Here is a 288,358-nt window from a genome sequence, read left to right as displayed (position 1 = left end):
TTTTTTAAAATCTGTAACCTTCAAGGAATCGAGGATATGATTAAAATTATTGAGAGTTTCAGTATGAAATATTTTGGGTAGTATTATTCTTTTAAATCTCAAGAAACCAGAGTGCCCAGCCTCCCCGGCCTGGCCAGATCAGAAGATGAATCAGCCGTTTGTCATGGTTTAAGCTGTGTGAGTGAGCCTGGTGCTCGTTTACAGATTTCAAGCAGGTAAATTACATCTAAAATACTTCCCATTGATTTTGTAAGGGTCTCAAAACTCCACACGAGCACAAACAATCCCTAGGATTTCTTGAGTGCTGGTTAAGGGTTGTTGGGGTGTTAATTAGGAATGTCACCGCTGGTGTAGAGATGACACAGAGGAGAAAAGAGCGAGGCTCTGACTATTTCAAGTACTGCCACCAGTGAAACTGTGAAGGAAACAGAGTTGCTTGCAGTTTGGAATTAAATGCTTTTTATCAGGGGGTCTGAAACATGTGGCATCTAAGTGTCACGGCTCCTAAGGCCAAAGGGCTGCTGCTAGATGGGAATTTCACCTACTTGAGTTGGAAAGGTGCCATTTAAATCCATGATCATTTTAAACATAAAGAAGAAGAACCTGCTGTCTGCAAGAGAATTCAAAGCAAGTTCTCTTTTTACCACATGCTAATTAAACAGTAAGAAATCATGCTGCCAGCAGAGTGGACTGTACAACACAAGCTGTATGCTGTGTTGTTGCATTCATTCCTAGGTGCTCTAATTCATTCCATCTACAAACTTGTGCAAAATTAGCTCCTGAAAACTCTGCCTTTGGCCCACAGCCAGTCCTGTTTTTTCCTAGTGGACCAATTAGAAAGGTGGATAAAACTGTAACCATTGCATCTGACGTTTGACACAGTTATATAGCTTATGGTAGATAAAGGGGAAGCTCATCAAAGAGACTGGGAGAGCTCATACAAGCGGAAGTAAATGTGATGATGTGGCATATCCCTTATCAATGTTTTCTGTGCTATACTGTATAAATCATAGTCATAAGGAGAGCATGGTAAGTCATACAGAAGTAAACAGCAGGGCCTAATGCACAGTGTTGAATGCCCTGACAAAGCAAAATAGATGAATGGAATGGGCTTGGAGTAACCTTTGGAACAATGTTCCATGCTCCCTTTTCCCTTAACGGTTATAGGAGTAAGGGACAAGCTACCCAGTCATGTGGTTGAAGCCAGTACCCAGTCTTGTTTCAGGAAACAGCTAGATGAGTTCCTTGGATAAATTAACTACTAACTCCCAGACGGTCTAAATGGGGCTGAATGGCCTCTTCTTGTTTGTTCCCCATTTATTCCTAAATCGAGAAACGCAAGGCAGGCTTGTCCGGCTGAAGATACGGACAGTGTGCTCTGATACGTTCTCGCCTGTCTCCGTGGGAGTTCTTTATTATGGAAAAACTGCCTCAATCCAGACGTGTTTGTAAACACTGGCTGGCATTTTGCAGGGCGGACTGGGAAAAACAAACAAATGACCTGTTTACGCGACGTAGGCAGGTCTAATTGAATCACAGCTGGGAACAATTGGTAGTTCTGCGCGTGCACACATGCTAACTTCCCATCTCTGCGGATTGAATTCGGAAAGTTTCTATAATCCAATTAATAGCTCAACAACTGAACATAAAGACTTAACTCCACCAAGGGCGTGTGGCACGATTACCCTGGTTGAACACGCAGTCCCTTGTTTTTCAAATTCACTTAGGCAGCAGATGATGCCGATGGCCTCTGACTTTGGCTGGTGGGTATTTCGGAACAGCCTGAATGCAGACACTCAACAAGCAGAAGCTCAGATTGGAGGCACCCTGTTATGGAATATCAATTGGTTTCATTCACTAATCAAGCAGCCCTGGGGCTGTGCTTAATTATATCCCCAAACCCCATCTGAAAGACTCTTTGCAACATCCTACATGAATCCTGTCAGCCTTCTGTCTGTTGTGTGTCCTATTTGTGAAAAAATACTGCATTTCATTCCTTCTAACCCTGGGGGGGGGGGGGGGGGCAATTTAGCACAACGTAACCTGAGAATAAGGTGGGGGCAAGCCAACACAGACATTAGGAAGAAATTTACTTTTGTTTATTTGTCTGATGCCTTGTTCCACCGTCACAGTCATTCCATTTATACAGCTGGAAATTTTACTGGCGCAGTTTTGGTTGAGAAACCTTGCTCATGGGTACAATGTCCCACCTGGGATGTAAGCCCCCACCCTCTCAGTCATGAGTCCAGAACCTTAACCTCTGTTCCACACTGGTACCTCCATGCAGGCAACTCTCAGCTTAGTGTTGGTGGGCAGTGGGCTTGCTTGCTTTCATTGTAGAAATTTTAAACTAATATTTGTTAGTTTTTTTCAGTCAAATCTTCCCCACTGTGAATGTAATGATTTGTTTTTCGCTAACCTAGCAACCCTCAGATGAAACAAAATCTTTCCTGGCATTAAAATCAAAATCACATATTATTCTGTTTTGAAAATGATTCTCATTTCACGGGAGCAGTTAATTCATGTTTTAACTACCTTATGAAAAATTAACCAATCCATGAGTGTTGGGAGCAGAAATCTAGTTTTTGGCTGATGACATGAGAACATTCTAAATTAAAAGGAGAAATAATGCCTCATTTTATTTTTTGTACACCAATTTCAGGGTGCTGTTTTTTCATCAAGGGAAACATATTCTCATTTTCAGATGAATCTTAAGTTTTGCCTTTCCCCATAGGATGAAACATTTTGCTTGAATTATAGTAAAAGAAATTTCTATTTTGTTTTGGACATGTTATATTTTTGTAAACGAGCAATAGGCAGAGATTTAAGCATCCAACTTCACCAGTTGGATTATGTTAGCAATTTAGTGACAGGGAATAAAAGAAGAGTTGAAATGAGAGGAGGACAACTGGACTGCTGGGTTTGTTCAGTTTGGGCTATTCAAAAGCTAATCAGTCCTAAATATCGCCATTATATATTGTTATATACCCACTAAGTTAGGTATCACCATTTGTTTCTGTTGTGACAACAGGAGACCGCAGAAAGAGATGAAGTACAGTAGACTTGCTTTTTACGCAAAATATTTTTACGCCAATCGGCCACGGGAAAAAAAAGAAAAATCGAATAAAGAGAGGAATTTCAAATCTGGCGCGGCAGTCACCTGTGCTACGCTTTGGGGACTGGTCACAGAGCCTGTAGCACGCCGGTGCTTTCTTTATCGTGCAATATCGGCCTCAATAAACCGAAAACAAGCACGAAGGGGAGAGGCAAGTCAAGAAAGGCTCGGACGGCGGCGACCAGTTTGGCGCATATGTATGGCAAGAGAGAGTCTTCGATTCCTACAATTGAAGACAGAGAAGGCTGTTCGTGGGATCTGTTCTCTACTGTATCTGCTGTATTACTGTTTTCATAATACTTTAAACTACATACTAATACACTTGTGATTGATGTTACTTGTAGGAGGGTCTAAGGGGGGTGTTTGGATTATATGCGATTTTAGGTTATACGCGCTATTTCAGGAACCTAACTACTGCGTAAAACGGGAATCTGCTGCACAGGAGTGCTTTCTGTTTTGCTCACACGGCATTCTCATTTTGTTTGGACATGATCCTTTGTGTTGAATTTAACCACCCCTTTGAAGATTCTGAATAGTTTAGATCCTCTTGCCCCGACCATCTTAGTATTAAATGCCTCTTGAAAACCCAAAAAACATCCAGGTCTCAGTTTTCTGTTTTACTACACGTCCATTCGACACCAGTCCTTTGCAGTTTGCAAACCGACTGAAGCCAGAAGGTGTCAGCTGAGCAAGTTGTGATGAGCAGTCAGTACTGGCCCCTTCCAGTTAAGAATGTAAGAACAGATACTAGCGAGTGGAGGCCTTTTAGTGCATCTAGCTGCTACAGTTCCTAGTAGCTGATTGATCTGAGTATCCATCTGCTTCTTGAAAGAAGCCAGGGTATCAGCTTTAACAATGTGGCTGGGTCGCTTATTAATATCAGTTCTCAGTATTTCTAACACTCTGCTGACAGGTCTTAAACTATCAATGACTTTGGTTCTAGTTTGCCTCTGCAATGTTGTGATACCCCTGACATCAGAACTACTCAGATTATCATTTTTTGGATGTAAACCATAGTTCCTGGCAGTTTTGAAATCTAGGTAGAATGGCACCATTCTGGGAGTCCTAATGACTTATTAAAGTGAGATTGAAGATTAACAAGCAAAGTGTTCCTTGCTTGGTCAGACTCAGACTCATGTAAAAGACTTTTTCTTGTTTTGATCTTTGTTCATTTCTTTGTTTTGAACAGTCTTTCATAATTGGATAGCTTGATTTGAAAAAAAAAAAGCTGGTCATGCGATATGCATGTAACCGTGAAGTTCAGCAGATTTCTCATACTGTACCACATGATCAGCATTCAGAGGTGTCTTTCATTGCTGTTGGTACCTCATTTGGGTTGTGGAATGCTTTGTGCTCTGTTAAAGCTCATAGTGCATAGCTTCAGTTTATAAGTCATCAACAAATCTTGACGTAGCCCTTGATTTTTAAAAGTTGTTAAAAGGTTTATTAATGGGTGAGTTAAGTTTTCTTCGGCATTACCTATTTCTTTAGATTTCCTAAGATAATTTGCTATTTATACGTTTAATTTAAGATAACCTACAATTGGGTAAATCTTTATTTTTATATCCCAAAGCCCTGATCGTTGGTGCAGATTTCATTTTAATTTCAGTTTCTAGTTTTGATTTCCTTCTTCATTAGTAAAGCTCTTGAGTCATGAGCGGACCAGGCTGCCCATTCTAGTGTTCTTATTGTTACTTGCTCATTCTTCCAAAAACCTGGCTGAGCTGTTCCTTTGAAGGCTCCTGGAAGAACCCTATCTGCAACATTCCTTGCATGTTTGTCCCATAAAACCACACCTCTTTGTTTCAGGAAGTGACTCCCACTCCTTGTTCCGAATCTGCTTGCGCTACATTTCAGTTTTCACCCTCTAGTTCTCATCTGGGACGCCAAGTGTGAAGAAGTGGTTTGGGGGTAATGTGCCAGCTCTCTGGGAGACTCTGGAACCAATAGTCCTGATTTCTTTTTTGGTACAAGACTAAAAGCGACTTATGTTATCTGAACATTTCCTTTCCTTCAGTTCTGGCGCTGTACTGGATGTATCAACTGGTTTACTTTAAGGTTTTGTTTAATGATTTTTAATAATAATAATAATAATAATAATAATAATAATAATAATTGCTTACACTTATATAGCGCTTTTCTGGACACTCCACTCAAAGCGCTTTACAAGTAATGGGGACTCCCCTCCACCACCACCAATGAGCAGCATCCACCTGGATGATTATTTTATTTATTTTGACCTTTATTTTAAATAGCACCTTTCATGATTAAAGTGTGACACTCAAAACTAGATTGTCTAGATTTTACATTAAACATTATAAAAATGCTCAATCCAGACACACTGTAGACCCTTTTAATTACTTTCTCACATTGTCTGCTTGCAGATGTGGATGATAACAGATACTGCTTTCTTTGAAAATGTGAGCCCCCTGGTTAATAAAAGAAAAAAGTCCCCTCTGGACACTTAGGAGACTGGCTGTGCTTGTGTTGTGTCGGGGGTGGGGTTACTGACCGGAGGAGCAGGGCTCAGCTCTTCAGTGGCAGCAGGGATTAGTAACCTGATGAACAAAGCATCAAAGGTGATCTGTGGAAGGAGGAATGAGAGAAAGATGCTTTCAAATGAGCAACTGAAGTAACAACAGCTGTTTTGAATGGAATCTGTGCAGAATTCCAAGCCGGAACTTGAACAGAAAACCTACACAAGCACGGAAAGGGAGCCTTTATATAATACGCTGCTTGTCTCCTGCCACATCTTGATACATCTTGATATGTGTTTCTGGGTCCAGTGTTCTAGATCAGAGTGTTTAGATAACCATTCCATTCGAAGAAGCCTCTCAAAGCTCTTTGTCAAAATGATGCCATGGTGATCCGTGGCCGTTACAAAGTGAGAACAATTTCAACAGTAACGCAGTGAGAAGATGTTGGTTTGGTACTTTGCTGTGCTGCCTCATCACAGAGGTCCTGGGTTTGATTCTCTTATGCTTTGCCTTCTGAGCGGAGCTTGCACGCTCTCACTGTGTTCAGCTTCTTCCTACCTCCCAAAAGCATTATAAACACGTTTAAATAATATGTCTAAATTGTCCCTGTGTGGAATGGTGTCCCATCCAGGGCATAGTGCATAGTACCTGGGCATCTTGTGCCCTGTGCTTCCAGAATAAGCCTTCCTGTGTTCCCATGAACCTCCTTCCAGTATTTCGTCTAAGAACTGATTATTCTTGTCTACTGTTAATTGCAGTAGTAACAGCCATGGACATGACGCACTGCATTTTATCACCTCCCCTTTCTTCTTAAACAATCCCCTTCCTGTCAGTGCTTAGGTGCTAGAGGGCCGTGGTCTAGCCTATTGTAGTATGTTTTTGAAACCTGACAATAGCTCACTTCACTGTCTTTTCAAAGCAGTTTTTTATTCGTGCAGAGTGACATCTTGTAAAGCTTTTTAAGATGGTCCTCATAGCTCTTTAAGATGTTAATGAATTAATCGATTGACAAAGTAACGTTTTATGGTCATAAAATAAAGCAACAGGCCACTATTTGGCGGGTAATATGAACTGTGCTTCTTTAATGTTCTATTGGTACAGCAGCCTAATTGATTGCTATAGCAGTGAGTGACAAGTCTTTGGCTGATGCAATCAAAATTAAAAATTGCCAGGAGCTTGTTTTTTTATAACACTAGAACACTTGTTGAAGAACATTGTGTCTTTGTCATGATAAAGCCTTGCAATTGTTATTTCCTCTTGCTGCAGATTTTGTTTTCTTTCACGCTGATTCAGTGTCATAACATTGAATGCTTTGGCCGTTTTTAAACCTTGTCTGTGCTTGGAATGAAGCCCAGATCCCGGTTCCAGAACACCTAAGAAAGAGACTAAAAAAGGGCCACTTTGTTCTTTAAATATTAACTCTTAAAAGGATGAAGGAGCCACTGTTTTGTTTTGTTATAGTTCAAGGAGGTAGCTGCATCAGCATGCGTAGGCTGCAAAGGAACATGTAAAGGTTTATTCCCTGCTGAAAAGAGAAGAAAAGAATCACAATGTTTCGGCTGTGGAGCCTTCTTCGGGTGTGTGTTGTTTTGCTGTCAGATTTGAAAGAAAATACTGTCGGTCTCAAAGTTACCTTTTATTCATTTTTCTCTGGAATAGTGTATGCATTGCAATGTGGTGCAGTGTAGACTATGCAATGATATCACACTCACTGTGTGTCTCCTACCTTGGATCTTGTTACTCCCATTTCCAGAATTACCTTGTTCCCTTAGTCTTAGTATAAACAATATTTTGCATTACTTATGGGAAACACTTGTAATTTGTTAATCAGTTAAAAAACATTAAATTATAGAATACTGGTCCTTGAGGACTGAAGGGTATTTAGATGTTGGTATTTGAATAATCTCTCCTCAGTTTAACAAATCACCGCTTAACTGAGGTCATTAAAGATTAATGATATAATGGAAGTCTATACAAGCTACTGGTCTGGGTTTTTTGTGGGATCAGGGCTGGAGACTGGCACTGTAATATCCCAGGGTGGCCTGAGAGGACTGGGGGGGCGCTGTCCTTCAGTTCTGGGCTGGTGAACTCCTGAAGTGACAATGGAGGTCATTCCTTCAATATTTTGTTGGCATCAGCAGCAGACCTGCCAGCGCCAGTGCTGCTCGCTTTAAGAGGGATGTGTGAAGTTCCCACATGAATAGAGGGGGAGATCTCGACGGAGGAAGGGGAGAAACGCACAGCGAAGGAGGGGGGCGCGAGGTGGGCTCCGCATGCTGGGACTGAGGAACTGGAAGGACAGAGAAAGCGGCGAGATAGGAAGGGAGGGGAAGATGGCTCGCGCAGGGGGGAGGGAGATAACAAAAGGGAGCGCGGGTGCAGACGGAGATACTGATAGCACCCTCTCTGTCTCTCCCCTCCCCCTCGCACCCAGCACAAACCAGCACTGCGGATACAGTATGTGGCAAAGCACAGGCAGCAGTGTAGCGTGCCCGCTGGGTGCTCACCGACTGGTGCACACACACACATGCACACACACACGGTCCCTGGCCAAGGGGAACACACTGTCGGCATGCCCTGCTAAGAAACACCGCACCCAGTCCAGACTCATGCACACAAATGCATGCGTGTGCACCATTCATGCACGTTCACAGTAACATTACCCTGGCACCCATGCAGATCCACTACCTGCTCTGTTCATCAAACATTAGCCATCTGCCAGGAAAAAGGAGGAGGAGGAGGAGGAGGAGGAGGGGTGGGGTGGTGAGGGGACGGACAAAGTCTGCCTTTTCATTGTATCTCTTTTTTTTCCAAAAACAAAGGATCTGTTTAGCTGACACAGGGCCTGGAGCAGCTGAGCGAGGCGAGGAGGAGTTCTTACAGATTCTGGTCACTGAAACACAGAGAGAAATGGAGAGAGAGGCAGCCTTCCTCCCTTTATCAGAAGGCACCCATTAAAAGACGCACTGTCTGGTAATTGGAGCAGCTGCCAGGCAGATTGTTAGGGCCTGAACAGGAAGCCAGACCCAGATGCTTAGCAACCACTGGGCTGGCATTGGCAACAGGCAGTTTGGTGGCGAGTAATTCGTCAGTGGTGCTGCCATTGTTGGTATAGCAAATGGCCAGGTCCCTTGTCTACATAACAAAGTGAGCATGCAGTTTTCTCTCATTCAGAAATACACGTGGACATATAGTACGTGTGATATTAAATATTACTGGTTTCGGGACATGGATACTAACAATGACAGAACCTCCCAATGAGAGCACTAAGTGATTACTGCTTGGCAAGGATGCGTGAATTCACTCCACTCTCCTCATTCCCATTATCTGTTTCAATAAGCCACTGTGGGGAAAAAAAAAGTAAATTTAAATGCAATACTGACTTGAGCTGACGTTAATGGTGAACAACAGGGTTCATTTGGAAAATTTTGGAAAGTTGGATGGTGTATTCAGGACAGAGAAGCACTACATCATATCTTGATTTTGACTTTAGGGAGTTAGTATTGATTGCAGCTAGTCTCTTGTACTTGCAACTGATTGTCATTGACAAACAAACATTCTCAAAATTAACAAACATTGACATTGCATATTTGCTCTCAGAGAGCCTTAACAAAAGAAATTTCTTTGATAAATGTTGATAAGAAAGTTTAAAGACAAAGAAAACTAATGCTGTTTCTGCACGCTATTCTACAATGATACCTAACTGCTAGAAACTGGAAATGTCTAACTTATACATTCCCTGTTTAACTGTATTTAATGAGTGGTGAGCAAGCAGAAATAAACAGCAAAACATTTTGCCAATAAGAGTTTTTGTGCAAAAGCAGATTTTAGTTGGGGACATTAATTTGCTTTTAATTAACTTTTTTCATTGCTTTACATATCTTCATTAATAAAGTGTGAACTAGGATATTCCCTGCAACTATAAATCATTGTTTTAATTATGCGCCAACACTTTATTGTGCTTCCCTGCAATTTATCTTACATAAACCTTTTTGTTGCTTTTCTGTTTATTTTAGCATTCACTACCTGAAATTGTGCACGCTTGCAGCACATTTGGCATTTTAGTTATGACATTTTCAATATCTTTTTTTAAAAAAAGCTTGCACCTGAAAATTGTCTGCAGTTGAATCTATACAGTATATCCGCTATGCTTGGTAGCAGTGCAATCTTGTCAGTAAACTGCCAGCTGTGATCTGGTTATTCTTCTCTTTGAGCACAAATTGCCCTCACTTTGTGTAGCAGCCTTGAAGAACCAGGTGGTTCATGTCAAAATCTTTACCGCAAAGATAAGAGAAGAGAGCCCTAAACAGGGCGCTGAGCGTGTTCACTGCTTCCTCGCAGGCTGGAAAAGAAAGACGAGAAGCAGGGAAAATGTTGTTCCTGTAAAGGAGGGACAGGAGTAATTGAGATATAAAGAGATGGGGATCTGTTGCGAGTCCTTGGTGAATGGAGAGGATGGCTTCATTGTGGCCAATGTGTGAGTCAGTGGGACACAGAAGGGCTGAGGGGAGTGCTGGGCACTTCTCTGGGTGTGACGCTCCCAGTGCTTTCTCACAGCTCTCCAGCCCCAGCCCCACTGCGAGCAGAGCACCCCGGTGAAGGGAACCCCAGATGGGCTCTCCGCACACAGGCAGGCACAGAGGGGAAATGTCCACTGATTTAAGAACACAAGAAAGGGAGGATAATGATAATGAATAAATCCTTACAATTATATAGTGCTTTTTTCTGGACACTCCACTCAAAGCGCTTTACAGGTAATGGGGACTCCCCTCCACCACCACCAGTGTGCAGCCCCACCTGGATGATGCACCAGTCCGCTCCCCACACACCAGCTCTCAGTGGGGAGGAGAGCAGAGCGATGAGGCCAGTTCAGAGATGGGGTTTATTAGGAGGCCATGAGTGGTAAAGGCCAGGGGGAAATTTGGCCAGGACTCTGGGGTCAGTGTAACATCCCTACTCTTTTCGAGAAACGCCCTGGTATTTTTAATGACCACAGAGAGTCAGGACCTCGGTTTTATGTCTCATCCAAAGGACGGCACCTTTTTACAGTACAGTGTCCCCGTCACTATACTGGGGCATTAGGACCCACACAGACCGCAGGGTGAGCGCCCCCTACTGACCCCACTAACACCTCTTCCAGCAGCAACCTTAGTTTTTCCCAGAAGAGCTCCCATCCAGGTACTGAACTCCAGTGGGCTGCCAGTAGTGAGCTGCAGGTTGCTAAAGCTGCTGGCTAACAGTGCGAGTCCTCGACGAGAGTGAACGAGAGTGAAAAGAGTTGCCAGGGAGGCAGGTTAGAGAAATAGCTCCCAGCGGAGGGGAGGTGACACTCTGGCAGTCGAGAAGGACAAGTGGACGTCAGTGTTATGGAAATGACGGTGGGAATGACTTCTGTTTTTTTGTTTTGCGCAAAACGCAATGTCGGTTCCAGTGAGTGAATCCCATCTTTTGAGCGCAGGATGAAAGTGTTGCCTGTTGCCCACTGCTGCCAGCCCAGTACTGTGCGGAGTCACCCTGAACTGTCAGAGACACGTCTCGATAAGGTCACTGGCCTCATTCCCATGGTGATTATTGTTTTTTTTTCTTTTGGTTGGGTTACAGTTGGCTTAGGGTTGGCTATACAGCAACAGCAGCGTCAAACGTTGAAACCAAAGCCAAAACAACAGCAGAGATATCTGATGACGGCATGACTCAAACAGGAACATCAGCTGATATGCGTTGAGAAAAACATCCCATTGTTACAGTGCAGAGAATCAGTGCCAGTTTACCATCACTAGACTTGCAGAAGTCCTTGTACAGCTGTTGTTTTATTTCTTTTCCCTTTTGTGCAACACTAATTTCTTTCCTCTGTGCGCTTCCCAGAAATCGAGTGTGAGAACTCCGAGGGCCTGTGCTTGCAGGAATTGTTTTCTACATTGGCAGGCACATAAATTGACTGATAGAAATGACAGAAATCAGACAGAGCACACAGGACATGAAACCATGAAGCACAGGACTCAGTCTGCGGCTGCTGACGCTCTGCTGTTTGTGTGAATGGCCGTTGGTGTCTGTTTAGGAGCAACTCATAATGACTGATTCTTTTGGAGTGGTACAGTAGTTTCTGGGCAGGGGTTACAGTGACGCGGACTGATGTGATTAACAATGAAAAACTGAAAGGCTTTGTTTTGAGTAATCAGAGCTCCAGGGGAGGAAGTGAAAGCAACTGCTTTCACCTTGTGAGAGAGGAAAGAAATGTTTCACACGCTGCCATTTGTTCAGATTTTTTGTTGTTTTCCCATTGACTCTAAATGGTCAATGGTCACTGGTTGTGTCATTGAAATAAACCTAACTCTTCAACACACAACCTCACACCAGCCAAGCTCAATCGTGTCCATCAATTCCTCGTTTCCTGACGTTCTACCTGTCTGGTATGACAGCAAGGACACACCGACAGCGGTTGACCTTCAGCTATGAAAATCCCTGATGGCATGAATAAACAAACAAGGCACTGAAGTGAGCATACCCACATGGTTTGCAGCACATAACAATGTCTGTTATTAGCTTAGAGAACTTTGTAACATGAGCTAACAGGCCTAGAAGCAGCTTCACTGTGTGAGCTATTTGAAGTTTATAACAAAAGTTCAAAAAAGCCCCAAATACCTACCAATCCCATGCTTTAGAGTCTGAACCACTGTTTCCTAGCACTTACATGCAAACGCCCCTCCACCATCCCCACCCCCCATCAGCAGTTTAAGAGGGGGGAGTTCAGCAAGTCAGGCAGCCATCCCCCAAAACATGGACATGAAAGGAAAAAATAATCAGAAGAGGCTTCTCTGCAAATCTGGATTTTCTGAAATGTTACTTAAGTCATACACTTTCCTTCACTCTTCATTCATTCTTGTTGGGTCCATAAAAATTAATTTATACATGGCTCCTAACTCCATCAGATGAATTTCTGGACAGCCCTTAAGGCACTACTAGTGGTAAACTGTTCTTACGTAACACTGTTCAGCAAGAGCTGACCTTGTGTCTGAAGGGCCATTCTGCTTGTTGGTCTGCTGCACAGCATCCCTGTGGGAGAGGGGACCACGAGCGGCATCGGGCTAGCTAAAGGAGCAGTCCCTCTGCCTGCCTGGTGTCCATTCACAAACCACACTGGATCGTCTGGAGAAGGGTTTGAATGGCCCATTGAGCTGCCCCCCGATCAGTTGCTGTGTATTGTGGAGGACAGCTGGGGCTCTTGTTTACTCCTCCACTTGGGACAAATGGCCCGGCTGCCTGCAGATAGGGTTTCCATGATCCCTGGAGAAGAGCTATTGACGGGAGACACAAAGAGGTCTAACTCGGGGAATTCCGTCTGTGTGGTCTGTTTCTCTCATGTTTTCTTCCGTCACTCCCGTTGTCCTCTTGCGATAATGTCTTGTAGTTTTTGGAAAGATGCTGGATCTGCTGTTTTGTGGTCTTGATTTATGTGAAAGACACATACTTTGACCTTTATTGCAATAGGTGGCTTTGGGACAAATTTAAGATAAAGGCAGTTGGAGCAGTGCTTTCACTGAGCAACTACTGCCAGTGTATAAGCACGTTGCTCAGATTGTAGAATCCTCCTCTCCAGCACTCAGATCTCTCCCCCACTCAAGTTAGGACCCTCCCAGTATAAGTACACACATTCACTATTTTAAGACTCTTAATGTGTAATTTGAAGTTGTATGCAGCAAAACGTATGGAGTACTTGTAATAAAATACTTGAATTTGTATAAACACCCCGTCTCTCCTCATCCTTAAAGGGGCTGGGCTTGTTTTCAGAAGCAGTGCTGGGTTTTTTTTCCTCGTAAGACCTGGCAGCTCTGGCCTCCACCCCATCCCCCTCTGCCCCCAGTGCAGACCATGATCCTCACAATAGGCCATCAGCTCCGGGCTGCAGTATCAGACGTCTGCAGCCTTCCTGCACGTGCTTTGAGAGAGGGAGAAAGAGAAATACATGCTTTTCTTTACAAAAACTGTTGCAAAAATGAATTTCAGTATGTGTGTGCACATTATGAGTGCAAGCATTTATAGAGCACAGTAAAAACCTAAAGAAAGGAATGGGCTGTAATATTACCCAGTATAGCGCCTCTATTTTGAATGTTTCATGAACGTGTACAATATTCATAACTATACATACACATCATGTTGAAGTACCTCCAGGAAGACCCTTACTTTTTATTAAATGTCAACATGTTCCATACTTGCTCCAAAGCTAACTCCTTTTTCCCCCTTCCCTTATTCTAATTCTTCCTTATTGCTCCAGTTCTTGGCATCTTTTCCCATACTCCCACCTCTTCCCAGCGTGCAGTGTGATTGGTGTGCTGTGGCTCTGGAGCGTGATGGGTTTGCACTCTGCAGCAGAAGGGGAGTGGATTGAAGTGGCCAAACAGGGGGGGATTAGAGCTATTTAAAGCGCTGTATGTCTTTCCCTTCAGGCTCCAGCTCCAAATATAACTCTCTGAGCGACTGACGCCCAGATAGTCCAGGCCTCTTGGCTCGATCCACTTATATAATCTTTAAAGGAGCAGCTTCCATCACCTGCCTTCGCCTCTCGCTGTGTTTCTGCTCATAGAAATTGTGACCCATTGCGGGGACGTCTCCATCGCCAAGTCTGCGTGAGAAAACCTCGTGTGTCTCTGGCACTCTCACCTCTTACAACAGCTTCACTCTGATCAACTTTCATTTAATACAAAAGCACATGAATCAAACGTCCTGATTCCCATAGAGCTAGGTGATCACAAGTATTTCAGTTCAATTGTTTAGGGGAAATAATAATAATAATAATAATAATAATAATAATAATAATTGCTTACACTTATATAGCGCTTTTCTGGACACTCCACTCAAAGCGCTTTACAGGTAATGGGAACTCCCCTCCACCAACACCAATGTGCAGCATTTACCTGGATGATAATAATAATATTCCCTTAATAATCCACCAGATATTAATTTATATTAATATTCAACATATCATATTAGAAATACAGCTTTGAATTAAATGCATGCATAACTCTATATACTGCAGGTATTCTGGCTAGTAATGGAACAGTAGCCTGTATGCAAACCTAGTGATTCAATGACCTTCTTCAGGAGGCCTTGTAACTGGAATAGTTTATCAACACAACAGATAACAACATGAAAAGGAGTGACAAAGGGTACTGTACATGCAGAAGGACATAGAGTTAAGTAAGAAGTAAACATTAGAAAAAAGATCATGATCTGTCTTTTCCTAGAGCAGGCAATTAAAGATCTATTTATATACTATATACTGCATGGATCTTACAAGGAACTCCTTTCAGGGCTATAGTGCCTTTGAACAGAAATAAATAGCTATGAATTGTGGGAATAATAATTAATCCATCCATTTTCAGAAACCACAGGGTTTAAAACAGAGGTGTTCTATAAAAGACACATATTTACTGTATGCTTCAATGGTCAAAGTTAGCTATGCCTTATTGATGAACCCAGATAAACTAAGCAGCTGCCCGTAGCTGATAACTTTGGCTTTACATACACAAAAGGAGAACGAGAAGTCTGTTTAAACAGTTCTGTTTCCTTGAGTGGTGAAACAACCGGAGCTTATTAATACTCATCCTTATTCTTCATAGAACCTATCTGTTTTTCTGTCAATCTATGAGTCTGTCCGTGAGTGGATACAGCACAAACAATGGGATAGCTTCATTATTTGGAGCATGTCAGATGGTTTCTTGGGACAAGGCATTGTTTCTCCTGCACAAAAATCGCATCGAGTTTTGGACTGTTCGCTTCCCCGCTTTGCATTGTGATGCATTGTCCCGGTACAGCTGTAGTGGAAGAAATAGTTAAACAAGGTCTTTTGTGAGTCAGCTGTCTGCCTGGCATTGTCATTCCAATGACTGTCAGGCCCTAGTGGAACAGGCTCCAGTCCTTTGGGATGCTAATGCTCTGCTGCTATCCCCAGGGTCCTGGATCCTGCATTCCAGCCCTGGGAAGGAGACTGATGGAAAGAAAGCTGGACTGGCTGAAGTGTGCCAGGCGGCAGTGGATTATGGTAATAGCCCACTGTGAAAGGGAACCCGGCAACCATTGTCTTCCCCATTCAGAAATCGAGCTCCAGCCCTTAAAATGGAATACTACGTGCTGGTGGAATGGTTCGAAATTGTCATGGGAGCTGAAACAAACACATCTATATTAGTGTTGTAAAAAAATTAGTGCCCTTTTAAAATGAAATCTAAGGACCCCCACCCCCCTTAAAAGCATCACAATATCCCATTTGAATCAAGCTCCTTCATGGATGCAGATCAGTGGGCAGAACACTGATGACACTCTGTGCCAGCCTATCAGGCCCCTAACTGCTGACTGGTCATGGGAAAGCCTCATGCGGCTCTCTGTAACAAGGCCCATGTGAACAAAGAGCACACCATATCACATCTGGACCATGTGAAAAGAAAACGCACCAGGGCCAAAAAGCGAGGGAAAGTTTGTAATTCTGATTTACTCAGGCTGGAGAGAGAATTTAATCAGGCTACATTTCATCAATCTGTATTGGGTTTGTTCGTGGCGCCGACTGTAACTTCCACTGTCCTTTCGACAAATTCAATCATTCTCTGTGCCAGTAGACAGAAGCACAGACCTTTGATGTAACATCTCCAATACAAACCAGCCCCTCCTACAGCACGCAACGGTGCTGGTTTGGAATTTTGTTTTCAGAGATGAGATACAGAATATCATCCACTGGTCTATCATCACTACTTCCTAACTTACTGCTTACTCTTTCCTCTACTTCCTGTATTTACTGCAAGACCCACCCAATGTCCCACAAATTCATTCCTGACTGGCCAGGACCAATCTGGATTAATCTCGTAAATTCTGAGCAACATATGTTGGTACCATATGTGAGAGAGGAAAACAGTAAAGGCTAGTGGATATAGCAGATCTAGCAGGGAGTCTTGGAGGATTGCACTGTGCAGCTGACAAGGCAGGTAGCAGTCAGCACTAATGTTTCAAATCTTGAAAACTGAGAAGGAGGGAATGTGATGTCATAGTGAGCTGTTGCCTTATTGTTTCTTCACCGGTTGATTGTTTTGCGCTTGACATGAACTGATAATGTCTTTTAAGGAGGCTTTAAATACCCTTCAGAAGCAGAAACTGCTTGTGCTTATGAAAGAGGAGATACTGTGGTGCAGCAGCAGCAGCACCATAAGCAGATGCTAATGGGGACAGAAAGAAACGGCTCATGTTCTTGCTGGGAGTATTGCACAGAGGTGAAACAGTTTGTTCTGAAGGCTGAAGGGAATGTCCTTGTGCTTCTTAGAACAACAGAAATGCGGCACGAAGCACAGCTCCCAGCCCCCTCCACTTGTGCTGAGACTGTCCTGCTGCGAGAGCACATTCTCCACATTCCATCTCCGGCGATTGAGCAACGAGCAGCCCAGGGCACGGAGACCGAAACAAAGGGCCTGGGAAACTGCTCTTCTCTGCAGATCGCTGCTGCAACCCTGGCCTGTCACAGCAGTTTGCCCTCTGTGCCCCCAACACTCTGTGACCCCCCATCTGATGAGAAATCCCAATTGAACTTGGCTGCCCACTAAAACAAGTAAGAGTCTCTCAGTGCCTGATGGGCAGCTGTGTGGAGCAGGGAATTGTAACCGGAGCGTTGTGGGTTCACATCCCATGTGTGACACTGCTGTGGTACCCTGCAGCAGATTGCTTCAGTAAAACACCCAGCTGCAGAAAGCTATCAAACACTACACTGGATTCAGCCAAATTAAATTAATGACGAATGTGATGGGAATCTCTGGGTGTGGCCTGAACTTTCAATACTGAGACTCAGATTGCCAGCCACTGTTGGACCAATAGTAAGGGTCAGTGGATCTGTTGTGGGGTACTTGGTCTGCTTGTAGTATGAATACCAGTATTAAGCAAAGGCTGGCACAGTGACTTTAACGGGTTTGAGGATTCGAATGGCATGCTTGCATTGTTGTCATTTGCATTTTCCACTTCAGAATTTATGGTAGCTGCATGCTGACTTTATGCCTTGCATACAGGGTGGAAAAAGTGTTTGCCTTGCAGTCAACAGAGTGAGGCTGAGGCAAGCAGAAAGGAAGAAAGTGTGCAAAAGACAAAACAGCCAGAGAGATTTCATCTCAGATTTAAAACTTTGTGTCAGCAGCACATACGAGATGTGCAATAACGAAAAAATGCAGATGCACTGCTCAAGCGTTTTACATGTTTCAAAATCTTTCCTTCAGAATGGAGGCTGGCCTGTTCCTCCCTGACCCCCCTGGTTCATGATTGACCCAGAGCCATGGAGAGGAGCACCAGCACAGCAGATTTCTGTTAAGAGGACATAAGGACATGAGGACAGCTCAGTGTTCTCACCTAGTTTCCCTTGTCTAACCCTGGAGAGGGTCGTCATCGCATTACCAGCTTGAATGGTGCCATCTATGAGCAATGTCCACTATGTGTCCAGGAACCAAAAGAGACTAGGGAGTTGTCCATGGCTCCAAGCCGGCTCTTACCCAACTGCTCCCACTATGAATTATTGATTCCTCAGACCTTTTTTAAAAACACTATTTAAATGACAGACTGCCCTGTCTTGACCACCTCTAGAAGACACAACTATTCTACTATTCTATACTATATACTGACTTTACTCTGCCTTTTTGTCCAGATTCCTCAGTAAAGTATTGGGATAATTTCCTGGATGGTATTTTAAAAACAACTAATAACAATCAGATGAGGATCTTAAGAGGTTAAGATCCTAGGCGCTGGTAAATGATTCAAGTGAGAAGTATAGAATCAGACCAAGGTTTCCCCAGACTGGAGAGATATGTGATTCTCGTTATCCTTCCTAGAAGTTCAGCCTTGCCTTCTGATTTCCTGGTAGCGGGACGCAGTCCAGTGTGGGTGTTGTGTTGTGTAAACAGTTTGTTACATCGTGTTCTGGGAGTCTCTCGTAGTGTACAGCCATCAATCCTGTCAAGTCAGAAATTCCCCTTTGCAAAATACCCCCCCCCCATGACTACCACCATTACAGAAAAGTAAAGTAGAACACTGTCATCTCAGCAAAGAGTGCCCGGCCTCAATTTTGCATTTCTTCTGCTTAATTCACAGCGTTACATAAAAGACAATTATACAACAGATTCACTGTGCTTCTCAATCAGAGAACTGTCACAAGGGCACTTCAAGTACAGGGGGGGGGGGTGGGGATATGGAGCACAGAGAGAAACAATAACGTCTCTTCTCCATACTGTGCCATCCTAATGGCTATTCCGAAATGCTGTGTAGCTATTTTCCATGTTTTTTTAAGTAAACTGATTTTTTTTAATTGTACACACAGAGAAATAATCATGGTTACTTTTTCCCCTTTTTAATGTGATGTGAACTCTGATTCACTAAGGATAAAGCTGTTACTGAAAATGGATTTTAGGTAAGACTGATGAAAGTCTTCTAGAAATCTCCTCACAAATGTTGTTTTTATAACCTAAACTTAATTTTAGTTGTTATGATTAATTTGTTTATTTTTTTACTTTTGCAAAATACTTCCTGCCATCCCATAGCTTTACAGATCTCACTGCATCTAAAATGCCTTCACTCCTGTCACATAGAGCGTTTATCAGTATGAACAATATGTAAAACAGAATGCCACAGCATGTTGATTATTCACTGAATATCTTCTTCAAAGCCAGGTCACATCTGTATCACAACTGTATCAACAAGATTAGGGAGTGCAAGTCAATCTGCCCTTTCTTGCTGCACTATTTGAAGAGACAAAGAAGAGATTCATTCCAGGATAATTTGTCTACCTTCTCATGAACTTTTATGATTTGGTGAGAGATCCACCAGCAATGCGTGGTTCAGAGCTCTAATCAGCAGAATGAGTTCAGACCCTATTTAGGCTCTTGCTTGTGAGCATCCTGGGATGCCTGAAGTTTCTTTCTTTCCAGAAGAAAATGTGTCCGATATTCATTTAGACAAACTGTTTCAGCCCGGCCAGAATCCAGCCTTCACATTTTGTGAGAACAGGCACCTCCATATTGGATGCAAACATGATGATGAGAGGATAAATTGTGGTTTGTGGAAAACCATGAAATGCTGGATGTTGCTTTTTGAAGGAGAAGCTGTTTCTAGCATTAGGGCCACACTTTCTACATATACATTTACACATAAAGTGAAAAAGTTAAGTCAGGTCAGTAGACCATCGATAATGTTAGTTGGAAATGTATGGGATGGGTGTGTATCACATTCTCGTTCAAATCCTTTGCAGTGATCTTCAAACTGGAATGATAACCACATTAGTCTGTGTCAATATCGTGTGAAAGCTTTACTGTACATCCAATAGGTGTTGTGAGTGTACTAAGCTATTTATGTATAAAACTGTCACCCCATCTTAATCTTCATACACACAACCCTTAAGAGACAGCATGAAAATCTTGCACATTTTATTAAAAAACGAGAATGCGGTCCTCACATCAGATGGTGTCAATAAACAGAGACATTCCTCACTCAGATTCGGTTGAACGCAATATTCCAAACGAGACCTTAGCATTGCATTATTAAACTTGACCATAACTTCCCTTGATTTAAATTTCCACACTTTTTGTTGTGTATCCAAGCATTCTGTTTGATCGTTTGTATCTTCCCCCGCATTGTCTTGAGCAGGACATAGAAGGGTCTATGGAAACCCCAAGAGACCTTTCATGCAAAGTTTCCCGCAGCTCAGATTCAGTCACATGATACTGTATGTACAGCCTGTGCTCACTGTGCACTCATCAATGTTAGATTTTGTCTGCCAGGTATCAATCATTTTGTTACTCCTTCACCACAATCTCTGTTTGTTACTCTGCCTATGTTTATATGATGTGTAAATGTAACTAGTTTGCAACTATCAAATGTATGTTAATTATCACACTATAGTGGTTGATATGGATCGAAGAAGAGAACAGAGCCTAGAATGGATCCCTGCAGTGCCAGATTGCTTGAATCAGACCATCATCCCTTAAGATGATGTGCTGGTTCTTGCTCATTAACCAGTTCTTGATGCATTTGCACTAATTACCTTGGATTCCAATGGCTTTTAATTTGAGAATCCACCGGGAATTCTAAATATATCAGAGACTGGTAATAATAAACAGTGCCGTTGAGGTTGTGAGTTAGCAAGTCAACAGGTCAAAGGAAAGGCAGAGTTAACTAGGCTGCCTTGAGTTCATGTTTGCTCAAGAGGAAAGGAAGGATGATTTCTAATAGCAACTACCCAGATAAGGAAGTTCAGGGTACTGAACTGCAGTAAGGACGTACCATAGACTCAGTCTGCAATCTCCAGGTCATAGAGCTCTCGCCTTGTGCTGGACACGCAGTTCTCTTTCAAAGGAATACACTGTAAGCAGCCAGCTACTGCCCGGGCAGGCCAGTCCCACATTCCAAGCAACATGTGATGAGGAATTGCGCCTCATTTAAGTCAATTACTCCTCTGTCTGTAGCCTGACAGCTCCAGTCACGTGCTGAGAGTCCCACTAGGGGGTGACTCAATTAATAGGGCACAACTGGCACGTTGATGGGGTCGTTACTGTTTTTTCTAATTATTAAAAATCCTTCTCTTGCCCCTTTATTTCAGTTGTGTTGTAACAGGAGGTAAAGTACTTTGAGGCGGAGTGGTTGAGAAATTGTTGAGAAAGATAATCATGGAAAAAATGGAAGGTTCTTTTGAGAAAAATGAATTTGTAACTTTATTCTGTTGGATATGTGGAGAATGTCTTCAGAGTCCCAATACTACAACAAGCCACCAGTAGAAAATGTATCTTGAGCTGGAATAACCCCAGAATAACTCCATGCATTCTGTCTTCATCTCAAGGATAGGGTGGAAATTCCCTGAACCTTATTTTGTAGCTTTAGAAAGTGAAAACAAAGAAAATTGCCTTTACATTAGGGCATACAAGGTAACTTTCTGAACAGTTAGCGTCAGTCTATGGACGGGCAGAAGAAAGCAAGTCAGTTCTATAAAATGTGTAAGGGCTGCAGAATCCTATTCCCCTCCCTCCTTGAGTCAGGTCTAGCTGGAAACAAAGTTTTTGACAAAACGTGTTTAAAGGTTTCGGTATCGATTTTTGCTGACTCAAAAACCAGACCATTATCTTAAAGACTCAGAGACGTTTGTAAGCAGCGTCGCGTGATCTGTATCAGTGTTTAACGGCTCAGACACTTCCTTCCTCTCCAGTAAAAACTTCATTTCCAAGGGGATGAATAAAGTATTTTGAATTGAACTGAACCGAACTGAACTGAATTGAAAGGTAGCGGTTCTGTTTTGCTCGTAGCTTGTTGTCACCTCTTTTCTCCTCCTGGGTGCCAGTTTTGGGTTCCCCTGAATGTATCACCTAAACAGCCAGTGAATGTGTCCCCTTTCCCCCCCACCTGTCCTTCCTGTGGGGCTGTTCCCCTGCAATGCTGGTTCAGACGTGTTTGTACCGTTTGAGTTGAGTTCGGTTCCCAGGGTTCTGAGCAGCCTTGGTGTCTTCTACCCATTATTCCAACTAAGCTGTTTAATGTTGCTCTTAACTGAACTAACTGTTCCTAAATGACCGGAATTTTGAAATGATATTATCAGTAGCTGGAAATCTACAACCTTTTTTGGAGCTGATATTAAGAAGAATAAGAAGAAAAAAATTGTATTAAGCAAGCTGGCACCTCAGTTAACAATTCCATTAAGTACAAATGTGCCCAGCTGGAATGAAAGGACACAAACATCAGGGTCAAGCATAACCCTTCTTGTATGGAGGATACCAAAATACACACAAGCCGCATCACATCAAACCTAAGCTAGAATTGCTTGATGTTCAGGGAAATTGCAAGCTCTGAAGGGTTGAATAATGCAATGCAATACACTCACACAGATATAGAAATGTTTATACAGGGCATCCCAGGGTACCTCAAAGAAAAATCTTCTGTGAAAGCATTAATTTGTCATTTTATCCAGGTCAAGCGTAAGCTGCAGAATACCTTTTGAAGATGTGGTTTAGAACAAACGCTCAGCAGTCCCAGACTGGGGATTGCACTCACAGTGCAATGGTCTGGACTTGGACCTCTTGCGCCAGATTCATAATCTCAAGGAATGGCTTGTCGTTGTTCCACTTGTTGTGTGTGCTGTTCCAGTGTTTGGTCTGCGTGTACAGTTCCCATGTTCTTCATGTTCCTTGTTCCTTAAAGCTTGCCCCTCCCAGGACTGACCCGGTAGCACCTCGATTAGCTCTGTCCTAACATCTTGACCAGCTCAGGCTCCAAGATGTTAATCCTGCTGATGTCAAGTGCAGCTCTCACTGAATCTATAGTACTGATTTTCTGGAAAAGGGAACCGGAAAAGTGAGGTGCATTTCTGTCATCGAGATGTGGTAACAGCTCATTGTCTCAGTTCCTGAGGTTTTCTTTTTTCAGCATGTGTGTGAACGTAATAGTTACTGAGAGACAGAGAGTTTAGAAGTTGTTTTTTCAGTGACCAGATAGGATGTGAGCTTAAAACGTAATCAGGACACATACTGTATTGTACATGGGAAAGATGCCTGTTCAATTGGAGGCTACATAAGGCTTTCTGGAAAGGGTCTGAATCCTGAGACCATTCTGCTTTAGGTGTGAAATAATGCGAAAGTGTTCTTACATGTCCCGTTTATGTTTCTAATGGGTTTAAGTGGGGGTAGGTATGCATAGATATCAATTTTGCATTAGTGATTTTCTATTTTGGACAATGATTTCACTGTACATGTACTAATTGCTGCTCATGTGTCTTATTTTCAAATAAAACAAAGACCAGGATATTTTTTCTTTCATCACTGCCAATTGTGTTCAATTTATTCTAGCTACACACTTCTGGTAATTTTTCCTATTTTTTAAATAGAAAAAAACATTGCTTTCTCATGCCTGTGTTTTTTTCTGGGATACATATCTTATTGTAGAGACTAAGTTAGCAGATCTTACGATCTTGTCAGTGACTTGGTTCAAACTGTCCAAGCGGTATGTGATTTTTAGGGGGCGTTAAGGAGAAGGTTAGAATGTTAACCCTGTTCACTCATTGCTGCATTAACTTGAGCTGCTGTTCAACTAATGTGCTCTGCTGGGCTGTGCCCAAGTCATATATTAACTGCAGCTGGTGTTCATAGGCACAGGAATGCAGGACAATTATAGTTTCAGAAGACAGATTGGATGCTTATGGTGGTGACAGTAGGCTTTATATACAATACAAATTCATATAGAGAGTTCTGCTAATGCACTGCCAGCAAATTGTACAAGAAACATAATTAATTTATTAACATCCCCATCAATTTATACTAGAGTCTACCTATTCTGGAACAGTTCATCCACTGTCTGCTCTGGCCAGATTTATTAAGACCTGCCTCACTGTACTGGATACACAGCTGCACAACTGAACACAGCTCACTGGCCTTCCCTGTACTGAACACAGCTCTGTGATCAGGTAGATGTCCTCAGTCACATCCTCTTTTCTTTTGCTCCCCTCATCAGCACAAGTATTCCTAGAGGACTAGTAGTGAATAGTGGTATTGGTAATGGTAAGCATGGTGGCATCGATCCATGCTTTTGTCATATGCCTTATCCCTCTCTCTCTGTGTCAGATCCAGGTTCTGTGCTCGCCCTCATGGTAAGAAAGGTGAATTTCTTTTAGCGGGGCTGCTGTCAGTCAGTCAGGGCAAGGTGTGGCTGCTCCACTACCTCGAGTGCTCACAGCCCCGGTTCCACCCTGCTGAAAACACAAACAGCAGACCGGGTCCTATAATTACTGCAGCGCAGCAGCATCGAGAGGAATAAACACAGAAATGGCTTTTTGACTTCAAACCAGGACTTGGACAGGGGGGGTGGGGGAGGGAGGTGGCTGTTGCTGTATGGGTGAAGTGGAGATCAGTGCCTGACCCTCTCAAACCCCCTCAGACAGGCCCAGCCATCTGCTTGGTGTGGCCCTTCTGACGGGCACTGATTCCTTCGCTGGTCGGGCTCCCTCACTGCCGCTCTGTTGAAGAGAGAGCTGCCTGTCTTTATTGGAAGATGCCCCCCATTATCAGATTAATAGGCTGGTCAGCAAGCAAACAAGCAAGATGAGCTAAACAGCCTTCCTTCATTATTCCTGCTGGATGAAGGCATGTGATCATTATTTTTCTTTTCTGTTTCCTGCTGCATTTATTCCAGCCGTGGCCTTTTCATTGCAGCCTGTCAGTTTAATTGGGTGTAATCGAATAGAGCCGAGCTGAGAGTATACTGCTGTAATTGGGAATAACATTGACATTGTTACAGAATTCTTTTTGCAGTGGAAGAGTGTAATGCGATTTTAATCACAGCTCTAATAATGATAACCCTTTTTTCAATCTAATTAAGGCTATAAACCTCTGAGTCTTGTCTGGTTCCTTCCTGGGATTTTGTTAGCCGGCTCTCTCATTATATGGTGATAGTTTTCCTTTTCTAATGTGAGCCTTGTTTTGTGTCGGTTTGTTTTCGAAACTATGAGATTTAGTACTTACAGTACGTGCCCAAGCAATGATAAACCACAAACTAGGGTTGGTTCCAAAAACTGAGCCACCTCCCTCTCTCTGTGTGTTTGTATTTGCGCACTGCCACACAAGGTTAAACCCCTGACATCCAAGGTAATGCGTTTTAGCTGAAGTCATGGTTGAATTAGTGATGGTATTAGCAATAATAGGGGTAGCAATAGTTGCTGTACCAGTAACAGAACTAGCAGCAGTAGTGGAACTGAAAATAGTGGCAGTGGTTGTCATTGCCCTTACAATACTGTTGGCTGTAAACGATCAATAGTAGTTGTTGCAGTACAGATAATGTTAATAGTATTTGCCCTTCTCTGTGAGGGAATACATGGTGTAATCAAAGTAGAGAGGATATTCCTATGCCACTGTGATGAAGAATTTTATGAAACAAAGAACACTGTTTTTTTTAGAAAACTGCATTGCACAAACTGATATCACACACTGACAGATGTTCATAAACAAGGTGGGATAGTCCACTCCTACTTAATGCTGGGGTTTCCCTCTTTGCCTCTGTGAAGGAGTTGTCAGTATCTGTCCAGTCATGTTCCTTTCCTCTCCTTCTCCTTCAGTTCGTAGAAAGCTGGGAATTCAGAGCACTCGCCCACTATCATCCTCCCCTGCCAGCGTCAGAGACTTGTAAATATAATTACGTCTAGAATCAAAACAGGAGATTAGCAGTTGTATGGAGGGTAACACACAGCCTCGCCTCCTGATGATACAGTGTGTAGTAATTGATATGACCCAGATCTCTTCCAGAGCGATCATGGTCTGGCTTTGGCTGATGACTTGTCTTGTTTGCTCTACCAAACTCAGAATCACATGGTTGTGTTTTGTAGTCTGACTATCCAATCCGTTCCAATTGCTCTAGGAGAGAAAGGTTAATAATGATTCAGTGGCAGACTGACTACTGCTGTACCTTAACATGAGGGCTGAGATATGATTATAGGTAAAATCAGTATACTATCCCATCTTTTCCAGCATCTCAGCAGTTTTATGTGGACGCTAATGAGCATGACTACATATCACAGGGATATACAGGGATTTCGTTCCTGTCTGATTAGTCAGTCAAACAATTAGTCTAATTATTTTCTAAATTAGACACATTTAGGATTTTTTCTTAAGGCCTTTTCCAGTAGATGACACAAGACATTCACTTCATTTCATTTCAGGTACAGTTACCAATAAGTCATCTCAGAGCCTGGATAGAAGTGTTACAATTATACAGAAACCAGCTATGTGACTGCAAATGTGGTTGCATCAAAAGCCAGGAGACACTTGGGCCTCCAGGAATTGGAGATTAAGATGCCAGACATGTTACATTAGCACACTGGTGAGACAGAGGTGTTGAAGACAATGAAGAGACATTCTTTAATGCCTGCTTGGACATAGAAGTAGAAGACCACTGTACTCAGCACTAGAAACTGAAAGTGACACTCTGATGCACTGGATAGTACAGTAGTGCACTGATGGGCTAATGTAAAACCCCTTCGGAGGATATTAATCTAGACTCAAACATGAAATTTGATATGGTGTCTAATAACCAGCCACTGTGGCATCACATTGGATAAGCAGAACCCACAACAACTGTGTGGGCACTGATACCCTGGCTACAGGTGAAGTTTCAGTTCTTATTTTTTAAAAGGGGGAAGGTGAGTAGGAGGGAGGGGGTTCCCTAAGCAGCCACAGCCTTTCCACCTCTCACTCAACCACCGGGACAGCCCCAGCACTGCTGAGCAGAAGGGTTTCCTTGTAAAAATACGTCGCAATGTATCTGCTGTTCAGACGTTTCCTGGGTCCGCAGTGGGAATTCTCTGTGACACAGAACATGAGAGTGGAGAGGGAGACTGGAGTTTTTTTTCATGGTGACTCTCAGAGTGTAGCTGTTCAGCAACAGTCTCTCCAAGTATTACTCATGTCCTGTGGGTATTTTTAGACTCGGTTCTGGATCCAGTCCTTGCGACATCTAGGCCATTCACAGGAGCAGTGAAAGAGCTACCATATACAGTATCATCCACGACTCGCCCCTCCACCCCAGTTAACATCTGACATTACGCTTGTTTTCAGTACAGACATGTTCCTGGAAGTGAGGCAATGTGTTCTTCTTGACACATGGAGAGGGAAGATTGGGATCTTACTGGTTTTTGGGGTTTTTTTTTCCTCAGACGTTCAAAATGAACATTGAAACAAATGGGGAGGGGGGAAAGTCCAGAATCTCCTCATCTGAGTTTTTATAAAATTAATGCCCAAAAATTTTTTTGCACTCCCTGGACTAATGCAGACCTAATGTTAGATGCCAAAATTCCCTGTGACACCAGCTCTTTCTTTTACATTCTTATGATTGCCCCTGTATTTGCACAATACCCACTTCACTCTTAACATGATCAAACAATCCCCTCAAAAACAACTAAACACCCCCAACTATTTGTATCCTACAATATCAGTTTTTAAAGCAGCCTTTTCTTAAAAATGTATTCTTAAAGATTTTATGAATAACACTGTTGAAACAGCAACAGAAAAACAAACAAATTGTGTGTAATGGAATTAGGGAGTGATCACAGCTGATGAAATTTATACTGTTTGATCAGATATCATAGCCAGTGATAATTCTTCATAGGACACTAAGGACCTTCTAGCCTAGGGTAGCAATTATTGGCTGGTTTTTGATATAATGAGATGGGATTTAATTAATATCTGCCCATGAGACCAATTTAATTAAACTCCTTCATTGAGGCCATCTTTTCCTTTTATAAGCCGGTTTTTCTAATTGCATACTTAGACAACGCAAATCAGAAGATCTGCAGAATTAGGTACATGTGTTTTCCCCTGTGCACTGTTGTGTGATGTATTCCTGTCACCTACATCTCAAGACACCCTGATAAGAGATAGCAGTGAGTTTAAACTTCTGAGCTCCTGGTTAAGAGAATGTAAAAGCCTTCTCTGCCAAGTTCCTATCGCCCCACTGCGAGGCCATTCTGCCTGATTAAAAGGAGCAGGGAAGATCATTGCTCTCTGACTGTTCTTTCATTTCTTACATGCTGTGCATCCCAGCAGATGTGTCCTACTTGATTTTCCATAACTTGCAACTCACCATGCCAACTAAGTATGTCAGCAAAAAAAATATGTAAAACCTTCCCTAATGGTGTCTTTGATTGGAAGTTGCCAGGAAGTACACAGGGGAAGCATTTCAGTGCTGCACACTAAATGCATTTTTGATGCATTAAGATTTTCATCTGGCGCAACACTAATATGAACAGAGACAACAGCAGAACAGTGATGAAGTATTTTCTTTACTAACAGGGGTACTGATTCTCATTGGAGCCTTTTCCAGTACATGAGCAGATATGTATGACGCAGAGGCTTTATTATAATGTTATATAACCAACAATTTTCTCCATGGTGTGATGTGCTAGCTAAATGTGAAAGCAATCAGGAAACAAATAACCCTTTAAATGCAGTCAGAATGTTTGATCCACTTGGTCAGCAGATGCTCTTCCTATTATGGATTAAATTGAAAAAGTTGAAAAAGTCTAGTAATGTTGCTTCACATTATATCTAGTAATCAGTGAGTTTTTAACACTGTTTTAATTGAGATCTGAAGTGTAATATGGTGCCTAAAGGGGATAAGAACTGGATGTCCCCTTATTTGTGCCTGTGCGTTTGCCTCTCCATTCACTGTTTCTGTTCTGTCCAGTGCCTGGGTTGTCACTATCGGTTTTGCTGGTCCCCTCTGTGGCTGCCAGTGCGTTTGTTCAGCTGTCAGAAAGAATGTCGTTTTGCGGCACCGATCTAAGCGATGGGATACTTGTGAATAGTCATGTGCCCTGACCTCATGTACCTGATGACAAAAAGGGACAGGAACGTCACAGAGGCAGGCAGGGCATCTAGGAAGAGTGGCAGACTGCACCAGCAAGACATGGCAAGGCTGTCCTTATCACCCCCACCTCCCACGGCACCCCAGGAACTCCTCCCGCAAACATTCTCTCATCCCACTAACTTACTTCCTGGCTGTCTGCCTTTATGACTCGCTCGTCAAGCCCACCCTTCCAAAAACCCCTGCTCCCCTAGTGTCGATTAGAACGTCAGTATTTCAGACATTTCCAAACCTAGACACTGCGAGAGACGAAGTAAGTACCAGCTCAGCGAGAAACCATGTATCAGGGAATACAGCTTATTTCCAATTGAGTTTGGCTAGAGATTCGGACCCTGGGTTACTCTTTTATAGAAGAAGAAACAGCACAGCTCATGATGGAGCCACAGCTTTAAATCCCCAAGCACAGGGCCGCAGGCACACGGTGTGATTCTGTGAGCCCAGGAGCGCTGACCCTACATTGCCCGACAAGCGCATCTGACTGGTGCCGCTTGAACTACGGACTGGGCACCTGTTCGTCTGTCCTAGCCTCTGAGAAGGGCAGCCGAGTTTCACTCTTGCAGACCCAAGCCTCAGCTTTGCCTCTGGCCTGACACGGACTGCGCTGCTCTTACCCAGCCTGAAACCCATCACTGGCTGAAAGGCACAGAAGCTCCTCACTGCCCTAGTTCACGGTTTGTGAGGTATTTTGTAAGTGTTGCAGCGCGCCGATTTCTTAGCGGCCTATTTCTGCTCTCCCCCCGGGGAAGCCGGAGCTTGGAGGAGAGATTTCCACACGCAGGTCGCTAGAGAGAGTACCAGATTAAGGTCAGTGCATGGCACATATTCATCATAATAGCATTACAATAATCAGCAGACCCTGTCCCAGGTTAAGAACCTCCGAAAAGGAGCTGACATTGTCTTTAAGAAAGGAGCTGCAAGAAGGTGGATGGTTTGAAAAGAGACCACTTGCTTTTTCCACAGTTCTAGAGGAAATGTATTATGGAGCTCTGGGGTGTTCCAGGTCTGGGTGACCTTGACGGTGGCCTCAAATACACTACTTGTCTTCTTCTGTCTTCTTAATTGTCAGCTCTCTGAATTAAGACAGGTTTGGGCTCATTTAATAGGGTCATCTATGCATTGTGCTCTCTCAACCTGCTCCAGTACTGCACCAACACTAATAGGGTATATAGGATGATCACTACTTCGAAATGAAGCCTAAGAGTGTTGAGAAGTAAAACAGAAATGTTCTGGTTTTCTTTTTTTCTGCGTTTGTGGTAGGTTTCCCATGTCCTTTCAATTAACAGCATGATTCTTCTTTATTGAAAAACATATGGTATATTGCTGCATTTTCAAATCAATTATTACAGTTTGACTGATACTTAATGGCTTTACTCACTATTGTCTTATTTCCTGAATAGGTTTTGTAGTTTAAACTGGTGGGTGAGTGTTTTTGCTTGTGACTGTCTGATGTAGGAGCTTCCTAATGGTCTTCAGTCCTCCAGTCTGCTCGGTGCTGGTCCAGAGTCCCTACAGCAGTGAACAGGCCAGGGTGCCCAGGGAGATGGACTCGTTTGGGATGGATCATCTCTGTTTCACTGCCAAACAGTGACCCCCAGTGGCTGGTCAAAGTATCTACATTACACACCATAGCGTGAATCTACTTAGTCAAACTTTAGTACTTTTGTGACAGCTACTGTCATATAAAACTATGTTCCGGTCTATGGGTCTGGAGTCAAAGACAGATTGTTTGAGGAAAGCACTGATACAAAGCGGATTCGTTCAAGTTAGGACAAAACCATGATTGTGTGAAGGAGCTCACACCCCTGGCTAAACAGGGATCATCAAAGGCAAGAGGTCCTGTCAAACGCATGAAAAAGGCCCTAATTGTGAGCAGAGCTGGGACTGGTCTGACTGTGTGCTTGAGTGGAACAGTGTGTATCAATGACAACAAAGAGCTGAGTCACACACAGACTCCCCCTGTATCAGAGACACATGACTAACTGGACTGTCCTCCCAGGGGAAAAAACAGTACACATCTGTTCCTCGCCTTCTCTGCAGTATCAACTGTTGGAACCGTACATAAAAATGTTATAAAATCTGCGACTTCAGCCATCAAATCTCCAGTATTGATTAAAGCTACTGAAGGCACGATGTTACAGTTTGCTGACGGCAGCCAGCTAGTTTCTGACCCACGGACACTGGTGAGAGGAGCAGTCTGGTGTGGAACTGGTCTCCAGGCTGGAGTGGGAAAGCCAGGCTGGACCTTGAATGATTGCACCTCATTTCTCCGTTAGGCACAGAAACAAAATGAAGAGCTCCATGGAAGGCCAGCGACGTGCAATATTCACACTCCACCCACTGAAACAAAATCACAAGTTCCTTATGAAAATGACCAAACAGTGACCTATGAGCTTCTGTAGCAATTTCCTGATTCCTAGTAGATGTCTACAGAGAACTGGAGAATTGTGACATTTCTGTAGAAAGCTTCTGGTAATGTTCCTTGAAGATTAAGAATGAGGTGGACATTTGTAGTTGTGGATCCTGGGTCATACCTTCAGACTGCGAGACATCATTGAGCAACAGCCACTCCGCTGCACTGACTCACAGCGGAGTTCTGTGGGAACGGGAGATGACAGCTGGGAGGTAATTATTGACGTTGTCTTCCGCAGGTCTGGAGTACTTGCTGTTTTTATTTTTTGTTACAAACCAAAGGGCCCAGCCTTAAACAACATATTTTTTTACACCCTCCTTTCTAACTCCCACAGTGGCATTTTCCTTAGCACTGCTTTCGGCTTCTGAACCCCAGCCAGGCCCTCACCGTGGTCAAAATAAACCCTTTCGACTGGGGTAACAGCTCAGCGTGAGTTCATGTGTGCTTCAGTGTGTTTGCAGATCTTTGATGTGATTTCACCCCACACAAACGAGAGCACGGCTCTTGAAAAAGGAAATCACTACAGTATGTATAACACCCTGAAAAGTGAAACCTGCTGAATACCAGATAAAAGTGCAAATGAGTCAAGATGTATTAAAAAGCATTCTAGTTATAAGCCATGTCTGAGCGTATTTACTGGATCTGGGTTTTTCTTGGTTTCTCCACAAGTAGCAGAAAATGTTTTTTATTTACGTTTTGATTGTCACATTTCTGTTATTAATTTGTGAACACAACCTGAGAGCATTCTCTATAGAAGTTAAAGTGCAAGCACAAAAAATCAGAACTGCGCAAATGAGTTCTTGTCACAACTTAAGCCTGATCTGTTCACACAAGTAATTTCCCCCAAAATAAAAAAAAAATGCTTGGAGGTTGGTACAATACGTTTCAATGTGTAAATAAAAGTAAAATAAATTCTGATATAATGTGTCTTGTTTCCACTCTGATAAACCACAAAATGTGTTACTTTGGAAAGGGTGTGTAGATGTTCTACATGCACAATGTTAAAAATACATGAAGACTGCTTGTGATGTTACCATTTCTTTCTAAGTCTGTTTTGTGAGGTGTTGCCTTTGAGGTTGTTTGGGGTCTACAACTGGAGCCCTTCACACATTTTAGGTGGCTCACAACTGCTATATTCTTTATTATATCAAAGAAAAGGGTGCAATCGTTAGGATTGCTGTCTGACTATGGTGGGGCCCTGGGTTCAATTCCTGAGGTGCTATCTGCATGTTTGCATGTTCTCCCTGGGTTTTTGTAGTTTTCCTCCCACTCTCCAGAGACATACTGGTGGGGTAAGTGGCTTCTGGGAAAATAGGCCCCTAGTGTGGGTGTGTGTCTGCCTATGTCTCTACCCTGCAATGGACTGGGGCCCAACCAAGCTGTATGCTGGGATCCTGCCCTGTGCCCGTTGCTTGCTGGGACAGACTCTGTCACTTCCTCAACCCTGTACTCGATAAAGTGGAAAACAGATGGATGGAAACTCTTTTTCAGATCTTAGAAAAACGATTTAAGAAAGATCTTCCACGACCTCTGGGACTAAACCACACAGACGTTTGTGTAAGTTTTGTGGTAGCAGTATGCTTTTCACTCTAATGCCAGATTACATTACAGTGATAATCACACTGACGAGGACATTGTGTATGCCACTGTTTTTGTGATGTCAAAAATCAGAAATGTGAATTTTGGTGAGGAGAAGGCTGCTTCCCTGTTGTCTAGTGGTGTAGCTCGAGCCCTAGAAACAGCAGATACACGTACTGTATTTGTGCTGTGGTTTCCAATAAGTGACATCCTTGTGCTTTAGAGTGGGGGTGTTGAGAAAAAAATGGGTTGGGTAATGTATTATTTTAAAAGTGATATTTGTTTTTGCTGACGTGGCCAGCAGGCACAAGGGATAGCATTACCACCTCACCCCACTGTAGCCCTGAATTGGAAGTGAGAAAGTTACAGCAGTTGGAAAAACAGACAAAGGAACCTCAAGAAAGAATGAGTACTTGTGGAACTGGTTGCATTGGGATGAGCTTTTGATCTATAGTTCTGTGAAGCATGCTGAGAGAACTTCGCTGTATAATAAAATTGTACTGATTTGTAACTATATAGCATTATAATGATATATAATAACATAAAACTATATATTATTTTAATCAAATATTATTATATAAATTTTTCACTAGTTTGTTTTACACTAAAGTAGAATTTTTGAAGTAATATTCCATTGTTTTTAAAAAACCGTCTACTGTAATTTAAACACAATCCAGTATTTCAAGAAATTAACAAAAAAGGGAGCTAGGGCGCCCTCTCGTGGACAAATGCACTATTGCAACACTGGGAAGATCTAAACTAAAACCGATAAATTATAGAATACCGATAGAGAATGAAAGTTATTTGAAAGGAATATTAACAGTTTTAAACCACACAACAGTGGTTTAAAACTATTAATTAACTAAAAATTAATAAGAATGTACTGAATTTCTGTACTGAATGTACTTGCCCAATAGCGGTTACGAGGAATAGACAAACTTTCTGGTAATACTCAACAGAATCAACCAGTCCCAAAAGGACTCAAAAGGAGTTTTCTGTCTTTTACAGCTCACAGGAACAGCAATAAGAGCCACTGTGAGCAGTTTGCCAAACCATTTTTTTTAAAACGGAGCAAGAAAAACCCCCCAGTACTTTTTCTTTTATATAATAGAGTATATGTTTATATTATATAACACAATATAACAGACATTTAAAAAATCATCACAATGTACCAAGTTCCAGAATCCCCTTGCTTTTAAAAGACAGCAGTTCTACCACTGTGTAGCACGTTTGAGCTAGTGCTGTGAAGAGAAGCTAAAAGTTAAAAAAATCTAAAAATGTAAAGTAAATGAAATTAAATCAAACCTAATGTGGGCCCGTGGCCATAAAGCATAGTTACAACCACATGTAGACTGCATTTTTGCAGATTTTTATATTTTCTGCTTTTTTCAAAAAATAATAAACGGAAAACTTAAGGAATAAAATAATTTACATTATATTTGTTGTAAGTATTTTTAATTTCACTAAAGACTATTCATTCATTCCTTTTATTAGTAAAAATAACTGTCTGTATCTGTCAATACAGGTAATTACAGTCTTATTACTTTGGATGAGGTATGGTTTTTGTGTACCTATATATACACACATGATTTATATATACATAAATATATGGAGATAACGATAAAATACAATACAAAATTGTACATCATACTGAGCCAAACAAATGAGAAAACTGTACTGTTTTATCAGCTCCCACCTCCACAGCAAAATGGCAATATGTTCATGTGCAGAGAGGTCTCACACCTCAGATGCATCTAAATTGTCAGGAAAAATCAGCTCATCTGTAAAGTTCTCAGGTGTGTAACACAGTAAAAAACAAAAAAACCAGGAAAGAATAAAGAGAGTTTTTTGGAATGCTAGTGGTTGTTGAAAGCTTTCTTAAGAAGCTGCACTTCGTCCTGTTAAAGAAGACACAAGCACATGTCAAACTTTGACTTTATCAAGCGGTACAGGTGTTAAACTTTGAAAAAATAAACAGACCAGGAAGCAATTTCAAACATTTGCTGCAAAACACAACACCCGCAGAAGTCAGATAAATTCACAGACTTGAAGGAATATCCTACAGGCTAGAACAGCTGAACTTTTACCCTCATTTGTGGGTATATGTAGGGTGGAATAATTAAGAATTTGGTATCGAAATCGGTCTTTTACCTAACAGATGCATTAACAGCAGTAAAAGATCTCGATTGATAAAGACAAAAAACACTTAGTGCTTACCTGCAGTGCAGTGCGTTTTGCTTTCTCATCTTTCAGCTCCTGCCTTAAGTCCTCTGTGTCTTTCCTATCACACAAGATATGAGAACCTAGTTAAAAAACAGACACCCTTGACAACTTCTATAAATGTAATCAGCTAGGTTGTTTCTTTTTAAAAAGCAGATGGATCATAAAAGTACAACTATGAAGGTCATCATTTCATATTTATAACATTTATAGTGAAGATTTGTAAAGATCCAAGGCAAAGTTAAAAGGAACATTTCAGGCAAAAGTAATTTCTCTATATCCATCTATAAAAAAACTATACTGATAAAAAGTGGTAATTTCACCTGCATAGTTAATGTTATGCAGCTTACACCTCCATAAAATGTGTACTAAATGCCTTTTGCTCTACTTTACTTTCTGCAATTGTTCCCTTTTTTAATGGCACTTTGCAGATCGCTGTGCTATAATCAGATTGGCACTCACAGGTGCAGAGCCTTCAGGATCTCCAGAGCCAAGCTCAGCTCCTTGACCTCTGCTCTCAGCTTCTCCACTGAGGCCTCAGGCTCCTCTTTGGGTTTGGATGTGATGGGCTTCTGTAGGGGAGAGATCTTGGCAAGTGGCTCAGGCTTTCCTGCTGTAGGATTTTCTATTACCTAGGAAGATATTTGAAGATGCAGTCATTAAAAATAAATCATCTTAAATATGACTTAGTATTGATACTAAGATTATCTCAGTTTCATGTGCTTATCAGCTCACGGAGTGCTTGGTTTTAAAAATCAGAAGGTCTCAATTTGTTTCTTTAAGTAAGTGTTTTGTAAAGAATATCAGAAGGAGCTTATAAGCTTGCTTTTAAAAGCTCCCCATTTAGAAATACATTCCTAGAATTTTTTTTTTTTAAATGTAGGAACAATCAATTTGGCTCTTTGTAAAAAAAAAACATACTGTGAAATTTAGGACAATCACTCAATTCAATCAACAGGAACAGTGAAAGGAAATACTTCACCTTGTGAACTCCTGGTAGCTTTGACTGAAGTTGACTAGCTTCGTCATTAGTTTCAGAGGTACTAGGAACCTACATTAGCAAAACAAAACAACACTTATTGCTCTGGTTAGCTCCGGTATAATGCAGTCTATTGTTTTCACCTGACTAATCCCATCGCCTATAAGTCATGCAGGTGTACTTTTTCAAGTTACACATCAATTAAGGTTGATGACCCATCAAGCATGCAACAAAGTCCCTGTTCTTTAGGGGAACTGCCTCTGTTGTACCATAATAGCCTTCAGTTGTGACGTAATGAACCACATCACACTAGCTGGCCTTCAGCAAGAAAAATCCCAAAATACATCACTGCCAATAAACTGATTTATTATTCACTTAATGTCAGCTGCTACAATGGACTGTTCAACAAGTAAATACCCTTGTGGCTGAAAAACAGTAGACGTTTTGTTGACATTATTACAGAAAATAGGATAAGGGTTATTGTAAATCAGGTGAGGTGTGTACACAACAGCACGGTCTCAGTACGAAAGGCCAAAAGCAGGAGTGAAATACAAATAGAATTGGCTTAAGACAAGATTTGCTAGTGAATACTTCTTTTCTTCTAACACTGACCATGACTTCCTTTTTTTTCTCTACAAGCATAAGCTAAAAAAAAAACGTACCAACCAAAGTAAAACATTTTGATCGAGTGACGAACGTAGCCTAAAACAAAACGCACGCAATCCTGTTTCTGACGATTTTCCCTTTGAGCATCAGCTGAACGAGGTCAACCTCCAGCGTAGAGCAATCACCTCCCAGAACAAACATCTCAGAGCACACACAGCGGTGACACGGCCACTGGCTTAGCAGCGCAGCGCAGACTGCTGGAAAGACAGGGTTGCCTCATACCGGTTTCTGAGCTGTGGCGCCCGAATGCAGGTTGGTGGGGGGTCTCCTCCCAGGAAGTTTAGCTCTGTTGGCGGTGGGGTGAGACAGTTTGTCTGTAGTCACGTCCACTCCATCAAACTGATCTGGCTCTGTTTGAAAACAAAGCATTCAGGGCGGCGCAGTGGTTAGTATCGCTGCCTCGCAGTGCTGGGGCCCTGGGCTCAGTCCAGACCAGGGCTGGAGTGTGTGTCTTCTCCCTGTGTTCACGTGGCTTTTCTCCGGGTGCTCCGGTTTCCTCCCACAATCCAAAGACACGCTGGTGGGTTAATCGGTTTCTGGGAAAACAGGACCTGGTGTCAATGTGCGCGTGTCTGTGTCTGTGTCTGTGTCTGTGTGTGCCCTGTGATGGACTGGCGTCCCGTCCAGGGTGTATCCTGCGTTGTGCCCTTTGCATGCAGGGATAGACTCCGGCTCCCCTGCAGCCCGGAATTGGAAGAAGCAGTTAGAAATTGGATGGATGGAGAAGAAGGAAGAAACCCTGTAATGCATAACAGATTAATCTAATTCATTCTGTGTAATAATGAAGTGGCAAAATATCGTCTACTGTTTCATGATGTATTAGATATTCCAGAACTTCGACACCATCCCGTACATTGTTTTTTTCCCCACATATATAAAAGTTAACTGTTACTCTGCAGGTGTACACAGGAAGCTGCCGCAGTGGTGTTGAGGTCGGACTCCAAGCACTAGGGTTTGGGACATTTTGGGAAGACACAAAACATCTGGACACATCTAAATGCGGATAGGTCCGAGCCCTCCGGAGCGGCCCGGAGTCTGCGGAGTCCAAGCTCTCTGGAGCGGCCCGGAGGCTGAGGGGTCCGAGCTGGTTATCTCAATGACAGAGCGCTGGTCCAGTGGCGTTTTGAGATGAAACAGAAGATGAATTAATTGAGTGATTGGGTGCCTGAAAGTTAGGGGAGGGGCAGACTGAAAGGTGACGTGACCCGACTGCATCCTTTGAGCCACAGGTCAACTGTGATTCCTCGTAGAGCCTCCACTGGCCAGGGGGTAACATTAACAACTTGGAATTATGTGTGGAAAATTGTAGCTTGCAGGTCAGTATATTAAAATATTCTACCAAGAGCCACCTGTCATATATAGTTTATGTGCGTGTGATTGCAATTGTAAGTATTTGTGCACAGATGCTCTTATCATCCTGGAAAAAGAGAAAATAGTTGCAGCTTAAGGTTCAGTCAGATCTCTACGTTTGAATGAGAGCACATGTGAAATGCTGTAATGGCTTCTCTCTTTCTCGCTTGGAGGCTGTTACAAGTTAAGGCGGTAAGTGCATTGAGTAGGATGACTGAAGAGATGAAGAATTAACCACAGTAAAAGCTCAATACTTTGCAAGTGTCAGACGTTTAGGGGTTTTGGGAAACTTCAGGTATTCAATGTTGTGAAGTAATGATAGCTTGGAAAAACATCTGTCTTAACATAACCATAACAGGCACCAACTACACAGCCTCTTCCAGGTCATCACTAAACCTTGGTCTGTGAATAAAAGACCCTCACCTTTTTCCTTTACTTTGTCAGTTGTGTCTTCTGCATGTTTGGGTGACAAGGGAGGCAGGTCTCCATTTTGCCTGAGATTTAATAACAATTAAAATTACTATGCTAATTATCAAAATAAGTAAGATTTGTAGCAGCAAAGGTTCCAGTTAGAACGAAGATGTCTTAACTGTGGAAAGAGGGCAAGAAGACTGAAAAAATTCAAGGGATAAGGCATGTTCAAATCCATTAAACAGATCTTTTTCTAAAAAAACAACAAAACTAACTGACTTCTCTTTCTTTATTTTACAATACAAAAGCACCGGGAGGTTTATTAGTTCAATTTATTGGACTAGCCCTACAAGGATTTGATGTTGCAGTCAATGCAATAAATGTAAGTTGACTGAAGAAAGAATGTTTAGTCCCTGCTGTCTTCCGTTTCTTAGATTTTTACACGTTGATGCATTTGATGTTGGTTTCCAAAGTTACATACTACCACAGCTGTCTCCCGTCTTCTCCTAATTACACTACAACCACTGGCTGCTTGTTCTTAATGGATCACTGCCAAGAGCTTTCCCATATGAAACAGTTCCTTGTCTCCTTTAATTACTTTAACATTGTATAAAAAGCCTTTGTAGTTCTCGGCTAAACTAGCTAAAACAAAAGTAAAATACAACCCTAAAATTCACACTAACCACAACGTACCGTTTGTGTGAACCCCTGAAACGACTGATCGGAAATTCACACTATTTGAAATACTGCAAATTTCAATTTGCATAGCAATGTCAATATCTCAAGTGGACTTCCTTTGATGGTGAAGCACAGAAAGTTTCTATGCTATGCAAATACCGTGGCACTGTAACTTGATGGTGGAAATTTAAAAAAATACACTTTACACATTACATCCTGTTTTTGCTGAGCTCACTGTCTGTTAGCCACCTGTGACTGTACGGTCTGCATTTTATGAAGCAGGTGCAAAAACAAAATGCCCTTGCGATGGTAAGAGTGACAGTCTTGTGTAGCTGCTGAGATCAAGCTATACAATGACCGCACTTCAGTAAAGTAAAAAGATGGTTCTGTAATATATTAAAATTCTGTAATATATTAAAAAAATGTCTGAAACAAATGTGCCTACTCAAGTATTACATGACCAAGTAATCCAAAATTAAAGATATAACATTTAAGGAACTGGTTTATGATACAAAATAATGGTTTAAATTGTTTGAATGTGATGTACAGTATAACAATTTCAACGGTTAACATTGCACAGAATGTGCCCTACAATTGAATCTCGGCATTTTCAACATGACAGGCCTTCAATCAAGTCCTGCTAGATTCTGGAGTTCCTGTGCTTGTGTGCACAGGTACAGCTTTTTCATTGCCAAGGCACCAGTGAAAATCAAGCAAAGGATGATAAGATGATCTTCTCTCCAATCCATCTGTCGTACTCCAGAAAGAGTCAGTTTACATTGTGCTGTTACAGTAACTCAATCTGAGGCTTACAGGTCAGACCTATTCACTCACCGTATGGGAAGGCTTTTGGGGGGTTTGGTTTTTATTGGGGGAGGAACTTTTTTGATGACTGGGAGCTGCACCTTGGAAGGCAGGTCACTTCTGAGGTCTTTTGTCTCACATTTCTCCTCTGCGGGGAAAGAGAGTGTTGCCACAGGCATTATTTAATACACACAATCACAACTTTCGGGACAGAAGAAGGTTTGCTGCTCTCAATTCTCATGCAGTATGTGCAGTCCCAGACTGAGCTGAAACCATCTGGGAATTCAAATGCAAGCTTTGTGAGAGCTGTGCTAAAAAACCCCAAATTACTGCTTCGTTCTCAAGGTCATACGTGACCTTCAGCATTGTCTGAACTGGCTTTCAACAGCTTCTGACAAAAAATAGACACGAAAGAATTATAGCCTAGCAGAAGTATGTTATAAGCTTTTCTTCCTTAAAAAAGACATACTCCAAATATTCTTCTACAGTTTTTACAAGACTCTGCCTTTGCCCCATGGCAGAGGTTTAGTCTGCGCAGAGCTATCGCTGATCTCGTGTCCACTGTTGGGTGTACATGTGCCATTTTGCCTTTGACTGCAAACAGCTCCTGTACCCATGTGACCTGAGGGACCCGTCTTGGTACTGCCTGCAGACTGCAGATACACTGTGCACTTCCACAGCCAAGCAACGTGAACTTCCCCAAGCCCCTTACAGCAACATAAGATTCAGCTCCTCTGTTGAATACTCTTAAATCATTCAATATGAGAATAGCTATTTTATTATACATTGAGTAGGTAAAAAAATCCTATGGTCTGCCTGTGTTAGCTCACCCAGTTTGGTTTCAAGGGCATTAGACCTATGTTTAAGATAAACACGTCTTCTGTAATTGGTCCCCTGATATGCTGCACTGTGCTTAAAGGTGACGTGAGTAGAGCAAAATGCAGTTTCTTGTGACATATTAAAGTAGGAATCAGGCATTTTCCTAAAAAAAATGCAAAGGCACTGTGAGCAATTAAACTAAAAATATTTTATAGATAACAAAACCGTCAAAATGGGTTTTTCTTACCATGTGCCTCTCCTTTTGCACAGGGGCTAGGATGGGCCTGTTCAAATATCTTTTTCTCCATGAGCAAAGCCTCTTGTTTCACTGTTACAAAAGGAATATGCAAAGCACTCACTTGAGTTTGAGTAATATCACGGTAATTATATCTTGAGCAGATGTTGGAAAGAGCCAGAAGAAAACTCAAAACAGACATTTTTTTTGCGGCATTGCCGAAAACACAGAAGAACAGAAACTAGAATCCGTTTGTGAAGTTTAGCATGAAGATAATTGTAGTGAAGGAAAAATAACATGGGAAGTTGTACAGTATTTGTTTATAGTACAGACAACAGCTGTGACACACTTTAATGCCCCGGAGAGCTATGATTCTGTTCTGTAACGATGTTACACACAAGTCTTAACTTGCAAAGAGGAATCTAGGACTATGTGTGCAAACACACATTCCTTGCCTTTCTGACTACACTTTTAAGCCTAACAGGGCAGATACATGGACACCTTTATTGTTGGTGTCCTCTGTTGTATTTGAGTAAAGGAATGCCCCTTGTGTATGTTTCATGTCGGCTGAAGCGGTGACAGAACTCACTGGGTTTTTAAGCTTTCATACTTTCCACCAACAGCTCCCTATACAGTAGAGAAGATGAGAAATTATTCATCGGTTTAAATCAAAGATGGAAGATGGCGTGTTCTTCCCTTGTCTGTGTGGGTGCACTCTAGGTGGTCAGGCTTCCTGTAGGCTGGGTGAATTGATGTCTGTGTGTGCATGTTCGCAAGCGTGTGTGTGTGAACTGTGCTTCCAGGATGAGCTCCAAGTTCCTGAGACTTTTATGAGTAACAAACGGCTTCTGATAACAGTAGAAATTTGCCTGAGCCTCTTCTTTGCTCTATAATTTAATTAATTGGTTATTGCAACATCGGGCAGCATAACCCCCATATCTGGGCAGCAGAATCCTTGTGCCTAATAGAATCAAGTATTGTGGGACAGTAAAGGTTCCAAAAACATAGATCAGCATGACAACATCCATATTTCCAAGTAAACAGCGCAATAGAATGAAATATATACCTATTCTGTATATTTCTCTGAAGTCTGATTTTCCAGTACAGTATTACATTATCTAGAATGTAGACACCATCACAAATTGGTGAAAAGGCACTCAGTGAGGCTTAAATGGGCCGTGGAGACGGGGCCTAAAAATCAGCTGACCAGTACAGAGTAAGTACAGTTTCTGCTGCGAAACCTCATGTTGTCTAATTAGAATTGTTACAGGGGACTTTCACACCTTGCAGGGACTAGTGACCCTCCCTCCCTCACAAAACACACGTTTCATCTGAATCTTTCATGAATCTCAACTGTGTAGAATATGGATGCCTGCCCTTTTTTAGGTTCAGTTAAAAATCTGCTTGAATTGAACCAGTTAAAGGTGATGCTGAGTTACGCAGGAGACAGCTTGGCACCTTATTTACTGCAGTATGTATTATTTGAAAAGGAATAAAATACAGTTCATATGGAAATATTGGAAATAGTGGACACAGATGGTTTCAGTTAAAACTCCCAAACTGAGATGCAAACCCTGTAAATACCAATGTCATTTTATCTTTATTAGTTTTTTTATGATTTGTGGTGATGGGATCGGTTTACTACACGACCTGAACTCCAAGTACAGAAAGTACAGTTTATTTTCTTCGACTCGTCCCCTTTGCATTGACAGTTACAGCTACAAGAAACTGTAACATGGTGAACTTGAATGGTAAAAGCAAGATTCTTTCTCGGAGAGCAAAATAGAAAAGGCTTCAGAAAAAAAGGATATCGAGGTCAAGACTAGCAATAACATCAGCAAATTGTGCCCCCTTTTTGTCAATACAGCAAGGAAAAGCTCATATTAAAACAAATGTGCCTCAACTGGAAAACACACCAAATATAGTTATCCTCTATTCTTGATTGGCTGAACTATAGCTCTTCAAAAATGCATCCGAAACTCTTGTGCGCTCCTCTCTTTGTGACATTTCCCTCCCTGTTACACTATTAACTCTCTTACAGAATAAAGAACTGTACAATTATTTAAAAAAAGAGGAAATCCTACCTTAAAAGCATTTAAGTGCTGCAGCAAAAATGTACGACGTACAATCCAGTAGCATCGGGAGTATAAATGGAAAGATTTGCTGTGTCTATCTGTCACAGAAAGAGGGTTGAACAACCCCCTATGTTGAAGTGATAGTGCTGAGGTGTCATTAATGGAGCCACAGAAGACGTACTGGTAAACTGTTTCCAAGGCTCAAGACTACCTATAACCGGAGTCACGTGCCCCAGTCTGTGGCTTGTGCTTCCTTCAGGCAGTTTAAAGTCGCACTCAGAGCTGTTGGACGGATCACAGGAAATCAAGACACTGTGTAAGAAACTGTGTAAGTATAAAAAATACTGAATAATGAAGAAGAGGGGTTAGGGCCTTTTGAGACCGCTTTAAAAGTGAATCCAAGCTGTAATGAATTAGCAGCACCATTCTCCTCCAGTTGGATAGTGGTGTTTTTTCTTGATGCCATTCTGCCACACAGGACATAGTTGTACAGAATGAACACTCAACCTGGGGAGGGGGAATTAAGAGCAGCCCTCATACGATAACCCAGGTGAATATTTAAGTGTGTGAAAGATATTCACTCGGCTCCTATCAGTGAACAGTGGGCCTACTCCATTTCCTGCCTTTCTGGACCCTGTTAATGTCATTCTGTGCCTTTTATTTCTTGGCCTTAGTTTCTCCAACATTGGAACTCTGTGTCAGAGCCTGACATTTTACTTTTTATACTTTGCTTTGGGTTTCCGTTATGCAATATGATGGGAGTGCTTTCCTTCCGTTTGTACCACTCTAGCTAACATGCTCTCCTCCCGACATACTTTAGAGCTTACCGATTGTGAGTCATCGAAAGTCAATGTGGAGCTGTCATATGAGCTTGTACTGTAATGGATGCTACAGAGCAGAGGAACTTACAAAAGCAGTCACAACAAATGTGTAAATCGGAAATAATCATTTTGGATGAAATTGCTTAGACAAATCTTGGTTTATATTTGTCCATAGAGTGGCAGGTTGCACATGATGGATTGATAGTCACTGAGTTGATCGCCCTGCTTTGACTTTGTATTCCTGTGTTTTGTTTTCAAGCACAACTCTTTTGGAAGCATCTGTTAAATATGTTTTTGCAAGCAGCAGTTTTGCTTTGGACATTTATCCTCAATATCCCTTTTGTGGCAAGTACATCTTCTCGACTTTTTTTGTTTCCTGTAAGCAGGAAACATAGTATAGCTCACAAATAAGACTTCTTGGACTTTGTCCAGGAGACTAATTCTGTTCTGTGTGATGTATTATTGCTGGTCTTTTTTAGGTAACCACACCACATTTAAAATGGGTCAAATTTTCTCCGTATACAACAGAGAAATTGCTGCTTAGGAAAAATTAAAAGCTAAGCATTTTTTAAATAATCCCATGATGATCAAAGAGATTAAGAAAAATACAGAAAACAAATATGTTTGGAAAACTGAATAATTATTAAACACTTCAATATAACTGAGCACATAACTACTCGGAAATTTTATGTTACAAGGAGATAAAAATGTTACAAAAATATCTATATAGCTACTTTATGGATTTTTTACTGATGATGTAATTTATTTTTGAAAGATGGCAAAAGGGATTTGTATGAAATGATGACTGGAGATGTTGGATTAGTTTGGCATCAAGTATCTGCTCTACACACCATAGTCTGAAATTTCACTACATTAGTTTCAAATTTACATTGCATTATAAAATACATCTTTAGTGTATGTTGCACGATGTCAGCAATGTTCTAACTTAGTTGGGCTGTTGTGCAAATGAAGCCAAACCCTATCGCCCAATCACATGGAGCACAAAAGCAACTTTCACAAGGTTCTTCCTCTCAGCAATAAACCATGCTAACGCAGCAAAGCCTCCTTGTTTCTACCCAGCTGAGAAAGTTTCAGTATGTTTAAGCAAAGGTTTCATACTACTGCTGTGCTTCAATCTGACCTCCCTGAAATCCCTTCAGAAAACACAGACAAAACCTTCGCACTTCTTTTTAAAGTTCTTATACATACTCTATGAATACTTCATACCCTGTATTTCCCAAACTGGAACAGAAATATTACTGCATTTTGTTTTTTTTATGTTCCATAGTATGTTGACTTTTATTACCACAAGCATCTCTATGAAAAAGTCTCAGGATTCCTTAGGGTATTTTAACTCATTTACTGTGTTTGTTTTAATTTAAAAAAAAGGTTTCTACATTAAACTCAATTATAAGGAAAAGACCCTTCTTTATCTTACCCATTGTCAATTATGTTTGCAAATTCATACACCTGTAAGACCACTCAGTCAGAGACGGTTAAAAAAATTCCAAAGGGCTGATTGTTTAAAACATTGACGAATTTCACCACAATGAATATGAGTAAACAGTTAATGATTACAGAAGCAGGCACGCCAAAACACAAAAACCTTTCCACAACAACAACAAAAAAAATCTCCTGGGGGCCCCACAAGCTTCCCTGTGAGTAATACAGCAGTTGTTTTTTTACCTTTTACTGGCCAGAACATAGCTCACACCAGAGATCAAAAAAGAGTGTTTCTAGCGTTCAGTCTGATGGACTCCCTTATCACTCAGATTAAGACAGCCCTCTGCTCTGGCTGTAGGGCCCGTTCTACCACTTTTCAAACTGAAACTTAAAGTGACACGTCCAGACAGTTCCACGCTCTCACAGACAAGACAAACTGTGATCACAGAAGGAAGGATCAATCACGCAAATTCAGAAAGTTGTTTTTCTTAATGAGGGAAATAACCATTAAAAAAACACAGCTCAGATGCTTCCGGAAAAGAGTAGGGATGTTACTGTGGTGTGCTGACCAAATTCCCCCCCGGCCTTTACCAGTCATAGCCCCTTCTATGAACTGGTGCCATTACTCTGTTCTCCTCCCCACTGATAGCTGATGTTAGCTGATGTGTGTTTAGCCATCGCATCATCCAGGTGGGGGCTACACATTGGTGGTGGTGGAGGGGAGTCCCCATTACCTGTAAAGCGCTTTGAGTGGAGTGTCCAGAAAAGTATTCTATAAGTGTAACGTATTAATTAAAGAAAAAATGTTTCTCTGATGATTATTGGCATTATGTATCTTTTGAAAGATTAGAATCTTATGTTTTAAATGCTGATAAAATTTCACTGGATAATAGATCCATTAAAGTCTTTGAAAATGGGCTAAAACCTTTTTAAAAGCATTTTGTTTGTTCTGCCTAGCAAGGGGGAAAACACAGGTTTGTTTACGAGGCTAGTAGACCCACGCTGCTCTTGAGCTGTGGAGCCTTGCTTACTCAATGAAGTTACTGTGCAAGAGTAAATATAAAGGTGAATTAGTAAAAGAAAATACTTTCTGGAGAGCTGTGGGATTTACAGTTCTTAATGGGCTGACATTAGAGACACATTATCTACAATAGTGGCTCCATAGGATTTGTAATTCATTTTAATGACATCCAAGAGGATTTTGCAAACAGAACCCAAATAAGTTTTGAACCCAGATTGCAAAAAGAAATTTCAGATCACAAGCATAAGAACGGAGAGGGACAGGCTGGTTAATCAGAGCACATTCTCACAGAACCACCACCCAGTGTAAGGAATGCAGAGAAAACACAAAACAGGAAAAAAAAAACACATCACGTGCACAAATACTGCTGACAGCACTTTAAGGTACTGCCCTGTCTACACTATGTCCTGTCTTGGCTGTATTATAATGTCTATTGTCTAAATTTATTGTCCATGTCTATTTGTCATCTGTGCCTTTTTTTCTCTGCTGTTACTGGGTACAGCTGAATGAGTAAGCATTCCAATAGACTTGTTGTATATGGCAAATAAAGAAATCCTGAATCCTGAAACGGCAGGACAAACGGTTTCACACTACTGGGCACATGTGAAAGGCTGTTTCCCTCTTGACGGGACCTAACGTCACAGTGCACCGCAGAAGCCCAATGACATCGACACGAACGTGCATGTCTGATCTGCACCAGCACCCAGACGAGCCCGGCTGGTTCCTTACCCGAAGCCTTCCTGCTGCCTTTGCGCACTGGAGGATGGTTTGCGTCCCCAGACTGCAAAAATGGAAGATGCAATAGATTGTCAGGGAAATCTATCGCACAGAAAATGAATCTCTGCACAATGAAAGAAGTAGTTTAACTATAATGCTGTTGTCCCCTTTTTGCTCTCTCGCCTTTCACACTGCCTGTTTATCCTCTAGAAGGACTGGGTTTACATGCCAGCTGGAAACCTGAAGAGGTTTATGGATTCCCTAAGAAGGGGATGTCTTGAGACCAGTGTTCTCATCTCCGATCATGAAGGACCCTGATGTTTTGTAGTTTTTGCTCTTTAATAATTTAGCATGAGTGATCCCTTTAATTCAACTAAGCATCATGTGGGAGTCCACAACCAGGTGACTGAAGTGTTATTTTTCCCAAAAATGTTGCTTTACCAGCAAAATTCCTGCTTCACAAATATCTTATTTTTATCATAAAAAAGAACTTATCATTTACTATACACAGAAGTATGCTATAGGAACCTTTCTCCTAATTTTCAGCGCTGGGTTTATGGCTCGTAATGAGTTATTACATGTCAGTCTTGTCAGTTGTGATACCTGGACTGCCTTGGTTAGGAAGGACTGGCCTTCTTTGCTTTGGGCTTTCTAAACTTTGGATAAAGCACAGGACTCTCCCGTGAGGAGCAGCAGGAGCAGGTTATCACCCTGAATTCCCACTCACCTCGAGAGGCTGTGTGGGAATGACCATCACAAAGTTGTCCGGAAAGAAGCCATGTTTGCCATTAATTTCACCCTCCCACCATCCTTCGTCCTCCGTCGTCTTCACACACACGGACACACAAACACACAAACACACACCGTAAAAACACACAATTCACTTGTGTCAGAGATACAACTTCCTGAAGCTGGAAAAACAGAGCTAAGTCTTTGTGCTCTTTAATCAACATCCAGCAAACTGGAAAAATGGTTCAAAGAACCTCTTGATTGTTACCCTCTTACATTCCCAAAATAGCAAGAAAAGCAGTGTGCATCATCAAATACAGAATCCCTTAATTGACCACAGAGTTAGCAGGCTGTTTCCTTATTATTCTAATTGTGCCACACTTAAATTGCTGGTGATGAGTCATTAATTGTTTTTGGCAGTGTATTATTCTTTAAAGTCATTCTTGATGTCCAAAGTAGCTAAACAGAAAAGACAGGGAAAAAAGCGTTTAAAATATATTCATTACCACCCAAGGGCAGAAGACAATGCTTGCATATGTCTTTCACTGAACAATTTTGTTTATTTTTTATCAATAAATAAAGCTTTACTTTAACCGCATCATCACTCCGTTCACATAATGTTATAAAATCATGATCTTACCTTACTGATAATTGTAACAATTTCCCCTTTCTTTAAGGTCAGCTCATCTTCAGCACTGGCAGTGTAATCAAACATCACTTGACAACATTCCTTGACTAAAAGACAAAATAAAAAGGAAACCAATTATAATTGCAAGTCTTGTCTGACAGCATTTTTCTAGCATTGTTGTCTTTTAATGCCTACACTTAGTGATTTACTCTTAAAGTATGTGCGTAATTGTTATTGGTCCTAATCTCTATATAATATAAATTTAGCACTTTTTTTGTTTTAGATGTTTCTGTATTATCTCATTATTTTTTGTGCTTTGGTAAAACCTCACTGATCAGGCTGATACGCAACAAAATATCCTGGTTTCTGGAGTACTGTGTTTAAGAACCATGCACTGCAACTTAACAACCGACTCCAACTCTGAATGCTTGGGAAGAGAAGTCTGTTAAAAGGGACAGACCATTAAATGGTCAAATATTACAAATCCAGCATTTATACTTACTTCTGGTTATAAAGTATGGATAGAAAAATACCTAGAGACCTATTTAAAAAGCCTGGATCAATCTGAGTGAAGTTTCTTTGGGTCAAGGGTATAAATGCAGTGTCTCAACCGGAAATTCGAACCTACAACCCAACCTGCCATACCCCAGAGCCCTAACCACACCTCCACACTGCTGCCTTGCAATAAACCAATGTCTCTACAAAAGCAACAAAATCAATCCAGATGTCTAAGAACTGGTGTAGCACTCTCTAGCTTGTGTGCTGTTTAATACACGTACTCCTCAGTGTTGAATCCACTGTGGTTGTAACTTTGTGGATCTCAGCAGGATAGTTAAAAACAGCAGCCAGTAAAAGAAACTAAAAGCATGACAGCCTATGGAAACTATTATAGTATCTGTACAAGGATGCAGTAAAAAATAATTTTCTTGCCAGAAACGTAAAAAAGCTTTGTTATTTCAAACCCCTAAACTGAATATTAAATTAGGTGGGTAGCTGCGTCAGCATGCGTAGGCTGCAAAGGAACAAGTAATAGGTTTATTCCATGCTGAAAAAAAGAAGAAAGAAAACACAACGTTTCAGCCGTGGAGCCTTCTTCAGGTGTGAGAAAGACAAGGCAGTAAGCAAAGGTAATGTAGCCGGAGAACAAAAGCTGGGAGAGAGAAGGAGCGAGGGGTGGGAGCAGGGGACAGAAAAAGAGGTCAATCAAGAGGTGTGAAGTCAGGATAGGTGTAGAGAGGTGTGAAATGAAACCTCCAATGACTGGAGAAAATTTAGAAGAAAAGTGGTCTGTCGTTAAGAGAAGGGGGAAGGTGTGATCCTAGCTGCAGGATAATTTTGGTTTCTGTAGTCTTTCTGATGTATGAGTTCTGAAAACTGTCTTTGAGAACACAGACGGAGAGATTAGAGTGGTCATGGCCGTCAGAGGTGAAATGAAAAACAATGGGCTTGGAGAGATCTTTAATCTTCACAGCCCTGACGTGTTCCCTGAAGCGGTCTCCGAGTCTCCTTCCTGTTTCTCCAATGTAGATGGCTGGGCATTTACTGCAAGAGATGCAGTAAATAAGGTTGCTGGAGGTACAAGATGCCATCTGGATGATCCGGAATTGTCCTGAGGGGCCTTGAATGAGTGTGGTGTTAGATGTGTACTTGCAGGTGATACAGCGAGCTCCAGCAACCTTCCAGAAAGATTACTTGTTCCTGAATATTAAATTGTCTTATATGTATTTAAAAGCTGTGATTTTATTAATAAACTGGTACACTTAAGTATTTAAGTCCAGGATGTGTATAGCAAAACAAATGTATGCTAACGTCTATGCCGGAGGAAGAACAGGAGTGAATCTCTATGTGGGTATTTCCGAGCAAAGAAACAAATTATTGTATTATCTAATTGAGTGTGGTCTTTAAATGTAAATGCTTCCAAACAGTCAAAACAAAACACATTTCAGATTTCAGATTTCATAATACAGACCTCAGTGCTCCAAACCTTGCAGTTTTAGAAAGTTTTTTTTACTCTTTACACCAATCTTTACACAAAACCTACTTTAATACTTATAGGCTGACATGCTTCCTTTGGAACTGTGATATGAATAGCAGCTTCTGAAACTTGAGCTAAAATCTTTATCTTTATTGCCACATCCGTAGTGGGAGAATCAGCTTGAGCTTTACAGGAAACAGCCAGAGGACAAATACTTACACTGAAGTAAATCTGAACAAAAACAGTGCACTTCCTCATGACTCAACTTAAACTTTACCAGCATCAGCTCATCATCAGCTGAGCCAACACACCCACACCCTTCATGACTCTGAGAGGAGGCATGACAAGGTCAGTCAATCAAACTGCTGCAAGAGGTGACCACTGTATTTACTCTGAATCTTTGTCTGAGTATGTCAGTCTTTCATCTTCTTCAGAAGGGTCACATGAGTTCTGTGGTGGCAATACAGAAGACAAAAAAACTTTCCTTCTTGTGCTAGACTGCACACTTATGTTCTTATCTTTGCACACTAACACTACAGATACTGAATAGGAGCAGTTTTCTTCACCAGGAAACTGATTTTGTTAGAAAGCTGATAGCCAATGATATAAAAAAACAATTCACATATGATATGATTCGTCACCAGCCCTTCCAATAATTTCTAGCCTCACTATTGTCAATTCTCATGAGCAGGGGAGTCTCCTTAAATGGTTCACAAGTTTATTAAAACTGCAGAAGCATTGTATAACTTTCAAATTATACCATAGTATCCAGATACTTATAACTCTACAACTCAACTCAAAGTACATTAAATTAGAATTACGGACTTTCCTTCAGAATGAACACTGAAACATGAATCAGAGGGTAAAAGTACAAGAAAACAAAGCAGAAGTGCATTTAAATCTTCGAACAAGAGGCTCTTATTTACCCAAAGGATATTACAATACAGAAAAAGCTAACAAGCCATGTTGTTTTAGCCGATATCCTGGGTTCTTTTAAGAAACATGTGGATGAGATCACTGCTAACTACTACATGGTTTACATGAGCTGAACGGCCTCCTCTCCTCTTTAACTGTTCTCATCTAAACAAGGCCTTCTCAGCCTGCGGCCCTTTTTTAATGAAGGGTTTTTCCAGTCAGTTCCATGTTTCTTTAGATGATGATTGTCAGGTTCAAGATAACAAAGCAGGTAGATCCAATCCTTGATTTGGATTGAGCCTGCCGGAGCAGACTTTAAATAGCCTGCTTCACCTGAGATGGGAGTGGTCATAAATTGCCTGCAGGTGAAACAGGCTTCCTATCAAATTGGGTTTCCATGGAAATAGCACTGACTGACAGGTGAGCAGAGGCGTGGCCAGTTGCCGCAGTAGCGCTAACCTACTCCTCAGCTCCTGCAAGGGCGAGCATGACAATTTATGTCTTAATTGGACTAATTTTCACAGCTTTAATGAGACATAGCAAACCTAATGATATACTATACAGGCCATTCAGGACCTGGACTGGAGACTCCTTCTCTAACATCCTGCAGTGAATAAACTGTGTGCTGCCTAACACTATTCAAAACCAAGTTGCTTGACTGGCATTTTGAGAACACAGTCCAGCAGGTTTAACGGGTGTTTCTGTGCTGAGAAGTATGAAAATGCCCTCAGGTTGTCCTCCTAAAGCAGGTTTTTGTGTCGTTTTCCTAGACTCATCCCAGTGTTCTGCATCTTCCAATGACAGAAACCTACCATTGTTGGTTTTGTGCTTCACTCTGAGACTTGACTGCTCCTGCTTTGGCTGAAATGTAATAGAAAATGTATGATAGTACTGTTGTTTATACAACCACAGATGTGCCATAAATGCTATTCTCATCAATAACATTGTGTGGGCTGTTTATTCTTAACCTTACATCAGTACAATAGTCACCCACTTTGTTACTAAAACTGGTAAAATACTAAATACTAAAACTAGTATTGAAATGTATGTTACATATTTAAACAGTGATAATAAACAAATACAATCGAATATATACACAGGAAGTATGAAAGTAAAATGTGTTAGTTTTTCACTGTTATATTTTTTTTATTAATTTGAATTTCTTGCAGACTTGCATTAATGTTAACAGAATTAAACAAGACTGCTGTATTTTACCGTTGACAATTCCAAAGCGATTGAAGTGTGAGAGGGGACCCAGGTCGACCATTTACCTGGCTGACACGTGGCAGCCAGCAGTTTCACTTCGCGGCAGGCAGATCGGGTGGAGGAAACAGAAACTGCTTCACCAGTTCAATTATGGGGAAAGTTTTGGTTGGCCCGATTAAACAAGACAGGATGCCCAGGTTAACACCATTACAAATAGCACCACAGCATCTCTAATGATTTAGTAGTTAGAATCTCGGTTTAATGTATTATCTAAATAATGGCACCTTCTAAAGTAGAGCGGCCCCTCTCACAATCCAGTTGATTTTTTAATTTCTGGTCCAGAAGGAAGAGTGCTTCCTATTGGTCTATAAACAGCACTTACAACGGCATACTGACCAGGCCCAGCCTTGCCTAGCTTCAGAGATCTGACAATATCAGTCTAGAAGGCAGCAATTCTGCTGTCAGCTCTTTAAACACTTCCAAACTGTTAGCTTTTGTATTGTGTTTTGATACTGACACCAGTCTGGGACAAGGAACTTGAGTACGATATTCTTACCTCTTTCTTGAAGGTACATTCTGATAGCTTGGGCCTTATTTTTGCACCACCGTTCGTTTCATTTAACTTGGCATCTAAACAGACCGCAAAGAAAAGAAGTCATTCAGTAACACTGGAGTAGCACCCACACAAATCTGATCTGAAATACACACAAAGTCATATGGATAACTCATTAAAAACATAAATCACGGCATGGGATTCAAGCCTTAGCTAGGTTATCGAAGTGCTGCTTCTTCGGCGAGGGCAATTATTCCACATTTTGATGCACTGTATTTCTTTTTATGCTCAATATAGCTTAGTTGCTGCAAAAATAATGATTTCTCTAGTACCAGGGGGTCAATACTGAAAGCGCACTCTGTGACCTGTCCTTCACCTCTGTTGATTTCAATTAGAAAGTGCGGTGATCAACGAACCCTAGGAGTCCTGTCAAGCCTGCGCCCTGCCTTACCTTTAGGAGAAACTTCCTTGACAAAGTTAGATGGGAAAGCCCCTGCTTTCCCATTTTTCGCTCCAAGCCACCATCCATCTTCTATCTGTGGTCAAGATGGAAAAAATAGCAGTTCACCTCAGTGGGCTCTCAGAGCCTGATTTCCCCACAGTATGGATGATAACGACACGATGAAGGAATTTCGTTTGAGATAAACCTTGTCACGCACAAACAGTTCTCAGATCTTTCCACGAAAGAACTACTTCTATAAAATGACACTTCCTTAAAATATTATGCCTATGTAAACTTTATGCAGAAGAGCACCTAGCCATGTCACTCAGAGTCAGACAGATGGATTCTTAAGCCTTTCTAGACTTTTAAAAGATACATTTGGAAATACCTCGGTAATACTGTACCTTTTGACAGACATGCCCTGCTTCCTCCCTAAATTTATTACTGTATGAACTAAAACACCCATTAATCCTTTGATTCCTCAAATGAGAATTTAATGGCTGAGCTGTAAAGTTTGTGATCAGCCTCATTTTAGAATGGGAAGGCTTTCTATGGGTTGCAATCTGAAAATCCCTCTAACAGCATTCTGAAAGAATAACTGCATATGTACAGTACACACAATGCCTCTACGTATCCCAGCAAAACAAGGTCAATGAAAACCACACTGCAGCTAGGGGAGGCACATACTGTAATATATTCTGTTGAATACCTGAAGGATTTCACAACCACATGAGCTGCTTTTGCCATCTAATGTGGTTTCAGCATGTTATCTCCGGTTCTCCATATAATAATATAATAAACTTTATTTTATATAGCGCCTTTAAAGGTGGCTTCTCAAAGTGCTTTACAGAATGACAACAACAATAAATAAAAAGAATACACAAGATAAAACACAATTACAATATACATTGGAGACCGTGGATGGTGGTACTAAGAAAAGTAGAAGCAGAGGGGTAAAGAATGGAACCAGTTAAATAAAGGCTCAAAATCACTGTGCTGGCTGTTTTCAGAAACTCCAGCACCAGCACGGTGATTTCAGTCCATAATCCTTGTTCCACTTGGTGGGAGAAGGAAGACTCATACCACCTTACCTCCTTAATGAAGTCAATCACATCGCCCACAGTCAACTCCAGCTCATCCAAATTCATGGGAGTGTACGCAAAGACTACTTCATACTTTCTGGGTTTCTTCTTTACTGTTTTTGCTGTAAAGATAACAATTCCCACAGTCACCTCCCAGACAGCCAATCTCCTAGAAGTTCTCAGTGAAAACCACTACATTTTATGTTGCTGTTTTAAATTTTATAGTACTGTGCAACTCTGCACTTACTCCTTTCTGCATTAGTCTTTTCAGCTTTGAATCGTGTTCTCGGCAGTTTGCCACAAGCCAGGAGGGCCATATGTTTTAAAACAGAGTTGTAAATGAAGATCAGTGCAACAATGCAACAGGACAGTGGCCACTCCAAATACACACTCCTGAACCGTACCAGTTCCATGAACAGTACAGGGAGAAACACAGCGATCTCAAAAGCATATCTGTCTGCCTCAGTCCCTAGGTCTTTCACCTATCTGACTCATGTGTGATGAAATCAATAGAGACATGAGGGAGACCACACCAAATTCAGAGTACTTTGGAAAACCTCCAACTAGAAAATGCCTCACATATGTTAAGAGATTATTAAAACAAGGTTTTAAACGTTAGTTTAGAATTGAAGCTGATTGAAATATATTCCCTGGAGGACACATGCTGAACAAATTAATTCCATGTTTTGGGAAATATCTAATTTTGTTTTACTTTGCTGATTTATGCCACCCAATCTTGTGGCCTCCACTGTACAGTATGTGCATGACATGTCACATTTCCAGATACCACAATCTTAAAATTGCTGAAACCTAAACAGTTAAGCACAAGGGATAGTCCCCATGGATGAATGTAGCAAGAGTTGTAAAGAAAACAGTAATATTGAAAAGGTTGTTCTATGGAAATATTTGCCTAGAGGCTTAGTTTATTCTGTTGTAGCTGAACCCTGTCCCATTGTCCCAATGCATCTGTGGCTAGGACACACAGGAACAGCCCCATAGCAACTCTGTTTGAGGTGTAATTTGCACAGACTATGCAGGATGATTGGCCATAAGAGTAGTAATAATAGCACTCTGTTCTAGCTCTGTTATTTGCGTTGTGCCTATTACCATAACAAAATTTGGAACAGGTAACACAATGAAGGATTCCTCTCCAATAAAAATAATGTCAGCTACTCCTAAAACCGATACCAAGCACTAGACTTGAAACCTAAACCACTTCCTCTGATGGCACACGACACAGAAAGCAAGCAGTGTAACGGCAATGCAAAGAAACAGTAGAACTTCACAGAAAAAAAAGCACTGAAATTTTGTGACAACATTTGATAAGATGTCCAGTTCCTCAATTCTACATGACTTATCACAGCGAGCATACTTTCTAACAATGTCATGGTACTGTGTTTTCATGGGGTTCCTCTTTCAACCATTTACGGATCCCATGCTAACTTTTAATATCATCCAGGTCAAGGCCGAATACATTACAATACATTACATACATTACAATACATTAAATAACATGCCGTACAATAAAAAGTCACCCTTTTGAATTTCATCCCAAGCCATTTCAATTCTAAAATATTTAACTTGCTTTGTGGCAAGGGCTTAAATATAAGATTCCCCAATAGCACTAAATGGCCTAAATAATAATAATTTGGTTAAGAACTGAATGGCCAATTCACAGTAATCCCTGTAATGAAAGGAGAAGAACAATACTTTTTTCTTTTTTCTGTCACTGTAATGTTAAGGAAATATTGTACATACTGTACTGTAAAGTAAAATGAAAAAGAAAGCCAATTTTACTCCAAAAGTGACAAAATAAACACAAAAGCAGTGTCGCATTTTACTCAGTGAGAAATTAGAGAAATATGTGACCAAAACACAAGAGTTCTTCAAATCAGTGCATGCTACATGATTACATAACAAATTATGTCACCCTAACCTGCCTTTACTTTAGGTGATATGTGTGGCTAATTGTTTCTGTGGTACGTGAAGCTTTTTTCAGTTTTGTTTTCTTCTGCTTCAATATTGAGATGGGAGGATTCCCATATACTTTACTAAATTTTATTAGAGGACTTTTCATGCACACTGGACTCAAAGCCACAGTGTGAATCCTTGTTCTTGACACACATTAGTGCCAAAACTGAAAGAGGTGTCTGATTGTTTTGAGGTTTTTCTGGCACAAGATAATCGATGGTTGCATGCTGAGGAATTTGTGCAAAGAAAAATGCATTCTTTAATGAAGATATTATCGCTTTTCCTTTGAATCGAGTAGTAACAGTTACTAACATCAACTTACATGTTCGAATGCTTCTTGGTATTCTTTGAGAATCCCCTGTTAAATACACGGGTATTTCCTGTGGGAAAACAAAAATGAGCAAGAAATAACATTTGTGTGGAAGCGACATTTTGGCCGGTGAGGTGGTCTGTAAGGTGTAAACAAGAAACCAAGACAAACATTGGAAACATTCATTTTTCACCGCAGTCGGGCCAAATCAAATACACCTCAGAAGCAGGCCCACTGCCAGTTCAGTGTCGAAGAAGACTAGCTGTACCTTCGCAAAATTTGCAGGAAAAATTCCCTGCTTCCCGTTCAGTTCTCCTTCTAGCCAGCCCTCTTCCGTCGTCTGCTTCACGTTCTTGATGATGTCTCCTGCCTTTATGACCAGCTCATCATCCAGATTACCCACAAAGTCCATCAGCACCAGGACCTCTGCAGACAAGCAGCACCAACATGAATACAAAATTGGTGGCCAGGAGACGGGGGGCTACTTTTAAAAAAGACCCTGAGTGTTCACGTCATCACTCGCCATTCAATGTGGGGAAGCAATTAAAAAGGCAAACATTGTGAGGATTTATAGTTAAAAGCATAAATCGCCTCATCACCAATCCCTTAGCTGGTTAGGTGAACAGAACAGTAAATCGTTACTTTCATTTGGCCTGATTTATAGCATAATGCACACCACTGTGAGGCAAAACATGTCTGAACTGGCTCTCCAGTTGGAACTTATCTGTGTTCAGACACAGAGGCTGCTTCTACACTGAGCTACAAGGCCCAGGAATCACATCCAGCTTCAGGCATCAGATTTTGTGTTGTGCTTTTACTCCGATTCCACTTCATCTGGTTCCTTTAAGAAAGCCGGTGTTAATAAACAAACTTGTGGTAGCACTGTTTTCCAGTTAACACACCCCGAAAATGGCCTTCAGATATGACAGATTAGAAATTCCTATTTTACAACATTGTGTCATCAGACCTGCAGAAACAGGCAGGGAAATTCTCATGTCCTGATGTGGGTTTGACAGTCTTTTTGTTCAGGTTTTCCTTAAAAAAGTATAGGAAAACAGAGCAAGTGGATGGAAAGGTATGAATGATAATATTTGCAAAAGCTCAGTTTAGGCGTGTTGTCTTGTATTTTTTTAACATCTGTTAACTGCAGCATCAGTCAGCTTTGGTGAACCTCGATTTAAATTAAAGCCATTAATGTCAAAACACATTTACAGTGGCAGTGGAAACCACCCTTCTCCCTTCTAAATCACTGTTTTGAAGGGCGCCTCAAACTGCAGTTTGGCTCTTAACCATAAACCCCCAAAAGAGCTTGCAAAAGCAAAAGAAACAGAATAATATTTTGTCAGCTGCTAGCCCCGCCTGTTCGTTGTCGCTCGATTTACGAGTTTTTATAAAGAAGGCAATTGCATTCCTTACTGTCTGCCTGGGGAAAGAAACATATTAATGAAGCTATTAGCAAGTATAATCTTTAGAAACTGAAAACTGCTTTGAGACACAATGGAACACTGTATCCTATATTGTGTATATGATATATATATATATTCATTTGGGTATAAAAACAGATTCAATCTCACAGCAAAACAAACCATTTAATCCGTTTAGGAGTATAAAAGGCAAATTTCCTGAATTCCTTGATAGTTTGTTTCAAACCCACAGCGATGCTTTTAATTTTTGCCATATAATACAATACAAATAACAGCTGCATTTTTTAATTAATATTTTTATGGCAAATTTTTAGCCAAGCTTTTGGACTACTCATTCGTGTCAACTAAAGCTACCTATACTTGGATTATTTCTTTCACTGGTCCTGTTATTTAATTGATGAAGTAATGGAACAACAGTACATTTGCCACTCTCTCCAGGACTAACCAAAACTTTCAATTTCAATATTAGCCATTTGACAAGCGAACCCATTAATATTTTGTATGAATTGGTTTTTAAGTTTTAAAAATGCTATGCAATCTCTTAGGACAATGAGTTTGAAAAGCAGCTGTTTTCAAAGCACTGAAGAATTTATACAGTAAAAAGACATTATTCACCAATGAGTCACTTTACCCAAACGCAACGCATTAGTGTGAATAAAACATTCATGTCATTATGTATTGTACAACTTGTTATGGCATTCTGCAAACTGGAATTATAACCTGTTTTGTTTGGTGCCTCTATAAAAATTCATAGCAGACTTATGATTTGAATCTTTATAATGTGGAGCATAGTACACTGCTTTTAATGTAAGAAATGCTGAGAAGTCTGGTTTAGAGATTGTTTGCTACACAAATCTTAAGTCAACTGAGTGTGTACATTTTTTGTCCGGCATAAATTTAAAAATATCCCACTGCCATTCAAGTGCTCTGCCAACCACAATTAACAACCACCCAGTCTCACTGACCATGTGTCGTAAAAAAACACCTTGTACAACTAAGTCTGTGATATGGAAGTTCAGCAGGAGCGCTTTAAAAGATCACCTCTCCCGTCAAGACTTTGCAAGCGCACAGCAAGCCTCACTTACCCATGGCTGCTGGAATGTTTTTCTTATTCCTTTCTCTATGCCAGACTCTCGAAGCCGATCTCTGTTAGGAAGTTGGCAGAAACTTCCTGCCAAATTAAAAACTAAAAATCTAGCTCCACTCTCAAAAAGCAAAGCAGCAGCAGCTCTTCCTGTTCATCAAACATTTAACACATCGAAGGTTCTCTAGCTAGTCACAGCAAGCCAGAAGGATGGGTTTACGAGAAAGAAAAACAGGTGGGACAGGTTTTTGTTGGAACAAGCAGGCAGATAAGGGAGAGACAGAAAAAAAAGACCCAGCTGACCGCAATATTCACTCTAAGTTTCCAGAAGCACTGTGATTGGACAAGAGACTCTTGCGGGTTTCTGTAATACCTTCACTTGAAAACAATGCAATTGCTTCTTTTTAATATGCTTTTTTGGGATAGAACGTAATGAACGAACTTAAGCAGACTACCATAGAGCATACAGAGAATGGAGAGCATTCTAATTTAGCTCAGAACAAAGATAGCCCTAAAAATATTAAATGCATTTATCCAGAAGCAGCAAGGGCCTTGTAAATATTCATTAGTTGTTAATAAATAGATGCCTTTGGAAGACTAAATATTCACGCTTATTGTAACTTTGTTGAACATTCACAATCTGTTTTCAATCAGGTGTGATGAAATAAGAAATCTGCATCGCTTGGACAGCAAGTAAGTTTGGTAGATGGAATGAACTTTATATTGTGTTTCATCAGCAAAAGGACCAAACCCAATTAAATAAGAATTACAGCCTTGTATGCATCTGTGAAGTGGTTAAACTTAAAATGTCAGATTTCAGCACGAGTCAGTGATAGCAGTTTATTTCCTGCTCAGAACCGCAAAGAAATGCTTGATCTTGCTTAGGCCGTTTGCTCATGTGTAAAAAATTACATAAATTTAAACACTCTTGGTTTTGAAAAAATGCCCCAGACAAATGTTATGCTGAAGGAAGTGCTTAATTTGATAGTCTGGAGAACATTAAGGATGGCAAAATGTTTTAAGAACCTTTGTATTGTAAAAAGGGATGCAATCAACATTATAAAGCTTTTGAGAAGCATTATCAGGAAATTCTGCTACAAGCTGAATGAGAAACAATAAATTACTTATTTCTAAACTTGAGAAAATTCACTTGAGAACTCATGGTCGATAACTGTACCCAATAAAAAGAACACCTGTATATACCATCACTGCTTGAAGGACTATTACTGTTGCCCATTTAATTCAGGTTATACAGCTCTCTTTGAAGAATTACTTTTTTTAAAGAAACATGCTTGCCTTTTGGCCATTATGAGATACAATCTGTAGTACAGGAATACATACAGTATATATTGTACAGTAAGAATAATTTCTAGTGGAATACAGATGTTATACAATTTAAGAACAAGTTATCACAAATCTAACACTTTTACAGATCACTAAAACAAACCCTTGATGTGAACACCCCATTTGTCCACAAAATGTTTCTTAAAATATACTGATGGAAAAAAGAAATGCAACATTTTCTGGAATGAGAATACTATAGTTTATGTACTTTCACAAAAAAGTTGTCAATTTGTTTTAAGCCCTCTGACCAGCAGTACAGCTTGTGCAGTGAGGCATTGGAACTTGCCAATCACATGAAAGTTAGTTAGGTGCACTTTTACGCAACGAGGTCCAGGTGGAACAATGCCTAATCAGGTCACTTTTAAAAAGGCCTTAATTAAAAGCTTAGGTCACTGAAAGAAAGGCCACACTTAGTCCATTTTCTATGCATCCCATAATGCCTCGAATGTCACCAGAAGCAAGGGAGAGGGCCATTGGCATGCTGTAGGCAGGCATGTCATTGCTAGACCCTATGGAGTAAGCTGGTCCACTGTGTCCTGAATTCAGAGGTCTCAGCAGACCGGCAGGACAGATGACCGTCCAAGGTCCGGTTGCCCTCGAGTGACCACACCAGAGCAGGAACAATAATAACAATAATAATAATAATAATAATAATAATAATAATTGCTTACACTTATAAAGCGCTTTTCTGGACACTCCACTCAAAGCGCTTAACAAGATATCAGATGATAAGAGATGGTTTCAGATCTGCCACCTTTACTGCTGCTGATCACAATGCCCGCATCAGTGACAGGACAGTGAGGCTCCATGCTGCTGGCCACAGAGCAAGGTGACCCGTCAGAGGCCCTCTGTTCACACCTCCTAGACATCACATCCGCCTGCCTTGGGCCAGACAGAGGCTGCGATGGACTCATCAGCAGTGCCATCAGGTCTTCTTCAAGGATGAATCACTCTTCAGCCTGTTCCACGCAGACAGGAGGGCCAGAGTGTGGAGGAAGAGGAGGTGTTGCATTTCTTTTTTCCCCCATGAATATTTAACATTCAATCCAGAAGTTATTTTGCTTACGTGAATTATACTTGCCTACATCTAATGGAAATCACTCAATTAAGCTCTGTCAAATTTCAAAGTTGGTCAAAGCTGAAGAGACAGTGCCAATATTCAAAATTTCCAGTGCAAATAGCGATTGTGACAGACTCAAAGAACAGTGCTATTATCATTTTGCTAAGGCACTCCATTGACTTCAGCATTTCTACAGGACAAAGCATATTTACTGAAGTGAGGATCAATACTGTTGCACTGTCTCCTTACCCTAAAGCACTTGCAACCAAAGACAGTAAAATCTTTTGAAAGTACTGTAAGGTTTGCAGTGATATATATTTGTTTTCTGTTGCAGAAATTGAACAATCCTTCTAATATTGCAGATTTTAAGCTTATATTCACATTGCTATTCTAAAAAAGTTTGCAATCTTATGCGAGACTGTTGGCACAGATAATAACCATGTTATATTTGGACATTTACAAGAAGCACCCAGTGTGAATTATTTTTGGGAGGCTAGTCCTCTTACCACATACATTAGTGAATAACTTATTCTAAATTGTTTACCATTACAATATAATGCTAGTGTTTATGACAAGAGACACTCAATATCGCACAACTTCCAGAAACTGCAGTATTTCTAGAATAAATGAAGACAGGACAAATCAAGTCAACCAGAAATTAAATTTAATTGACAATCTGGCAAAAACATTTACGCGCTACAGGTGCATTAAAAAAAATGAGTGTTTAAAAAAAATTACTAATGTTAATCATAGTCATACAGAATATCCTGTACATTAAAACACAGTGCAGTCCAGAACAAAACCTACAAAACTGGAATACAGTGCAACTGATAAAAGTCTGTTGACAAAAATGCAATTACATTTTTACACAACTGTATTTAAACTTACTGATTTCAATCACTACTGCCTTTTCAATGGGAAAAGGCCATTAACACGGCCTTTTTACATAGAATGTTCTCCTTTTGAATAGCAAAAAACAAATACATATTTGTAGGAAGACCGAGTTGCACTTTGCTGCAATACACACTGTTAATTAAAAAAAAATACAGAAGAAAGCAGAAGCACTATTGGTTCAATACATTGATAGAAAAATACCCACATAATACAATTACAAGAGCATCTAGATTTTCACGCAAAAAGCCGACATTTGTCTTATGAAAATTTTTATATTAACCCCCTTGCCAACATAAACGCTAAATGTGTAAAATTTTCTAAAAAAAAAAACTTCATCTGAGGCTCGAACTTCAAATATTTAATGGTGTCTAACCTGAAAAGCAATTCCGATTAATTGGATTACATTATATTTGCAGAATTTCTAAGAGGTCTTCACTTCCGATGGACAGCAAACACTTCACACAAAACAAGATTTAAAAGAAAACCTTGTTCGTCTTTCTGAAATGCACTTTAACCCACGACAGATTGGTCCCACGTCCAAGAAGGGTCTATACAGAGAATTTAATATCGGTCCTTAGATCTGCCCAAAGCCACCACAAGGAAGTAGTTTTGTTATCCTGCCAGCTGAGTACACCATAACAAATTCCGTAAAAGATTACTGCCATTTTTATATTTATGTAGATATGTACACATCTAAGGCACAAAAAACACTTCCCCCCCACCCCCAACCCCCGTCAAGCCATCAAAGAAAAATCAAGGAGGGGGAGGAATAATTTTTCCCAATTAATTTTTAATTAGTTTTTTGGAACTTCTGCACTGGTTTTAAGTAATTATTTTATGGGGAAATTATTAAACATTAAAAAAAGTCTTTAAACCCAAAAATCTATGTGATGTGTTGTTTGACTATATCAAACAGTCATCATATACTATATACAGCTTGTGTATATAGTAAATGTACAGTCTTTTTATGGTCTTCTGAATTTAAAAAAAAAAATCAATTTTATATTGCCCCAGTGCTACTGCATAAAGCAAAAAAAAATCAATTAAAATAATGTTGCATAAAAATTTTAAGAAACATTCCAAACAAGTGAAATCATGCACAACTGCTTAAACCTCTTGAATACCGAAACTGCTTTATTCTCAAAAAATGAATCATCTTTTTGTATTAATGAATTCCAATAGATTTCTTTTTACTTTTCTGAACCCATCCTATCAGTCTTTGAAAGCAATTTGAAGTCATTTTTTTTTTTTGCAATATACAAGATAGGCTTAATGGCTTCGTCTTGTCATTAATAACCTCTCTTCAGTAATTTGGTTCTCTGTGCAGAGGTCACATCATGTGATGGTACGTTATGCTGTTGTTAGGGTTGTGAGCCGGTATGGTACTTGGTACCTTCATGGCTCCAGTCAGCTGCTGACCTGAAACCTACTGCTCTGCAGCAGCTGTGCCTCCCGGTTTGTCTTCCTCCTTATTCTCCGCGTCGCTGTCATCGGGCAGCTCCCCTTCCTCGCCGCTGCCCTGGAACTTGTCGTGAGTCCACTTGGGACTGCTGCTGGTCTTCCTGAACATGAACCGGCCTCTGCCTCGCTGGAAGGTGCCGCGGCCTCTTCCGCGATTGTCCACCCACTTCTTCTCGCCCTCACCTTCTCTGTCGTCATGCTGCGGGGAGAGGAAAGACAAAAAAGAAAAAAAGAGTGCCTCTGTTCAGTTTCTTTCCGACTGATCCCGATAGGATGAAACCGATCCTATGCGGCAAATGACAATGGGATCTGAACTGGAACTGGTTGAGCACTTCAATATACAGGGTCGGTGATGATGCCGTTAAAAGGCTCGATGAGGTGGTGGAAACGAGACAAAATCCCAGCTTCCAAAGCTGCCAAGCCCCCCCCTCCCAAAACACAAAAATAAACACGAAAATCTCAGATTCTCAGTTGTGTCTTAGTTCAGATCCTCCCTTCTGGTTCTAGACTACCCTAGAAAACAGTCAGATGCCTTTCAAAACAAAAAATCAACAAACATACCAAGTAATATTTTTTGCTCTTGGGTGTGTACTCTGGATCCCATTCCTCTTCCTTGGAACGCACTGGATTGCCAGGGTTGGAGGGGTTACCATTGCTATTGTTTCCTGGATAATTACCCCTGTTCCACCCCCTGCCTCTTATTCTGAACTGCTGCAATAAGAAACCAGAATAATTACCCAAGTTGTGCTGCCAAGTCCTTTTTAGATCTCAGTTAATCAACACAAAAAGGTTTACAAGTCATTCTGGAGAGGGCCTGGCGGGAGTAACTAAACTAAACCTCTGAACTGAGAAACACTTAAGTGCTCGGTTAATTTAAGGGTTAAGAGGTAGTAAATGGAGTGAGGAAGGGGGTTAAATACATAAGAAATGGCTCCTAAGCGTTAGAGCAATTATTTTAAGGTTAATGTAGGATACAGAACTAGAGGACACAAATGGAAGCTGGAACCACCAGAAATAGCTGGAGGTGGATTTCCTCAGAGAGGAAGGGATGAATTATAATTGCATGCAATGGTTAATGGAGTTGCACGATCAAGAAAGAGACTGAAAGTGTGTGCTATTTTGATTAAAAGAGAACTCACACAATAGGGCCAAACAATTAAACAAAAATTAACTGCTTCATTACATTGGCAAGTTTCCCAGTTAAATAATAAAACAATAGAAATCCAACAGAATACATAATGGATTTTTTATGGAACTGTCATTTCTTCAATCTACTAAGTGTGCTAATCCAGACGGAGTTTGGGCACAGTGATATATTTTTAGGAAAGGCTCTCCATTTGTAATAAGTGAATTCTACAAAAATAATTTCCCGTTATTGTTTAAAGTCTAGGCTGAACAGTTAACCATGTTAAGCAAATTCCAACTGTTCTTAAACTCATCTCTGGATAAAAATTTATATTGAATGCATTTAGATCAACTGCATTTTAGGCCCTTTTGAAAGTCTTGTTCCCATGCCACCTGACGTTTGGAAGGCTCAGATAGAAAATATCGATAGGAGCTTGATTAGCACAAGTCAAAAGAGGCTTTGCGAAGAGGTAAGAGCAGGGGGCCGTGCCAGTGTGCAAGCTGCAAAGGAGCAAAGTAAACCAATGCTGAAAAGTGAAGTTTTTTTTCCACTCTTTACTTTTCAGCATGGAAGCTCTGTGATGGAGGCTTGCAGACCCCTTTGACAGATGGCTATTCTGATGGAATGAGCTCACTTACAAAGCCTCCTCTCCCTCTGCCTCGCTCCATGGGGCCGCTGTAATCGCGCACTCCCAAGCGAGCCTTGTTGAAACCCTCCTCTTTCTGCTCGGGGCCTTCAGGATAGTCTCCTCCTTTGAAGGAGTGGGAGGACGAGGAGGACTCCGAGGAGGACCTTGATCTCTCACGGGTCTTCTTGCGTTTCCTGCAAAGCAAAGGCAGAAAAACACAGATCTGTTCAAACCGCAATCAGCTGCGTTTTGCAATTTCTCTATGTGCTGGGATAGATGCTTTGCCTTGCCATGCTCACAGGTTGAACAGAGTGCTGATGCCAGGGTTCTCACTAAGATAAAACATCTGCGTTGGCATCACTGCACTGGCATCCAGTTCACTAAAGAATCAGTTTTAAAATTCTTACTAAGATTTAAAACACTAAAAGCAGTTTCGCCTAAATATCCGATTAATGTTATACAGATGTTTTATTACCTTATCTGAATGAACACTAAGGTCATATGATACTGTCTTTTCATGCTTTTTTTCATGCTCCCTTTTGTTATAATGCCCTAATACCATAGAAACCAGGTTTTATTAGAAATGCAGCTTCAGTTCTTTTTAAACGTAACCTGATTTTACATTTTTAGAATTTTTACTTTTTACTTTTACTTTTTAGAATTATTTCAAAGCATGTTTAATCTCTTGAATAGTTCTTTAGTTTTGTGATTTTTTATTCAAAATCTTATTATCTGCACTCTCTTAATGATTAATATTATTGAGAAAAGGATGCGGTCTTTTATTATTTTTTATTCTTGTTCTCTGTGCAACGTGTTTTACGTTGCTCTTATATATTTTCTGCTATGTAAACAGATATTAAGCTTCATCTAACTCCTCCCAGGAAACCCCAGACAGTAAATCTGCTTTAAAAGCTTAAGACTATTTCAATATTAATTTAATAAAGACATGTTCCTTTTTATTATTTTCTAAAGAAAATACTGAATTAAGACAATGCATCGTATACAGACAGCTCTTGTTAGTGAATATTTCAGAAAATACATCCACTTTGAGTCTACAAATAGTGTATTCTAAGGTCAGTCACAAGTAATGCCTAACCAAAACTAAACAGACAAAGTAAACAGAATTGTACTTACTTTGTCTTCTTATGATGCTTTGATGATTTTTCAGTGGATCTCTCCCTGCTTAAACTTGATCCCCTGGATTCTCCAGAATCTCTCATCCCATCCCGTTTGTGCTCTCGCTCCTTACTGGAGTATTTTTTGCGACGCTCAATATCAAGACGGAGATCCATTGAGTCAGTCTTCATTTTTTTACCTTCATCCTATAAAACAGTTGTTTTTATTTTCAATGATTATGGCGCCGAAAACACTTGCAATGATTATATAAATAACCTTTGGTTGCAACTTGTTCTGAAATGGAACAAATTAGACGAGCAGTGATCATAAATTCTGCTTTTGAAACTGAAGCGAAATCATCAACTGCCATTTTCCATTACAAATCACAACTGCTCATACACCAGCTTCACAGGGGAAAATAACTTTATGGAACATGATTAAACCAGTACTTTGCCATTTCTGTTTATTCACTCTAATGTAGAAAGACGTTCAAAGGCTTTTGAATACACAGAGGATGTATAAGATAAAGGAAATGAAGAACAAACAACAAGCCACTCAAAATGCCCGCACTGCACTTACTATTCATTTTATATCTCATTAAAAATACATGCTTTTATATCCTCTGGTCTATAGGTATCACCTTACATCCACTACAGCTGCTCATGATTTAAATTATGGGGTTGCAATCAAGATTTTATTCTAGTGCCAACTAGCATAAGTTTCCTTGAGATATTGCTTTTTTAATGTAAAGATAAATAAGGCCTTTTGACATTGGAGACATTAACATGTAGGGATTCAAAATTTCAAAAAGGTGTGTACAGCACCGGAGAATACAATATAGAAACATGCTCTGAATTCCTGATAAAGACAGCTGTCAGGTTATTTAAAATAAGATACGACAACTAACAGGTTATTACAAGTACTGACCAAGGAAACAAGTGACAGACTGTGAAGGAAGTAACGACTGCTTGTTTTTGGAACACCGCTGGATTACAGGGGAAACCTCAGTTTGGTTCAAAGGCATTACTTTTAAACAATGATGCATTTTCAACTTAAATTATAAAATTTACTGATAAAAAATACAACATGCCTCTGTATTCAGATGAAATGATTAGTAGGAGAGTGTTTTACATTCAGCTTGTTGAAGAAAAATACTTACAATTAAATTGATAAGAGTCCTTTGACAGCTTGGATACTTGGTTCAAAGTTCACTCCATTTTTCCCCCCTCAAGCTCACCTCAATTGCTTTGGTGGCCATGTACCACATTATAACCATATCACAAACGTTGAGGGTATATTTAAATAAAACAAACAGAATGTCGTTCATTTTTTTAGACTTATTCACCTCCTTTGAAAGAAAAACACAAACTTAAGATAGATGGCAGTCTAAGATGTGACCCATTGTTTCTTTCTCCCAAAACTTCATATTTCAAAAGGCCTCATTAAAACTTTTGGTCACCTTGGAACTGCTTTCCCTGGAGCTTTTCATTTCCTCAAAAAGGTGAGAGTGTTTCCTAAAAGCACTGGGAGAAACATCAATTCTCCTAGAAAAGAAAAATATAAAAAAAAACAATATATGAGATAATGCTTACCTGGGTTTAATCACACACATTTGTGTCTCTGCAGATAAAAGTATTTCAGCAAGTTGAAGATAGATTATTCATTAATTATGTCCTAAACTAAGTACAAATAAAATCAACTGTATAGACATACAGGATATTTTGTCTATATTTCTGGAAAGCTTCAAAACAAAGTGCACCAGGTTTACACGGACAACAGATCCGACTAAGAAACTTAAATTACTTCCACATGATACATATATAATCCTGGAGACGAATAGACGTTTCTGTCCCAACATCTAAGGAGTGAAGGAAACAAAGCCTAAAACATTATAATACAGTAATACATGTGACAAATCTCTGATCATTCTACCTATGAATTTCTGGGCTCTTTCTTGGCTTCATCATTTCAGCTGCTCTTCTTTGGTACATGGCGAAACGTTCATTTAATGTCATCCCTGAGGACTCGAAATGTTGTGCTGTGGATCAGACAAAACATTTAATTTCAAATTTTATTCTGAATCAGAATGCAGATGCAGAGGTAAATGGAGATTTCAGAAACTTTGAGCGCAGTGCAAAATATCCTTGAACACATTATTTTGGGGTTAAATACTGAATCATATGGAATCTGACAACACTGGCATGGTGTTAAATGGATTTAATTATTCAGCTGCAAGCTTATGCAGGCAACTTTGCTGAGGTAAAACGACCGATCTTCAAAATGGACTGACAAAACAGCAATGTCTGTGCTATTGTAGTTTACCGAACAATTTCCAATTTCTGAGCATCATCATGGCAAAAAATGTTGACAATCATATAATCATAATAATTTGATTTTTTAAATATAACAGCAATGCACCAGACCTTTTACAAAAAAATGCAATTACCAATAAAGGCAACTAATTAAACTTACCAGGAAGAACAGAAGCAATAGCTGGGATTTAATGCTTTGAATTAAAAATTAATTACATAATGCGACATTCTTCCATAGACTGAGATCACCTTCCCTGTGTCTTGTATAATCCAGTACATATTGGTTAACAAAACCAGGATACGTCCTGTAATATCATAGAAGAGGCTCAATGGAAGAGGGAGATGTAGGGGGGTAACTCCAATGGATTCTTCTTTTTTAAGAAACCCTTAATTATGTCTTACTTCTCTGGAAAACAATGCTGTAACAAGATCCCTGATAACACAAACAACTTTGTTACTTATATTTCAGTCTGGCAACTCTACAGCTTTCTTTAGGCAAGACGCAATATTCTTGATCAAATATTGAAACTCATGAGAGTCCATTCACAAGTTCAAGCAAGATGACTACGTTTTTACAGAACTGGCATCAGTGCAAAACTGCATGGACAGTGTACAGTTAATCCTCTGTAAAAAATGACACATTGTCGAATGTGTTCCTGTACTCACTGCAAGTGGAATGCAGTTTCCTCTGAATTTAAGAATTTATTTAGCATCTGAATCTCCATTATAAGAAAACATAACAGTTTTAAATGATGGTACGGTGCTGAAAATGACTGGCACGTTAAATCTCTTAAGGACCCAGTGAGACATGTCCAGGGAAGGTTTACCTTTGATATGGTGAACTATGGTGACAATGTGCTGAGCAAAAAGCTCAGAGGGGCTTCTTCGTAACTGGGTGGACTGAATGTGCTGAAAGATGGAGCGAAACTCTTGGTCTTTTTTGCTTGGATGCACAAGATCCCGAGAGAACCGGCGTTCGTTTGCCAAAACCCCGGAGGAGCTATATAAAAATGAAAGACAAAAAGTTAGAAAAAAGCTTTAGAATATTGCAAGGAAGACAATTTTGTGTAATTTATGAATATATTAAATGTTATCAACAATTGTTGAGGTCGGCCAATGACTGTTAGCCCACATTCTGGCAGAAAAACGTCTGTTCTAAAATTACCTTGCATAGTCCTCATGGAAGGGATCCATTCTAACACTGACTTCAGCACTGCGTTTCCCAGAATACGCTGGGGTAGACCTGGGTGGGGAATCATCCCTCCTGACATTGAACATTTCCCTCTCTCTGTTCTCCGAGCTCTTCCGGGCTGGAGGGGAGGGGCTCTGTCCCTGCTTTTCCTTTTTCCTGCTGGCTTTGAGGGCTTTGTCAGGCGAAAACCCCCGGTAGCCACTGGCCTCCGCCTTCTTGGCTGCGGCTGCCGCAGCGGCAGCTCGCTCCTGCTTCCGGCTCCTGTACAGCTCTTCTTCGACATCGTCAATGTCGTCTTCGCCCGCGTCTTCCTCCTTTCTTAGTTTTTCCTTGGCCGAGGGGAAGTATGCCAGCTCATCCCACTTATTGAACCGCTCATCAAACATATCCCTGTTGGCGGTGATGGTAATTTTGCTCTTATGCTTTGGCTCATCTTCCATCTCTCGCTCCTTTTGGTTCCGGACTTTGTGTCTCTTTTCCTGGTCTTCTCCTGCTTCTGCAGAACCAAACTGAGGCCCCTTCAGGAACTCTGCAGCCGAGCCCAACTCAAACTCATCATCATAACCGTACTTCTCCTCTTCGTTTTTGCTGTAGTAGTCAGGCTTGAGGCCACTGTAGGCAGCTCCCTTGTCGAAGGAGCCAGCCTTACCATTCCCTTTGTCCCTCTCAAGCTCTGCCATTTTCTGTTCTTTTTCTCTTCCATTCTCCCATTCCGCAACCTGAATTTTGTTCTTGTGTTCCTCCAAGAACCTAATCATGAAAAGAAAAAACAAAGCTTTTTGGTACCTGACAAGTCCTTCTTGCCTTCTTTCACTTCTTTTGATCATCCCTCTATTTCATGCCAACCACAGAGAGTAGCAGGAAGCTGCCAAATTTTTTTTAATGTTCATCAGAAACATAGGTTAATGTTTAATATTTTGCACTTCACAACGAAAACTGAGCAGGTCAATAACTGAAAAATAATATTAATTGTACCTGCACATAAATGAGATGACTTTACAGTACAGCAAAAATGTTTTCAAGAACCTGAAGATCTGGTATCATACAGTATCATACAGACTTAGATGCATTATTTTTTAAAATATTCACACTAGAAGATCAAAAAGGATTATGTACAGTTCATGTGGCTTGTTCCAGACATTTTTTACATTTTAAAAAGGTATTTTTCCAAAACGTTCACAGTTAAAGTTTTTCCCAATCTACAACATTCATATGACACTACAATCACCCAGTTAAGGTATCCCAAGCCGAACCCAAACTGGTAACCTAAGACTACATTATTCAACACACAGGTGTGTGGTATCAGAAACCAGGGAAAACTATATCAGCACAACTCTGTGACTTATGATTTTACAGTCTTGGCATAACTGTGCACTGCTGAATAATCTCTCAGAAATAAGGACTCATTTACGGCAGTACTAGGAATCAAGTGGGTTAATTTATTGCTTTCTGCTGATTAAGTTAATAATACTTTAGCAGAATGTAATCAAGGTTATTTGTATACCTTTGTGAAAATACACCATGCACACAGTATACAGAATATTATATTATAGTCATAAATATACTGACCATAACAATCCATATAAAATTGTCATACTTACTTCTACAATTACTTAGAGACCTCTTAAATATTTGGGATTGCGTAAAATGTCTAATGCATAGCAGAAGACGCGAAAAGCCGCCAAGCACTGGTTTTAATTAACTTTGAAAGCTGAGGACTACAATTCCCATTTAAAAATATTATTCTTCCATCGATCTTTGAAGCAAGACTAAAAATTGAAACAAAAAATAATTATGATAAAATACTGAGCAAAAACTAAACATTAAATCAAATCACACTTGAAAGTAATTACAAAATGATGTAACATTAGTAATTAAATCAAGAAGTCTAGTACCAACAATCATCAAGCCTGGATATTTAAATTGAAATTGCTGTGACTGCAATTAAAGGTATCCATCCACAACAAAACTGCAAAAACCTTATGCTGTGGATAAGCAATGTCATAAAAATGGAATCATTTTCTACATTAAAGACTGTGCAGAAAACCTGACCAAAAAAAAATAGGAAGGGAAAAATTCAACTTACTTTTTAAAGGCTGTAGAAACCGAAGAGGGTTTTTCTCCTGCCCTGACATCGTCCTTCGAAAAGAACCCAAAGCCAGAAAAGACTGCCGTTGGGCTCTGCTGCGGCGGGCTCTTGCTTGTTGGGGCGGGCCCGCTGCTCTGCCAGGGGGCGTTACCTAGAGATTTACTCTGTGCTGCAGCACTGGACCTGGAGGGACTCGGGGAGCCTCCCTTCACGGCTGGGCTGGGCCTCTTCACGGCGACAGACTGCAGGGAAGGGCTGGGGTGGGCCGTGCCCTGGCTGACAATAATGGCCGAGCGCACCGCAGGACTGGTCCGCTTGGGGCTGGTGTCGTAGTCGATCAAGCCCTGCCAGCTACCCGAGGCCCTGTCGGGGGCGCCCTCGCCGCCCGCCGCTCCAGCCGCCTCCTCGTCCCTCGAGCCCGCCCTCTGCGCCTCTTTGGCCGCGGAGTCGGGCCTCCCGCCCTCCTTCAGCTCCTTCGCGGCATTCCTTTTCGAAGATCCCGAGCGGCTGTGAGTGGAGGAGGAGCGTGAGTCGGAGGAGGAGGAGCCCCTGGTTCTCCTGGAACGACCAGAGGACGAGCGGTCGGAATACCGGGATCGGCTCCTCGACCTCGGGGTCCCGGACCGTCTCTTAGGAGATCTGGATCGGGAGCGCCCCCTCCTGGGACTGTGCTGATGGTGCTGCTGCGGTTGCTGCCGGTAGTTCTGCCAGTTGGGTCTGTAATTGCCATAACCTCCGCCTCGCTGGTAGCGGCCCCTGGGATAATATCCTCGGCCTCGGCCGCGATAGTAGTAGGGTCTCCGGAAGCCTCTGTTGTAGCCCCGGAACTCGCGGTTGTTCTGGTACTCCCTCGGGTAGTTCCTTTCCCTGTTGTGAGGCGGGGAGTGTGACCTTGAGCGAGAGCGAGACCTAGAACTGGAGGGGGGAAACAGAACATTAGATTCAGGCCGAACGCAGGCTCTTCCCACGCAGCTGGGGGACAACAGGTAGGACGCGCGTACAAAGGTAACATAAGGACATCACGCTTTCAGGCAACATCTAATTCTTCAGCTTTCTATCCTCATTCAAACTGAATTTAGGGTTCTCGTTTTTAATAGGGGACCACCAACGGTATAACAATTTTATTTTAATTACACAGCGGCTATAACTAAAAAAAAATAGAAAAAACTTACACGTACTTTACTTTTTTAGGTGGGGGAGAAAGGAGCTTTCTATAAAAACTAAACTTCCCTTTGTCCCTCTCAAGCAAATCCTGCTCCTGTAGAAATCACCGACATTTTGAGACCTTTTGGAGTTGCCACGAATCTGTAAAGCATGCTGTGTCCACTAGGTGGCTCCCAAGAACCAGATTTGAAAAGCATCAGCCAAATAGCGACACAACCGGGTTAGGCAGGAAAGAGCACGCTTGCTCGTTTCTGCGTTAGCTGAATAAAGCGATATTTTGTTAAAGATACAAAATGCCTTCCAAGCCACTAAGCATGACTATATTTAAAAATACAAATTAGCAAAAAGGCTACAAATTCATGGTTCAAAAAACGTTAATGAAAGTAAAACAAAAACAGTACTATTACTTTGAAAGTGGGTCAAACGTATTTAAACAGCACATAAAAAATTTCTGTAAAGTGTTCAACACTTCCATTCTCATGAAGTATTGCAACATTTATCAAAATCTAAACATGCCTAAGAGCCCTACTAAAGCAAAATACCTTAAACTTGTAAACAGGTTTCAGCGAAGTTAAATAAAACCGGAGAAGAGAAACTATCATAACCAGCAAGGTCTCCTAAAATCGTCAGAGCAATAGGAAACCAGCACTCAAAAAAACGCTCTTAATCTTCTCTAAAGAACCATACAACAAATCTTCCAACGAACGCGGGGATTAAATACAGAAGTTTCTTATTTTAATCTCGGACAACATCAGATTGTGCAACGCCAAAACAACCCATGCAAATCCTGTACTCACCCAGTGCGTTTTTTCATTGGAATCAACTGCAAATTGTGAAAGCACTACGCGGAGCATTTCAAACTCAAGGCAGTGAAACTGAATCTGTATCTCTTATGAGGGTTCTGGTGGAAAGAGGCGGTCACGTGGGCCATATGGGAAAAATTTCTACTCTAATCCCTTCGAGCCCAGGAGGGCTCCAGTTGCCAATTACTAGAGATACTGGCCTGTTGTAAATTTAATTTAAGTGCTCAAGTTGTCTGATCTGTTTGTGCCTGAAGTAACAGATTTTTGATTTTTAAAAACAGGAAAAAATAATATGACCACATTGTTTCAATTACTACAGCTGAACTCCTAAATCAGCATTTTTTGTAGCACATGAGATACATGTTCACATTTCATTCATCAATTAATTGGCATGGTTCAGATTTATTATTCTCCTTTTGTTTCTGGCATTTATTATTTTTAAATACGAAATATCTCAACCCACAGATATATCCTGAAACATGTTTCACCGTGTGTTTTGGAGCAAGTAAGTTTATATCTTATTTTTAATTCAAAGCCACGCCATTTACAAGATCTTTGTACGCACTTCAGCATATAAAAGATTTTAATTTTGAGTAGCTGCACAAATAAATCAAATGATGCAATTTGAAACTCTCTGCATGTGCCTTTTGCAAAGCCATACCAGTAGAGATAAGTCAACTATAAACTTCAATTTCAACAATTTTTATCTCACTAAGATGGGACAGGAAAATACGCTACTGAAAACCACTCTGAAAACAGCTGAAACTTCAGCTGCACTGTCAAAAAAGCAATACAAAAAGCCAATACAGCAGATGAAGCAGAGCAAGGGGGGAAAAGGACGTTAATTACAACTTAATCAAAAACATGTTCTTGGTCTGAATGCCACCATTTTCAAACTTCTGTCTAGACAGGAGATGAATGACTTTATCCAGTCTTAGAAACGTAGACTACATGCAGTACATCTTTGATTTAGCAGAGATGTGTCATACAGAAGCAGCTACATTCACAGAAGACAAAGCTACAGACATACTTTAGATAAGAGGATCCAGACCTCCAGCAAGCTACATTCTCAAGCAATTAAGGAGAAGTCATTTTCCTAAAGAATAATTCAGATGTTGGAAAGCACAACACAGTAAATAAAATATTTTGTGCATCTACAGCTTAAACCAAAAAAAAGTAACAGAACACATCCTGCAGACTGAGCAAAGTGACTTAAGCTGTCCTCACTTTTTTTGCTAGAACACAAGCACTTGAAATACAGAGGGCTAAATAAAAAAGAAACAATAAAAAGTACACCACCAGCAAATGTCCATCAAATGTAGCTCATGCGACACAGAGAAAAATAAAAAAAGATGAAAATGAAATTTAAAACCAACTAAAATCTTAGCACACTTTTGGAGCCTGAAATTTTTTTCCAAGACTGACAATTTGAACGTTAGGATACTTTCTTATACAGACGCACTAAACGATACTTATGAAGCTTCTGGACGAACGTTCACAATGTGTCAAGTGCCTTTTGCTTTCTACACTTGAGAAAAGCTATTTGTGTTGCATTTTCTAAATAAGAATCTCATCAAGAAACAGTTACAGGGTACTAATCTAAGCAAGACTGCAAGCTTAAAAAGAAAGCCTTTTGTAAGAAAAATTAAAATTAAACATTAAATGCACTTCAGTCATCAATGACCAAGGTGAACAGCTGCTAACAAGTTCATAAGGCACAAACGTTACACATGCACTCAAGTTTTTTTAAAGAATGATACACCTTAAAATATTAATCGCTTTACCAAAACATGAGAACTTGAATGCAGAACACCCACAAGCACAGACGCAGCACTTCAATTACAGCGTGAGCCTGTATTCAGACCCAGCGAGAGTATGACAGAGCAGATACCTGTAGCGGTGCTTTCGGGAGCGGGACCTTGAACGGGTTCTGGTTCGGGACCTGGAAAAGGAGCGCGACGGGGATCTGGACCCTGATCCAGAACGGGATCTGGAGGGAGACTTTGACACCGGGACTTTCGACATCTCTGCCGGGAGGACTATCGCCTATGGATCTGCCTGTTGGTATAACAGAAAGGGAGGTTAATATTTAAAGCCTTATCAGATCTTCCACTTACAAACTTGCACAGCTGCAACACACATATATATATATTCCAAAACAAACTAAATAGCACAAAAAAGTCATATGACAACCCAGTAAGTAATGCTTTTTCACATAAAAAAAGCAAAGATGCCCATGACACAAAAAGGTCTGGTTAAAGATCATTAACACTCAAGGTACTTATTTTTCCATTCCAGAGGAGGCCAATACCCTGCAAAGTGTTTAGATTTTCAAAATATATTTTCTTTTACTACACAGCAGAAACTTAAACCCTTTGGATTACATTTAAACTTTTAATTCCTCAAGAAGTCTTTTAGAAATTTGCATCTACAAATGAAGCAAAGACTGGAAAAATAAAAAATGAGTCACACTGTTGTATACTATGGGTACTGTACACAAATTACTAACTGAAGATCTGGCAACATAACATGTTTACAGCAAATCACACTGAACTGATTAATGAAGATTGAGGTGGGTACTACACAGTCAGGATAAGACAACACTTTTCACTCCGATGCTGCTCTAAGCAAAAACAATATTTCTGACATTTCAAGTCAAGAGAGAGATCAGCATCATGAAGTACAAAAAGTAAAGAGTTTTACAAATGTGGTAATAGATATTAAATATTAATGACAAACGCCTGGCAATCAATAAATTGAAGGAGCATGTTTTTCCCCCAAAGTAAACTGTACTGAGAGCAGTCAAACTTGTTAAAATTATAGAAAACTCTAAAACACATTAAATTGATGATGCTTATAGCATAAATACTATTATCATACAATATTAGCATGAAGAATACTGACTAATATTAAAATTGCGCCTTTTTACAAAAAATCCTAAATGCTTGCATCATGTTGCAATAATATTCTTTATTTAGGGCCGATTTATCTCAAGATGACAGTTTTCGCTGTAATTTAAATTGATCTTAGTTTACTATTGTTTTCAACCAAAATGAGGAATGCAACTGAGGAAAAAATAAGATGCATTGCCTGCAGGACAAAACACTCTGTATGCACAACAATAGGAATGACTTATGTCCAATTTAAAAGACACAACCAATTTAAGGCATGACAACCAAGGACAATGTTGGGTTTAATTCTATTTTGTTTTATTCCAACTCCATCTTTTAAACCTGTTCCAACTCTGTAAAAGTAAAAAAGGAAACAGGAATCGGGGAATTGAAAAACTGGAACTGACCCCAACCCTGCTAGGATGATGACATCTCCAGAAATTCTACAATGTGCAGAAGGTATTGAAAACACGCTCATTTTTCATTTGAAAAAACTACTCAATGCAGTTCAAGTCTTGTCACAAAGATCACTTGCTATCGCAGATCAGTACCAAAAAAATTTAATTCTGTGATGGGAAATTCACTTTGTAGGATTGTCCAAGTCATAAACACAATACTTCAAGAGACAAACAGCCTTGGACAAATTATTGTATAACGTTTTCTCTGTGTGCAGTTGAACTGTTTCTCTTCCGGCCCAGCCTTCACACTGGTTCAGGCATGGCTTCATCAACTGGCAGTCTTAAAGCAGCAAAGGATAAAAATAGATGTGCTACAAGTAAAAGAAACAAAACGCAGAAACGTCAGTATTACGCTATCCACTGTGACTACCTTTACACTAGACCATTTTTTGCTTGTGAAAAGCAACATGGTGCTTTAAAAGAAAAACCTGTGAGAAAACGAATTTAAGAACAGCATGGATGAAATTAGCCTTTGGCCTTTTGTTTTATGTACAAGTTAATAGTTTAGTTTTTACCTAAATAACTATAAACGTAAAAGCTCTTATGGGACACTAAGTACTGAAACATGTAAACATCACAAAGTGATTTATAATCTTACAGGGGTATCACAAGCCCCTCGGGACTAAACCTTAGAAATTTGTATGCATTTGCATTCAAATCAGGCTCATTACCGACATTTATAGTGTTATATATATATCACCATTAAAATATTCTCTAGAGGTATTACAGTAAAGATTTAAAATATTAAGTACTTGAACAAGTAGAGATTAATGTCATGCTGAAAAGCAAAAAAAAGTGTTTTGCTACATTGTATTCTTCAGATCATTGCATATACATTAAGTTATTTTTTAAACTATTCCACAGTCAATCATTTCTCTATACATCACAGAAAAGTATGCGTGTATATAAGTAAGATACAGCGGATCTGGATTTTTGTGCATGTTGTGGAAGGTACACATCTGGAATTGTAGAGAAAAATAAATACACAAGTTCCCGTTCTATACAAGGTCATTTTTCAGAGATTAAGAAAAACATCTAGAAAGTCTCCAGGAAAGTCAAGTTTTATTCTTATCTGCTGTTCTGCACAATGTGTTAAACTGCATTTCATCATCTTACAGTAGATTCATTTAAAAAATGCTTGTAATTTTGTCTGCAGCTACGTCATTTGTGGGTTTCTGGTCATCTCCAACAGAACAACTTCCTGCAAAGTAACACCTTAGAATTTCTGTAATCGTGTTACTTTTAGTCAGAATTTACAGCGTCAGATGAAGAGATTATGAAAATGCTGCAGGGTTAACTCCCTTAATGGTGGATTGGCTATTTATTGATTGTACAATCTGAACTCCTTAATTTAAAAATAAGATTGCTGATAACTATTGATAAAACGTTTGCTATACAAAGCAAACATGTTACTTATACAGCCCACACACACCATACCCGATTCCATTCACTGCGCCATCCAAATAAATTAGATTTCATTTCAGGCAATCTAATGGGCTTTAAAGGGGGAAATTACAAGCAAACCTTAAAGCAGTTTGGAAGACATCCTTAGTCTTCTCAGGGCATGATACACTTTGATCACTACATTACTCCTATTCTAGTTTTTCAGGATATTGCTATGGATCTTTTCAGCAGAGCCCCTGCCTTCTTCTTCGGTGGTGTTGTTCTTGGCTCCCTAAGAACAATATTTGTGGCTGCTGACAGACTCTTCATTTCCCTTACTGTGCACATTTTAAGGGAAGCTTCTGTACCACTTAATACCCACAAACGGAAAACACTATGATAAACAGCCAGTAGTTAAGTATTCTGTAAATCAAGCAATTCATTAAAATATTCACTAAATTCTCCCTTTGTAAATCAAGCAGCTCATCTAAACATTCACTAAATTCTTCCTAGACTGAAAATTAGAAAAAGAAAGATACTTTCTCCTCCATATATGTAGTGCATAGTGTTTACTAATTTTTAGCAGTTCATTCTAAATTCAAGAAGAAACCCTTTCATTCAAAAAACCAAGTTCTCACTGGACAGTAAAGAATAGATTAAGAAAGTTAATGAAACCGTTAAGACTATATGAACACCTTTGCTAGAATAACTATTTCCATAAGTGGTGCTTAAACTACATTTTATTATACATGACAGAATTATCTTGCCGAGGTATGCGTGGTATCAGCAGAAATAGTCTTAATGTAACAGAAGTAATAAGAGTGACCTATGCAGATATCAAAGAAGGGAAGGGAGGGTGTTGGTGATGGTGGGATCGATTTCAGAGTGAAGTACTTTAAATGATAATTAAGAGCAGCTGGCGCTGTTTGTGGGGGGGGGGGGGGGCTTTATGTGTATAGAATGGCCATATCACTTGGATTTTACATCTAAAAAAGAGTGTGGCAAATACTCGACATGATCACCTCCTGCAATCCATGCCCCTGTCCGTGGAAAGAGACAGCTGTTGCTTAGCCCCTCACCTGTTGATTTCATTTAGGGTGAAAGTGCTTGGGAACAATGGAAGTGTAATGCGATACTGCTCTCACTCTACAAATCGTGCAGTCCCCAGATGCCTAAGCAACAAACTTTAGATTTGCCTTCTGGGCAACTAGGAAATATCCCAATATAAAAATGACAACTCCACTAACTGTACCAAATGTGTTTCACTACCATCTAAAACATGGAAGGCGTTTCACTGAGATTCTAATAGTGGAGTTTATGCATCAATGGGTAATTTGAACCTGGTAAACTGCCCTTGTCTCAGTTCTTGTGCTCTTGGGTTTCAATATTTTTTTTTTAGTAATTCGATTCCTGAATACACATGAAATAATACTATAATACATCCACCATGCATTATTTATTATATATAATTTATAAGATAACTAAAGTCAAAACCAGCTATACAGACTACAATACAGAGCTGTAATAAAAACAAAAAGGAATCTTAATTTGATTTGTCCTCCTCTTTTCCTTTGCTAGCTGTTACAATCTTCAGCAGAACACAAACTGCATCATACATTGACTCAATCCACTACAGTCTTTCCACTCAGCACATATCTAGGGCGAAGAAAAATGGGAATGTATTTGGAATGGTGAGTCTATGCAGTCTCCAAGTGAATACTTCTTAAGTCATTTAAAGTTAAGAGGCCTTTGTATTGTATGTCTGTGGGGGGGGGGGGGGGGTGTTAATGCCACAACAAAAATCTTTTAAATCAAACTGGTTTTCCACATTCATCTACTGCCTTTTCATTATCATCATAGGCCCTGGCTCACTGCACTCAACCAAGCTTTGGTAGAAGAAACTGTGACTTAATGAGGGAAGCCAAAAGTAAATTTCTGAATTGCAGGCTTTAGATTTCAAACTTTTGTTAAGGGAAGATCACTATAATGACCCTCAAGTTTGTGTTTTGTTTTCTCCTAAAGAAGGGGAGGAGACTTCACTGCCAAACAGGGCCAGAACCAGCTGCTCTCGAACTCTCCACTGCTGAAAGTTACAGAACTCTAATAATGTTTTTGATAATTCAGTATTGCAGGACAACAGGTTCTTGATAAACAAGGTCATGTTATTGATTATTATTTTAAAGAGTATTTGGATCTCTTTCATTGAGCAAAATGTTTTTGAAATTTCAGGATGAACCCCGGGATTGTTGCTGAGGAATACCCAATTACTATTTTGACTAACATTTTTTATCCATCCATGTCTTAATGGAAAGCTGTACAAAAAGAGGTTGCTGCCATATACAAGATTCACTACTTCGATAATGCATCTTGCCCATTCCTGAGCAACATACTCCAATCCATAAGTTCTTTTCAATAATTCATTTTTGGCAAAGCCAGTTTGACAGTGGTCTATAAAGGAAAATGAATAACTACCTAAAACTGTGCCAGAAACATTCATATTTAAGATTACATCATTTAGGATTATGGTTGATTGGGAAAAAAGCCTTAGAATAACAGGCAGGCAATGTAAAGTCTATAATTCAGTTATTTTAAAGCTACTTGAAATTCTGACACTCGTCTTTAGTAACATTCTTAAAATATAACCCTAAAACCTTCTTGACTTATACCATACATGAGAAATAAAAAACGTTATTTCGTTACTTTCAACAGCTGAATTAAACATTTCTGTCTCAGTCTATTTTAACTAAACGTACAGTATTGAGAACTAGAAGTTGCCTCCCTCCCTTGTGCACCCAATGGCAAAACTGAGACATCATGAACATGCCAAGCAAGGCACCAAAAAGGACCACCAAATCCTATAAATGTCTATGATAAGTTAGAAAGAATGGGATGTCAGTGGTTAAAGAGTGAAATCAATTACCCAGATGTTATGAAATTTACACTCTAAACTTTAAATAATTACTGTTTTTTTAATTGGGTTTTTTAATTGGGTTTTAGGCCTCAAGTCTCTAATACATCAGACCTTCCTTTCAGTACTTTTAACTCCTGCTGTTACAGGACATTCCAACAAGACAGAAAAGCAGGGCTTTTTTTCCTAGATGCCAAAAAACAGGGGATCACTAAAGAGCCAGGTTTCACATTCCCATGTGCTGCACAGACAAAACGTAAATAAGGGAAAGTTATTCTTGGATTTAAGATAAATTTCCTGGCATTTCTTATTGAAAAACGGATACTTAACCAAAAACAAACCAGTTTAAAACTAAGAATGTTTATACAATAGTTATATGGTCTTCTCCTAGAATTATGTTCAAATTTAACTTGACAAGGCATTGCTGATGCTTGTGTGGATATCTCGTTTAAAATCCAGTCTTAGATTTCCATGGCCTTGTGTAGCAAAATGTAGCGTTCAGCCATCATGGGAGTTTGCCTTGTGTTCTATGCAAGTATTAAAACTGTACTGGCTTCAGCAAAGATACTGAAGGCCCTTGGTTTCTCTCCTACTCAATGAACTTTGCTTATACAGCTGTGAACTTTCTTATACTTGACATAGTCACGCCACGCACTGTGAAAGAAAAAGTCTATGCACCCTATACATAAAGGCTACTGTTTTAGAGAAAAAATGAAAATTTGCAAAGTGAAGGGAGTACATGCTTTATGTCTTTGAAAACAACAGCATGATCTATAGCTCTGTAAATGTTACTGATTTTAAGCAGATAAACCAACAAACTAAAGCATAGCAAAAAAAAACACTGCATCAACCACAACTTCCTTGTTATAAGGAGGGGCTAAGGACCTTGCAGAATGAACTACTAGATAAAATCCCTTCCACCAGCACAAGACCCCACAGATCAGGAAAATCAGAAGCATTCAAAGTAAGATTCTTTCAGGCTACAGAAGATTAAATTTAGTCATGTTTCTGAACACCAACATTCTGTTTGTGCTACATCCAAAACAGGAATGATGAGTGCGAGGCCTTTTGAAAGTTGAATTTTGGATTTCACGTTTCTGATGAGTGAACGAGTGAATTTAAAACTACCACAGCCTTACCTACTGAGCGATACATGTTCGAGTTGGAGTAGCCATCCATGGCAGCTCAGTTTTATTTCAGAAGGCCTACAATGCTGCCATCTCAGAAGTAATAACTAATGGCAAAGGATGTACCGTGTAACTGGCATGTCCGCATGAAGACTTTACTAGTCAGGGTCTTAACAGAAAAGGCATTCCTGCTCGTAACATACAAAGGTAGTATGTTTAGGAGGAAATTAAGCTTACTCCATACCTTTTTCTAGAGCTATCACCATTATTATGCAACCTTGGGAGATAATGTAGAAAAAAAAGACTCGATGGGAATCGATGCAGGAACTCAAGGCCCCTTCTTGGGCCTTCCTTCTGCCACAATGCACATTAACCTGACAATCGTGAATAAAATCAGTAAACAGTCCAAACCACTGTGAATGTCCAGTGCTAAAAGACACTCTGCCAACACTACCATCACTCTTTTCTCTCCATTTTAAGGGATGTGAGCTGATAAAATAACCCAAGGCTATTCCTGAATTTTGACCGCACTGCAAAACACAGCCTAGAGAGCTACAGAAAATGAACAGAAATCTCGAAGTGTTTCTCCAACAAAATATTTTTTTCTAGACTAGAATTTAAAAAGGGCTATGCATGTTCTTATTGCTAAGACTGATGTACAGAACAACCCTGCCAGCGATTTGGGTAAATTGCTTTTAAAGGAAAATACACACAAAAGGGGACTTCTAAATTACCTATATGTTGTTTTTAAGTATATATCTGAAAAAATGATGGTTAAAATGGTAAAGAGATGTAGGATCCCTGTCTATGTAACAAGGAAATGAAAAATATGCAGCATACAAATTAGAATTTGCATAACCAGTGTTCATCACGTGCTATACACGTGAAGGGGGAGTATTGTTAAGTGACTGAACATTACAATAGAGCATAAAAATATTAGACGTTTTCTTATCAAAAAAGGGGGAGATTAAGCCTACTGTAGTTAGTTACTAGGGCTCAGCAAAACCTCTTCTCCAATCTTTCCATCTCGATTGGCTCAAATGCAACCGAATCCCACCCTCCTTGCCAACCACTCATTCCCAACATCTTTTCATTGATTTACTGTATCGTTTTGGCTATTTATATTTGTCGAGTTACAAATAAATATGACACCAGTGTATAATCGGTTATTTTTAGTTTTCGTGGCCGAAAGAGACTCGCCTGCCCCCTACATATGTTGTATCAGCAATAACGCCATTGTAAACTACCATTTCAACCCCTGTTAGATGCAATACCTAATGACAAAGTACGCACCATGTGACTGGTATGTCGGTATGGAGAATTTACTAGTCAGAGCCTTAACAGAAAATGCATTACTGCCCTTAACTTACACAGGTAGTACGTTTAGGAGGAAAATATGCTTAATCTGTAACGGTTTCAAGAGCTATCACCATTAATGCGCGACCTTGGGAGATCATGTAGAAAAAAAGACGAGGGGGAAGGGATACGTGAAATCCAGGCTTCTTCTTGGGCCTTCCGTCTGCGGCCCTGGAAGTCAACCTGATTATCGTGTGGATAAAACCAGCAAACGGTCCAAACGATCGTGAATACCCAGTGCTATAATATAGTTACGCATTACGTCAATACAAAAATAAAACATGTCCACGCAACCGCAGTATCTTTGCTTACGATTTTAGTTAAAAAAAGCGGTTAGAAAACCGCCAGATCCAAAGCCTAAGAATGTTAACAAGCTTACGTACCCCAAATGGTTAAAACATGCCTTTCAGAGAAAAGAAAATACCAAGTATGTGCGACACGTACTCTATTATATGCTGGTAAACACGACGCGGAAGCATGCAGTACGAAAATAAATGCACAAAACGAGCTAAAACATGGAAGAAAAGGCAAGCTTACCTCAGTTTCGTTTTGCAATGCGCTTCTTTGAAACCAGCTTGCAATCGTGCTACAGCACAACTACCAAACGTACTTTGCTTTCCAATCTACCATTCGTTAGATCCTCTCTTCTTACCTGTTGAAAGATACGAATTATGTATGTTTACAATACTGCCTACTTGTTCGTTATCACTTTAGAAACCTGACACCACGCGGAGCTAAAAAAAAAATGAGGACGAACTTCAGGGTTTGTTAAAAACCTGGTAAACGCCTGGCCGTGTGCAAATGGCAACACTCCATTACAGCACAAGAGGTCAAATTTCCTTCCTGGTTTTCCCTGTCAAACAAGTTTCACGACGACACCTCCTTCCCGCCTCCATTTGCTTTAAAGAAATAAGAAAACGCAACAAATCTCCGAAACCGTGGTCTAATAATACCGTTTTACGACCCACATTAAACGCACGGACGCTCAAACGCCATGTGTATCGTTTTATTTTTATTATTAATCCCTTTAGCCGCAGCGTCGCGTAGATTTACCTAAGTGCTCAGGCCCAGAGCTGCGTCGTCATGGAAATGCTGAGCGGAAATGAAGGGGGAGCGAAGATGTCTGCCGAGAGAGTTGTAGTCAGAGGCATAGTAGATTGCCACTGGTTTTTTTTTATGTTTAAACTGTAATGAGGTCAGTCCGAGCAAAGTCTAAACTAAACTAAAATGTTTGTGGTTGGCTGTCAGTCTGGCTCACAGCCGTGGATTAGAATAAATAACTAAATGGGATTTTGATGTTTATTTTGTTCAAACGTTGAATTTGAGCAACTTAGAAAAACACACCTTCGAAAATGTTATTTATTTGGAAAGGTTTACCTGTTGTGACTCCATTGAAGGGCGTAAAAGAGCACTACCGAATGCACCCAGTATTGAAAGTGAAATGTTTAAATTTATGGCCATCCAAAGAAGTGTGTTAGATTAAATTGGCACACACATGGTAGCAACTGTTTGGACAAAATGTCATTAATGTTGTTCATGTGCTCTCCATAAAAAGGAAATGTATTAGAATCTGCATACAATTAAAATTATAGTTAAAAAAAACTTTTGAGATAACAATTCCATTCCATGATAATTACATGTGAGGTAGCATTTCTGTTTGTGTTGATGGGGAGAAAGCTTACAAACAGAATATATTCTCATTTTTTTATATTTTTGTATATTAAAGATTTTTACTCTCCATTAATAAAAAATAGATTTGGATAATTTTTTCTGTGATTTGTACATTTAGCTCTGAATGACATACCATAGTAGTTGTATTTAATGTGTGACATGTTTTCTTAACTGTGGCTGTGCACTCTATGTCAGATGCATAATTTGGGAATCACTGGGGTACCCAGAATATTCTTGGACTATATGAAGGCAATTAACACAACAGCAGACATACTGATACAACTAAAAGGGCTTTAACTGCTGTCGCTGACAAAAGGTTACATCTCCAAGGCAAATATTTGCTTTTCTGTTTCTGTAAATGAGATTCATCCTGACTACATGTAGAAAATGGGCAAAGTACAATGAAATTAAAATGTCAGATGCCTTTTACTGTCTGTTCCTGGCACACACTTGCAACTTACTCCTAACATGGAGTCAGACCAAAATAATGCACAGCTCAATTAACACTACAATCCAGGTAGAGCTCTAAAAAGGAAAAAAAATGTTTTAGCAGTGAAGATACTGCATTATTGGTGTTTTTTAAAAACTAATTTTAGCTTGTAAGCATATACAATTCAACACACAAACACAGAAGCATCTGTTCAAAGAGGTAGAGACTTATCTTCTTATGGTTTCTGTGGTTTAGCAGTATACACGATGTACACATATTTCTGTATAAAACCTTCTGTCAAGCAGAAATCATCTAATTGAACAGGCTATATCCTGCACGCTGTGAACACATGAAATAATAATCTGATTCACAGACATAAAATAAATAAACAGACTGATTAAGTTGAGCACAAAGCTTATTCTTGTTAAATGAATTTAGCCCGTGCTTCTAGTGGAGAGGGTAGACAAATGGGTTGATTTTATCTGACACCAACTTTTAGAATAATTTCTTACTTATTTCACAGGTGGGTGCATTCGCAGATTTTCTGGACATGCAAAACTGCAAAACTACAAACAGGAAGTGGTTTGTTTCAGTTTGTGTATACAGGTCCTGCTGACATTTATTTTTTTTCCACAGGTGAAACTAGCATCTGCCTGCACTGCTAAATAATGTAATGAAACTGGTATCAGGTTCACTGTGATATTTGATTCAGTGGCCAAGAATGAAACGTTTAAGATTTTTATTCTCATTTTACTTAACAGGCCTGTGTGTTCTGCAGTGGAGGAAAGAGTAACTACAACCTGCATGTGTCTGTCAAAGCACCAAAACACACATCTTATGAGCACAAACTCAGTATTGTACTCTGTCCTTTAGACTTGGCATTTTCGCCCTTGTTTTGCAACATTTTCCTCCACTTGATGAAGGCTGGGTATTTCCACTAAAAAGCTAGAACAGAAAACTAAGGCAATGCCAACAGCAGGGTCCAGAATTAGTGGGCATGTGGACTAAACTGCCCCCTTATGCACGACACTGTCCAGGAACATTTAGAGGCTTTTTGAGAAACTGCGTGAGAGTGGCTGCACTGAAAAATAGCAGGCATGCTTTCTTTTGGTGCTCTGGGGGTGACTGTGCTGCCTCTGGTCACAGGGTAGTGACAATCAGTTACAAATACTATGTGCCTCCACAAGTCACACACACACAACACTCCATTGCATGCTAAAGACTAATCCTGCCAATTAATAACAGTCCTGCGTGGGCTGTAAAGCAAAGGAGATCCAGAACTTCCTCTTTCTTCTGTATTGTTCTTGTTCTTCCTAAACAAATGTTGCGACACATGTAGCCACGTCCCTCACAGTAAAAGCAGACTGAAAAAGAATGGATGGAAGTGATGTATACAATAAGTTTTTTGCATCAAGAGTTTAACCCAATAGCTAATTACAAACTGCAGACTCTGGTCTTCATGATAGGCTTCTATTGGATAGAAGCAGGAGGCTCCTGCCAAGAGCGCTACAGAGAATTTGTGATTTGCCACTGGCAGATAGGTTAAAGCTTTAATTTCATGCAGGCCTAGAGTTACTGCATCTACAAGAGCTCATACAACAGGATTCACTTAGGACTTGTCTGGCAAGGTATCCACAGCTTCTGCAGCCTGTGCTGCCGGGAGACACCCAGGGTCATGACATCAGGAAAAAAAACAATTCCTGTCTAGAAAGTCCTCAAGCCAAAGTGGAACATTTCCTTTGAAGAAGCTTAAAGGAGATGATGAATGTTTGTTGTTTTTTTTTTTAAAAAAGGGTCTTTCCAGAAGTCATCAATAAGGTTTTGTGTGCGTTGTAGACATGTGAATCACACTTTAAATACCCATCTACAAACATCTGCACAATCTCCCCATATCCTCCACCTGCTGACGTGCAGTGTTAGAACGAATTTGTCTGTGTTTGCATAGCTAATACAGACGATCTATCAAACCGATTCACATGATAGTACTAATGAAACCACCTCCTACCGGATACTGTACCTTGCTGTAGTATAGTTTCTGCCAGATTTTTTTTAGCTTCCCTAGAATCAGGACTCTTTCAGCATCTGTTAATAGTTACTGTCTGTTCCCCTCCATCTTACATTGTTATAGGCAGCCATCTCCTTTGAGGTGTGCAATGCGTTGTTACTTATTTCCAGGGCAATCTGCAGTTTCAAACGTCACTGGTAAATAATTCCCACAGAGTTTCTCCCTTTCCTCTCTGAGATGCACATTGTCTTGATGGTCACAGGGCTTATCTCAGGCACTGTATTGCTTGGCGATCTGATCATCCTGTTTATTAATAGGCTTCTTCAGCTGCCAGTGAATTTGATCACAACTTTCAAGAGAATCCAGGGACGCCCTCCTATTGATTGTACAGTAAATGAGGAGGTATTTGCGTGATCCAGGAGGATTTGGTGGCTGCAGACAGGTCCAGTCCTTCCTGACTAAGGTTAAGGACTGGATTAAATCAAAATTTAATGTCACCTGTCAATCTTAAATTGAGACCAAAAACCTGTTAGTATATTAAATAACAAACTTTGGGATTTCTGTGTCACCCATGAGATCCCACAAACTTCTAATAAACTGTTAATAAATAATAATAAACTAGGACAAAATACGCTTCCAGCGATTAGTAATTTAGACATAGATGTAAGTTAAAATGTGATTAAATTTATAATGATTTAGATTCCTGGCTGATTATATTTCATCACTTACTTGATTTACTGAAATTCCAAATAAGACCTAGATGTTGGTAATGTTGGTTTTTGTTTTTAATGTTGTATTGCTGTGTTGGACTGTGTTGCTGTAAATCAGATTTCCTGAAGGGCAGTGCTTCTTAATTTTTACTGCAGCCTACACCCTATTGGTTCTCAAAATATGCTCTCTCACCCCTTGACAAAACTGTACAAGTAGGGCGGTTCTTTAACCCTGAGACACAGTATATCATATCTATAGAATGAAAGAGATAGAACAATGTATTTATTTTAACTTAAAATTAAGAATACGTGAAAAAATATACATTTTTAAAATACCCAGGTTTGATGATACATAGCCGTTGTATTGACAGTACCTGCCTGTGCTTAATTTGTTTTTTTAATGATTTACAGATGAAATCTGGCCTGTCTCTCACCCCCAGAAAAGGCATCTTGCAACTGCCAGGGGGGTATGTGCACCCCAGGTTAAGTACCACTGCCCCAGGGGCTAATAAAGCTGGAAATGAATTGAAATTCAACATAAAGTGCTGAATATTTATATTAAAGCAAAAGAAAAATGACTTAAACACTGATTCTATCCAAAACTTCTTCCACTAAAACACTGAAAACGCTTTTAGTACAAGCAGACAAATGTACAAATGGACCAATGGATGGAATGTTTAAAAAGGCTGAGTAACAACTAAGAAAAATACTGTATCTAAATGTCAGTCAGAAAACCAAAGCTATTTTTCTTCACCACAACATAAAAATGTCTGTTTGGGAATTTGACATCCTATCTTGTAATGCACACAGATGTTTTACTTTTGCCTTGAAAGTAACTTTAAAAATAAAGTGATTCATCAAAGTTCCATCTTTTCATTTTTTCAGCACCACAAAAAAATATTATGTTTACTGTATGTTTAAAAGAATACTCATTTAAAATATATTATTCACGTGCCCAGTACCACCCAAAATACTAAAACTTTTCATCTTTTACATTTTATTTTACTCTTTATTATTTTTTATTAAAATAATATTTATTTTTTCTCTCTTTTATTCAGTTGATGTTTTGTGTTCTCAAAGGCTTGGTGACAGGGATGCTGAAAAAGGTTTTGAGATCTGGCAGAGAAAACCAATAAATTCCTCTTTGTATATTTATTAACTTTTTCCCCAGATAAGTGATAAAGAAGAACAAAAAAAAATGTTGTAAGCAGCACAGTGGTTAAGGCAGTTTGGCTGGGTATCCTGCCAGAGCTGTGAGGAATGACGTTCAGATACATACAGTATAACCATCATAGCTGTTAATCATTAGAATTACATTGAAAACATAAAAAAGCTTAAGTTTAATTGCAGACCAATACAGGTTACATTAAAAAATTAGTTTACCTATTTAAACTAAAATGGGAAAACTGCATACTGAGACAATATGACAAGAGACAAGAGACAGAGAGGCAATTGGTGTACATTCAAACAAGACTAGGGGGACTGCACTCTGAAAGGCAAAGTCATCTCAGACCCTTCACATCTTCACACAGCTGTGTACTCTATTCTTTCACTTGTCAGCCATTATGGCCACAAACAGTGCTTAAATTATGACGTCATGACGAAACAAATATCTGGAAAGGTTGAATAACTTTAAAAATACCCTGTATTTAAAAGTCACATGGATAAAGGCTGGCACAGCACAAGTGTTCTTCCCAAACATTATTGTGTCTGAGATGAATAAAGAGGGAAAAAATACATATTATTTTAATAAAAAATTTAAAAAAACAGTTAAAAAAAACAGTAAAATAACGTAAAAGATTTTTAAAAATTAAAATTAAGGGTGGTACTGGGCATATGAATATCACCCTGAGATTATATTAGGCAACAACCAGCAACAATTAAGCAGCACCACCAGGGTGTGGCTGCAGCCTGGAGCCTGGATAAAGATTTCAGGAATTTTGGATCATTCCCACATGTGCTAGATGGCCTCTTCTCAATTGCAAGCTTTATGAAAGTCTCGGTTTGCCAAAGTCAGGTGTGGGCCTCCATCAACAATGCAGAAAAAGTCAGAGAGTTCCCACACCTGTGGGTTTCAGAAAGGGAGGTGGTGTGAAACTAGCTGTGGAGCAGGAGCGAGAGGGACATTGTATTGTTTCACTCTCAGCTAAACCAGCAGGAATGATGACCCAGATACAGGCGGTTATTTTGGATCAGGTATCCCAGGGTATTTTCACAGTCTCTGTCCTCAGTTAAAAGAAGACATGACCTCCACTCCGCACGCCCATGTGAACAGTCTGTTCTCACTGAGAGGATGCAGTCCCAGAGTTGGATTCTGCAGTACCTAAGTCAAAGAGCATCTCTTTTTTGAAGGGTTGGGGATGGGGGGTTAAAACAAAGTGATATCCCAGCTACTAAAGATGAAATACGTTTGTGAAACCAACACACAAACAAAAAGCACTGATCGCAAAGGCCTTTGGCTGTCTTTGTGTGAGAGTTTGCCATATCAATGCAGCTGAAATACCAAGAACGATTCCTACTGAGCTAGGCTTCTTTTTCTCTTCATTTTCCCTTTTATAAAGCTGCCAATTTATTTTAACTTTCATGGGTTTACAGTATTTGCCATCTGTTAACGGTTAGTGCAGTTGAGGCTAATCACTTCTTCAAAAACAGGAACTTATTCTTTTTGACTATACAAGAGTGCAGACTGTCAGAAATTAATGAGCAAAATGATGAAAGGCTGTTTACTTTCATCTTAATTGAAATATATTTTTTATGAATATCTAATCTATAAGCTAGTAGCATCACACTGCAATATAAAGAAAATAAAATTATCAATAAATTCATCCATAGAAGTACATTTCAGCCTCATTATTATTACCTTTTCTTGGATTAAAGGTTGCAATGAAAAGGGAGATGAATTCAGCTTCCTTCAAACAAATATTGGCTCACTTAATTATTAGTTAAATACTTAAAAATGTATTTATGAGTAGGAAGTGCAAACAATTCAAAATACATATCCAACAGAGGACATGTAAAAGTTACATAAACAACAATATTACTCACATTAAAAGATTTATGGTCTTGATGATATTTCTTTAACCGGAATTATTTTGTTAGAAAAAACAGCAGGCTCCCAGCTAAACAATCCTTACTCACATCCAAAAGCACATTGTAACCCTCAGCACAAAGGTATATTAATATAAGATAAGATATTCAAATTTTATTTGTCTCAACTGACAGATATTATTCTGCTTAAATAAAAAAAAAATCCTAAAATAAAATCACACGGATGGTTTATGGAATCTAGTGCTAGCAGTGTATGTTGCATAAAAAACATCTTTGACTTCGGCAGCAACGGGCTTTTGGAACTCTGCGCCTCTTTTATTGGTGCTTTTCCATACTGTAGATAATTCTAACGCAAACTACATCTTTCTGGAACAAAGCAAGACACAGTCTCAGTCCCTGCTTGCTTTTGCTTTGTTTCTGTCTCCTCCTAGAATCTGATTTTTCAATTAAGCTTCTAAAATCTGAGCCTTGTTACTCAGCATGTGTTTGAAACTTGATAACACATCACTTGGCAGAAACAGGCCACAAAGGACGAGAAGAGCACTGCTACTTAGATGGAGCCCAAAAAAAACTTTGGGGCTTTTATAGCTGAAAACTATATCTGGTCAAATGGCACCTTTGGTACCAGTATTACTTTTCAGTTGGTAACTTAAGCTTTGTAGTGGGGTTGATAAGGTTGCCCAGTGCAGACTGAATTACCTATTGAATCGCGTGTGCCATTTGAAATAGCACGTACTTTACAAACCAGCAGTCTTCAGTAATCGCAATCACTAAAACTGTGAGATGTGTTAAACACAAATGCTGTCCACAACTTGTGGACTGTGTTAAATCACACATTAGGTTCTGCCTTTGGGATCTCACTTTGTCTTTTCATGAAGACAGCTGTAGGGCTGCATTGTAACAACTGCTCTGAATATGGCAACAGGGCCGCTAGATACAGTACAACCTCCTGACAGCTTCCAAAGCTGGATATCACTGTGGCCCTGTCCACCACAACACTTTAACATCTGCTCCGATTTACAAAGCACGCACAGATATTTAATTACAGACCCAAACTTTCATTAGAGTCCCTTCAATGGAGCCATAGTGAAGACCAGCAATTACAAATTAAAATGTGGTTGAGCTACAGAACAGTTCACTTCAGTCATTCTTTTTTCTATGTCCTGGGCTGCATTAAGGAGGACAAGATCTAAGCTGTTTTGGCTCCAATTGGAATACCGGCGAGTTTCCAGACAAACTACTTGGAGGCACTGACAGTATGCCCTGAAGCCGATTGACCCAATATGATCTGTTAAGGATTTTTAACATTTGTTTACAGAGCACGTCTGTGGGGACTAATTGAGCATTTTTCCATGGCACAGCAAAATTGAGCAATTCAGGCATTTGACTTGTGTCTGATAAGGCATACAATGTCTTTTTCATTCATGTCACAGAGAAATACATTAAGTCTGAATATGGGGTATCTGACTGAACTTTGGAATTCTAAGTACTAATTTGGGTTGCAGTTTTTATGTCTCAGAGTCGTCTCCTTACAGCATTAGACAGCATGCAGGTGGAAATGAATAGCTGAATGAGTCAGCATGGAATACAGGCTATACTGAACAATGACTGCCCGAATCCTAACATTGGAATCAGCCACCAACTTACAAAAAGCCTGAGTCCAGTCTGCTAGGAGACCTGACCTGGATACTCACTCAGATAGCAAGTACAAATGTTCATGGATTTGGCTGTTGTCAGTGACACTGATGGGAGCCCAGCTGTTCAAAATGCATTAACGCCTTCTAGACGTTACCGGGCTGAGCCTTGGACTGTGTCAGCATGTAGGGATGTTTGGAAGGAAATCAAGAAGTGGTGAAGCAAATATAGTTTTTATTGGCATATAATTTGTTGACGGCACAGTGCATTTAGTGGATAACCGATCAACTCAACGAGGAATTGAAACAGGATACAGAAACTGATTCAGTTTTAAAGAAATACGGCTGCTAAGTTCATGTTTGGTATATGCATATTAATGTATCGCAAATATGCTATTGCATTTTAGAATACTGTAGTTGCATGGACCTAGTTGTAAAATTTGAGTGGAAAGACTGTTTCAGTTAATTATATACTTTGTCATTACAGATTTTACGCTGGCTTGATCAGGTCAAAATGTGACGTAAACCAACGTCTACCCACAGTGGGTGCTTTTCTGAAGAGACCAACTGTGTCCAGACATTCTTACAGATAGTTTACCTAAACCACAGAGTTGCTAGCTGAATAGGTCAATTTTACTTACATTCCACACATATCAGCTGTAGGTGGATCTGCTTATCTGTTTCTAAAACATTCCTTTCAAAGATCTGGGAAAATATCTGTACTGGATGAGGTAATACAGCTACTCCAGTGATCTGTTATGAGACACTTTTAATCCCTTCTTGGAAAATGACCTTTGCACAGTTGCTCCCTCTAAATGTGGTTTCTAACAGCAGCACTGACTGACGGGTCATTAGTTGTTTAAAGCTCACACTTTGCACTGTCCTTAGAAGGATAAGGGCAAGCCTATTCCCTGGAATTATACAACAAAAAGGAGCAAATCCACTCTGTTTGTTCTCCGAGGAAATAAACAGAGAAGCTACTATGGCTTTTCAGAAGAAAAAATGATGTTTCATTACGTTTGTTATCTACGTGTAACTAATAGAATTGTATAGTTTTAAACAAAAGCAGTGGTAGCCTGTATCTGAAATTAAGGTTTTTGCTAATTTACTATATCAATGTATACATATTAAATTACACTTATTTGTGGGTACAATTTAATCTAGGTTTATTTATAGTTAAGATGTTCCAGTGAATTAATTTAAGATACCATGTCTCTGTACCTATGGGACTTACTTGAATCTATATTTTAAGTTCAGCATGGTTTGAATGTTTAAGAAATAAGAAGACCTCACACAAGTCAGTTCTTTATGGCCCCTATCCTGAAAGCATCCATCACTATCAATGTTAAAGTTTTTATTGCATTACATTTAATAAATATCCTAAACACTGAAGAACAGCGAATACCATTTTTCGCATCATATACCCATCAGTTTAAATTGCTTTGATGTGATTCATGGTTCTGAAATCAGTATCATAGTTCTTTTGATGCTATACTGTTGTTATTTTAAGACTGGTCTGCCTTTAATATCTCACACATGTGTAGTAAAAAAGCTTACCGGTCCTTAACTATGTGTTAAAAGCAGCAAAAAGGTTGAAAAATGTTCAGTTCTCTTTATCAAAGGCGTCAAACACCTTTTTAATGACATGCAATAATATTTTAGATGGCATTAACAGAGAAATGTTAATAGTTTTTTTATAAATTACCAGACAATAAAGGACTCTCACACATTAGACAAAGAACGTACATTAGTTTGCTCCAATTATGTAGCTCAGCTATTTCAGGTTATTATACACCATGTGAGTCTGACAACAGTGCTGACAAATTCATACGTTATTCCTCCAAAAAGTAATCAGAGCAGCAGTTTGAACTGTAAAGAGTGTTCTTCTATATTACTGTATGTAGACTGCAGAAGAATAAACAAAAAATGCACAAAAAGTTCACAAAATCTAAAACTAAAATATTTTATTTGCTATTTAGTTTATTTGCAGTCTTTCCTAGCATATAACCAGGTCCAAAACAGCAACATATTAAAATGTTTTTTTTTAAATATCAATGGGCATCAAATGTTTTTTTATAGAACATACACTGAGTTTCACAGCTGTCTTCAGTGTCCGTGGAAGTACAATCAATTGAGAAGGGAACCGAATTCACTAGGGTTTGAAATCAGTTAAAACATGCTACTGGGCTCCTTATGGAATATTTTAACAAGCCTCTGGTCTTTCAAAGCTGAAGGCCAAGACTTTAAATGGCTACATGTCAGGATACAGTAACTACTAGACAAACCTGTGTTCCTAACCATTTCTTCAACAATAACAAGGAATACTAAACTCGGCCTCCTTTAAAACATGATTAGTTTAAAGGAAATTGACAGACCGGAAACAAATGACCTGGCACATAGTGTACTTGGCTTCAGATGTGGGTTGAATTGCCTACAAAAAATGAAAGCCACAATTAGATTTTCAGTTAGTGGTTTGTGCTTTATCGTATAAAAAACTTGAAGCCTTGTAAGGGAGTTTATGTGCTCTCTGAAAGCCATCCAATGCATTGGTAACACATGTTGAAAAGCAGAAAAAAACTATGAGAAGGTGGTAGTGTGTTTCAGACAGAGGCGCGATTTATTTAGGTGTAGGTGTTCTCCCCATTAGATCAGCAGGAAGCATCATAAAACCTCAGAGGACTTCTAATAAGCCAGTGTTTCTAGTAATCTCCTGGGGGTGGGGTTCAGCCACCAGGAAATCAACTCTCATAACACCCTGGGGGATTTTTGTATACTCACATGGCACTCAGGCCTTCAGGGTTACAGGCATTGATGGGAGACAAAGAGATTAGATGATCATACATTCTAAGGAGCGCAGAAAGCTGATAGTTAGGGTGATCTCTTCTTTTCATAAAGAAAGGGATTGGAATCACCTATTGCTTTTCTTGTTATGTCCCCTCCACCCTCAGCATGGAAAGTTTTTTGCAGCAGCTCAGCACACTGCTACAAGCTCTGTGTAGTACAGGAAGCGCGGGGTGGAGATAGAGCTTGCACATGGTCTGCCATGGAAACCTTCACTACTCGGCCAGCTGCCATTTTCTCTTTCCACACAGTCAGCCTGAAGCAGAGGCACTGTGAAATGGGGGACTGTCGCAGGCGGCGCTGCTCTTGTGTGGCAGACTGAGGTCATCCTGACCCTGCCCAGCGCTGCCCGACCCTGTAGATGTTCTCCCGGTTGTGCTTCTCCAAGCTAATGACACAAGCATATAAGACCTTAAGAACATATGAAAGGTTACAAACAAGAGAACGCCGTTCGGACCATTTGTCCGGTTGGGCTGTTAGTAGTTCATCGATTTGTGAGGATCTAAACCAGACATGTTTTGAAACAAAGCCAATGTATCAGCTTCAACTACATGGGTATCTTGTTCCATACTCCTACAACCTATTGTGTAAAGAAGTACCCCACACAACTATTATAAGTCTAACACAACTATTGAAATCAGGACTGTAGGGCTCGACTTATGCTGCTTATAAACATCTTCTCTTTCTGAGCTGTTTGGGAGCACCTCTCGGTGTGAAAGTCTAGAGAGGGTGGGGATTTATTAGTGTTGTTTTTCATTTTCAGTAAGCACAGGCAGACAATTAGACTTAGTGTGGTTGTTTGAGTAAATTTGATCATTCCGAAACACTAAAAAAAAAGCTTTCATGTCAAAGTGAATTGAATTTCTTGTTTCAGCTGATCATGGACTAAAACGCTATAAAATGAACAGCTTTAATGTATTCAAGATTTTAGGCAAAAAGCCTATGGGAAGCAGTGTCCGATGTCCCAAATTAGCTTTATCAACTAAACAAATGAACACCAAAGGCTACTGTCTTTGTCCATTTAGTTTCATGTGTGTTGGTTTACTAATCACTTGGGAATAATTCTACTTTAGAAAGGTTAAAAAGGTTAAATATTTAATTTTTATTTGCCTTAGAACTGTTTCCTCCCTCTTCTTCTATTACGTTCATCAAACAGTCTCTTCTGTCTCAGAGTACAATCCAAGATAAAACATTCCAGTACCAAATAACATTATCGAATGAGTTCTGCAAAGCTGTTCCTATTCCCAGAGACAACTGTACGTACAGTATAAGTGCCTGTAAGAAGAATTAAACTGATGCCAGGACTATTCTCCAGGGTTGTGTCTTGAGTATCTACTTCAAACTCCAATTGTACAGCAACACACCAAACCCCTGCCAAAAGTCCAGACTTCAGACTGCGGCTCAGATAATGGAGGCCTGTTAACTCATCAGAAAGTTTTCTCAGCAGAAGGTCTATACTATAAACCCTTATAGATCAAATCAAGGGTCCGCATTGTCATTTCGTTTCTGGATTACTCCGTACCTGATTAAACTCTGCTCACGATTGAAGAGGGAGAAGATTACTAGCAAATGCCCTGTGCCAGAGGCGGATGAAAATACCACCATCCTGGAAAAGTCATTTTAAATAATTCTAAATAGAGAATTGTATTGAGAGGATGGTTTTAACCAAAGCAAGCTGCTGCTGAATTTCCTCCAAAAGGCACAGCATAAGAACTGGCTCAGAATGTCACACTCAGAGTGAATCAGAAGCACAGCTCAGGTTTGAACCAGGAATCTCCTGGTAGCAAGCCCTTTGTCTTAATTACTGGGGTCCAAACCTACATTTTCCAAGACTTTCACCTAATTAGAATTTATATGATTGCAAGAAAGAGGAATAAAACAGCTACAGACAATTTTTTACAATGCAATTACAATACATGTGATTGCAATAATGACATATGGTTAAACCTTATGGTGTGCGCTAATAAGAGAGAGAAATTAGATCAATCTGAGGAAGACTGCTGCTCAGTCATTTTCTCCCAGTGAAGCAGGGAACAGCTGTGGTGTCAAATCTGTACTGTTCCTGTCTTGTGCAACCTTTCAGGATCGTTTTCTGTTCTTTTCCTTGAGTGGAAATGAATGAACCAATTAAGGACAATACTGTCGGTGCTGCCAGTTAGAAATATTTACCATGAACGGAATTTAATGGGCTCCAAGGCACATCGGTTCAATGCCTGATAGTTTTCTGTAATTATGAAGTCGCAGCACTTCAGCAGGTAAGGTTTTAAGAGTCAAAAGCAACATGCACAGGGTTTCAGTCCTGCTGCCAGTAGTAAAATGCTAATATTTAACAGATGTGCAACAGAATTTGTTCTCTTGTGGTTGCTGACTCACCCAAACGTTTGGTTATTTCCATTGAACTCAGATCAATTTTTTTTAATTATCATGAATGTTTGCCATTCATCCCAACAGTCCTCTTACTTCCTTTATTTATGAGCAGGTGTTTACGTTTGCTCTGTTGTTTTTAAAGTTGAGCATATTGTACCATCAAAAACCATTTATTTTAAAAACAGGGAATTAGGGGAATTCAATGCCTCGCCTTATGAACTGGAAAGTAAGTTTGAATTTTTAGTGGGATATTCTTTTCTTGCAAAGTTACAGCACAATGCCGTAATTGGCACAATAATGATTTTTCACTCATCTATAGCAAAGTTATTATTTGGTCTGAAGATACCAAAAACATGAACGCAGCACTGGTGGTTAACCAGTATGCAATTACACAAAAATACCTAGTGGTTTTTAAAAAAAAATTTTGCAGCACTTGAAGACCACAAAATCTATCGTAAGAACTGCTTGATTGAATGATTGTAAAAGCTTTCAATCAGACAAATCAATGCTGGTCTTTCAGCGGGCTGGAATGTAGCTTTACAGTGATGCCACTGTAGTTCGACTGACATGTCTCAATGGGCTGATCCAGACTGCCTCAGCATGTGTGCTCTGCTAACACTTGTTTAGTTCACAGGTGCTCATCAACAAGCCTGGGCACAGCTGCCCCACTATACTCCAAGGAGAGGCCTTCAGAGTTCAACACCATCAAAGACTGGCAGGAGAGACAGTTAACTGCCTTTTCCTCGTTTGATCCCAGTTGAACCAAGCGATAATTAGCAAAAGAAACATTCATCTAAACCCAACTCCGAAGGCCCCAAGGCCACATTCTGCTGTTTGCCTTAAAAGTGATCTAAGGGAATCCCTGTTCGAAGGCAGGAAGAAACATTTCCATTGATTTAGCACAAACAAGCTATTTTCTTCACAGCACGGCTGAGTGTGAGTTAATACAACGAGGTGCAAATAAAAAAAGACAGATGCCTAGCTTTCATCTCTGCCTGTCAGTGTTACAGCCTGCAGATTTCCTCACTTTCAATTAGTCTTTACGATGAAATCACAACACTGTTACATGAGATGGAACCTCCAGCCACTACCATTTCCCCAGCAAAACACACATATGGCGCCATGTCATTCCTTCTAACACAGGCCATACATTATATATTATCTGGTATCTTTATGGTACTAAAAAACCGTCGTTATGAAGGAAGTTTAAAGAGGCTGACTCAGATAGTGAACAAAGGAGATTTATTAAAGTACATCTGAACAAGCAATTTGGAACCTGTTTTGTACTATTATATTAACTGAGGTTTTTAAATATATTCATATTATTTCATCAAAAACATTCTCCTGTGACTCATTTGAGGTGAAAATCTTTAAGAATGATCACAACCAGTTTCTTTCCATATTACAACATTATTCTAGATCATTCACAAAAGTAAACCATTATTTTTCTCTTTTTGTCTCCCTTCCCTCACCCCTTGAAACTGACAGGGTATTTATGGAAAACCCATTAAGGCTTTTCCTAAGGGTTTACACATTTGAAAAATCATCTCCTTGGCTGTAATTTCAACACAATATAAACACTGACAATCTCAAATCATGTTGATATTAGGACCTGCAAACAAATTGAAGGCCCAGAGTCAGCTGCTCATATAATTTCTCCAAGACACAATCAGTAGGTGTTCCAAAATGGCTGCTGTCCAGCACACAGACAGACTACCATAATTCGCAGATCAAGGACTCATACATTACCTACAAGAAAAGACTTCATATCACACAAAACGGGCTATGAAACCACAATTAACACCATCAGACTCTCGCTTGCAGAAGAAGAGGTGACAAAGATAAGTTGGAAACCACCTAAAATTAGCTAGTTGTATTATTTTATCTGCCTTCTCTGTGAGAAGCTAGTTTTTTGGGATTTCCAAATGACAGACTGGTTACCTTCTTTTGTTAGATCCATCGCAGGACACACACAGACACAAACACACACACATTCACTCAAGGGCCAGTTTTATGGGAAGTGAATTGAGTATGTTTTTTGGGCTGTGGGAGGAAACTGGAGCACCCGGAGCACTCCAAACAGACAGCTTCCTGGGTCCAGAATTGAACCCAGAGACCCAGCACTGTGAGACAGCGAGACAGCGATCTAACCACTGCCTGCGCCACCGTGCCACCTCTCTGGACCAGCATAAAAGGAAAAACAAAAACAATGAGAACAATGAAAACCAGCCACACAACAGCAATGAAAGATGTGCTGATGATACTCTACTGAATAAACTCTTTTAAATAAATATTCACAACCCACATGTTTTACATTAGGTAGTGTCTCATTCCTGAGCTTTAGGTTTTTGGGAGTTTGTTTTTGTTCTATAGTGGTCATACAAAAAATAAAAAACAACATAAACAAACTGTCCCAAACCCCCTGAGCCTTCCCATCAAAGCAGAGAAGAAATTACAGTTTTAATTCCCGCCCAGGCCTAGGGGGCCCTCACTGAGGTTTCAGGGGGCAGAAGAATTGCAGTCCTTCCATCTTCAAGTCTAGGAAACCATACAAATTAGAAAAAGCTTCACTGTCTCTGAGCAACAAGTGGTCTCCATCTGACCTGTGTGATTAGAAGTTACAGTCTTGAGTTATTTAAGCTCATTAGGAGCTACTAACATAATTCTTCTATGGGAACAAAACAACAGTCTGAAAGCAAATATCTACAAATACAGCAAAAACACATAGCAACAGATGATAAAATCAACTGTTATTGTGATAATGATTATGATTAGTGTGAGGCAATTATATATACAGAGGGTTAAGGGAGTATGGAACACGACGATCCAGCTAAGATTTTAAAGTCATAATATTCACATTCACAAAATAGCAGGATGTGATAGCAATAAACTATTAGCAGCTGTACAAACTCGATGGGTCAAATGGGTTGCTCTTGTTAGTAACCCTTCTAAGATTCTTACTATGACTGTATGCCATTATAGTGCATGTCTTGGAACAGTCATAAGGATCAGCATGAATAGGAACTAAATCAGGGAGTTAATGAAATGGCCAATGAAAAGGGTATGGGTGTTATTAAAAAGGTAGATTTTCAAAGGCTCCTTCCACACCCCCTTAAAGTTGCTCCCTCATTTCCTGAAAGTTATTGCATTTATAACGTTTTATGTTGAAATGCGTGCAAGGGACAGCACAGTCAAAGTCTGGAAAAGACACATGAAATGTATGCTTTTGTCTAATAAAACAGTTTGGGAAAGTTATTTGGAGTTACAAAACAATGAAAGAAATCTTGCATCGTCTGTATCTGAGATAGGATGAAATGGTAACTAACTTCATTGTGGTATTAAATAGCAGAGTAACTCAATAAAATATCAGTTTAATGTTTTTTTTTATCATCTTGTCAAGAAGTTTCCAGTACTTCTGAAGAAGTTAGGATAATGCCAGAGACACAATACTGTAAACATGTACACATGGCTCTTGTTTGCAGGAAATTGAGCTCTGTATGACATTTTTACGTGCCAGTGCCCCAAATCAACTGAGAAGCAGAACCACAAAACATTTTTGAAAACTGTGCCAGCTGACTCAGTATTATGAAATCTGTGTTGTCCAGAAGACTAAATATAAATCTGTGCACAACATCTGTAAAAGTTTCAGTTTCACAAAACTATCTCATGTTTAGTACATATTTATAAAATAAACATATACCATATGGAACCATTCATCTTCACCCAGGAGGTAATTATTTTTATAAGTACACCAGAAACAAACATACCTTTACAAATAAAATATGACACCATTTTAGAATATAATCGACCAAACTTGTCCCAAGAAAGTGTCTCAACACCTCCCCCCCACTCTATAGTACAAAGATTCCACCTATTGAAATCCGCAACACAGATATGTGCCTACAACTGTTTGTAAGGGTCATTATAAGACAAAAAAAGGAATCTTTTTTCTGACAAAAAACAACATGTACGATTCTGAAATCACTAATATAGTGGCATACACAGTGGCTTGTCTGTGTGTGTTCTTGTAATGTCAGTAGCACAGTCTTAAGAAGCATCCAAACAAGACAATGAAATGAAAAGACAAATTAAGGGAATGCCTTTCCAAAGTCTCAGTTTCTATTCTTAAGTGGTTACCAGCTCATCAGAGTCGCAGGGAAAATTGCTACTCTCATGCCAAGAAAAAGGAGTAACAGCCTGAGCCATCTGGAGGAATGGAGCCGTTGTCTCGTTGAGATGACCTGTTTAATTAAACCACATTCCCACAAACTGCATTTGTGGTGGATGCACTGAACAACATCCCCATACTGAGTCATCCCACAGAGTATGATACACACCAAATAAAGGCATTTTGGCCTTGCCCTGCATCTTGTTTTCTTCTTGAATGACTCTGGTTCCCACGCCTAGAGTCTTGATCCACCGTGCCGGAGACCGCAGTCCAGTTGACCCTGAGAGACTAGGTGCCTAACGAACTTGCACCTCGTTACTCCTGAGACCAAGGGAGGAATTGGAAAGCACGAGCCGGTGCTCAACAGCATGGGCTCCTTCCAACAGAACTGCAACTATCGCATCCAGCCCTATCATGAAACAACCACCAGGGGCGTGATGGGTTTCTGGCTAGGGAGGTACATCCAGGACTGAAGTGAGGAAGCATGTCACTGCACAGAGAGTTGTGGGAACAGGGTGCCCAGCCAAGCGAACACAACGGCCTGGCGTCGTTCATGAACCAGCTGGACCAGATCACAGACTGGGCGAGGAGTGTAGGACTTGCTTCGCCTGCGTATCTTGTGACCTGTGAGCACAATTCTAATGCTTCCTTCATTAAAAAACACTTTCATTTAAATTCCTGTCTGTCTCCAAAGTGCTATACCTATATGACAAACCTCTTTCTCATTTTGCAGTGCCATTGTCATATCTACTATCATCAGGACACGAATATTTAAATCAATCTGAAGCCATCTTTTCTCTTCCAAAAACAAAAACAAAAAATGGATGCAGATACTAAATTGATTCCAGCAGTAGCACATCTAAAATTGCATTTTTTGTTCTCCTTTGGCAAAGAGAGTAACTTTGGCACCATGTGCTCTGTAGTGGGTAACCGCTTGTAGAAACATTAGGAGAAAATTTTAAAAAGTGCCTAAATTCTGCATTTACATAAAAATTGAAAGTGAGGTAACACCTATGATAACACATGGTACCCCACTTTTAACCCTTAAACATATTCTGAAGCCTCATTTATACAAGAATATGGTGCATACATCCAACACGTTGCCTTGTGTTATTCATCATATATTTACAATATACATTATACAGGTATATGTACAGTATATGGTTGTGTGAAGTTTTGGAGGAAACTACTTTTAAAATTACACACCTGAAGAGGGCTCTACAGCCATAAAGTTCTGTTTCTCTTTTCTATTTTTTTCTATTTTTCAATGTGGAATTGACAATCAGCAGGCTTTTATGAGCATAGTTCTCTCAGTATCTTTAAAAGATGAAGGCATGATAGTGAGAAGTGCAATTTACAGTAAATGTGATATTTTTAAGATGAAGTTTTGGACGTGATGGACTTGTGTAAGATGTACGCCACAAACATGTTTGTATCTACTATATTTCTCCTGAGTCTTCAGGGCTTGTTAATACATGATTGCTGCTGTACTCTATCAGGGGAGAGGGGCTGATTAATTACAAATGACTGGGGTTGTTTATGTTTCACAGTGGTACCCAGATGGCAGATAGGTCCCAATTCAGAAATAGCATCTTTAAGTGAACTGGTCCTGTTGCATTTACCTGTAACCCCCACACCCTCCGCCCTGCCTAAAAATTAAACTTAATTTCTTAAATATTGACTTAAAGAGCTTGCTCTCCGACTGTTTTTTCAATCTTATAATTGGTATTCATTTATCTCTAGATGTGGATGATTGTGAACTAATAAAGACAGTCCGATTTGCTGAGCTCTACACGAAGCCTGTCTCCCACACTGTCATTTAACTCTCTCTCTCTGAAAAATAAAAACGAAGTCTGGGAATGCTAAGAAAAGGTCTGAACGAATACATTGCATATAAAATCAGGCTGAACATAATATTCCAATCTGAAAAAATACTTCTGGGTTTGGTTTGGACGACACGTTTTATAGAACTGCCCAAATGTGTTAGCATTTAGTCAAATGCAGTGGGGCTGCCTTGTAGCCAAAAAACAACTCACTTACTCCCTACCAAAGAACTGAATGGGCTGGTCTAGTAAATCCCTATTAGGACTAATCTAGGACTTCCTATTGTTAACTTAAATACTTCAGGCAGTCCAAAATGAGCACTGATGGAAAGCCTGTGGCATATTCTCTTCCACAGGCTCAGAATATGACAGAATTATTTTACTGTTCTTCAGGATACGAATACCTAAATCAATCTGAATTAATCTTTTCCCTTAAAAAAACCAACTGAAAATGGATGCAGATAATAAATTAATTCCAGCAATGGCACAACTCATATTGCAATTTTTGTTTTACTTTGGCAAAGAGAGTAACTGGCACCGTTTGCTTAGTAGTGGGTAACCACTTGTAGAAACGTTTGGAGAAAATAAAAAAAATAAAGTACATTAACTCCTCAGGGTTTTAAACAAACGTTTTGGAAAAAAACACACATTTGGATTGAAAGCTGTCCTATAAGATTATGGAAGTTGAAACAAGAATCCCACTTAACATGCACCTCTGAAATATAAACAATGTCTGAAATTTCTCCTCACCTCTCCTCTGCAGTGCTAAATGAAATTTTAAAGCAGTATGACGTCTATTTTGTTTTTAATTGCCACGTTTCTCGAGTCTCATACTCCTGTTGTTATAGTATCTTACAGGGAAAGTGGAGCTTGAAATGAAAAGCCTAAAAAAGAATTAAAGAAATAAAATCTGAACCAATGAGACATATTGGCCTCACCACTGACCACTGCATGAAGAAGTGAAAGCAAACCGTGCAGCAGCAAAGAGTCAGGAACAATAACAGGAAGCCAGTCTGAAGAAGTCAGCAGGCTGGCTTTCCACAACCAGAAGAAAACATGGACCGACAGAAAAAAGAAAAGAAATGAAAACAGGAAAATAAACAAAGTCATTTCTGTTCCATGCTTCAGCTAGTTCAATCTTCCTTTACCAAAAAACAAAACTGCCAGAAGTTCCCTGGCCTCTATTTAGCACCAGCGAGCAGTCCAGATCCTCAGTTCCCTTTTCTCTGTTTACTGGTCTAAAGGGTTGGTCCTGTACAGTACAGCTGTGTGTTGGATGCCTCTAAATTGGTGGTTCTTAACCTTGATGCACACAACCCCAGGGGGAGAGATAGGCCAGATTTGTTTCAAATGGTAAACTGGCGAGAAACACAAATTAAGCACAGGCATGTACTTTAACTACATTGTTTTTATCAAACCTAGGAATTTTAAGGTGATCCTAAGACTGTGTAATTTCCCATGCACTCTTAATTTTACTGCAAAATTAAACTAGAGAATTCTATCCTTCTTTCTGCTTGCCATAGGTTTCTTCCTTCTAGCCACTGCTCCCGAGCTGCATGTAAACTCCATCATCTGCCTGAGGAAAAAAATGTCATTATTCAAATGCTTTTTTGATAGCTAAGGCATGAAAGATTCAAGGAGAAGGCACTATCTCATCTGCTGACTGGCAGCAGGGTTAAGATTGGGAATACTGTTAGACTCTGTAAGACACTAAATTAGAAAGCCACTAAGTAACCCACAGCTACTCTTCAGGCTGTTTTTTAACTTCTCTCTTCTCTGTCCCTTTTAATTTCACTCAACTCCTCTATTTATAGGGAAAAAAATTGAGTGATCTCATTTTATAACCTTGAATATAAAAACACGCCAGGGGAATTTGTTTGGTTTGAATAGCTGCACTGTTCTCTCTCCTGGAGTTCATGTTGCTGGGCCTCGAACTGTTCTTGTAGTTTTTGGGTGTTTTCCAAAATGCGGCCCTTTTTTTTCTCTTTTAATTTTCAATGCAACAACAGAGCTTTCCACATTGGCACACAGAGGCTGATCCATCCAGAGCCCAGCAGCCAGCACGCAGCCCACAGGACATGGCAGTGCTCGGTCTGGTTTGTGCCGTTTAGCTGGTTTTCAGCTGCGGGGGGCCGCTGTTTTAAAAATAGTTTACAGACATTTGACACAATTGTCACCCCGCTGACCATGTTGAAATATCACCTCCCATAAAACAGTTATGAGCCCCGAGTGAACGTGTGGCTCTGGGTTCAGCCGGTGGGGACAGGTCGTGCTCTTTTCAAAATTCCTTGCATTTCGGGTTTGCAATTGCAAGAGGGCTCACACACCACTTTCTAATAGGAGCCCAGACATTCCTTGCAGCTACATCCAAAGCAAAGCTTGCTGTTCACCTGAGCTCAGGATGCAGGCTGATAAAATAAGCATGTTTTCAGGTCACATTTGATATTTTATTCATATGATTTAGCGAATGCGAATGAGCTTGGAGATATTCGTCTTTATGGTTCCATATCCATATTGACTGCTCATCCAGAAAACATATTTTGTGAAAGAGCTTTAAGAGCCCAAGAGAGAGAGCGCATTCCTGTTTGACTTGCAAATTTACGTTCAATGGCCTTGGCCCAGCTGCCTGTATGCAAATCAGTGCCAATGCAAACGCAACAGGCAAACAGACACCAGCATGCCTTGCGAAGACAGCTAAAGCCTACAGAAAGATGCAAAAAAGGGATAAGGAAACTCAGGAGGACATCGTCTGTCCTCCTTTTTCAGGGTGCTGAGCTCACACCATGGTTCTGATGTTTTGCAGACCCCTTTTACAAGACATAGCGGAGGCTACGTCAGCTTGCTCCTAGATGTGAAATACCGAAACTCCTGCCCAGCATCCTGCAGTGATGAAAATAGCTTGTCAGACCCGGTCATGAGCGTTTCAAAAGGAGAGTCTGCCCCCTGGAGTGGTGGTACAAAACTCTCCCCCTCGCGCGGCTACAATCCAATCCAAGTTTCGCTGAGCTTTTAAAACTGGAAGGCCCTGCAGTACTTATGGACAGGAATAGGCATGACAAAATTGTCAAACCCAGAGATTTCATAGAAGCCCTGGAGAGCTTTTACTAATTTGTGTATTAGTTCTTTCAGTAATTTGAATTTGAAGGATAAACAGCAATCAAAACCACTGATACATCTAGTGTTTGCCATTCATACATACAGGACGAAGTTTATTCCCTGCTGAAAAGAGAAGAAAGCTCAAACCTGAAGAAGGCTCCACGGCCGAAACGTTGTGTTTTCTTTCTTCTCTTTTCAGCAGGGAATAAACCTATTACTTGTTCGTATACACACAGGAAGTTTACTTTTATTTGCTACTGTATATAAGCTATGCTATTCTGCTGTTTTGATAGCTCTTGCATGAGCTACAAAAATTATTAATAGCATTATTTAATTCTAGGGATTCAAACTGACAATGCTTCGATTCCAGATGATAATTTCCTTGTCTTCACCAATTCCCGGTGGTTTGAGGAAGCTGCATGAGCTGAACTTTCTCTTTCAGGCATCCCAGCTTCTATTTTGATATTGAAAATATCTTGTGCAACAGTGCTGGATTGTTCTTTTATTGCTGTCCTGTGCGGAAATGCACAGCTGAACACATACAACAAGAGCTCTGAGATACAGCTACCCCTGACTGTGTTACAGCCTCATAAACACTGTGGACATTTTTGAAAGTTTTATTCAACAGAATATGTTTCATATGTTCAAAATCACGAATGAAGACCCCCTACCAGCATGACAATACAGTGATCATGAGAATTGGAGGATATTTTTTACACTACTGCTTGTGGGTGTGCTGCTGGGAGATTATATATCTCTTGCATGAAATGAGCAACATATGTCTTGGATATGTTTTTTTGTTTCTTGTTAGTAAGAAATAAAAGTTAAACAATGATCTCTTGTGTTTCTCAAACCATAACCATGGCTACCTTGTACTGCACATTTCACTTAAAATTATTAAGAACATGTTAAAGAACAATAATAATTAGTAATAGACTGAAACTATTTTTTAATGTCTATCCATCATCAGAAAGCCTGAGTTAAAACAGCCCTGGCTAGGAGCTTGGCAGCCCCCAAGATGATCCAAACTCTTTAATGACCTTTCAACAGTTCTTTACTGCTCTCCCATGAATTGTGCATAACGTGAGCATGTGCTTTGGAATGGTCATGGTTTAGAATATACACTTTTCCTCACTCTCCAAGAATAACCCCAGACCACCTAATACCCTCCTTTGTATGCTCTCTGGTTCAAGGAAGTTTATCTCCAGGGTCTACATAGTATTTCATAGCACATACTGTACATTTATTTTAAATAGCACATATCCCAGGACATGCCCTCTCAAATCACTCTGCGAGGCTAAAATGCAATTAGTCTGTCAATTAGGCAATCAACATGATAAAAAAAAAACATAAAGTTATGTCATGTGTTTGTCTCTGATACTTGAAACCCCTTGTTGATTTTTTTTTCAGAGTCAGATTAATTTAATTGCACAGTGTGTGAATGCTTTTGTTTTTCAAGTTCTCAGAACTTAGTGTCCCACTTCCAAGCATGTGCTCTCCTTGGAGAGAACTGGCACATGCTGCTACAAGCCTGAGCTGCCCAGCTGAACGCATTGACACCTCACATACAAAGTCCCTCACATCCAAATCCCCAGATGAAGCTGAACCAGGGATGGGATCCAGGCCTGCATTTGTGTACATTTGCACACAGGGACACCGAGCCAGTTGAGCATTTCCACTCTCAGCCAAGCCTTTTCTAATCACTTCTGAAAAACTCCCATTCCATTCGATTCTGCTTAAGTGTCCGAACTTAAGTATCATTGATACATGTCAGACTGCACCTGCAGTACACTTTCAGTTCCTACGGCTAAGTATGCTTCTTTCTTATAATAAATTGTAGTATGTTTGTTGTCACTTATCAGCAAAGTAATTTACTGACACTAGAAGATGAATTGAGCATCCTTATATGTCACCTAAGAGGACCAAGAAACTTGTCCACCGATTGTTTGATGGATCACAGAGAGTATGCTTCTGTTCCAGACACCCGCTGCTCTTTGCGTAAGGATGTCTGTCCTATTTTAGTCCTAAATGTCCTCCCTCTTTGTTTCCACATGTGTAATAAAGTTCTCCCTTCCCTGTTGGTTCTGAAGTACTTACCTAGTCAATACCTTTCATGATTTTAAATATTGGTATTAGGTGCTCTCAAAGTCTCCTGTGTTTGAGGCTAAAGAGGTTTAATTCCTTACCCCTTCAGCTAAGGCAGATACATAGAGAGGGGGAGTAGTTTTCTCAGTGTAATACACCATGACACAGCTGCAGAGGCAGCGCTCGAACCAGGTGTTTCTTCTTCATGTGACTATTATAACTCTTAAGTATTATTATAAATTCCTAATGTTGCCAAATCAGTGCCAAGTCTTATTTATATCACTGGTAGCTTGCAACTGTGGAATGCTTACCATAAAAAGCCAGGTGATTAAACATACATTTTACATCCTAGATGAAAAAATGAAAGGATAATTAACTGTAGCAGGCAAGATTAAATAAAAAAAACACCACATGAACTCCAGGCATTGCAAGTTAAAAGCAATATAGGGTTTCAGATACTGCTCCCGGAGCAGGGACGTTTCTGTAAGTGAATAAAAACAAATGAACAGGGGGTAATGTTCCCATTCTAAGCGTGCTGTTAGAAACCCTAGTTCAGTGTCAGATTGCTGTTCTGCCACGCATTGTGGGTGTTCCGGAGTGTGTTTATTTTTAATAAGTGCCGGCATGCGCGCAAGAAGAAAACTTTGTCGCGATGTAGGTTGGAATAATTCCATCTTGGCCTTTTCAGTGCTCCTGCAGTGCATAGAGAGCAGTGTGTTAAGACCCCAGCACTGTTCAATAATAAAATTGTTAAATGAGTGCATATAAAGGTCGGCTTGCAGTAAAAAAAAATAAGGCAAGTTTTGATGCTGGTGATAGTTAAAAATAAATGCAAGTGTATACACTATTCCTATTTATTGTGCGCAAATTGAAATAATGGAACACAATAGCTGAGAGAACTTGTTACTTGCCTTGGGCAGAATGCCAAAACATTCTGCATTATTTTCCTTTCTATCTTTAGCTTTATACTTTCTCCTAACTAAACATTGCTCTTTGGAAGGATTTGAACATTGTAATCAGGGAGATCCCACGTATCAGATAAACATTAGTTGATGGTTTTAATTCCTAATGAGACCCGAAGTGGAAAGAGGCACAGTGCCTAGACAAACTGCAGCAGAAAACAAGATATTGAGGGTCAGAGTGAATCAGCATGGGAAAAGCTTACAAACATACACACAGTGTTTTCAGATTTGTCTTCTTTAGTCTCACACAGAAGAAGATGGTTTTCAAGATAATCGCCATACTCAATTTCATTCTGTGTTACTGAAAAATTCCCAAATTTCCCCGGAGCAGTAACTGACAGTTCTGTTGGAGGCCTGCAGGTTTCACAGGCAAGTTGGTTTGCAAAAAATTAAGTTCAAACTAATCCATCAGTTCCTGAGCCCTGGAGAACTGGATTACTCTACAGCAGTGGTTCCCAATGCTGCTCCCAGTGACCCACACACCTGGTTGTTAGACAAGCTCTAACCCCTTCACTGACAATGATAAGATTAATTTGAACGGTTTGTTCCCAGCTCTTAAACACGTTGGAGGTTTAACCGTTGTATTTTGTAAGTGAAATAAAAGCCCAAACGTGTTCCTAGAAACAAAATGGAAATAAATAAACTGAAGCATCGTTTTAGATCACATGAAGCTACGATGGTCTACTGCAGGTGGGAAGGACTGAAGACCAGCAGGTGCGTGGGGAAATCTCTGCTCTACAGATTTAGGTAGAGGAAGGTGACGTGAGATGAAGGAGTTATTGCAGTAAAAAGAAAACGTTGCTGGGTCATTGCAAGTTAATGCCGTAAATACCTGGTGGCATCAAAAGATCGTAAGTGTCTGTGAGAAAGGCTTTGACATGTCTTTAATCCAGAACATACAGTTAGTTCTCTTTTTAATGTATTGACAATGGATGGGTCTTTTCAAATTTTAAAAAAGGATGTTATTCCCTACACGTTTACTTGACTATGTCTTTATATTTGGGAGGAGACAAGTATTTCAACATCAATTAGGGATCATTGCTAAAAACCCTAAGGCCACTGCCTAATGCACAGCATATGTACATCTTAAATGTTATTTATTCAGTCATATTATCTGTTGATCAGCATGGCCCTTGGGTACAGAGCTCAGCTCATCTGAACAGGAAAACCAGGGTACAATCTGTAGATGGTCATTAAGATGTGGAAAACTGTTTAGAGGGCAGAGAAAGAAAAATACACTTAGAACTGTAGATGGGGAATATCCCAATTCTGATCCATAAAGACCAGCTGCATTTAATCGAGCAAGTATAGTCACCCCTGGGAAACTTTAGACAGGCAAAAAAACCAGTAAAGAGGGGCCACAGACTCGCAGCTAGAGCTCCCTGCGTGAGATTAATAACATCTATTGCCAATTCGGTCAATCCCTAATTAAGGAGGAGAAGTGTAATTCAAGTAGTTATCGGCGTAACTCATCTGGCTGAGAAGAATGACTACCTATCTGTAAACTGAGGGCTATCGTGGGTGTTAGAAAAAGCTATAGAGGTGTATCTTGAAAAAAAGTGCAGTAAACTACTGTGAGGTACAATCAGCATAATCCAATCTGTAGGAAGCTATAGTAACACATTGTATCTATGCAACTTCCAAACCTACTGTATGTACAGGCTTTAGGGAAGAGAGGCACTGAGGGCCCTCTGTACAAGGTCAGGAATAATGAGGTGTTGAGACCAGCACCTCTTTCTCAGGAAGGAGAATTCCCAGAGAGAAAACTCAGGACAAAACACCTGCAAAAGCAGGGAGACCGTGCAAACTCCCCTCAGACTGGAGCTCCAGGCGAGAACGGAACCCAGGAAGCTGGAGGTGAGAGGCAGCAAACAAGATAACGTCATGGAAAGACACATGAAAGCACAGCGCTCATTCGTGATGGCATGCCTTCATAAAACATTTAAAGGCTTCCACACACGCACAAAAACATGAAAACAAAGCTGTTTCTCTAGACGTCCACTGTTTTATTAGTGCAGATTTTGCTCGGGTCCTTTGCTGTTTTCAAAGGTGTGGTGAGAGTCAGGAGCTGTGAGGCGCTGCACATTGGCAGCACATGCCTGCTTGTTCCTGTGCCTCCACAGCTCCAGAGCAGTCAGGAAGAGGGGGGGGATGTTGCTGGCATAACCCCACAGCTCTAATTTCAGCAGGCCCCGGGCGCGCCTACAGTATCTTAACTGCAGATGAAGAAAATAATTAGCAAGGGCTCTCTGCCGACTGAACCAGGACTAATCTGATCTGAGCTCTGCACAGAGCTGCACTCACTTTGTTGCCCATTGCTGTTGTAAGGAGGCCACAGGGGCAAACTGACTGGCAACTTACTGTCGCCGTGCTGCCTCTTTGACATTTCAAACTGCTCTAGATCCATCTAAAGGCCTTCAAGTGAAACCAGTCTTTCTTACCTCTATTTAGCTGCAAATCGCTAAAGCTCTCTACCTTGTTTTTCTGCTTTTCACTGTGTTACCAGAGTAATTCTGTACTTTTCCTCAGTGAGACAGCAGCCAGATGCCACAATGCAACACTGCTGCCTTTACAGAAGAAATTAAATCAAAATGCAGGAAAGACGTAGGCCACATCACACTAAACTATTGAGTATGTAATTACTCAGGAGGTGGCAATATTATTGTTAGAATCATTACATTTATGGCTGCTGTTTTTAATTAGAGGTCAAAACGTCTCTTCATCAAGGGAATATTATTTTTAATTTAAAACCAGATCTTTTTTCCTTCCTTGCTAAGAACGTCACACAGCAGCTTGTTTCTCCAGGAGTAACAGGGCCTGCACAGTTCTTTGTAAATATTTGCTCGCGCCCAGTTGTATAGTGTTTGGCTCTGTCAGTGAATATTACTGTAGGGTCCCTAAGAGAAGCAGGAACAAAATGGCTGTGTGGTTTTATCTCCTGCCTCCAACATTTTGCTCCTTGATGACTCAAGAGCATCTGCGCCTGATGGGAAATCTCCCTCTGAAAAGAAGCTACAGTCATCCTGGACTTTTTTTTGTTACCACTGGTAGAGATCTTTCTTTGTTGTTGTTGTTTAGCTTGTGCACAATGGGTAAGGAAAATTGTTGTCTTGGGACAAGTATAACACAGCACAAAGACCTTTTCCTGGCACACACATCGTTTAAGGAAGTTTTGAAGCTGGTTTTACAGTACGTTTTTTTTTTCTGGAACAGAGCTAAGAAAGCAGAGAACAAAGTAAACCATGATGTCACTGAAAACGTGCCAAACAGAAGAAAGTTTGCCACGAAGTGAGTCCAGCACTGGAGAAGGTAACAATGTTCCCCTTGTCTGAAACCAGGCAAACACATCTAATGTTGCTCAGGTCCACAGGTTATCCTTTTCTTTCTTTGCACAGAGAGACGTTTCATGGCCATGTGTTGCAAACTTTGCTGGGAATCAAATTCAGTTACATTCCAAACTGTTGGCCCTCAAATAAGTTAGACAACATTGAGTGCCTAAATTTATCAAGTGGCACTGACAAACTCGCATTGATGCGATCTGGTGGGTACACAGTCCTACAATAGCTAGTGATGGGGGAAATTAATCTGTTACATTTACATTACCTATTAAGTAATTAAGTAAGCTGGGGGAAATTATTTTAAAAAAGGAATCAGATACACTGATCTATGTAGTGTGTGTACTGTATGTTTACTACGTAAAATAATACATTACCTATTAAGTGCAATTTCTTCTAACATTTTTATATTAAACTGTCAATTGTATAAGTATAATATATTATTTTCTAAATCTTTCTCCTCCACCTACAAGAGCTATTTGATTATATTTTTCTAATGTGGCTCTGGCAATACAAGTTCCTAAAACGTTCCTGCAAAAGCACATAATAAGAGTGTCCACTCTGAGTCCAGCAGTTTTAGGCAAGTGATTTGAACTGTAGCTGTTAGGCCACCACTGATCTCCAGCGTGGAGCAAGACCTTAAAGAACCGCCAACGGATAAGTTACACCCCAGGCCTTCATCAACAACAGATGATGAAGTAACAAGAAACATAAATCCCGCGAGTAGCGGACATTTGTTTAACACATCATAACATCCTGTATACCTTGAACCATGAAACTGTTGAATCCATGTTTGTCACTAACCTTACTGTGCCTGCTGAAAAGACTGGGGAGGACAGCTGGAGTCTCTGGCTGATTTTAAAATCCTTTGGGGTCATTGGCAGAAATTAATGATGACCACGGTGGGTTAATGTACTGGTCAATGTGACAGCAGTTGGGTTTATTGTGAATGCTTTCCATTCTGTTAGTCACTCATGTCTCAATCGGATAACAGCTGTGTTCGGGTCTACTGTTGTGCAGATATAATGGCCTGGCACTAAAATGATCTGATTTTAACACTTCAACTGCTGGGTGCTTTATGATTCGCGAGCTTCACGTTTGTGCTGCGCTCACAGGGCAGCAGCTGAGACGATGAACGTCAGTTTGCCCCCAGACAGCCCCCAGGAATCCCTCAACCACAACCTCTCTGTGTTGATACATTTACTTCAGATGCTCAGGACCTTTCAGATGTTTAAGCACCAACACGTCTGCAGGTGAGAGAGAGAAGAAAAATAAGAGAATTCCTGAAGAAGAAGAATTCGCTGGCCCAGGTGACAAATCTCAGCTTATGAAATAGGAAACCGAGACTAATGCTGACATTTCACAAGAATATAAATCACCTGGACAGTCCGTTAAGCCTCTTTCTAAAACCACCGAAACCAGACCTGACATTTGTAGCGGTGCTACCATACCATACACTTTACAGCAAAGTGGGTTCATACTGTACCTCAGGAGTAAACTGGTCCAGGAGGAACACATTGTGCATGAGCAAGACCTTAAATGGCAAAATAATGAGCAGTAATTACTACTAACCATTTTTTAACAAAACTAAAAAGTTATTTGTGTGCATAAATACAGATGACCACAGTGCAAACCACTCTTCACATGAGAAGAACTTAGAAAAATAAAACTATCTGTTGCGTGGAATAAGGTTATGGTGATTAATCAAGAGATTTGTTCACATGTGCCCATCAGAGCCCTGTAAATCTCATTCTTACAATTCTATATGAATTAAAAAAGCCTGGCACTGCCCAGGGCCATTAGTCAACAGCTGCTGACACACTACTAAAAATAGGATGCAGGTCTGGAGAGACCTACAGTAATGACACCAACTATCGCAGTGAGAGAGATAAGACCCTGTTATTGTTTGTCAAACAATATTTATATATAAAACACAATTTGTATCTTAACATCTTTATGTTAATAAAATGTAGTAAAATAAAAAGTAAACACCTTTTATAACATGAAAGCTACTTAGAATTATGTGGTTCTGGCGATTCCACTGTACTTTGAAGAGGCATGGCGCCACCTCACGGACATGACAGGTACTGCAACCAAGCTGCAACCGTCTAGAACAGAAAATGACTTCTCTGTATTCAAGTTGCAAATGTCTGTGGCTTAATAATTCTGCATACACACAACTGGTTCTGTCTAGTTCACAAGAAACATAGAAAACCTTAAGTAACTCTGAGCTGATACATTTCTAAAGTGCATGCACAGTGGCTGTAGGACACATGTAGTCTTAACAGGAGTGGATAAGGCAATTACAAACGTGTTTCTATGAACTAAAGGAACAGCTGATTGTCCTGTAAAAACAAGAGGGTCACACCAGCTGGCAAGTGGATGGAGGCCTCTGCACAAACGTGGACAACGGGACAGGGTGTAAAGCAACAGCTGAAATATTCTTCCGCCATTCCCTGAGGAACAGCTCCTGTCTGGGGTGACTAATCCCTTTGGCTGCTTTTCCCAGTACAATCCCTATTCAAGAGGGGGGTTTAGTTATCATGCAATAAACCGTTGTTACCAGGACTGGAAAAGATGCGTCTGTTACCTTTTTTAGAATCATCTTAAAGTCTGAATTTCTCCTATCCTGCCATTAAAGGTATCAGATCCCACTCACTCTTTCAGGGGACAAGCATGTGTGATCAGAGCCACAGGCTGCTTCACCACAATGAGCCGCACAGCTCTGCTGTAGTAAGGAATCTGGTGAGTGGACTGCATGCGCTTTCCGGTTTTAATTAACTGCTAACTGTCCTCTGCAAACCACGCCTGACACTCAAAAATGACTTATTTTGGGATGTTTACATTTTTTTTGCAGTTTAATAAACTGATCAAGAGGCAAGTCATAACAGTAAAGTATAAACCGAAGCACAGATTATCCTCTTCGTCGAAGCCCTGCCAAGTTCAAATCTCAAATCTTGGCCAAAACATGGAGATAGACGAGGGGAAAAGTACTACTAATATCATCATTAATACTTATGAGAAGGAGGCTGCTTGAGCATGTTTTGCTGCAAAGGACTAAATAAAGACCAATACCATCAATAATTTCTTGCTGGAAAGTAGCAAGAAGAAAAATGTTTCAGTCATTAAGCCTTCGTCAGATGTGAGGGAGAGAGAAGAAATTAGCAGGGATATAATCCATTATCCATTCTCAACTGCTCTGTCCCTTGTACTTCTCTGGCTTATATCCCTGCTCTCTCTCCCTCACGTCTGAAGAAGGCTTAATGGCTGAAATGTTTTTTCTTTCCACTTGTCAGCCACAAAGCCCACTGAATCAATATATTATTGACTTCCGCACAGCACACTTAACAGAATTAGGACCTCACGATAACAACTCATTTTTCAATAGCATGAGATCAACATGCAAGACAAGGTTAAAAAAATGTTTTCTGCCACTGAGGAGGGAGAAACACAGACAAGCTCGAAAAAAGTCTAACTCCCCAAAAGTGCAAGTATTAAAAGTGCGGGGATATAGAATGGGGGATTAATAATAAACTATTAACCTTTATTTAAAATTAAGCCGTCGAGACACACTTGCACCTTGTTCATCAGCCCTTTCTCTGCGGCTCTCATCTCACTCACAGCCCCCAACCCAAGCACACCGAGTCGACTGTCATAAAAGGAAGACATCTAGCACCAGCACGGATACCCACAGCCCCTCTGTCTTAAAACTAGTGATTTCACCAGGGCATCTGCCTAACACTAGCCAGCGTGAAGGAGTGTTCAAAAAATGTAAAGCAACTCCAACAGCAGTGTTTCCAATAGATGGCCAGTTCTGCACTTGCAAGCTGTACAGTATGTCACAATTGAACCATTTCATGGTGGAAGAGCATCAAGATCTTAAAATTCACAGACCGGATTCAACACATTTGTATCAGACTCCGAAGTTTCTCTGGCAAGAAGGTGTTTGTCTGCTTGCCTAGACCTACGTTTCTCATTCCCCCGACAGGAGGAGAGGTAAAGGAAGAGCAGTGTCACAGACAGACTTATAGTCATTCCCCTGGCGAGAAAAGACACATCTGGGCTCAAGGACTGCAGTCCTCGAAAACTGAAGATTGAATAATGCACTAGTAAGGCCTCACTGAAGAATGCTGTGAACCCTTTCAGTCAAGTTACAAGTTACAGAAAAAACATTGCTGCTCTGGAATCAGTCCAGAGAAGAGCCACCAGATACATACCAGGGCTTAAGGGAATGTCTTACTCTGACAGGCTGAAGCAGCTGAACCTTTTTAGTCTTGATCACAGAAGATTACAAAGAACTACACACTAATATTCAAAACCCTCAAAGGCTTGGACAAAGTTAACCTAGCAGTCTTCTTCAGTATGAACAGTGTAGTGGGCACAGTGAACACTGTATGGAAGTGCATGTAAAACTGAGAACAGGAGGCACTTCTTTTACGCTCAAGGGCTATGGGAGTATTGGACAAGCTGCCCAGCCACATTGTTGAAGCCAGACTTCACACAAGAAATGCCCTGATGAGATTTTTGGATCAATTAGCTACTACCTACCACAGGGTCTAGATTTGCCTAAAGACCTCCTTTTGTTTGTCGCTGTTCTTACTGTATATCCTTAAGAGGACACACATAGCAGCAATGCAAGACTTGAGGGCGAAGGGTTAAACATTCTTTCTTTGTTTCAGCAAAATGCCAGCTGCTACATTTCAGTATCGTCTGCTGATAAGACTAGGGGCCTGCAGACACAAAGAATGCTTGTTTTAAGAATCCCAAAGAATTATTTCGTGTAGAAGGCCAATTATAACTACCTGCTTGAAGAAAACACTGATATAGCTTAGTTACGTAGACATCTTCCGATCAAAGCAGAAGTTTGTTTAACCAATAGAAATTAAAACTAAAGTTTTTTTTTCCTTTTTGAGACTTAAGCTCTTTGTATTCCTTATCTAGTAAGTGTATAAAAGGTCAGTTGTAACTTTTCTTGTTGGAACTATCTTCCTAATTGCAAGGAGGGCGCTTCTCTTTGGCTAAATATACAATAAACGCCTCTTCTGCTCAGCAAAAAGGTCTCCAATGGATTTTGACTCTACAAAGGTTTAAATTAATCCAAATAAGGCTCACTTAGAGTGATTTCCATAACCTGCTCATTTTAAATGGGTCAAGAAAAGGCTGCTGGGATTGTGGCCCCCAGGGGCAGGAAAAGGAGGGGGTCCTAGCCTCAAAGAGCAGCTGTTTGAAAGGTCTCCTGCTACAAGAGATGCAGAATACCAAGTCCTGTTCATAAACCTTTATTAGACGTAGCTCACCGAAGTATCCTGGTGTACCACTGTGAGGTTTATTTACATTATTCACATACACTGTACCCAGTAGTTGCTTACATTTTCCAAGTTAAATAACTAAATTATTAAAGACAAAATAACCAACACACTTCTTTGTCGAACTCATAATTATAATAATAGTCAAAATATTGTGGCTGTTCTGCTTTTGTGTTTTCTACAATGGATTAAGCTGTCAGTCTTTTATGGTGCATGTTAAAAACTGCATGTGATATTCATTTCAGTAAAATAAAACCTATCTCATCTGAAGTGAAGTTGACATGTATGACAATTCTCTGATTTTGCAAATTCCTTCTCTTGAGTTAATCCTCATGCTTCCTGGAAGTACGCATCGTTTCGATCTTCTTCTGCTTTTACAGTTTCGTTGACCCTAAAAAGCCGTCGCTGGTCTTTATTTTTTTCGGCACATTTCATTCCTGAAGCTGTGCTGCGTAGAGTTGTTCATCTGCCCAGTGGTGACTGTCGCAAGTGGTAGGTGGCTGTGCAGCTCACAGGACCTCTGAAAAGAAAAGGAAAGAGTCTGAGTGTTTTTTTGCCAGTGTTGTGAAAAACAGGATATGGCCTGCTCCTGTTCAAACACTTCACGTGGTTTCCAGCCTTAATAGGACTTTTCGCCCTGCTTGCTCTTAAGTCAAGAGGCATAAATGCAGCGTGCAGAATCTCTGCTTCACTGTCACAGCTGAAGACAAAAATACAAGACTCAACCTTTAAGAAAACAAAAGTTCAGTATTACTATTTTTGCCCATTTCTGCCCACCTCCATATAAACATTTTCCGACAGACTTGTTAACGCTTCTCCCAGACTTGTTTGTCCTTTTCTTTCTCACATCCCTCTCCACCGCCATCTTCAACCTTGCAGCAGCTCCCTGGCTCATTCCTCATTTACGGGGGGTGTACATCTCACTATTCAACTCACCCATTTCTCCACCTTATTTGGAATTTGAACAACTACTAGAATGATTATGTGAGGAAACCTGTGGAAACTAGAACATAACTCTCACAGAGGCTGTTATTTCAAAGCTCTTGTACGGACAAGAGCACCGTTGTTAGCAAACTAAGATTGTAGAATTAGCAAATACACATAGAAAACATTTACATGTTTGCTTTAAAAAGTGCTGTTTAAGTACCAATAAAAAAAAAAAAACATGATCTTGAACATTTCAGAGAAGTGAAATGACAGTATAAAGCTGTGGCAGATAAACAATGCTATCACTCATCTTGAGTTAAAATACATTGAATTAGTCCAACAGGAGCTTCAATATTGTTTCCCAGTCAGAGGTCTTTAAATCAATTGCTTGTTCTTGGCACCTTGTCCTTTTCATAAGCTGGAAAGCTGCTTGAGGATGAAAAAAGCTAAAAGGTTCTGCTTTACAGTCACAGAACACTTTAAATTAAAAGGAGGCACTGAGCATTTAAGCACCTTATAATTTACCGTCTCTTTCCACACTTAGGATAAGTGTGCTAAAGACTGAGGAATGATTAAATTAACTTTCCCTGCTTCACAATTCCTCCAATTTGTGAGACTGCCATATCTCAAGCTCATTTAGTTGATTATGAATGACAAGGCTGTCTTCAGCAGCGACAGGTGAAGAGCGACTCTGCTTCGATGTGGCTGCGATACCGAGAATCCCAGCCAGGGAGGAACTGGGATTCCTGGGGCAGGATCCCCTTTCCAGGAAAGCATGCCAGGTCTGGAGCAGTACTGCTGACTGGTTCTCCCACATCCACTTGGGAATTTCGCACTGGCTTCTTCCAGGACCCTCTGCTTGCTGAGACTCATTAGCAAAGAATGTGAGAATTTGGGGTCGAAACACTACAGCGAAATAGTTTGGATGAGCAAAGCGTCCAGTCTAATTCTTTGGTATCACTCCCCTCTGCTCACACTAACTCTAAACAGCGGGGTTTTTTTCCACTGGAGTGGAATTATGGTTTCCATGATCATGTGCACAAACAGGTTGCCTCTGTTCTAAGTTCACATACTACTTTCACTGAAGAAAAAAAATAATAAAAAAGATTCAGCCAACATGGGTGTTCTGTTCACATTCTCCTTCAAACATATAGACAATAATTATTATACAAAACTGGAATACAAAGCTTGTTTTAATACTCAGTCCCTGTAACTAAAGAGTGATGCAGTATGACAGCATTATGACAAACAGCCTTGTAATGTTGTTATATCCAACACTGAAATTAGTTTTATCGGATATCTTACTCTGAAAAAGCAAAGTACAGGCAGTGCCCTCAAATTCTCAGAGGAAATCTGACTGCACATTCAAAGTGCTCTAAGAATGTAAGTGGGTAAAAATTTGAGGGAAATAATATTCTCCTGAACAGGCGTTTCCCTTTTTCTTCCAAACGTTTACTTTTGTAAATACATGTTAATGTTACATATTTTGCCTTTTTTTTACCTTCTACACTGTTCTTCCAAACACTTTACCCCAAATCTACCTTCATTTTGCAGTGCTTTTCCTGTGGTGAACCTGGTTTTCACTGCATGGTGCTGTGATAACGGCACCGGTCACCCGAACGAGGGCCGCTCTGCTCGCAGTACCTGCGACTTGCTGGGGCTTGAGGGGGCCGGCTTTCTTCAGGAAGGGCTCCGCCCCCTCGAAGGCCAGGATTGGCTCACCGGGGATCTCGCTCGCCGAATTCTCCGGCCCTCCATTGCTGCCGCCGCCGTGATTGGCCAGTTCGATGATCTCCTCAAAGTCGGGGCCCTCCCCCTTCATGGACAGGCCGTTCTCATGCTTGGTGGGCTGCACGCCGTTCAAGACCGGCACCGGCAGGCTGAGCAAAAGACAGGCGAGACAGGGGATGTGGACTCCTGTCAGACAATGGCTTTTCACTTCGAAAAGAAATCGCAATGATACAAATGAAGACAATGAAACAAAACAAATGTTTCAATGTATCAGCACTAAAGAAAGAAACATTTTGTGAGATCCACTGATTTCACATCCGTCACCTCGGTTTTATTCAGACAGTTTACCTCATAGACTGATTTCATTACTATCCATTTTCAGGAGGGAAAAACTCTCCTGACTTTTGCATTTGTATTCTTGAGTTCTGTCAACGCTTCTGTGGTACAGACAGGAAACAAGCACCCCAATCAAATAAAAAAAGCTTTCTGAAGAAAAGAAATTAACTGAAAAATAAGGCAATTCTTTTGAGGTTTGGGGATCAATTAAAAGTTGCTAATTACTTGATAAAGACAGAGTGGCTGAACCGTGTAGAAATCAATAAATAAAAACAGCTGACCACCTAGCCTGTTCCACCATGGGATCTTACCACAATAAGCACGCTAATTGTTTGATCATTAATTTACCCAGTTATTGACTATGCCCTGTAGAACAGCTGACTCCATTTAAGACCTGCACTCAGGTACACTGACAGGTGTGCTTTTTGATTAGCATCATCATCAACATCAGAAAGGCCAAATAAAGTCTCTTAGTTTACCTCTCTATGGTCTGTTCCCCAGGCTTCTCCTTTATGCTGCTCTGTGACTGGGCCTCCTCTGTCTCCTTATTTGACACCACTATTTGGGCCTCTGTGTTTTGCTGAGAATTGGCTTAGGAGAAAAAATGAAGACATTCAGGCTCTCATTAGGCATCGTTTCCACGTGCTGTAGTTCTGTCAATATTCTGGGACTTCTGGAACAGACACCTTCCTCTTTGAGTATGAGCTAACATGGAAAAGAAAATCACATTCTGGGGCTGTCATGCTAGCTTTCCTCTCTGTTAAAACCTGCCTGTGTTGCACTGTGGACTGAAGCAGGTAAGCCCCCTTGTGCCTGGTCTATCAGATGTCTAAGACAGCACTAAGAAGTTCTCTCCTTCAGGCCATTACGAAGACATACTGAAGCATTTGAGAGGCAGTTTAGACCAAAAGAAAATTAGTGTGACAGTACCAAGAAATCAGAACAAAGGCAGAAATACAAGAAGTGGTTAAAGAAGGCTGAAAAAAAGCCGTATTTGTTGGCCAACTAGTGTGTATTATTTTTATTGAATCAGCCTGGGCAGGAATGTGAGTCAAACTGCATTCTTCGTTAAGACTACTGGGTATTTCGCAGTCCCTCAGGACTTCTGTTTCTTTCCATTTTTATCCACAATAGGTCTTTAGGAATGAAGTGCTCCATACTGTGGTCAGGCTGTTTAAAGTGTGGCTTGGTCTAGGTCATCATTAAAAATGGACACATGCCAGTTCTAGGACTATATACCACATCAAACTTTCTTTGTAACTCGCCTCACAAGAGCTGCCACGTCATCTCAAAATTGCCTTTCAGTCTGTCCATGTGTTCCTGTATACACAGTGTTTCCTCCCTATTCTGCCAACAGAGCAACTTCTTGCACAAAAGCCAGACAGCTATTTGCTATGCCATGCAACACAAGGCTCTAGTGAATAAAAACAGGTGAGGCGAGGCAGCCCACAGATTAATTAGCCATTTATGAATCACACCACATAAAAACACATCCTGCCCCAAGTCTGAAAGTATTCATTAGAATGTACCATCGGTATCCTACAGCTGTGCTTGCAAAGCAACAACAAGAGGCCTGGTTTCTTGTGAACCAGCTATTCCACATGTACCACATGAAGACAGAATCACAGCTGAGGCACTGCATTCTTGGACTGCTACAGTGGCTGTTAGGTGTCTTTAGGAGATGAGGGATTCATGGGACCTACAAAAGCTGCAGGCTTTGACTCTCCAAGACTAAAATGTGCCTTATACTAATAAAGAAATCTATTTTCTAATAAAAGAAATAAAACTATGCAAAGGAGGCAGAATTAGAGCTAAATTAAACTGAATCTGACAATAGAGAGCTGACCATTCAGCTTATCCAGCCCATGTGGCCATTTAGGAGCGAATTAATCAGAGGATCTGTTTCCTGAAAGAAATCTGGGTGTGCAGTTCCACAGCCCCACATCCCTTTGTGTAAAGGCGTGTCTCCTTCTGCTCTTAGTTTTAAATGCTTCACTGCTGATACTGAAGAAGTCTGAAGGACTGGCTCTGTCGATGCCTGTTGAGCACGTTAGGGCGGCAGGAGAGTGGGTGGTGTGGTCTGAGACTCTGTAACCAGTAATAAAGGTGATACCTGCAGTTAAAACACCCAAAACACTACAACTGACAGGACCCTTGAAGCCAATGCAACGGAGCTCTGTGCAGTAATAGAGAGGGGACACCCCAGCTGCCCTTACCCTCTCTTCCCTTGGGATCCGCCTTGGCGTCTTTGCCATTCACTTGAGCAGAAGAGGAAGACTTGGCGTCTTTCTGCAAGGGGAAAGAAGACAAGGTTTCGTTTCCTGGACATCTTTGGAAAATGTTTCAAATGCACCAGGGGGAAAGGGGGGGGGGGTACAGGCTGCAAATTTGAGAAATAAAATGAGCAGGATACATACCTTTTCTCCACCGTCTGTTTTCCGTGTCCTTTTCATAATCTCTTCTAAACGCTAAAATGTAAACACAAGGAACACCTGTCAGACAAGCTTGTACTCCTCACCATATCCCAATGGCAACTGCTATAGCAAGGAAGGGGACTAAGCAGGAGTATATCTGGATATAAACTGAAAGAAAAACAAATTATTATTCACATTTCAGGACCCTTTTCAAATGTGTATTTCCTCCATCGTGATTCCAGATGGTTTGCAATTCAAGTAAAAGTCAGAGTAATTTAAATTTTCTGAATCACAAATAAAAGGTACTTAGGTGTATGAGTTTCTCAGTAGTGAGGCACTTGCAGCAGGTAGGGGAAGGACCAATGCTAAGGTTTTAGGACACTGTGAGCTGTACAGGGATGTGGACTACAGACCTTTGAAGATGTGTATGCTGTTCCAGAAGACTATTCACACTGAAACTGAGCACAGAAGCACTGCAGAGATTCACTCTGCTTGGCACACATGGGCAAGACTGATCGGGCCATCTGGCCCCACTGTCCCAGCAATAGCCTGTGTGGGACAAGTGAAAACCCACAATCCGAGAGACCTACCACAATTACTGTTGAAGGAGGTGTCCCCTTTTCTCAAGGTGATCTGTTGTATTTACTCCCTGCACAGCTCTGCCCATTCACCTACTTCAGGTCAAAACTAACCTGTTGCAAACACCTGAACAGTTACACTGATCACGCACTGCTACTGGGACTGAGACAACCCTAAATCCCCTCTACCCTCTGAGGTGCTCAGCCAGCTGTGCACTGCTGCTTAGGAACTCCCCAGGCTCGAACCCTTGACACCAGAATCACAGAGCTCAACCTGTGCTTTTACTGCTTTTACTGCTCGAGTCACAATCGCAATCGGAAAAGCCATGCTCCTGATTGTAAGCAGAAATAATCTTTATTCGGAAACAGCTGATGGGGGGGGGGGGGGGGGACTCTCGTTTGAAAAGATCACATTTTCCAATGCTAAGCCATGAGAATGGACAGAAGTCCATATGCAGTCTTCTAATGTCACTGACCAGCACAACAGAAAAGAAAGGCTACAAACAAGAGGGAGGCATTTAGCTCATCGAGCATGTTAGGTAGCTGGTGGTTGACTGATTCAAGGATCTCGTCCAGCTGTGTCTGAAAAGAAGCCAGGTAATCAGCTTCAACCACAACCATCTGGGTAAAGAAGAGCCTCCTCTCTTCTTGCAATTAAATGCATGTCCACGTAGTGTCCACCCCTGACCTTTGGTTTATGTTTCACTGTGCCTTTAGACTTTAGGTTCAAAGTAAATAATAAAACAGACTCAAAGACTGTCTGTCCCTGTGTCTTCAGACTGCAGAGCTGGGTGATATCAGCGCCCCTGTCAGGAACACTGAGTCTCCTGTCTACACCAGGGGATTTCTTTTCTGCTGCTGCGCGGCTGGTTCCTTCCTCACCTTCTTCCTCTCCAAGCGCTCCTGCTCCTCCTTCTGGAAGTGTTTCTCCCTCTCCAGGCGCTGCTTCTCGGCCTCTTCCCGGGCCTTCGCCTCGGCCTCTTCCCTCTGGGACGAGGGGGACAAGGGGATAAGCGCTGTCCCAGCTCTGCTCACAAGGAGAACCCCAGCCCCACCCGCCTTGCCTTCCGTGTCCGCTCGGTGGCGAGGTGAAACAGAGTGTCTAGCGAGGAGACTGTACAAACCCTGGCTTCTCAAAATTATTTTCCCTTAACATTTTACACTCTGAAATACCCCTGTGACACAAGAAGAGGTTAAAGTACGCACCGATAATTGAAACTCATTATTTCAGCTTAGCTTACAATTAGCGGTGGCTCTGTGGCTAAGGATCTGCGCCTGTGGCTGGAAGGTTGCTGGTTCAAATCCTGCGGCCGGCAGAGGCATCCTACTCCGTTGGGCCCTTAACCCCAACTGCTCCAGGGGCGCCGTATAAATGGCTGAAAATTCTTTTCTATTCCTATAGATTTGATATTTCAAAATTTAAAATATAAAAGAGTTTTATACATACTTCACATCTTCATGTTTCAAAGCTAGAAATATACTTGTAAAATGCCTGATTTAAGTACTGGCTGCATTAAGCAGCTAAGAGGTCATACTGAATCTTCTGGACCAGAAGCGAGAAATTACACTAGACCATTAGCTGCAATTCTAAACTCTCCCACTAGGTGGAAGCACTTGAGCATTGTTAAGGTTTCCATAAACGCTTGAAAACCTAACCAGACCAACATGGTCAAAAAACAAAACAAGAAAGCAATTTCATATTAATTTTTTTCTCGCCTGGGTAATTCACTCCTTTCAGGCTTCAGCAGGAAAGAGATGTGTTAAAGCAGTAAAAACAGCAGCTACTGCAACTGCTTCATGTTACAAAATAAATCCTGCAATCTGAGTCACAGGCAATCTCTCTGTGCATACTGGGCACTGCCACCCTGCTACACTTTCAGACCTTCAGTCTGGAGGAGGTTTGGCGTTGGAAAAAGAGGTATGAGTTCAGTGATAGACAAGGTCAGGGTCTTGGTCCAATGCCAGATTTGAGGAAGAAGATCCTGAGTCACAATGTTTCTGGCAATATCAGGGTCATTTTCAGCCAAGTCTTCCAATTACATTGAATTTCGTCAACCATGTGTAAAGTATCACCCTTTAAACTAGTTTGCACATTTAATTAACATTCAGCACCAACTCCTTAACATTATAAAAGAAAACTCTCGATCTTCATCTCATCCAATCTGTCAGGTCCAAAGACTCAAAACAAGCTGCATGGAACCTAAATCATTCCTTTCCAACTCAACCCCGGTACTTAAATGTGGAAAATGCATATTTCAAAAAACCTCACCTTCCTCTAAAATCCCCTTTGATGTTAATCTTAGTTAATTTTTTTAAGATAAAAAAAAAGATTACAAACGAGAAGAGGCCATTCAACTCATCTAGCCCGTTTGGCAGCTAGTAGCTAATGGATCCTAGGACCTTGTCCAGCTGAAAGAAGCCGTGGTCCAGATTTCAGTGTCACCGCTGGGTAGCTTGTTCTAGACTTCCATGACCCTCTGTGTAATGAGCTAACTCTTGTTCTCACTTTTACGTGCGCTTCCTTGTAGTTTCCACTAAAATTCATACTTCAGTGCTCATTCTGAAGGAGTCAATATCTTTGAGGCTTTTCAGGGTGTATCAGGTCTCCTCATATTCCTCTCTGTTCACGACTACAAAAGTTCAGTTCCTTCTGCCTTTTGGTGTTGGACTTTCCCTTAAGGCCCAAGAAGGAAGTAGCGGCGATGTCACCAGAGGTGTGCTGGCTGTTGCCATGGAGACGCAGAGGCTGCGCCCAGGAAGCAGGAAGTGCGGCAAGCCGGGCTTCCCCTCACCTGTCTCTGGAGCCGCTCGCTCTCCTCCTGCTCAGCCCGCGCCCGCTCCTCCGCCTCCTTCTGCTGCCGGGCCTCCTCCTCTCGCCGTCGGGCCTCCTCCTGCTGCCGGCGCTCCTCCGCTAGCCTTTGGGCCTCGGCCTGGCGCTGTGCGCGCTCCTCCGCTTCCTGCTGCGCCCGCTCCTCACGGAGAACCCTGGGGGAGCAGCGCAACGCACCTCGGCGTGAGCGGACGGAGCGAGACCTGTCCCGCTGGACACCCGTTCGGCCCCTGGGTGACCTCGTTCTCCCTCCGTTCCTGCTGCGGCTCCTCAGGCCAACCGGCACTGCCGAGCCAAGGGCGAGCAAATCCCAGGCCCCCGACTATGCTCTGTGCTGCCCCCTAGTGGTGAAACAACCCAGCTGCCACCGTCAGAACCGCAGACTCACTCGCCATGGCCTGGAAGAAGCTGGAAAGTCATCTCTTCAGGATGTTCCTTACTCCAGGGGCCAGCGACTAACCCTCACTTACTGACTGTGCTCTTTTGTTACTGTTTCCTGTCTGTCAAGCAGCACTGTGTGAGATTCAAGAGCCTAACAATCACTGCCCTTACTGGTTTGCCAGCAGCCATATCACCCTGCAACTCACAACTGGCAACCCACTGAAGCTAAGCAGGTGTGATCCTGGTCAGTACCTGGATGGGAGACCTCCTGGGAAAAACTAAGGTTGCTGCTGGAAGAGGTGTTAGCGGGGCCAGCAGGGGGCACTCACCCTGCAGTCCATGTGGGTCCTAATGCCCCAGTATAGTGACGGGGACACTATACTGTAAAACAGGTGCCGTCCTTCAGATGATACGTAAAACCGAGGTCCTGACTCTCTGTGGTCATTAAAAATCCCAGGGCGTTTCTCGAAAAGAGTAGGGGTGTAACCCCGGTGTCCTGGCCAAATTTCCCATTGGCCCTTACCAATCATGGCCTCCTAATAATCCCCCTCTATGAACTGGCTACATTACTCTGCTCTCCTCCCCACTGATAGCTGATGTGTGGTGAGCGTTCTGGCGCACTATGGCTGCCGTCGCATCATCCAGGTGGATCCTGCACATTGGTGGTGGTGGAGGGGAGTCCCCATTACCTGTAAAGCGCTTTGAGTGGAGTGTCCAGAAAAGCACTATATAAGTGTAAGCAATTATTAATTATTATTATTATTTTGTTATTTTTGGCGGGGGGGGGGGGGGGGGTTGTTGCGGTTTTATGATACCATTATCTGCACCCTCTGTATCATGACCAGATGCACCTGCCTGCCAGATGAATAAATGTAAAATCAAGTCAATTCTTGGCTAGGTGCTTGTAAAGAAAGCTTTAAAGCAGCCATAGCCACTGTTTGTCAACAAAGACAGGGCCTAACAAAGTCAAGGCACTTACAAGAACAAACTGCCAAGACGACCAGTTTAGGAACTAACCTCAGAAGACTTTGGACTTGGAAATGCAGATCACATTGAACTCCTCAATACAATTTAACTACACCATTAAATAAAAGGGAGATTAACCAGCATTTGAGATGAACTGGTTTGATAAATAGTTGATTGCCTGTTTCCATCTCAATCCAGACCGGGTTTGCTTCAGTCAGTCTGGAGGTTCAAAGGCAAGGGGTTATTGAGGGACAAGGTCTGGCACAATATCAGAGCAGATGAAGTCTAGCAGCATTCAATTGTAGTGTTTTCATAACATTTAACCTTTCAGTGATCAAAGCTAGACTCAGTCCAGGGCAAACAGTAGAAACATAATCTTAAATGACATACCTGTCATTAAATGACATACAAGCCCCTTAAAAAAGGTAAGTAAGTACTGTAACAGACTGTTGCATGACATTAGCAAATTGGTAAAAAGCCATCGCTGTTCCTACTGTAAGCAAATTCTCCAGCCTAGTACTAGAACGAAACTGCTTACCTCTCTCTCTCCTCCTTCTCCCTCCTCTCCTGCTCATCTCTCTCCCTCTGCTCGCGGGCCTGCCGGCGTTTCTCAGCCAGGATCCTGGCAGCTTCCTCCGGGTCAGTGGTCCCAGCCATGGGCTTGCTGGCCGGAGTGGTGGGCGGGGCTGCGGGAGGCGGGGTTTGCGCAGGGACTGAGGGGGATGGGGCGGGGGCGGGGGCTGTGATTGGTGGAGCCACAGAAGGGGGCGTTCCCGGGGCTGAGGAGACAACAATGGCGGGGACCGTGGGCAAGCCTGGGAAGGCCAAAGATAGGACAAGAAAACAAAAACAATGCGTCTCTTGTTGTCTGTGGTGTAATAAGTTCAGATCCTTCTTACATTGCCGAAAGTACTGCAATTAGGCCATAGCTTCCCTACAGTTGTGTAAACATTTCTGGGTCTTAAATCCTCATTGTAGTACCCTCCATTTAAGTCCCTAGTGTTTAAAATAACTCAAATTTAATTTGGAAATGCAATGTTGTCGTCTAACAATTACTCCTTTGTGACTTGTGTTTGATGTAGTTTTAATGCACTATAATCAGTCTAAAACAGAAATCTAGAGATTTTCAGCACAATATTATCCTGAATTAAGTTATTAAAGCAATTTGCATCAACAACAGCAGAGCGTTTTCCCCACTAATAACAAAGCCAGCTGATTTCCGTTTCCAGTAATTGGTAAACCACTGATTAATTTCTGCCGCTGTAAATGGCACTAATTGCCAGACAGTCTGAGATTGTTCAGTTTTTTGTTCAGCGATCTCCTTAGGAAAGAAAATGAGAGACTCCCAGCATGTGCTTTTAAGCAACTAGGAATTTTCGTACTTGAAAAGACCTCACCTCTGGCCTCCTCCGGCGTGCCAGGCCTGCGGGACTCCTTCGCCTTCTCCACGGCGACGGGAGAGGCTGCCGGCTCCTCCGCCCGGCCTGGGGTCCTGGCCTTCTTGCCGCGGGTCTTGGGGACCGGCGGGGGGCCGCGGGGGGAGGGGGGTTTTGGCGACACTGCAGGGCTGGGGGAAGCAGGTCGCGCCTTTGGCGTCGACGGCGAAGAAGGACGGTTCTTGGACGCTGGACTGCTGAAGAAGACAACACCGTGTTATTTTACACAACTCCATAACGTCACGTGTAGAAGGAGACAGCTGAGACACGAAAAAACAACGACAGACTCCCGTTTCTGAAATCAACACCTCACTGAGCAAAAAATCAGCGCTTCACAGCTTCCCCCAACGCAACAATGTGGCTGAAATCCACACACCTGCAAACTCCACGAGGGCTGTAACAAAACACGGGGTCAGATTTGACAAAACGGAAGCTTTTACTGAGTTTTACTGAGAGCCTGAAGGAAATAAACACCTGGTTAATTTAAGCAGTATGTAATGGAAGCAAAGTCCAGACAATGGGATCTAATGGAAAACAAAACTCCAGTCCAGTCAGTATTGCTTAAATAAAAATCCCTTTGGTTGTGAGATTACAATGGACGCAAACTTCAATCAAGGGTAGAGACGCCTCATTAAGAATGAGTAACATTCTTTTTTTCTGAAAATGTTTGTAAATCATATAATCAGAGGTAATATAACTATTTATAACTATTTATAAGATACAATGGGAGATGCCTTCTGTACATAATTTTATTGCCTAAAAACACAAAGAGATGTACAGTAGGAGTCTAGATGAATCTACTCAACCATATTGTAGATACTTACCTAAATAAGCTCAAATAACTTAAAGACCAGTAACCAAAATAATTAGCTGTTCTTAAATACTTCCTATTGTTTTAAAACTCTCTTGTACTCAGCTTCCTATTAAAGCAACAGAATCCGCAAGGAATACCTGTCTGACAACTCTCCAGGAGAGAAGCAACGTACCTGGTCTCTATTCTGTGTTTCATGCTTGGCAAAGACTGCCTCTTCTTCAGCACCTTTTCCTTTGCGAGGGCGTGCTTCTCTTTTTCATTTTCCCGTTCCTTGTCTTTCTTCTCTTTTTTCTTTTTCTCCATCTTTCGGAAACCGGAAACGAGAGCAATCCTTTTAGAACGGGTCCCTTAGTAAGTGAGCGCCGGCATCACGCTGAAGGCTGCCAAGAGAATCCCAGCCCCAAGGGAAGACAAACCCTCTCATCCCCACTAATGTGACTGGGAATCTTGTCTGCACCCACAGGGATAATAAACCGGAATTCTCTAACAAGTCCTGGGGAATACATGGTCAGCAAACAAGGGTTTTCTCAAAGAATTAGTTATTTTTCAATCTGGTGCTAATACAGCTGGCGGCAGCGTGCTCATGTCAACCTGACGTTCCTGACGTGCTGGGCAGTTACACTGGTAATGTGTCATTAAAAGGTCAAAAATGATTAAGCTACTGCTGCTGTCGATATTCGTTAAATGGCACAATTCGTCTCATTTTGTATGGAAGCCCTTTTATAAATTTATGCGCTGAACCAGTTTGGTTCTGAAACACTGAAGAGAGAAGAGCTGGGGCTGAACAGACTGTAGAGATGGCTAAAACAGATATAACCTTCTTTCCCAAAATAAGAGGTGAATTCTGTGTGGGAATCAGTGAACCTTACAGAACATCTACAATGAAGAGAGCTATTCTTATTATGTCAGAAGAAATGGCCTTTTACAGTGGGAACCCATGGCACAGTCTTCACAAGCGCCCTTGCTATGCTTGGCGTTTTGTGTACTACGCGTGTGGACATCCCGACTCCAGGCTGAGAGAGACTCTGAGGCGCGTACCGTACATACTGCTGCTGCCGGGCTCTGGGAGAGACTGGGCTAGCAAGGCGTCCGGCGTCACTCACCGGTGTGGAGTCCCGCCTCCGGCGCTGGGTGATGTCAGGGGTGCTGGCCGACACCTTCCAGCGGTCGGAGCAGCGGTGATGGGCTCTGTGGTTATTGCAGGGGGCGAGAGGGCTAGCGGACGCTGACCGAGGACAAAGGGGCGAGACTGTGGAGGAAACGGGGCGACCAGTTAAAATGGAGACCATCATCTATGGGGCCCCACATTTGTCAAGTTGGTCTTATCTCCATGGTAACTAGGGTTGTTACTATGAATATGATTTCACGCCCCCCCTCACCCAGAAAAAAAAACACTTTCTCATCGCAAAACTAAATAGTTGCCTTTAAAATTGTTCAAATAAAAGCTAATGAATAATAAGGGAAGGGATGCCTCATTAAGAAAGATTAGTATTTTCTACAGTATCCCTGGTTCCAGTAAATGATCAAGTCGATGAGACTGAACACCAGGCTCAAGCAGTGAGCGTGTTGAAGACGGACTCACGCGCGTCTTTCCCGCTGCCCAGCAGGGTGGCAGCGCTGCGGCTGCGGGCCAGGAAGGACAGGGTGGGCGTCATCAGCCGGTCCACAATGCTGCTCTCCCAGGGGCTGAGCTGTAGGCTGCGGGCTGAGACACGGCAGCACAATGAACATTGAGTGAAGGGCTTTCCAGTGTATCCACCCCTGAACCCTGAACCCCGGAGCCCAGAGCCTGAACCCCAGAGCCTGAACCCTGAACCATGAACCCTGGAGCTCAAACCTCAGAGCCTGAACACCAGTGCCCGAACCCCGGAGCCCGAACCCCAAACCCTGGAGCCCGTCACGAACGGAGGAGCAGACACTCAGGGACGGCTGTACACAGGAAATACCTCCTTTACAACGGAAACAAACCCCTCTGGTAAGAAAACCTGACAAGAGTGTTCAAGCAGACATCAATAGTCTCTCACTACAAGTCTTACAGATACTCAGTGCTGTCAGGGGGTGAGTGAAAAACACTGATTTCTGCTTCGTAACAAAGCAATTCCACCATTCTAGCAGTTCAGGGATGTGAAATCCCAGAGACAAATAACTACAGTTACATGAACTGAGTGTGCATCCTGTTGCTTTTATCTCCAATAAACAACGAAAGAAGATTATTTCACTGAAAGTAAGCTGGTCCACATAGACATGTGGGAACAACAGACAAACAGCTTCGTATATTGATGTCAGTGCACAATGGTTATTAAATAAAAACGAAAAACATTCTTAATATCAGTTTTCTGCAACATACTAAGATGAATATTCTGCTTTAAAAAAATTGTCCTAATTAAACAAACCACGGAGCAGGTTCCTTAATGAGTTTATAAAATATCTTCAGAAAATAAAAAAAACAAAAAAACAGCTTGCTCAGTCCTCACAGATGGAGCACTTAAAAGAGCCCCACAGACTGGCAACATTAAAACGCCATTAACAAATAATCAGAACCTTACATCAATGCAAGGGAACAGTAGGGGAAAGACGGGCTGATCAATTGCCATTAAAACGTCAAGCTCATATTCAGCTTTTGCATTTTTGTCTGTCTCGTTCAAAAACCTGAAGTGGAAAAAGTCAATACCAGAGGCACTGTTTAATGAACGCTAATTGCCAAGTGAAGAAAAGCCTTACTGAACAGCAGCTGTGAAGTATTTTAGCAGAAGGGTCACCTTCGAGCTGTTCTTAATATACTCTGCCAGCAATCACATCCTGAAGTGCACTGCCTCTCACATACTATTTCTGCAGATGGTGCAGAAAGATTTCAGGCTGTATTTGACTCCAAAAAGAAAAATGAACTCAAGCAGTCTGGCCTAGTTAGCATTTTATTACAGGAACTATACAGCTGTAATGTTGCTTTATTGATGAATCCTGTTCTTAATTTACACAAGTATCCACTCTGGATGGTTTTTCTTTTACTGATGCAGCATATCAGTATTTATCAGGATGCTCTTTAATTTAAAATTCTTAGTCAACTTGTCTGTGTGCTCACTGCAATACTATCATTTCCTGAGGATTTCCTACTAAGGAACCCATAGCAGTATGTGGCCAAAAACAGCCTTGAATTCATCATTTGGAACCGAAAAAGGGAAGGAAAAAATGTAGAAGACTGAAGTATTCAAAACCGGCCAAATCTCCCTTTCAACTGTACCAACGATGCTCCAGCAGAAACGTCAAGGCTCAAGTGTCTCGGGACGAGGCCTGACCAAGTGTGCGTCTCGACCGCATCTGAAATGAAGCTGAAGGGCAGCAAGAAATCGGGGAGCGAACGGAACTGTCGGCGCTCCTCAGAAAGAAAGAACATTCTAGAATTCCGAGATCGATAAGAGGTTACTCGGGCAATTCTCTGCAGGGGGAAGACTCCGTTTTTTTTTTCTTTTCTTAAAGAGTCCTCAGGCAGTGCAAAACATACATCACCCTGAAAAAACGCCAGAGGTCAGCTGACGTTTCAGGTTGTTAAAGCAGATACCGATTTGAAAGACGCTGAAGGCAGACTGGATTAACTGAAGTGCCACCAAAAGGTGAAAAACACAGGCCTGGCCCACAAGAATTCCCTCAGGTAGTGCCACCTGCTTTGTTAAATCAGTTGGAAACCCCATCATCCATGCTGCTTGAACGAGCCAGAGCCCTGTGGAAAACTTTCCTGGCCAGCTCGTTCTATATTTTTAGACTGGAAATATTGTGATATGTTTCACTGGTTGCTGGGCAACATGGAGGAAAGCCACCAGTATAACGATCTGGATGATAGTTGACTGTATGTGACCCCTCTTAATTCTCACGTCTCTTCTAATGATGCAGGCTTTTACCGCAACATGAAAAAAAGGCTGGTTGGTATGGCTACTGCTTTCTGCGATGTGTTATTTTCACATCTAAAACTCAGACCTGGACAGCTGAGGTAACAATTCAGTCAGTTAAGATAATTAGCCTCAGTGAGATTTACCATGGGTTAAATATTACAATTGTATCCAATGAACCGTATTACAGGTCTGCTTCATCTACATTTTGAATTTTTCTAATGTTGTTTCCCCATGGTGAACATGTTCACACACCACTCAGTCTGTAAACAAGTACCATTCTTTGTTTGCATACACCTTGAACACAGGGGAAAAAAAAACTTCTTAGGCTTTTGGGTTTCACACTAGCTAAATGAAAGTCAATTTCTCTTCCTTCGTTTTCCCAGGCTGTAACTTCTGAAGACGTGTCGGAGTAAGTTGGTGCTGTTCGGTCCTTCCAAATCCGCAGGTCATCCGCAGAGCGGTCAGCACTCACCTCCCACAGCACGGCATAGATCCCCGTCAGCTCGGCCTGTGGCACATCTCACACTCCCATTGTGTAACGGGATTTGTAGATGCATAACAGCTTACTGCTGTCCAGGTTAAATCCAATGATTACATTCAGATTTACAAACCACCACCATCACCACCACCGTCACCCGCGAATATCATAACAAGACGAACACTGGCTCAACACATTCAAGGTGAAAAAAATGCAGGAGGAAACCAAAAATGTAAATAGGAAATGTGCAGCGAAAGGACTTAAAATATATCTGGAAAAAAACGGAAAGTGCGGGATTTTTTTCTCAAAAAAAAAACAATCACAATGCAGGTAAAATTTTGAAGACAGGGATGGGAATGGAAAAATAATCACCATCGAGCATTGGCAGGCGATTAAAAAAATCATGGAGGTAGGAGGGATTTGGAAAGTCTGGTGAAGTTGACATTAGAGCAGGAAGGGGGGGCCAAACAAGCTTTTCTTACTTCTGTTTGGCGAATTCCAGAGGGTGGCAGAGGACTTGGACAGCCTCTTGTTTATAACGGAATCCACATGTTTAGGGAGGTTCACCGCTGACACCGAACATCTGCCTGTACCTGAGGAAACGTATAAACAACACCGTTCACAACACTGGCCTCTGAGGGGAAAGGGGTGATCATGAGGGGGTCCTTACACTATGTAACCTGGTCTTCGTGGCATGAAAAGGAAGCTTTTTCCTCAGGAGAGTTTCAGAAGCCTTAAGGACAGTTACAAACAGGACGAGACAATTTGGCCCATCTGGTTGGTTGGGTAGTAAGAATTGAGCTGAGGAGCTCATCCAGCTATCGAGTGAAAGAAGCCAGGGTATAGGCTTCAACCCCGTGGTTAGATTTGATCCAGATTCCCAGCACTTGTTGGGTAAAGGTGTGCCACAGCCCTCTGCCCTATCCCAAGAGAAGAAAAACAAGAAGGATGTGGAAGAGAAGGAGCCTGCTGGACAATCAGGGCAGCCCGGGATCGGCCTGTAAGCTATCAGTTAAAACTGGTTGCTGGACAACCATTGCTGAGAAAGGACACACAGAACGGGAGAGGAAACCAGCTGCCAAAAGTAGAAACAAAACCCTCCCAGTCACAGAAAGAAAGATTAGGCCTTTTACAGACCGCTTCAGAAACAAAGCACAGAGGAGAAACAAACCACCCAGAATTACACATTTTAAAATGACTCACCCCCCTGAATGCAAAAGCAGTACGACCAGTGACATTATTAAATCAGTTCTTGGTCAGCTTTGAAACATCTGTAAGAACTCCATGTAACTAAGATGGCTTTTTTCGATACAGATTGGCAAGTAATATAACACCAATAAAGAGGAGTGACTTGTAACCTCATTAACGCTGGACTGGAGATACACTGACATCCTGTGGTGTTCTGTAGCTATAGGCCAGACACATGCAGCTCTTCCCTCCCCCCTCCCAGTCCCACACAACCATGTGATCAATCGAAATATGTGCGCTAGCAATAAGAGAAGGACCTTGGTCCAGGAACCATAAAATCTATAACTGAAATCTGATCTCGGGGACTCCAACTTCACATTTTACTGCACCATATCAAGAAAGAGTCCAGATGTTAAAAAGTTAAAAAGGGTGTGACACATTACATCTGAGTCACACCAAATTGTTTACAGTGAAGAACTTTATACATAGCAAAGGCTGCCTTCCACTTGCATGTTTCTTTGATTTTTTGCTTCTGAGAGGCCTGGGATATAATTTAAGGAGATTTCCCAGCATGCTCCATGGAAATTGCATTCGGCACTCTTCAAAAACAGGAAGTCAAAGTGACATCACACAGGGAAAGCTCTTAATGCATGTTGTGCAGTTATATTAACTCTAAAAGAAGGAGAGAGTCTTCTCCCTATGTCAGAGAGAAAATAAGCAGGAGAGATTTAAACTTATCCAGTTTTTCCAATGCATAGATACCCAAGTACAACTGCCAAGTCATTTCGGTAACAGTGATGCAGGCTCAAGGTTTTGTCATGTTTGTTGTATCACAGCTCAGATCTCTTGTAGCCTTGGTTTTTACCTATCAGTTAAGCTAGATGCCCTTAGCTGATAACCCAGGAGTCAGCAACGTTTTTGCCAAAAAAATCAAATGTAATGTTCAATATTAAGATATGGGCACAGTAAGATGCCAAGGCAGGGAGGAGATCTGGTAAGGTTAATGATCTGTGAAGAGCACAATGTGAAAAGGGCTGGCATGCCGAACGAGATGTCTTCATGTGCCATGTTTTGGTAGGAGGTAGACCCTGCTCTGACCCAGTACGTCCCATGTCACGTCTATTACTTTTGTTTCCAAGAACTGGAGAGAAGATGAATCCAGTGCACCCAGTTAAGTTTCCTTTCTCACAAAAAACATGATGTGCAACAGTAATAACGCTTAGCATTTCCTTTTACGCCTCATATACTTGGAAGCAGTAAGAAATCAACTATTAAAGTTGTCAGCTACAAAGAAATCTAGCAATCCACTGCACACCGGAAATATCAGTGTGAAATTCCTCATAATTTAAGTACATAAAACCTGTATGAACAGAGTCACAACAATCCAGTTATGAGCTACTGTAAGTAAGTTATTAGGCAAGCGTCATTAAACAACTGCAGGAGAGGAAGGTTAATTTCAATACCTGCCACCAGGAAACCAAAGCAATTCATTCTCATACTGCCACACCCAAGAACCAGACAAAGACAGTGAATAAAGGAATCAGTCATGCAAAAGATTCATGGAAATTCACCAAATAACTTTAATAACGCAAGCATCAGAAGAACATAGACGCACACAAACAGGTACTGTAAGCACCCAGTTTGAAAAACGACATGGTTCAAAGTGCTTATCAATGCTGCAATTCAGATATTAAGTATCAAACACCTTTACATCTCACTTCCTGAAAGAGACATAAATAGATTTCTTCTATTACAGGGTTTAAAATCCACTGCACACAGAAACAAACTAAAATAAAGATGTCAGGGCTGCAGGACCCTTAAGGCCATGTGCACATATGCATGTTAATGAGTAGCCAAGCAGTCAGGATCATGGGAAGGATGGCACATTCTACAGCACAGTGCCCCTGTCCACACACTGCAGCATTAGATCCTGAAATTCTGGCCGAATTATAGGTGTTTTACTCTAAAAAGACTCCAAAATGCATTTCACTTGAAGTCTTAGATGGTGGTTTTTTCATAGGTTTCACAGGCCCCTGGATTCAAATATGCTCTCATTCCAAATATGCACAGACAAGAGAAAAGCTATTTAAGGGAGATTTTTTTACAGTTTAGCTGTAGCTTAGCTTTAGTTAAGCTTTTACTAGGAGATTTTGAAAGCAGAGTCAAATTTGCACTTCAGCTTTGAACTCTGCCCTGTAAAACCGTTGTGATGTGAGCCTCTAGATCAGAGCTCCTGACTGCAGCACTCACCTTCCTTCTGCGAGTTCTGGCTAAGGCCTCCTGCCCAAGACCACCTCTGCTGGCGGATTTCTGCCCATGTTTTCTTCGCAGATCTCTGAATGGCAGCTTCGTATCTCTCCTGGGGATCAAAGATACACAAACCCTCAGCACAGACTAGAAGCAAGGACAGGTTTCGAGGTGAAACGCTTTTCTCGAAAACATAGCCCTGTTCTTGGTCTCTAACACAGGCATTGATTAGCTCTTCCATTTCTGCGGCGTTCCTCTGTGCAGGACTAGTGGTCCAGAGCCCACAGAAAATCTACACTGGTACATGACGCCAATTACCAGCTGCATGATCTTTAAACCTTGCCCACACCCTTTCTTCTGATCCACATCTACAAACCCCTGCTACTGAAAGTCACGTTCAGTAACATCTCATCTGCTTGCTTCAGTGATGTTTGCGCCTAATCTCTATCTCTGAACTGCTCTCCTGAGAGCTGAGAGCTGGTGTGTGGGGAGAGTACTTGTGCACTATGGCTGCCATTGCATCATCCAGGTGGGGCTGCACATTGTTGGTGGAGGGGAGTCCCCATTACCTGTAAAGCGCTTTGAGTGGAGTGTCCAGAAAAGCACTATAGAAGTGTAAGGGTATTATTATAAATAAATGCTAGGCAGACAAGTTTTTTTAAACACAGTAGAATTAAAAACCGATGAAAGTTGACACTCTTACCAAATTAAATAATTTGAGGGCCCCACTCCAAAATGTAAATTTGTTCAAGTGGGAGGATACAACCAGAAAGAAAAAGTAATTCATGTCAGACCCCTTTGATAGGTGCTTTAGCTGACAAGACTGATAACCTCTGCTCCAGAACAATAATGAAGATGCCCTGAACTAGGCTGCGACATACCAGGAAAACAGAAATCCCAGATGTTTTCCTACTACTATGGACGAAGGGAAAAATAACCCCCCCCCCCCCCGCTTTTCAACTTTCTATTCAGTGTTAGTCATAGTGCATGGCTTCTTAAGGACAGATTCAGTCTGTATTCTCACAAGCATGGGTCTACGAACACAGCAGCCAGCAACCGCCCAAGGAAAGCCCTCGAAATGCAGCTCGATGAGGAAACGGCAGGAATGCGACACCTCACTCATGGAAGTGACAGTTCCTGAGGAAGTGCAGAGGCAGCCGAACGGAAACCAAGCCTTTCCTCACAGGGGCTCACTCCAGCCCCTTCCCATCGCCCCAAAATACTAAGCGTGCCGTCATGGCCACAACAGCAGTGAGGAAGCACCATCAATGGGCAAAAACTAGAACACGGGGCTCAGTATTTCTTCTTCTGATGCTTCTTTTCTCTAAATCAAAAGGCAAACCATGAGAACCGCCCTTGTATCCTCAACTGCCACGGGAACTAGCTCAGACTCAAATGAACATTTGGGTTTTCTCTATAACAAACAAATCACGGGTCATAACTTCTCTCATTCTGCTTCAGTTCTTTTTCCCCCCTTGACCATGGCTTAGGAACCCACTTCGACGCCTGAGGAAGCTGTGCGCAGCGGGACAGACCCACAGAGTTTCCGTCGCCTCGCTCCTGTCCTGTGGTGAAAGCAAGCACGAGCATCGCTTCACGACGCTGGTAAGCAGGACTTATAACTTGTTAGCGGCAGGAGATGTAGAGGTTCTTAGGCTCCAAATTCCCAGTTATTAACTGAGCAAAAGTATTCCGTTTTCCCCTTATTCACTTAAGTTGAAAAACACATAACCGACCAAATAACGATCATGACTTTGGTCCGGCCAGAGCGAATGTAGTTTTCCAAGCTGCCCTCCGCCTCGTCCCCCACCTTGTTTTTCTCCAGCTTCTGCCGCTGTCTCTCCTCCAGCGCCGCCCTGCGTTTCTCGGCCTTCAGCCTCTGCTCCTCCAGCTTCTTTCTGCGGTCATCCAGCTGTTTCTCGCGCAGCTGTCTGGCTTTCTCCTCTTTCTCCAGCCACTGCGTCTTCTTGGCAGCTGCGGAAAGACCGGGGACAGTTACATTGTGTCACGGTCATTTTAGCTTCTTAAGGTAAGTGGGAGATCTAAACTCCGCCTCCAGAACTACAACTACCAGAATGCTTCAGTGCACAGAAGGACATGGAAGGTTTCCAAGTTACAGCCGTATGTCCAATGATACTACAGAAGATACTTTGTATCTGAGGACCACTTCTAAGAGCACACAACAACCAGAAAGAATTCATACTGCAAAATATTCTTCCTGTGTTTTACCTTCCTCACCCTTAAGACAGAACATACTTGGATACAATTTACTCAGACCGTTTTGAGATAAATATGGAACACAAATAAATTAAAATAATAACTGCCCATATAAAAAATAAAATTTTGCTAAGATAGTTCTCTACATTACAGTTACAAGCAAGAAAGAATGAATGAATGAATTGCCATCATGCTAAAACATTCAAATGATCACATGATAATGAGGGAAACAGCTAAGCCTAGACATCAGTTTATTTTTCCTCGAGAGACTAGGTTTCTCTTCCCTGGTAGTTCCAAATATAATTAAACTCTCATTATCATTTCCTTGAATTAAACTCCTGCTTCACACCATCTGTATATCTGTTGCTCTAGCTATGCTGCCTGTGTGCTGGGACAGTGTGCCTCAGAGGGTAATTTCCTGTTTTTGTAGCATTGTCTTCTGTCCTTATAGATATATAACACACTTCCAGACGCCAGTGGGTGCTGTGCTGTCAGATGGAGGCCAGATGTCACAAATTCATAGAACACAAACACGAAACTATGAAGTGAAGATGTAGACTGCCTTTCCCTCTCTTTACTCACGAGAAAGCAGGAGTCTTAGCTGTGAAATACACTGGATCATTATATTCCTTTGAACGTTACTGGGATCCGACAAATGCCTGATTGAATGTTCTCTCCTGCATTCCAGGTGGTTCAAGCGGGACAGAGAACTGGTCAGGCGATTAATGACCTGCATTTAATGTCTGGTTTGAATCTGGGAATCTGAGCAAGCAACTGGAAACGGATCAGACTGAAAAATATTCTTCATGCACTCAACTACGTTTCACTTTCTTCCCCCTTAAGACAGAACTGAATCAATATATTTGGATTTCATGTACTCAGACAATAAATGCCCTTTTATTTGCCCCCCAAAAGCTACTAAATGCTTCTTTTGTGATTCGTAGAAATGCAGCATGGGTGAATCACACAGTTCCTCTCACAGCTGGGAGCTCTGTCAGTAGCTGCTGCATGGTATTCTGCCTAGAGATTGACTCGAGAAGAAAAGTAAAAAAATGAGAAAAAAACAGTTTTGTAAACAAAGTAAAACAAAAAACCTAGTCATCTATTACTAATTGGTGTCATCATTGTATAAAAAAAGTCCCCCATTATTTAATTTTACTCTTCACTGAATTAAGACTTTGCTTAATTGGGTATTGGAAGCTCATAAAAAGTTGATGATTTCTAAGTGGTTTACATACTTTGAAAATCTCCCAAATGTCTAATAAGTAAGTGATCAGATTAATTAGGAGGTTCCATTCAGAAAACAGGAGATGTGAACGAATGAATGCCAAAGGAGAACAGGACCACAGTTCAAAATCTGCCTTGAACTTGACTCGAATTCTGCTTGGCAGAGAAAGTGACAACCTTCCCCCTAGGAACAGTTACTGGGAACCCCCCCTTCCCATCTGAATGGAATGACCTAAGGAGTGCCTTCAAGGACACCGAACAATGAACACTGGGAAAGAAGTGTCTGTTACTCTGTTACTGTTTACGTCTGGGCAGATAATGGCAGAGAGTTAGTCCTTCATACTTCTAATAATAATAATAAAAATAATAATAATAGTGAGCGCCCCCTACTGGCCCCACTAACACCTCTTTCAGCAGCAACCTTAGCTTTCCCAGGAGGTCTCCATCTAGGTACTGGCCAGGCTCACACACAGCTCAGCTTCAGCGGGCTGCCAGTTGTGAGCTGCAGGGTGATGTAGCTCTTAATGAGTCTTTTCCCATCGGCACACATTCTAAAGGCAATTCCCACTGGCATCAGTTTTCCAGGTGGTTACACTGTGTGCTTTATTTGTAATTAAAATAGTGACCCTCAGTCAGTGCCCCAAAGCCCAGTATTTGATGAAACCTAGCTCTGCTTTGCATTAACCAGCAAAAGCGGACAAAATCGTAATACAAAATCCATTTTTTCATTGCACTAAGAGGATTTACAACAGAGTTAGGGTAATGTAACTAAACTGACAATTTAATGTTTTAATCCTATCAAGAGCTCTAAACAAGGCAATTACTGGATTTTAACTTTTTAACATATCCGTTTTTGAAGAGCTCAAAGATGTAGGACGGAAAAAGTAAAATTAATATGACAGTTATCCAGAGTTTTCAAAAGCAGCTTTTTCCTACCTCGGAGAACAAAGCTTGGAACCAAGCTGACATTTATAAGAAAGCTTCCTGTACTTTTTTGTGGAGGAGGTGTGTGTGTGTGGGGGGGGGGGGGGTCATGTGGTTACCACAGCAGAAACCCAGTAAAATGTACAAAATACTGTCTTTAATGGAGAGTGGAGGTCCAAAGGCTGATGATAAAGAGCATTCAAAACTTCTGACAGCACCCATGCAAGTCCTATGTAATTAAAGCTTAAGAACATGACAAGTTTGTAATGGCAGTAAATGTGCTTAGACCTAATTCTAATTAAATGAGTAATTACATCAAATCAGTAGGAGCTGCTATTTCAGTATAGCTTAATGACTACTGATTTTCCACACAAGACAAGAACTATCAACAGGGGGTTTCCCTGTGAGGCATCTCCTAATTTCTAATGGCTCTGAAGCTGATTGATTAGAAGTGTACCCCTTAGGGAAGATGAGATTGTCTGGTGTGTGGAGAGAAATTGCAAAGGCTCTGGGGTGACTCTGAAAATCGGCAGCCTCCAAACTGAGAGTCTTAATCAGCATCTAGCTTGCTCAGAAACAGGCTGTTCTCTGGTATAAACAAGGTATCCTTTACTGGAGGTCTCTATGACACCACGGATGTCTCCAGTTAAAAGCTCTCATTTTGGACTTAATGCAATTTAAACTGCAATTTGCAGACCTATGCCTGTCAAAAGCATTTCTCCTCTCATTCATAATACTGAAAAAAGCTTCAATTGTCTCAATTGTCTTTTCTGTTCGCAACAGAGAAGAAAAATGGCCTCCTGAATTCTTAACAGAAACACAGGTCAAAGTTGATCCCACAGTCAGTAGATGAAGAGTCAGGCAAACTATGCTTCTGCTGTTAAGCTTTTCCGGAGTAACAGCACTGGCAACAATTGGAGTTCATTATGGTCCAAAAGAAAAGAGTAGCCTTTCTCCTGTGAGGGAGCAGGAAATCCCATCTTCCTGACTGCTTGCCTCTTAAAATACAGCACTCCTACTGCATCTGAGTCTTAAAAGGCCATTAAATAGTCATGAACTGTGCCCCATGGAGTCTCAGCCCTCATCAAACATTTATAATCCTCTAAAGCATGCCAACAGAGGCCATCTCAGTCTAGATATGGAGCCTAATATTAGCAAAGCAGTTTCAGTCTCATTTTTTCTAATTTAAGTACATGCTAAGTGCAGATGCATAGACATATGATTTACATGCTTCATCTTTTCCCTTTCTGTGACACTAATTTGACCAAATATCTCTATTCATAGGTTTGTAAAGAAGTTTATAACTGAAATGAGGCACCTAACAGAGTTATTACATACCAGCCATAACAGTACCAACTTCAGTGCCACAAGGGGCAGTGGTGGTCTAGAACAAGCTATGCAGTATCCAGTGTATTTCAAGAAATGGCTCAGTGAGATCTTTTCCATCACCTACTCAAAACCACATGAGCTAAAAGGGTTACAAATAGCCTTCTCTTATTTGAGGACTTTTCTAATGTTCTTATTTGGTAAAAACTGTAAAAAGTTGAACTACAACTTCTAATTTCTAATCTCTAGGCTCAAGGGCACCTTTATAAAAGTTAAAGATCTGGAAGATGGAACTAGAAGAACTCCAAAGAGCTTCTCCCTTAACAACTGCCAGGACATAAAACACAGTGCTTTTGCATTTTCTTTCACTTACATGTCTGAACAGAAAAGAACAACACATTCCATATTCAAGACTGGTTAGGAACTCCATCTGTGGTAACAGTGCACCACACCTGTTTTTTTCTACATTTTCCAAAACATATTACTAGAAACAGAGTACATCCTGTAGCTGCTCCTCATGCCACAACAAAGATCTACAGCCTTTCTCAAGAGGTTTAACACCTACATCCTACACAACACTTAAACTTCCTACACTCTGATGGGGAAGCTGGTTATCATACTTTCTTGGATTTGTTGGGTGAGGGACTCACTACTTGTACTGTAGTCAAGACGAAGTGGCTAATATTCACATTGTATTTGTCTATATCCCATAGAGCATCTCTGGGGACCACATGATGTCAACTGTTGCCACGTGATCAAGGGCCATCTGCTCCAGGAGTAAATATGAGCTCTTCAGACTCAGCAGCATGTTCCTTAAGTGTCCTTCTCTAAAGGGACTGAAGCTTGTTCCATCTGCTCCTGCACCTCTCAGGCCCTAATGGTGAATGTACACAAGGATTGGATTCCTTAGGTACAGCAGAATTTGCTTCCCAGGTTTCCACAAAGGAAACTGAACTTTGTGGTGTTTATCAAATTCCCGTTACTCTTTTCAAGCAACACTGTTTTGTTTGCAGAGTGTAGTGGTTAGCAATTCTGCCTCGCAGCGCTGGTCCCTGGGCTGAACTCCTGGGGTGCTACCTGCGTGGGGTTTGTAGTACTCCCCATGCTTGCACGGGTTTCCTCCCACTGTCCAAAGACATACTGGTAGGGAACCTGGCCCTGGTGTGAGTGTGTCTGAGCTTGTGTCTGTGTCTGCCCTCTGATGGACTGGTGTCCCCTCCAGGGTGTATCTCACCTTGTGCCCATTGCTTGCTGGGACTGGCTCTGGCTGAACTGGATCATGTGGTTTGAAAATGGATGGATGGATGTTTTGAAGCACAAACCCAGTTACATGAGCCCCCTTAGTGGCTCAATCATTAATGCCAATCACCTAAGGGTGATCTTAGTCTCATCACTAACAAATTGTGACTGGGATCTTCCAATTGGTGGCACCTGTGAGGGTAAGATGGTATTACTCTCTGGACTCAGCTTTGACCTCCCAGGTACAAGTTCCATTGACAAGAGACACGTCTCTCCTAAAATCAGCACTGGGCCTTCAGTACAGGTCTGTGTTGTCTGTAATGCATTAAGAGTTGAGGGGCTCAAAGATGGGAAGGTCAGTGAGTCTCCTGTGCAGAGACATGGGGATAGCAGCCACAGGTCTAGATGTGAAAAAAATACAACTGGTTGTTCAAGTCAGTGGATAACCCAAGTACCTAGCAATTATAAATTTATAATAAAAAAACCCACTACAACTTTAAACAAGTGGAGAGAAATGTAATGCTCAATGCCTGAAACAGAGAGAAGAAGGTCACTGCACCAAAATACCTTCTATAAAACATCCCCATCTTCAACATTAAAATTACTGCAAGGCTTTACATAATTCCCTGTGCCACCACCACTATTAAAACAGCATTAGTCCAGAAATGATAAGAGCATATGAATAATGAAATTCCTTTTGTACATAAGCACAGTGAACAGTACAATACAGTGAACTTGAAGTATGTGGACAACAGGTTTTTGCTGCGGAGGTATGGAGATTCCTCTGACTGCATACCTGGCTCACTGGACAGGAACAGGAGATGAAGATAAGGAGATGGAAGAGCATGCAAGCTGTGTGTCGAGCTGTCTAAATCACAATTCCTTGAGGTGTAAAGATTCTCTTGCTGAAATCCTGATCTGGGATCTTGATCTTGCATTTTAATTCTGGCAAGGAATATTAATCCCTTAATATTTTTGATGGACATACTCCATGGATGATCTGGATATGTTTTGCACTTTGCTATAGATTTACCAAAACCTTTGTTTTATTTAGAGTTGAAAAGAGATGCACTATGAGAAAAAAAAACTTTAATTCACTTAAGCCAAGATGGATTTAAACATTGCTCTATGCACTAAGATAAGTACTTAGTACTAAGTAAAACTGTAGGTGAGAAATTGTATTTCTGACTCTATAGCTTATATAAGCAAAACTTGCAGCTTTGCCTGTGAAAGACAAACTGTCCTCTGTTCGCCTACATACAGCTGGGGGAAGCAGAGAGAAACAGCATGAATTCTACACCCTTGCCAGCATGAAGGGAAACCGGCATGATTTTTTTACCATTATAAAAAAAGCCCAAACTGGAAAACAATCAACGTTATTTCACACATTACTCAGTTCGGGCTTTGACTAATCAAGTCTACTTGACTGTACATAAGGCCCAGTCTATTACTCCTTGTGTTTTAAGCCTTTTTTACTGCTTGTTTTGAAAAGTGTCTCATGCCCTTCTTTAAGTTAAGAGGAGCTACTAAAACAAGCACAGCTAAATACTTCAGTGTCTATTTTCAAAGAGAGTAAAGTAGGCAACATGAACAGCCTTTACATTGGTTAATGATTACATTTCATGTATTCATGTAGAACAAGCTGTCCATCAACAGCAATTTTTACTATGCAAATTAGAGGGGGAAGAAACATTTACTGTAGCACACCACAATACGAACCAGATGAAATATTCTTGTTAAAACTGTGCCATTATCAAGTTTGACCTCTGACAGCTGCGATAATGGGATCTCAGTGTAAATCGCTTTTTTACCACATAATACTTTGATAAAATCCATGACTGAGCCTTGATATTAACAAATTATTCAGGCATAGATTAGCAGAAAGCAAAGCAGCACTGCTGAGACTCTCAGTTTGGAGTAAAATGATGCACTGTCAGTAAGGTTTCCTGAGGGGGGAAAAATGAACTGATAATTACCCTAATGAAGCATGAAGGATTAAACTGCCTCCATGAACCTGTTCACCCTCTGAAGAACAGTTCTTCTGAGGAAACAACAGTAAAACGTTTTTGTTTCTAAAGCTTTATGACATTTTTGTGACTTCAAACCCAAACGTTAACTATTGTGACTAAAATTTGATAATTCATTAATTACTTTGTTTCCTAAGCTGCATTCTTCATTCCCTTCTTGAAAACTACACTCTAGGACACAGAACTCTGGTCACTAGCCGACTGTGACTGGGATTGCCAGGCAATGGCACAGGATTGGCTGAGCCCTGCCAGAGGTAGGCTGGGATTGGTCAGACAGGGCTCCCTCAGCTCTTGATGACACAAGTTACCCCTGCGTTCACCTGCTGCTGCTGGTGAGGGACACGCCTCTCCTCCGATCAGTGCTGAGCCTCCAAAATGAGCTGAGAAAACCACCAGTACAGACTTTCATTGACCTGGTTCATTGCAGTCCTCTTAAAAGTGTGTTATACAGTACATTCATCCTGCATGCACGATGCAAGACTGCTTTCTGACCTATGAGCATTTTATTAATAACCAGAGCTCTGCTTTTACAACTAGGATCTGCATCAGAGAGTGTTGGCTGCAAAGGGAGAAGCAGAGGTCAAATCCACACTGAAAAGTAGAAAAAAATAAAACGTTTCAGCTGTAGAGCTTTCTTCAGGGGTCGACAACGCATTAAGTATTTTTTTACTAGGATGGCTGACTGTTAAATACTGGGAAAGGTAACATGAAACAACAATTTAACAAAAAGTGCATCACACTTAAGATATAAAATGTAAAAAGATCCATGTTTCAGCCCAGTGTTCTCTAAGAGAGTGTTTAATTAGGTGTGCCAGGGATCGGAAGAAAAAGCGAATTGTGATTTAGACCTATTTTCTTCGAGCTAAAGTGAACTTTTTGGATTACCACTAATAAAGAGAAGAGGGGAGATTTGGAAAGCGATCTACACAGGAACTGAAAGGAGACTGGAAAGTGAACAAAAGGCAAGAGGAAGGTGGGTGATCACTGGAAAGATACAAACACAACACAAAGATCTCCACAACCACTGTTCTACAAACGAAAACAACCACCACCACAGATTTCTACTGACACCAGAATACGTGGTCTGCTTACCTTGCGTCATGCTACGTTGCTCTGAGGAACGAAAAAAAAAAACAAAGTGAAAGTGGTTTTCATTTCATGAAAAAAGGGATTTGTTGTGCCCATCACCAGTGACAAAAAAAGGCGCTCTTCTTAGGTGCCATAGCGTTAACCACAGCCTTTTGAAAAACAGCAATTATTCTGTTTTTTTTAAAAGCTTTGGATTTTTAAGATAATGACCACAGTCACAACAGAAGAAAGATGAAAATGGATCGAGTCTGGCAAAATGCAAGCACTTTAAAGGAAATGTCCAAATATTTAGGTAAATGTGAAGAAAGCATGGAATTTAGTTTACTCAATGTTTTTATACATATGCCAGTATCAGTTACACAGAAACAAAACGAGATCTTGAGAGGTACTCGTTAGTGAATGCAATATAATATCTTTGTTAATTTATTAAAAGGCATCAGTTAACAAGGCAAATTAAAATATCTAAAAACGCTCCTCTGTGGGTGGTATTTCTGAATGATTACACACAGTATCGAGATAACACTGGAAAAAATGAACCTCACAAAACTCGCTATACATATCCAACAGCTCCTGGGATCACATGCCACATCATGTACGCTTCCTGCTCATTTCCGCTTTTTCCCCCCAAAGCTGGAAAAATGATTTTCCTTCCGAGAGATTTCTGGATTCTCACCACAACACGTGATCAGCCAGAGGCGCGTACGCAGCACTCCAACCGATGAAGGATTTGGGTGCTAATCTGAAACCTTCTCGGAGAAGGATTTAAGACAAACCAATTAACGGCCTCCCTCCACAAACGTATAGAAATATTTTTTTACTGTGCAGCTGGGTCTTCTTGCTCAAGGTTTCTCCTCTTGCACAGTAACAACAGTACTTCTCAGGTGTATTTCTTACACCTTGTTCTCCTCACCCAAATATTTGGCTCTCTCTTCTCTCCTCTCCTTGGCAAGTTTCTGTCTGTCCTCCGATTTCAGGCCATCTGTGGGGAAAGAAAAGTACACAGTCAGCACTGACCATGACTGGTTCCTGTAGAATGCAAATGACTTACCGGTGTATTAAAATGCTGTGCAGTTTTTTCCAATTCAAGCTTTTCTGGGGGAAAATTGTTTTATGGCATAGTCCGATACAACAAGGAAGACAAACAAGACCAACAGAGAAGGCAGTACAATACTGCTACAGGAGATAAAAGAGAGTTATTTTACATTATTTGAGAGAGCTTTTACAGTGTGGATGAAATATTTCCTGAGTCTATTACTTTTACACCATTGAACTCAGAGGAATCTCCCAGATGGCAGTAGTGTACATTCACAATAGAGGGGGTGAGACACACTCCATAATGCTCTTGGTCTTCTTAACAACCCTTTGTTTGTGGAGGATATTTAAGTCGATTTAAATTTTTTCCCAAATTATGTAGTTCTTGACAATTTCTACAGTCTGACCATTAATTACAGTAGGTTGGACGGGTGTTGTGTTTTTCCTAAAATCAATGACCAATCCCTTTGTTTTCAAAACATTAAACTTCAAAAATAACTCATCACACCATTTAGCAAAATCATTTCGAACGTTAGCTACAAGGTCGTGGAGGGAGAAACCCAAGGACAACATTTTCAACCTTTCTCAGTCCTTAAGGTCTCCGTCATCTGAGGACCACTTAGGCTAAAAACAAATAGATGGAAGAAAAAATACGGACTTCACCCACGATACCTGATCTTCTCTGGCACTGTCTGCAAGATCAGCCATGAAATGGTTAATGGGATATTTAGGTATATGGCTGGGGTTTGCTAGCAGGGGTTGAATAATGATACATTGATTCTCTCTGTGATCCAGGTCTCATGGTTCTCCATTATGCAGCCAGGAAAGAATTACTGTGTGAATTAAAAACGGTTTTGAATCTGACTAACAAGGAAAACCCGAACAATGAGTGTACGTGTGAAGAATTCCTCCCCCTCTCTTGCCTTGCAAATAAGTTTTTTTTACATTTCATCTTGCAGAGCGTTAATTAATAAGGAAAAATACTTAAAGCTTTTCTTCAGCTTTCTATTTAATTACTTAGGTCAGCTTAATTATAATCCCATATTGAAAAAATCAAACTGTTCTGGATGAGGTCATTAAAAGGTTAGTTTAATGAGGATGCATTTCACGAAGGCATAACTGAACGGGCTCTGCGTCAGTGCCTAATTTTACGTGAATAGTTTTCTGGTGTCTATTTTTACATTCTTTAGCAGTTTTGCTCTAGTTGTTGACTGTTCAATGCAGCTGGCATTTCAGTTTATACACCTAAGGGTTAGTGACAAGAAGTTTCTTTTTCTGAAGGGCATATTACTCCAACATAAAGGGTGATCCCACAGAAAATAAACCTTGTAGCTCTGTTCTGGTTCAGTTTTTTTTTCTTTAAAAAGTCAATCTTGAATTTTTAAAACTATACTCCTTTGCATTTCAAAAGGCAAACTGTACTGTGCTTGCCATCTGAATTCTTTAGAAGCTTAGCAAAAAGTACTTTGTCAAGACCTCTTACAGACTTTCACAAAAAATGACATGGAGTTAAAACAGCCCTGCCCCTCTAAGCTTTACTCCAATAATATCAGCGAGTAAGTCTAGGCTCTGTCCCACTGCTTCATCCCACTTGAACAACCAGATTGGCCATTCTGACAGCGATAGCATGTTTAAAAGTTAGCCTCGAGCCGGAGTTCACAAATGCAGGGGCTGTGCAGCACAACAATAGAGCTTTATGAGTTCCAGCCGCCTGGGCCCACAGACACTCGGGCCGGGCCGCCTGGGCCCAGTGTAGCTGTGCCGTGTCGCGTGCAGCAAAAGAAGAAAAAAAATAAAGAAAGAATTTCTCAAACAGAACTCTGAACAGTGAGATTCTCAAGCCTGACAGCCTCTCCGGCAGGGAATACACATTTCCTGGCAGAGCAGAAAACCCCCCCCACAAAAGAACATAAAATGGTTTTCGTTGCAGTCTTTACTTTTGTATAAATAAGTAGATAAATCGCATGGAAGGTCAGGGATATTGAGCTGTTAAGGCCTGGAAAAAAAAACGCCCATCATCTTAATAACTATCATCTCCTATCTTAATAACTACTGCAGCTCTCTGGACCATCCCGCAATTCAATTTAGCAAACTGGTTTGCCACTGCCAACGACCAGGGCAGCCTGCAGACATGTCCACCTTCACCTCCAATAGCGTTTCCAGACGCATGTTCAACTCTTTCCTGCACTTGTTAACTCTGCTGCGTCGCGTTCAGTCATTTTAATTGCCCTTTTCTGTCTTTTCCTTTCCGTTCGCTCTTCTGTGAAGCAGTGGGTGGGTCGTCATCGCATAAATGAGAACCCCTTCTCATCTCACCGAGTTTAATAAACGATTGTAGCTAACCATCTTATTTGGATTATCTTTTTTTTTTTTAAAAAAAAAGGAACAATGCAAGCCTAACTTTGTATGGGGGCGTGAACACGACAGGACATGCTTTCAGGATTTTTTTTTCTCGGAAAAACAGGAACAATCGAAATGTTCAAACAAGGTGCCCGCGTCTTCGTCATCACCGTGTCGTTCCCCTATGAAGGCGACTGACGAATTTGGCGTTATCAGTCTCCGGTGCAGCGCAGCCACCGTAGGAAATACTCCAGGCAGTGACTAAAATGACTTCTACGTTAAAAGAACAGAACTTGGCTGGGGTTTTGTCAAACACGAGTTATTCCCTCTCGCATGAAGGCCAGTTCAGTGACGAGCAGCAAGCAGGCCTGAAGGAGAGGGCTGGCCATCTGTCTGATGCCGGCAGAGGAGTGTAAAAATTAATTAAAACCTCTATTATTCTAATACACAATTAACCCCCCCCCCCCCACAGCCTTGCTCATGCCGCAGTTCATTAGGAAACTTGAAATGGGTTCCTTCCTTGCATGATAATCCCGCAGGGGTACTTACAATTAAAAAGGATAAACAGTAAAAGGCCGTTTTGTTCTGCAAGTCTGTCACACGCTCCCGTGTTTCGCTCTGCCTCTGGTAAACACCGTGTCACAAACTGCATGACCGTTTAACTCTGCCCGGCGTTTCACCTGGGAGCTTTAATTGCTTTCTTTTTAAGCGTTTTTGTGGGCTTTTTTTTTATGTTCGCTTTGCAATGGTTGAAATCTATGAAACGCATTACTCGAGTCCGGTGCAGTATCGGAGCTGGTTTGGCTTCTCCAGACTAAACAAACATGTATCAAATTATATCTTTTGGTAGAAGCAAATACTGGCACTAAGAAATGGATGACAGTACCGCAAAAAAAAAAACGTCAACAGGCAGATCGATCATTTCCAAAGAGCAGTAAACACTGGTGATTAAGGGCCCTGTTGGAACTAAAATTAGCATATATGGGTGTCCAGCAGGACCAGGATTGAGAACCACTGGGCTAGGTTCTGAAGGCAAGACACAAACCGGGCCATCTGGGCCCACAGACAGCCCATGTGAACAGCCAGCCATCATTAGCAAGTGGCTCTTCACATGGGCTGGCTATATCGGGTCTTCTCCTTAACATGTGGTTTGCAACAGCTCGCCATGCGGACTTCGTTCACGGACAAGAAGACACGATCTCGCTGGCTGGGAGAACCGGGATGGGGGGGTACCTGTCAGCTTGCGCTCTGTGGGCCTGATGGTCCTTTTTGGCGCTAATGTACAAAATGCATATGCAATGCAAAACAGGCCTTTCTTTACTCTTGCTAACCATAAGTACGAATTCCTTTGTACCAGTACATGTACCTGTTACACATGGCAGTAAAGTTCAAGTTCACCAAAAAGTCAAAAACCTGAAAGGATCCACAGACAACAAGAAGAACAACACAAGCTTTCATGGCACCGCATCGCAACGAGCTTTGCAACACAATAAAGCATAAACACGTGAAACAAACTGACACACAATTTCAAATAATGAAAGCTCCAAGGGATCAGAGCCTAGTTGGGGAATTTATAATCCAATCTAATGAGCACAGAGGACATGCATGTTTGTCAAAAGGAAAGAGTTGACTGATGCACAGAAGTCAGGCTTTTAAAGACCTAACAGATGAGCAGCCGTATTTTGAGAATTATTCTAAAATCCACAGGGAACTAGTGCAAGGAATCTAAAACAGTGAGATATTTACTCACATGTTTTGTTATGATCTAAGCTGCTGAGTTCTGAATACATTGCAAAAACAGAGTACTGTTTTCTACAAAGTGCACAAAAAATGTGGATGCTACTCATCAAATCGAAAGGAAAAAATATTTAGAACCATGACATCCATCACAACAATGTTTTGTAGTTCCTAGACTGATGTACTGCTCTAAAAGCACTAGAAGGTATCAGTGGGTTTGTCTTAATGAATCATAGAGGTGGGGGGGAAGGATCTTTTTAAGGTAAAGAGAATAGAGACATGCTTGTTACATTGTTTACAGATATTTATGATAAGCCTTTCATAATTAATTTGAAAAAAATGTGGTAATGCCATTATTGTAATAAAATCATCCAAATTGTCTGAGGATTCAAGCTTCCATCTCAATTGGACCTGAGCACGGGCCCACTAAACTGATTATTATTTCTGAAAACCTTACTTGCTTTGCTGCTGCCTATTAAATACAAGATTATCTGGGAATTTGTAAAACCCTGGAAAGGCAGATTAATGCCATGCTGCAAGCTAGCCTTCTGCACTTTGTTATGAACAAAACCGTGTTCTCACAGGCATTAAAGGATAAACTGCTCATTAGAAGAAAAGGCTCTTCGGTCTGCAGTCAGATCACTGTGCTGGGTGGAATAGCACTATTAGGGGACACAATCCTGCACACTGCCCCACAGCAGTGCTGAAACAGGGGATTATTAACTTCAGTAAGGCTGCTGGACTGGTCTGCAGCAGAGGTGTCCAGCGCTGGTCCTGCAGAGCCGCTGTGTCTACTGGGTTTCATGCCAACTCGGCTCTTAACAAGATAAACCAGCTGGTTACCGGATTAACTGGACCGATTTCACTGCTTCTCCTAGCTCTTCAAGCTCTTCAAGTAGTGCAGCTTTAAAGAGACCTTGAAAACATGCAGACACTCCTGGACCAGGGCTGGACACCCGCAGACACCTTGCCTATCTATAGTTCAGCACATGGGTCATCCATACATCACCTGCTGTCTTGTTAGCCAAATGGAAAATGCTGTTTTTTTAAAGAAAAAATGAATGCCTCCTGAAAACAAGTGGAATGTTCTTCTACACAGAAACCTGATTTTATGGACTGAAGCATCTCTGCTAGATGATCATTACAGACAGGAAAAGCAGTTACAGCTGTAGTGTTATTATAGTTTCCATAAACGCTCCCTGGAGCCTTGGTGGAGAGATAATTAAGGTTTTTTGTATGCTAAAGAAGGGAGCAGAAGAAGGTTTAATTAAAGGCTGAAGCTTGATAAACACACCAATATCTGAATGTGAGCCTGAGACCTTTTCACCCCACAAGGATGTACAATACTTTGTATCTCTTTTATATTACCAATGCTAGAAGCTGGATGTTGTGTGTCACCTTACAAACACAGCTGTATAAGTACAGGTGGGAGGTGAAATACCTACACAAGTTACAAGAGTTTGTGGCTTGTAAAACCTGAAATGGACTACACTGCTATGCAACAGGAGTCTTCTCTTGATGCAGTGTGTGACTTGTACCTTGTCTGGGTCGAGGGCTGACACTCATGCCTGGGGGAGCGGGAGAGGCATCTTTTTTCGGGGGGTTCTTCACCTCTTCTTTGGGGTTCACATCTGGAGCTGAGGGTGAAGAAGACAGAAGTAAGTGGGAACAGCCAAGGCCAGAGGTCTCCTACAAATATACAGTAGCTGTCTAATGACAGTGCAGCCGTAGGAGAACTGTGGCACTGCTGTGCTCATAAACATGATATCCTTTACCTCAAATAATGGACTGTTTACAGTGCAGTTACTACATGCCTCGGCAACACCTATTATTAGTTTATAGTTTCCATCTTGTAATTTGAATGCTGTAAAGTTTTTTTGCATAACCAGTCAAGTTAGAAAGGTAATTGCTTATATTATTTTCCACAAATGATTTACAATTGAGAAAACAGAAGCAGAGCAGCACATCTAGTGCTGCTGCAATTGTAATTCTTGAAGACGGCAGGCTCTAGACTGACGTTTCCAGACCTACAGATGTTTACAAGCTCAGATATAGCCAGGGGCCAATAACAAGAATTTTAACAGGGCAGAACAATTTCAGCTGACAGAAAGGAAGCAAATAAAGTGTAATGAGAATCAGAAGCATTTGGAATAGTCCAGGTAAATCTCTATAGATTTAGGATGTGGCCTGTTTAAATAACCCAGTTCACCTTGGACAACACAGAGTGAGGAGAAACTAAATGTGAGAACCCTGCCTGCCTATCTGCTTTAGAGACCCAGCCTCATGACTGTGTCAAGCGCGATGACTGCTCAATGTGGTCTGAAACTAGCGGCCATTCACTTAAGTCAGAGTGACACTCGGCTCCTCCATCTTCGAGGACAGAACCTACACTCTCCCACCTCCTAACCCTAGGAGGTTGACATGATACTAACCCTAACCTGCACTCTCCCACCTCCCGTGATACCTCATCCAAGCCATGCTGAAAACAGAAGCACCACTGCAGATCAGCCAGTGCACAATCTGCGCACTCTGTTCAGATGCTAGGTGCTCACCACTTACGGGAACAGACCGTGCTTTTCGATGGCCACACACCCACCTGATTTTCACACACACATGCTGCTGCAGTAGAGCTTTTTCAACACCTTCATTTTTGCCAGAAACACAACTACTGCCCTGCACACTGAGAAAACCTGAATGTCTCTGCAAGCAGAACTGTACACAACTCTTACTCCCCGGAGAGGCCTGGGTTTCACTGGTTTAACAGGTCTTCATCGGTCAGTTCAGGTCTTTGCTTGCGTTTCTCTGTGGAAAATGCCAGGTCTGTCTGCATAACTGCCTGCAACTTTATCCAACAAATGCTTGGAGCCTGAATTAAACGTTCTTGTCTCATTTTGCCTCCTTCTGTTTTTGAGTAACACAGTGCCTTATCGGTTAAAACTGATGGTATCTCCAATAGTAAAAGACGTTTTAGTGTGCATTTTCTTGATAAACGCCTTTCTGCGTGTGTAGCAATCCGAGACAGTGACCTACTAAACAAAGTTCATTTGCAACACGTCAGTTATGCCCCATGATGTGAAATTGCACTTTATTTTAGGGCAACGAAACAGACACTTCAGCTTATGCAATGTTTGCAAAGCCCAGCTTCTCTGGACAATATTGAACTGGCACACAAAAACAGGAGCTCTGTACAGCTCCACACTGGGAATAATGGTAACCATGGAAACCGATATCAGCGGCGAGGAATGGTTTGGTCTTGCAAAGATTCTAAGTTGTTCAAACATTCTCCACCATTAGACGCCAGAGAAATTAAACAAGATAACACGAAACTCTAAAAGCATAATAAGCTTGGTGAAGCAAATCGGACCCCCATCACATAGCAGTTGAGGTCATTCAAGATTTTATGAGCTGCAGGGTATCTTCAGCTTAGATCAGAAGACAGAAGCTTAGAATTTCAATATAGTATATGTTTCCAAATCAAGAATACAACTTGTAAAAGACCTTGCAGCTTCTATGATTTGAAACATGCTCAGCTGATGAGCATTGAGGACCGTATTTCTGTCCCTCTAAACCAAATACCCAGAAAATGATTTAAGTTGTCTCCCGGGCTGCATAATAGAACAACCCCTTCACTGTGTTACAATACAGAAGTTAACATGGTGAAATCAGAGCAGACAGAGGAGGCAAAAAGGTCTGTGCCACACCCGTCAGCCCTCATCCGGACAAGACAGAGCCCACTGACATGGTACTGTGATCTTCCCAGAGCAGCTGTGACACAGGACAGGGCAGTCGGAACGGAGGAGCCCACTCACACGGGTGTCTTAACGCAGCGGATCGCTGTTTGTTTTGCAGCAGGTGACTGAATCAAAGGGAAACATCTCTCTAACCACAGCGATTAAACAGTGCTTATACTCTGGAGGGGGGTCTGCTGGTGAGGCTGGAGGCCTATGCTAGGGACTGTACTGCGGTTATCCGAGAAATCAGTGTGCAGACAATGGAGAAGCCTGAGATCCTTCCTCTCTGGAGCTGCTACGTTGCTACATGTAGACATTTTCTTACTCGCTGGCTTAGCAGCATAGCCCGACAGGGGCTCCATGCTGTTTTGAGACAAGCAAAGAGATTTACACAAGGCCTCAGAGTCACAATGCTCTCCCTGGTCGCTCGTCTTCACTATTGGCTCTCTCTGTATATTTACAGTATCACTAGCCAGGGAAGACAGACGTGTTTTTACTTTTTTCTTCTTTTGTCGACTTCAGATCAATTTCAAAACCCGTATCTCTGTTCGTTTTTTCCTAACCCTTCTGATATTTCATTTCAATCTTTTGCCTTTTTTTTCCTCCCAGGAGAGAGTGTGAAAGGTACTTGCAATCCATCTTACACAGCCAGACGTAACTAGATCTCTCTGTAGGTATGTGGGGGGGAGGGTGTGAGTACTAATTGTCAGTTTTTAAAAAACCTTTAGAAAAAGTGGCAGGGTTTTAAGACAGGTCTGTCATCTCATCCTTAGCATAGCCAGTAATCTATCTGCACAGTCCTCATGTCTCCTGTGCTGTCACGGATCCTCAGTCTTTTTTAGGAGTACAACAGCTGATACCAGAGAGCCATTCCTGGGCTGTGTATAAATGATGCATGCCCTTGTGGTGGAGGGGGGTGGAAGATACTGGACGCTGTCTGACAAACTTTGATGAACTGCCAGAGAAGTACCCTGCACTTACTGACACCTATAACTGCACACAGACAGGAATGAACCTGCAAGTGAAAAGACGGAGCTCTGCAACAGAGGAGCAGTTAAGTACAGTTGTCATGCACAGTAACTCAGCCCACAACGGGGCAAAAAGACACTTCCTCAAAATGATTTGGATAAGCTTTCTGTAAAAACACATTTACAGTTTATGAAGAAGGAATTTTCTCACTCAACTTCCAGTTGGACTTCTTGACTACTAATGAAGTTTGGAATTGGAAGCAGAAGATTTTGAAAGTATATTTTTTAATCCTGACTTTTCCCAGTGTCTTCATCCTGCTTTGTTCCATGTGAAACTTTGAATCCACAAGGGGTCTGACTCCACTGTCTGCCTGTTACATGAGATTTTATTTTAAGCAAACCTGGGGATCAAAGCACTCAGCTTGATGAGCATTAATCATTAACCGGTGTGATTGCTGCTTTGATTACAGAAAAAGACCCAAGTCTGTATGGCTTTTACTCTGTGAGCAATTAGAACTAAAAACATATTTTGTGGTATTATTCTCTTATCGATCTGTTCTCTTTTTCATTGTTTCAGCTTTTTATTTTACTTTTTTTGCTTTACAACAGAAACATATTACAGTGCAGAGTGGGAAATTGAGCTGTTCCACTTATCATATTGTGACATACTGTACTGTGAGAGAAAGAGACACCTAACGAGCAATGTGACTATGACCTCAACCTCAGCTGACAACACAGGACCTAAGGTATTTGCAATACTGCACATCAGCATCAATGAAACTCCTAATACAACAACACAGGCTACACATTTAATTCATGTGTGATAGTAATTCCTTCAAGGTTCCTTAAGAAGTATCCCTTGCTTTTCCTTTTCTTCAGTAACATGTTATCCTCTTGAGCTCCTGGCAGCAAGCAGAGATTAGGACAAGGCACATTCGGTTTCAGACACAGTTACTAAGAGCCCTTGTGATATAATACCAGAAAAAAAAGCAAAGGATTTAGCTCAAGAAGCTCTTGAAATGTGCTTCTCGTGGCTCTAAACAGCTCGCTCTACCAGCAAGCCAAGGTGAAAACAGAGTGAAACAATGGAAGAAAAGATCTATTACCACATGACAAACTGATTGGCAAAAAAATGGCAGAACATGGTAAAGCTAAAAGCAAAATACATGTTTACTCGGCTAAACTTGAATCAGGTCAAAGCAGCAATGACAAAGGTTGCATTATCAGTTTCAGGCTTATTTTCTGCTCAATGTACTAGTTGTGTGCATTCACAATAACAAAGATACCCAAGCCTACCCAGGGGTAAATACTGCACAAAAAACTCTGATCATTGCTCGGGGCTGAAAAACAAGCTGATCCAAGCCAGCGAATGTGCTCAGAAGATGCAGCACTGTGGAGCCTCTGCACAGCAACAGGATCCATGCCAAATGTAAGAAGCAAGGGCCTCTGATAAGAGAGAGCAGATTGAATCCTCTGTGAAGGTAAGGCGTGGCCCGCTCCACACCTACTCTGAACCCCCAAGCTGCAGCAGAGCTGCCAGGCGTGTGAGCACTGTCACTGTTCTCTGATCACTCGCCACAAAATACAGGTGTTGCTTCAATAAAGTATAAACAGTATCCTCATACCTATAATCAACTTCAAATAATGCCACGCCTGTCTTTTTTTTGGGTTCAAGACTGAGACAAAGCATGCATTTACCAATAGAAAAAAAAACGAATCAGCTGCAAAAAGATCTGTTACAGGTTTAAGCTGTAGCTTGTGAGTGTCCAGTCTACAAAGGCAGCAACAACATGATTCAAAATAAAGCCTGCAGTGTTGCCTAGAATGGTTTACAGCAACATAAAAATATTGCTGCCAAGTTAACAACTCCAGACAAATACCAAAGTGCTTAATTTTGCTACACAGATTCCTTGTCTGAGCAGTTTTTGTCACAGCATGTCATAACAAAAGACCTTGCCTATAGCTCATTCTGGCAACAGTCTACAGGATGAATTACATCATTAGGTCTTATGATAGTTACGCAGGGCAAATATTTGCTCATCTTTGTGGAGGTGTACTCTGTTCCAGTGTCCTGTGTACACATACATGTGGCATTTAGGTAGAAGAGTGAAATCACATGGTGCAAAGAGTCTACAAATATTCCACCCTTTTCTCTCATTATGATATCAGCTCATCTCGTTATGACATCAGAGCTCTAGAACGGAACCAGGAGCCCTGCTCTTCCGAAAAGAAGAGCACAATTGAAAACAAGATGGGCTGTGCTCTTCGGCTGCAGATGAAGAGAAACAGGCCCACAAATGACACCAGAGGACATGCTTTTAGAGCCAAAAATAGGAAATAGTTGAAGTCAGAGAAAAACAGCCAGTCACATGGGAAGTCATTCTGGGATCCTGAAAGGAATGGCATAGAAGAAAAAATTGGGATTATCTACATGCAACAAAACAACCAAGGCTGAATGAGCTCTCCTTATTCATAACCCTTCCAGCGTTCTTGTGCTCTTAGTGAGCTCTGCTCTGTGTCAGTGGCTGTAGGGCCCGCAGTTTGAGCTGCCCTGAGGTATGATGTCGGAAAGACACCTACATTTAGATTAGAATCAATTTCTGAATGGGATGAGAATTGTAAAATCGTTAAACAAGAAACTGTCCAGTGGTTTCAGGAACTCTTGGACTGTATAGTAACTAGACCTAGTCAATAAACAATTAGGGGGAATAACCAATGAATTAAAGACTGAATATTAATAATTTATTATCACATGCATACATTTCATTCACAAATAGCAGTACAACAGACAGAATGCCAGATAATGAAATTAATTTTTAAAGTGCATTGCATTTACAATTACATATTTTTAAACTTAGATAAGTAGGATGTGTTCGAAATGTGCAACACAGCAAAGAACATTCCCAATCCAGCCTTGCGGAATACGTCGTGCCAAATTCCTGTAAAAAACATAAGAGCCTGGACCCACAAGCCCACTATATTCCGCTCTGCAGGACTGGTTTTTGATTTATAAATACTTAGGAGCTGCCTAGGCCTTCCAGCTTCAGAGTTTCCACTCCTAAGGGGTGCTGAGCAGTAGAGGATGGAATTTTAAAAAAGGCAAAAGCACCTCCTGGTCTGCAGAACAGTCTACCTCACATTCCTGCACAGATGTTAATAATGGATGGGAAAATGCACATCAGCCCTTTCCACAGTGGAAAACGTACATACAGGGTTAAAGTGAACAAGCATCTTCGTATTACCAGTGACATACAGAAAACGTTCTGCTGTAGTGTAGAATGTGCACAGTTCTTTAATGGCAAAGCAGTAATTTAACAGCCAATCAGCTACATAACAAAACACATAAATGCATTATAAAGCAGACTAGAGTTACAATATGCATCAGATATTGCCCAGAAAAGGTTCTGGCTGAGCGAAAACCATTATGCAAAATAATGCCACAAACAGCACCTATTCAAATGAGAGGAAAATGGGACTGACCGTCATCCATGACATTTCCTACATGAAGAATTCCGCAACCATGGGGGCACAGAGAACTGCAAGGGTTTCCCTATCTACCCATGTTCCAGCAGGACCAATACCAGTACAGAGAAAACAAGCGCTCAAGATAAAGAACTAAAAATAAAACTCCAATCAGAAAAAAATCCCTCAACTTAAGCAAATGGAAATGCTGGATCAGAACAGTAGATCAGAAGTCCGCTAGGCGGAGCGGTGGCTCTGTGGCTAAGGATCCGCGCCTGTGGCTGGAAGGTTGGCGGTTCAAATCCCGCGGCCGGCAGAGGAATCCTACTCCGTTGGGCCCCTGAGCAAGGCCCTTAACCCCAACTGCTCCAGGGGTGCCGTACAATGGCTGACCCTGCGCTCTGACCTAAAGCTTCTCTCCTTGTCTGTGTGTCTCATGGAAAGCAAGCTGGGGTATGTGAAAAAGACGAATTTCTAATGCAAGAAATTGTATCTGGCCAATAAAGTGATCTGATCTTTCCGAGGGAGAGAAAGGAAAGCCCAGCCCACTGGGACACGGGCTGCTGGCTCTGGCATGTTCGAAATTGGAAGCCATGAAGGATCCATGCATCTCCTGGCGGGCACAGGCCACGTCACCAAATACATAATTCACATCAAAGCCCATCTGCCACACAGCATAATCAATAAAGGCACTGGCCAGGACCTCCCAGACACCCTGTTTGATGGACTGTTCTGTAGATGAGTAGGGAGTAGATGCTGTTCTGGGGTTTCATCTGCATTATAAATAACTGGCAGCACTTTTTTGTCTGAGGTTTTCTGTAGAAGATAACGCACATTACTAGTGGCTGTATGTAATGAAAAAAGATCAGACAAACAGCTTGACATTTAGATAATGAATCAGACTTCACAAAGCTTTCTTAGTGGATATAGAGTCAACCTAAAAGGTTTTGTTGCTACTTCTTTGGTCTCATTTCAAAGGGATAACAGTGCAGGAGTCATGGAGAATTCGTCTAGAAGCCATATGTAAACCGTACTGGATCAGATAGTAGGATACATCCCTGCCGTTGTTCCCTCTTTTTTGAATCCATACACACACACACAGCTGGGTCAGGGAAGCTGCTCTCCTTGAAGGATACACTGTGTGCCAGGCCAGTTCAGGAAACGTTCCCCCAGCACCCAGTAAACCACGTGCTGCTTTTCCGAGAGATTTCATCGGAACTGGCTCTGGGTTGCGGCCAAGAGCACAACACCGAGAATCAAGGTAAACGCTGCACTTCAGAGGGACGGAGATAAACGGTCATCAAACACCCTTTCCATGAGGGCTCCTTCACGCTGTTCATTCACAGCCTTTTGCATTAGAAAAGCAGAAAATGTGTGCTCAGCTGTTAGGGATTGTTCTCCAAGAGAAGAGCTCTAACCCTGACCTGAAATGAGTACAAAAGCCCAACAAAATCCAAGCCATAACCTCTGCATGTAGAAACGCGTTTTGAACAGCACAGTGTATGATAAGACCAAGTTCACTTGCCTGTAAACAAGATTTGGTATTTTTATTCTGAACTCTATATATACACATGAATTCTGCCACTGAATGTCTTCAGCATGGGACACAACTGGGCGACTTACAAAAGGAATATACTATAACAGAACAAATGAAACCAGAAATGCTAGAATTCTGCTTATACAGACACCACTGACAACCAGGATTAAGCAATGGCGACCACAAACTAAAAACCAGCCAAAAACACAGAAGAGGATCTCAGCAACACAGGGGAACAGGAACTGCTCGAAGGTAAACAGGCGAGAAGAAACAGGAGCTCATTCATCTTTTGACAAGAGCGATCAATGATCTTTGTCTTCTGCAATGCAAGGTGTGGCTGCAGTTTCACATGTGAGGTGAGGAGACAAACTCAAGCAGGCTGCGGTAATGATTAACTTGCTCCTGCTAAAAAGCAAGAGAGAAAATGGAACAACAGGGTTCTATGAGGTGTGTATTTGAATATTAAGACATTTGCTCACCTTTGTGAGTAACCTTACAGAAAAAGGTACTGGCGTGCACACTTCACACAACTGGTGTCTATTCATTCCCTGTGCTGACTGTACATGATCACCCCACACCCACACAGTCAGACCTCCTGCAGCACAATTTTGCCACAGACAGCTTTGCATATCAAGACCAGCACAATTATGAAACAATATATTGTAGGTTTGACTCCTACCAAAAGGCAGAAACTGACCTAACTGACACACACGCACATTACATGTAAAGACTGTAAGTAAGTGTAGATATTTACCTATTTGTATCAATTCCTTAGTTGTCAAGAGCATCAAATGAAATTCATTTCTTGCTTGTCTAACACACAAAACACTGTTTTCTGCCTCCCTTCCCCACACTCCAGAAGTCTAAGCAAAACAGACACCCCTTCATCAATAACAAAGGGCACCTGAACACATGTATTAGTCATGTTAAGTCATGTAACACACACAGTGTTTCACAACTAGACACAGGGGTAAACCAAGACTCTAGTCAGTGTTATGAGAGATTGAAAACTCAGTTGGCCTTTGCTGTACCAAGCAAATCACAGTCATTCACAGGACCCATCAACACCAGATCTCTGTGGATATACCCTGGTAAGACCGAAGAAAATTCCCAGCAGGCATTGCATGTCAATCAGTATTGTCATCACCTAATGCCACACACTTCACTCTGGCATCCAAAGTTGAAGCAGAAACGTACAAAAAAAACAGCTTCAATCTGAAATCTGTAGGGCGTTATTATACTATTACAGACCTTTGTAATGTTGCATATGTGGATTCGATGATGTCATCATAAATCACCACATCAGCACCTCTGGCAGAGCAACACGCCTTCAGATAAAAAAAGAACATGTACTGAGGCTCCTCTCCCAGAAGAGAACCCCCCGGAGTGTCACACACGAGCAAAATCACCGTTCTGCAACACAACGCAACCAGGATCCGACAGCCGCTGTGGCTCTGGAAAGAGGGAAGCTGGTAACCTGACAAAGGAGGACGACTGCGCCCAGCGAGCGCATTACGCCTTCTCCTCCAGGTGGAAATCCATCCTCACACCCGGCCAGGCTGGATCCTGCTCACATTACCCACACGTCTCGCAATGCAGGTGGAGTCACCCTGCCTGATTACTCCCAATTAACTATTCAGCACAGATCCGTCAAGAGTAAGAAAATGTAATGGGAAGAGAAAGAGAGCAACCATTTTAGCATCTTATTCTGCCAACAGCCAACGAACAGAGCATCTACAGCAAAGGAATAACAAACCACTAAATCTGCACATTAACAAGTTACATCACAGGTAACTTGTTCACTTTTAACACTTTTAAAAGATCACTTTTAACAGTGACAGATGGCACTTCACAGTTCACTGTAAAAATAACTGGCATTTCATGTGTACTAAACCACAGTGGGAAATTCTTTTTCTACAACACTTGTTACCAAGCTCCACTAATTTAACTTTCATTAACTGAAACCAGTTACTGTATATCAGCTAAACAAACTGGAAGTATTCAAAGTACTACTTACTACCACATAGCACCCTTCAGGCTTAATACCATCAAACTAGTGGAACCTTTGCTGTTTCAGACAGAGCAACAGACAGAGGGATTGCTAGACTCTGGCAGGGCGAAGGGTGGACTGCTGACCCGATGAGGGTTTGCAAAGCATCTTTCTTATGTCAGACTGCCCAGAGAGGGATCTCACTTTGTGTCACAATGTGAGAGCTTTGCACAGGTCAGACCCTCATGAACCAATTGCAGCTGCGGGTTCAAAACATCTGATTTCAGAACAACCAGAAAAGCCTGAGGGACAGAAAGGGCTCACTTATCTTTAAACTAGTACACATTGAACCTATTACTGAAGCCACAACCAAAAACCTCAGCCTCAGCAAGCTGTCCTGGCCTTAATGCAGCAAGAAGGGGTGATTTTTATATTTTACGATATTTGTCTTATTGAACAGTAAAGCTGCAAAGCATGAATGACTTCTACAAGCTCCCACTACATTCATACCACCTTCCCTGCAGTTTCTTGAAAGTACATCACGACCTGAAGGAGAAAAACAACAACAACAAAAAGCTCATTTAAGCAATTCAAGTTCCGGATCTGTGCTGACATCATCCTCCCCACACACACACGCAGAGAAACGCAGTAACAGTGAGAAGCGCGGCTCATTTGGTAATCAAGGGAGCATTCCGGAGAACGATCTGAAAAGGGCAGAGCTCTGCTACTGAACCATTACCTAATCAACAGCTCGCTTGAAAGGGGGTGATGTCATTGCTGTCTGGCCCAGAAGTTGAGCAGCCCATGTGAAGGGGGGGGGGGGGCGGTAGACACTCAGAGACCAGACTGTCAACATCAGACTGTGTGTACCAGTCCAAAGGTTCTGATTGCATTAGCTGAGAAAAGTCCTGCTGCCAAGAAAACAGGCTCTGAGCAAAGGCATCAAATCCAGACACATGTCATCTACATGTATGCAGTGTGGCGGAGGACAGATTAGATACAGGACTGTATCAGCAAACAGCACTAAAACAGAAGAATATAAAGGTTATAAGCTTAGTGAGCTGAAGATTTCATCCAGCCTTTAAAGAAGACAGAGCATCTTCTCCTACAACATAGCTAGGTGGCTTGTTCTGTACCCTCACATCCCTTTGTGGACAGAAATGGCTTCTGCTATCAGACTTAAATGCACATTGAGAGCTCTGGTTCATCATTCACTGTTGATACGGGAAAAAAAGCACTGGGCTCCTTTTGTCAAAAGGAGGATTCTGAATACTGGGATCAGGTCCCATCCTAGCCTTCTCTGTTCAAGACCAGAGCAGAGAAGAAGAGATTAGCCTGTCAGCGGAGGACATTCCTCTAAGCCCAGGAATGTATCTGGTAACATTGGTCTGGACCGAAGACCAAAAAGAACAAAAGCCGCCCTGGATCAATAAAATACGCAGCGATTTTTTCCCAAAAGCAACACGCAGAGAGAATGTGGTGAACTAGGCATCTGCAGGTCCACCTCCAATAGGACCTCAGTGTGAAGTCCAGCATGCAAGACGGAGCACTAGGTGAAGTGACACACAGCGAGTGGGCACCTCCTTGTAACAAGCCCTACTTTCAGTAACTCCGCTCGAACCCGCGCGCTGGAAAGGGAAGGGAGTTACAAGGAGCCCAAGCTTTAGGGTTATATACAGTATTTAAGGTGCAGCATGTCCAAGTGTCTCACTCGTCTTTTGTGAAGGTGGAATTCCTGTAAAGCACAAACATAAAAACTGTGTCTTTGGCCTGGTCAAATTAAAGGCACACTAGTCCTCTCGATAAAGCAGCAATAAATCGCCAGCGATGCCGATGTGCAACTTGAGGGGGCTGGGATGGAGATATCCGCCACAGATGAGTGCTCTCAAACAGGCACGAGGCCCTGCCTGCTGCACATCATTTGCTCCAGGACTGTTATGACAGAACCTGTCGAAGGAAAACTCTGTCACCGTTCTGCAGGGCAGAGCAGGGAACCAGGCCCCCTGGAAACATAGCAAGCCTCACGGAATAAAGCAGCTTCCTTCGGGATACGGATATAGAACGAACAACAATGTTTTCCGGCCCCTACAGAGTCTCTTTCTCCGAGCTGGGACAGGGGCCTGAGCTACAGGAAAGGCTGTATTGTGAAGAACACACAGCTCCAGGTGCTGCTGGACCTTCAGACCTGGGACATACACCCCACTGACCACACAGCTGTCTTTCCAACACCCCGAACTTCACAGCTCCCCTCTCAGGACAGAAAGGCCCTGGCGCAGTGCTGTATATACACCCAGCCGTGCCATCATCTTTCCCATATTTGCCATCAATCCCCTTCGCTTTGATGTTTAATCACAGGCTGAGCTGCGTGCAGCAACAATTTAGCTACTGAGGTAGTGTTTTCTCAGAGGAAGAAAGAGCGATGGAGGTTGGTAACAGTTTAAAGAGCAGAACAGCAGCAGCAATCGATTCCAGTGAAGCAGTGTTCAGTGGGAAGCAATATTTCCAAGAACTGAAAAAAGAAAAGAAATGCTTCTCATACTTTCATATTATAAATGGTTAGCTGTTAATCTCTCTCAAACACGCAAAAAAAGAACCCTTTCACACAGTTTCATTATAGAGGGGCAATAACGCAGGAAAGAAAAATTAATAAATTAAACTCACTTCCATCAATCGCATCAATTTTTAACTGAACCTCAAATCAATGGACAGGTAATACATGCACTTCCCTGCAAATGCTATAGCGATGTTTGTTACCACCGTTTAAATCTTCAAGTTTTACTCTACAAGACAGCTTTACTACTGGCTTTGCAGTACACAAGTAGCCGAACAACAGCTGAACTTCCTGTCCTGCGACTGTTTTCTCAATGTGCTGTGAGCTTTATGGAGTGGAACAATTCCCCTTTGAATGTGCTGCTTATCTGAGTATGAAAGGAACTGGATTCTGCTTTGAATCAGCAGTCAATGATATTAATGAGACAGCCCCAGATATCCGTGAGAGGTAGGACGCCATTCTTAACCACCCACGACTTAACCCTGCTCGAACCAGCGCGTTACCCTTTAGATTTCTATAAGACAAGAAGCATTTAACCAACTGTAATGGAAGAGAAAAAAAATAGAAGCTGAATGGCCCCAGAATTGAATTCTGGCATAATTCAAGACTTCATTCCGTATGCCAGGTCTTAACTTAACTTTTGCTTCTTCATAATATATGGTTATGCAATCAATCTTGGAAATAATAACTTAATCAAATCTAATCATCCTCAATTTGAAAAATCCACCTACTCAAGTTTCAGAATTCCTGCAGCAACTGAAATATTGAAATGTTTTGCTACTCCAAGGCTAGAGTCACAGGGTGGATTTCCCAAAGTACATGGAAATGCATCTAAAGGCACTTCTTTACCCAAAAGGTGGTGGGAGTATGGAACAAGCTAGACAGTCATGTGATTGCAATTGATACTTTGGCTTCATTCAAGAAACAGCTGGATGAAATCCTTCTCATGCTCTTGCTGAATAAAGAACCTGCAACACAATTCATAGTTTTAATGCGTAATCAAGCACTCCCACACACTTCATTTTCATGCCACACGCCTGAGAGCTTGTAAGCCTGGGGAATTTGCATAAAGAACCTGAAATTATAATCATCTTCCCAAGGGGAGAGAAAAAATATTTTTTCATGTACGCCGAATTTGAAACATGCAACTACGATATTGCTGGTAAAACCAAGAAGACTTACAAAAGGGTTCAGTTTGAACACGGTTATTATTTAGGCATCTTTAACAATCACAATCAGAATCTTTAAAAACTTGAACAATAGTGTACAAGGTACACTATATGAGAGCAGACACTGTGAAGTGCTGTAGTAGCTAATCCATCACATTTACCAATCAAATCTGAGTCATGGGTTTTGGGTTACAAAATATGTCAACAACTTCAGTAGAGTAGTACCATAGTACTGCATTTCTGCTTAGAGAAGATAAAGTAAAGAATAGAACAACACAAAACATACTAGACCTTTGCACAGCATTGTATATACACATTTATGCACATTATTACATAATGTAAAGAAAAATTGTTACATCAGAGTTTCACTTATAAAACACATGGCCGATTTCTTGATCGACTTCAGATCCTTTTCAATGGAAAAACTGGCAAATATTGCCTTTATCTCATTTGTACAAAGATAAAAGTGACATTTGAGGGTTCCAGAGAACATTTAGGTGGCTGAAAAGAGTAGAATTTAGTCAGGCCCAAAATCTTTAAAACTGCCATCTTAAAGCTGAGGAATCTGGGTAACAAACCAAACTTTAGAGAGACCAAAACTGCAGGAGAAAAAAAACATTCAAAAGAGACAAAACAGCTAAAAGACATTGTGAACAACTCTGCAAAAACCTTAAACCCTCCAGCAGTGACTAAATAAGCAGCTCATGTACATATAATTCTCCAGACATAATTACTCTGTTTTGGGCTGACTAGCCACACCCAATGGAAATAAAAATCATCTAGAATTGGGAAATCTAATTGTCAGTTCCAGAAACAAACACCCAGCAATGGAACTGCCCTGCCAAACCTGCTGACAGCATCTTAACTCTTTTCTGGATTTACAAAACGTATAAACAAGTACAAAGTGAGAGACCGGCACAGGCCTGTATCCTTCAGTTTTCACTCTGCATTCCAATGCAAGTAAAAAAAACCCACTATTGCCGCATTCTGACTCAAGTGAATTTAGGAAATTATGGCAATAGCCCTGCATGAAACAAAATAATGAAAAATGTCTGATTCACCTGTGTCTATCTGAAGCATGGCTCTGTGGATGTGCAGGAGGTTGATGAATACTGACAGGCTGCCACCCCTCCAGCAGGATGGGACTCCAAAGACTGGCGTGACAACCTCGCCTCCAGGGATTGGACAGCATAACTGTGAGACTGGCTCTAGCTCTTCTAACAAGAAATCGACCATCCTGTAATTGAATTTGACCCAAAAATTACTTCTGCCAAGAGTGCCCTGGATGTACCAAGTATTACATCACATGCCAGTGCACTCTCCCATCTATCTCATGCAGCACATGGACAGTGACTTACACAGTCAAGTCAAAAATGATCAAGTGAACTTCTGAAATGACAAGAGCTGCTATAACAATTTTCACCTTCATGTTCACTTTCATCTATCGTAGCAAGATAGACGCTTCTGCTGACCTTTATACAATCATTTTGGGCCAAAAAAACATTTCCTTTTACGAATATACATTCAACTTATCAGTGAAAAATGATAAAGGAGCTTATAGTGCACAAGATCCCACTGAAACTGGATATGTTCCCATCACCGATAAAATTAAAATCCCCAGGCATTTCTCAAGGTTGTGACTGAAAGCACTTTGTGGCCTAGACAGCAAAGCTGTGCACAGTTCTCTGATCCTTCATGCAAGAACCAGCACAGGCCAAGTCCCCCAGTGTCAAGCTAATCTGTGCAATGCCTGTATTGGACTGTCAGTGCACAGAGAAACTAAGGAGAAGAGGCTCCTTTGTTATTGAAAGTCCTTTCTCTGACTCCTCAAGATACAACTGTTCGATTCTCTTAAAATCTAAACTCAAAACTCACTTTACCAGGGCTTTTGTCTGACTGCCCTGCATTCTGTGCTTTATGCATTTATTTTTTTCCTTTTACTTTTGTCTTTTTTCTTTATTACTATGTACAGCATCCTTGAGTTTGGAAAGTAGCTTTATAAATCAAACTTATTATTATTATTTTCTTATTTATTCAAAAAGATATTCAGCTGAAAAAAGCACAGGACAGAAGAAATTATGCTTATTATGGCCCCTCTTGTTCAGTTATTTTAACACTGTGGTTTAAAGATGAAAAGGGGAACGCTACCATGTGAAAGACAGGGCCTATCCTCTGTATCTAATATTAGCTCTGCAGTCACCTGACGGTCAGACTCAGTGCTGATGAATTCTTGTGCGCTCAGCCCATCCGGATTATTTTAAGATGGGGCTGGAGGCTGCAGAACATGGCTCTAAAGTCTATACTAGACTCTCTCAGTCTGTTTCCAGTCAGACTCTAGGATACAGCTGCTTGGAGATCAAATTAGGCCATGGAACAACTGCGAGAGGCCTCTGTCAGAACACAGAAACTCCAACGAGAGAGAGAGACAAAAGGAAGCTTTCAAAAATAGCTAGAACTATTTCTCTGGAGCAAACCTTTCTGGGACACTGAAGTCAGGAAAAACACAACATCTGTCTCAGAATCTGTTCCTGCTTCCTCAGTGACTGGATCACTGTGCATCCTTAAGAGGAACACATGGGACTAAACAAAAAAACTCTTAAAATGTATTTTGACTTTATACTCTCTTATCTCTATGTTTAAGCTGGACATGATAAATTATGTTGATATAAAGTGGTTTTCTATATCTGGATCCTTTGAAGAAATGTAGAAATTCTGTTTGTCTGAAACAGATATTTAGTTTGGATTCAAATCATTATACAATTATAAGTCTATTAAAATGGCAGCAAACTACTTCAATACCCTGTGCACTTCAACCTAATGTGGAGGGCTGAGACAATTGCAGTGTCTCATTAAAACAATAAAATCTTTGTTCTTTCTGCTCAGTCACAATATTTGCTTCCCTTTGCCTTTAAGTGTGGACACCATGTTTCAAGGGTGTCCTGAACAACAACAACCACATGACATGACGCTGCACAGAACCAGTGTAAGCACGCTAATGTCAGCAGCATTGCCAAAGAAACAGTCCGAATCATCACAGTTGCCAAAGGGCCTGTATTTGTTTTCCCCTTAAGTAAGGGGTTAACTGCTGCCACAGGAGCAAGGGTTACATCACGTTCTGAAATTAAAAAGAAGATACAGGGAAAACTGTAAACGCAGCAAAAAGGAAGACGCAAACAGAGGCGAGAAACACTCTGCCTGTGCTGTGGTCTGCTTGGCTGGACGCTGCAGGAGCTGTGTTCAGAGGCTGATGTGCTGTCGGTCAGTCCTCACCAAGCTGGGCAAGGTTCCTGCAGGGCCCCATGAGTCACAGCAGAAGAGCGAATTACATATGTCTCCCACAACAAAGCAGAGTCGTTAAAAAAAAAAGTCTTAAGCATTCTCCGAAATAGGAACAAGCTCCTTCCCTCCTACAGATGTCTCCTTCTTGCCACAGAAGGTCAGGCCTGCTTTCTCATTCGTGTGAAGGCAAGGTAAGGACCGAATGAGCTGCTACACCCAAGAAACCCGACGTGCAGCCTGCCAGTCGTACTTAATTAAGCACATCATAAACTCTGCATCAGGAACAATCTGCATACAGCTACCCCCGAGGAGAAGAACATTACCATTTCAAATGTAAAGCTTGGGAGTAAAAGGAAAAAAAAAAAACAACAGAACATTAACAAGACATAGCCTCCTTGTTCCGTGCAACGAGCCGTCAAGTGACATTCATGCAATCTTTCAGCTGGTAATTGATTAATGGGACTGTTCTGGCAATTCCCCACTCAGGATGTCCCAGTTGGAGATTCCCTCCAGGTCAGATTCAACTGGCACCTCTTTTCAGGAGAGATCATGGCCAGAGAAGCCGAGGGGAGCCCTCCTCACACAGAGCCAGGGGGAATGCTACAGAGTAAAAAGGGATTACAACTGCACTTGCTGAATAACTGCGGAACTGGAACCATTTCGGGCGGCTGGATGAAACGCCGTGCAGCAAAGCAGGGGAGAACTTGAATTGGGATCATCTCCTCCCCGGCCCAGCTCCAAACCCCCTCTCCTCCTCCGCCTCTTCCTTCTGAAAGGTCGCTGGCTGATCACTGTGATTTACACCATCTGTGCGCTTCGCAGGGCAACCAGTGCGTCACTTGATGCTATTTGCATGCATGAGCAGCACTGGAGCTGAAGCTCTGGCGCCCTCCCCTCACTCAAACCCTGCCACCCCCCCTTTCCTAACCTGCACCCCCCCTTTCCGCTCAGGGTATAGCAGAGTGAAGACGCGCTGCTCGGTGGGGGGGCTAGGGTTTGAGCGAGGTTCGTTAAGAGTGCTCTCTCCCCGCACACACACGCACTCCTACACACGCCCTGTTCATTCCGACAATATAAAGAAAAAAGTACCACCCACTCTGCCCTGTTAACCCTCCAAAAACACCAACTTGTCTTTTTCAGCTTGGTCTCAAGTGGTTACAGACACACTTCAAACACAGTTTTTGGCAGAAGCCTCTGCAGTACTGCGGAACTCCCTCTTAAGTTTATTTTTGCTCATTTCCAAAAGAAATATCCTTCCCTTTTCTTTAAAAAAAAAAATATCCGCCTTGCTCAGACACCTTCCAACAGATCTGCTTAACAATCCCAAGCAATGGGTACGATCTTGGAGGAAACTGGAGCTGCAAGGTACAGAACCTCAGTCTGCACAAAAGTGGTGCAATCAAGCCTTTTAAAAAAAAAAATGTTTCACATTAAATAGTGACATTTTGTCTGTCCTGACCCATACATGCCCTACTAAAACAGTTAATTAAACAGGAATTTATGTTTTTATAACCTGTCATTATTGAATGAAGGATCAAGTAAGCTTATTAATGTCTCGCTAATACAGGATCAGACTGGGAACATCATCAAGTGAAATAATGGTGGTGCCCAGTACTCACTCCATTCCTCCATCAGCCCAAGAGCTTCTTACTCCAGGAGAGCACTGTAAGAACCTGGAGCCTATCCCAGATCACAGGAACAGGACAGATGGGATAGCAGGCCCACACACAAACGCCCACCAGTACAACCATCGACCGCATGAAAGGGGAGGCAACCAGAGCACCTGGAGAAAACACAAACCCCAGGGCACTAGTGGAAACTAGGTGGATGTGCATTCAGAACTGAGGAGGCCCTTCTTTACGCAAAGGCACAGGAGTGTGGAACAAGCCACCCAGCCCTGTTGTTGAAAACGATACCCTGGCTTCTGTCAAGAGGCGTCAGAATTAGATCCTTGGATCACTTAGCTACTAAACTACCAAATGGGCAAGAGGTGCCAAAAGCAGCCTCCATGCCACCGTGCTGCCAAATAACATTCCGGTGCTTTAGAAATAAGACGGATTCTACTTTGTGAGTCATAAAGGATTACATTTTTTACATCCTCATTTGAGGATGAATATTTTGTCACACCATTCTTTGAGGAAAAAATAAGGAGTAGAGCTTGGAACAAAATGTTGTATGAAAGAAGGACTGTGATTAAGAAAAAGAAACTGTGTACTGTGTTATTAATGTAGTTATGTTCCCAGCAGGTATCCCTTTTCACTTTACTTCTTCAATTCAGCAGGAAAAAAACCAAATGACTACAGAAGCCATTGATACAAGCCTTGATACAAGGTGACCAGATACTGTTTCCCCCTCAGGCCTAAAAACTGGGATTTCAATTATTTTTATTCTAAGAGTCAACCAAGAACTTCAGAGAGGCTACAGAGATCTTACAGATGAAAGTAGTTTAAATGAATCTAATTAGTATATAACTAATGGAAATGTTTTCAGTCTACTTTGTTCCCAAAACCTCCTAGGTTTGCAAATGTCAATAATAAATAATAAAAACTTTTAATTATAAAGTGCCTTTCCAGACTGAAGGACCCTGAATGTCGAACTGGACACAGTAACAGCTACCAGTAATAGTTCAACACTGGAAGTCGAAAGACTCACTAAAATACTTGTTGCTACTATTGAAACAGGCAGGAATAAGAGTTTTTGTTTTTGAGAAAATACACATTTTACTTTTACTTTATTCCTCTCGGCATCAGCAGAACAGAAGAATATTTCAAATAAATGCAGCACTAAAATTAAAGAGCCAATTTCATCGAATAATCAATGTGTTGCCAACAGTGACAGTAGAGTTCAAAACTGCCCTACAGCTTTCTAGATATACATCTCAATGTAAGAACACATGTAACCTCCTGAAAAACTGGAAATCTTGCAGCAGTGAGCACGGTGTTTTTGAAAAAAAAAAAACATATCTTGTAAGGTCTTGGTTTCTTGCCCAGCACAATGTTACAAAGAACCCTAGTACTTAGTTTCTTTCTTATTATGTAATGATTCCTAAAGACCAAGCACTGTAACTGCCTGTGCTTTGAATAACACATGCACTGCAGAACATATTCCACAATTACACTTTATTAGACAATAAAGCTTCTCCTTCTTCCCTTCTGCTTACCTCTCTGTTCTTTTGTGTCAATTCACATCTGAAGCAAATGTTTACAAACATGAATTATTAACCTGTTCTGATCAAGCCTCCTCCGACGAATCTGACAGACCAATCAAATATTTCATTTCATGAAATTGTACCATTCACACTCACAAGATGTATTATGTACTAAATTAGATTAGTCTAAAGTGGCAAGTTTAGATTCACTCATTATTGAACTGGGGGTCACTCCTAACATTACTCAGGGTCAAACCCAACAGAACAGGGACAAACTGATGTCTTGTCTCAATTTTACAGAGCCAGCACTCAAGGCTGGTGTTGACAGAAAACAAACACAATTAACTCACAATGGTTTCAGGTTGACAAGTTAGATAACAGCAATGCATGACACAATCCTCACCCAAAATGCAGGGTTGCTAATAAAGAATTCATTTTTGAGGAAAACGTATAGAGTTTTCTGAATCCAGTTCTGGGGGGCTCGTGTGTCTGAAGGTTTGACTGGCATTAATTAAAGCAGCTGTACCTGAAGACCCGAAAGAAGCTAATAAATTGGTCTGGTTAAGCCACTAATGAGCTTTAGGTCGTTAAGAGCCAAGTTGAAATGTAAACCTAGAGATACATTGGCCCTGCAGGACGGGAGTCAGACCACCCAGATGTAGAGTCTAATGTCTGGCAAACTGCCGCTGTATTTAAGAAAAAATGAAGATCTTACCAATACATTTCCTCCGATAATAGGAAGCATGTTTGGAGACAGGAGAAGTAGTTGTCCAAATTAAATCATTTTCTTTAGGAAATCCAGAATGACTGGGTCAAATATCTTTTCATTTTGTCTAAAAAAATTGCTTTTTTTGTCTTCCAGGCACTTTAAAAAGAGTGAAATGAAATTCTACCACCACAATAACTGAGACAACAGCAGACACCACTGTCGAATACAAAATGAACCAGCTCTTCAATCTTTGTATGAGTGTTGTGTGCTCCGCAGCTTGTCATGACAGGAACCTACAGTAAGTGGTCCCAGTCCAGTGACTTTACGACCCAAGGCTGATTGAAGTAAAAAAAACTTTAACCAAAAGCGCACGATTTTAGTAAGGCCATAGCTGGTACTGTGTGAAAGGTAAAAATGCAGATCTCAGAATGTGGAATGATCTGGTAGTATGGAACATATCCAGCCATGTCACTGAAACCAATACCATCTCTTCTCTCAAGAAACTTCTGGATGAGATCCTGGGATCAAGTGGCTGATAATTACATGCTAGAAGGACTGAATGACTTCCTCTTTCTTATGTTCTTCACATTCGTAAGAGGTAATAACAGAACAGAACATAGAAAATGCCAGGCTTTGTTATGCCATCTAATTTTACCCTAGGTCCTCAATATCCTTCGTCTTTAAAGCGGAGAATGCTTTTCCCCCCTCACAATGCCTCACTTGAGTTTAGTTATAGTATTCATCATTGAAACCCCAGAATAACACACTAGTATTAAAAACAACAAACTGGTACAGGTGTCTGACAGGATTTCAAACTACATTATCCACTCATACCTTACATTAATGCAAGTGATCAGAAGCAAATGCTATTCACACGACAATACGGTATTTGCTGCTGAAGTTATAGCAGGCAGAATGATTTTATAAACACAAAAATCGACTCCAGGGGACAGCACATGTCCACATCGGCAAGCTACAATGCCAAACGACTTGCTCTACTGTCCTACATCATTTTGGACAGCGATTTAAACATCTTTTAAGAAACAAAGTGTCCTTTCCAAAGGACAAAGCAAAAATTAACAGAAAAAACACATCCTGCTGCTTCCAGACTGTTCATAAGAAGCAGATGTACACGTCCGCATGACACTCATTCATTCAACCCAAGCTATAGCACCTCCCCTTCCAGGTCAGAAGAAACATGCTGACAAACTCTTTCCTCAAATCCCTCTCCCACTCTGTCATCTCAAGACACTCAGCCCAGACTCCGCAGCCTTCAACAAATATGGCTTGTGGGATTTTCTGCACCGCTCCCAAACGTGTGTTATTACAGTTGGCAAACACAGAAGTGAAAAGGGGTGGCACGGTGGTCAGCACTGCCGCCTGGCAGCGCTGGGGCTCCAGGTTCAACTCCTGGGGTGCAGTCTGCATGGAGTTCGTATGTTCTCCCCGTGTTCGGCTGGGTGTCTCCAGGGTGCACCAGTTTCCTCCCACAGTTCGGCCCTGGTGTGAGTGTTTGCGTGTTTGGATGTGTGCGTGCCCCGCGATGGGCTGGCGTCCCGTACAGGGAAATCTGCCTTGCGCCTGTTGCTTATCGGGACAGGCCCCCGGCTCTCCCGCGACCCAGTCCTGGATAACACGGTTTACAAAATGGATGGCTGGATAAACCTGAAAAGAGAGGAAGGCTGCCCTGATCTTTGGCTGACCTTCCCCAACAGCTGGGGTGCTGTTGCTTTACAGGTTTCTGCACACGACAGCCACAGGCAGGCGTGCTCCTGACAGGCTAGGCCCTCTGTGAACAGACCAGGGACTGAAATGCCTCCGAAAGGCAGATGCTCAGTAAGCAGGCTATCCGAATTTAGCCCAGAAACCGCCGGACATTCAACTTCATTTTCCTTTCAGATTCTCAGGCAAGCAGCCCAAAGTGGACCCAGAGAAAAAAAAGCCAAGGAAACTGATCTGCTTTCTCCCCCGAGAGCCGGGCAGCTGTGTCTGGCAGTCCCAGATGAAGTTTCCCACAGCGAGGGTGGGGCTCCTCTCTCCCAGCTCCTGACGCTCAGCCAAAACCCCCCACTGACCTCTGAGAGACAGGAAGGAAGCGCACACTTCTGGTGCTTCCAGTAGCGGGCTTCACAGGACGGAGACGAGGTGGACAATGAGCTCACACACGCGGCTTGCGGCAGATTGTCTCGCTCGCCGTTTTGACCTTGAGCTGGAAATCCAGCGTTACAGCTGTGCTCCGATCTCTTCCCCATCAGACAGCTCCACAGAGACGTAGTTAAATACAGCCTAAAGACAAGGGTGGGATCTGCACCTGTGATCCTGCAAGCATTCGTGCTTACAGGACAGCGGTTTAGATCTGCAAGGTACCCACTGCCATCAGAAGACACGCAGAGCAGGACTGGGTCCAGGACTGAAGACAGGAACACAAGCCTAACTGCAGCGTGGCGAGAGAAACGTGTAGGTTTCTAACCGGCGTCACCTCTATCGGTCGGAGAACGACTTCCCGAGCATCTAAATCCTAACCGGACAGAACTGGTAGTAGTATACACGCTGCAATTAGAGCTTTCTGAAACCTATGGCAAATTCCTAAGGTGATCCTACCTCAGATCATCTAAATAATAATGATTCCTTCCACTTCTATACTGCTTTTCTGGACACTCCACTCAAAGCTCTGTACAGGTAATGGGGACTCCCCTCCACCACCACCAGTGTGCAGCCCCACCTGGATGATGCTCCAGTACTCTTCCCACACACTGGCTATCAGTGGGGAGGAGAACAGTGATGAAGCCAATTGATTGATGGGGATTATTAGGAGGCCATGACTGGTAAAGGCATGGGGAGAAAATTTGGCCAGGACACTGGGGTAACACCCCTACTCTGTTCAGGAAACACCCTTAGGTTTTTAATGACCACAGAGAGCCAGGAGCTCGGTTTTACATCTCATCTGAAGAACGGTGCCTTTTTTACAGTATAGTGTCCCCTCATTATACTGAGACATTAGGACCCACACAGACTGCAGGATAAAGACTCCCTACTGGCCCCACTAACACCTCTGTCATCAGCATCCTTGTCTTGCCCAGGAGGTCTGTATCCAGGACCTGGGCAGACTCATGCAGCTGCGCTTCAGTGGGCCAGCAGGAGTGAGTCAAATAACTCAGCCACGGTAACATCTTCACATGCAAAATGCACGTGCTGCTGTCCACAAAAAAACAACACTGAAAAATAACACAAACATAAAACTAGTAACACAAATAACATGAAACCCAGTTCCAGCTGGAAACTAGTTAAGAGCAAAACCGTTGGTGTGCATGTTAACAATGCATACAGTCAGGGCACATTACTGCAAAACCAGGGCCAGGTTACAACTGGTATGTACATCGAAGACTAGGTTTCAGAGATGAGCCTAGACGGTCTTTTATTACTTGATTATATGTGTATCTTGTCCTGCTCTGTGTGTTCCCAAGAAAAAAAAATGCTTCCTGGCTTTTCTTTTGTTTTTGTGGTTTGCTTCCTGAAATAAAATTTCCTACCTCCTTGAAAATAGTGTCAGAAAGTGGGAAAGCCTTTTCCAAAACATCTGAAAACAAGCACGCTAATCAAACCCATCTCTGGCAAGTGACTACCCATCTAAGACTTACAGCCCCACTCACTCATGCCTGTGCATGAACATTATGGGTGTTTTTGCCACACAGCAGTATCCTTCACCAGGTCCTGTAGCCACCCACTACAGCACCCCCTCCCTCCACACACCTTCAAACACTGAGCAACCGCCCACTTGGTGTGCTCAAGAGCCTACACCATCCTGAGTCACACAGCACGTCCATACTTGCACTGTTCAGAGCAGGGCTTTGCACAGACACCCAGCCTGTGGGGCAAAAACACCTGCCATTGCCAAGAATTAAAGCCAGCCACAACCAGACTCCCCAGCACTCCTTTCAAAGGGTCTAACGTGGCTCCCACAGAGCAGATTCTCCTGGCTGTAGCCTATCTGTTGGGATGGAACAGGAAAACAATCACCAGTCATCTGCTGTATTAAGAGACCCACACAGCGCTGAGCTAGGAATGTGACCAATTCCGAGGTCATCTCGGTCTCATACATCTCACACAATAGACACATTCGACAGATCCCCTAAAATTTAACATCGAGGAGTAGGAGAGATCAATTTTTGTTTGTCCTCTTAATTTCTGAAATGCACCGATCTACGTATTTCAGAAGATGCTCCTCTCCCAGCTGAACTGGATCTCTAAGGTTGGGAATGAATGAAGACTCTCCTCGTCTCCTTTGCCTCCTCAACGCCAAACAACACTCCAACAGCACCTCTGGAAATGTGCTTTCACGAGTCCTAACCCTCCGAAGGTGTTCTGCCACAGTGCGCCGCACCAGCAACCGGTGTGGAGGCCACAGGGCTCATAGACTGGATTTAACGTGCCATGAGGTTTATTGTAAAATCAGAAGGGGGAGGGGGTTCAGACACGGCAAAAAAAATGCAACGGAATAAACAGACTGTGAGATCACGGGCATTTCAAGTTATCGGATTCCTAAGAAAAAGCAAAGTAAAAGAAACAGTGAGCCGTAGTCGTGGCGCAGCAGATGAAGCGACCAGCAATGTTGTGGTTCACGATGAACATCGGAAGCGTTCAGATACAATTTATCCAAGCGGTGCTGTGTCACAGACTTCCTTCTGCTTCACCTTTCGCTACACTTGTGTATTGCTGGGCACAAAAACGTACACGGGTTGTGTTTTTAGAAGATGACAATGCTCATCAGCGTTGAACAACATTTCAAACTGCTTTTAAACCTGTTTACAAATAATGGGGATTGGTTTATCCTCAAATGCATTCCGTGGGACGGTCAATAATCCCTCTTTTTCCAAGCAAATTCACATTACATATAATTCCATATTCTTCCATAACGAAAGCGTTGCAAGGGATTAAAAAAAAACCTAGCAAGTACTTGTAAGAAGGCAGGAAAATACTTCGTTGGGTGGTTATCATCCGATTTCCTTATAAAACATCTGTAAACACACGGTATTATTCCCGATCTCCGGCTCACCACACTCCCCTACAATTTTAATAAGCGTTAAAACGCAGCATACCGACACACTGCTGTTGAAAGAGCTCTTTTTCAACATTCAACCACTGGACCAAGGGCATCGGATCGCTCCGGCGCAGGCCACCAAAATGATAACCACGAATTCGGGGGATTTCATCTTTAAAAAGATAACTTACATTTCTCAACTGGTGGCGTTTTTTCCTCCACGTCGGCTCCGATTTCTCTGCATTCCATTTTCTCATTCAACCATGCGCTTCTTCGCTTTCCCTCTCCAGCAATGTGCTCATTCCTCCAGCAATCCCCCCACCCCCCCCAAAAAAAAGACTCAGTTCAGTCGCTTCGCCACCAGCATGCACACTCACAGTCTACCCCCAATTCCAAATGGAAAGAGCTGGAAACGGGGGGCGAAAAAAATCGATTTGTCGATTTCTGGAAAGAAAAAAAAAGAAAGAAAGATTTTTTTTCCCCCCAGTTGTGTTTTTTTTGGGGGGTGCTCGTCACCGAAACACGCAAGAACCCCGCTGTTACCGGGGTGGTGTTCTCAAAACTTCGAAAAGCCCACAGGAGAAAGAAACCCCATTCACCCCCCAGCACAACAGCTGATGGGACTGCTATTGTACGGACAGTCCCTGCTCGGCCTCTAAAGGAAGACTGTACCATGAGAATTTGGGTAGATCTCCATAGTTGGTGCGCAGAGTTAAAATCTCGGACTCCTCCAATTAAGGTTTTATTTGGGTTTCAAAATTCATCATTGTGTGACTTGAGCCTAGGATTTTTGATCTACTTACACCGTCACAGATGAGGGGGTAATTCTCCACAGCTAAGACGACTCTTTCCCCTTTTAGGGGGAATGGTTGCGTCCTCGGAGGATCCCAACATGTTGAGACTATCTGGGGAAAGTTGAATTATTTTGGCTGCGTGCACAGATGGTGAGTCACTTAGAGCAGATCATGACCATTTAAACCCGACCCTTTTAAAGCGACAGCTTGGAAAATTGTATATAATTATTATTTCATGATGTTTCATAGGTCGTAGCGATTATCAGTCATTTCTAGGACATTTCTGCTGTTCACGTCTGCATTGCCTGCGGAATACATCTTACTTGTGTTGCTGTCGTATACAGCACAGCATCGCTATTAAATATTGTGTTGTTAACTTTCTGCTTTATTTTTTATTTATTTAGCGATTATCCCATTAAGAATCCCCAACCCATTGCAGTATTTTAAGAATCATTTGTTCATTACTTAGGCGTGGCAATTCTCCTTTTCGCCGCCAGGCGTCAGTACTGCGCACCGTCATAATTCGAAGGTGGTTAATTTCTTTAAAAGTTGCCATTTAAGAGTAAATAGTGTCAGGGAACTGTGTACTGAAGCTTGTTAATGTCTGTTTTCAGTAAGTACGTAAGTTAAAAATAAAGTTTGATTGTTCTAATATATAGTATCAAAGCTTTGAGAATTCAAGTAATCTTTTTGGAGCAGATTAAAGATTTGTTGTTGAGAATAATTCACTATGCAAGCGTGTTTAAATAAAGTAAAAATCCTGCTTATTACAAACGTGCAGTTTATTTTATGCCTTTTTAGACAATGATATCAAAACATATATTCTTAAAATGCTTATTTTCCTTTTTTAATCCAATAAATTAAGCAATGTAGGAGGTTTGAGTCTGCACTGTGCTCCTGTTAGAAATAAATGAAAGACCAGCAGTGATTCCAGAGAGTCCTAATTTTCAACCGCACGTCAAAGCGTGTATTGAAACATTACTAACACATTTAGATTTTGCGATGATTTAGTAAAAATAATCTTTCAGTCACAGATGTCAGCATTTCTGTGCCTTCTTTCAAATCAGAATTTAATTTGGACATTTTGTCCTTTTGTAAGCCTATTGATAACGGAGAAAATCACGTGGGTCAGGTTAAGTCAATGACGTACTCACACAGCACAACTGCCGGCTTGCTGTCCGTCCTTTCTTATCAATTTGTGTCTGCTCTTGCATATTCTCTCTCGCTATTGCAATGACATGCAAAACAAGATGAAGTAGGTCACAGAGCTGCATCTTTTCTCTAATATTTATTTCAGGAGACCTGTTTATTTCGTTCTTCAGAGTGAAGGAGCAAGGCTGGAATCTGGTTTAATTCCAGTTTCATTTCACAGAAACAGAACATGCTTAAAACACGAAACCTATTATCTTGTTAATATTTCATTATCAAATTCTAGAAAATCTTTAAGGCTCAAAATCTCTCATTTTTGATGATGGATTTATTGCTATATCGTGTGAAGTTCTTCCAGCAATGTGAAAACTGGTTGTTGTACAGTAAATCGTAAGGTTTTAATTTTAATGGAGAACTTGGTAGTTGCTTCCAACCTCTGTTTTATGATCCTGGCAACAGTTGTGATGGTTGGGGAGCTCTAATTTCAGTGCTTTACCTCATCTGGGCCTGCTGTGTGTGTCTGCTCTGTTATTACAAGTTTGGACCATGTGAATTCAGACTGCTGTCTCTCACAACATGAGCCAAGAGTCTTAACTGGCTCTCCTCAAGCTGCAAAGCCGAAAAGGCTGGCAATACTTCCACTCTTATCAACTGATCGATGAATATGATTATTTGGAAAACGTTGCATATGTCCAGTTTCACAGACTTCTTCTCATAGTGTTGCAGTGCGCTCTGACTAATTGTTTTGTTACAAAACGGAGAGGGATGTCCTCCTTCACAAGTCCTTTTTTAAAGGATTTGGTACACCAAGGTAAAAGCTCTCGTTTTTTCAGTTTGTCGTGGATGATGATGTCTATTATTAATATGTTTCCGCCACATTCTTAAACAATACAATACTATGACTGCCTATAATATATGATGACATTTTCAGGAAAGAAACTACCTTAGCACACACCCTACTCCAGGTATCCCAGGATGGCTCAGTACTATTGGTAGGTATATTGGAAGTTAAGCTTATCTCTTAAGCTAAATATAATATTATTTGTATTATTACTACAATAGTGCTGTTTGTTGTGCCTCTTTTCCCATAAGCACCCAACAGTAAGCATTATGCCTACTGATGTAACACAAGGCACACACAATTAGAGCTGCTGCAGCACTCCTACAGGTTGGTGGTGTTGATATGTACTGTGCTGGTGAACAGTGCCGTATGTTTGTGCCCTTCTCACTAAGCCATTTTCACATAAAACGTCTATGCTACCAGTCAGATAGCAGAGCTGCACACGACAAAGTCCTTACAGAGTGTGGAACTCAACACCCTCTGGAGAGGCCTATAAGCTTGTGGAAAGAATTACTCACTTACTCCTAATACTTCCCTTTGCTTGTTTCTTGAAGCCATTGCACCAATCTTAATGCCTTTACATTGCTGAAAATACTATGAATTTCTTGTCATGAATTGGGCTTAATTAATAGAATGCAAAGATAACAAACCGATGTCCAATGCTTTTTCCAACATGCTTTCGAAACAATGTTTTGAATAGGTCTGTTTCAAAATAGCTGTCACAATGCATTTTCAAAACCTTGGTGATCCTCTCAAGCTACATTCATAATTATTAGTGGAGACTTTCAAAATCAGAATTCCTTTTCTCTGCTTTGAAAGTGATTGAAGCTTAGACCCTAAGATGTACAGACTCCGCATATATCCCTTGGCTTAAAGGAAATCCTGCATTTTCAGGTACAGAGAACTCCATCTTAATCTTTTTAGTCTTGAACAGAGAAGACTCTTAAGAGCATCCGACTCAAAGACAGACAATTCTCCAGGACACCGTGAAACACAAACCAGAGGAGATGAGTGAGAATTAAGCAGAAGCACATTTAAAACTGAAAACTGGAGGTACTTTTTTTTTACACAGGGAGTTGTGAGAGTCTGGAATAAAGCTGTGCAGCCTCATACTGTAGCTGATGCCCTGGCTGATGGCATCTCTTTCAGGACACAGCTATGTAGAAGTAGCTACTAGCATCCAAGTAGGAACCAACCAAGCTACTGTATGTGGGCTGAATGGTCTCCTCTCATTTGTCTCCTTCCTTCTTGCAAAAAGAAGCTTGCAATGGCCACTCCAAGGGTAACTGTAATGTAGGGATGTTCCTTGGGTATAAGAGAAAACTGCAGCCACACTGGAAGGGAACAGTCTATGTTCTAAGTTAGGGCCCTGGGAGAGAGTCCTCACATTGAATAAGTCTGTATGTAAAGCCCTGGAAATGGCAGACCAGATCCTGTTTGCTATGTCCAGAAAAAACATTCCCTCCTATTTTCATACGGTTAGCCATACTGTGGCCACTATGAAGAACTTGTAGTTAACCCCTGTAAATGCTTTTATTGCTGATTATGATCACTTAATTGTACTGTACAGAGAAAATTGTTCTTTGATTTTCTGTTTCAGATTCTTTATTGTCCTTGACTGAATGTAATTTTTCAACTTGTTAATAAATTTTTCCTCATTTCCCTTAATGCCATAGGTGCACAATTCCAGTCCTTGAGAACTAGAATCCATTTGTTTAGGTCTCTTGGAAATGGTAACAGCTGATGACCCATGAACAGTGTTACACTGGTCCAATTAAGCTAATGATCATCTCAGTTACAGAGGTATGAAAATCTGCCAACCCATTGGACATCTGGATCGGAGTTGTGTACCACTGGCTACAGTGTTGGTTTTAACTTTCATTTCAGTGAATAAATATGTACATACAAATACAGACTTCCAAAGGAATATTAATATGGATGATGTACCTAATTAGTCTTCTAAATTTGTTTTAAATCAGTCTTTGGTTTTTGGACTCAAAACCAAGATTAATCTATTTGATTATTCATGTTTGTAGAAAATAAAAAAAAACTGAAGTAAATTCCCAGAATATTCCCTGCAAGATCCTGTTTTTTGACACTCTCACAGCACCAGTTGAATACTGGAGTAATATGTGCCAGACATCTTGTTTAAGGCTGGAGTCTCTGAACTGTTTAACAAGGACACCATGGACCTGTGAAGTACCGAAGCACAAGACATGCTTTCAGACAGCACACAGATGCAACAGCAACTTTCCTGCTCACTTACTGTACAGAGAGACAGCTCCTGCTGCCTCGTGCGCGATCCAGCATGCCAACTCAGTGAGGGGACGAACAATGACTCCAGGCTCAGCAGTGAGCTGGAGTGATTCTGACAACCTGAATCCTCAAGGCCGTTTCCCTGATTTACACTAATGTTCTGCACCCTGCAGTGATGGCTGAGCACAACGCCTAAGAGAAGTTACTTGAATTATCACCAAATGTTTAGATTTATCTCCCCCCGAAGCTTGGAAACCCCTGGTGGGTGTGATTTAGCATCCCTGGTTCTGCTGTGGGAACACAAAATCAGAACATTGACCTCCTGTAACGCGGAGCATTGATGTCAAAGAGAGATTTACACAGAAGACAAAGTTAACCTCACATTTAAGAAAAAGGCAAGCGAGACGGGTGACACATTAATTATTTTCTATAACACATCAAGGAGAGAGTCTTAAAATTCATAGGCTAGAGGGGAATGTTGTCCTTCTGTACATGTTTTAAATTCTAGTCCACTGCTTATGGAAATTCTCCTCCAAATGTCTATTTCCTTGCAAGACCCTTCATTTTAAGAGAAAAATGATTCCAAAGAGATCTGTAGGGATTCCAGTGGTTCTGGGACAGCAGCCAGACAGATTTCATCTGGTGTGAAAAATCGCCAATAATTCCTTCAAGAAGAAAATTCTAAGGGGATTCTCTTTATCAATAGAATTCTAAAGCAGAAAAAGGGAAGGGCAACCTGGGGCTTAACCAAGAAGCATAAGAGCAGCTGACAGGACATCACCCTGGACGTGACACCAGCCCATCACAGGGCACTCGCACACACAAGCATGATTTCAAATAAACGATGCTTTATCGTAATAAAATGAGAAATAAAAAGAGCTGGTGTCTGCCATAGGTGATTTCGCCAACAGTATAGTTAAATTTCATTAAGCTATAATGAAAGTACATCACTTTACTGCTGTAATCTTGCATGGTACCACTTACTAATTAAAATCTACCGTGCGATACTGATTTAATCTACTAAACACATGGTCTGTTTTCATGATGGATCGTGCATAGTTACATATTTTAGGATGGGTAATTCTCTGGACAAAGTATTTCTCCTTTCCTTCCAGGGGAGAGGTAAGTACATGAGCACATAGTACTTTGAAGCAGCAGCGCGAACTAGCAAAAGGTCCATATTTTATATAACAAAAACATATATAGAAACTGAACCACACGGTATATTTTGTTTCATGTGTGGAATTACCCCTTCACTTGTGTTTCCTTAAGTACACATCACAAGCGATTTTTACCTCACTGCTCGAGTTTCTGCTTTTCAAGACGCAGGTTTGGGTCTAATAAAAGACTCTCCATGCTCGAGCTCTTTTTTAGTTTTTAAAGACGCTGTGTCGAGCTGGCCACCTGCGCCTCACACTCCACCAAGTTAAGAGCGTCTGACACAAAGACACTCACAAAAGTAACAACCGGGAGTGGGGATGTCCTCTCCTGTCTCCACTCGGCAGGGATTCTTTGTGCAGCTGTTAGACTGCGTTAGCCCACAAACCCAAGAGCCACCTGTCGCCCCAACTGTATCTGGGGTGACTCATGGCAGACTGCTGACGGAGGAGTTCTAAACGGCTGAAAAGAAGGAAATCTATCCTCGTGCTGGACTGGCCGATCTGTAACTTTTCCAGAATTCCTGCAAATGCATTCTATACAGGCAGATCTATGAAACAAAAGCCATAGAATTGGAAATATAGTCATTTTAAAGCTGTACATAATGGAATAGAGGTAATAGCTGTGACGTTGTATGTAGGGAAATTAAGAGTTCCTAAAGATTTGTGGGGTTCAACGCACTCCTTACACTGAAAGCTGAAAGATTCGATTTTCTGAAAGGGTATAATGTATGATGGTACAATTACATTGCAGACATTCCTGTGTAAAGCAAGGTGACAGATGCTTCCTGATTAAAATGGTCTTTCCTTCACTACCTTTTCGTGTCCTGATAAATCTGCTTTGTTCCCTGAATTCTTGAAATAAGATTTTATGGAAGTGTAAAACAGTTCAATAAAACATACTTACAGTTCAAAGAAAGCTTGCTGAACATTAACTGGAGAACAGTGAACGCAAGGTTAGCCTACAGTAGGTTAAGCCGAAAGTACCAGTGGAACAATGTATCCCAACCATACGAAAACAGCATAATTTTCAGCAAAATGAGATGCGGAACTCAAAAGCGCACAACCTATTAACGATCACACAAACACATTATTTTTTTCTACACTATGCCAGTTTGTGTCCTGATTAGCTTGCATACAGCCTGAGAACTCACGACTTCACTACTCAGTCACTGGAAGGAAGCATGCTTTTTCTAGATTGCTTCACAGTTTAATAAAGAATTTCTGTACGGTATAATGTGCTTCCTTACTAAATAACATTTTACATATAATGTTTTCTGACCTTGTGTTAGTTTACTAGATTTTTGAATATGTATAAACCACAGTGAAAAAAAAAATGCATTCATTTTTTAAAGAGCGCGTATAAAAATAGCCAGCCTGATTTTTTTCCCCTGACACTGTGAGTTTTATACTATAATCAGCTCTGTCTTGAATAAAACATCATGTGAACTGAATTTGTGGCGGCAGCCAGTACATTTAACCCCGCGTGTGCTATGATAGAGCAATTTCAATTTAGTTTATACGATTATAAAATAAGAACACGACTTATTCTTTTTTACCTTGAAAGAACTGTAGTTTAAAAAAGTCAATGTGGGGATTAATAACTGCTCATTTAGGCTCTGCGCACACTGCCTAAGGGCCTATGTTTGTGTATCCTGCATTTACAACTATCATGCGTTGCCCCTTTCCACACATATGAAAATATGAAAGATAAAAATGAGAAAAGCAGATTGTTTCAAACACGAGAAAGAAGCAAGAGGAGCTGAACTCAGAAATGCTTGATATTGTAGCAATTAGCCATTTTTAAATTAGCCATTTTATAATCAGTCTGGAGCTTTGCCTTTTTGCTAACACGCAAAAGACATATTAAGAGAAGGGAAACTGCATACCCTTGCTTAGGCCCAGTGCAACATAGCACTGAACAGTTATTTTTCAGACTACGCTGACTAAACCAGACTTAAGAGCCTCGCTGACTAAACTGCGTTTTAAAAGACTTCCACGGTATTCGTTTTTTTCAGGTTAACTCTTTATTTAAAGCTAAAAATCCATCCCCCATTTCTCCTTTTTTTTGGTCCGAGCACGGTTCTTTTCAAAGAGCTCTTCTCACTAGCCGGGCCATTCAGGATCTTTGTCTACCAGTTTTATTCCCGTCCTCATACTTTCATGCCTTTCATGTGGGCTAGAAGCTCTTTATTCCAATTATCCTTATTCTAAACTCAATTGTATAGCCAGCCACCCCTCCCCATTTGGTAATCCTGTTCTATGAAAGCCTGCATCCCCAGCACAAATTATGGGATTCCGCAAAATGGATTGAGATCAGCTCTGCAGAAACGATTGCGGAAGGCACGGGCACATTCAAGTACAAATGCATACTATTAGGTCGTATCTAAAGTGAGGTGTAAGTGGTAGACAATTATGTTTAGGAACAAAGAATGAGAACGGCGGAAAAGGCAGAATATTAGTATAGCTTTCTGGATATGATAACAAAGTATATTTTCAATTAAACTATAGATGAAATTAATACATAAATATACATAAATTCTAAATATCTAAAAAATATAAATATAAATCTAGATATGGGAACTGCAATGGAAATTAACATGATTTTTCAGTTGCATCATGTTAACAGCAAATGGAAGCTTAACAATGCAGTTTTGTTTTTCATTATGTTATGAATAACTCATTTATTGGCGTGAGTGTATATAAAGAAGAAATTGTTCCTCGAGCTTGAACATCAGTGTGTTCGGTGTTGAAAGTGTTGAGTCAGGTCAATTGCGTTGGCGTTAATAGAGCAATTAGTTGCAATTGCATGCCAGATGAAGCAAAGCAGAAATAAACTGCTATCTGTGATCATGTTCCTCACAGAGTGAAAGCTTTGGCACCATTTCATTAGCCAATATCTCTGCAGGACACTGAGAAGACTGGTCAGTTCTGAATTCAACACGACTGTGTAAAAAAACAACATGGCTTGGAAAAATGAATTGAATGAAGCAGCAAGAGACTTTCAACAGAATACAAATGACAAAATATGAATACGAAGCCCAGCGTGGCTGGAACAAAGCACTGGAGTGCTGAAAGCTTTTGCGGGGTTGACTCCTAACGAGTACAAATTTTGCTTATTAGTTGGGCAAGGCCTGAAAGCACTGTCAGTCTGGGTAGAGGTTCAGAGGCTTATCGTACACTTGAGTGTTCACATCGCTATGCTTTGTGCTCAGGAAAGAACCGTTCATGAGCAGCAATGTGGAGGAAAATAGCTTAAGAGAGCTTTCGAACCCACCAGGACAAAGTAGGCTAAGCTTGCCCCTGTTCATTCAGGATGGCTCTTGTTAATTGCAGAGAACAGCTGCACCATGTCTGTGCTGCTCTTTGCTCTGTAAATATACCCAACTCATTCTGATTAAAAACACACTGGTCACACTCTTTGTGTCAAGCATGCGATAGAGCACTACTGCGGTAGTGCTCGCTAATCTCTGCTTTTTTGTTTATAGCACAGGCATTGCTTACACAGGTGTAAGATGTCCTTTGTTACAAATGCTTTGGTACTCTTTAATTAATATAAGTATTAATAGTCAGAACAATAAGTCCAAACAGTCCCTTAGAAGGCTTTGTGAAAATAAAAACAGTAGTTAGGCTATTCTTTTACGCAATGAAACCTGTGTTGTTAATGGTGTCTTAACTGTACAGCGTATGTGTTTATTTGAAGTAGTTAATATCAACTTGGTGGGATTGCACAGCGGTGCAGTGGTTAGCATTGCTGCCATGCAGTTTTGAGATTCAATTCCCAAAGTGCTATATGCATGGAGTTTGCATGTTCTTCCTGTGTTTGTATGAGTTTCCTCCAGGTACTCTGGTTTCTATCCACAGTCCAAGCTAATGGTAGGTTCCTCTAGGAAAACTGTCCCGTGTGTGTGTCCTGTGATGAACTGGCATCCTATTCAGGGTGTATCCTTCCTTGGACCTGTTGCTTGCTGGGATAGGTTCTGGCGACCCTGTATTAGAAAACGCAGAAAGAGAACGGATGGATGGAATATCAGTTTGATGGTACTAATTGGCCGAGAGACAAACCCCTTCTTAGTGTTAAAAATATCAGAAAGGTTACAAAGGACATGAGGCTGTTCAACCCATCTGTCTTGTTTGGTTGCTAGTCGCTCATTGTTCTGAGGATCTCAGGAAGATGTTTATTGAAAGAGGTGAATCAAAGGATTGCAGCAAAAAACAAAAAAATGGTACCTTCAGAAAAGAAACTTTAACATAATGTAAAATTAATCCTTTTGGGAAATGGAATCATGTATATTGGCGTTGCTGTTTCTGCAACTGAACATTTACATTTCCTTTCCTTTTAAATTTCCTTCTTGTGTTTGCAGAATCCAGAAGAGCTCTAGGGATGTTGAAGCCCTTCCCTGTCAGTGGCCAGTCGCCTGTGCTCATCAGCACCCGCAGAATCTTAATTAATGAGAAGTTTCCAATTCTGCTACACAGGCCTTGTCATGCATGTCACCGTGGGAATTCTTCTGGCAAGGTCTGGATGTCTCACATAAGTGAACAAACACCAGTCTTGGCAAATGAGTGGAGACTGGTTTATGGAAGATTTTATTAACTTTGAAAAGTCCTGATTTGTTGTGGCACATTTTTCATTGTTTGTATTTTTTTAGTAAATTCATTATAGATTGACAGCTTTTAAAAAGCATATATTCCTTTAAAGTTGCAGATGTATATCCAATAATGAACAACCAAGATGCTGATTCACATTTGCCACTTATAGAAGAACTGATGGCGCCCTGAAGATGCGCTAAGGGAGTCCATGTTCTCAGCTCATTGAGAAACGCCTGGCTGAGATGGCTGCCCCCATGAAGGTGCAAATGCCCCACAGCCTTGACCATGGTTTTTCCTTTCCTGGCCTGAAAATAAGAAGGGTTTCATCCCCAGGCTGTTGCCTTTGCGCCTCCCAGCTCCTGCCAGCCTCTTGGGTTTCTTTTCTGGCTGAGCGATTGGCGGCCTCTGGCACGAAGAGACAAACAAGTGGAGGATGCACTCCAGTGGAAGAAGAGGGGAAGAAGCTCACAGGGAGTCAGAGAGGGGCGTGGGCTGGAGCCGCGGGGGGCGACTGGGGGCCCATTGTGTGGGGCGCAGGCTGGCTCCAGACCGCCGCCTCTCCGGCCCCAGTGACGCAGACACGCTCCTGCCCCCCGCACACATCTCCTGTTGCCGTTCAGCCTTGCACGACCCACAGGAGCCGAGACCCCTTCATTACCATGACAAACAAGGGACCCCCTGATGAAGTCAGGCCCTGCCTTCCAACGGCATGAAACTCCCAAAGAAGGCCTCCAGCTCTCTACTTTTAACGAGCAAGAGCATTTCCATGCTTAGAAGCAAAGAGGATCTTAAGACTGTCAGAAGTACTTTTTTTCCTGTTTTTGCCTGCCGAGTATATATTCATCATCCAGGTGCACAAGTTTTACCATCAGACTGCTCCATGCTATTAAGTAGTCAGATGAGAAATTACTCATCACAAGTGGGTTTAAGATGGTGAATGAAGGTACAGAAAAGCCTTTGAACAAACAGATCTAAAGTGCACAAAGTAATAGGAAAGTGGGAAGGTGATACCATTTTGTAATCAAATGTTTGGTTTATAGGGTAAACTGGCAGAGAAAGGCAGAACAGTAGATTCAGAGCAGGAGACTCACGATTACCATTTTTGCATCCTATTATAGAGCCCTGGAGAGACTGGAAATGAGGGCAGATCGGGATGTGCTCAGGCAAGGCTCGCTAATCCCAGAAGACTGGGCCTCCCAGGGAGTGAAAACGCAAAGTCCCTGACAGAAATCCTCATTATTCCCCACTTAATGGATTAGTTATAGAGCTTTAAAGCCCACCGAACACAGGAAGGACGAAGAGGAAATAAAAAAGACCAGGAACCATTCACAGACGTAGTCCCTGACATACCTGTCAGGCCAAATGCATTTCAGTGCCAAACAACAAAGCATATTTAGGCCCAGAAATGTAATCCATCCATAAATTGATTAATTGAGTTTTAAACATTCATAAAAAACAAGATGTTTTGGGACAGCTCTCGCCCCACTCCATCAAATTTGAACCTAGATGAACACATTTTGACAAACTAAATTCTTACTATTTACACCCCTTTGAAAATGCACACATATAAACAGGAAATTGAGGTTAAGGAAAGCCTTCCATTGCCTGTCCAAAAGCAGAATGCTGGTAGCAGCATTACCATCTTGTAGAGCAATGTCAGAAGGACGGGCCTGGTCAGGACTCTTACCGTAAGTGGTGTTAGTGAAGCTGTAAATGGAGCTCTTCTCTCTGGATGAGAATTTCCAATCCAATGCCCCAGTATGGTGACAGGGGACACTGAGCTGTAGGAAGTGCCATCCTTCAGATGAAACCTTAACCTAAGGTCCTGACTACATGGTCTTTAAAAGCCCCGTGGCACCGTTTGTAAGAGTAAGCACGTTAACCCTGGCATCCCGACCAAACTCTGCTTCGGGCTTGTTCAATATTGCCTACCTAAAGTATCACCTTAATTCAATTGGTGAAACAGTTTCTTAGTTCTGTCTCATCTGCTGTGTAGTGGGGCTGCTGGCACACACAGGCTATCATGGATCACGAGGGGGTCCTGCAACTCTATGGTAGATGAAAACAATCTGCTCTGAAGGTGAAGAACTCTAAAATCCTGTGGTATGAAAAGTTAAAAAGTACTGTACAGATGCAAACCATTATAAATAGAATCAGGAGCTTATCTAAGACTGGTCTTCCATACCCCTTTTTAACATCCCCGCCATGTTGCTTGAACAGTACCCAGTATCAGTGTCACGGCAGGAGTCTGCTGTCTGATAACGGACTGTAACGAAAGGAGTGGAATTAGGAGATCAGGGGACAGTCAAGAAAAGCAAATTCTGTTTTTGGAAACCCTCCCTTAAATTATCTCTCGCCGTTCTTGTTTGTCTTTGTAACTCACAGCTTTCTCATGCCAGATGCATCAGGTCCGAGTCCCGAGTCTGGATGAAATCCTCCAGGTGCTCTGTGCAGCTCATCTGGCAAAACAAGCTTATGTTGAACTGATTTGTGAAAACACAAATGATATTGCCGTTTTCTTTAACCAATTATCCTCCTGCTTTCAATCTCTTTCTATAATTACTGAGAAATAAACCGGAACCCTACCACCTCTATAGGCACTGCAAAATAATCTAATACCAATAAATGGTTTAACACAGCTGGTATAGTCACTGGTTACAATAAACAGGATTTCACAATAAATTGGATGACTGTGTGACAGCACCTCTCGCATTTCTAATTGTACTGAAAGCCATTTCTAATTACAGAGAAACATCGGGAGTTCGTAATTCAATTATTCTCTGTTGGAATCGTTTTACAAAAGCCTTCAGATGATTAATGCTGAAGATCAAGAGAGACCTGGATTTAACTGGGATCTGTTATTCTAACACTATGCTACATTGAGCTGTATTTGGAAAAGTGGAATTCTAGTTCAATCAAAAAGAGATAAAAACTAGAAAGAAGTCTTATCAGTCAATGATTCATGGCTGTATTAATTTTGGTTTTGTTCCGGGAATAAACAGTTAATTATGGACTGAAATCACAATAAGTTCAGAATTTAATGCCATCCCTCACTTTACTGGTGTGATTGATATAAGCCTTCTTACACAATTCATCAGAAAACATCATTTTTTACCCACAGTTTCAGTCAGTTGCTTCTAACTAGGGGCGGAGCGGTGGCTCTGTGGCTAAGGATCTGTGCCTGTGGCTGGAAGGTTGCCGGTCCAAATCCTGCAGCCGGCAGAGGAATCCTACTCCGTTGGGTCCCTGAGCAAGGCCCTTAACCCCAACTGCTCCAGGGGTGCCGTACAATGACAGACCCTGCGCTCTGACCCCAAGCTTCTCTCCCTGTCTGTGTGTCTCATGGAGAGCAAGCTGGGGTATGCGAAAAGACAATTCCTAATGCAAGAAATTGTAAAGGGTTAACAAAGTGATGTTGTTGTTATTATTATAACAAAACTAGAATGGTCACCACTGACGCACCAGACAACTCAACTCATCCAGCACTCTGATAAGCCATTTCCCCACAGGGTTTCTAAAAGAAGGAGAGGAGCAGCAATCACAGCGAGATCTTTCTGGAGACCCAGCTTCCTGGAGATCCTGTCCTGCGAGATGATCATTGGTTCATTCCAAAACCACAAGCAGATGGGTGGTAAAAAAAGAAGAATGTGCACATCGGGCGCAACATTTCCAGCATTCCTGGAATGAACAAATGCTGCTCAGTGCTGCATTACACAGCAAATGTGGCCGAGGGCCGAAATCTGACCAGAGATTCAAAGCAAAACTATTTAAAAGGGAGCGGGGATATTTTCTCATGTTTCTCTTGAACGTTCATGCTGCAAGAAAGGATTGCTGGGAGCCATATCCCAGTACTTTCCATCATTACACATAATCTGCTTTTTTATTTCAGGGGTCATGTTGGTGAGAAACTGGTCTTTCGTCCACAATGTAATTAAAAATATCTTCTTTGCTTTATAATATTAGCAGTGAATATTTGGATACACTTTGACATTTTAACAGAGTTAGCACTTACTAACAAAGAACAAAAACTTAAAATTGCACCATGCTTAGCAAGGCCCAGCATGAATGCAATTATGATAGGCAGCATAAATTCTGCTGTATCGCTACAGAAGGAAGTAAAGATGCTCTACTCATTAGAAGTGCATTGCGTCTGCCAGCTTCATGAAAGCAAAATTAACTCCTGAGCCTGTTTCAGTTTCTCTCTCTGTTTCTGTCTCTCACACATACTGCCCACGAGCCTCTGTTTAATGAAATAAGTCATAAAGTAAACTTCCAGTTCACATGGCTGTGTGTGCTGACAGAACAACTGACTGCCAGGCACACACTGAGGAAAGAATGAAGTTATTCTTTGTCCTTATCTGACTTCTGCTTATTCTGGATGTTAATACTGTATGTCCACGGTGCTTGTCTGCTTCAATAAAAAACAAAAAAAGACAGTGAGGGACTGAATTAAAAAAAAATATATTTCATGTTTTGCGGATTAACTGATGAGTAAAGTATATTGTAAATATTGACTACAGCAGTAATGCTGTAAATAAGTTTGATATTGGCGCTGTGTTCTACATGGGATGTCGCTAAAAAAACTAAATCTTGTTTTGCAGTCAAGCAATCAAAAGTCAAGCAAAATTTAAAAAAAATAGTTGGAAGTAGATCATGATATACTAAAGTCAGCATACTCTTCAAAGGTCCAGTAGTGCTAACAGCTTGGTGACAGATATAATATGCTTTAGTTCTCAAAACTGTGATTCATTTGACACCCTCGTGTCGTAAATAAAACAGTGAGACACTCTTCTCACAGCAGCCTTTAAGATTAATTCTCACTTGAGATTTCAGAACCTTCATGATCACAATAGAGATGGTGAAGCAAAAGTTTAGGTATCCTTAAAGATTAGCTCGTTTGACCTAAACTGGCTGTGTGGAATGTTAGGAGGATCTGCTCTTTAGCTATCCCATAAATCCCCAGCTGTTTTCAGCAAAGGAGTGGCTCAAGCAAGCTGTTGGCTTGGAATGAAGGAGAGGGGATGTTGGGTATTTGCTGGGGAGGGCGAAATGTTACTGGATATCTTTGGGGCGTCTTTGTCATCAGTTTAGCCTGTCTAATGCTCATGTTGATTCATTCATGTGGGTTTCGATCATTTTGATTCGACACTCCCATCAGTTGACCTTTTTTACCCTGCTTGCTCCAATATTTTGTACCTTTTTTTAATCAAATCATAGAACAAGCCCCAATAAAAATGTCTCCTTTTCCTGTGTTTGGAATAATAAAACTATTATTCTGTCTAGGATACATAATTACTTTTCAAATTGATTTATTTTTCATATTTTTATTAGATTTAGAGCATATTGCACTTTAGATTGCAGAGTGCTCCAATATCTATATCTGCATAAACAGCTCATTCATAGATGACTGGAAATTAAGAAAAACAATCATGATAAAAAAATTCAGAATATTATTTAAAACTTTTAGGACTGAAACTTCCTTTCCTCTAAAGTGCGAGCCTCAGAAAGAATCCCTTATCTTAAACATTCCTTCAGGAGGTCGATGTGTCAGGTACTTCGTAGTAGCGCTGTACATCAGGGTTCAGACTTGGTGCTTATTTTCCTGAACCTGATAGAAAAGCTCTCGTCCTGCTGTGAGAGGAGGGGTAAGGACAACCCCCCACACCAATTAGGGTTTAGAAGTGGCATTCTACCCAAGATGAACAGGAGAAATGGAGAGTTGTCTGGTTTTCCAGTCCTCCTGATGTCAAGCCCAGGACATTTCTATTTTATTTCCAGGCACTGATCTCCCTCCCACTTGACCATCACATTAGTCTGGCTTCACTTTCTGTGAAACCTGCTGTCAATCAGACCCTGACATCAGCAACACAAGTATATCACTGCTGGGCTGTCCTTGCAGCACACTATGAAGCACCTCATTTTACAGTCAAGACCTGCCTGAAAGCAAGGAAGATCATTCTCCTTTTCGTCCGTTTTATCTCTCTGTATTTTCAAAAGGGCTATACAGGTAGCTATTGATCCCTCTCAAACACGTCATCTGTTCTTAAAATCCACTGAGAGATGTGCAGCTCTGTATTTAAAACACACATTCTTCTGAAGCTGTACCCGTGTCACAAGAAAACATCTACAGCATAATTGCATGCAGATGGTATTGTGTGGTTTTGCCACAGGCACGCTGTTTTCTCTCTATTGTCTCTCAATTAAATTCTCTCACGGCAGACATTATCAAACTAGAGTCCTGCTTTGGCAGAAACCGTACATCCACCTCCGCAGTTTTAAAATGCAATAAGAGCAGAAGCAAAGAAACCCTCTTCAGAAGCCTCTTTCCAGCACAGAAACTATCTGGGGAATTCAAGGCACTGCAAACACATTCCTGAGATAATTAGCACAAGCGGGCATAGTCATCCTGTGTCAAGTTTGGGAACACGATGAACTCAAGCTAACGCAGTTACCCGTCATCTTTTTTGGTTGAGACAGTGAACTTCTTTTGAGTCCACTGACATTACCTTTTATAAAGAGGCTGTGTATCACCACTTAAGCTAGTCTCATTCACATTAATAAAGGGCAATATATTTAGACTAAAATAAGTCCCTAAATCTTTTTTAAAACATGTATTTTTATATGTGTTGTGTTGATTTCATTTCCATGTCCAGGTGCTGCGCACCAAGTGAAGAAATCAGTTGCATTTTACAGGAGCGTCCAAAAACAGGCCAGCAGGGTGAGACTAGTCAACGAGTAGATGATGAGATCACTGTGCTCACACTCCCTCTTCTGACAAGCGTTTGTAACTACAAAGTTACTCCTACTATCAGCTCCTCAGATCACAGCAGCACCCATTAGAGCAAAAGACATCCTACAAACAGAAGGCTATTTGTCCCCTCTACCACGTTGGGTTGATTCACGAGTACCTCATCTAGCCGTTTCCTGAAAGAAGTCAGGATATCGGCATCAACAGCATTACTGGGTAGCTTGTTCCATACTGCCACAAACGTTTGCGTTGAAAAGTGCCGCCTGTTGTTCAAGTTTCCCTGTGTATTCTGAAGAGGTTCACTGGGTTGACCATTCCATTCATATGGAAAACAGCCCAGTTTAAGAAAAATTCTAGGAGGAAGCTGTGTCAGCATGCGTAGGCTGCAAAGGAACAGGTAAAAACAGGTAGAAAGGAAACACAACATTTCATCTCCACAGGAAGTGTTTCCTTTCAGCATGGAATAAACCCGTTACCTGTTCCTTTACAATTTATTAAATATACTTTTGTATAATTTCTTCAGCTTACTGTAGGTTTACAATGACGAGAAAATATCTTCAACAAACAGAAGTTGTTAAAAAACAATGTGTACCTCTACCCTATATTTTTGTAAAGATACAGATTGAAACATTATACATTTGCGATTTTAAATAGCCAACAATCAGACCCTGACAGATCCAAGGTGAGTCGGGCACATGACTGGGAATGCCACTGACCCTGAAGAGGGAAGTGTCAGAAAAGCAGTAGTTTTCCATTTACATGTATTTGGTTAGGACCAGCCCATCCTGAGTCCTCCTTTAGCTGGTCCCCTGCAAGCAAGACTTGGAGCTGTTCGCCAAGTACAGTACATTTCCAACAAGAAACATCATTCCTGCTCCCCATGGACACTGTGAAGAGCACAGGCGCTCTGCACTCTCAACTTAGACCGGGCCACAGCACACGTAATCCTGGATGCACACAGGCAAACAGCGGGAAGATGGAAACACTGGTTTCCAAGGTGATGTAAACAGAATGGAAACAGACCAAAGGAATGCCTGGAATGCTGGTTTCCAGCGCATCATTCCTTCCACACCTCGGGCAGTGCTGGATTCGGCAGATCAAACCAGCTGCCCCACCAGCTCAACAACGGCCAGCTTCCCACTCTCTAGCGTGTGAAAAGCAAAAAAGAGACTCCTACCAACATTTACTGTTACACCACCCCAGAAGTCCCTTACAGGCAACAGGATTCGGCTGGCATTATGCCATGCATGGACCCAGGAGAAAACTCTCTCTCCCGTCCCCTGCCGTGTGGAAATATTGGAAAGGCCGACCCTTCCTCTTCAAACGCACATGGGAAACTGGATGCAGGACGGGTGGAAGGGTAAACAAATCGACACCTTCCAACCGCATCACTGCCACCCAGCGAAAACCAAAGACAATCCTAAACCACTTCAGCTGATCGGCCCCGTGAGAACTGCTATCATTCACAGCTCGTCCGCTCCTTCCAGGAAAAATCCAGGCTTTGTTTGAGCAGTGACCACTCACGCACATGTGTGGAGTAGCAGTCAGAGTTCTGGACTTGTACCTTGGAGGTTGTGGGTTCAAATCCCAGTTGTACCATTGATCAAGGCACTTCACCTAAATTACTCTGGTAATTACTCTCTACACCTAATTACCACCTAAATGGTTGCACATGTAAGCTGCTTCAGATAAATATATCAGCAAAATGAAGTAGTAATATGGATGAAACAGAACAGAGTCATGTGTTATATGCTGATGCTGACACATTATAAAAAAGGTGAGTGATCTATACCCTTCGTTGTTAGGGAGATACTTGACAATAATTACAGCAAATACATTAATTGAGACTGGATGTCACTGAAATAACATATGAACATCTTATGCATTTCTACAGAGATCTTATGTCATTGTTATCTCAGTTCTAGGAGGAATATAACTTATAATTTATCTTATAAAGAAACATAAGAGCCTATCATTAAACATGCAATTACAACACAAACTAGGAAAATATACCCTTTAAGTGTAAATAATCTCAAATTATAATTATGTGCACCTATACAACTTGTAAGATATGCTTGTCATACTGTACACTGTAATTACAATGTAAAGTGTTTTTCTACAAAACCTTTTTGCTCATGTACTGAGACCAGAACTATGGAAATGTGCAAAAATAATCATTTTTATTATTAAAATTATCTGTTGTTACAGGGAAGTTACTAATTACATGCAATACATGACATGCATTTGAGGTGTGAAGTCTGGCATTCTTTACTACTTTTTTTCTAACAATACAAATGAACTGCTTGGATCAATTTTCCCTTTTCCAAGCAAGGAACACAAAGCAGTTGGGAAGCAGAATCACACAAAGAGAGAATGATTCCAAACCCAATTTTTTAAAATAAATATAATACTCTTATAGAAAACCAGTACCAAAATATATTTAATTTTAAAAAGCCTGCTACATTTTAGTGTTTGGATTAGATTCTGTGCATTGCACAGAAACAAGTCAATAAGAGATACAGTTTATCTACATTAAATTTGTTTCAAACAGTTATAAATGCATACAACTTCAGGATGTGTTGGTGAAGTAACACTGATCCTCTTTTACAGGCAAGTAAGAAACTCAAAGTCAGAAGTCAGAGCCACTTCTACTCTAGCAACTACGACCCAGCAGAGAATTAAAAATTACTGGTGTTTACAGTTCTGAAAGCAATGTCTGGTATACCTTTACAGAAACCTGTGTTTAAACTCCTCAATCTCAGTATCCTGTAGAAATGCAACACTTTTCAAATTGAAATGGAATTTTGACTAAATCCCCTATGGTCAGATATCGGTGTTTATTTAATGCATAAATAAGAGAATGGCATTAAAGCTGAGGAGGCTACTTTTATCTTAATACTTATTTTTGTCACAGTCAATACATATTTTCAATCCCAGATTTTTTGTTAGAACAACCTGCAGCATTTAAAGCAGTCCAAATTCTGGAATTAACACTGCTCAACATCTCATATCCCTTTTTTCCTGGGAAAGGCCTCTGAACAGGGCCCTAGGCAGTTGTCAGTCTCTTTGAAAAGCAGGCAACAGAAGGAAAGTTGCAGATCTTCAAAGATTTATAGTGTGTAACCTGCTTCATTAATGCATTCAAAGAGCCTGGAAAAACAAATATAATCTATGCTATGAGCAAAACAACACAATTCATTTTTACACATTTCCAGTTGAATTAATAAAACATTAAGGAGGCGCATTTTCCATAAGAGCAATATGGACCACGATGTTTATGTTCACAAAGCCAGTAAGAACATACTAACACGAGAAACTCTTCTAATGGGATGGCAGGATCTCATCCAGCTGTTTCTTGAAAGAAGCCACGGGTGTCAGCTTCAGGAGTGTGGCTGGGTATGTTGTCCCACACTCCCACAAGCCTTTGTGTAAAGAACTGTCTCCATGTCTCTTGGAGGTACTGGTACTTTCCAGTAGTTTCCACTTGGTTTGCCCTTGATTCGTGGTTACTTACTTGCCAAAGGAAATGAGGTGGTTCTGATATTTTAGGATTCTGTTTCTTATTTCCAGCAGGTTTTGTGAAAAGACTGGATTTTTAGAATTAAAAAAAAAACTTTAATCCAGGATGCACACAGACTGGAAAAATAAAAAATTTAAATCAATTTCTAAATGTAATGGCTTAAGACCTCATGTGCAATTCGGTTCAAAATCTTACATTTTCACCAGAAATAACTGGGTAACATACAGAGAACTCCTTATTTCCAGAGATCAGGAAAATAAATCCATTCCTAGACCTTTTGGTCAAATGATCTTAATGTCCACGAAGTAATGGCTTAAAAATGGCTTTGTTTTTCTTCACCGCTTAGTAGGAAACACTGTTGTTTCAGTTTGGTCATGACAATAATACTTAAATCTTTTTAAATAAAGCCCAGCAAAATGGAACAAATGTCAGGATCATCTTTCGGAACATAGAGGACTCTCCTCTTCGGAAATGTCTGAAAGCAGCCTTAATGGTGCTCAGCAGTTTTCAGCCTGTAGTGCTGAATCAGGGCTCTCTAGATGGTAGCATCACCCAGAGGTAGTGTCAGTGGGTTGTGTTTCCCTAAGTGTTTTGTCATTGATGGTGCTTGACCAGAGATTTTCTTTGAGCTGAGATTGCTGCCCATAGTCGACAGAGCATGCCACCCCTGAGAAAAGAATCATATTATTTGGTTACACATAGACAAGAGTGCACAGCAGATTATTAATTAAAGACATTGGTACGTGCTTCTGAGATTATCAGTCGCCACAATAGACAAGATGAATTTGTGTTACAACAAACCACAGAAGATGTGCTGATACATAATGTACATGCTGTACTGTACATGGGGTTGCTACTATAATCCACAAGCCTTTGAAGCTCACAGAACTGGATCTTAACCTAGTGCTGATGGTGTTAAGTGAACCAAACATCTAAGATTCCTGGCCAAGATTTTGGATTAGCCCCCTGGCAGAACAGGTACTCTTATATAGTTGATTACCATAATAAATCAGTATTTAGATAGATAGATAATACTTTATTAATCCCGTAGGGAAATTGATGAATTTCACTACGAGATTAATTAATTTATAGTATAGTAGCACAGCATTAGTGGCATCACAGTATAGTAGCACAGTAGTATAGTATTTGGCTTCAATATGTAAGGCAGTGCCTACATCAGAGCATTGATGCCAAGACCTGCTGATGATGGGTCCAGAGCCCATCCCCATCCCCATCCCCTACTGCCCCCCAAAAGATCCAGAAAAGCAAAATTATTAAAATTAGAGCCCACCGTATCCCGGAGTATTTCAGGTCATCCCTTGAAGCAATATACAACAGGCTTTGCAGAGTGAACCCATGAGCAAGTAACTGAAAACACAGTGGAGAAATGGGTCAATTTTGATCCTCTGTGAAAGAAAAGTATCCTGCAATGAAAGTCATTCACAGCTAGTTGGGCACATGCGTAATGTTATTTAAATTTTAACTACTGAGCAGAAATGTTTGCTAATTGTTCCAGAAATTGTATTCCAGAGGATAATATAAGGCTTAAGCTCTTCATGCAACTTCTTAATAACAGCAGGTGCCTGATGTCTCAGTGAGGGGCATTCCCGATGAGCTCGTTATCACTCAGGATTACAAATCACTTAATTGAGCTACCCAAGAAACCTAAGAAAATTAAACCTCTCTTATATGGGGTAAAAATACACATCCTCTCAGTGATCATTTCTGAATTTCAAAGCTTCCCTCGTGCACAAGTCTGAATTTGAGCAGCTGGCCCCCCTGCAGAATAATCAACGGTTATTAATGGGAGTGTCAGAAAGCTGCATCCCCACCTGCTCTCTGCACATCATTAACTGGTCGCTCTGTGAAGAGCTGTTCAAAAAGAACATTCTGAACTTCATTTGCTCCTCTATGGACAGCATGTTTACTCCATTGTACTTTTTGGACAGTCAGTCTGTATAAACCTATGCACATTTTGCACATATTTTATTGTTTTTACAGTGACTATGATCAGCACATTTTGCACACACCTATGTATTTATTTATTTTTATTTATTTTGTTGTCTTTTGTTTATAACTATTCTGATGTCTGTTTTGCTTGTCTTGGGCTGGACTGCTGTAACACATCGATTTCCCTACGGGATTAATAAAGTATTATCTATCTATCTAAACTATGAAATACCCTGTGACAAGGTTCTTAATGACAACATATCTGAGTGTTATTGCAGAACCGAGTCAAAACAATTGAAATAAAGGTCTTTTAGTAGTAGAAAGTAGTTTAATTAAGGAGCTGGGGTAGCCTCTGCAATTAAGAATTGGAATAATTATTCAGCTGGAATATAAACAAACAAAAGAAACAGGGGGGCACTCTAAAACAAGTTAATAACTCCAGTAGCTGCATCGCTTACAGACTGAGGGCATGATGTCCTTACTGAGGTCCTTACCCTGTCTATGGTGTCTTCATTAGTCTGAATGGACCGTAACCAGCAGATCATTGCTGTACTCTCAGGATCTGCTTTCTGGTTTTGGTGATGGGAGGAGATGGAAGGTATATCTGTAAACAGATAAGCTGTTTTATTGCTCGCAGATTATTTTCCTTTTACCAAATGAGGTCTTTAGGTGGAAAAGCCTGTTGGGAACATCTTGTGCAAAAACATTCTCCTGAGATAATGACCTCTAGCTCCACAGCCAAACTCCTGGCTTCTCCTAAGGAAGTATATTTAACCTGCAGAAGCCATGGTCTTGTTGCCTGTGGAACACATTGTGTCAGCAATTCCTGTTCTTGATGATGTGAAAGCAAGGAAAGTTCTTCAAGAGCAAAAAAACCCTATGCAAGTTCTTAATCAGATGTGTTCACATAAGGAGCAGGATGTAAACACCAAGTGCCCTTTTGTGTCCAGCAATGCAGGTTTCCTTACTAAATGCTCCATGGTGGGTGAAATGGATTGCAAAACTTCAGCAGCTATTCAGCACCTCATGAACGGTGTGGTAACATCTATTTCAAGGAACGCCAGCAATTTTAAAGGGTGGTCAAAGAGCCCAGAGGAACCTGCTGTTCTACAAGATGTAGAAACCCACTGGCACCTTTCGCTTAAATAGTACAAATCACATATAGTCTGCTCCAAGATTTGTGGTCATTTTTCAAACTGTATTTCAAGCACAGAGAATGAACAAGAATGCAGACTGAAATATTCAGCACTGAAAATATTCTTTCAAGCCACCAAGTCATATTCTGCCTCCATGTCAACTGCTTACAACACACAAACTGGCCTGTCAAAACTGAACTGAAAAGACGTACCTGAAGGCTAAGCATTACACATCTAATCACGGACAGAGGAGGCAGCTTATACAGGGATGGGTGTATGGTACAGTAATACAGAAGGCGTGTTGATAACAGGAAAAAACATTTCATCCTATAGCACAGCACACATGCCTGTACCTGAAGATTTCTTCCCTCTCTACTCTGACTGTACAATACGTCTGCTAGCAGGGCTAAATGTTTTGTCTGCTTCTCCTCACACGCCTAATCCTGCAGGAGATGATTCATCCAGCACTCTGATCCCTACTGTTTCTTGCACAAGCAGTACTGCCAGTACTCTTCCCCTTGACAGGGAAAATCCCATGGTTTGGCTAGAGCAGATAGTCAGAAAATCACAAAATTCCCCACTCCGATAATAGAGAGGCCTAAGTGCCTTTTTAAAAAATGTGACCCATCTGAACATCTGAGGACCTCACCTACTGGGGAAGAGGACTTTCTGATTTTAAGAGCCTCAATCTCCTTCTCTTTCCTTGAAATCAACTCCTTCAGCAGGTCCAGGTACTCTTGCTCCTTCTCATTTAGCTGGGCCAGCAGCCTAGAACACAGATCCAGACAACAGTAAAGCCATATTCAGGATGGGAACTGCATTACAAGATACACATGCAAACATAGGTCTCATGTTGTTGCAACCCCCTCTGCTGGTCAACAGATCATAGCAGTCCAGGAATTAAGATGGAGTTCCTAGTCTGTTCTGAGAAACCCAATCCTTTGTCAGGGAGAAGGATGGATTACTATGCCCAGTCCCTCGTACTCTTCTGTTTGATCAAGCTTAGATGATCTCTCACAGTCTTCTTGAACCACATGACTTGTGAGTTGGGTCCAGATTCTCACAGCCCTCTTTATGTAAACGTCTTTGCTAATGAGGACCCGAGTCTTATCATCAGTTTCTGGGTACTCCCCTGTGCAAGAGCTGAAGCCCAGTCGTACCGGCTCGTCTCCACGCGCAGCCGCGTCAGCTGCTCAGCCAGACTGCAGCAGCTGCCGTACTGGAATCCACTCGGCAGGCGGGAGCTGAGCGAGGCCGAGCCCGAAGCCTGCGCTCCCGGCACCTCCTCCTCCTTGCGGGAGTCGGCCCTCCCCGGCTCCCCCGGTCGGGGGCTCTCCTCTCCCGTCGACTCCTGTCCGTCCGTCTCAAACGAAGACTGCAGCTGGAGCCTCAGCTCTGAGGAACAAAAGACTTCGTTGCCACGCACCAGTCTCCAAGACTCTCGACACGTAAGGCTACAAACGAGAAGAAGCATCCCGCTCATCGGTCCATGGACATCGCCCAGCTGTTCCTTGAAGAAATCGGGGGCAGCTTTGACACGTGGCTGGACAGCTTGTTCCAGACTCCTACAACCCCTTCAGCGCCTCCTGTCCGCTTCTCTAATTGCACTCCCCCATAGTTCCCAGGTGGGTCCTGTGGGTGGCGTTTCACTGACTTGTCTAAAATAGACCACTGGGGTGACTTTGACAATGCAAACACTGTTACTCTCAAGCTATGGTAACGCCCCGCAATTTAATATTTAACTAAACTGAAAAGCCCCCCCCCCCCCCCTCCTTAACGAAACAAAGGCCATTCTATAAATATGAGAGCAGATTCATTAAATTTTTAAAAAGCCTTGGTGTTTCTAAAACCGGCAGCGATGTATTAGTCAGGAGCTGCGAAACGGCCTCGAGCCAGTAGAGCTTGCAAACAGACCTGGCAGGAGGACAGTGATGGAGTCCTGCACAGCCTGCCTCACCAGGTTGTCCAGGGCAAATATCCAGTGCGGCTTCACGTTCTGTCTCTTCAGGACCTTCCGGACCTGGAGGAGAGACCCGCACGGATTAGGGCTGAGCAAGACCTTTCTGTCACGGCTTGAGCCTGGGTTTAATTTCCTTTTCTCGTTTTGCCTTTTTTTTTTTCTAGAAAGAAAACCCAGCAGCAACAGGAAATTACCTGACCTTTAAAAACGCATATTTTCAACATGAGCGGTGAAGCAGTCTGGTTTACCGAGAGTACCACAACATTACTGAAGGCGTCTACAATGAGAACAGGCCCTTCCACCCATCTATTTCAACTTTTTAAACAGTCCTGAATGATCAATATTATTGGCCCTTCTATTACTTGGTCAACTGTAATGACATTTCATTTTTTCAAATGTTTTTGGACATTTTTTTGAAACTGTAATATACAGAATAGACCCAAACAAGAAATGTCTAACTCTGTAATGACAATTTATTCTTAAGCTGAACGTGTAAATGCTTTCACAGGCGTTCTTCTTCAGATAATCATTTTCCCAGTACACCCGCAGAAGAAAACTCACAGCGTCTTGGAAGCTGAACAGCACCACCTGCAGGTTACTGAGTGGAACGCCAGCTGACAGGAGGCTCATCCTGAGCTGCTTCAGGTTGCTGGTGAGGTTCTTCCTGTTGGGACAGCGGATGTTCTCTCTCAGGGAGGTGATCAGCTGACAGATGTGCTCTGCCGTGACCTGAGGCCCCTCAGGGTTCTGCATACGAAGCAGAAGTTGTTTATTAAAAATGTTCTCCTATACAGAAGCTCTAATAATGTGCGATTCAGCGTTAAACTGCTTCCTGTGTGCTACTATCTCTGGCGACCCTAAAGTACTCCCAAAGAAAAATTAACAAAGAAGGATATTAATGCAATCTAAACAGAAAATGTTGTCTTTGAAATTAGAATAGGCCTTTCTAAAAACAAAAACAGAATAAGAAGAGGTTTAAAGGAAAAAACAAAATGACCACAGGGAAGGCTGAACAAAGGGCTGCGTGCACCTGCTAATATAGAGCATTATTAAGAGACAGTGTGCAACACCATCGATGCATGCACGTGTAAAAGCTGCTGTGCTCTGTGTACCTGGCTCAGGGACAGCTGGATGTTGCTGACCACGTTGTTAACATCCTCCGTGAGGATCTGATCCAGGGTGGCCCTGCGCTCGCTGTCCTTCCTCAGCATGTACAGACCCTCATTCTCCCCCAGATTGGCTGGGCTGCCCATGTCATACAGCTGCTCTTCTGGCACCCTGCGGAGGGCAGACGGAGCATAACACCGGCAGTCACTGGCCCGTGCGGAGAGCAGGAGACGTGCAATTTCAGCACACATCTGCCTTTAAAGCAAAGGGTGCTTACTGCAAAAGCCCTTTTGCAAATCATACACACAATGCTTCATAAAGCCCACCTTTGGACTCATTTCCTTTACTTGCATCACAAATCGATCCAATACAACATAAAATCAAAGCTGTCCTTCAGAGCAGGGCAGGGCGGTACTCACATGAGAAAGCTGTTGCCGGGGGAGCTGGCAGTGGCACTAGCGGGAGTGTTACTTCGGCACTGGGCAGGCCTGGTCCTCCTCAGGTCAAAGGAGCTGGACAGGTCAAGCTGCTTGGTGGCACCGGCGCCCAGGTGCGTGGCTATGGGTACAGACATGCTCCGCTGATAATCTCCTGGAAGCAAAATACTCAGATCACCTGGATGTTACAACCTTCATATATGAGTGCTGAATTCAGCACCACAAGCAACAAGCATCTGTGTCTCTACTTCGCTCACAGAGACAACCCAGGCCCCTCTCAAAGGGAGAATGAGTACAGACAAGTCAGACAAATCTTGCCCCTTATGGAGCCAGTCATCTTCTGACACGCTGCAAGCTCCGTAGCGATGTGCAGGAAGGTGAGTGCTGATTGGAAGAGAGGCGCAGCCCTCAGTGACCTCACAATGAACCTGCAGGTACCCAGCCTCAAACTCGTCCACATCTGGATCCCAGGGTTCAACGCACAAACCAACCTTAACTGGATGAGGCACTAGGGAGCCCCCAAAACCAATGGATTTAAAAACCAGAATTACCCAGGGTATGAAAACTGCTTTGCCAATAGAGGAAAGTTTGTTTTTATTTTATTTTAGAAAAATACTTCTGCTATAAAAGATCGTTCTCTCAGAGTTCCTAAAATGACTTTCACCTAGATAAGTTCTAACTACTAGAATGCTTTCAATCTTATGAAGTTCCCTCCCTGTAAAAGGGTTACTGCACCCGTTGATCCGGCTTCAGTCTGGGATGAGCCAGCGGCAGTTTTGGTTTTCTTCCGGCTGTGCGCCTTGAGGAAGGGGTCCATGAGGAGCTCGGAGGCTGTGGCTCTCTTGTCAGGGTCCGGCTCAAAACAGCGCAGCATGAACTCTTTGGCCTCTTCAGACATGCATTCAGGCATACTGGGGTGGATTTTAAACATCCCGACCTGGAACAGGAGAACAACACTGTATCACCAAGAAACTCCCACACCATAAAATCCAACTTTGCCTTTTGTAAGGAATGGATTTACTGAAAATGTCCTTTAATAATTTACACGTGTACCAGCAGTGCAACTGGCTCAAGCGTAGAACAGGTACGTCATGTTTAAAAGGAGGCATGTTCTTACCTTAAACATGGCAGCCTGGGGACTGCCCAGCTCGTGAAAAGGGGGCTTCCCTGTGGCCATTTCAATAATAGTGCATCCCAGCGACCAAATATCAGCTGGCTTTCCATAGCCTCGAGGACCCTGGTCTATAATCTCTGGAGCCATGTACTGCAGGGTGCCTAAATTGAGCGTGCACGGTTAATCTTCACAGCAGCGCAGTTCGCTTCATTCCAGGGCTGACCAAGCGCACACGTTCACCCTACCTGTGAAGGTCTCCGTGCAGGGGTTGATCCCAGCCAGCCTCTTCGAGGTCCCGAAGTCGGAAATCTTCAGTACCCCGTTGTAGGTGTTTATCAACACGTTATCACCCTGGACCGAAAAAAAAAAGGATGATCACTAAACTGCACTAATTATGTCACTGTGGTCGAAAAACGTCTGCTGGAGATAAAGAATCAAGGTGAAATGCAATGAAAATAAGTAGTCTCTTACTGGAATGCAGAAAAAAACTTGGGGACAGTATAAAGTATCCTCTCAAACTCTTGTCAGCATGGCACAGCTTTGAGTGGACTGTCCAGAAAAGCGCTATATAAGTGTAAGCCATTATTATTATCATCATCATCATCCTCACAGCAGAAGTAATAATAATTAATTGCTTACACTTACATAGCGCTTTTCTGGACACTCCACTCAAAGCGCTTTACAGGTAATGGGGATCCCCTCCACCACCACCAATGTGCAGCCCCACCTGGATGATGCGATGGCAACCATAGTGCGCCAGAAAGCTCGCCACACATCAGCTCTCAGTGGGGAGGAAAATAGAGTAATGAGGCCAATTCATAGATGGGGATCATTAGGAGGCCATGACTGGTAAGGGCCAATGGGAAATTTGGCCAGGACACCAGGGTAACACCCCTACTCTTTTTGAAGACCTCAGTTTTACGTCTCATCTGAAGGATGGCACCTTTTTACAGTATAGTGTCCCCATCACTATACTGGGGCTTTAGGACCCACATAGCCCGCAGGGTGAGCACCCCCTGTTGGCTCCACTAACACCTCTTCCAGCAGCAACCTTAGTTTTTCCCAGGAGGTCTCCCACCCAGGTACTGACCAGGCTCACACCTGCTGAGCTTCACTGGGCTGTCAGTGGTGAGTTGCAGGGTGATGTGGCTGCTGGCACCTCACCTTAATGTCCCTGTGAACAATCTGGTTGTCATGGAGATAGCGGAGCCCCTCCAGGACCTGCCGGGTGTAGAAGATGATGGTGGGTTCGTTGTCCTTCAAAGGCCCCCACTTGGATCTCAGCAGCACAGACAAGCTTCCTGAGCGCACAAGAGGGTAAAGAGCATGAGTGAAGGGGGGGGTTTCCCAGCTGCTGCCTTACAGAACGACACTGCCTGTGCGTTTTCCAAAAAGATCTGCAGAATTTTCAAAATAGCGAATGTTAACAGGAATACAGGATATAATAAAACAGAGCATATATCAAATAAAGTTTTATATTTTTAGAAATGTATACAATGGTTTATATATAAATTTAATTTACAATGAACATGATGAATTATTAAAACTCATTGATTGAGGTTTGAAAATTAGATGGGGTTCACCTGCGGAGCGTGTTTTTCGCATAATGTAAGCAGCTTTGAAAGCTATAAATTTCACTCATTTCTTTCAGGACAATTGGCAAAACCAACAGGCCCCAGAGATTTGTTTGTCATGAGTAAATACTTGTAAGGATGCTATGATACTTCTAACAATTCAGGCTCTCCTAAACTGATGATATTTAATGCAGAATTTTGTGACAATGTTTGAATTCGGCACAATGGTGCAATCAGCACTTTTTCCTCGGTTAAGTTTAAAACGGAAATAAATCCCCTGGCATTGCTTCTTGTGGATTGAAGACCCCAGGCTTCCTGTCATGGGCAGAATTTCACAATAACGTCTTCTCAGCTAACTTCCCTCCTTCTAAGCAGAGCTCTTTGGAAATCACTTGGCACACAAAATAGAACTAGAAAAAAAAAACAGTTTTCCACTCTTATCATTACATCTGCTCTGACGTTCAGATTGGAGTCAAGTGTTCTGCGTCTTTTTGAGCAAAAACATTCATCACTGTTTAGACTGAAGAAACGTAAAGCATACGGATACAGTATATAACAGCTATGGACTCCAAACCAGTTCTCATCTTGGGCGAGGCAAGAAATATATGACATCACTGATTCAGAGAAGCAATAAAGTAAAAAAGCAATCAAGTAAAAACCATGGAAACATTTTAAAATGCCAATGAATGGACTAAATGTAGAAACAGAACCATGACTCATTTTATGAAAAAGAACCACATGGAATATTACTGACAAACAAAGGAGGACAGGAAGCACAGCGACTGTAAAAACATTAAAAAACTTCGTTGGAAATCCCAGCCACAGTCCTCTAATGACAGCCCCAGCTCAGAGTGGCAGAACCAAGAATACAATCTGCCAGCACTTTGAAAGCATGGCTGTACCTGTTAATCCACCTCCAGGCTGTTGCGTTTCATTTTTACAAAGAGGGGAAAAAACAACAACTTTGTAATTAGTGTACTAATAATATGCAAATGTGGATGCTGTCTGAGTGGCATCCTGGATGAGACATTGCATGTACAGAGCAAGGCTCTCTAAGCCACAGGGAAACCACATCTAACATAACAGTGTTTCCACAACAGGCATCGCTGCTACACAATATAGGCCAGACTACATATTAATGGGTGTACAGAAATGAACTGGGGTGCATTAACCTGAACTCCAACCCCCTGTGTGGACACGGCATACCTCCTGGGACCTCCTCCATGAAGATTTTGATGAAGCCACCCTGGCTGACAGAACCCAGGTACCGAACGATGTTTCTGTGCTTCAGGCGCTTGTGCAAGGCGATCTCTTCATGCAGGGGCTGTGAGTACCTGCGAGAGGAGATGAGCAAAACCGATGAGTCTGGAGGAGGCTGGCAGTGCAGTGGTTAAGGCTCTGCAAGCCAAGCAAGTTTCTTGACCTCCTTCTTCTGAGTCTGCTAGATGAGACACAGCTGAGATCTCATTATAAGCAATTTGGCAAAGTACAGCCTTTTCTGTAGTCTGCACACGCCACTTTGGATACAAGGATCGCTTAGATGACATACAGTACTGTAGTATTACATTTCCCAGACAGCTGATTTGCGCAACATGTTTTAATTTCAGACTTGTTTTCCTACATTGTTTTTCTATGCAACAGTGAAAAACAAAACTAAAATGCAAAACAGTTTCCGAGAAAAAAAGCAATTTCCTTCTACATATACATTCCATGTACAGTTGTGAGAAAACATTTGTGAAACTATCATTAGGAATTATATGGATTTCTGCATGAATGGCTCCTAAAATGTGATGTGATCTTATTCCAAGTCATAATAATAAATAAAGACAGCCTTTTTTAACAAATAACACACACAACATTTTACATTTCTAAATCTTTATTGTTACACATTTTAGGTGCCAATCATGCAGAAATCCAGATAATTCCAAAGAGTTCACAAACTTTTTTCTCACAAGTGTAAATGTAGGAACACGATGAAAACTTAGGACAGTGCGAATTCTTGGGAGGCTTAAGAAAAAGCCCAACCGAAATCCACTCCTGAAAGTGCCGTACTTCCGGTCTAGTACTGTGAATCGTCAAGCTATTGCACACGGGCAACGCGGGACATTAAGGCTCACTATCCTGCCGTGAAATTAGAACGGTTTCCGGTTCCTGTCACATTACCGAAACCTGCTGAAACCTACAGGGGTCTTGTTCTGTCTGCGCACTTCCTGCTCGTCCTCCATCAGCAGATGAGCATGCAGTTCAGTGAAGAGGAGGCTCCAGCTGTCCTCTCTCTCACTGGAACAAACGGTACGTACGTGCTGTCCTTCTCTGGGATCTCTTTGATGGCAATTCGAACCTGGTTGCTCAGATCCCTGCCGGCGTACACCACCCCATAGGTCCCTTTTCCCAGCACCACCTTCTGGCCAGACTCGTCGTATTCATAGGCAAACTGCAGGAAGAGGGGGAGAGGTGGGGGTAGATCAGGTCATACTTTTAGGACACCTCTCCTTTTAGATATGTTAGATTTTGCATCTCCCCAGTTGGAGGTCTCCCATTATTCATTATCCCTGGCAGAGTGTGGTCTGGCATTTGAACACATCATGAGCCCCACCTGCCCCACAGAAGAGTTGGAATCGACGAATGAAGAGTTTCACACTCATGCCACCACAAGCCTACTTTGTTGAATAGCCAAGAGAGAGCACTGGCCAACCAATCCCAGCACTGTCCTATAAGCAATCAGTCAATTCCCAGTCCAGTCTGCAAACTATGCAAGCACCATTATCATCAGAGCCTTATTTTAGCCTTTTTGTTTTAAATCAAACTACGAAAGACTGAAAAGGTTCTAAAAAACGATGCGCCAATTCGCAACAAGTCCAACTCACTTCCAGTACACCCCCAGAGCAGAGGCCAGGATCTTCCAGATGCGATTCATTCTGCTCCACAAAGGAGTTCACCACTTCACAAAACCTGCAGGCAACACACGAGTCAAGTGACATGCGACATCACAAAAACCTCAGCAACAGGGGTAACGCTTCACAGCGACGCCTACTGCAGAGCTGCTACCTCAGGCCTGCCCCCTTAAACAAGCCCCTATGCCCTCGGCTTCCTTACCCATGTGGAAGGAGGACCTTGAACTGCTCCCACTATTCCAGAACATGACACACACAATCCCAACATAAAGAAGGCAACACAAGAAGTCTATACCTATTTTTCAGTGTTCATCTGAATATACTAAAAACCCTGGTGGCAAAACCCTACAACGTGAAAAAATGCCAAAAATAAATTGTAAACCTTATCAGCAATCGGGTGATGCAATGACTAAGCAAATTTTAAAGATAAAACACAGCTGTATGCTGCAGTTGTTTTCTCACTGCTCCCAGTGCATGTCCAATTTTCAAACTGCTTTATCCACAATCTATGGCATACACCACCAGAGAAACCCCAGCTCCGAAGCTCTCGATTTCTGTCTAAACTGTGGCAGCTCTCCTCAGAGGGAAGAGGAATACTAGAAAATGAGTCTTCCACTAAAATGGACCACTAAAACAGAGTCAAAACTGTACAGTTTGTCACAATATTTTCTTTAAACACATTTACTTTTAATTGCTTGTTTACAACATTAAAAGCATAACAGCAGACATTCACGTCCCTCTTGCCCCTGGAGTCTCATGTGGACAACAAGATTGAGAGGGGCAAGTTGAGTGTTTGCATGTGGGGGGACAAGAATCAGGCCCTCAGTCAGCAAACAGCTGGGACTGTGGCGCACGCATAATGGTTTACATACTAACACGCCTGTGTCTTTGGCAAGGAAAGATTTCCGGTGGCCCACCCTTTGCAGTGCAGCTCACTGGGAAAGTAGAGCTGGAAATCGTCGGAGTTGTACAGGACATAGAGGAAGCAGCAGCGCTCATCAAACTTCGAAACACTGGAGAAGAAGAAAGGATAAAGGCCACTGTTCAGCTATCAGAGCCGACCCCTTTCCACTTTTGCGGAAAACGAAAGGCAGAACCATCTTTCAACGACTGGTTGGATTAAAAAAAAAACATCTGCTACTACAGCAGGGGCAGCACACGTGCTCCAAAGCGTTTTCCCAAAAAACACATTACTCAGGGTACTCCAGCCTCCTCCCACCCCCAGAGACACGCTGGCCAACTTAGTTACTGTCTAGAAAGTGTCCCTGTACATGTATGTGTGTTATACTGCACCCTATGTGTCTGGGATAGGCTCCAGTTTGCTGGGACTCTTGTCCAGAATAAGCACATAAAAAGATATAAATGTAACATTTCATGAAAGATACATTGGTGGTTGGGATCCACTGCGAAACAAACTTAAGATATGATCTGAGACAGCAGCCTTCTAAACTGCAGTATGTTCTGTGATCTCCTCAAGGCTGTGACAGAAGCTGTTCTGTACAGGTTCTAGTCTCCAGGGACTTTATTAACTGTGAAGAAGCAACAAATATTGTTCATTCCACAATTCCAGAATTCAAGGAAATTAAAAAAAAAAAACTTGATTGCAACTGTTTTTCAACTATTTTTCTAAAACATCAAATGTTTTTCCAAGAAACTCACTACCTAGGGAGCAGGAAAATTAATAAAGATATTTAAAGTTTCTTGAAAACATGTCCACAAAACCTTCAGTGGTTAACCTCAACCTCAGAAGCACAGGAAGGAGTGACTTTGTAACAACACATTAATGAAACAAAAAAAACAAGGGTTTGACTGGGCTGAACAGGCCTGTGCAAACATACCAGTTTGGCAGCCTGCACAAATAGGCCACTTCTCTGTGGAGCCTTTTGTCCTTGTCAGCTATTTTTAAATGACGGAAAGAAATGACCCACAGCATTCAAAAGATTCAAAAGCGGCAAAACATTCTTACGGTATCTTCAGTCTGTTTGGAAAATTCCCAAGATTGCTGCCTGTGATGCAGAAATCTTCTGAAGCAACACAGACAGTAAAAGGCAGTCAGTATTTGCAGCACATACATTACCTCACTCCTCGAATTGCGGATGCTGGGAAACGCCAGTGGTGCAGACCTTTCTGGAAAGTTGGACATAACAGATGTTTTTCACATTTTGCACACAGTTTAATGTCGGATTGCCTTTTAGTTTCTAATTTCTTGGAAATTTCTTATTTTGGTCATTCTAGAAGTTCATATTTTCATGCAATGGAACCATTCAAGAAGAAAAGGGCAGATGTTCGGATTGCATCATTTCCTAACAAGATCTCTTCTTTCTACTACTGTGAATGCAGTAGTATTTTTTATACAAAAATAAAAAAATATATATACTTCTGTGCACACACAGTGAGAGACTGTCTACAATTTTTCCAATCAAAGCAACATTATGTTTTTTACGCAAGTCACAATATAAAATGTTTAGATGTCATGTGCCAACGGATAGGCATGTTGTACCTTCTCTGTAGGAGAGACGTGCTCCAACTGAACAGTCCTGTTCTCTTCTTCCTCACTCAAACTCACAATGGCAGGCTGGAATACTTTAGTGGGCTCCAAGATAAGAACCTAGAAGAAAGACAAACAGCAAAAGCCATTTGCATTGGACCCTGCTCTAAATTTCTAACAAACCCCAGGAAACACAGACAAGAGTAAGTGTAACACAGAACCGCAACACAGACAAGAGTAAGTGCAACACAGACCTGTAAATGCCAACTGTGTTGCTTCAGAAACCAAGAAGGGGCCCCTGTGTCTCTGACTCACTCATTCAACCACACTCATGCAAACAAATAATCAGAACATCTTACAGGGCACCTGGTAGTCTTCACTGAAGGTTTGCAGGCCTGCAGTAAAAAGTTCATCCAGAAGTCCACTATCTCCTGACTGGGAGATTTCTCTTCAGGAGGGTGAGAGAATTGCTTGAACATCAGGTATGTCTCCATGACAGACCCTAGAAACCTGAGCAGCAACAGACAACAGAATCAGGAGTCAAAAGTTTCAAGGAGACAGAATAATGGTTCAACTACAACTACAATGAATCAAGTGTTTAGTGCCCACAAAAACATGTTATTTATGTGCGGTGAAACTCCAAAAAGTTTTTTTTTTCCCCCCCAATAACGCAGAGGCAGAGTGTGCACCTTGGCTGAGGTCCATATGCAATTGTTTCAGTGCCGCACAGTCCATACCTGGCCCTGCAGCCTAATATCAATTGACTTGAGTTTGCAGTTCTGTCAAGCTTCAAGCCCAGATTGAAAAATCATAGGCCTTTTCCGCTGGCAGGACTTGGAAACCCAACACGCCTTAGAAGGGTTCAAGACTATAAGAAGAAATGCCTCTTCAAATCCCTGCTTCTCTCATGTCAATCATATTATAAATGACGGAGGTATTTCTCACCATATTGGGGCTTTCAGCTTGTATAGCTTTTCAGAGGCTGGGATGACTTTTTTGTGCTCGTTGGCTAAGATGCTGGCTCCCAGATAAAACCCCACATCCCAGTAAAACTGCATCTTCTCCAGGCTGCCCTTCCTGCCCAGAAGGCTGCTCAGCTTTACCCCTGTCACGTGCCACACAGACAGAACGACAGGAAGTCAGTACAGCACACTCGAGCCGAGCAGCAGGGAGTCCACTTCACGCACAACTGTAACAAAAATCATTTACAAGATTTTCCAGTAAATCCGGAAACCACCCAGGGTTTTGTCTAAATAAGCGTGCTATCAGCAAGGAAAAACAAATATCACACAGAGGCAATGAGGCATAGCACCCCTGGCTCACCATATTCCAAACACACACAGCAGGGAAAACACTATCTCTTACAAGTATGTGGGAGCCAATTCAGGATGTTCCCATTCTTTGATATAAGATCTATATTCCTTAGAAAGACACCACATGCTATTTGGAAACACGCAGCTGTTGTTAGTCCTGTCTTATCAGATGCATTCCTGACCCCAGGCATATAATTCTGAATGTCTACTACTAATGTTTCAGTACGTGCAAGTCCAGTCGATAGCTGCTAATTCCTTTTGGCAATGTTATTCAGGCACTGACAATTTACATACCGATTTTCCGGAGTTCAATCGAAGTCTCAAACTTATGACCTGCTGCCATTAAGAGAATGACGTTGTTGATTCCAGAGTGCAGAGTGGGCTCACTTTTAAATGCTCTACTGTACCTGAAAGTAAAGGCCAAGTAAAAAAATTGGGTGACACCCCAGAACTTGGTTAGTCTGTATATTGTGACAGCATTGTGCACACCTTCTCCTGTGGCAATTCTAGTACACTGAAACAGCTGTTGAAGTGTAATGAAGTGGGACATGTATACATCTCACTTACCCAGCATCGCAAATATCACCACTTAAGCACATTGTGAGAGGTGTTGCTAGGGTCTGTTAATTTAGCCTTCAACAAAAGTCACGCTAAGATGCCATAAAGCTGACTTGCTTTAGCAGCTCCAGTGACTTAACACTACATAATAAAAGACAGGAACAACACCCACAAACAGGACAAAGCAGACCAATGTCTGCTGCCTATCAAAGGACAGAACCTAAAGCAAGACAGAGTAGGACAAGAGGTAATTACATATCAAAGAACAGGACAAGCACTCAGATTGTGAAATAAACTTTCTTCTGACTGTATATAAGAGCTGGCAAACCCTTGCAGTTTGTCTGTTCTGTGGGGCAGACCCAGCAAGCAAGACTGTGTCCTGCTCCTCTGATGAAGAATTTCCCACAACAGTGGCAATTCTAGTACACTGAAACAGCTGTTAAAGGGTAACATATAAATCCTGAAGAAAAACAAGGAAAATGTCCCTTAATTTGAATAAAGTGCAACAGAGATACAACACTCAGTGTACAGTTGAGACCTGGCATATACTGTATTACCACTCGGTTTAGAGCTGAGGCTTTAAGAAACACATGGCCATCTGATTCAAAGCAAGCTGTAGTAGATGGCAGTAGTTACTTTTTAAAAAACATGCACAGCATTCACTGGCCAGGCTGGGACCTGCCGCTGTTTTGCCTACCAGTCGCTGGCCTGGTCTCGGCTGCTGAGGTCGGTGAACCCAGAGCTGATGAACATGTCCTTATAGATCCGTCCACACAGGCAGTACAGGTCAGAGGCCACGCGCTCCTCTGACTGCACCACAGGAAGAATCGCCGCAAGAGCCTTCTGTCTGTCCCCGGGCTGTTTCTCCTGCACACACAAACACACTGGAATGCACGCCAGGGCATCTACAGAGAATGGACCCATCGACTGTCTACAGCATGTAACAATCTCCCAATACAAGCACACATATCATCAGCCCCTATTTACGCCTCCTTATCAAATTGCCAAGCAAAATCATTTACCGTGAAGTGGGCAATTCGCCACAGGGCTTGATTTTGTAAAAACTAAATGGATCTCAACAATCAGTTGTGTAAGGCAGTGCTTCTCCTCCTTACCCTGACAGGCCCCTGTTTCTTCTCCATTTCATCCCAGCTGATCCTTGTTAACGGAATTTCTTCCTCCATTAGAAACTGCTCACCTGCTTCTGCACTTAGTCTTCTGTTTCAAGATACCCTCCACCCAATAAGCAGCTGGAGGAAAGGTCTCTGCCTCAATCCAGAGAGCCGTTCTCACTATGTGCCCAGTTACAGTAATGCTGCCCAGTTACAGGAATCTTTCGTCTTAAATGGTTAAGAGCTCAGCTGGCATGAAGACCAAAAGACACAGGGGATCTCCAGGACCAGGCTGTGTCGCCCTGGTATCAGCCTCAACAAGCTGAACATTGACTGTTGGAGGCACCTTTATGTGGGTTTGTAGGTTCATCTCATATTCTATATCTCTAAAAAGATTTACAGAGGAAAACACCCTAAAGCTTCCTGTACATGGTAAAAAATATCACGTTTGAAACACAGTAATTACCGGTTTAGGGCAAAAGCGTAGTGAAACTTTATATTCAGCTGCATAGCCAAAACACAGGTTGGTAGGCTGTTCAAGGTCTCAACCAGTTTTATCATGGCATCATAGTCCTATGGACAGAAAAAACACAGTACAATCACAAAAGTAATCAGCAATTAACTAATGGATATTTATAAACAATTTATTTTTCAGTAATGGAAAACAAAACCATATTCTTGGCATACATTCTTTGGCAAATTGATATAAATTAACTTCATATGAATCTACTGAACGAAATCATTTATTACTGTACCAAAAACAGTAAATAAATGCTATAAAATAAATACGACTACTGCGAAGTTTCTTTACTCATACAACAGTAAATAAAAGGCACTACTGACAGGATACCGTCATCTCTTCTGTCCTGAGAGAGAATGAACATAGCCAGGTGGTTGTTTCAGTACATCCCCAGCAGTAACACCCTGTCACTGTAAAGCTTCCCTGCAGTGACAGCATCTGCGACGCCGATTAGAAAACGCTACCAGCCTTGCGACCTGGGGTATGTGAAAAGACATTCCTAATGCAAGAAATTGTACATGGCGAATAAAGTGATCAATGCTAATAAACAGCACCTGGACGTCCCTGTAGGACAGCAGCAGGTTCATGACGACGTCGGCGCTCAGCAGCTCCACGCTGTCCAGACGCTGCTGGATCCTGCCCAACTCCTGGCTCAGCTCACTCCCACTGTACCTCTCCCTCGCAACACGGATGTCATGCTGAATTGTCTCCCGGAAATATTCACTGCAAAACGATAGTTATGATGTGTAGTTAGGACTAAGGCCCCAAACACATCCCCAGTCTTTCAGTGGATAATCATCAGCTCCCAGTATCCTGATCACTGGTGGGCAGTAGGTGGGAATAACATATCAAGGTTCAGTGAAAAACAGTCCAGAGCAACTCGACTGATCAGAACAGAATTTCTAGGCTTTCAAGAGATCATAATCAATAACTTACAACTGTGCTTCTCAGTCTTGGTCCTGGAGCAGTCTTGTGCCTCCTGTTTTTTTCCACGTGATCTCTTAATTACGAGTGTTAACTGGAGCCTGTAATTGCTGAGACGTTTTTCAGATGAGAATAACTTTGCATTGGACACCTCTTATTGCAGGCCAGTGTTATTCCTACTGTTTAAATCCAACTGGCCGGATTTCAGGTTGCACACCTGAACGAGGGCAGTCCTGAACCTCACTTTCCTTAGCCTCATTTGCCTTTTTAAAACAACTTGAATACAGCGCCTCAAACTGAAATAAAATGAGCCTTTGATTAAGAACTTGACTGGAGTAAACTCCAGGGTGAGAAATATAAGGATGTAGGTAAGGTTACAAATGATTTGTCCCACCTTTCTTGCTGATAAGTAAACAGCCTAAAATAATTTTGATAATAATACATTTAATTTTACACGTGCCTTACATAACTGAACGTTGAAAACAATACTTAAACACACAAGTGAGTAGTCAATACTAAAGAAACCGCACCCATATTTAGCAATTATTTTTTTAATTCATGTCAAGGCTGGGAACATTCTGCAGCCTGTGCTGTACCAGTGGTCAGGGGAGTGTCCAGCTGAGCTGTAGCTCTTTCAGACACACTGAGTCCAGAAAACAAGGATGTTGCATCCCCAGACTTTGGGAATGCTCTTGCTGATCATTGGAAAACCTTCTTTAAGTGAATGAGTTATTATTATGAGTTATGAGCTGCTTGGCCAAACCAGCTGTGAGGTTTGAGCCGGCACACGGAGAATGTGCAGAGCACAGCGACACGTGACCCCGACAGCGCAAGTGGAGACGATGTAGAAGAACATTTCATACTGAGAATAGGAGGCACTTCTTTACCCAATGGGTTAACATAGTATTGAAGAAGCTACCCGGCCATATTGCTGAAGCCGATAGCCTTGCTTCTTTCCAGAAAAGGGCTGGATACAATTCTTGGATCAATTAACAACTAACTACCAAAAGGGCTATACAGGTGGAATGGCCTCCTCTCGATTGTAACCTTCCTTAGTTTTTATGAACTTGCAAACCAGCCCTTAAAGTCTGTTGTCCGTCCATCCATCTAACCCAAACTCTCAGCCCAGCTGACGACAGAACGGGCAGCCGGCCTACTGTGGAACACAAGATCAGAGCTTAAGCTGCGCTGAGTGATGGCGTTAGAAGGCACCGCTCACCAGGAGTGGATGTGTACGCTGTCCAGCAGCTTGATCAGGCAGTCGACCAGGGGGGTGAGAAGAGGCTCGATCTTAAAACTGGGCTGCAGGAACTCGGAGAGACACTTCATCATGCCCACGTCACAGGCAAACACTTTGCCCTGGGGAGAAACCATGTAGGGAATGAAGGTGTAGCTTCCACACTGCTCCTGAAAAGGGAAGACAGACCAGGTCAGTGTTTGCCGTTTCCGCCTGTGCTCACACTGGTACTTGACCATGAAGTGAGGCCAGAAAAAGAAGATCTCATCGATATCAGCCGTTGTAAAGGAAGGTAATAGAATGCAGGATGTATACAGACTCACAGACCTGGTCCAAGCTCCCTTTTGTCTGTACCACACAGCAGTCACACGTGTCACATGTACCAGAGATTCAGGAACATGTTGTAAAATTAGCCTTTTGCTCATTGCTGCATTTCAAAGACTTGGAGACCTTATTAGATATTTACTGTGGACAATTTTCACCGTATTTTCACTGACTATGCCATGCATTTTTACTTTGACAAGGCTGCTCCTACAGTATGTGCATGATGATTTTCTTTCACATTTCTGTGTGCTTTGAAAGTTTACTGTGAATATGACTGGGCTTCACTACAGTTTACTCTGCAGGTTTTGTGCAGACTAACCTTTAAATGGTAATACAAAAAAGCACAAACATGTCATCCTATTAAATACATTTATTATTTGAAGAACTTACAATACCAATACAATGGGATTATTCATTTTAAACAAGAAAAGGAAAGCTTTAGTTTAGTTCCATTTTTACCACAAATTTAATACAAACTTACTAGTACACAAAAACCTCAGGAAGTAGTGGACAGCAAAGTACAAGAACTCCCAACTTCCCGGTTTCATTGGCACACACATGGCAGTACAGCGATATATCCTGCTGGGCGTCTGCACTAGCAAGTTCTCAAACCCACAGCACGTTTCTAAATTTAAACTTCCCCAGATAGATCATTTCAAACGTACAGTAGCATTAAAAGTCCTCCATTGCCTCTAATGATTCTCCGTGACGTCTCTTGATCCTTTAAGGACTAGATAACCCCCAAATGAATACATAAAAATATTTATTCCACAGTCTGCAAACTGGCAGCTACTGAGATATCCTAGATTGAAAGATCCAATAAATGAGATCTGGGGGGTTTTGGCTCCTGTCTTTCCGTCATTTAAAAAAAAAATAGTAGCTCAATGGTTTGCTGAATGCAAGTACTAAAAATTACTGACTGTTTAATGTTATCAGATAATTTTTATTAGAATAAATGTATAAGTAAATCCAGCAGATCTTGTAAAAGATTGCAGGCCCGTATCTTATCTGTGACTTGGAGCACAACCACTTAGCAAAAGCTTTTTACCAGAAATGCATAGCTTAGAAGTGCTTAGTGACCAGTGTATGACATAAAATAAACGATTACCATGAGCATGCTGAGCTTCTACGAGCAGCAGGAACAGATTGTATAGGAGATGTGTGATTTTCACAACTTCGTGAAATACTTGCAGGCTGATCTCATGGCAGGCTCCTAGCATGATCACCCGAGACAGCGATGAGGTTAATAGCGTGTGGGTCTGTCGGATATGCTGACTGGCACATTCCACCAGTTCCCAGTAGGACTGGCATCCAGGGACTCTGGCCAGGAAAGATGTCGTGGGGATTTCTCATGCTGCTTAAGCCAACAGTCACATATAAAGCAAAAGTGCACTGTGCCAAGAAGAAACTGTGCATGCAAAGAATGCACCAGACAACCTTGTGCACTTTCTAGAAATGGCTATACGAGCTCCACAGGACAATTAGCTCCTAAAATCCAAACTGGCTAGATGGGTTGGGGAGCCTCCTCTCATTTGCAACTCTCTAATGTTCTTACTTCAGTGGTAATAATATCCATGATGCCCGTTACAAAACATTCAACATCGAAGCTGTCATGCCCAAAAATTGCCCTTCAGAAATGCATTAAGAGCAGAGAAATAAGAGCACAAAACTGGTTCCTCCAGGAACCTCCTGCTGAGCTTCAGTGCCTGCAGAAAGACGCGCTGCTTCCTGCAGTACAGGATGATCCTGTTGGTCTGATTGAGCGATAGCGCCTCTTAACCACCAAGACGGCAACTGCTCCCATCTCTGACATCCATGTGCGACAAGGACTGACTGAGCAATTCTTAGCCACCGGCCCCCACTCTCTCTGTACAGCTCCAAACAACAGCACCTGACAGCCTCCGCCGACAGCGGAGTCCATTAATGCAAAATCTGCCTGAGGTCTGTGTCGAAAGCAAACAAGCATCTTCACCATCAACAGCAAATGGCAAGAACATACGGAAATCCATGGAAAACCCTAGAATAAGTTAGGAGTTGTACTGACAACTAAAGAGATCAACTTCCTAAACAAAAAAAAATTATAATTGACATTATTGATCTTAGAACTGGTTCGCGATGCATGTCAGAGGTAGGTGTGAACACTACATATTACTTAACATGTTTAAAGTTGCAGTAATTGAAACACAGCAGCAATATGGATAATGACTGACAGGTATGATTAAATTTAATGCCCTTCCTTCAGACTAGTAATAACAACAAAGCTATCTTGGGTAACCATATGACTCTGCATTCACTGACATTCCAGCCAGGAGGAATTTATTAAACTGCCTGTAAACTACAAGCCATCCATCCGTTCTACCTTTTCCAAGAAGGAAATGGGTGGCTCCTTCCCGTGTGCTGTGAACATTTAAAACTGAACCCCAAATGAGAATTTGTCACAGATCAGTAGCCTTGGTCAGGCGGTCACATGTTCTGACTGTTGTCAGTGAAACTGCTGATATTATTTCACATTTACTGTTGTTTCCTCACCCCTGGCTGGTGTATTTCCTCATTCCTACACTAAATCACAGCTCGACCTCGTATTCACATCGACACAGTAGTGGCGACTGACGCTTTTTGCAATGTTTGTTCAAATGGTACTATTGTATACTTATTGTACTGTAGTGCATTGGGTCAGCACAGTGGGGCAGTGGTAAGAACTCCTGCACGGTGTTCGCACGCTGCATGCGGTGATCAGTTTAAGAAGTTATTGCCACTTTCCAGTAACAGTTTACGCTGTACTTCTGCTATGCTTGAGTACTGAGGGAGATCAACAGTTAACCCCAGAGCATGAGCTAAACATGTTGCAACCTACTTAATAAATTAATAAATTAACTGACAAGAAGATAATTCCGTCAATTAACCGGTTTATAAATTGTCTGATTTTTCCAAAAATAAAACTGTGATTTCAATTCTATATGGAAAAAATAGGTCGGTATATGACTAAATGAATTGCTTAGGAAAAAAGGGGAGAATTATAAATACTGGGAAGAGGTAACACTACAGACTGACCTCCCCAGGAAATGTCTAATCAACTATCCCTCATAATTCTATAATCAAGAAGCACAAAAGAAAATCTGGAGAGCCCTGTATACTCACAATTGGGTCAATAAAGAACAATTAGGTCAATGTTTGGCTAAGCGGTTAAGTGCACTACAGACTTTGCCCAAGCACAGCTGTAGAGTACATTTCTCACCTTCAGCGCCTGCAGATCGGCATGCTGCTTGTTGCAATACAGGATGACATTGTTGCTCATACTGAAACTCTCCCTCACGCCCAGGTGGTAGAAGAGAGAGGGCTGGCAAAAGGAGTCGCTCATCTCCACCACAGCCACGTCTGGGGAAGAAAGAAACACTGCTGAGGCTGCTGGGCTTTGCGGAGGGCTCCACACTTTTCATAATATTTTTCTGGACACTCCAAAGTGCTTTACAGGTAATGGGGACTCCCCTCCACCACCACCACCACCACCACCAGTGTGCAGCCCCCCACCTGGATGATGCGACGGCAGCCATAGTGCACCAGTACGCTCCCCACACACCAGCTCTCAGTGGGGAGGAGAACAGTGATGAGGCCAATTGATTGATGGGTTTTATTAGGAGGCCATGACTGATAAAGACTGGGGGAAATTTGGCCAGGCGTTACACCCCTACTCTTTTCGAGAAACGCCCTGGGATTTTTAATGAGCACAGACAGTGAGGACCTAAGTTTGCACGTCTCATCCGAAGGACGCCGCCTTTTTACAGTATAGTGTCCCCGTCACTATACTGGGGCATTAGGACCTACACAGACTGCAGGGTGAGCGCCCCCTACTGGCCCCACTAACACCTCTTCCAGCAGCAACCTTAGCATTCCCAAGAGATCTCCCATCAAGATACTGGACAGGCTCACACCTGCTTAGCTTTACTTTTAAAGCAGGAACTTTCAGAGACCAGTGCAAAACTATCTCAATATCCTCCCCTTGCACACAAACACACAAAACCAACACAATCCAAAGCCAATTCTTCTCTTAACTACAGGTATCCAAAAACAAAACATTTCAGTTCTCAGTTTCATCCCTGCAACTTCAGTCTGACAGATAACATCAGCAGTAAGTTCCCAGGGGATTTCCTGTTATTAATAATTCATTACCAGGCTTTACAGGAAAAAAAAATGTTGTATACGTTTAATAAATTTGCGTGCATCTATCGGATTCACAAAGTAAAAGCGATGTAGTGCACGACCTTAGAGTTCAGGTGCAACTAGCACTAAGGCTTCATTTTTAAAGATTAATGATCTGTGTAAAACTCAGAATTAGTTTTTGAAGAAAAAGTAGCAATTTTTTTATACTGTTAGGTAAACTACTCTAGTATTACAGGAACCATTTTAATAAGGTGCGTGTGAAATAGTCGTTTTTCAATGTATAGCATTGGAATAAGAAGATTACAGCGTCCACAGCCGACAGAAACCGTGCAAACACCTTTACCTGCCCGCTGGTCTACACTTGCCTGCGTTGTAGAAACTGTCTAACACCTCCGTCGCCCCCAGCGCAATTCTCTCAAACGGGATAGCGGTCAGGACGGCGTGGGTCGCGGCGCACGCTTCTTTCAAGCTCCCCAGCGAGAGATTCTCCTCCATGTGAGGCAAGGACGCATCTTCCACCTCGACGTACACCACCGTTACAGCCCTCGTCCGGCTTCGCGGGGAGATGACGTTTTTGCCCGAGTTGCTCATTTCAATCGCCAGCGGGTCTTGCCAAAAGCACCCCGCAGACACCCCGCTGCCTCTCCTCAGCCCGTGTGGGCAAGCCGTGCTGTTATCAAACGCCTCCATCCGCACAACCTAGCTCCCCTTCTTTAAAAGGGGGTGGAAAAAAGTACTTTGCAAAAGTGCGTCAGGTCAGCACTCCCTGAGTCGGCTCCACAGCCATGTTTCTCTTAATTCCTCAGGTGAGGCAAAACTAAACTTGCGTCTGTTCCCGTTCCCAGCAGTCCCGCCTCTCTGAGAGTTGAGAGGCGAAGTTTAACACAGACAGGCGACCTCTGCTGTCTCTCCGAGCACACACCCAGCGAAGCGAAGTTAATGGAGTGCTGGATATGTCATACTATAAATGCACTTAAAAAGAGATAAAAAGATAGATATTTTTATTCATTATTCCACTAGTCAGCTCGTATCTGCTTTTTTTAGGGGGGAAAGTAATGAATCACAGCTAGGTTTAAGAGAGCAAGTAATATTAGGAACATTCTGCTTATCCCTTCTTAAATCGAAGTGTGCGCTATTATTACAGTTTCTCTACGTGTAGATTAAGACTATGCATCTTCTGTGATGGAAAAACCACAATAATTATAATATCCCGAATAATTAAACGCCTGGTGTGAAATGCAAAGCAATGCTGGGTTAATTCCTGCAGTCTTCCGGAGCAGTTAATGGAGATTAATCATTTTTGCGTGATTTCGAAATTCCTTAGCGCACAAGCGCTGCTTGGCATTATTCATGCAGGTTAAGTGGTAAAACTTGCCTCTAAAATTAATCAATTTCAGGTCAACTCCTCTATCCCGAGGGTTTTCCTGAAGTTTAATAGGAGTTTCGGATTTCAAACGTCTTCCCTCACACGGAAGAACTGTTGATTTTTTTTTTAAAAAGTAATTTCCGCCGCCAAAGAACTTACTTTTGAAAAAGTCTCATAACCGGAGCTTGTTACTGTAATTGGGGTTTTAAAAGCGGCTGTCCTGAACATATGTGCAGCGCTTATACAGCTACGTTAAATGTTGCATTCCAAGATTACGTTACGCAAGAGGTGAGCGAATAAATACTGCATAACTCCGCAGACTGTGGGCGACACTGACCCCCCCCCGGGTTATTGGAACACTCGAACTCCAAGAGTTCCGTTCCAGGCTTTTCTTGTCACCGAAAGCGTTCCAGTTCCTGGGTTGCCAGGGCAACCGATGTTAAACAATCCCACCTTTCAGGGCCACGAAGAGCGAAAGACCGAGCGGAGCTGCACACCTGAGAAACCCGGGTGAGATTTCCTTTCCGCGGGGAAGACGCCGCTTTCGTGTCTACAGTCTTTTACGAGAGCCTCCGAAACGTTTGCCCTAGTGTAGCTTTGGCTCAAGGACGCTGAGGTGCTCGTGTTATTTAGCTTATTGAACCGCGGAAGTTGTATTTTTTTTCTCCTGTAGGCACCCTTCAGAAACACAAGGGAAATTCATCCTAAGCGGTTGACCAACGATTCCTGTTTTAATTACATGCACCATTTTATAAATGTTATTTTTTTATCAAATCGCTATTTGCGAAATAATACCTCCAATTCTCCAGAGTCCACACTGAATTGATTGTTTTTAATATATATATATAGCGCGCCGTACCTCAAAAGATCCCCAAGCGCTTTAATGTTCCAAGTATCAGATTTGATGCTGGTTACACGAAGGGTCTGTTGTGCTTTTTCAGTTTCCTCTTTTTGCCCTTCGCCGAGTTTCAGACACACTGCAGTGCTCAGTGATGTCCAGCGTTACTTGTCACTGTATAACGATTAGTACTTAGTGTTCTGGTGATTTGTTTGTTTTTCTGTAAAACAGATTCAATGGCAGCCGAAACTCTCCCTGCTGAACTCTCCTTGTCGCTAAAAAACAAGAACACCCACTGCGACCGAGTTGGCAAACTATATAGAGGTATCTAGGCATTTGTGCCGCTGAATGTTCATTAAGGACTTCATAAAATGTTAAACATTGTGTGACTGGTTCATTTAGTATTGCAATCTGTAATTTTTCACGGTCCAGTGGAAGCATTCCACCGTGAAAAAACGATTTTTCATTCCGATCATTTATTCCATCTAGGCTGCAGAATTTCTGCAAACGTGTCCTCCATTCCTACTAAATACCAGACCGTGGTCATCTGCAACACAGAAAGAAAAGGCTTCTCTTCGCAGACCAAAAGGTTTCTGTCCGAAAGCAATCAGGTAAACGGTGTTATGTGATAGCTGCAAATCCGAAGTGTGTGTTATTTTTTTTTTAACAAAGAGCCAATTCATTTTTTAGTGTCCGTAATAGAGATCAAGGTAAGAAGCCGATACGTTTTGTCTCACTGAGCTCAATTCCTGGTGTGTCACCAGGTCTGGAGCCCAGCTGGGCTCTTGACAACCAGAATCAACTCATTATTGGCTTAACTGGACCAGTTTAACAGCTGCTCCGAGCTCTTCAGTTGCCGCTGCTGTAAAGAAACCTGGGAAATTGGCAGAAACCTCTGCCCTCCAGTACCAGAGCTGGGGACCTCTGACCTACACTCTGAGTGGGTTGTTGGACCCCCGTACTGCAGCGTGAAGCATTAAGAGAAAGAAGGATTGTGAAGGAAATCTCACTGAATCACTGACCTTTCATTTCAAAACCCTCTTGTTGCTAAAAGCGCAGTTAATTCTACTACTAAATCAAATAGGCCATATTAAAATGAGCACCCCATGAGGAGCCGGCCAGTCTTCTTGTATCTCTTCCTCGCCTGTTGTAGGAAGATGGGGCTTCTGTGTAGCAGAGCTGTGTTACCTCTTTATCTCACTGTGGTTCATCTTATATAACACAGAACATTGGTTCGTAAATATACTCTCTGCCCGTAATGTCACGGCTTGACTCGTGTGTCTTCTTATTTATTAACATTTCAGAATGAAAATCCCGGACCCGGTTCTTATATTTCCCACAAGCCTGCTGAGCCGCACAGCTCCTCATTCTCGAAGAAAGGGACTGGCAGCTTCGCTTCCAGAGTTCGTTCCTGTTTTTTATATATTATTATTATTTTACCACATCCTGGTTCCACGTACTGTAAGTTTAGTCAACGCTGCAGGGTGTTGGTGTTGTGAACGCTTGCTTCCAACTGTGGTGCGGTTTTGTCGAGCCAGCTTTTTAAAAACAATTTCACTTCCCGCTGGGTGGAGACGGAATTATTATGAGATCATACAAGCGTTGTTCCAGACAGAATCATAATTTTCCTTTAGAAGCACACAGCAGCTCAGGAGGGCGGATGATTTGTTGTGGGAACAGTCATGTCGACAATCTGCAAGCAGTCTAATCCATCCATCCGTTTTCTAACCGTTCCTTCCAGTTCCGGGACACAAGGGAGCCGGAGCCTATCCTGGCAAGATAGGGGCGCAAGGTGGGGTACACCCTGGATAGGACACCTGTCCACACACACACACCAGGGCCAGTTTTCCCAGAAACCAATTGACCTGCCAGTATGTTTTTGGACTGTGGGAGGAAACCCAAGCAAAGCACAGGGGAGAAAATACAAGCACCTTGCAGACCACACCCTGGGTCTGGAATTGAACCCAGGGCCCTAGCACCCCAAGGCAGCAATGCCAACCAGCGCACCACCATGCCAACTCGCGTGCATTTGAATGTGCACGAACATATAGAGTTTAGGAGCAGAGGCGCCGTAAATGCCCGGTGCTACTGTGCTCGGGACTTTCCCACTGTAAATGTTAGTGGGCACGTGTTCTGTTTTCCCAGACAGCCAGAGTTCCCCGGAATGGCCACAGACCCACCCCTGCACCCAATGCCTACACGCTGCAATCCACACTTCTGGAGAGACACACCTTCAACCTGGGCAGTTCCAGCATGTTCCAGCAGCCCATCGCTGTTAAGCTCGAGGATGTGAAGAGCAGCACTCCAGCCCCCAACCAGTACAATGTAGGTTTGAACCAAGTGCAGTATGTATTCATGAGCAACACCGAACTTCTTATTAGCGCTGAGCTCTTACAAGCACGGTACCTTGACTTTATTTTGAAAACATATAAAACCTTGTGATTACCATGTGTTAATTGCACATACAGTGCTGAGAAAAAAATTGCGACCCTCCAGTATAATTATGGGAATTACAGTTTCTTACCATGAGAATCACAATGCCATCTTGGGCTTCATTGTGAGGTAGCATGTCTTGTTGAACTTTGATTGTTGGAGATTTCCTTGTTGTACACATTCTGGTTCAAATCCTTAGGTTTGTCTTTGTATGGAATGCTTCTCTTTTTTGTTGCTGTTCTAAAGAGGTGCTACTTTATTTTTAAAATGTGCATTGTAGGTGTCTCTCAAAGGGATTGAGAAGAGCACCACGGTCTCTGCAAAGTCAGTCTTCCTATCGAAAACCCAAAGAGAGTTTGCTCCTCCAGGAGATTTAAAAGTGCCGTCTCCATGTAAGCTTTTACTATGACTGACCCGCCTATCGTCTCTGCTGCAATGCAACACACGTTAATGGAAATGAATGAAAATCGTTGGAGTTCTTTACAGTTCTTCCTTTTATTTTTTTATTTTATTTATTGAGTGATAATGAAAAAGATGCCACTTAGAAAACTGCTTCATTGTTTTCACCTGTTGTTTTTTCGTTCTCTGAATCACCGTTGTCTTTATGCTGCCTGTCTACGTCTGTGGTTTAAGGCCATTACAGGGTGAATGACTCCCTCACCAAGGAAAGCCCAAAGGTCCCAGTTTCCTGCTTCAGGTCAACCTCTGAGAGGATACAGGCTACAGTGCCAGCCCAGGTCCCAGGCCCGGGAGCCTACAGCCCCTATGAGGCACCAGGGCCTGTGAAGAAGACCATCTTTCCGTGAGTCCTTCCTCTTCTCGCTTCTTATCACTGCCAGCCTTCCAGTTCTTCAGCTTTAGCCTGAAGGAACAGCACACATCCAGCAGCATCGGCGTCTCATACCTCATGCTTCACAATCCAGTACCTCTCTGGTTCTCCCACAGCGCATTAGGCACCTTTACTCTTCTTCAGAACAGAAGAAAGGTTACAAGTGAGAGGAGGCTATTCAGCCTGTCTTGTCCATTTGATAGCTGGTAACTTATTTATTCAAGAATAACATCCAGCTGTTCCTGGAAAGAAGTGTCAGTGTATTTGCTTCAGCACTGTAGCTGGGTAGCCACGGTAGGTTGTTCCACAATTCCACAGTTGTGCAATGTAATGTGATTTCAGAAAGGTAAGGTAACGGTAAAACTATGAAATACACATCACTCTAAATGTTTTTCAGTGTCTTTAATAGTTCTGTACAGAGTTTAAACAGCCAACAAAATATAAAAATGTCGATTTTTAAAAAAGAAAATATGGTACATTTTGTATATATTGTGTTCTCAACCCTATTTGGACAAGGAGACACTACCATACAACATTTAACAATAATTTTGTGGAAATGTGCAAAATAAACAATTTGAAATGTAAGCCAGCAGGTGGCGTTGCAATACTATTTTTTTCATTGCAGACACCTGGCCATTAAAAAAATGTTACGATCATGCAGTTTGACCATAGTGGAAAATAAAATCGGTTTTGGATGGTTTTACTTGCTTGGTATCATATCCTATGGAAAGCCTTCTAAGTTTTTTTTACCATTGCATTTCTAATTCTTCTTTGCTACAGAAAGAGGCACTACCTGTGTATTTCTGCACCCCCAATACCAGTTCCTAAGACACCTCCTCCTCCAGGGCCTGGCCATTATGAGGTTGTTAATTATGAAGGGGCTCCCAGACACTACATGTCCAGTGCAGTGTTTCTGTCCAACACAAGCCGGTGGACCGCAGACAACCACAGCAAGGACCTGCCTGGACCTGGTAAAACCTGAAGCTGATTTCAAAACCACTACCGAGCGCTTCACAAAGAGGAGTCTTTCAAGGAGCCAGCTAATGGAAACCTCCCCTTGGAGTGCAGGGGATTGTGAAGGTTGCAGGATCACATCCATTGCTGTGCCACTAATTGATTGTTTTGAGGTGCTCACAAGGAATGGTATGCAATCCAGGTTCTGGGAAGAGCTGTACAGGAGTGTGCTCAGCACACTACAATGACTAATTGGATTGGCAAATGCTTTCATCCAAAGCAAATTACGTTTGTGTTCTTTGATGCAGACGGGTACTTTACTGGAGCTACTTGAGTGAAGTACCGTGCTCAGGGGTACAACAGCAGCAGTGTCCCACTTAGGATATGGACTCAGTCTTCCAGACACAAGTCCAGAAGCGTAACCATTACTCCACACTGCTGCCCCCTCCCAGTAGTGACTTCTCCGACTGGTCAGGTGTTTTCCATACCGTCATTTAGGCAGAGTCTGTCCTCTGCCTGGCTCTGGCTTGGACTGGCAGAGTGAACAGAAGCACACGACAGAGTGCCCCATTTGTCAAAAGACATCTGTTCCAATGGGGTGTTGCACTTCAATAATGTCAACTAAAAAGAAATTTTTCCAGAAAAAATGAAAATAAAAAATTAGAATAACAAGCAATAAGAATTAAAAAGTGTTAAATTAAATTAACATTTATTTTTATTTATAATTAAAAGTATATTGATTCATTGAAACTGCTGTACACAAACTTTAATTTAATTTTTTTTGCAGGTTTATATCATCCAGAGAAGCCAACCAAACAATCCTTTTTGTACAATTTCTCTAACAAATGGATTCCTGCCTGAGACAGTCTGAAGACCGAGAAATGGATTGTTATTTTATTATCAGAGGGTTAACACACGGCACTTCTCACCTTCAAAGCCATAGGCAGTTACTTGCAGGATGAATTGTGGGTTAATATCTTTAAATGTAAGAACCCACTGTTAATTTATTTTTGTAAAGGTGCAAATTCAGTCAGTAATAGTGCCAGTTAGCAGCTTGTATATACAGTACAATGTCATCCTTATGTTTTTAAAATAGTCATAGAAATATTTGCATTTTAACAAAAGAAACACTGACTTAATATGCTTCAGTAACCAATTTTATAAAGAAATTAAAAAGTAGGACATCAAAAAATGTGTTTGTACATTTGGATCACAGGATCCATTAATTTTGCAGAACACAGACCATGTGTGGAATTTTCATTAATTTTAATGGAACCCATTGCTTAATCATGTTGAATTCAGGTGGCAGAAGTCCACATTTTTACACATTCAGCATCATCAGAATGCAGTCACCTTCTCATTCCACATGAGTACTTATTGATGCCTTAATGAACAGCAGCATTATGAATAATTCAGTCTGGAAATAATAACATTGCAGAATAGTAGGAATTGTAACTGTTTTCACTAACTGCCTCTCCCGTTTCACACATGATCAATATAGATCTCAAGATAGATCCAAAAACTGTTCTTGCTTGGAGAATAAAGATGTTCATTTTATATCATTACCTTAAGAGATGTACAGTATTTAGTTAAAGATGTAATACAAGAAAAAACTTGTTCAAAATAAAAAAACAGAAAATGTTTGACAAAAGATTGTTGTTATTTGACATCTAAGTGCAGTAGTAGTGATATTTTGTGAATATACAAAACTAATGCAGACACATCATGTTCCTGTACTTCAAAAGGTGGCGGTAAAAGGGATCACCGTCTGTACTATAGATTGTTCTCTATAATTCTAATCATTGTTGAAATCATTTTCAATTTATGCTTACTCCGCAAGCTGAGGAGAATTGTTAAATATTACAACAGTATAAAACAAATGAAAAAGTTAACTCCAGGCTTTGGACTAGAGATGTTGGAGATGTAAAATGGTTCCATGACAAGCCTAATGCTAACTCACAACTAAAATGACATTTTTCAGGTTTTATAATCTGATCAAAATTAGGGACTATACAGCCAATGGACTATACACTATCAGTCCAAATCAGTCTGTCTTTTTCAATTTTTGAGCATATAAATGTGTCTGAAACACAGTATTGTTAACCAAGTACTGTTCAAATAAAACTATCATCATACAGATATAGTGGAGGCCGGTTGTATGTAATTCAGGCAAAGGTAACTAACATTTTGGCTAAAAAAAAATCCAAAGATCTTTGAGGTTCTTACAAGTCCCTGTCTTCTACTAACTGGGCAGCTAAGCTACTTATCGTCTTCGAAACATAAACTTATGTTACACAGATTTCCAGTTCCATACAAGCTCTGCTATTCATCACCTCACCCAGGAACATCAGAAGCCTGTCCTAGAAGCCTTAGCTTCTGATATTTAAAGCTTCTTGGTATTTAAAACATCATGAATTGATGAATTGTCTTATCCCAGCTTGTCAGGTGACTGAGGGCTGCAGGACATTCCTCACAGCTTTCTGGGGGGATGTAGTTCAGGCCTGAACTCCCATCTTTCCTCTCAATACTTAGACTTTGTATTCAAACTTTTCATATTAGAGGAAATGACATCACAGATAAAGAGAGCCAGAGTGTCTCAGGGTTTATGACTTAATTGTGATGCGTTTTTTAAATCTTGTTGAGTTTATTTTATTACTATAAACTTTGTCAGTTAAGGTGTGTCTTTGGAGTTCAACATAAACCATTACAGTACCTGACCTGGTCAAGGACAGGAAAGAAGCAAAATACCTTTGTACTGTTTTATAGCTCCAAGCTGATAATTTTCAAATAATGTTGAACAGCACACATGTACTATATATCCTAAACTCTTTTCCAAGACTGAACCGTTATCATTTTTCTTCTTTCTTTCTCCTGAAATTTTGGCTCTCATTTATACTTTTTTCCCATGTTTTTTTCTCTTTTTTTCATAATTTCTTGTTTGAACTGACTTGTTAGCAAGAAATCCAGGTAACCTCAGAAGTACACCTATAGATTGATATCTAAATTATTCAGCACTGTAATACTTCTTGTAACAGAGCAGACAGATCTGAAGTGTGTAAACGGGGCATAGAGCCACTCCAGAACCAGCAGTTCAGGCATTACCTGAATTCTCACAAGGTCATTGGGGCTTCATCTGCTTGGACACTGGTTCCCTCTTTTAGGAATCAGAGAATAGACACAGGTTGTCTACTTAGCTTTTGGGATTGACCCAGAACTTGAATTCATGGTGAGATTATTTGCTGTTTCTGGAAGGTTACAGATTATATGGTTTGGTTAAAAACAAGAAGTGACCTTAAAAGAGCACCAGTCCTTAGCACAAGGTTAACGAGAGCAAGGGATGGGTTACAACTAGAAGCAATCTCTGTTGTTGCCCTATTGGCCAGCCGGTAGGCTAATTAAGATGGTAAGAGTGGGACTGGCCCGATGGGATCAACCAGGTCAAAGCTGCAATCCACTCTTACTTAATCACACAGGAGACTGGCATGCAAACAGATGGACCAAAGTCGGGTTGGGTGGGTTTAATTACTTCAGGTGCGGTCCGACCTCTGCCTTATTCCTGTAACGAAGGGGGTGGGGGGTATGTACAGTTCCTCCACACTTTCACTACTATCAAAAGGGTATCTGTCACACTTCTGGAAAAAAAATGTAATTGTATTGAAGCTGTTGAATATCCCAAATTACTACAGGTTGAAAATCCTTTATCCGAAATTCCAAAATCCGAAAACCTCCAAAATCCGAAACTTTCCAGCTCACAGTGATGTCATCGATGACGTACCCTCTCCCTCAAGTTTCTCAGACAAGATGTAGTTGTAATGTCTGGGGCTGCATTTATCTTCAAGTTTGTAAGCAGTGATCATCATGTTTCGTTTTGTTTTTTTGTACAGTAAGTACAAAACGTTATTTTTAAGTGAGATCTGAATTTCACCTCCACGTATGAGTGTAACTTGACTAGCGTCATTACTTGTACATTACTTTAAAAACAAAATGCTGAATTTTTACAGTTTTCATTTTATTTACCTGTAATCATATTCAATGCTTTGTTTTTATACCTTACATAAAACTTAATACCTGTATAATAAAAAATAAAATACAAATGGCGTACGTGTACTGTAACCTTTTAATCAAAACATGACATCGTAGGTGGAGACTGATATCTTACCTTTCTGATGGTATTATGTTTAAAAAATTATTACAAATTTATATAAAACTACATTCAGTGTATATGTATAAGCTATATTATGAAATGTAAATGGATATCGTGTTTAGACTTGGGTCCCATCCCCAAGCTGTCCCATTTTACAGATGCAAATATACAAATATTCCGAAATCCGAAAAAATCCGAAATCCGCAACAGTTTCGGTCCCAGGAATTTCGGATAAGGGATTCTCAACCTGTACTAGTAGTCTTCTTTACATTGTTAACTTACTTGCTTCCCTATTTGCTTACTCATAATGAAAGAACCTTGTGTTCATACAGTATGATATGAACTCTGTGCTAAGGGAAAGCTGGCTAATTCCTTAAAGGAGAAGTTGGTGTTTGTTAAGAGCTGCTCTGTAAACAGACCTTGGCAAATATGTGATCTTGGATGTGAACTTTATCGAAAATGTTAGCATACAAACTGAAATAAGTACAAATGTAGCGGCAATGCTTGTTAATAAGACAGAATTAAGTGTTGCTGTGCTTTCCCAAATGAGGCCCCATCTCTCTGTTCATCTCTGTGGTGCAGCCACAGAGAAGCTATTCATGCAGGCTGATTTAAAGATGTTTTCTTTTGATAAGGGACAGCTCCTAAATGGGGATGCACTTAGCTAAGGCTATCATGATCAATGGTCATCCATTGGCGCCTAAACGTCTGCAAGATTCCAAGGGAGAGCCTCATCCATGTGGTTTACAACCCCAAGGTCAGAGGGCATGGTTACTCATCATCAGGAACTGGTAGGGCTGAGTAACCCACGTGGGTCTCTGATGCCCATGAAACTTTCAGCCAATGAATGACCTGAAGTTCCTCCAGGTAAAAACAGGCAACACAGAGAGCCTGGAGTAGGAGAATTCCAGGGGTGCGAGAGAATTCCAGGGCAGGACGGCCCAGGAGCAGAAAGGCTCCCAATGGCAGGACATTCTCGCAGCGCGCCTCCTGAACATCCTCAGACTCAGCCCGGACAACCACGTAAAGGCCAGTGTGTCCGAGTGCCAGAACTTTGCTTTGTTCTAAGAGTCAAGAGCGGAGGTTGCCATGAGTAACCAAAGGATCCACCCGAGGTTAGCATCAGCAGCAAGCCTCATGAGCAGGTCAGAACTGTGGACAGCTGAATCAGTATTCAGAACTAGCGCTTCATCAGGAACGATCCGATCTTCTTCCTGACCTGCTGGGACCCACAGTCATCTTTTCTCCTGTGCACAAACTTTGCTAGTTAAAGCCAACACTAACTAATGAGTCTTCAGAGAGCAGCGCACCGTCGCAAGCCATACAGCACAGCCTGGCACAGAGCCAGAGAGTACGGAATGGACAGCAACATATTGGATTCAGGGTCAAATTTCAGTTTCATTAAAATTCTGTGTTGTCTCCTTCAGCCTTGGTAATCACAAACCAACCGATTTAAATACCTTTCAGATTGAAAAGGGGCACTAGATAAAGCTGTCCTTTATCCCCTCTGCTGTTCTCTTAGAAATCTGGATACTCTCTGTGTAACACACAAGTCCTGGATTATTGTTCATGTTGCTGTACTTAGAGACAGGGCATTTGCTTAATTCCAGAAACAACAATTTTCCATTTGTGGGTCCCATCTAAGGAGAGGAACCCTGAATTGTGGTGAACCACACTAAAAGAAAATACAAGGCAGGTATCAGGGCAAAGGACTGATGGCCTGAGAAATGACACTGCTCTTCTCCCACCTACTGTATTGCACACGGGTGTCACTGTTCAAAGAAAAGTCATTCTTGGAAAAGGTAGGGCAGCCTAAAGTTCTCCACACCTTCAATGTGCAGCTGACAGCTTTCTTAAATGCCAGTACATTTCTCCACCCCAGTCTTCTGGTCAGTGTAATTCTTTAAGAATTGCTTGCACTTATATCACAATTTTCATATGCTCCCCATCTATGAGCTGGCCTCATCACCCTGTTCTCCTCCCCACTGAGAGCTGGTGTGTGGGGAGTGTACTTGAGCACTATGGCCGTCGGTGCATCATCCAGGTGGGGGCTGCACATTGGTAGTGGTGGAGGAGGGTCCCCATTCCCTGTAAATCCCTCTGAGTGGAGTGTCCAGAAGCACATGACTGAGTGCTCCCTGTTTGTTGGAGGACACAAGTGCTGTTATCTGGTCCGTAGTGAAGTTGCACTTTAATCACGTCGTGCTTTTTGACTCAGTGTTATGTTCGCCCTGCTGTTCTGCAGGGGGTGTGGCTATGCAGGCCCTTTCTGTTTTCCACGCCTTTGCTCTGCCTTGATGACTATTTGCTTATAGAGACGTCCCTTGTGTTGCCTTTTAAGGCACTTGGACAGAACAGTTCATCCTCTCCAGACTCATATTACTTTCATCCCCAGTAAGTTTCATTTCATTGTAACTGATGTTCTCCAGTTTCTTTAGTTTACAGAGATAATTGTTTTCGATCAATCTGAACTACTGTAGCTTGTTGTGTTTTTTAAGATCATTGAAGTAAAAGAGCGGACAAAGCCTGTTAGTTAATGGTTGAAGATCAATGCAGACAGGTAAGTGCATTTTTACTGTGAGAGTTCTATTACCCATTAAGCAATATATTGTCAAACTTTCTGAGTAATTGGAGACAAACGCACAATTTCATACACAGTGTAGATGTGGTAACAACCTTCAGCTGAACATAATGTTGTAACGTAAATTTTTTTTAACATCTTTGGTTATTGAAAAGTATATGTGAATTTTGAATTTGGTGATAAGACTGAATTGTTACCTGCAAAGTTCCTTTTCCATGGAATAGTTACAGCAGTGCTTACCTTACAAAATAAGAAATCACAGGAATTGATGTCTCCTGGCAGACTTTGTCTGGATGCTTTTATCTACTGTGATCATTTAAATGGCAGAACATGTCATTGTTTTGCGTTCATCTACCTCAATCAATGAACTCTACACTATTCAAGTAATATTAAAACAGAATAAAAATTATTCTCAAGGGTAACATTTAACATAATATGCAAATCCCTAGCAGCATGTTTGCAATTAATTACCCCCCTATTAGTTCATCTGTATCAGAGTAACTTTGTTAAAGGTAAAAACTGACTCAATAATACTTTGATTCATTTATCAAGATGAGCTCTTTCACAGCGATGTTCTTTCTAGATGCAAACAAAACATTTGACAATTTTTATTTTACAGTCTTAACCATAATGGATTCACAAATGTACAGCTGTATCTGTATTGCTCTCCTTCAGCCTTGGCAATGACAAACAGGCCAATTTAAAGACCTTTCAGATTGAACAGCGGAAGTAGTTAAGCCTGTTCTTAATCCCCTGTGCTGTTTTTTACTCAATATATTTACAAAGACTGAACAGTAAGACTTATACCCACAGTACCTACCTGTTGCCTTACTCTTACAGCTGGTTGATCTTTCAATATGTGAATAGGTGCATGGATATGAGCACAACAACTCAACAGCTTTCGGCTTATACTGCCAAATATATTTTATTTGCACAGGCAAATGTAAATGCAAACCAAAACCACATCCTGTTGCAGGAAAGGACACAAGCCTGTCACACAACCAACAGAGTCACAACAGAATCATACGTTTATCTAAAGAGTCCTGTTGCTGGCAATATCTTAGCAGCATTATCTCGTTTAAATGCAAAATTATCTCATTTATATGCAATATATTTCTTTTTCTCCTTTTTCCCTTTTCTCCTTGGTGCTAACAGACTTCTGCAATATTTCATTTATTTTGAAATGTTACAGCAATATACAGTATAATATATATATATACATTGTATGTACATATATATGTACATTCAAAATTGAGGTATAGTTTGAAGTAATGATTGACATCTATACATAGTAACTTATAACTCCTTCATATTTTAATTTGTGAGAAATATATGATGAATACCAATTTTGGGGTGTTTTCTTCATTTAAGGAGGGTTCTGTAAAATTATTAATTGATTTTTATCATACATGTAGTGTCTTTATGCTAGGAAGAAAAAATGACTTTGGAAGCCAGGTTTCAAGCGAAAGTTACACTGGGCTGTAACATTAATTGTAGGCAAATATGCCAAAATAGCGACATTTGGAGAAATGCATCTTTCCTGATAAGGTGCAAACATGGTTTTCATATAATTCAGTAAAAGAAATGTAAAATAATTGTATTTTTTGTGTTTTTTTATGGTACAGGTTATATGGTAGTCTTGAATAAGTTTATTTCAGTCTTTTCAATTCAGATTGATTAACACTGATCATTATCACAACTCGCAAATCACAGCAGGAGAAAATGAAGTACAGGTTTCATAAAGGCTTGATCATTTAAATGTTATTCCACGTTGATATCAGAATATACATTATATATGTGTTGCACATTAAATTCTAGTATTTAATGGACAAAACATTTTAGAAATTATAAATACAGGTTGAATTTAGCATATGGCTTTCAGTAGCATTATAACCTAAGGACAATATTGACATTTCTACATGTTTAGTTAATGACAAACTACTGAATAAAAAGGTGGTGTTAAAAACATATTAGATTAAAAATTAAAATTGCTAATAAAAGTTTATGCCAGCGGTAATTGGTGTGGGTCAGGGTGTGGTTATACAGACAGTAGAGATTATGAAATGTTTTCACACAGTTGTTCACTCGTAAAATAAAGCTTCATGAATGTGTTCTTATAAAGAGTCACCTTTATCGGAAAAAAATAATTCAACCCATGCTTCATGTTCAGACAAGAATGGAGAGAATACTTAACTCACAATCTACATTGTGTATCAGGAAGTTACACAATACCGCATATTCTGCTATTTGTTATATTTGCACTAACTAATGGAGGTGAGGAGGATTAGCCAATACAGTTATAATTCCATACAATACAGGTCTGTCCAGGTCACTTGTTTTATTTTGTCTCTTGCTTCTTGTACATAATAGTTTGAGTTCACAATTTGATTTGAATTTTATCGGAATTATCACATTAACACAAAATAAAGTTGTAATAAAAGTTGCACTAAAAATAATCTTTCACTTCTGAATTGTTCAGACTTCATATTTCATATGTCAAGAGAAGGAAATAAATTCAAATGAAAACATTTCATATTGGTAGTTTGCAAACCCATAAATTGAAATGATAAGATGGCTTTTTCTCTGTTGTCATGGAAGGAGAGAGTTCTTATTGAGAATAGTATAATTGTGTGTAATAACCACCCACAATATCTGATCTGAAGCTGACAGCAGTTTCTAGTATATGGAAGTTGGCGATAGTTGAGTTGATCAGAAAGGGCACAGATGAGAGAAGGTAAAGAAATAAAATGTTATATAACTGCTGCTCCTTATCATCTCTTACCCAAATACAAATTTAAACTATTAGAAAGTTTTAAAAACAGTTTACTACATTTAGAGTGTCTTTCAGGAATGAAACTAATGATACGAAATTTAAGGAATTACACATTTTATGACAATGATAGTACACAGTTACACTTTAAAACATATCTGCAATGCCATGCTTCTAATCTCAAAAACAGTTCTCTCACTAATTCTTTCAGAGCCACAAAAGGTTATTTCCTCTGTCTACAGAGTGTAGAGGAGAGACATGTAAAACAGTGAGGTGGCAGGGGTACCGTTATATGAAATGTTATAGAAGCAGAAAAAAAGATAGCATAGGGTCTGAAGATCACATGTAATAAGTAGCAATCAATGTTATGCTAGAAAACAAACAAAAAACATTTATTAAAATTAGTTTTTGCTGGAGTTTATATATATATTCCACTGCCTTTTGGTCTAACAAGAACCTGTTTACTTAGTTCTGCAGTTTGGTTTATATTTATGTTGTACTAGTACATTTATTTAACAGGGAATATACACCATGCAAATCCAATAAAAGAAATATTTGTTTTGTTTTCACATTTTCATGTAATCATTCAATTTCATTTTTCAAGTGCAGAAGGTGAACCACAATTATGAGAGTAAAATATACTTTTTCTTTCCTACTCTGATATGTGTAAGTTTTAACAGACCCAATACAATCAAATTGAAGAATATACTTATATAATCTTGAATTCTTATTTTTGTATTTTAGGCTCCTCAACAGAAAAGATAGTGTCTCGACAAACTGAGCTGATTACAAGGAACAGTCACAATGAGCAAGCCTGTTCCTTCTGCACATGTTGGTGCTGTAGCATTTGCAGTTCCTCAGAATCAATCAAACATTCCTCCAGGAGTATACTCATGTAATGCAAGCAAATGCAACTGCTGTAACTATTTGCATAAAGGCATTAATACTTTTAGGAGCAAAACTAGAAACAAAGACTATCCCATTATAGATATTTTAACTTGTAAAACATCTAATGTTATTTACGTTATTCAATGTAAAAAATGTGGCATACAGTATGTGGGAAAGACTACAAGCTCCCTGCACATAAGATTCAGAGGTCATAAAAGCAACATAACAAACCAATACAAGCAGCCAATTGCTGAGCATTTCAACAGTGAAGACCACTCTCTGGAGGACCTGTCAATCTTTCCAATTGAACAACTGATTGATCAGAAAACTTTGGGAGAAAGAGAGACACATTGGATCAATGAGCTTGGTACGCTATTGCCTGATGGACTGAATCTGGAGACATACGACGAAGGTAATTAGAAAATAGAGGTGAATCTAATTTAGATAAATGAAATGGAGCGAAGAATACAGGCTATTACACAAATTAAATGTATACATGAAAGGGTAATTTCTGTGTTGTTATTGAAGTACTGTAGTTCAATATTTCTCAACCAGCTCCCAAAAGTCTGCTTTTGAGAAACACTTAGGCTGAACATCTCTCGACAGCTTTTATGGAATTCAGTCTGTTATGTTACTGAAGGTTACAGCACAGACTGGTCACAGACGAGGGGTTAAGATAGCGTTACGCATTCCACTCGCGCCGCTCTTCCTTCTTGCATTCCCACGCGCACACCCTGTAAAACAAGCTCACGCCGCAAGTAAACGCCAATCACCTTTCTCTCCCGTCTCTATTTTAGTTCTCCTTTTGCCTCGCCTCCTGGTTTTCGTTTTTGCCTAGCGTATCTGCTTAGTGTCATTCTCTTGTCTTGAGTCCTGCATAGGATCCTATTGCCCAAGCAGCCCTATCTTACAGATAGATGATTAATTTATTTTTAGATTTTTTTAAATTGTATTATGATCTGTGAAGAACGCTTCCCTAAAACTCGGTGAAGTGAAGGAAGGTTTTCGGGAATCACCTGGACAATAAAAATATAGGAACACCAGCAGAGAGAATGTCGCATAATGCAGATGACGGAAAGAAAACTAAAATTAAAAACTGCAATTTGTATATGATCAATACGATTATATATGATTGTTAAATTACATGTCCAAAAACATTAAGTTAATCATTTGAAAGATTTCGTCTCCTTCATGAATTATTATAAAAACTGCTGGAAACTGTGATGGAAACAAACCATATGAAAAACACTGTACTGTGAAATGAAGGACTTGTATTTTTCATTTAAAGTGAGAAAACGTAGACGTGAGGATGGTCCAGATACTCCAACTAAAAAGAAAAAGAAAAGACACCCTGTTTTTTCATATGAAATAGAAGAACGGCTCAACATATGTAAGTGTTTTAAGACTATGTACTGTGTATTAACAATATCCTAGTTTATTCATACCCTTTATGAATAAAATGAAAAGTAAATAAAGTAAAAAAGTATTTTCTGTAGGAAATTCTAGGTGTATGCTATTTTTGATGCAAAAATAATAAATACACAGAACTTAGTTTTAACATTTATAAGGTATGAATATATTTGACCTTTGAATATTTGTTTTTCAATGAGTTATGTTAGTGATAAAATAGCATTGCTGCCTCTCAGTGCTGAGGCCCTGGGTTCAGTTCCAGCTTGAGGTGCTATTGGTGTGTATGTTCTGTTCTATGTTGAATGTTCTCCCTGTGTTTGTATATGAGCTTGCTCTGGGTGCTCCTCTGTTCTCTCACACTAGGCTAATTGGCTTCTGGAAAGCTGGGCTTGCTGCTAGTGCATGTGTGTTTGTCTGTGTGTGCCCTGCGATGGACCGGTGTCTTGTATCCCACCTTGTGCCTGTGGTTTTCCAGGACAGGCTCCGGCTCCCCTGCAACCATGAATTGGATAAAGCTGTTAAAACGTGGAACAATGCAATAGTTTCATTCAGTATTCCCTTTCATACATTCTTAGCTCATATTAATTTCTTTATTTATGTTTCTTTGTTTAAAAACCTGTGTAGGTGATATACACCTACTGTACTGTACATCTTCATCACTAGATCATGTTTTAATTAAAGTTTATCAAGAGTATGACTGCATTCTCCACTATATATTCCCATGGGGCTCACTCTTGGTGTTAATTAATGCTCAGATGTCATACTTAAAGGACAGTTTTCCATAAGCATTTGATGGGTGATCAAAAATATTGTGCTAGTCCCCCTGGTGGTAGATAATCTGTAAGAGATGACTTCTTACACACCAATGTATTAAAAGATTGCCTTTATATACTGTCAATAAGATAAAACCACTTTATTGGCCATATACAATTTCTTGCATTAGGAATTTGTCTTTTCACATACACTAACTTGCTCTCCATGAGACACACAGACAGGGAGAGAAGCTTGGTGTCCAAGCACAGGGTCAGTCATTTACACAGCACCCCTGGAGCAGTTGGGGTTAAGGGCCTTGCTCAGGGGCCCACCAGAGTAGGATTCCTCTGCCAGCTATGGGATTTGAACCAGCAACTTTCCAGTTGCAGGCACAGAGCATTAGCCACAGAGCCACCACTCTCCCCCGAACACTTTCCTCTGTGTGGTGAATGATATCTGGTGCAGCCAGTCCTGCTGCACAGAAACTTGTCTCAGTACTGCACGTATGGGAAGAGAATAAAAGTCACATACTATATATAATATACATGGAGAATTAAAATGATATAATTTCAGATATTTGTCCTATACTGTTATTCACAGGCCGTGACACTGAAGAAGAAGCAAGGAAGATTATTTCTGAGCTTTCCGAGGCACTTGAAAGTGTGAGAAGTAATGAAGAAGAAGAAGAAGGCATGAATTTCCTGGATACACTGAAGTAATAAGCTTTTATTTATTTATTTATATAATATATACTTTAAGTAGATTAAAGACAAACGAATTGAAAGCTTTTCAAAACTAAATATTTATATCCACACAGAAGAAATATTAATTGCTCAAATTAATACAGATTGCAATAAAAAGGTTTAAAAACATAAAATATAAATATATAAAATATATATTTGAAATGTATTACCTTTTCTTTTGTGACATGCTGTGACTTTTAACAATTGCATTTAATCATTTTATGCAAATATGTTGCGAGTTATTTTTATTTCAATATATCCTGCCCTGGGTGGCTCAGTGATGCGGTGGTTAACAACGCTGCCTCACAGTTCTAGAATCCTGTGTTTAATAATTCCTGGAGAGGTATCTGCATGGACTTTCCCCCATCTTCATGTGGATTTCCTCTAGGTGTTCCAGCATATTCCCACAGTCTGGCACGGTGTGTCCTGCGATGGACTAGAATCCCATCCAAGTTGTATCCTGCCTTGCATCCAGTGCTTCCCAGAATAGGCTTCAAGTCACAGTGACAGTGAATTGGATAAGCAGTTATTGAAAGTGATCTAATGTGATGTCCTTCCCTTGAACCATCCATCAAGCATTGGAAAATTGCTTATTCTTTGGAAAAACCCAGAGCCAATCCCAGAAGCATCATCAGAGGGCTGGAGTACACTGTGGGCCAGACACAAGTCCGTCAGAGTGCACACATGCATACACACCATGGACAACATAAAGACACATAATAATCTATCATGTATATCTTTGAAAGGAAGATGCAGCGCCCAGAGAGAAAACGTGCTCAAAGTTTTAATAAATTGTTTTTTATTTACAGAAAAAGGATTTCAGCTTTAAAAAATGGAAAAGCAACAGACAAAATTTACATTGGAGTTTTTGGAAAAACAGGAGTGGGAAAGAGCTCTTTGATAAATGCTATTCTGGATGAGAGACAGTTGTTGCCTTCAGCAAGTGGGCACGCTTGTACCTCAGTCTTTGTTCATGTGCAGACAAATGAAAACTCCTCCAAATACAAGGCTGAGATTGATTTCATCAGCAAAGAGGTGAGCATCCCAGTGTCTTGGTGGCTTGATCATCATCGTAGCCTGAGAAGTTTATTCTGACTGGATGTTTTGGTTATATCAATGTGCTGCAACAATTCATTCTTGTTGTTTTAATTTGAACAGACAACACCAATGCTGTGAGCTATGGTATGCAAATCATCAAACTTGGCTTCATTAACAATTTTCTTTCTTGCAGCCTCTTACAAACTCCTTCTTTACACACATGATGACTTGGGTTCACAGCAGGTGGATGCAGGTGGAGTGATGCTGGCATGATCCCTTGATTTCTTGGATGTAAAGTGTGTTCTAGGGAGTCTGTGCTTTGCTGGTTTGTGCTTTGCCCCTGCTGGTGCTCTCATAATCAAATGAAACTGGATACCCATCTATTTAGATTAAACCTGATAGTCCTAAATTGGAAATAAATATGAAACACGGTAACATTACAGAACAAACCTTAAGAGCATAATGATTTATTTTTGGTATGCAAATAGAAGCACTCATGTGCCCTCATAACACATTATGATCAGGCAGGCTTTCTGAAATGCCAGTTTGCTTTAAGGTAACATTATTTCTATTTAACCAACTAATCATCTCCACAACCAGTTTCTTTTGCAGTCTTCTTTTCAGATGCAGAAACGGCATTTTACTGTTTGGAATGAAACTGCCTTTGGAATACTATTGCACATCTTGGTCATTCGTTAGCATGTTTTTTTACTCTTTACAGTACCCTTACAGTGCAGGTTTCGAATGGAGTTATAATATCTGCCCTGGCAGAGACAGAGGCCCTGGGCAGGGCTGTGCATTGTCACCTCTATTGTGTGAGCTTTCGTTAGAGCCACTATTAGACAGCCCAGTGACATTAATCTATATCTACTTCACTTTATGTTGATGACATTCTTTTGTTGATGTTTTTAGCTTACTTTTCCCCTCTTCTAGATACAATATGACAATTGTAATTTTTCTGGATATAAAATATATTGCTCAACGTCTGCATTCCTGATGGGGATTGATTCCTATCCTCTCTTTCACATTCAGTGTGACTGGTACCCTTTGGAAATGGCTAGAGGAAGGGCACTTCCAGCTTTATGCAGATGGTATCTACAGCCATGGCCACATTAAACGGTGGAATAATATCTGGGATGAAGCCCAGCAGATTTATATCCAAAGATTGTCAGAATGAGGAATCAAACTAGTGTCCAAGAGAGCTCAGCCTGACAGGATTTTGAAGTACACATCCTAATTACTACTAAGATAACACCTGCATAGGCAGAGAGTGTGTGTGTAAGCCATATTGACCTTATCAGTCCCCTTCAGGTTTATTGAAGACAGTCATCTCAATGTAGCCAGTGATGACTATCAAATCTAACTGGTACATGCCAGTACTATTGTTCCTAATCATTGACGATTCACACATTGCCAACAACTTTCATGCACTTCGTCTTCTCAGATATAAACATTACCCTGAAGGGATATTCAATTTCTTCATGAATTCATATATTAATGTAGTCAGTGTTGTGAATACAATTCCCCCCTCAGTGAGTTTCAGACTCTGGTGCTATTTTCTCTGGCTGCTCCCCCACTCTTCTGTGACAGCTTGCACATTACTCTTCCCCAAGAGGTAGTAACTGTATAATCAGACTCAGCATTGAATCTTTGGCCAAACAATTTTTATGACATCAGTTATCACATCAGTCTGGCCTTGTAGGAGGAAGAACCTTGGACTTGAAAATATAGCAATGACCAACTGGTTGAATTGGTTTGCCTAAATAGCAGAAAGGCAGTGATGAGCCACAAACCTAAAGACAAATTCAGCTTTGTGTAAGGAAAGTGCTTCCTGTATCTCGATTTTAAATGAACTTATAACCCCACAAACAACCACAAAGAACACTTTTGACTGTCATCTACAAAAAGAACATTTAAGGTTTCAACAACTTTTGTTTTAGGATTGGGAGATAGAACTACGCTTCCTGCTGGAAATCATTTCTGAAAAGACAAATGATGATGACGACATGCAACAAATAGCAGAAGAAAAGATCAAAGCAGTTTATGGAGCAGATGCACTGCAGAAAAGCATTGATGAACTGAAGGGATCCAAAAACATTCCAGAAATCCCAGACTCTCTTAAGAAAGTTGTCTCTTTCAATGATGTAAGTAAAGTTCTTTGTTTATGCAATTTCTCAATCTTGTTCTCTTGCTTCTAGTAGTCTTCAGAAGCAAATTGTTTTTTCAGTGTAGAAATAAGGTTTATGTGTTCATAATTTTTGGTTTGTATAGACTTCCAGTAAACATTCTATCTGAATACCAGTAATTCTCTCCTGCAGGCATCAAGTCTTGGTAAAGAGATAAGCTGTTACATTCGCAGTGACCGCAAGGGCCAGAGACAGTACTGGCCTTTCGTAAAGAGAGTAACAATTTACGTACCACGCTCTTCGGCTCTTCTGGAACACATAGTGCTGGTGGACCTTCCTGGAGCTGGAGACGCCAATAAAATCAGAGATGAGATGTGGAAAATGGTAATACTGATGTTGCAGTGTTCATGGATTTGTTTAGTTCTTTGCCTAACATGACTTGTGGTGTTATCAAGTGAGTAATGAGCAGGCTTGCACTTGAGGTTTGAGCACTTTACCTCAGGACAAGTTTAAAATCCTACAAAGTAAAATGTGCTGACAAGGTGTTCCAGTTTTCCACAGTAACCATGTTCGTTTTCAGGTAGATATAGCTGCTGTGAGTTCATGAGAAGGAAAGTTTTTAATTACTTGTACTTTTTAGAACAAAAGCTGTTGGCATATCCAGTAAACCAAGCTGAGTAACCACGGACATATACCTATACAGTGGTGTTGTGGCTAGCTAGGAAATGAAGAAGCTCAGTCTGTAGTGAGGATTGAGAATTTGTCTAAGTCCAAAGCCAGGAGGAAACAGGGAGGTAACAAGCCATAACAATAATAAACTTTATATAGCGCCTTTAAAGGTGGCTTCTCAAAGCGCTTTACAGAATGACAACAGCAACATCAACAACTAAAAATAAACAATAAAAAATACACAAGATAAACCCGATGAGAAGGTGCTCAGCTGACACTAGACGGTGGTACTAAATACAGTAGGAGCAGAGGGGTGAAGAATGGAACCAGTTAAGGAAAGGCTCTTCTAAAGAACAAGGTGTTGAGTCTGGATCTGAAGGAGTTTAGAGAATATGACTTTCTGATATCCTTGGGCAGAGAGTTTCAGAGACTGGGGGTGTAACAGGAGAAGGCCCTGTCACCCATAGAGTATAGACGGGCTTGGGGGACTGTTAGGAGACCAGAATTAAAAAAACAAAGGTTGCGAGATGGGGAGTAGGGCAATAATAGTTCAGACAGATACTGAGGTCCCAAGCCACGCAGACCCTTATAGATGAACATGAGGATTTTGAAGTCGAGGGAATCTGACAGACAGGTCAAAGAGATGAGCAAGGGTCAGAGCCAAGGAGTGTTCTTGGAGAGACGAGGAAAATTACCACGTAGTTGTCAGTGTACTGAAAAAAGCAGAGCTAAAAGAAAAGGCAAGGAAAGCATAGTGTGGGAAACACAATTATGTGGGGTGTGTTCGGCAGGGAGGCAGAGCCCTCAATAGAGTGCTATGTGTCACTATAGTATGCCACCACAGCAGAATAGTGCTTTGAATTAAAGAGATTCAGCTAGGGGCGTAACTATAAGACCAAGCTGGCCTGAAAGAGACCTAGCCAGCACATTAGTCCTGAGCTAGCTTTAGAGCAGAGATGAGATGAGGTCTCCAATTAACATACAGTACATGCAACACCATGGCAGTGAGAGTTGCTGGGACGAAGCTGTGACAGCAGAGAGTGTGAGACACTGCTAATAATAGGAGTAGGACACAACATGTGAGAGCAGACTAGCAGCAGCAGCTTGAGAAACTCCAGTGGAGAGAAATGGGAGCTACAATCTTGGAAGAGATTGTGAAGAAAATGCTCCAGAGGAGACAGGATGATGGCAGCAGTTCCAGAGGGAATTGTGTGATTTAAAAGATCTATTGCTTTAAAGGGATGACAACCTTTTTGAAAGTGTAGGGACAGAACTGCACGGGGAGTCTGACGAGCGAGAGTAATGTGAATTAGTTTTTATGTGAATTAGTGTGTTAGTGTGTGTACTGCAGTGTCAGGTGTAGCTGAGGGTCCCTCCCCCTGGCAACGCATGGTATCGGGGGAGAATAAAGGGTCTCTTTGGATATTAGTGACTGGTGGTTTGCATGCCGTGACAACATAGGGAGGGCACCCCGATGCTGTATGTTGGGGTCAAGGTAGTATTGACTGGGTATGAGAGAAAGGTGTGCCAGCAGCCAGCTGTGACATGAGAAATAAAAAGAGTGAAAAAGTTCCCCAACAGGCTGTGGGGTGCAACAGAAACGCCTGTTTCATATCCATAGTGGAGGCCACCACACCAGTGGCGTCACAATGAGAGCAAGACTCGAGAGGCTCAGGGCTGAAGGTCAGTGGCAGAATCACAAGCTCTGTCGGATTTCACTGTTCATATCGAAGAACTCCTGGAATGAGGGGGGTCAGAAATCGACTCCAGATGCTCCTAGTATCCAGGTGATAAGTTTCAAGTGCAACCAGCTTGGACTCACCCCACAGAGCAGCAGCCGGGTTGAACACGACAACAAACCCAGTTAAATTGTTCTGAAATGATCAGAGCACAAAAATGATCATGAGTGTTACATAAGCTTTTGATTAAGCGTATTTGATACAGAAAGTCTCTCAAAGAAACTCAATTAAGTACAGTTTATATTTCTGCTTGCAAACATAGCCACCGTCCATTTTATATTTTATACTTGCACAAAGTAATCAGTATTGACTCATATTTGTTTTGTTCTGCAGTATCTTAGCAGATGTTCTTCAGTCTGGATTGTTAATGAAATCAACCGGGCACAGTCTGAAAAGACAGCAGCTGAAATCCTTGAGAACAGTTTACGAGACATCGCTGGAGGGGGGGAGTGTCACAACATCACTTTTATTTGCACCAAAACAGATGATATCGAGCCAGATGAATTTAAAAGGTAAACTGATAAATGATAAATATACAAACATAAACATATATATGTGATATATATAAAAAAATAAATATACTGGTGAGATCAGTATACAGACACAATACATCATGAATACATGTAGTGTCTGTATACTAATCTCACAAAAATAAAGACACTTTTAAAAGTTGTTTTTTTTTATAAATGCAGGTCTTCTAACAACCAAATATTCTATTTTCAGTAATTATGAGCTCAGTGATGAAGAGCTTGGACTCACAGACATTGAGGTAAAAATAAAAGCAGTGGTTTATTTAAAAATATTTCCTCCCAGTAAAAATTTGGTGCCACAATTTTAGTTTGCTAAAATCAAGGACAGTTCCTAAACATTTTTAAGAGTATATAGTCAGTTTTTACTCCCCAAATCAAGCATTCTTCCTTTTAGATATTTTAACTTATTTGAGAGTGTGTGTATGTGTACGCACTGTATGCGTGCACTTCACTGTTCACTAATTCACTGATATTATTTCTTGGTTTTATTATTCTAATTTTAGCTTAAATTGCCTCATAAAGAAGGTTTCATGACAATCTTTAAAGAGATTATTCTATGAATTATAAATGAGTACTCTGATAAACAAACAAGCTCTTTGCAGGACCCTTTAATAAAGGAGAAAAAGGAAAAAGAGGTGTGTATACTGCTCCGCAATGAAACGATTAAGAAAGAATTACAACAACTCCTTGATTCCAAAGCTCAGGTAAGAGATCTCAGGGGACAGTTTCAGTTTGGAGATAGCTGTATATATTTATAAGATTATTCAAGAGAAATCTGCCGATAAGTGTATGTGTTTTGAATATCACAACCTTCAAGTTTTAAAATAGTTTTAGCTCGTACATTTTTGTAACTTCCAGAGATAAAACAATTCATACACTTCCTATGTACATGAACTTTCACTTCATCCTTTACACCCACTGCAAAGTGTAGATATTTACAGTTAGTGGGTCAGGAAAAGTATAGAAAGTTGTCACACCGGGCGGCCCGTGGTTGCCCTGGGAGACGGGTAGTCCAGTGGCTCTCGGGACGCGGTCCAGTCGTCTTTTGGTCCCAGTCTCCCGTCCCCTGCTTGTCAGGGGCCCAATCATCCACTTAGTCTATATTCACTCATTTCCAGTCTAATCCCGAATCGCCACTGCATAGACGCGCCATCACTGGGCTACCAGTGGCAGTGATTTCCACTGGACGTGCTGCCACACTCTTCTAGGATCTCGAATCACCAGACCATGAGCCCTCGCTCAGTGTTGTCCGCAGCAGCCGGCTGCGACTTCAACAGCAAAACCAGTCTGCTGCAGGTCGGCATTCAGTCTCTGGATCAAACCGCTGATACAGACACACCAGCCTGTAGCCAGCCGGCAGCCCTTCTCTTTGCTGTGCCCTCGGCTTTCTCCGGCAAGCTCCGAATCCCTCCGCCTCTGGGTTCCCTCGGAAACCTCCGAAACCCCCTCTGAGCCACCCGAGCTCTTGCGTTTCGACCTGAACACCGCTGCTGCCTCTAGTAAAGAGCCACAGCAAAATTATAGTTCTTATTAACGGTATTGATTATGAGAGCAGGTTAAATCAAAACTTAATTTCACCTTTAGTCAATTGTAAACAATTGACCTAAACTTTTATTGCAGTTTTCCATTGATTTGAAATGAGAAGTAACTACAGGATTAAGAGAATAATGCAAGCATAAATTGCAGGAAACAAATATTGTACTTCCTGCATAACAGTTGCTTTTTGACCAGCATTATTTCTGCTACTACACTGAAAACCAAAATGATTATGATTTAAACCTATTTCTTTCAGAGATTTCTCTTTGGTGAAAGTGGAGAAAAAGACAATGTTTTTGATATATATACAGTGAGTTCCAAAGAGTTCTGGAAAAATAAACAAGGAAGATCTACAATTCTGGATCTCAATGATACTGGTAGGATTTAAGAGTCTGTAGGACAGTTTGTGTAGGCTTTTTGATAAGTTTAGAGTAACATAGGATTTTCATCTTGTACTATAAGAATAGTGTGATATAATTCATTAGAAAACAGGAAACCTATTAATAACATTTTAAAAAATACAGTGGTCTGAATAATACAATTTAAGGATAACAACTACAGTTTTCAACTCAATTTGTCTCAGGTAGCTCAAACACTACCTTTTAGGAGCACAATTACTATCATATTATTATAGAAATACTATTATCATATGGGGTGGCATGGTTGTACAGTGGTTAGCATTGCTGCCTCTCAGTGCAGAGGCCTTGGGCTCACTTCCAGATCCCAGGTACTATATGTGTGGAGTTTGTACGTTCTTGTCATGTTCCCATGGGTTTCATCCAGGTGTTTCTCTCCCAGGCCAGAAACTGTCCAGAAAAAGGATAATTGGTCTGGGAAAGTTGCCGTTGGCTGTGTGTGTGTGTGTGTGTGCCGTGTGCCATGTGATGGACAGGTGTCCTGTTCAAGGTGTACCTGCCTTGGGCCTGTGGCTTGTCAGGATAGGCTCTAGCATCCCTGCATTGGAAGATGTGCTGGGTCTGGCAAATTGAAATGCCAGGTTACAGTTGTCTGGGCTTTCAACTTTGTCCTCATGTAAGAAGTCAAAAACAGAAATAGAAACAATTGTCTTTGAAACGTGAGTAAATAATGTGGAAGGGTGGTACAGTGGTTAATTTTCTGTTTAGAATAATGTAAAAGTTTAAAGGCGAGATTAAACATGCCACCTTTTAGAATATGTTATTTTTTTTCTAGAAATACCCTTACTTCAGGAACACATCAAGGAGCTGTACGTGACACACTGTGAGAAAGCTGTCAGGGACTATGTGTCAGATGTCTCTGGGATTGTTTCATATCTGCATTTGGCAAAGGAGAAATGCAGCAGAAAGGTACAAATGTGCAATATTTTATACATTCCTATTAGATATATATTAGTGTAACTCATGGTTACAAATGAATAACAAGTAAACATAATATTATAACATGTTAGGTTTCACAGGAATGTCTCCATAATAAGCAGGTCAGTTAAAGATGTGTCTTCCTCACACAACTGCTATGCCATTTAGATTATGAATTATTCAATTTTTCAAAATACATTATCCTCAGAAAGCATAAGGAGTGCAAAACTCTTATTTTTGCTTTACAATGTGATCAAGAAATTAGCATGGATTATATGACGTACAACATAATGTGGATTTTATTTTCTTTCCTAATAGTACTTGTTTCACTATGTAGCCTAAAATAGTCCCCAGAGTTAATTACACTGTGTGTCTTCACTGTAAACAAGTAAGGGTGCATTCCATGCTGAAAATTAAAGAACAGAAAAGTTCTTCAGAAAGAAGGCTCCAAAACTGAAATGTTGTTTCTTCTCTTTTCATTATGGAATAAACCTTTACTTGTTCCTTTGCAGCCTGCGCATACTGACGCAGCTCCCTACTGGAACATCCCCATTCGTTTCCTTCTGGACTCTTAGTATTCTTTTGACTTGTACATGATAATTCCCTGAGACAAGGAGTCATCTTTGTTACTCTTTCTTTAACTTTTTCTTTAAATTCTTTTATTTATTGTGGCGACTAAAATAAGCACAAAATTCAATACAAGGTCTTAACAGTGGCTCGTAAAGTTTGAGCAGTACTTCCTTTGATATAAACATTTCTTTCACACATCATCTTGATAAAGACTTAGAAGATTCCATATGTAACACCCAGATCCCTTTCATGTAGAGCTTCAGGCAGCTGAGAAACAACCGTGTAATACATACTGAATGTCCCTACTTCCTGTGTGAATCACTTTGAAATGAACAATGGTACATTGCATTTGACTCAAATGGAAAATAGAATTAATTAGGATGCAGAATATAAAATATTTCCTTAACAAGGAGTTGGTATCTGAATCAGAATTCCCACCCAGCAGTTTGGGGATCAAACTCTGGACTTAAGAAAAGGCTGGATGAGATTTCAGATTTATTTAGATACTGAGCTATCAAAAGAGCTACAGTAGATGTGCCAAGCAGCTTCATCCATTAGTTTGCAGCTTTATGTTCATAAATGATCTAATTAAAGTAAATAGTTCAGCATGTCATTTATATTCTATTACTAACGTTTATATCTTTTAATCTTAAATTTTATGAGTTCCTTGTGCACACCAATGTCTGTAATGCTCATTATGTACATTTTCAGAATGAAGATGATAAACTGTTCATACTGCTAAGCAAGAACCTGGAGAAGATGTGTGACACCCTGAAAAAGTCTTTAAACACTTCTTACAGTGAGCTTGGGAAGTACTTACAGGAAGGAGCAAAACTAGCAGAAAAAAATTGCATGAAGACTGCCAATAACGAAGTCCTGGAGCCAGTAAGACAAGTGATGTTTAAGCTCTTGGCCACCTGCAAAGTTTCACTGCCTGTAATTTCTGCAGGTCCTGAAAGTGCAGCCCCTTAGCTTTTCTTTAAATAAGATTGGTCAATTATTACTTTTTTCAGCAGCAGTCTGGCTGGGTTTACTCTTGCCATAAGAAGCATATCATAATTTAACATTTAAAATTAAAAATTAAACTGCAACTGACAATTTTTCTTAGGTACTGTATCTTGACTTGATAATGTCAGAATTTATTTTTTGTAGAATATTGTAAGTGTTTTATATTTTAAATTCCAGCAACAGAGAGACCCCAGAGGTTATCACAAGACTCTCAAAGCTTTATGCAGGAATGATGGAAGTTTCAGGTCTGGCAGTAGAAATACTGTTGATCTGAACTACACTCTGTCAAAACCTTTGTATGAGAAAGTAAATCACATCTTTGTTAGCACCTTCAGGTGAGTACTTTAAGAACATCTCTACTGATAATATGCTCTGTTTTCCCAACTATTGTGATGCATTTTACTATTTTATTTTCTTTACTAAAATTTGGCATTTAATTTTTATTTACAAAAATATAATACTGATGTATTTATTATTTTGTTAAATTATTTTAGATTTGACAGAGGCACACGAAAATCAATCAAGGGAACCTTTGACAGTTTCCAGTATGACTTTGTCTCAAGCAAAATGCTAGAGGATCACAAGAATTCTCCAACGTACCTGCGTCTGGTGTGCATTAAGACTGAGGTGAGGGGCAGCCTGTTTCACAGTAAAACACTGGATATTTCTTTTAAGAAAGAGTTCATGAGATGATGAATATTTTGAATTACCTAAGCTGAAGTAACCTTTGCTTGCTTACATAATAGAAATATGAGATGCTAATGTTATACAAAAATTAAATGCTATATTTGAACAAATTGCAATAATTTGTAATAACAATGCACCGTGAAACTAAAAAAACTGTTCAAACTAAAATGACCAGATGAGCAGACCTCTCTGTTTCACATATCCTAGAATATAAAGTGTTTTCTGTTTTTTTTAATTTTTAGTTGAGACATTTACTGAGTGACTTGGAAAACAGAATTCTTAAGAAGAAGAAAAACATCTATAATTCCCTTAGTGATTCAGTCAAGAATGCCATGCTTTCAGCTTACCAAGGTAAGAAGAACACAGCTACAACATCTTTTAAAACTTTGATGCACATATATATATATAAAATCCCATTGACAAAAGCTGATGATAAAAAAGTTTAAGGGATGCCAGCATGAACTGAAATTCAGGAGGGATAACAACGACAAGTCTGTCTCATACAACTGTACCTCATCGTCATTACCAAATTAGCTATTATACTGAACTCCCTTCACATTTGTCTCAAGCCTCCCCCCTCCACCCTGTCTCTACCTTACAGCTGCTCTTAGTTCACTCCGTCTGAATGGGGTTCCTTTGGCTCTGTGGCCAGAAAGCTACCCAATAACCAAGTGGGTTAAGCCATACCTGTCACAATCGTAATCCCTCCTCTTAAGGGCGCTCCGGCCCTTTCGTATTTTAGTTGATTATGTGCACCTGCCACCTGTTTTGTGTCTCATTATTTAATCCTGGTGCTCCTGCTATTCCTGGCTCTGCACTGGGAGATGGATGCCCGAAAGCCCACCTACCAGCAGGTCCAGGAGAGACCCGACGGCACAGGCTTCACCCCTGGCCTCATTAGCCTGGTTTTATTCCCTGTCCCTGTTACAGATCCCATTCTGGTTTTTAACTGTGTTTGTTTCGTCTTGGATGGATCCTCCAGTTTTGGACTTTGGACTGCGCCCCGGATTCCCCCTTTTGGACTGTCTGGACTTCTTTGCCCTTGCCATGCCCCTTGAGCACCGGATCATCATCATGCCCCCCTGTCTGTCAACCCATCCTATCCTGCTGTACCTTCCCCGGATGTCCTTCTCCACTTACTTCCGGATTGTACTGTCTGCACAGGGTCCTGAACTACGCTTCAGGACTGGCTCCCGTTACAATACCTACCACACCAAATATTCCAAGCATTCACAAGCATTGAATTCTTGGATGTTGTTGTTCCTAGTGAAATATTTATATGAAATCGATACAGGCTATAATACAAAAATTATGTTTACATGAAATACTACAAGAAACTATCAAAACTAATATAATATGACACTTTTTGTATTTCAGAGGGAGCACTCATTACTGGAACCAATACTTTACCAAAGATTAAAGCAGTTCTTGAAACCCAGATTGAGTCACTGAAAACATACATGTTTCAGGAAGCAAAGACAGAGATGCTGAGGCAGTTTAATGACATGAAGGTTTGTGTTCAATTGATGTACACCCTGCCAATTTAGTGTTTTCAGATTGCAGTGTTTGAGAGTTTGCTCAGTTCTACTAAGACTGGTAAAATAACTGATGGGTGAAGATATTATTACTCTACATATATGACTAATGAAAACTGGGTTAACTTGGTTATAACATTATAACCAATCATAACTATAAAAACACATTGTCTTTCTAATTATTTAATCAGTATTGGATTTTCCCAGTCCTCCTTCACTTCTTTTACAAAATGCCAGATGAGTTCAAGTAGTAGTCATTAAACCTTCTATCAGTGTTTTGAATTTACAAAGTAAAGACTAAACATTTATCTCCTGTTTGAAATATTGTTATTCATGTTTTTTATTTAATAACAGAAATTAGTTAATAACATCATATTCATTTTAAAGATACATCAGATTTTTCTCTGCTCTCTTTAGGAGATAATTGTAGAAAAACTGCAGAATGAAATGAATACTTCACTAACTCTGTATCTAAGACAAATTCCAGGAGATATTTCTTTCCCAGGTAAGAAAGTGAATTACATCAGATAATGCCGTTTTCATGTTAGGATTTATTGATATAATCCACAGCCAGCTCTGGTGCAGGCTGAACGTGAAGTTAAAGACAGCCGTTAGGTAGCTGGTGAAAAGCAGGCAGCTACATGGAAGAACTGAAAATCCCAACAGGAGTGTGACAGGAAATATGCTAAAAGGCAAATTAAAATGAGGTGGAATTAAGGTAAAATTGTAGGCCATGGAAGTGGAAGAGAAGGTGGAGGGAAAGAAGGTCAAGAGAAATATAAACTGATGGATTAGAAAGGAAAGATGAAGGCCTGTGGAGTACGTCACATCGTTAAAGACTGCGTCTGAGGAAAGGAACAGGGGGATGGGAGCTGTAGTGCCTGTGGCAGACTCAGGGAGGGTGAAAGAGATGAAGAAACCATCAGGTCAGGCTACAGCAGGAACAGAGGGAGGAAGGAAAGCAGTCTCTGGGGGAGTCCAGCTGACGCCCAGCCTGTGGAAAGGAAACAGGAATCGAGGAGAGAAAAGGGAGCTCTCTGAGTGAAGGGTGTCAGACAGGTGAATGCTAAAAATACCCCAAACAGAAGAGAGGAAGAGTGATGGGGAACAGAGGACACTGAAGAAGCTCGCTGTGGGGAGATCACTCCTGCAGCCTGGAACTCCACTGTATCGCTGGAGAGAGACAGTACAGGGCAGACAAGTGCCAGCAAGCTGAGAATAGGAAGGACAGGAGAGTGAGAGAGGAGCTACTGTATGAGGAAGAGAAGCAGCTGATGTCATCTGAGGTTTCAGTGAGAGAACGTCATGAAAGAGATGAGGGAATTGAACCAGTGTGTTTGTGGCAGACTGGCAGTTTGAGAGGCACCAAAGAGAGAGTCAGACCCATGTAATACATGTGACAGGGGTAAAGAGATTAGAGTACAAGGTGAGGAATTCATAATGGAAGAGTGACAGAACAAGTCATCTAAAACCCTCCTAAAATTAATACTAGATTGCTATGATTTCAACAAAAAGCAGCTTTTTTTGAGATTGCATTGTAAGTAGCCTTTTCCTCATGGCTGGGATGTGATTCCCTCAATAAAGTTAGTTAAAGCCAAATCAAACAGTGTCTCAGACTGGTCACCAACTGAACTACCTAATTCTAGCTTAGTCCAAAGCTGCTGAGTCAAAAAATAGTAAATATCATGGTGTCATCTGTTGATCTATCGTATATAGATTATGATAAATTCACAGTATTGCTGACTTACACTAGATATCTATTTTAAGGCATCTGTTTTGTTTATTATGACTAAATAATTCACTGCTTTTATCTGTAGATGTTGCAGAAGAGTTTGAGAGGATGAAGGAGTGCTGTAAAGCTTTGAACCTGCAGATTTTTACATAGAAATCATACCCCTGGAAGAAGACCAATGAACGTGTGTTGTGTCCCATGACTGCAAGACACAGAGCAGTGCTCTATTTTTCATTTAATAATAATTGCTTACACTTATATAGGGCTTTTCAGACACTCCAATCAAAGCTTTACAGGTAATGGGGATCCCCTCCACCACCACCAATGTGCAGGATCCACCTGGATGATGCGCCAGAACGCTCCCCACACATCAGCTCTCAGTGGGGAGGAGAACAGAGTAATGAAGCCAATTCATAGATGGGGATTATATTAGGAGGCCATGATTGGTAAGGGCCAATGGGAAATTTGGCCAGGATGCCGGGGTTACACCCCTACTCTTTTTGAGAAACGCCCTGGGATTTTTAATGGCCACAGAGACTCAGGACCCCGGTTTTACTTCTCATAAGAGAGATGGCGCCTTTTTACAGTATAGTGTCCCCATCACTATCCTGGGGCATTAGGACACACAGACCACAGGGTGAGCGCCCCCCTGCTGGCCCCACTAACACCTCTTCCAGCAGCAACCTTAGTTTTTCCCAGGAGGTCTCCCATCCAGGTACTGACCAGGCTCACACCTGCAGGCTCACACCTGCTGAGCTTCAGTGGGCTGCCAGTTGAGAATTGCAGGGTGATATGACTGCTGGCCAGTTTAAGATTCAGTATGCAGTTAAATACTTCTCTTTGCAATCTTTCAGTTTGTTTCATTCTACATTTTGCATCAGTGCTATCTAATGTTTTCTATATTATTCTGCCACATTAGTGTCACTGCTGAGCATTAAAGTGTGTTCTTTAACTGAAGTGTGCTACACAACAATCACTATCTGCACACACCTCGGAGAATTGATTTTTTTATTCTTGATAAAAATAGTATGGTTATTCATATCTCATTATTCATGGTCATAATAAATGTACTTTCTTATTTTAGAGTTAGCAGCTAATTACAGTCTGAATCAATATTAGATAAAGTTCAGATGTATTTTGTTTTCATGATCTTTTTCTGTATTTTTTGTCAGAATTAACAAAACAATATATAGAGTTTATCTAACGAAAGTTCGGGAGGGATGACAACAACCACGCTCAATCGTTCCCAGTCGTCAGTCATTAGCAATCACTCCCTTCATCCTTCCTCCACCAAACGCTATAAATACCAACATGATATCTCTCTCCCTCGCGTGCGACTTTTTGCATCCCACCTCCACCCCAACTCCACCTCTGCAGCGACCCCTTGGTCGCCCTGCGTTTGGGTCCTGGCCTCCTCGTCCTGTGGCCAGGAGGTTGGTCTTCAGCCAAGCGGGTTGAGCCAAATTCCGCTCCATAATAGTTCATCACGGTTTGATCTTGGGCGTTGTCATTCCTAGTGAAATGGGCAATACATAAATTACTGTACTTGGTGATTATATGTGTAACTGAGTGACTATAAAATCAGAATATTTTTTAAATTAATGTGTTTTATAATAAATATTTTAATATGCAACTTTAATGTTTTTAGGAATAAAATAACATTTTAGTGGAGGTAATCAGAGCAATTAGTCAAATTAAGTGTAAACTAAGGTTCTTATTTACCATTATGTTGACTTTTTTATGGGAACTTATAATATGAATTGTTCTATTCAATATGTTAAATATTTTCATTAATCTTTGTTCATTTTGTTACCATAAAGAAGATTGTTAAAAAATAATAAAATACTCCATATCTAGGCAGTGTCTGAGTGTCTTCCACTTCCTAATTATTAACATCACTGTGCTCAAAGAGATATGGAGGGTCTTTGAAGTTACTCTTGTCTTGGTCTGTGCCTTTATACCACTTTATCCCCAAGTTGTTTTAAAAAGCTCCTTCATCTGTAAAGTACCTGGTTGTGTGTCGTTATAGAGCTATTGTTTTTTATTCTGAAATCTTGTGAAGCACAATATATAATTGCTCATAAACAAGCCACCAGTTAGTTGAAGTAGTTTTGTGCACCAAAATAATTTTAGATTTGACACAGTAAAGGGTTTAAATATTTATGCAAAAATGCCTTTTCCATTTGTGTTTCATATTGCCTATTTACTTCTCTTTTTCTCTATTTACTTTAAATGTGTGGTGTTGTGTACACAGCAAATATTAAAATATATATTTCAAGTGTCGTAATAACAGCAGGCTTTAAAGCAACAAAATGTAAGAACTGTGTAAGGGGCTGAATACTTTTTCAAGGTACAGCTTGTAGCCACTAGGTGGAACTGCTGTTCTATGTTTCTTCTGTTATAGAAGGTGAAAAGCTGGCACCTGGATTCCAGGCTGGCTATGACAAGACTTTCCTCCAGCTAATCATGAACCATCAAAGTGATAATTAGGCACTTAAGGGTCAATTCAATAAACAATTTATCGGAAGGATCACAATTCTGTAATCCCAGGAAATGGTAGTGCCAGATTTCACTACCCCTATTAATATTTATATCCTAGTTCACTCTTCCAAATCCTGGTCCTGAAAAACCCACATCTTCTGGTTATGTTGAACAAAAACACATCCGCGTTTTTGATTGTAGAATATTTTATTTGAATTTTCTATCCTAAGAAGTTGTCTTCTTTTTTAAACTGCTGTTGTCCCTTCACTTATTTAACCACGTTGCTGAAATGTAACAAACTGGTCCTCAGCCTTAGGAAAGAAATCCTGGAAGTGTCTGACACTTGGTGATTCCCACCCTCGTCTCTTCACCAGAAACATAGCACTTTAGAGTGAGAGAGCAAACTCGTAATAAATAAGTTGAAGAGAGACTGTAATATTCTGTATGCTGGAACTGTCGGAAGGTATTTTTGAAACCAAGAAATAAATGCAGAAACAGGTAAACAGAGGTGAACAGATAAATGAAAGGTTCTTTACTGATTAACACCACAAGAAAGTGGTCCCCTGTTCCACTGTATTGACTGGAATTTAGGTTTTTGAGTATCACTTTAGCAAAACAGAAAGAATAAGATCCAAAACAGATTTATACAGATAGAAGTCTAAGAACAATGTCAGCGAAATGGTCTGGTGTGACAAGTGCACCTCTCTGATCTTGAGATCAGGATTTTGAGACAGTAACAACTTTTGCTTTTTGGTAACATCATAGTTTTCAGTGTCCCAGCAGGAACTTTTCACGGTGCCATTCACCTGTGCCGAGTCTGTAAAAGTGACACCACTGCTGTACCAGATTCAGTTCTGTTACATATAGGCGATGTCTACTTAGAAAAGTGCAGTACAGTGAGATTTGTATTGCATCTTATATCTCATTTTCTCTCTTCTATCCTTTCCCTGACGGGTGCTTTTCATTAGCCTTTCCTCAGATTGTCTTTGAGTGCTGTGATCTTTATGAAGAAGCTCTTGTTTGGAAATGCACTCTCACAGACAGTGGTATTTCTTTTGCAATGAATTGAAACGTTTTAGTTGTACACAGATGGACAGTTGTTTTTAATAATAATAATAATAATAATAATAATAAAATTCCTTACAAGCTCCCACTCAAAGTGCTTTACAGATAATGGGGACTCCCCTCCACCACCACCAATACATAGCCCCACCTGGCTGGTCTGTATTTGTATTTGACATTATAGAGTATTTTGTGTTGTGGTAAGAATTCACTAAGAAATCCATTTTGATTCCATGATAGGAAAATAAAGAAAATGCAATGTGAAAAATGCCAAAGAGGGTCAATACGTTTTCTAGTCATGGTATATGTACTGAAACATTAACAAAGTTACTGGATTATCACAATATGCAGGTCTTTTCCAATGCAAATCACTCCTTCACATGCTTTTCCTGTATTGACGTCAATGTGGAAATAATGAACACACAATGTAAATGCTCTGATTTTTAAAATCTTTATTTTTTGCAAAGATAATAGTAAAAAATGCATAGCTTTAGTAATATACTAAAAATAATAGAGATACAAAGTCTTGAAATGTTGCAAAATACTATATTTGATATTCCTTACAAAAACTATTACTATCTTTCAGGAATCCACTTCCCCCTAAATGTCTGTGGGTGAAATTATGCATTTTTAATCTGCGTAGGTAAATGCACTTTACGTGGCCGTTTCCTAACAATATGCTACAATTGTCCAGTTGCGAATGCAGAATGGAGAACCTGGCCAGAGGTTTTGTAAGGGAAACAGGTTTCACCCGGGATACCTTGAAAAAGGAAATGTGTGACAGTGGTTCTAAACACGCCTTGCTGGCTCGGTCAAGTGTGACAGGACCCAGGATAGGATCCTTAAGGTAGCAAGTTGCTACACGGCAGTGGTACATCAGCACGGTGTTTCTCGAGTGCAGGGTTTCAGGTGAAACACCGAGCGCCCAAACACACGCAGCAGAGTGAAAGCAAGCACTTCTGAAGCAGTAGCGTTGCCACACTTCCAATGAAATTAGACAGGAGCAAAACAGGAAATGATACTCATTCGAAGCCTAAGGTCTGTCACAATTGTAGAAGCGTGTACAGAAAAAACAAGGAAATGCACATTGTGAGTCGATACAATTTTGGGATATTAAAATAGCAACATTTTCTGGCAGAGGGGTTCTCTGCATTTATCTATCTCCCCGGCAGAGTGCCCATGTGTTAACGATGTCTATTTACAGGTATATACAGCATTTGGCATTTTCAAAACATCTGTAATTGCTCGTTTTACAAAAAATACACCTAAAAAAAACACATAAAAGTATTGAAGAGGACCAACAGTTTTTACAGAGGCGACATCCCCGTGTAGTTCAGCAACAGTCTTTCTGGATCCGTGGGGTTTATGCAGGTTCGATCAGTCTGATCTCTTTGTCTATGTCATGGCAGTGCTATGAGGGCTTGAAATTGAAGGCAGCGACGACCCTGCAGAGCTTCTGCGTAGCGCGTACAAAGCCTGGAGGAGCCCCGGGCGTCTCAGTGACCGGAGTACGCGCTCCTGGCAGGGGTGTCTGGGTTATAACTCCATCAGAGTGATCTGGAACTGGCCCATGACGTCAGTGATCTCCATTAAGAAGGCTGCGTGGTTGCTGTAGTGCTCTATGATGTTGTCGTCCATGTTCACGAAGATCCTGGGGGAGACAAAGGATTTTGTCAATCCAAGGCTTGTATTTGCATGTGTGAGAAGACTGTAATAAGCTGATCTACCACTAGAAGGCACAAAACGACTTCCATCATTTGTAAAATGACATCATGACTGATAAAAAGATTATTGCTTGTAGTTAGTTCAACATTCTCTCATGCTTAAAGGGCTCACACTGTATTAGAAGCAGCTGAGTTTTTGATAGCAGTCTGGGAGGCTGTTTTGGGGGGATTAGTATTGCCCTTAAGGGTGTTCAGATCCATAGAGCCATAGAGCTTCTCCTTCTCCTCTTTATCATAGCAGGTCTGTGTAACACACAAGTCCTGGCTAATTGTTCATGTTGCTGTACTTAGACACAGGCCGTCTGCTTAATTCCAGAAACAACAATTTTCCATTTGTGGGTCCCAGCTAAGAACGGAAACTCTGAATTGTGGTGAACCACGGTAAAAGAAAATGCAAGGCATGTATCAGGGCAAAGGTCTAATAACGTGATAAATGACACTGCTCTTCTCCCACCTACTGTATTGCAAGCTGGTGTAAGTACTCAAAGGAAAGTCATTCTTGGAAAAGGGAAGACAGCCTGAAGTTACCCACAGCTTCAATTGCCAGTAAACAGGTTGCTTAAATCTCAGTGCATTTCTCCACCCCAGTCTTCTTGTCAGTGCTACTTCTGGACTGCTGAAGAAGTCAGCACACAGTGCTCAGGGACGATGACTACTTGACAGAGGTGGAGATAAAATGCCATAGAACTGATAAGACTCCAAATCCACTGCCTCCCTCTCTCTTGGATATTTAAACATCCCGTCATATTTAAAGACCAAAAAACAATTGATTACATTTCAGTATATGGACAGTAGCGTCAGTGCCCTGACATTATTCACCAAGGCTGTCAAATAGCCAGCCGAACCAGACCATTTCAGCACTTCCTGGTGATTTTTGTTAGAGTTACAATATGGGCACTGTAATAATGCGCTAACTACCATCCAAATTGACAACCTGTTACTAGTGCTCTGTATGTTAAGCCAGAAGCTGAACACCAATAATCTAGGCCACCTGGACCACCCAGCCTGAAGTCCTAACTGACCGACCTGCGTAAGTAAGGGCCAAGACCTCAAGAATCTAGGTTGAGTTTAGTCGCTGGCAGGAGAAGCGAATAACAGACAGGACAGCCGCAGCACACAAGAGCGCCAGGCGTCGTGCCACGCATGAGCAGCGGCCCGCCAGCCGTGTGGTTCCGTCTGCAGCCAAAAACAACTTGGACCGATTCCAGCTAGCACAGCACGTCCTCCAGTGACAACCCTTTGCGCAATGACATGCCTTCTCCTGTGGTAACCAAATCTGCGCAAATCAAAGCAAGTATCTCTTTTCAGCCCGTGGAATAAACCAAGACACTTCCTGGAGTTCCAGTTCATCAGATTATGAAAAAAAAAACAACGAGAAATGACTCATCCGTGTTCTCTGTTTTTTTTTTTTTGAAGAGCTACAATTATCACATTCCTAAAGATACACCCCTTATATCCTCAGGTCCTTAAACACTGCTTCTCCAGACAGAAATGTTTGACAGTAAATAATAAAAATGGTGTGTAATTTAAGTTTAATGTAGTGCTGTCGCTAGGACTCATGTTTGATACTGCACTTACCCTCTTTTGCATTTCTTGTAGATTTTTCCGATGGCGTCTTCTCGCAGGCCGTATTTCTCTGAAATCTGAAAGCAACCAGTGGCTTTTTAGTTAGCTGCCATATAATAACTCAGCATTTTGTCATTGGCAAGACTGGAACTAACCAGTATTACTTCACCATCTAACTATTCTGTTCAAGCTTGATGTTGTGTTATTAAATAGACTTACATTCATTTAGGTTTCACTATTGCGATATGTTGTACATAACAGATCTGAAAAACAAGGTTCTTTTCAGCTTTATCAGACTAAATAGAATGTTAAATTAAAAATCTTATTGCTTTTCAATTTTATCTCCCTTCCAGAGTGTAATACTATATATATATAATTCTGGAATTGTGGTGTTAAAGTACAGGGTGTTACAGATAGGATGTGTTTAGATGTGCCTCGACTGCAATGGACTTACAGCATCTTTCAGGCCTTTGAGGGTTGGGGTGTTCAGCATGAGAGCGTCAAAGACTTCATCTGATTCCATCCGGACATACAGGAGAACTGTAAGAAGAGGGACACGGACCATAAAGATCTGAAGGCAGCATGGAGAACAGTTCAGCAAACACAAGCGTTGCTAATGCTTCACCCTGTAATGAGGTGAGGGCTATTGCTGTTACCGCAGCTACACCATGAGAATCAATCCGTGATCTGGGAGAAATGGACATATTTCAATATAATTTACAGCCTAAGGCAGATACCAGCGTAGGGGAAAGTTACATTTAGAAGTTTTCTGTTGTAAGGGTTTACATTTAAAAAAAAATGTTTTCAAATACTGGTGTAATTTATTATACATTTTAAAAAAATTAACTTAAAAAATATTCCCTTACACTAGTCATTTTTAACTCTAATGGATTATTTTTTAAAGGTAGCTTTCCCTAACTCTGACAGACTCCCGTGGGTCATTTGACATAGCCTTTGTTTCTGAGTGAGAGTTTCTTTAAACTGAACTAATCCAGACTGGCTCTACTGTAATCTCTCCTGCTTGAAATTGTTGGAGTGGAATGGGCTATTTCTCGTAACAGACCCCTCCTTGCCAGAGCACTCCGACAGGTTTTGCTCTTTGTTTGGGACCAGTTGATAAAAGATCTGTCTGTTTTTTACCTCTTTGCTGTTCCTCGCGCTTGGACTGCTTGCAGACAGGTGGGCTGTATGTGTCTGGGTATGGGGGACAGCTCCTTTTCAGAGAAGCCCTGGAATCAACAAACAGACACTTAGCGAGAGAAATACCTTTCATGAAACATTACCTTTTCTTTCGAAACACTAATTCAGAATCCCACAAAATCTAGCCATCTCTTCACACGCATTATCTGTGTGAAATGTATCCAATGTGGTACAGAAATACACATTTCTAAGACTAGTATGCATCTGTATGTAGTATGTAGTATGTAGTATGTAATATTTGTACATATGTATAAAAATATGTTAAGATACTTTTACTTTTTTTATATGTACTGAATTTCTACAGTACTGTAACAAGGGTTTGTGTCAAAGGTGTTTATATAGAAATTTGATTTCTAAAGTGTATTTCTTTATATAGAAAGTTTGTCATTATGGCCAAGACCAATTTCTAATTAAGTTCAAGGAAATTAAGATAGAAGAAATGAAGGGATAAACCACAGTGTCGTTACCTTTCTGTCTCCTCTGGAGTCACAGGAAGTACCTTTATAAAAACAGAAGATAACACTGCAATCAGATACCATCTGTGTTTTGCTGGACAAACCATTGCACAACATGCTTTTCACAAAGGCATCTGAAACCAAGCGGATCCATTTTATCTGGACAGAAACATCTTATTCATCATTGAAAAGATACCTTAGGCAGAGTGTTAACAGAGGGGGCAGGAAAAAGAACTAGTGCTTAAGGTGATGCCTTGCCAGGTGCATTTTGTTTCATTAAGAAGGCTACTATCTCCCAGAAGCAGGCAAACTGTAGAATTGCAGTGCACAGTGTACAAATGCTTGTGAATAGAATGAAGTACAAACAGTATAATTGATATGCTCATGGAAATTTATCAGAAGCATCTCTTTTTCCCATCGCTTCTGTGCATATGTACACACACTCATGTACTTCCCTTAAACAACAGCTAATGTGCACTGGAGCACAAAAATTCAGTCCACAAAGAACCTGAACCCCAAGTTTCAAGTGAATAACACCAGGACACACCAGAGGTCAGGGCATGCCACCACATGCAGAAAGTGGTTTGTGCATGGGAGTGTGTCCATACAGTTGCTCGAATAGGACAACTGGATTCACATGCAAATAGCGCACATGGAAATAAGAATTTTTTGGCAAATAATTGAATTGGAATCTGAATGTAGAGGCCGCTCTCAGAAAAAGAAACTGTGATGTCAAGATAGTGACAGTAATGTGTTGATAGAGATGATCTTCCCCCTTCCCACTGAGGTCTGTCCAGTTCCTCCCTGCAGTAGTTTGTTTGCACAGCCAGGATAATCAGGTCCCATGCAAAGAATGCAGACCTTATCAGTCAGGTGAACAGCACACACCCTGAGACTGTGGGAAACTCCCAGACACCTCCCGGACCGTCTTTACTGGGTTTTGTCAACACACTAAAGAACATCTCAGTAGCGGCTGTCCACTGAGAGCCGAGCGGGCCAGGGGGAATATTCCATAATGTTTTAGCTCAGGTGCTTTTACCCATTGGGAAGAGTTGAATGTCCTGCACAAACAGACATAAAGACTTACCAGGCCACATCTCTGCATGTTGGAATAGTGGATTTCTGGAATGAAGAGGACAGGCTGTGTGACGAGGTCTTCTAATGCCTTGAAATAGGTGCAGTCGCTGCCACTTGAACTTGACACCACTGACTGTTTCCCATGTGCACCTGTAAACAGGATAGTATGTCTATTACTCTGCATTTTTTCACTTTCGTTTCAGGCTGAAAACGTGAGAGCATCAAAAATGTGAATTATGTTGAAAGTACAGCTTTACATATATTGTAGATCACCATTAAATGTTCCAGTTCTGGACCATCTACAAAGAGGTAGTTGAGGTTTTCTAATGCAAGGGTAACTCAAATACTAGACCTCCCAATTCAATAGGATTTATGTACAACCCTATCTCTAGCTGGTTCATTAACAAGGTAATCGATGGATTTATAATGATCAAATAACAGACTGTGTCAAAGATTTGCGCTGGAATGCATAGGGAGGTCTGGTATTTCACTATCCTGACTAGTTGAGATGGAGCAATCCAGTATGTTTTCAGACAATTTATCCCTCCCTGCAGAAATGTAAAGGCTTTGGAATGTATTTAAAGGGACAAAAGATAATTTTATACTTGACAGATCATTAATGGAGTCAACAGTGAGAGATTGATATAAATAAGGAAAATGATGTGATATTCAGAACTGGAAACTCAGAAATTAGATAAAAGCACCACGGGAAGATTAAACTCATCTACAGTTCACACCACAATAAATAGATTCCAGCTTTCTGCCTAAATGGTTGTGTCAGTGAAAGGTTAACTTGAAATATGGGCCTATTTGCACAACAGTAAATCTGACAAAGTCTATAGGAAGTCTCCTAAGTAAAATAGTCAGCATGAGGCACAGACATGTTACAATTGAATTTTTTTCAATGCACTTCTTGGATGTTTCCTTGAAATGTATAAACCCCTCGTGCGATGCAAGTTGTTATTATTTTAACTTGAAATGCTCAAAATACATGGAGTACACTGGAGACAGCTGATGTCAGCGCACCCACATGGACTTACCGCTGTTACTAGAATCTGCGCTTTTGGCCTTCCTTCTTGACTGCTTTCTCTCTTCATCTCTCATCTTCCTCTCTGCCCCCTGCAGGACAAAACAAATCATCAGACCTCACATAATTTCGGGATTTTCAGACTGACAAAACATTCCAGTAGCACACTTAGCAGAGGTGTATAAATAATGAGAATCTCTTGTATCATTTCAGAATATTTCAGGAAACAATACATTCAGTATATATTATTTCTGAACAGTATATTCAAACAATATTATTCATGTATTCATGTTTGCTGTTACTGTATTAGGTATGCAACATGTTGACTTGCTTACAGGTGCTTAATGTAACATTAATGTTGCTTAATGTTAATGTGCTTAATGCTTTAAAAATAATCATCAGATTAGTATAAAACACATTTCTCTCAGCCCAGACTAACTTGGGAATCTACCACTCAACAACTATAAAGCCTCAAACAGTAAGTAAGGTTCTATAATTATTTGCTGACGTGAGGAGCAGGGTGTTCTGCGATTAACTAAAACAAAACTTTGCATGGAGCCCTGAGGGTGTTTTCAATGGCAAACCCCACAAATGAACACAATCGAACTGAGCCCTCCAGGACAGCGGGCGTTTGAGCTGCATCATAAATTACCTGCCTGAAACCTACAGGAAAAATACTTTACCTTCAAAAGCACTTGCATTATCCCCAAGGTGCACTCCCTAGTTTCGGGGGGTTGCTAAAGGTGTTAGTTTTTGTTTCACTCTAATCATTTTGCAGCCTAAGGCTAATTCCACAGATCTGGAGTCTAAAATGGCTCCAGTTTTTCATTTTTTTCTCCCTGCAGGCCTGCGGCTCAGTGACTGAAGACCACAATGGCTGATTCCACCAGAAATCCAGACATGGGCTTGCCGCCTTTACTTTATGAGTGATTTTGCACAGTAACAAATATCACACATATATATCAAGTACACATCCCCAAGTTCTTTCTTTTACACTACTACTGTGTAAATCAAAAACCCATTTCGTAATTTAAAAAAGACATCAAACTTTTAAAAGCAATAAGTTATGTAAAGCTAATGATGGCTGTGTTCGATCCCTGAATACACACCTCAGATGGAATTTCAATGAGCTTAAGGTAAAGGATTTAGAGTTCCAACCACAACACCTGTTTAGCCAAACATTACCACTATATCTCCAAAAAATAGAGCTTGATTACTTCTTCTCTACAGTATAAAATGTTCATTTCCCTTTTCAGTTCCAACTAAGGATGCACCGGGTGATTTGAGGTAGAACTTTGATTTTCTTTTCGGTCTTATACCTTCTCACAGTTGACATTAAACAAAGAAAACTGCCTTCAGTTCTGTAGAGCGGTCATGAATGACAACGTGATGAGAGCTTTCCATTGCTTTGCAAGCGTTTTTCTGCCCACACATAAGGGTAAGGAAAGAATTATTCTGTTTTACACCATCCCATCTCTGATATTGCTCAAATTTAATACAGATTCCTTATGTCAGCCAGCCAGTATAAAAACACTAAGGAAACCTCTTCCAATAAAACCTACTATAAGGTACCTAGTGTTTGTTTTGTGTGGAGAATTATCACAATGAGACATTTCTATACAGCAGGAAATGCAGACACAGAAAGAGGAGGTCATGAAGGTACAGGCAGGGATTATAGCCAAGATGGAGTGTTTTTTTACAGTTCTTATCTACTTGTTCTGTGCCCACAGGGTGACTTAATGAGATCATCTTTTCACGAAGGAGCAAAAAACAACTGACATGATTTAATCAGCTAGCTTTCTGACTTCAGTTGTATGGTGATATTCATACCACAAGCACAATCAGTGAAGCAGCACTTTTAGGTTTTAGTCAATGATTGGATGTGAAAAGCGAGTGACTAGAACATGATATTTAAAGCCCTTGTCTCTGTGGGCTCTGTGAGCAAAGCATTCTTTTTCTTTAATTAAAAAAGGGGATCGACAACTTTAGCCATACTTATCTCCCCTTAAGGCTGACAGAGTGCTGTTGTGATTAATGCTGACTCACAGCTCTGCGATTCTGGTTCTGCTTCTGGACTGGGTCGGGTGTCTTCAGTGTGGAGTTTGCATCCATGTCTGCATGGATTTTCTCCAAGTGCTCCAGTTTCCTCCCACATTCCAAAGCCAGATAGCTACGTAAACTGTCCCTATACATGTGTGTGTGTGTTTTTTCTGGAATTAGCCCTGGATTGTCCTGACCCTTACCAGACATAAGCATCTTCATGATAATGAAAGGACCTCCAGTCATGTCTGCTCTAAACATTTCTGGGTTTCCTATGTACTGTACGTGCAAATGTTTTTCACAAGCCCCCTTACTGCAGTGCCCCCCTGAGAGTGCCCGTTCATGAGCAGAGGCACTGCCCTGAGAGTGCCCGCTCATGAGCAGAGGCACTGCCCTGAGAGTGCCCGCTCATGAGCAGAGGCACCGTGCAGACCGACAGCTCTTCCACTGTGGGTCCTCCTTGCTTTTGTGTGTGTGCTGCTGGAAACAGAGAGCTCTTAAACGTGTGTGAACAGGCTCGCAGGCTTCCACCGATACCTGTGTAAAGGCAGGGTGGGGGGGGGGGGTGGAGAGGAGGGAGAGAGAAAGGCATATTTACTTTGTCACAGAAGATTTTGATCTGGCAGGCTGCCCTGTGGATGAGGCGGTTGGTCCCTGTGCCGTAGTCGTAGGTGTCAATCTGGAGGTTCAGAGGGAGCCCCTTTACTCCCTTCTGCGAGGAGAAGTCTGTGCTCAGGCAGTTGATCCCAACATAAACCTGGAACAGCAAAGTAGAGTTTAAATACTAGTAATACTAGAGAGGCAGCCACTACTTTACTTTCTGCTATGCTTTCTTATCCTGATTTTATATTGATATTGATTTTAGTTGATGGACAGTATCTTTCCTTTGATTTTTATCTCTGTTAATGCTTCGTTTTGTTTAAAAGGTGGTTACCCGTACTTTCACAACCTTTTGCCACATTTCTGAGGCTCTGTGGTTTTATGGTGTGGCTGGGAGGGGGGGACCAGGGTCTGTAATTTAGGAGATGCAGAACTTAGTAACTTTTTTTCGGTTGTTTATCTTGATGAAGTGTCCCACTTGTAAAACTGCAATAAAAATACGAGCCAAATACAAGAGTGACGCAGTAAAAGCCATGTGAAAGCTGACACACCAGGTAGGAAGCTCTATTATTTCTCAAGTGCCCAAACACTTCCCATTCCTCTCCTGTGTTTGTGGAACTCTCCTTACAGAATTTCAGAAGGTGTCCAATAAATGTTACATGCATTTTATCCACCAACCCCCACCATACCAGAAAGCATTATTTTAATATTTTATATATATATATCTGATGCTGAAAACCAAGATATGGCTCAGTTTAACCAAAAAGACATTTATTGTGACCCATCTGAAGCCTTGGGTAACTGTATGGCCTCTAGTTTCCTGGAAACAGAGCTCAGAATGAAATGTTAATTAATCTCTTTTTTACCTAACGGTTGCTGTAAAAAATGGAGAGGGAGCCCTGGCAGGAGATCAGGACACACCTGTTATTAATGATCTGAAATTGCGAGAGTGGGCGAGGTGAGGTGTGACATAGTGGCAGGACATTGTCAAGCAATATGTCTCGCATGCATCACCCATCAGAGCACAAAAGAGCCCTGCCGCTCCCCGCCCGCTAATTAGGCTCCTTGTCTCGTTGACCAGGGTGATTGGACGGGAGTTTGTTCCTAGAGCACTTGCAAAGAGCAAGCAGAGACCTGTCCATGCTGAAACTGTGTGGCTGCTGAGTCGACCTAATGGGAAACCGTTCAGCTTTGTCTTCAGTTTCAGTGGAAATGAGGAAAACCAGATCATGAGGGAATGTCAGTCTGTACAAGGGGAATATTCCATTTCCCTCAGTATCCATAATGGAAGTCAGTATGGATACAAACTGAGCTTAATATTTTGTGTGTGTGTAGATGAAAGGTGTGAAAAACAGTCTTTAATAGGAGTTAAGGTAATTAAAATACAAATAATGCATCCGCTAAAAGCTAATTAAAAGCAGTTAGAGATCAAACCTTTATAAGAATTAGCTGCATAGAAAAGCTTGCAAATCTTGAATGTATAGCAGTAAATATATCCATAATTTAAGGCTTTTTAAGGTAGTTTAATGCTCTGAATAAAAGATCCACTGTTCAATAGAAGCTACTAATCTACTTACTAAAATAAAATATACGTGCCTGAGCATCTGACCCCTTAGGAATTAAGCCTTGCATTCAGCCAGTGACACAGGTACAGGAAAAAGATGGGGGCAGAAGTCGCCAGACTCAATTGGGCCAATCAACCTTTCATGCTGCTTTAGTATTTCTCTCTCATGGACTGTCACAGGCTCTAAGGGTGATGTATTGCCTTTCAGAAACTCCGGCATAGCATGAGAAATGTTGGAGCTCAGCCAATTGGTTGGTTGTGTAGATTTGTTGCGATAACAGCTCGGGGAGCAGGTGTCTGTGGACAAAACGAAGGCAGAATTCTCTCTGTCTCAATCTTTTTTTCCACCTGCTCCTAGTTTCGCTGTCCCCACCCGTGAAAGGCCCAAGGCGAACTGTAGATCAGATTGACTGAGTGCTGTTCAAAGAGTGTGTTCTGATGACAGTTGCCTCAGGGTGCTACGTGCTTAGAATTTTTAAATCCCACTGACACCCTTCTACCTTAAAATGATGATTATCATCCTGAAAAAGAGGTTTATTGCTTCTGCTGAAGATTTCTAAATTACCCCATAGTAAAAACTCCACTTTGAATGTGGGGAGTTTAACATTTGGTTTCAGTCAGGTGTTTTTTTCTGCAATGAGGACATTCTTCTTTATTATATTTCCCTGTATGTTGGCAGGCTACAAGATGAAAACAGCATCCCGCGAGAGCCTGTGTGAACACGGCACAGATTTCTTTCATTCGGTGGGAGAGCGAATAGTTAAGACGTTGGGTTTTTTTCCAAGGGCTGTCACCACATTAAAACCAGCCAGAGTGACAGGAGTGCCAGAGATCAGCGTTCAGGAGAGCCAGGAGTGGACGGGTTGAGACTGGAGGCTCTGGACATTTGAACACATACCAATGGAGATAAACAGCTAATGTACCCCATAACCCCAGCGTTGTCATGACACTGCGACAGTAAAAGCAGTGTTTCGACAGCCAGAAAACCCTGCTCCCTTTATCTACTCAACTGGCCTTACCTTTGCTTCCTCGGTGGTGTTCCAGATGAATGACAAGGCATTGAACGCCACTTCTTCCACATTGCTCACAGCGCTGAAGACCTCTTTGTAGTCAGCTGAAGGAGAAAGCAACATGTCTTGTTATCCTCAGCCTGGGAACTCCTTAAGGCTGTGGTTGTGTTTGGCTGACCTTCTCTGTGTTTTCTTCAAAGTGATTTCTGATTTGCAGGAATGCCTCCTGTTCACTATTTTGGTTCGCTGGTACTTTTTTATACCATAATAAAAATTAAAGAGATTCTGAAAGGCTGGTGACAGAGGTGGACTGATTCTTATCTAACTGGGGCAACTGGCCTGCAGGTTTCATTGGAATTAGCAACTGGATAAAACATACGAAAAAGAAAAACATTTTTCAAAAACGAGTAATTACAATGGGAGTTGGTATGAGTCCAACCTATAGGTAAATCTGTATCATAGGTAATACCTAAATAAAGGTAAAATAGATCACGCCTGTGAATGACTCATATCAGCTGGAGCAGAGGGCTCAAGATTTAAATTATGAAGCCATCAGCTGAATTTGTCATTGCACGGCATGACTTTTAGCACTCTCTAGAAGTCAGCAGTGACGCGATACAGAGAAGGAGGTGGCAGAGGTTGTTGTCTGCGCAGCAAAGTAAGCAATTGCAGGACGGTGTTTAAAAAAATTGACATCTCCCCCTCATCACGTTCATTCCTGACCTGACCCTATACTGGAGCCCAGTTCTCTACAGAGCTGTGGGAACAGGAGTTTCATGCCAGAGGACATCATACCTATGTCAATGACCCGCTGCTTAACGGTAGGCTGTCGGGAATGCCAGTGATTCCAGCACTTCAGCTGCGTCTCTGCGTTCTTCTCATTCTCAAACACAGCCATGACTACCGTCTGCGGAAAAAGAGACACCGGACCTGCTGTTAGAGGGATGGAACCAAACCGGATGAGAAAAAATCACCATTCTTTACAGCAATCCCAGACTCTGTGACGATGCTTCACGCTCAGGAGCCATGTTAAAGCTGCACATTGCACTGGGAGAGCTGCTGCTGTTCTGGGTAACTGTGTGTCTTTGTGACACGGAGCAGTTGCTGTACTGCTTTTACCATCGGGATTTTTAAACTTGATAAAAAATTAACTGAATAATAGTGAAATCACAGATTGAAGAACAAAACAGTGAGCCGTTAAATTTGGAGGGTGACAGAACGGTTTGTAGCCCTCTTTTGGTTACAACTTTGGTAAATTCTTTGTCATGTTACAGTATGTGCTTCCTGAGTTTTTTTCTATGTTGTTTTACAAAGAGAATTTGTAGCTGAGATACCACACCCCTGCATTGCTGATTCGAGAAATGTGGGTTACCCATAAGCATCACGTGTTACGGAGCTCTGCTGCGTACAGACAGACACGAATGGATTTGCCTAAAGAACTCCATTGGCCTGTATCACGATTTTGGGTTTAGGCCAAATCAATCGCTTGCCTCAAGACCCCAGAGTGATGTATGTTTCCACCGAGGGCTGCTCTGTCTAAATAAATACATGCCTGTTTTCTTTTTCTTGAGTTCCATAAAAACTCAGTTACCGAGATGTTAAAATCTCAAAAATGGACACCCACACATCATTGAGTGAAGATGGTATAAATGCCTTCAGGTATCCACTATCATCGTCGGGCCACCAAAGACCCAAATTCTGAAGGTACTGTATAATTGAGGTATAATTTGAGGTTACCAACATGATCACAACGCCAGTTCAAGCATTACACCAGTAAACACGGCCTGTTTGGTAATGACAATCGCTACCCAGTTTATTGTGAGTGTAATTGCTGGCCTGACAGAGGTATGGCACAGCAAGCAGCGACAGAATGGTTGAGAGTCTGACCTTGACTTTGTTGGACGAGAGCCCTGCGCAGCCCTCTCCTCCTGTGGCTTTGAGAGCGATGGGGTAGAACTGTCCCTTGTTGAGGTAGACCATTGGAATCTCAGAGGATTTGTGCTGGGAGGCCTGGGGAGCACCCAGCGTGTACTGAAATTCATTCCTGAACGAAAGTGCAGACGTTAGAAGAGAGAAAGGTCGGGTTTTCAAGTCAAGCCCTAAAAAAGCTTCTAACCAGTGTAAACTTCTTAGACAAAAAAAATCAAACTGATATATAGAGGCACCTTCCTTGTTTAGGTTCCTAAAAATGAAGTGGATCTTTTCAGAGCTGAGATTAGAGCTGAGAGCTACAGCATACCTGTATTTGTCTGAAGGAGAGCTGGTGTAGGTTTCGGAGTAAACTGGACTGGTTGGCTCTCCGAACAAATCACTGCAGGGCAGAGGCTGCAGAGGAACAATAAAAATGTCAGAGAAGAAACACCCTACAGGAGCCATATAATTATTCAGTGTTTGTTTATTGGGATTCCATGTCATTTAGTTGAAGTCAACACCCTCTTTTTTGTTTTATAGATTTAGAAACCAATGGAGGACAAGGATGTCTGTCAGCAAGCATATGGCATTGTAAAACTCAAATGTGTTTTTTTAAATGTTATGCATAGCAGAATTCCGGTTTGTGTCTTACCTCGTGGGGACCTTCTTTAAAAGTCGTTTCGGCCGCCCATTTCTGCTGTGGCGAGAGCAGGATGGAGTCGAAGATGGAGTTGTCATACACTTCGCCAGAAGTCATGAGGAAGTCCTCCGGGTGCGACTGCTTGACAGGGCAGGGAGCGACGCGCTGCCTCTCCATTTTCTCCGTCTCCAGACACAGTAGCTGAGGCTTCTTGTTCAGCTCTGAAATTTCCTGAGGCGCAGAAATGTTTTCAGGCACTAGAAACTTCATGAGGTGATTTGGATTCTCCAGGTTGGTCAGCTCTGGAACAGCTCCGTTGCAACTCCTACAAGAGATGAAGGCGTTAGACCTCCTTCCCTTCCAAAAAAAAAAGAACTTAGTATCCCACCCATCCGTCTGCTATATCGATTTATCCAATTGAGAGCTGTGGGAGAACCGGAGCCTGTCCTGGAAAACAACAGGTGCAAGGCAGGATACACCCTGGACGGGATGCCAGTCCATCACAGGGCACACACAGATTCAAACATGCACGCTTACACCAGGACCCAATTTGTTTCCCAGAAAACAAATAACCTAGCAGTATGCTTTTGGACTTCGAGAAAAAACCCGAGCACGCAGGGAAAACACAGGGAGAACAAGCAAACTCCATCTCCATGCAGACAGCACCCCAGGAGCTGAACCCAGAGCCCCCGGACTACACAGCAACAGTGCTTACCACTGCACCACTGTTACTTTATAATGTAAATGATGGTAAAAGCATGGTAAAGCCAAGTAAACAATGTAAAGTAATAAGAGAAGTATAGACAGTTCATGGTAAAAACTGCAAAAATGCTAGTGGTTTAGTTAGCTTGTGGTTTTCAACATGTATGAGGAAGTCTTCACTGGCAGGCCTCGGGCATGATGCTCACTCTGTGCGGTGTTTGATAACTATGTTGATGCGGCTGTCAAATGATGCCTTTCCACCTGCTCAATATGGCCACAGCTTGCTGCAGTGCTCCAGAATCTATTTAGACTTATCTATTCGATATATACAGTGCATACAGCATTTGAGTTGTGTATACAGCACTCCATTGTGCAGAATTTTCACTGAAGGACCTGCTCATTTTTCATTTGATTTTCCTTGTGGTCTTGTTTAAAAAAAAAGAGCAAGAGCGAGGTCAGTTTGAAATGTGTTTGAGATTCGTCTACTCACATTGGCGTTTTCTTTTGCGAAAAACACATAGGCACAGGGATGAGGTATTCTACTTCAGCTCAAGCCCTGTTTGCACTGTGGATTATCCAGTCACCCTGACTTCAGCCTTGGCTGAATTGCTCCATACTCGTGCTGAATGAAAGCAGAGTAATGGCAGCCTCTTGTTCGGGACACTAAAATAACACACGCCTCTTTCTCGTCTCAGTGAGGTCTTATCTGTCAATGGCTGTCAAGTGTCTCTCCCACTTTCTTTTAAGAGGTGTTTTTTTTTTAATTCTCAACTTCTCCCACCCTTCTTTATAAATGCAAGACAGCCCATAAATCTCTTCTCTAAAAGATGACAAGAATAATGCTACTCTGACATTCACGGCTTAAACAAACAAGTCAGCTGAAGAGAGCCTTACCTTTTAATTGGCTCGTACACGCCATTTCCTCTGTTTGAATGGAACATCTTCTGGTCTTTTGAGGCCTACAAATATAGATCTCAAGTAATCAGCATCATTTATATAGCACTTTCTGCATGTTTTAGTGTCAAAGCACCTAACACTTTTGCATTTGGTTGCTCCTTTGTGCTACAAGTCCTCCACAATCTACTAAAAAAAACATGCAAATGTTAACTTCAACCGTAATAATTAGCATGGCAAAATGTCTGCATTTGTTAATGACAGTAGGATTGTGATACATTTACTTCACCTGCAATTTAACAAAAACATCAGTTCTAATTTCAAAATGTAGATGTAATTTATCTAGAATTCTAACAGAGATACCTTTCCTATTCCCCTTAACACAGAATGACCCAAATATATTTATTTTCTCAAATATCCAGGGCATCACCTTGTTGTACGAGTCGTAAAAGAAGCTCAGGGCAATACTGTCGTCATCGCTGTTTGGTTTCATCCTCTTATTCGAAGGCATCAGCTGGTTGTCAGCGTATGAGTAAGCATCCATTTGGTTGTTGTAGGAGAACCTCTGGCAGTTTAAGCTATCATTCTGAAGAACCATCACAGACCTCAAGCTGGGGAGAAAAAAATTGCGTATGAATGTCACGATCCTGACAAAATAAAAGCTTTCTGTGCATTAGAGTGAACATGCAACAATTGTTTTATGTATTAAATTAAACAATCAGCATTTACTCCTGGCTCAATAAATTAAAACAGTGAACGGCTCTTCATCGTGAATCAGTTCGTTTGTAACTTGAAACCCTTTTGTGAACCGCTAGATGATTGTTTCTCAAAAAATCAGTTATAAAGTAAACAGAAGTCAGTTAGGACGCTACATATAATTAAAGGACTGTGTTAAATATAATGGCCTGGACTGAACACTGATTTGGCTGTTGAAACACTCCCTCTTTTGCTGTAAGGGAAAGTATATTCTTTTCCATCAGGAGATCACATTCCAAATCAGTGTTGTTAGCATGGTAACAGCCCCTTCACAGTTACAGAGCGTCTCTATTTTACTTCGTAACCTTTTCCCTGAAAGTGCCGCGACAGTGCGATTTGTCTTTCCAAATGGAGCTTCTTGCTCGTAAGTGCAGTCCCAGTTCTGCTTGAGGACCAGGCTCTGTGCTGGAAGTCAAGCTGCGTTATAATAACACACCTTAAGCACGAGAGATATTTGCTTCTGGCTATGATGGTTTCGGTTGCAAAACCACAGACCTAATAAGTTTTAAACAATAACGCATGAGGGTAGAGGATGTCGTAATGCTGTTTGAAGTGAAAGACACAAGAGTAGGATTTCTACATGATACTTGGCAATCTGCAGCATTTATTAAAGAAATGAAGGAAGAACGGGGAAGTTCTGGCTTCATGAGAGCTTCTTATGGCCACAGCTCTACATGCAACAACACCCCCACACTTGTAATGTTGTAACCTTCTAGTAATTGCAGTTCTGATTGTACACGTTTGGTCTTAAAACTAATCGGATTTACAGAGGCATGTTAAACATATGGATGTCTAACATCACACAATTAATTTAAAATACAGAAATGTCTTTTTTTTTACCCAGCACTTATTGTATTATTTAAATAAGGACATCAAAAACATCTTGTTTGTTCCACAGAAACATCAAAATAAACTCTTTAGCCAAAAGTCAATCAATTAACATTTTGCTGTATTCAGTTAATAAGTTGGACTCTGAGGGCAAAGGTAGAAGCCGCTATGAAACACCAGCTGAGAATTGTGAAATTAAGTCAGTTAAATAGAAAATCAAACCTAGACTCTATGAATGAGTACAATAGTGATATTTAATCATATATATTGCAGGTGAAAATATAAAAAAAATTGCTAAATATCTGGGTTTAATAGCATTTTTTTATTTCATGTTTTACTAAATACCCAGAAGAACATTAAGCTGATTTTACTGTGAAAAGACAGTCTTGCTGTGGTTATCTTCTCATACTAAAGACTTAACACTTGCCATCATAAAATATAGGGTCACTTTTTAAAATGTATAGGTTTCAAGACATTTGTCAATTTAGACATTTTCTGGTAATTACGTTTGTGTTTAAATATTGACTTTAAAAAAGCGCTTGTCCTAATAGTCTTTTACATGTATTTTCCAAGGCAATTCAATTAAGGAGACTTACCTGTTCTCTCTTTCAGGGAAGGGGTAGAGGTGTCTGTCTTTATAAAAACCTTCCCAGTGTGGGAAAACTCCATCATAGTAAACCCTTCTTCTGAAGCCTTTTGTGAAAGTGACTATAAGCTTTCTGTACTGGAAGCTTAATGAGGTTTAAGCAAACCTTCACCCCAGTTCTATGCAAGAGTTTTTAAATTGATACATTATGAAGGCTGAGCAATAAATGAACAGCTAATATCCAGAAAAAAAAGTTTTATCCAGCTCTTGCAATAATATGCTCCTGAGCTATCCAGTTATCCACCCATCCATTTTCCAACAGCTATACCCAAAACAGGGTCACGGGGGACCCGGAGTCTATCCCAGCAAGCAACAGGGACAGGACACCAGTCTATCGCAGAGCATACACAAGCATGCCCACATTCACACTTAAATCAGAGCCACTTTTCCCAGAAACCAACAAGTATGAAGAACACTGGAAATATTCTCCTAGTCTTCCCCTAGTGTCTGTGAGATTCACTGCCTGAGGAATCTCTAAAGGGCAGAGCCCAGGGCAATTCAGAAGCCAGAAGACACTGCGTTACACTGGTCACTGTGTTTTTCTCGTCAGACAGGTATACTCATGTAAAAGGACTCTATCATGAGGTTAACTGACTACCTATCTACTGCGCCGGCTCTCGGCCCATTAGCTCAGACAACTTTAGAGACCCTCAAGCCACTGGAGAACACTGTGGGCCTCAGTATAAATTATTCTAAATGTAACGTACATGATAAATTAAACTGATGTCATGCCTAAGCACAGATACTGGTTTCGGCTCCTACACCAAACAGCCAATACCACTGCATCTATGGTAGGACATATAGATAATATGCAAAATGTGTATGATGAGATTTATTTCTTAGTATAATACACGTTCAGAACAAACAGAAGGGAACTTCTAAGTATAGTCTAATGTGCACGTTTAACCCATTTCTAGAATGATCCCTCTCCCTCAAGCTACGGGGCCAGGTATAGTTCCATTTTCGGCCATCAGCTGAGACTCTTCTTCTCACACAGGGAGTTTGTCTCTAAGGGTGAGCGAGCATGGAATAAGAGGTCATCCCACCAGCTCCTTGCTGAAAGGCACTAGGCTTCAAAATTGTCAATACAGAGCAGAGTAAACAGGGGATTCTGACTGAGGATCTGGTTCCTTTAGTCTTGGATATACAAGAGTAAACATGTATTTGTTTGGAAATTTCACAGCTACCGAGATAAGCCTCCCCCACCCGCCCACCCTTTGACGAAGGTAAGATCCCGTAATAAAAAAGAAACAAGCAAACAATCTTAGCAGCTTACAGGTGTTTAAAATGCAAATGTGATGACAGAAAGGAGCCTTAAACTGCTTAAGTGAGCAAATTTTTATGTGAAGAAAAAAAAGACTAATTTGCTGCTCTTGCAAAGCTAACACTGTTCTCAACTGTCTTTAATGCTCTCTTTAGTGCTTCTCCCGTCTTCTCAGGCCTGGTGATTACAGCACACTGGTTTCATAGCTCTGGAGTGTACTCAAATTCCTACACTGCAGGTAGGGGAAGCACACCTGCCAGAAAAAAAGAGGCACCTGCAGCATCATCTAGAGCCTTAAACTATTTCAAAACACAGCTCTCAATACAGGATCTTTGGAGCTCCTTCTGTACAATCATTATAGCACTTAATGGCCACACAATATTGTAACATTTGCAGGTCAATAGGGAAAGATTATACAGATGGATACCTAAACACCATTGGCATATTTTTTCAGCTTTCTCATGGTGCATGTGATGGCCATGATTAAATTTCCATTTAGGTTACTGTATATGTGACACATTTATTGTTTTTTTTTCCTATTGCTTGTGGGGCTATGCAGTACGTTCTCACCCAGGAGAAGACTCAAACTCTGATACAGTTCAAATCCCTGGGCTGTTCAGGATTTCTCTTGCCCCTGCGGTCAGTGTGAGCAGAATGTCTGAGAAAAGACTGATAACTGTGAGACCATGTTTTCCCTTTCTAAGTCCTTTCAAGCTGCATCAGTATCACATTTCTCTATGAAACAGCACCCTGCTTATTTTTCTAAACGCACATTCTTTGGGAATGGGTCTCCATATCATAATTCAAGAAGAAGTAAGAAATCCGCCACAATTACAAAAACAAGTACCTACAGTAGGAATTACAATCTCACAGCTCTTAGTCTAATGACAACGCTGTTAATCAATGTTTCACAGGTATGATAATATTCCAAATCTATTTTTTTCAACTCTGCTACGGATTTTTAAGACCTTCATTTTACTTCTTTTCCGTCACAAATTACATGAAAAATGTTTGATTTCTCTAGCACGTCTCCTCATACTACAGTTTACATCCTGTAATACTGAGATTCAGGTGTACAGATTTGTCACAGGATTAAGAAGAAGTAAACATGAAGGCATAATTCAACAGGTAGCCTGCATATGCATGAATATGAAAAATAATGTGCATCTGTTTTAGAAAAAGACTACAAGGAAGGATTACTTACTCAATCTCCTTGGTCATGGCTTCGTCCAGATGAGACCGTTTAGATTCCTTAAGACAGACAACTTGTAAGAGCAGCTAGTCAGATGAAACAGACATGTCCTGGGAGTGCAGTGTTTGATTTATGCTCACCTGGGTGTTGAGGGTTTTTTTGTGCTGACAGGTAAATTTGCCCCAGACATGTCTGATTGGCTGAGAGCTTGAAACAGGTGCCTGCAGACAGGTCTATGACAGGACAGGTGTAGCTTTCTTAACTCTTTCTCTGCTGGATGGCCAATCACTGGGAGACAATTAGGATACTTTGCAGGACAATTGTGGGCTGTGACTCCTTGCATCACATTAGCCAGTTGTTAAAGACAGCT

The 288,358-nt window shown here is 41.2% G+C and overlaps 7 protein-coding genes across 26 annotated transcripts; 2 read left to right on the top strand and 5 right to left on the bottom strand.

Annotated features, from left to right (window-relative positions):
* Positions 1-34,409: 34,409 nt before the first annotated feature.
* Positions 34,410-59,810, bottom strand: mnmip1 (manchette microtubule inner protein 1). 3 transcript variants are annotated; one of them, XM_088932296.1, is made up of 18 exons: positions 59,531-59,810; positions 57,290-57,447; positions 57,034-57,091; positions 54,750-54,862; positions 53,668-53,752; positions 53,220-53,293; positions 52,270-52,318; positions 48,580-48,674; positions 47,938-48,036; positions 47,223-47,274; positions 41,146-41,226; positions 40,110-40,227; positions 38,610-38,680; positions 37,059-37,186; positions 36,174-36,242; positions 35,654-35,823; positions 35,189-35,252; positions 34,410-34,869 (listed from the first exon to the last, which is right to left on the bottom strand). In XM_088932296.1, exons 1-18 carry the CDS (start codon positions 59,532-59,534, stop codon positions 34,828-34,830), a joined length of 1,530 nt encoding a protein of 509 aa, XP_088788422.1. In that variant the 5' UTR covers positions 59,535-59,810; the 3' UTR covers positions 34,410-34,827. The 3 variants fall into 3 exon arrangements, with proteins under 3 accessions (XP_088788422.1, XP_088788423.1, XP_088788424.1); XM_088932297.1 differs by lacking the exon at positions 41,146-41,226 and having other exon boundaries at positions 59,531-59,752; XM_088932298.1 differs by lacking the exons at positions 38,610-38,680; positions 40,110-40,227; positions 41,146-41,226 and having other exon boundaries at positions 59,531-59,752.
* Positions 59,811-62,583: 2,773 nt separating this feature from the next.
* Positions 62,584-85,945, bottom strand: LOC148820452 (thyroid hormone receptor-associated protein 3-like). 5 transcript variants are annotated; one of them, XM_088932292.1, is made up of 12 exons: positions 85,895-85,945; positions 85,379-85,493; positions 76,610-76,776; positions 72,749-73,666; positions 70,636-71,412; positions 70,298-70,470; positions 69,091-69,196; positions 68,618-68,702; positions 67,177-67,364; positions 66,053-66,236; positions 64,850-64,999; positions 62,584-64,487 (listed from the first exon to the last, which is right to left on the bottom strand). In XM_088932292.1, exons 3-12 carry the CDS (start codon positions 76,741-76,743, stop codon positions 64,254-64,256), a joined length of 2,949 nt encoding a protein of 982 aa, XP_088788418.1. In that variant the 5' UTR covers positions 76,744-76,776; positions 85,379-85,493; positions 85,895-85,945; the 3' UTR covers positions 62,584-64,253. The 5 variants fall into 5 exon arrangements, with proteins under 5 accessions (XP_088788418.1, XP_088788417.1, XP_088788419.1 ...); XM_088932291.1 differs by lacking the exon at positions 85,895-85,945 and having other exon boundaries at positions 85,379-85,674; XM_088932293.1 differs by lacking the exon at positions 85,895-85,945 and having other exon boundaries at positions 64,850-64,996; positions 85,379-85,674.
* Positions 85,946-120,279: 34,334 nt separating this feature from the next.
* Positions 120,280-183,918, bottom strand: map7d1a (MAP7 domain containing 1a). 11 transcript variants are annotated; one of them, XM_088932279.1, is made up of 19 exons: positions 183,464-183,918; positions 157,229-157,327; positions 151,492-151,560; positions 150,585-150,605; positions 142,343-142,506; positions 140,536-140,644; positions 137,580-137,690; positions 134,318-134,440; positions 133,839-133,984; positions 132,908-133,038; positions 131,883-132,118; positions 131,024-131,300; positions 129,101-129,293; positions 127,191-127,295; positions 125,734-125,784; positions 125,533-125,605; positions 123,796-123,907; positions 122,894-123,129; positions 120,280-120,842 (listed from the first exon to the last, which is right to left on the bottom strand). In XM_088932279.1, exons 1-19 carry the CDS (start codon positions 183,519-183,521, stop codon positions 120,832-120,834), a joined length of 2,325 nt encoding a protein of 774 aa, XP_088788405.1. In that variant the 5' UTR covers positions 183,522-183,918; the 3' UTR covers positions 120,280-120,831. The 11 variants fall into 11 exon arrangements, with proteins under 11 accessions (XP_088788405.1, XP_088788409.1, XP_088788408.1 ...); XM_088932283.1 differs by having other exon boundaries at positions 122,972-123,129; XM_088932282.1 differs by having other exon boundaries at positions 131,024-131,264.
* A 20,152-nt stretch (positions 183,919-204,070) lies between these two features.
* Positions 204,071-229,911, bottom strand: LOC148820450 (mitogen-activated protein kinase kinase kinase 5). Its single transcript, XM_088932277.1, has 29 exons — positions 229,502-229,911; positions 228,214-228,353; positions 224,637-224,824; positions 223,048-223,216; positions 222,440-222,546; position 222,386; positions 221,559-221,728; positions 220,598-220,710; positions 219,936-220,095; positions 219,350-219,500; positions 219,003-219,110; positions 218,580-218,629; positions 217,420-217,515; positions 216,476-216,560; positions 215,909-216,042; positions 214,815-214,942; positions 213,199-213,335; positions 212,280-212,385; positions 212,038-212,195; positions 211,656-211,857; positions 210,903-211,074; positions 210,489-210,654; positions 209,938-210,123; positions 209,331-209,436; positions 208,577-208,811; positions 208,066-208,184; positions 206,775-206,884; positions 205,622-205,698; positions 204,071-204,997 (listed from the first exon to the last, which is right to left on the bottom strand). The coding sequence occupies exons 1-29, from the start codon at positions 229,824-229,826 to the stop codon at positions 204,925-204,927; spliced, it is 3,972 nt and encodes a 1,323-aa protein (XP_088788403.1). The 5' UTR covers positions 229,827-229,911; the 3' UTR covers positions 204,071-204,924.
* A 1,639-nt stretch (positions 229,912-231,550) lies between these two features.
* Positions 231,551-237,201, top strand: stpg1 (sperm-tail PG-rich repeat containing 1). Its single transcript, XM_088932278.1, has 8 exons — positions 231,551-231,664; positions 231,830-231,951; positions 232,645-232,743; positions 233,486-233,665; positions 234,054-234,165; positions 234,407-234,575; positions 235,383-235,573; positions 236,344-237,201. Exons 1-8 carry the CDS (start codon positions 231,577-231,579, stop codon positions 236,415-236,417), a joined length of 1,035 nt encoding a protein of 344 aa, XP_088788404.1. The 5' UTR covers positions 231,551-231,576; the 3' UTR covers positions 236,418-237,201.
* A 4,847-nt stretch (positions 237,202-242,048) lies between these two features.
* LOC148820448 (nuclear GTPase SLIP-GC-like) lies at positions 242,049-265,207 on the top strand. 4 transcript variants are annotated; one of them, XM_088932273.1, is made up of 20 exons: positions 242,071-242,094; positions 242,199-242,260; positions 245,796-246,351; positions 247,228-247,329; positions 248,703-248,817; positions 249,655-249,880; positions 251,824-252,027; positions 252,202-252,393; positions 254,751-254,929; positions 255,141-255,186; positions 255,550-255,651; positions 256,740-256,860; positions 257,675-257,808; positions 259,099-259,272; positions 259,573-259,730; positions 259,890-260,022; positions 260,325-260,433; positions 261,460-261,593; positions 262,035-262,122; positions 263,435-265,207. In XM_088932273.1, the coding sequence occupies exons 3-20, from the start codon at positions 245,856-245,858 to the stop codon at positions 263,500-263,502; spliced, it is 2,781 nt and encodes a 926-aa protein (XP_088788399.1). In that variant the 5' UTR covers positions 242,071-242,094; positions 242,199-242,260; positions 245,796-245,855; the 3' UTR covers positions 263,503-265,207. The 4 variants fall into 4 exon arrangements, with proteins under 4 accessions (XP_088788398.1, XP_088788400.1, XP_088788402.1 ...); XM_088932272.1 differs by having other exon boundaries at positions 242,049-242,260; XM_088932274.1 differs by lacking the exon at positions 247,228-247,329 and having other exon boundaries at positions 242,049-242,260.
* Positions 265,208-267,327: 2,120 nt separating this feature from the next.
* Positions 267,328-288,111, bottom strand: grhl3 (grainyhead-like transcription factor 3). The gene is made up of 16 exons (XM_088933371.1): positions 288,001-288,111; positions 283,733-283,913; positions 283,303-283,367; positions 281,719-282,031; positions 281,395-281,480; positions 281,043-281,199; positions 279,951-280,062; positions 279,165-279,259; positions 276,580-276,738; positions 273,955-274,033; positions 272,925-273,064; positions 271,850-271,881; positions 271,323-271,411; positions 270,637-270,722; positions 270,195-270,259; positions 267,328-268,543 (listed from the first exon to the last, which is right to left on the bottom strand). The coding sequence occupies exons 1-16, from the start codon at positions 288,015-288,017 to the stop codon at positions 268,429-268,431; spliced, it is 1,791 nt and encodes a 596-aa protein (XP_088789497.1). The 5' UTR covers positions 288,018-288,111; the 3' UTR covers positions 267,328-268,428.
* Between the last annotated feature and the right edge of the window lie 247 nt (positions 288,112-288,358).

This window comes from Atractosteus spatula, chromosome 14 (genome assembly GCF_055471065.1).
Source record: "Atractosteus spatula isolate fAtrSpa1 chromosome 14, fAtrSpa1.hap1, whole genome shotgun sequence".
In the NCBI taxonomy this organism is placed as follows: domain Eukaryota; kingdom Metazoa; phylum Chordata; class Actinopteri; order Semionotiformes; family Lepisosteidae; genus Atractosteus; species Atractosteus spatula.
This window is presented reverse-complemented; position numbering and strand designations above follow the sequence as displayed.

Excerpts from the sequence above, each read along its gene's own strand:
- mnmip1 (XM_088932296.1), bottom strand. Across the intron at positions 53,753-54,749 it reads TGATTGACTTCATTAAGGAG|ATAGAAGATGGATGGTGGCT; the intron begins GTAAGGTGGTAT and ends TCTTGACCACAG. Across the intron at positions 34,870-35,188 it reads CAAAACGCACTGCACTGCAG|GACGAAGTGCAGCTTCTTAA; the intron begins GTAAGCACTAAG and ends CTTCTTTAACAG.
- LOC148820452 (XM_088932292.1), bottom strand. The coding sequence starts at position 76,743 with ATGTCGAAAGTCCCGGTGTCAAAGTCTCCCTCCAGATCCCGTTCTGGA. Across the intron at positions 66,237-67,176 it reads AAGCATCATAAGAAGACAAA|GAAACGCAAGAAGACCCGTG; the intron begins GTAAGTACAATT and ends TTTGCTTTGCAG. Across the intron at positions 65,000-66,052 it reads GCAGAGGGAGAGGAGGCTTT|CAGTTCAGAATAAGAGGCAG; the intron begins GTAAGTGAGCTC and ends TTCTTATTGCAG.
- map7d1a (XM_088932279.1), bottom strand. The coding sequence starts at position 183,521 with ATGGAATGCAGAGAAATCGGAGCCGACGTGGAGGAAAAAACGCCACCA. Across the intron at positions 142,507-150,584 it reads GCAACGTAGCATGACGCAAG|CTGCCAAGAAGACGCAGTGG; the intron begins GTAAGCAGACCA and ends GTCTTTCCGCAG. Across the intron at positions 129,294-131,023 it reads GAGAAGGAGGAGAGAGAGAG|GGTTCTCCGTGAGGAGCGGG; the intron begins GTAAGCAGTTTC and ends CTGCTCCCCCAG.
- LOC148820450 (XM_088932277.1), bottom strand. The coding sequence starts at position 229,826 with ATGGAGGCGTTTGATAACAGCACGGCTTGCCCACACGGGCTGAGGAGA. Across the intron at positions 223,217-224,636 it reads AGCGTACACATCCACTCCTG|TGAATATTTCCGGGAGACAA; the intron begins GTGAGCGGTGCC and ends ATCGTTTTGCAG. Across the intron at positions 222,547-223,047 it reads TGTCCTACAGGGACGTCCAG|GACTATGATGCCATGATAAA; the intron begins GTGCTGTTTATT and ends TTCTGTCCATAG.
- stpg1 (XM_088932278.1), top strand. The coding sequence starts at position 231,577 with ATGGCAGCCGAAACTCTCCCTGCTGAACTCTCCTTGTCGCTAAAAAAC. Across the intron at positions 231,952-232,644 it reads TTCTGTCCGAAAGCAATCAG|AATGAAAATCCCGGACCCGG; the intron begins GTAAACGGTGTT and ends TTAACATTTCAG. Across the intron at positions 233,666-234,053 it reads CAGCCCCCAACCAGTACAAT|GTGTCTCTCAAAGGGATTGA; the intron begins GTAGGTTTGAAC and ends TGTGCATTGTAG.
- LOC148820448 (XM_088932272.1), top strand. The coding sequence starts at position 245,856 with ATGAGCAAGCCTGTTCCTTCTGCACATGTTGGTGCTGTAGCATTTGCA. Across the intron at positions 255,652-256,739 it reads TCCTTGATTCCAAAGCTCAG|AGATTTCTCTTTGGTGAAAG; the intron begins GTAAGAGATCTC and ends TATTTCTTTCAG. Across the intron at positions 260,434-261,459 it reads CATGCTTTCAGCTTACCAAG|AGGGAGCACTCATTACTGGA; the intron begins GTAAGAAGAACA and ends TTTGTATTTCAG.
- grhl3 (XM_088933371.1), bottom strand. Across the intron at positions 280,063-281,042 it reads TCTCGTCCAACAAAGTCAAG|ACGGTAGTCATGGCTGTGTT; the intron begins GTCAGACTCTCA and ends CTTTTTCCGCAG. Across the intron at positions 274,034-276,579 it reads TCAAAATCTTCTGTGACAAA|GGGGCAGAGAGGAAGATGAG; the intron begins GTAAATATGCCT and ends TTTGTCCTGCAG.